We start from the raw sequence: 288,358 nt of genomic DNA on the forward strand, positions 1-288,358 counted from the left end.
GAAAAATCAGGACCTTAAAGGGAACCAGTCATCAAGAACAGGAACAATGAACCTTACTTACTTACACACACACTGGGGCAGATTTACTTACCCGGTCGCGATCCCGCGGTGCGTTGTATGACGTGGATTCGAGTCCGGCGCGATTCACTAAGGTTGTGTGTCCGAGTTCCTTCCTATGTCTCTGCTGCACTAAGGTCCACCGGAGTTCACCTTCTCCACCGGAGTCACAAAAGTTGTGTTGTCCATATTTTTAGGTGTCAATTTCACAGCCAAAGTGAAAACTGTGGACCACAAATGTTACCAATTGTGAAAGGATCCGAATTGCAGTGAATGCTGCATATGCTTTCCTACAAAATGTTTCCTTTTCGTTTTTTGTCAATAGCTATCATGCAGTTATATGCATCTCCTTGGTTACAGACTACAAACATACTGTAAAGTCTGATTTCACGGCATTGAGTCATGAAGATGCCAGCTTTTTTGGTGTAAAAAGTTTAGCTGAAACTTTCCCTGTCACATCTTAAAAAGAAACATGGGTGGGGAAATAAGCCCCCAACACATCTAAGCAACGTTCACACATTTTCCCACATTTATCAAGACCAGTGCACAACGGGCAATTTTCCTCACTAATGTGCAGGGTGCGGCAAGTTATCGCCATGGTGCATGTTCTTCATTAATCTGGCGCACCATACACTGCTTGGGAAGTGTGCACCAACTTTTTTTGAATTGCATTACTCAATGTGGAGCACGGTCTGAATCGGCACTGGGACACCCCTCCCTTTAGGTGCATAATCTGGCACAAACAGTTTAATCAATGTGGCCTTTAATAATTCTTTATTTATTTGTTTTTACATTGTGCTTACAAAGTATTTGCATTACATTTAGTGTAAAACTTGTGATGCAATGTAAGCACCATGTAAATGCAATGTTAACACGTTAACATATTGTAAATGTATGGTAAACACAATGGGGCTTATTTACTAAGGGTCCGAGGATCGCATTTCCGTCTAAATTCCCGACTTTTTCGGGATTTGTGCCGCTGTAACAGGGATTTAGCAGGGGATTGTGTCGCACACATTCGGATTTTGGCGTGGGCTTTCAAGCGACAGAAATCGTTGGGTGTGCTGTCGGACGATTCGACTGATTCAGAATGAGCGCGAGATTTAAGATTAAAATTGTGTCACAAGACAATACACTTACATACACCGGGAAGAAGATGGTGAACTCGGACCTGAGCAGAGAAGCAACACATGAAGGATATCGAGCTCACAATCTTAGTGAATCGCGGCACAGTGCATTGTCGTTGGACAATGCACTTTTGGGAACTCCAAGGGACCGAGTAAGTAAACGTGCCCCAACGTGTGAATCTGGCCTTGGTTCTTGATTACATGTAGCGTTTGAGTTGCACTTTGAAACACAATTCATCGGCTACATGAAGGAGCTTGGGTCAATCTCATAGAGACTTACACTGCAACCCTTGCTATTGACAATGAGGGAGATTTATCAATCTACCTAAGAGTAAGAATGTACTTAGTTGCCCAGCTCTCATTTTACCAGTTCTCATGAATATTTTAAAGGGGAGCTGTGATTGGTTGCCATTTGGGCAGCTTGATAAATCTCCTATGTCTGCCACATGTTTTGCACGTGAAATCAGGTCAAGCTCCTCCCTGAGTTTGTTTGTGGTCTGTTACCATAGAGACAGATAAATCTGCGTGGCAGCTGTATGCACAAAATGTAAAGGAACTTTAAATAGCCACTTATTACATTATTGCTTTATTTTTCAATTGAGATGCATGGGAGCAATTCTAATCATGAGTCAAAATAATTTAAAGCCTTAGCATAAAACATTTAAGAATTCCTCTAACTAGTTCCTATTAAAACTTACAACAAGTATTTATATCTAAAGATGAATCTCGCCGAATTCTTTTAAATTATTAAAATATAGTTCGGAATTTTTCTCATATTACAGTAATGCACAATCCCAGCTGTGCCTACCAAGCTAGGAAAGAAATCTCCGACCTCAACGAGATGCTCGGTGATTGATAAATGCATTGCCCTTCCCAAGGTCATGGAGGAAATAGCATCAAATGAGACTCTCAGCTCCAGTTTCCGTTCTCAGAGTGTTCCATATTAATTTAGTAATTTGCTCCCCTTTGATTAATGTTATGCACCATTTTAAAATCAGAGAAAATTGCCTGCCTCGAGTAGACTTTACGAAACAGTTTGGTCAACAATGTCACAGAAAGGTTACGCTCCTTGTAGTAAACATTCAGAAAATTAGGTGTAAGGTTTCTGTCACAAAATCCAGCAGGGCAAGAGCAGGAACAGCAAGAAGATCCACTTTTATTCCACTTTATGCTACGTATCCAATATCTATATCTATAACATAGTATCCCTAATGCTAAAACATGGTTATAACTATCTTTATGGCCAAAAATTTGACAAAATTTGCACCAGAAATTGTCTATTTTGTATTCTACAGACGGTCCCCTACTTAAGGACCTCTGACTTAAAAATTAATGAATGTCCCCCATCGTGTGCAAAAATGCCATATACAGGTGGTCCCTCACTTCAGGACACCCGACTTACAGACGACCCATGGTTGCAGATGGACCCCTGGTGAAGCTCTCTGGATGTTACTATAGTCCCGGACTGCATTGATCAGCTGTAAGGTGTCTTTAATGAAGATTTATTGATAATCTTTGGTCCCATTACAGTAAAAAATTTTGAAACTCCAATTGTCCCTTGGCAAAAAAAAAAAATTGTCTGGAGCTACAATTAGAAAATATACAGTTTCAACTTAGATACAAATTCAACTTAAGAACAAACCTATGGAACCTATCTTGTACAAAACCTAGGGCCTGCCTGTATTGTGGGTTTACTGTCGCATTGCAGTATATGGAACGATCAGACCCCTAAGGTTAGATGAGCTAAATAGTAGTAAAAAAGTACCAAAAAAAATGAAAATAAATCTCAAATTTCATTTGCCCTCCCCCCTTTCACTAAAAACAATTATGCAAAAAAAGTCATAAACATCTTTGGTAACGACATGTCCCAAAGGCCCTCATCTATCGACACGTAAAAACGGTTATTTCCCAGCGGTAAACCCCGTAAAGGAAAATAGTCCCCAAAAGTCCAGAACACCAAATTTTCACACATTTTGCAAGTATGAAAAAGTTACTTGTGTCGGAATAGAATGTATCAAACAATTTGAATAAATAAATTCAAGGAAAATATAAACTATATATAGGAAATACAGTCTTTATTAATCATAGTCAACAAGTAGTACATAGGCACAAAAAATGGAATCAATTAAAAACAAGGACACAATGCATGTGAAAGATGAATAATCATAAAAAGGTAAATATAGGTAAGAGGTAAGGCGGTAATGTAAAATGGGCCAACAACCCAGCAGCAGTAAACGACATATCTTTAGATATATAATAGAGCAGTAGGTACACCTAGGGCATAATTACCATACCATACAATCAAACACGCACTGCACGACCCCGACACGTGTTTTTCGCGTAAGGCTTTCTCAAGGGGAGTATCTGGTAATGGGAAGGGAAGGTATATAAGGATCAACTAACCAATAGGACGAGATTATCAATTAATAGTCACTGCAGGGATGGGAGGTGGCAGTATAGGCAGCTCCAATGAGGAGCGTCCGTTCAGCGTAATCACACGAGACCTGCTGCGCATGCGGGCTTCAGACAGCGTCATAGCGGCGCACACATAACCGGAGGAGTCCTCATCGCGAGCACCAGCGGAAAGCCGGATACACCGCGATGTTATGACGTCACATAGCTGAAGACTGGCGCACGCACCGTGCCTACAAGTGACGAAGTAGAGGGATGAGGGGTGCGCATGCGCTCATCCCAACCAACCATTGGAAGACAAATCTACTGCTTGGGAGGAGGGAAATTTAACCCCTTAAGGTGAGTATATGGCTGCAAATAGTATCATAAGTATGTGACAAGTCAAAAAAGTGCAAATGCATTAGGGGATAAAAAGTTAAAAATTCATATACAAAGAATATGATAGTATATCAAAGCTGAATATAATAAATACAGACATGAACAATGGGGAAAGTGCAATCAGCATTGAAAACATATTCTAAGTACATCAATACTAAGTGAAAGTATATACAATATATATATATATCATATAAATAATGTGACTCATATAAATCGATATGCTGTAAAAATACCTAACCATACAAAGGTAAAAAGTGCAAAAAAAGTGCAAAGGTGCAAAGTGCAAGTCAAGTGAATAGAGGAAGATTAAGAATTTTTTTTTTTGTATAAAAGGTTTTATTTATTTTTTTAAATTCGATTAAAACATAATAAAACCTACCCAATGGAGGATCTCCGACTCAAGTTCAATTCCTAAAACACAGGTGGACTGCACTCGACCTTTCGTTCTAAACCTGTTCTTTCAGCAAGGGGAGCCACTCCTGTCTCCTCCCCCCATACTCTCCCGAACCTGTCTGTCTCTTTTTTTTCCAGTTCTTTTCTAATACCAGATGTTAGAGGTGTCCTGGGCACCCGCTTATGCGTCACAGGCTTTTATTTCACATTGCATCATGGGGTCTGCGTCCCGAACGTGTCGACCGCTTTGAAGGTCTCCTGGTCCTTGCACTGTTGTTTATATGGTGTTATTAATAAACTTTTTCTGAACCATAAAACATCATAAAACCTTTATAAAATTAGTATTCTCAAGATTGTACCGACCCAAGGAATAAAGGGGAGGTGTCATTTGAAGTGCACAGTGAAGTGCAAATGTGTTTTTTTTTACAATTTTATTGCATTTGAAATTTTTTCCAGCTTCCCAGTACATGGCATTGAATATGAAATACCGTCACGAGGAAGTAAAAATTGTTAGGCAGAACACAAGCCCTACGACAGCTCTGTAAATGGAAAAATAAAAAGTTATGAACTTTTAAAGATGGATATTGAAAAATCCAAATGCAAAAAAACTAAAATGACCTCATCCCTAAAGGGTTGCGACATGTTTGATCTATCCCACTGAGTTTCCAAAAATCTGTATTTTTTAAAAATGTCAATATGTAAGTTAGCCTTCCTTTTCATGTAAATAATTTAGGCACAGGTTGTACTGTTTCCTAGTTTCTCCATGTAAATGATTTAGGCACAGGTTGTACTGTTTCCTAGTTTCTCCATGTAAATGATTTAGGCACAGATTGTACTGCATGCTTTTCTCTTCTTGTAAATAATATAGGGACAGATTGTACTATCACCTTGTTTCTCCATGTAAATACTGTAGGCACCAATGTTACTGTCTCTTTGTTGCTTCTCTAAATGATATAGACACAGATTGTTGCCTTCTTGTTAAAGTAGGCACAGATTGCACTGCTTCCTTTTTACTTTATGTAATTCAAATAGGTACAGATTGTACTGCTTCCTTGTATCTTTATGTAAATTATATAGCAACAGATTATACTGTCTCCCCTTCACAAAAATTATGTAGGCACAGATTGTACTGCCAGCTTGTCTCTGTGCCATCTGTAAATGAAGGTATAAAAATGAAGAAAAAATATCCAAATCAAATGGTGGTTTTATTTTAGAGCCTTTTTAGTGATTTGGGGTATTTGCAAAATTTTTTCAACATTTTCAAGCAGTGCACTGGAGGTCACCGTGGAACAGTAGACCTAGTCCCATTAACATTACATTTCCCATTGATAACAGCTCATAGAGAGGAGCCCCATCAGTGGGATCCTGCTGAACCCCTAAAATTGCAGTGTATTGGATACATGCCTCACAAGTTCAATGTATATGACAACCCTATGCATCTCCCTGTGTAAAGGAGAATAAGAAGTATAAAAACCTAAAACTTGGCCGGTTGTCCTTTATTTTTTGGACTGTGATATAAAATATGCTGAAGGGTGTAATGAGAACTTATTGATTCACTTTAAAATAATTAATTTGGTTTCCTATCGATGATTTGTTGCTGCAGCTTCTACTGAAGTAATCATATTGGCAAAATATATGCACTTCCCATAAATTAAAAAAAGAAGTGGCATAGAGTCAAGATTTTAGAATTAACTTATTTCCCGGAGTAGAAGAGCAAACCTAGTGATGTACAAAAAATGGTATGAGTGCCATGTCATGATGGGTGGGATTTAGGCATCAGTATCACATTAACTCTAGAGATGAGCGAACATACTCGTCCGAGCTTGATGCTCGTTCGATCATTAGCGTACTCGAAACTGCTCGTTGCTCGGACGAATACTTCGCCCGCTCGAGAAAATGGCAGCTCCCGCCGTTTTGCTTTTTGGCGGCCAGAAACAGAGCCAATCACAAGCCAGGAGACTCTGCACTCCACCCAGCATGACGTGGTACCCTTACACGTCGATAGCAGTGGTTGGCTGGCCAGATCAGGTGACCCTGGGATAGACTAGCCGCTGCCCGCGCTGCTCGGATCATTCTGTGTCTGGATGCCGCTAGGGAGAGAGCTGCTGCTGGTCAGGGAAAGCGTTAAGGTGTTCTATTAGAATAGTGTTAGGCAGGAGTGATTCAACAAGAACCCAACAGCCCTTCTTAGGGCTACAATAACGTTATACTTTTTTTTTTTTTGTTTGCTTGTGGCTGGGCTTGCTGGCACTAGTAGTGCAGCTAGTACCATATTGTGAGGAATTTGCAGGGGGACTTGCTACCGTTGTGTTTAGCTCTTAGTGACACACATATCCACCTCAAACACCAAAGTGGGAAAATTTATTAGGGGTTTGATTTCAATTAGGCACAGTCTGGCAGTTTCTTTTTATTTTACGTTTATTTTTTCATAACTCAGCGTCATCTCATCAGTGTGCTTTCATACTTGGCTAGAAAATAGCCAAAGGAGAATCCAAACGGCTTACTTACGCCTACAATAGCGTTATATATATTTTATTTCTGGTTGATCTGCTGGTGGCTGTCCTTGCTGCAGTGCATATACTAGCCAATTGTCAGGAATTTGGAGTGAGACTTGCGACCGCTGTGTTTAGCGCTTAGTGACGCACATATCCATCGCAAAGACCGAAGTGGTAAAATTTATTAGGGGTTGGATTTCAATTAGGCACAGTCTGCCATTTCCTTTTTATTTTACGTTTATTTTTTCATAACTCAGCGTCATCTCATCTGGCATAGCAGTGTGCTTTCATACTTGGCTAGAAAATAGCCATAGCAATAGGATAGCATTGTTTGGTTTTAAAAACTAAAAAACACAAAAAAAAACTAAAAAACACAAAAAAACACAAAAAAAAGTTAAAAAAAAATTAAAGTTATAACTTTCATTTTCAAAATGTTTAACCCGAGGGCTAGGGGTAGAGGACGAGGGCGGGGACGTGGGCGTCCAACTACTGCAGGGGTCAGAGGCCGTGGTCCTGGGCGGGGTGAGACACCACCTGCTGATGAGGGAGCAGGGGAACGCCGCAGAGCTACACTCCCTAGGTTCATGTCTGAAGTTACTGGGACTCGTGGTAGAGCACTGTTGAGGCCAGAACAGTGCGAACAGGTGATGTCGTGGATTGCCGACAATGCTTCGAGCAATTTGTCCACCAGTCAGTCTTCCACGCAGTCCACCCATGTCACCGAAATCGGCACTCCTCCAGCTCCTGCACCTCAGCCTCCTCCCCCCCAGTCTGCCCCCTCCCAGGAAAATTTGGCATTTGAACTGGCATACTCTGAGGAACTGTTTTCTGGACCCTTCCCACAGTCACAAACCACTTGTCCGGTTGCTGCTGAGCAATTTTCCGATGCCCAGGTTTTCCACCAGTCGCAGTCTGTGGGTGATGATGACCTTCTTGACGTAGTGGAAGAAGTGTGTAAAGAGGTGTCCGACGATGAGGAGACACGGTTGTCAGACAGTGGTGAAGTTGTTGTCAGGGCAGGAAGTCCGAGGGGGCAGCAGACTGAGGGATCGCAGGATGATGAGGTGACAGACCCAAGCTGGGTTGAGAGGCCGGGTGAACACAGTGCTTCTGAGACGGAGGAGAGTCCTCGACCAGAACAGGTTGGAAGAGGCAGTGGTGGGGCCAGACGGAGAGGCAGGGCCAGAGCAGGTGCATCAGCGCCAAATGTGTCACGTAGTGAAGCTCCCGTGGCGAGGGCTCCCGCGGCGAGGGCTAGATTTTCAGAAGTCTGGAGGTTCTTTAAGGAAACACCGGATGACCGACGGACTGTGGTGTGCAACCTTTGCCAAACCAGGATCAGCAGGGGTTCCACCACTACTAGCTTAACTACCACCAGTATGCGCAGGCATATGAATGCTAAACACCCCACTCAGTGGCACCAAGCCCGTTCACCTCCGGCCGTGCACACCACTGCTCCTTCCCCTGTTTCAGCTGATAGTCAGCCCCCTGCCGACGACCCTGGCACAAAAACCCCATCGTCGCCTCCACGATCCTCCACAGCATCCACCAGCGTTCAGCTCTCCATACCCCAGACGCTGGAGCGGAAACGGAAATATAGTGCAACCCACCCGCACGCCCAAGCCCTTAATGTCCACATCTCCATATTGCTTAGCCTGGAGATGCTGCCCTATAGGCTAGTAGAGACCGAGGCCTTTCGCAACCTCATGGCGGCGGCCGCCCCTCGGTATTAGGTCCCCAGCCGCCACTACTTTTCCCGATGTGCCGTCCCAGCCCTGCACCAGCACGTGTCAGACAACATCATCCGTGCCCTGACCAACGCCGTTTCTGACAAGGTCCACCTGACCACGGACACGTGGACGAGTGCTGCCGGGCAGGGCCACTATATATCGCTGACGGCACATTGGGTTAACTTGGTGGAGGCTGAGGCGAGTCTGACCCTGCGGCTGGTCATATACTGCCGACGCCGAGGATTGCGGGGCCTACCTCGGTCCAGGTCTTTCAGGCCTACTATGCCTCCTCCTCCTCCCACCCCTCCTCCACCTCCTCCTCCGAACTACCATCCGTGGGCATGGCGCCATCAGTCGCTAGCTCTAGGCACAGCAGCAGTGCCGTCGCTAAGCGACAGCAGGCGGTGCTCAAACTGCTGAGCCTAGGCGATAAAAGGCACACCGCCCAAGAGCTATTACAGGGCATCACGGCGCAGACTGATCTGTGGCTGGCACCGCTGAACCTGAAGCCAGGCATGGTTGTGTGTGACAACGGCCGTAACCTGGTGGCGGCTCTGCAACTCGGCAGACTGACACATGTGCCATGCCTGGCCCATGTGTTAAATCTGATAGTTCAGCGTTTCCTCAAGACATACCCCAATCTGTCTGATTTGCTCACGAAGGTGCGCCGCATCTGTGCGCATTTCAGGAAGTCCAGCACAGATGCTGCCACTCTCAGGGCAGCGCAGCGCCGCCTCCAACTGCCCGCTCACCGACTGTTGTGCGACGTGCCCACGAGGTGGAATTCAACATTAACCATGTTATCCAGAGTTTACCAGCAGCTCCGAGCGATTGTAGACTGCCAGATGTCAACTTCCACCAGAACTGGTAGTCAGGTCAGTCAGCTTCCTCAAGTCTACAATGAGGAGTGGACGTGGATGTCTGATATCTGTCAGGTGCTGAGTAACTTTGAGGAGTCAACACAGATGGTCAGTGGCGATGCCGCCATCATCAGCCTCACCATCCCGCTGCTTGGCCTGTTGAAAAACTCTCTGATCAGCATGAAGTCGGAAGCTTTGCGCTCGTCACAAGAGACGGGGGAAGAAGATTCCCTTGTTGATAGCCAAAGCACCCTTAGGTCTGTTTCTCAGCGCATATCGGAGGAGGTGGAGGTGGAGGAGGATGAGGAGGAAGAGGAGGAGAATGTTGGCGAGACACAAGAGGGGACCATTGTTGAGTCCTTCACTGTTCAGCGTGTATGGGCAGAAAAAGAGGAGTTGGAGGAGTTGGAGGAGGAGGAAATGGACAGTCAGGCCAGTGAGGGGAGTGAATTCTTACGCGTTGGTACTCTGGCGCATATGGCAGATTTCATGCTAGGCTGCCTATCCCGTGACCCTCGCGTTCAAAGAATTTATTCCAGCACCGATTACTGGGTATTCACTCTCCTGGACCCACGGTACAAGCAAAATCTTTCCACTCTCATCCCTGGAGAGGAAAGGAGTGTGAGAATGCATGAATACCAGCAGGCCCTGGTGCACAAGCTGAAACAGTATTTCCCTTCTGACAGCGCTAGCGGCAGAGTGCGTAGTTCTGCGGGACAAGTAGCGAGGGAGAGTAGGCGAGCAGGCACCTTGTCCAGCACTGGCAAGGGTACGCTTTACAAGGCTTTTGCCAGCTTTATGTCACCCCAGCAAGACACTGTCACCTGTCCCCAGTCTCGGCAGAGTAGGGCTGATCTTTACAGAAAGATGGTGAGGGAGTACGTAGCTGACCATACCATCGTCCTAAATGATCACACAGCTCCCTACAACTACTGGGTTTCAAAGCTGGACATGTGGCACGAACTGGCGCTGTACGCCTTGGAGGTTCTTGCCTGCCCTGCCGCTAGCGTCTTGTCCGAGCGGGTTTTCAGTGCAGCTGGTGGCATCATCACCGATAAGCGTACACGCCTGTCGACTGACAGCGCTGACAGGCTGACGCTTATTAAGATGAATAAAGCCTGGATTTCTCATAATTTCCAATCTCCACCAGGTGAAGGAAGCTCAACCTGAATAATTTATGCACTCCTCCTCCTCCTCATTTTCCTCCTTCTCCTCCTCTTTGTACACTAAAGCAGAGGAAACTGGCTATTTTTTGACAGGGCCCACTGGCTCTAGCTATAGTACTTTATGCATTTAATTTTTCTGGAGGGCTACCTACCCGGTCCTCTGTTTTAAACAATTTTTGGGAGTGCCACATACAGGCACTCAATCTATTCAATTTTTCTGGAGGGCCACCTACCTGCTCCTCTGGTTTGAAAACTTTTTTGGACTGCCACATACAGGCACTCAATCTATTTCATTTTTCTGGAGGGCCACCTACCTGCTCCTCTGGTTTGAAAACTTTTTTGGACTGCCACATACAGGCACTCAATCTATTTCATTTTTCTGGAGGGCCACCTACCTGCTCCTCTGGTTTGAAAACTTTTTTGGACTGCCACATACAGGCACTCAATCTATTTCATTTTTCTGGAGGGCCACCTACCTGCTCCTCTGGTTTGAAAACTTTTTTGGACTGCCACATACAGGCACTCAATCTATTTCATTTTTCTGGAGGGCCACCTACCTGCTCCTCTGGTTTGAAAACTTTTTTGGACTGCCACATACAGGCACTCAATCTATTTCATTTTTCTGGAGGGCCACCTACCTGCTCCTCTGGTTTGAAAACTTTTTTGGACTGCCACATACAGGCACTCAATCTATTTCATTTTTCTGGAGGGCCACCTACCTGCTCCTCTGGTTTGAAAACTTTTTTGGACTGCCACATACAGGCACTATCCAAATTAAATTGTCTCCATAGCAGCCTCCACACGTTGTCTCCATTGCTACCTCCAAAAGTCGTCCATATAGCTGCCTCCATACATCGTCCCCTTATCAAACGAGGTGTGTCAGGCAGAAATTTGGGTTGTTTTCATGGATTCCACATCAAAGTTGTTAACTTTGTCGCCACCCTGCTGTGTTAGCCACAAAATATACTGGCAAACTTTTATCATTTACCAATATTATTTCAGCGCTTCTTGCGCATCTGTTTACATTCCCCTCACCCGCCATATCCTAAACTTATAAGAACGCTACTACACTTGATCTTATACAAAAGGTTCTCTTAGAAGTGCTGTTTGGGGAGTAGCCTAGAGACAGGGGCTTGGATTGGCGAAAGCTCGCCTGGCAGCGGAGCGCCAGCTCCATGCGCATCATGCGCTTCTTGCGCATCTGTTTACATTCCCCTCACCCGCCATATCCCAAACTTATAAGAACGCTACTACACTTAACTTGGTGCAGGCTGGGACCGAGTCTGACCCTGGGGCTGGTCATATACTGCCGACGCAGAGAATTGCGGGGCCTACCTCGGTCCAGGTCTCAAAGGCCTAGTATACCTCCTCCTCCTCCCACCCCTCCTCCACCTCCTCCTCCTCCGAATTACCATCCGTGGGCATGGCGCCATCAGTCGGTAGCTCTAGGCACAGCAGCAGTGCCGTCGCTAAGCGACAGCAGGCGGTGCTGGAACTGCTGAGCCTAGGCGATAAAAGGCACACCGCCCAAGAGCTATTACAGGGCATTCCACATCAAACTTGTTAACTTTGTCGCCACCCTGCTGTGTAATCCACAAAATATACTGGCAAACTTTTATCATTTACCGATATTATTTCAGCGCTTCTTGCGCATCTGTTTACATTCCCCTCACCCATAGCCATATCCCAAACTTATAAGAGCGCTACTACACTTGATCTTATACAAAAGGTTCTTAGAAGTGCTGTTTGTGGAGTAGCCTAGAGACAGGGGCTTGGATTGGCGAAAGCTCGCCTGGCAGCGGAGCGCCAGCTCCATGCCAAGATCCAACTAACATAGTTTTAACTGCAGCACCTTTAATCTACTACTAGTTCACTGCCTCCATACATGGTCCCCTTATCAAACGAGCTGTGTCAGGCAGAATTTTGGGTTGTTTTCATGGCTTCCATGTTAACTTTGTCGCCACCCTGCTGTGTAATCCACAAAATATACTGGCAAACTTTTATCATGTACCGATATTATTTGAGCGCTTCTTGCTCACCTCCTTTGGTTCCTCTCTGCCACCCATTGGTTTGAAGCCTGAGTCCATTTAGGGTATGTCGCCATGCCACTCTCTAGCCTGCCGCTGCTGCCGCTGCCTCTGCATGCCGTCCCCTATAGTGTCAGGGTCGATTATTGGATGTTTTAGATGCTATCTTGCTTCATTCTGTCACTCTGTCATGGCCATGCTGTTGCCCATAATTTTGGCATAATGGTGCGATTAAGCAGCCTCAGAGGCATCCATGTATGCTGCCCCTGCTGTTTCCTGTCCATTTCCGTGGTGTTTCCATCCTTTTCTGAGGTTCCCAGGTGTTTGGCCAAGCTTCCCTGTGCAGAGCCTTGGTCCCCTTGAAAAATGCTCGAGTCTCCCATTGACTTCAATGGGGCTTGTTATTCGAGACGAGCACTTGAGCATCGGGAAAAGTTCGTCTCGAATAACGAGTACCCGAGCATTTTAGTGCTCGCTCATCTCTAATTAACTCCTTAACGACTTGGCCTTTTTTAGTTTTTTCACTTCCATTTCACTCACCACCTTCAAAAATCTATAACTTTTTTATTTTTCCACATAAAGAGCTCTGTGATGGCTTATTTTCTGCATAACAAATTGCACTTCATAGTGATGGTATTTAATATCCCATGCCGTGTACTGGGAAGCGGGAAAAAAATTCCAAAAAAATTATCTACAGCTCGCATTCCAGCCAGGAGATATACAGATACTACAGTGGTAGGCTAAACTGAGGAGGATAACAAAGAAACTGCTGCACAGAGGTAATCAAGATAATATGCAAAGTTGTTCTACATCCCAAGAGCTATTGATTTGTCAGCGTAAATTACAATATGTAAGCTCATTTGCATATGCATTTGGAGGGGATTTCTTTTTAGGTACATGTTAAAGTTTTAACGTAAAAAATGGAATGATAGAAAGGATATTTCATACCCTAAATGAGGTTGTTGTTAGATTATTTGTGAAAATGCTGGTGACATTTGAGCCACTATCATTTTTAATATATTCATACTTTTTTTCCAGAGGTCATCAGAGTTCATTTCTTCCAAAGTACAATGTGTTTGCTAGCTCCCCCTGGAGATCAAACCAGGGAAGTGCCACTAAGTTTGTTGTTTACCAGTTCATCCTAAACACCTTTAACCTATGTAAACACCTGAACATACCTTAAAAATTATAGCGGCACAAGCTAAATTTTTTGCTGCACAAACCAGCACAAACGTAGCACTAACGTTTGACACCAGTTTTGTTCGATTCGGTTAATGTGGGGGGGGGGCTGCTTGAACTTTTGACCTTTAATTTTTTGTTCATTTATTCAAAACAAAAGCTGCACAAACAAAAATTTGAGCAGCACAAATCAGCACAAATGTAGCAGAATTGTTCGGCACAGGTTTGGTTTGGGCAATGTGGGGGGGCTGGTTGACCTCTGATGACCTCTGGAAACTTTCATCACTATCTTAAAAATGATAGCGGCACAAATGAAAATTTTGGCTGCACAAACCAGCACAAACGCAGCACAAACGTTTGACACCAATTTTGTTTGATTTGAAGTAGGTGGGGGTCCAACTTCACACAGGTACACATCTTCCTTCAAATTCTAGGGTGCAATGTTTATCTAGTACAATGTTTATCTGCTCTTCTGATAATTTTCTGGGCTATAAGCTCTGAAATAGTCACAAATTCTGGTTGCGCGTCTATTTCCTCCCTTATTTCAACTCCACACTATATAGGTCTAAAAGAGGCCTAAACACAAGAGGCCCTTTTCTGTTTTTTCATTTCAATTTTTCTCTCCCCACCTTCAAAAATCTACAACTTTTTTATTTTTACATGTAAAGAGCTGTGTGATGGCTTGTTTTCTGCGTAACAAATTGCACTTCATAGTGATGGTATTGAATATTCCATGCCATGTACTGGGAAGCGGGAAAAAAAATCCAAATGCAGTGAAAATGGTGAAAAAACGCATTTGCGCCATTTTCTTGTGGGCTTGGATATTACGGCTTTCACTGAGCGCCCCAAATGACATGTCTACTTTATTCTTTGGGCTCGTCCGATTACGGGATACCAAATTTGTATAGGTTTTATAATGTTTTCATACATTTACAAAAATTGAAACCTCCTGTACAAAATTTATTTCTTTGATTTTGCCATCTTCTGGCGCTAATAACTTTTTTATACTTTGTTGTGTGGAGCTGTGGGTAGTGTCATTTTTTGTGACATTTGATAATATTTTCAATGATATAATTTTTAAGACTGTACGACCTTTTGATCAATTTTTATAGATTTTTTAAATATTTTTCAAAATGGCAAAAAAGTGCCATTTTCGACTTTGGGCGTGATTTTCTGTTACAGGGTTAAACACATTGAAAAACCGTTAATATATTTTGATAGATCGGGCATTTTCAGACACGTCAATACCTAATGTGTTTATGATTTATAACAGTTCTAGGGAAAGGGGGGTGATTTGAATTTTTAGGTTTTTTTATTATAATTTTTTTTTTTTTTTTTTTATATTTTTCAGACTCTCTAGAGTACTTTAACCCTAGGTTGTCTGATCGATCCTATCATATACTGCCATACTACAGTATGGCAGTATATGGGGATTTTCCTCCTCATTCATTTCAATGTGCTATCAGCACATTGTAATGAAGGAGTTAAAACGAAATAGCCACGGGTCTTCGGACCCGAGGCTACCATGGAGACGGATCGCCGCTCCCCTATGACATCACGGGGAGCGATGATCCTAGGCAAGATGCCGGCAGCGATCACTGTGATAACACCCGCGATTGGTGCTGGCAATATGCAGCAAAGACTTACCGGCTATGGAGAGGGCCCAAAAGCCCTCTCCATGCAGCGGGACCCGACCGCCACCGTGAATACACGGTGGGCGGTCGTGAACCAGTTAAGGGGTGTGCCATCAGACAGTCTGACTGATTCGGACTGAGCGCGGGATTTAACTTTCAATTTGAGTCGCAAGCCCTAGCCCTAAGATGCACCACTAGAAAGATGGCAGACCTGAGAGGGGAAGGGACACATGCAGGATATCGGGCGCACGATCTTAGTGAATCGCGGCACAGTGCATTGTCATCGGACTTTCTGTGAACTCCGGGGAAGGGGTAAGTAAATGTGCCCCAATGTGTGCTATTGCAACTAAAGTCCATTTCTATACAGTTAAGCTGCAATACCTGAACAAACCATAATCAGGTGTGGTGATGTTTTTGGATGAAAGCAGCCATGTTTTTGACCTCGGGAGGACCCCTTTAATATATTCTACCCTACTGCTGCTTATGTCACACTCTTGGTCATGAAATTGATGGTGTCTTATGGCCAGAGTATAGGAAATGATCCTTATGGATAATTGTACTTTTCTGGACTTAGAAATGTGTTTTATCTATAATTAATATGCGCCACGGGAAAGTTGGCAGGTAGCACCATGCAGCACTTGAGTCACTGAATGAGGATGTTCTCTACCTAATTAAAGTGGAAGATGCTGGAACATACGTTACGGAGAGTAATCCTCCACGTTTGACACTGTCCGCACTCATGCATATCAGGAACCATTAAGAGAAGTCGTCGTCTTCAGGTCTTCATCTGTGATGTAAGACTGTAAATATGCGGCGCTCCACTTCTTGTTTACATGAAATATTACCCTATGCTGCAAACTCTGCCGTCACATAAATTATTAAAGCCACACTTGTAATATTTACAATAAACAATGTAAGAAGAAGCGGGAGTTATCGCTCCGAGCTAAAAGGTGGTTATGAATAATATTATTACACACAATGATCCGATTCCATAAATAAGGAGGAGGTGTCTGTACAGAATAAAATTAAATCTAAAAATGACATATGATGGGCTGGGGGTTTTATGGTAAAATTTGAGGTTTTTGTTGTGTTAGTTTTATAACATTTTTGGGATACTGAACATTCTCTAGACAGGGGCAGCCCACCGACAGTATGTGTAACCTATCTCTGAAGAAGGAATATCTATGGGGATCCAACCACTGGGAAGCCCAGAATTTAGGTTAAGAGCGGTAGTTGACTATCTTCCTCAGTCCCATAAGCTTCCAATGCTGAGACACTCCAAATACCAAGCCTCACTACTCATGATTAGGCCTCATTCACACTGCCACATGGGGGACGTATATACGTCCGATGTATATACGGCCTATATTCGTCCCCCATAGACGGCAATGGGTGCACGGCGCCCTACGGGAGTGGTATGGTGCTGCACACATGCGGCACCGTACCACTCCATACCCCGTGAAAAAATAGGACATGTCCTATCTTTTCACAGCATACGGCGCCGTGTGCCATACATTCCTATGGAGAGGGGCGCTCTCCCCCTCCTCCTCTCCCCGCGCGCTGCCATGTGCCTGCCGTGCTACGGTACGGCGGGCAATGGTAGAGTGAATCCAGCCTTACTTGGGATCCTGGTAGTCTGATCAGTGATCATAGTTTTATTTCCATTCTTAGGCCAATCCATTTAAAGGAAAACTACCAGTTAGTATACAAAAAACCAAACCAGACATAATGTCGACACAACGGGATTGCCTAGAAAAAAGTCTTATAATTAGCAGGCCTAAGCACGGGGACAACATGTCTGGTGCTCTGGGCTGCTAATTATGAAAAGCCCCGCACCCCCCTCTCCCTCTTGCGTGACCTCATCTCCATCTTCCATGCTCCCAGGGAGGTGCGAGGGTGTACATAATTAGCGGCTCACAGTGCCGGACATCTCTGAACGCCTCCTCCTCTTTGATTGACATTATGCATTGGACTTCAGGAGATCAAGTCAGTAATGTCTCTAGATGTAGGAAGAAAGCATTTTCTGAGGAAGAGAGAGCTTGACTTCAGTGTTAAAATCTCTGCCTCCATGTTTTTATACATTCAGTTTACATCTCACTTGTGAAGTTTATTTTCTGGATGATGCCACCTCACTAAAGAAGCAAGATCTGGAAGATGTTCAGCTGCTTTACAACATACTGGAAATGATTTATTAGGTCAATGTCTGCTAACAGGTTCCCTTTTAAGTATGGATTTAGAGTTGATGGAGATATGCCATCTGATATGATGGTGAAGGGCCTATATCAATGATGGCAAATCTTTTAGACACCGAGTGCCCAAACTACAACTAAAACCCATGTATTTTTCGCAAAGTGCCAATGCGACAATTTAAGCAGTAACTTATTACTCCCTGCTATTTCGCAGGTTTGAATTGTATAGGCATCTGAGGACACCAATACAGTAGGAAGAAGGAGAAGAAGTTTGGATTATCATTGTAGCTTCCTTCAAGGCTGCTGGGCTGCAAGAGGCCTTAAGTCCTGTCTGACGAACACTGCCCTGGGGTGCCCTGGGGCCCATAGAGATAGCTCTGAGTGCCACCTCTAGCACCCGTGCCATAGGTTCGCCACCACTGGCCTGTATGAATGGTCTTCCACTTAAGCAGTGATGGCGAACCTTTTAGAGGTTGGGTGCCCAAACTGCAACCAAAAACCTGCAAATTTTTTGTAAAGTGTCAACACAGCAATTAAAGCAGTAACTTATTGCAATCTTCTTGCTCCGTGCTATACCACAGCTTTCAATGGGCCTGGGGACATCCAATATCTTTGTTAAAAGGGGAGTAAATTTGGATTGCCATTGGAGCTTCCCTTGACAGCCTCCTGAACTGGATATTTCCGGGGTGGCATAGAAGGAGCTCCAATGATAGCCTGACCCTGTCCACACGTCCTCTCTCTTCTTGCAGTCTCAGGTATACCAGGATGCTTCACATTAAAATAATGCTAAGCATAGCAAGTCCTGAGACTGCAGGAGGATCCCTGTCTGGCAAACTCTGTCATGGGGAAACAGCCTCAGTGCCCACTGAGAGGGCTCTGAGTGCCACCTCTGGCACCCGTGCCATAGGTTCGCCACCTCTGCTCTAAAGTATGGTTGTTCTTATGAGTTCAGTTTTCCTGTTGCACCCCCACATATTGCAGGTATCCCACAGTTGCATCAGAATATTTTAACATTAAAATCTATCTTGTTTTCTACATATCAACTTCCACATATCATCTAGACAGATTGCAGATGACTGCTCTTGTATGTAACAATTCTGTACTCTGGAGAAACATTACACTTGATAGACCAGGGCTTCTCATCTCTTCTATTACCAATCAGAATATTGCTTATTCGTCATCAAATTCCATTACAAATTTAGAAAGAAATTGCTCATTTCACTCCTGGACCTCCCTGAACAGAAGACAATTATGTTGCTAATCACATATTATAGCAGGCGGTATCAGGCGTGTGCTGCAATAGCCATCAGCATATCATCACTTCTGTCAAAATATGTTCCCTAGCTCGAAACCCCTGGCAAACACCTGCCAGAAACTTTGGTATAGAATATTAATGTTAACCACTTTGCCACTGTAATTCTTATGCCTGTAAATTGCCTCTTAAAGGGTCTTCAAATAATGGAAGAACTGATGTCCATGCTCAACCAGACATCCATTCACCGATCTTTCAAGTCCCACAGTCTTGGTAAATTTGGTACCTTTAACAGTCTTACTGTTTTAATTTTCTAATATGACTCTACATATGTATCTGGATTCTGCCATCCATAACCCAATATCTGGTTTCTTATCCTTCAAGAATTCTCCCTGTCCTGGCTCTGAGTTATGTGTGACTATAGCACCAGAGGATCTTCTGGTGGGTCACAGATGTGCAGCAGAAGACAGTCTAATGTTGGTAGCTGGTTGGGTCTCTTTTCGACGGGATGATGAAAGGTTGGCCCCCTGATTAATCTTATCTGGTGGGCCCAAAGAAGCCCAGTCTGGAAAATAAATTACGCATATAAAATACATGAGCAAATTACATGTACAAAATTGGAGTGGAGATTTAAAAAAGCTCTCGCCTATCTGTTACCTTTCCCAGCTCTCCTTACCAGATCACAGTTCACATAACTGAAGTACAGTTGCCTAAGCACAGTGTCACATGGGCAACTAGAGAGTGTACCATCTCTGTCTGCTGGGAGGACAGTAAGATTTTCTCCCCTGCTGTCTGTTCTCAATTACAGTAGAGCATCACATGAACAACTAGATTCTGTAACATCTCTGCTTGCTGGAAAACGCTAAGATTTCTCTCCCTGCTTTCTGTTCTTAATCTCAGTAGAGCATCACACAGTGGCGTAACTAGGAGAGGCTGGGCCCCATAGCAGATTTATGCATGGGGCCCCCCTTCCCCTTAAAAAAATATACATATGTAGGCTGCATTCACATAAACGTGTGCCCGCCCGGCTATAGCCTGGCAGGCACAAGTCTGGCACGCTGGAGAGGAGGAGAGGTGATAGCGGCTCACCCCTCCCCTCTCCATAGAGAATTGAGCCACATGGTCGTTCTTATGGCCATAGATAGAGCACGCACTCTCTCTGTTGCGGCCACAGCTCGAAACAGTGAGTACTCGTTGTGCTCACTGTACCGAGCCCAGGCGTATAGAAGCCTATGGTGGAAGTATATCCGGCAGCAAATTTGCAGTCAGATATACGACCCTCATATGTTCTTGTGAATGTACCCCTATACAGACATGTTTATACAATTACACAAATTTATACACTGATATATACACACCTTAATATACTTATATACACATAAAGTTCTACACTCGTATACTATATTCAGTATATAGAGCATATACATACATACTATAAGCACAGTGTATACAAAAACACAGTATATACATATATACACAGTATATACATATATACACAGTATACACATATATACACAGTATACACAATATACATATATACACAATATACACAGTATATACATATATACACAATATACACAGTATAAACATATATACACAGTATACACAATATACATATATACACAGTATACACAATATACATATATACACAATATACACAGTATATACATATATACACAGTATACACATATATACATAGTATATACATATATACACAGTATATACATATATACATATATACACAATATACACAGTATAAACATATATACACAGTATACACATATATACATAGTATATACATATATACACATATATACATATATACACAGTATACACAATATACACAGTATATACATATATACACAGTATATACATATATACACAATATACATATATACACAATATACACAGTATTTACATATTCACACAATATACACAGTATATACATATATACACAATATACACAATATACACAGTATATACATATATACACAATATACACAGTATATACATATATACACAATATAAACAGTATATACATATACACACAATTTACACAGTATATACATATATACACAGTATATACATATATACACAGTATATACATATATACACAATATAAACAGTATATACATATATACACAATACACACAGTATATACATATATACACAATATAAACAGTATATACATATATACACAATATACACAGTATATACATATATACACAGTATATACATATATACCCAATATACACAGTATATACATATATACACAATATATACATATACACAGATAAATACATAAGTGTATACTTACCTTTTAGGATGTTTGGGTGATCACCCGGCTGTGTCTTCAGGTGGGTGTTCCAGTGGTTGTGCGGGCGGGTGTTCGGGCAGGAGGGGGGGGTGCGCTCGGGCCGGGGGGGGGGCCGATAGAGGGGGGTTCGTTTCCCGGGCGGGAGGGGAAGAGGGGCTGTTCACCGGGCGGGAGGATGGGGGGCGTGGTCGGGTGGTTGTCAACTGTGCCGTGTATAATCGGCCAGCTGTGCCGCTATGCAGGGGGTAGGCGGACCGCGGTCACGTGTGCCGGCGGACAGGTAAGGGAGGTGGGAGGCGGCTGGTGGGACGCAGGCGGGCGGGTCAGGGAGGTGGCAAATGGGAGTTTCAGGTCAGTGATCCATGAGAGGTGGGTGGGCCAGGAGACAGGTGGGCGTAAGCCGGGACCGAGAGGAGGGGCCCGGGGACACATCTGCCAGGCACCCAGCAGTGTATTCACGGACCACTTGGCAAAGCACTGCACACAGGGTCCGTGCATCCCCGGGCCCCTGAACCTCAAGGGCCCCGTAGCAGCTGCTACGGCTGCTACGGCGGTAGTTACGCCACTGGCATCACATGTGCAATTAGAGGCTGTACCATCTCTGCCTGCTGGGAGAACAGTAAGATTGCTCTCCATACTGCCTGTTCTCAATTTCAGTGGGTAACTAGAGGGTGTACCATCTCTGCCTTTTGGAAGGATGTTAGGGTTTTTCTCCCTGCTGTCAGTTATCAATCTCAGCACAGCGTCACATGGGCAACTAGAGACTTTACAATCTCTGCCTGCTGGGAGGACAATTTAATAATCCTTCCTTCTATATTCTGCATAATTATACAGTCAGGGACTCTCTTCGGCCATCTTCTACATCATAACTGTGTGACAGGAGCCTGTCTAATGATCAGTGGTGATAACAGGTTGTGCTGCATTGTGGAGAGTGTGTCTGGTACAGTCCATGTAATTGCATCATCTAAGACAGTGGTGGCGAACCTATGGCACTGGTGCCAGAGGTGGCACTCGGAGCCCTTTCTGTGGGCACTCAAGCCTTCACTCCAACACAGAGTTTGCCAGCTATGACTTAAGGCTTTCTCCTATGATCCAATACAGCCCAGGACTTGCCATGCTCAGCGCTATTTGGCTGCCAAGACTACACGAGGAGCAAGAAGGTGTGAATAGAGATGGATTGTCATTGGAGCTCCTGCTCTGGGTCCCCTGATTCTTCCTCTATAGGGGACCCTGGAGGGAAGATACAATCCAAATTTTTCCATCATCTTTCTATTGTATTGATGAACTCAGAATGTCAATACGATTAAATCTGTGATACAGCAGGGATCAATAAGTTACCACTTAAATTGTCTTGTTGGCACTTTGTGACATATAAGTGGGTTTTGGTTGTAGCTTGGGCACTCTATCTCCAAAAGGTTCGCCATCACTGATCTAAGACATTGGTGCCTGAGATGATCGATTCCTGTAATGCAACAAAACGGACTCATGATGAGATCATGTGATGTAACTGAGCAGGAGTATATACTGTATACATAAATATATATTGGTGGTATAGAAACGTAATGAAAGAATAACCTAAATTTGCTGGGTTGCTTCTTTAATATAAAGTTGACTTCCACATTCCCTACCGGGCTTTGTATGCCAAATCGGATCACTCCATAATTCCTTATATATTTGGGTAAGTTATAGCAGAATATTTGAAGCTTTAGAAGTCTTTATGGATAGAGACAAATAACTTCTATGAGACTGAAGCAGAAATGACATTAATTACTCAAGAATAGCAGAGTCTAAGAAAAGCATCACAGACTTAGCTCATAACATATGTAGCAGAAAGCCTGAATTTTTATGTATCCACTTGTGGTTGCCTCGGGGAATCGAGTCACATTCTAAACATATCCTTGTGGTGACATCTGAAGATTTCTGAAAGACGGAGGAAGAGATTTTATGTTTAAAAACAGGCAGCAGCTGTGACCCTTCTGCTAAAAGTCTACTTTAGAGATTGCTATCCAACCCTCTAATTCCCGGGCCATGCTGTGCAATATGCGGCCAGCAAAGCTTCAGGGACGCTTGCCTTCCGTCACAGCACTTACTTTGCATATATGAAAGGCATTAGCTAAGGGCAGCGTATGCAGCTGATCTGATCTGAATATAGGTATAAGATTAGCAGCATCCATTACGTTGTATATTCTGTCTCCAAACATTTAGTCTAAGCATTGAGGTACAGATGAAATGTATGGAGTTTATGACTTAGTAGTGGAAATCATCTTGAGTCCATTCTTACCACTGGACTCTATAATACCAGAGAGCAGAATGTGGACCCACTGTGTTATCCAACCAGTTTGACATTGGGCATCACTAAGTGCATTATCCGTGGACCACTCCGGTTTTACCCTTCCACCCCTATATATGTATCATTTCTTTGCTTCTGGGAGATCGAAATTCCCCTACCTCTTGTGGAGGTCCTGTTATGGTTAGCACTTTGCCCCAGTGGGTCAGGGGAGGTTAGGGTGGAGCACCAGGGGTCAGGCAAAGTGTAGTCATAGACAGTACAGCCATTAAGGCTTAACGGATAGCACACTGACAAAAGCAACATTTATGTGCATGTAGCCTAAGAGCTAGTACTTGGATCCTCTTATGGAGTCCTGTTCTGTTTCCTTTATTATATTGTTTTGGCTTGGTACCCCTTGCTAATATAGTTTTGGCTTGGTCTACTTATATGACCTAGGTGACCAAAGGTGCCAAAGTACTCAGTCTTTTGGGGCTTACCAGGGCCGGCGCCAGCACTGGGCATACCTGGGCAAGTGCCGGGGCCCTTAGGTGTTGGAGGGTTTTACATAAGGAATCCATGGGGGAGAGGAGGCTGTATCTAATGAATCCATAAGGGGTGAGGGGGGCTTATATTAAAAATACCCATCAGGGGGCTGTTTGGGATGATAAACTAGGGAATATTTTACGGAACAGGAGATTTTAGTTTCTGAATTTTTAATGCCGCCATGTGAGTTCACTGCAAAAGGACCCACTGAGGCTCTGTCACCCAGGGGCCTACTGAAACCTGGAGCCGACCCTGGGGCTTATGATATAACAGGGACCCATAAAAGAATTAACTAGTGGACTCACGAGTGGATTTTCAGGATCTGGTGCATGTTTTATGTATAAATTTAGACTGATTTTAGGCAATGATTGTATCAAGATTTATTATTATATTTCCTCTAATATGCTTCAGTCTATAAAGAGACAATCGCTCCTGCATCGGCTAAGGATATGAAAATTGTTTGTGCAAGATTAAATAAACCAGATTACAGCCTGATAAATGGAGTGTGTGCCTGTGATGGTTCATTTATAATGAATAACAGAAAGTCTTGCACCACAAGAAGGTGTTGATTACCTTTTCGCCTATACGATCAGCGTTGTGCTGCCTTCTGACTTCCTTCTCGGTTCACATAAATCTCTGGTTAAATCTGAGAGTCTTGTGGATGTGATGGGCATCCATCTGGTGTGCTGCCCGGTGTTATCAGGCTGTAATCCGGTTGATTTGGTCTAGCACACACAATTTTCATATCCTTGTCCTTGTGATTGTCTCTTTATATGATTGTTGTGGTCTAGGTTCCCTAGTTTCTATTTGCTGAAAGAAAGGATTTTCAGCAACACACAAGCGAGGGCCCCAGACATCGACATATCCATTCACAATACTACCCCCGTAAGCGCCCTTTACATTGTACAGTCTATATTTATACATAAAAGATGCACAAACATATTTCCATAACACATCATACATACAGGGCCGACGCCAGCACTGGGCATACTTGGGAAAGTGCTGGAACCCAGAGCTGCTGGGGGGCTCACATAAGGCTGTACATTAGGTATCCATATAAGGTGAGAGGGGGCTGTATATAAAATAAACATGAAGGAGCTATGTGGGATGATAAACTAGAGAATATTTTAGGATAGGTTTTAGTTTCTGAAAGTGAGTTTACTGCAAAGGGGCCCACTGAGGCTCTGTCGCCCAGGGGCCTACTGAAACCTGGAGCCGACCCTGACTACCCTGATTTACTGACTTCCAAGAATGGATTTCCTTTACGGAGATGCAAGAATATAAAGCTAATGCAACAGTCTAGGATACAACAATCCTTGTAGAAGAAAGCACAGACTGTTGGTGGAGTACAGCCATCAGCTGGGGCTGCTCCAGGCTTCATTGCTACGATCTATCCCTGCAGTGACCACTTTGCATTTTATCCATTTGGACCCAGGTCTACAGAAAATTGGACTTATCTTCCCCACACGTGTACATGTGTACATCAGCTATCAGCTAGCATACCTGCGATGTAGTAGGACCCAGGGACCACCACTTTCTTTGCATGTGCTTTGTTTTTGGCCTACACTTATGACACATTAGAGAGGTACCAGGTCAGTTTCCTGTAGTTTATTTTCATATTGATATTTCATATTTTCCATAGATCCTCACTACCACTCTATTGCTGTTAAAGATAACATCTCCTCACAGTGCCATCTGTCCTTAATATAGTAAGTGCAGGTGTCAGCCCGTTGCTGGCTTGATACTTGTGTAGGCTTGCAAGAGTGAAACCGGCAAGATTGTTGCCTTTCATAAATATGTAACCGGCAAGCAAGACCTCATATAATTTTGTAGCTTTAGACCTCTTGTACGACTATTTATAAGCACAAATCCTGCTGCCTCCAACCTTATTAAATGCACCAACTCGGGGTAATCTGCCATGTTGTAAGGATTACAACACTATACGCAGGATGAAAAAATCTGGAAAGGACTTTATTGGGTCATTTCTTTTACACTATTTCACACTTCACCTGATTTAAATGATAAGAACACAAGTGATAAAATAAAAATAAGTGAACTTAGAATTTGACTTAAGTTTCGATCTAGTAAACAAAAGCATAAAATCCCAAATCAACAAATGTGTTCTCTAAGTAAACACATTCCTAATACACCTCATATACTATAATTACCTTGACAATATTGACATCTGCTAGTGTAAATATGCTGAAATAAATGCAGAGTATTAATAGTTTTTGTTACATGCTTCGTATAAGGCTTCTGAAGGACGAAAGTGAAGAACCGCAGGAAAAGAACTTTTTAATGGAAAATTAGTAATAGGAATATTTTGATCAAATCTCCCAATAACTTCCACATATAAGGGCACATTTACTTACCCGATACTGTCACGATCCCCGATCCAGACTGTCCGACGAGGATGAAGTCCGGCGCGATTCACCAAGATCATGCGCCGGAGTTCACCTTCTTCTTCCTGGTGCATGTAAGTGCATGTCTTGCGACACAATTTGAATTTTAAATCCTGCGTTCAGTCCGAATCAGTCGGGTTGTCTGACGGCCACACCCCCCGATTTGTGTCGCATTAAAGTCGGCACGATTGCACCAAAATCAGATCGCGTGCGCCAAAAACCCCTGTTACATACGGAAATCTGAAATAGTTGGGAAACCCGAAGGAAATGCGGTGCCCAGACCCTTAGTGAATGTGCCCCATAATGTACAACTTTCTTCCTTTCACTCTACTCTTATTTTCTCTTCTTCCTACCAATCCGAGAACATTGAACTATCTCCACTACTGAACTGAATACAAGGTGAAAACTATATTTTCAGGAAAAACCTTCAAATGTATCATGACTTGGTACAGGAATCCATTTTGAGTCAATCAGAAGTGCATTTTTTCCACTGGACTGTATAATAACAGACATCAGAGTGTGGACCCACTGTGTTATCCAACCAGTTTGATATTGGGCATTACTAAGTATATTATCCATGGACCTTCCCTGTTTTCAAGCTTCCACCCCTATAATTGGATCAGGTCTTAGGGGAGATCAAAGGTCCCTACCTCTTGTGGACGTCCTTCTGTGGTTAGCACTTTGCCCGATGGGTCAGGGGAGGTCAGGTTAAAGCAATCAGGGCTTAACAGATAATACAACGACAAAAGCAACATTTGTGTGCATGAAGCCTAAGAACTAGTATTTGGATCTTCTTATGCAGTTCTGTTCCCTTTATTATATCATTTTGGCTTGGTACCACCTGCCTATGCAGTAAGTTTTGTTGGAGTTTATGATGAAGCAGGAACCCTGTAAAAGAAGTGACTAGGGGACTCATAGTAGACTTTTAGGATCTGGATGCCTGACTTATCCGTCAGGCGGCTGGGAGGCCCGAAATTTCTGACGTAGAATTGTGCTATAACTGCAAACCCCCAGATGAAGTCTGCCAAGCTGAAAGAGCATCGGTGCTCACATCATCTGAGCAACGTCTGAGTGTCTTCATCATCATTAGTATGGGTTCGGCTGGGTTCACATCACGATTTTTGTAGACGCTAAGCATATACATTGACAAATAGTGGCAGACGGTGGCATAGTTGTTGTCTCCGTCTGGCCACTATACCTCCTGTAGGAAAATGCAGGATGAAAAGACGTGGCAAGCTACTTCATTCCATCCTGCAGCAACATACATGCTCAGCGGAGGCAATGGATGGCTATGGAGAGTGGATGTAGCGTATTGCATCTCTCCCCACAGCCCCACCAAGCAGGAGGGAGGACCTGGTGACATCAATGTCCATATTAGGTGGACATCACTGGGGGAACAGCCCGTTCATAGGCAGTAGCCGATCACTGGCTGCTGCCAATTTACACTCCCCCCCACCCTACATTAGGGATGAAGGAAGTCCCCCGGGCGACGTATCTCACTGTATAGGCATACAGTGGGATACGCCTGTGCCATATGTTGTAAAGACATGTCAGAATCCCCGATGTGTTCTTTCAATGTATGGCAAATAACGAGGTGTGAACCCAGCCTCAGAGAGATGACCGTGTACCTCCCCCTTGTAACTAGATACAGTGTAACTCTCTCAATCAAGTATCTATAATGTATGTATACTCATATCTATATTGTGGCTTGATATTTATCAGACCTTTTAGTGCCTTAGGGACTTGACCTATTTCTAATAGCTTTGAATTTGCAGTTGTTTCAAAGTTGATGGGAGGCGACTCACAGCACATCCACCCCTTCGTCAAGTAATCGGATAATTTTGCTTTAGGAAAATGGACTCCATCAGAAATTTCAAAATAAATTTAACAGATTAGGAAATAAAGAAGGAAAAAAAAGGAGGAATAATGTTTCTTATTCATTTGAAGTATTGATTTCTAACTTTGTTTAAAAGTTACTTATTATGTGTATTCATAGGTCAATAAAAAATGACAAAGTACAGTTTTTTGTTTTTCTCTTTTTAATTTTAGGAAATGCAACAAAACAATAAGATACAGCAAAAGAAAACATGGATGTGATGTGCTTGCATTAACATGTAAAGTACATTACTATAGAAGCAGTTATTAAGAAAAGTAAATCTTACCCCCACTGTAACCTACAACAGTTGCCCCCAAACAAGCACAATTTTGTAAGGATAGTTTGGGCACAAACTCTACTTTGGCGGATCTACGAGCTGTCTGACATGCACCTGTGACTTTAGATTTTTTTAGTTTACTTTAAAAAAATATTTCATTTTCAGAATATTTTTCCAATATAAATAAAGCACCTCCTATGAAGCAGTATACAGCAGCACTACATAACTTAAAGCCGACTTTTTTAATTTATACAAGTTTAGGCACAGTAAACATACTGTAAAAAAGAAAAAGCTGCAATAAACCTAAAAAAACAAACAAAACAAGCTTGCTTTTTTATTTTACGATAATTTTTATAACTGAGATGTTGAACTACGTGGTAGAGGAAAAGTATCAAAACGAGAACTGATAGACATCATTTGTTTGCTATTGCTAAATGAACTGCTACACCTAAAACGCTACACATTTTATCATAAAATATACTCAACAAGGTCATTTATGAACTACAAAATATGTAGGCACATCATTTATTGCTATTTGAATAAATTCACTTCCGTAGGATATGTAATAAATACTTGATAGGTGAGTGTCCCACCTCTCTGGCTGGAGATGGCACATCCCGCAGGAAACACTGGATGAAAAAATTTAGCGTGGCACAAATGCAACTGTATTGCATCCATCCCTAGCCTCCAATGAGCGTTTACTCTGGGCGTTTCCAATGTTATGACACTCAGGATATTCCCTGAACATGAGCAGAAGCCAATCCCTGCTGCCAATGTTTGCTCCTCCTTCCGCTTTCAGGGGATAGGAGATGAACCGAAAGACGTTCCCCCTGTATGAGCATAGAGTGGCATATGTACTAGTCCTCTGCTGTAAGGATACGCTGAGAATTCTCCTTTTCGGAAGATTTGGAAATAGCAGAAGGTGCTTGCTTATATTTTTTCAGACCTCCTTCACACTTAAATGAAGAGCAAAGCGCATGTGCAGCCACCTCTCCCTAAGCAACGTTGTTTTCATCATAGATAGTGTATGGGTCCCAGAGGTGGCCCCAGCACCAATCATCTACTTGTAACATATCCTGACATGTCAAAAATACTAAAACTTTGAATAACACTTTAATAGCCCTATTGAAAACACATGTAGCATGTGAATAACATCCCTTGTTCTGAATCTTGATTAAGTTATCTATTCCACATTGAGTTATCTTCTAAATCGTCAGATTATCACAAAATTTCACAAAGAAGGTTTTCCTAGAAATGAACTTGAAAAGTTCAAAGTAGAAATTAGTGACAACTCCTTAGTAGACATGAGCGGACTCAACGTTCAGGGTTCAGGTTCGGCCATGCGACCCAGAGGTATTGGTGGCTCCTAGCAACTAGTCATAGCTAAGATTGCCCAGGGGTCTCCATAATCTCTACTACTCAGTGCACAACCTTGTAAGTAGTGGATTATGGCTAGCCGGTAATTTAATGGGATAGCCACTCAAATACATATTTACCTGAAATTTGGTATAGCCCAAGTTTGCATACTTGAAGAAGGAGATATAATGAAATCTCCACGATATGCAACATGATTTTTTAGGATGTTCATCATTCATCTTCGACTCTGAGGATAGCCCTATTTGAGGCACACACCTTTCCGATATTAATAATGAGATGACCCAGTTTATTTTGTCCCAATCTATACAGCAAACTGATATGTGAGCTACAAAAATACTTTATGTAAATAGTCCCATTAAAATATTTATTTTTAAATATTCATTTTTCAACATTCCCTTTGGAAAAACGATCCAGAATCGGTGACATATTTAAAGTTTACTGTTCTTGATCATTCATAGATTTGAGATGGTCTGAATTCAATATTCTAATTTCAGGAGATGTGGGTCAGTGTTGGCCTCAAGAGTTGTGTTCACTGCCCTTGACCTAAACATCATTGTAACTATGGTTCAAGAATAGCCAACGCTGCCAGTCAATATTGGAAGCCTCAGACTTTGGTTACATTGAATTGAAGACATTGACATTTGGATGATCCATTCAGAGAGATCTTCCAAGTTGAAACATTTTGGGAATCTGGCCACCCCATGAGTAGATATTTCTACAGTGTGTGATACAAGTAAAAGTATAGGTGAATTATATAACATAACATGACCGTGTTCTACTCCCATTTTGCCTTCCATAAATAACCCTAAATGTTGCATAATAAAAAAAATATAATGAATGTAAAAAAAAGTAACACAAATTTTTTTCACAACCCCTATGACCCAAGAAACAACCATTTTCTTTGAATGTCATGATTCCAATTACAGAACTTTTTTAATTTAGATTTATAGAAGATGTGTCTACGTTGAATCTATCTTTACGCTTTGAAGGCTGAAGCCTGATTGTGATGAGATGAGAGTTGTTGTTCTTCATGTCGAGTATAATACTCCATCCATGGTAAAGGGAAATTGCAATTAGATCTTACTTAATCTATATTCTACATTAATCATATTTTACAGATGGTAAAATATAGACAGGCTAGACAGGCTAGTAAGATCTCAAAGGTTGTGTGTCTACAGGCTCCAGATGGTCACATCCTTGTTGCTCTGAATTAACGTACTCCAGATAATAAGGATAGTTATTGAAGCTTTTAAAAAAATAATACATGGAAAAAAAATTCTGAAGTGGTTTATAAGTTTTTGGACCATTGCCACAATAAAACTTAAACCACCTTGGTGGTCACCTCCTTGGACTGACCTTTCATGTCCCTTTCTTCTGCGACATTGTTTGGGGTTGTAGCACCTGGAACTGATCCTGTTTATGCTACACATATGCTATAAATATGATGTCGGAGAATCCAATTCACAAGCCAAAAAAACCTCAGATTATTGAACATTTTTCTTGAAGTTTTTTTTGTTCATGATTATCTGTTTTAAGTATATTACTTTTGTACTGATCATTTGTGTAATTTACCATGTTATATCTAGTTTTAATTCTTCTTATGTAGTTAGTACCTCTTTATACTGTTCTGGTTATACATAAGTAAAGCTTAGAGTATTTTTGGAACCCTCTAAAAAATTATAAACATGTGGTTTCAAATATTGAGAAAATATTAATATTTTGGTAAATTAATTCAGGTTCATTGACTCTAACTGGAACTTAAAATAAGGGACTTATTTTCCCAATTTTTTTAGACCAACTGCTTCTAATACCTGGTTCTTTTTCCATTGAACGACTTTTGCCATTGCCGATAGATGTAGTCGACAGGCAGAGAGCCATGGTTTGGTGATGACATCTCTTGCAAATACCTATGTGTAGGTCTTGGACTGAAGGGAAACATAAATAACAAATCTTTTCACTTATCTTATGAAAGTTTTACTTAAAGACGTTTTTGTTCAACTTTTTGTCAAATAGCCACAGACACTTTGAATCTATTTAGGGTCCTAATAGCCCACCATAGCACCAGATAATCATCCATAGGCTGAGGCTCTGACAAAAAAAGTAAATGCCAAAGATCCTGAAGAAGACAACCCAACTTGCTCATGACTTTGAAGACAATTTTTTTTACCAATGGATCTAAAGTATTTTTATTGGGATGATTCTGATTTTTTTTTTAACCTTATCCGGTGTTAAGATCTACTAAAACTGTTCATGTTCTTTGTAGACGGAGAGTGACTCTCTGCATCATCTTCCCAAGGAACAATGGCGCAACACCAAACATATTTCCCAAAAATGTGTCCGAAAAAGAGTTATTGTCATGAGAAGTTCCTAAGTGCTTAATGATCCTTTTACATTGACTGCTAGTAAGTTATGGAACGTAATAATTTCCATTGGCAACACTGTATTCCGAGCACAACACATATTTAGTCAGTTATTATTAAATCCTGACATTAATAAAAGAAATTTATGAGTATTTAACAAAAGTCCTTTAAAGTGATTTCTCATTCAGATGTATAACCTTCTTATCGGGGTGGACGAGAACTGCAGATGCATTCACATCTCTCATGGTGCTCCAGCTGGATGTCCACTATAGACATTGTCTTGGTTTTAGTCTTTTTCTTACTGTACGCAACTTCAGGCATGACCTTCAGAACCTACAAAAGATTAATGTCACAAAATATTGTATTATGATGTTTATTGTCCACAAAAACCAAGTTGCTTTACATAAATCAACAGTCCATGGCTGCAAAATTATTATCAATATTACCAGGAAGACTCATCTGGACAAATGGTCTAAGAAAAACCCAAATACATGTTTTTTTCTTCCACATTGGAGCACAGTTCTTTGCTTGGTTCATGCTTAGTTCTGATAAATTATACAGCGGTGGAGGGGTAGTTCTACCAATTCTGAAAACACAATGGGGCAAATTTACTTACCCGGTCCATTCGCGTTCCAGCGGCGGCTTCTCCGCTCTGGATTCGGGTCCGGCCGGGATTTAATAAGGTAGTTCTTCCGCCGTCCACCAGGTGGCGCTGCTGCGCTGAAAGTAAACTCATCGCGCCGGAATGCACCGAGCTGGACCAGGTGAAGGTAAGCGGTCCTTATGCGACACATTTTCGGTTTTTAAATGCGGCGGTTTTTCCGAATACGTCGGGTTTTCGTTCGGCCACGCCCCCCGATTTCCGTCGCGCGCATGCCAGCGCCGATGCGCCACAATCCGATCGCGTGCGCCAAAATCCCGGGGCAATTTAAGTACAAGCGGCGCAAAACGGAAATATTCGGGTAACACGTCGGGAAAACGCGAATCGGGCCCTTAATAAATGACCCCCAATATCTGTTTAATCGAAATTCCTGACCTCGAAATTTAAGAAGATTAAGGGATTTATTGTTTAAACAAATGAGGCCACGGTCGATTTGAAGTTAACTCAAAAGATATTAATCTAACTGTATAATAAAATCAAGACAAAGAAGGTCTTCAGAAGATCTCGAAAAGAGTCAGAATTGTCTGGCAAATGTACAATTGAGTTTAACATTTTAAAATATTTTTATTTTATATTCTTTCTTTTCAAATATTTATAACATGAATGTTTTGATTTTTTTTAAATAAATAATATTAAATAGAACAAAATGAAATAAAGCATAAATAACCTTTTAATCATTTTTGCAGAAATCTTAGTCAGCTATGTGCAAATGAGGAATAACACTATTTCTGGGCAGTATTACATATGAAATCTTAATTTAATAGCAGTTTTTTCCCTTTTCTTCTGTGATGCATTGCTCCCCCCCCCTCCTTTCCATAGACACCTGACATCTAATATTTCAGTGAGCTTCTGTCCATCTTGCTAGCAAGATGGAATTCAGCTGAAAGCTCAGGATAAATACAGGATAATACCATATTTTTGTAGACTATAAGATACACTTTTTAGCAAAAAAAAATAATCTAGACTGAAGGTCTTGAGAATCCAGCACTGCCAGAACCTCCTGACCACTGTCCTGTAGATAAAGTGAAGGGCTGAAAAAGCTTTGCACCCGATCTCTAAGAAAGCTTCTGCACTGCCCTCTCTATGCCAGTACCGACATGAGTATTACTGCAGGATCTTGAGTAATGTAAGAAGTATGTGACTGATCACATGCATCCTGGATCATCTGCAAGGTCCTTAAACCCTCTTATACTGCCAGGGGATGGGGCCTGAAAAGCCAGAGTAGAAATTGTGTTCGGGACTGGGTATGAAAAAGATCTGTGTGTGAGTTAGTGAATGGTTGCAGAGGTATTGTGAGTAAATGGTTGTAGCAAAGCTGTGTAAGGAAGTGAATGTTAGCAGAGCTGTGTGTTAGAGTATGGATGAAGCGGAGCTGTGTGTGAGAGTATGGATGAAGCAGAGTTCTGTGTGAATGAATGGATGTAATTGTGATCTGTGAGTGATGCGCTTGTGTGAGACAAACATGATTTTTTCCTTTTTTTGGATGACTAAATCTGGGGTGAGTCTTATAGTCTGAAAAATAGAGCCAAAGTAAGCATTTCATTTGGAGAAGATAAAATATAAAAATGTTTCAGGGCTTTGCTGGTACTTTTTATTTAGAGTATGTAGAATTCTTTCTGGCTATATGCAAAATATATTGCATAATGAATTAATGAATAATCACGGGTTTGCAAACATGGGTTCAATCTAATCAATTAGTGTAAATTCACTCTTTTTATGCATTTGTGAAACGTAATTGTTCTAATTGTTTATTACATTTTTTTTTCTAATTTGCAGTGCTGTTGTGACGCAGTTATGTTACACGTGCAGCAAATTACATAGAAATCTGTTACGGTTTACCGCGGAAAATTACCAAAATAATTGATGCTAAACTGATGGTTTTTTTACATGAAGATTTTCGGATTACATAATTATCCTTTGCTCTGTCTTTCTTGACAGAAATATGCTATACAATTATTTAGAAATAAACTTCATTCACATGCAGGTGAGGGTATATACTGGCGTCTTTTTTTTTATAGTAGTACAACTATATTATTATTTATCATTTTTATGATTAAAAAATCAAAACATTAAATAAAGAAATGGCTCTAAAAAATCACTTCATAAAAAAATTATATACATACAAAAGTTAAAAAAAAAATCAATCTATGGGGCACATTTATCATATGCTGGCTGCAAGATGCTTCCCCTGCCCACCTGAAGCCGCCAGATCTATAAGGAAAGTTTGGCTTCCTAATAAATCCGCTGGGTGGCAGCGCCACACTGCACCGGCAGGGCAGTTTTACGGCAGGTCTGATCTGGTGTAGAATGATGCCTTTATGAGCGCAGGCTAGGGCAGGAATGCCCACCGGACCACTGATCTGCGGGGCCCGCCCCATTCACACCCATCTATGCACATTTGGTGTGGAGGTGGAGGTGGAGAAATGTGTCCAGATTTCAGACCCTACATGTGGCCACGGTGCTGTACGGGAGTGTAGCTGGGAGAAAGAAAAGACATGTCCTATCTTTTCCCGTAATACAGCACCGTGCACCAAATATCGCTATGGAGAGGGGCAGAGGTGAGGTGCTCAACCCTTCCTCCTCTACCAGGCGCCATCGTGTGCCGGCTGTGCTACAGTATGGCGTGCACATTGTCGTGTGAATGTAGCCTAAAACAGTAAAAATCATAAACATGTTAGGTATCGCCCCGCCCCAAAATGTCTGATCTATCAAAATATAATAAAGTTTTTTCTCCAGTGTTTAACCGCGTAACAAAAATTGCCACTTTTTTGCCATTTTGAAAAATATAAAAAATTTTATCAAAAGCCTGTACAGTTGGTAACATTGAAAACATAAGTCTCAAAGTCACAAAAAATGACACCAACCACAGCTCCGTACACTGAAGTATGAAAAAAGTTATTTGCGCCAGAAGATGGCAAAATTAAGACACTTGTTTTGTACAGGAGGTTTTAATTGTTGTAAATGTATGAAGCAATTATAAAACCTATACAAATTTGGTATCCCCGTGATCGTACCAACCCATGAAGGAGCAATGTAATTTGGGGCAACCAGTGAAAGCGGAAAAGTCTAAGCCCAGAAGAAAATCGCGCAAGTACATTTATCCACCAATTTCACTGCATTTGGAATGTTTTTTCCACTTCCCAGTACACGTCATGGAATATTAAATTCCGTCACTATTAAGTGCAATTTGTTACCCAGAAAACAAGCCGTCACACAGCTCCTTACATGAAAAATTAAAGTGTTACAGATGTTTGAAGGTGGGGAGTGAAAAATGGAAATGCAAAAACAAAGGGCCAGTTGTATCACTGTTCTGCGCTTATGTGTAGTCGTTACGCCAGAATTATCACAAGCTACAACCATCTGTGATGAGTTGAGTTTCTGCCTCTTATTAATCACTTTATTTTAGGCGCATTCATGGGGTAATGTTAGATTCGGGCAGTTACATGTGATGCTCCTACAAGCTCCTCTCTGCTTCTCTCCCACACGCAAGTATGAGAATGACCCTCACAGCACAGCCCAGGTGTGTGACACCTTGCGCCCAGTGACCTCCTCAGCAGTGGCTTCTCCTGGAGGGGATCCCCCAGTGCTGATCTTCTGCTGCCCCCCTGTAATTCTGGCCAGTATCCTCCTCAGACACCAGAGTGGTCATCCTGCTACACGGGGACACTGTATTGTCTGCAAAATTTAACTTGCTCCTCTGTCCTGTCTGCAGCTCCTACAAACTTCTCTTCTATCCTGCTCTGAGCTGCTGCTTTTGTAGATTTGTTGTAAATAGAAGCTCATGAACTGTAAACAGAGGCTGCGCTGGCTTCCATACAACGCAAATTAGGTGGCAAATTGGTGTCAAATGTTTGTGCTACGTTTGTGCTGTTTCGTGCAGCAAAAATTTTCGTTTGTGCCGCTATCATCTTTAAGATATTAATGAAAGTTTCCAGAGGTCATCAGAGGTCAACCAGTCCCCCCCACATTGCCCAAACAAAACAAAACTGCTGCCGAACAATTCTGCTACGTTTGTGCTGGTTTGTGCTGCTCAAATTTTTGTTTGTGCTGCTTTTGTTTTGAATATATGAACAAAAAATTAAAGGTCAAAAGTTCAAGCAGCCCCCCCCACATTAACCAAACCGAAAAAAATTGGTGTTAAACATTAGTGCAACGTTTGTGCAGCAAAAATTTTCGTTTGTGCCATCTATCGTATCTATCTATCTATCTCATATCCATCTATCTATCTATCTCATATCCATCTATCTACGGTATCTATCTATCTATCTATCTATCTATCTATCTATCTATCTATCTATCTATCTATCTATCTATCTATCTATCTATCTACCTAACGTATCTATCTATCTATCTATCTATCTATCTATCTATCTATCTATCTCTCTCATGTATTTATCTCTCATTCTCTTATATCTATCTATCTATCTATCTATCTATCTATCTCGCTCATGTATTTATCTCTCATTCTCTTATATCTATCTAGTATGTATCTAATCTATTTGTTTCATATCTATCACATTTATCTATCTATCTATCTATCTATCTATCTATCTATCTATCTATCTATCTCTTTCTAATCTTCTTTCTATTATTTATCTATCTATTTTTCTCTCTATCTATTCGCTATCCATAGAGCTTTTATAATAGTAATTTCCCTCACTACATTTGGGTATAAGTAATGAGCACACAACAATTTCCATTTACATTTTCCTGAAAGCGGGGTAAAATGAAATGACTGACACTGGTGAGATCTTTGCTTAGAAAAAAAAATCTATTTCTTCTAGGAATGGAAAGTGTATGCCTGGGATGAGAGTGGAGATTTGGGCAGCATTTACGTTAACAAGGCCTCTGACAGCTGTGGGATTTTCCCTGTGTTTTATATTAAAAAAACATGAGCTTGGTATATGGGCTCGGCTGATAAGAGGAGAAAAAATGAATTGGCAAACACTTTCCCCAGACAAGACAGGCGAGGAGCGTTTGAACGCGGTGGAAATTGGACAGCTTGACTGGCTGATCACAGCGCTGATAGTCGCAGATTTTATGCTCTATATAATAGTTTTAACTTTAGGTGCAGGGAATTATATTCAACCTAAATTGTATTCTGTAGCAAGGACCAAATGTAAAAGTAGATGAGGTTTGTACCTCTGTGTGCACATTAGACATGAGGCATTACAGCTGCATTCACCGTCAGTCATCATATCAGCACATTAGGGGCGCAGTGACGATGTAAGTTATACAGAAAAGGATTTTACCCCACAACACTACGACCCACTTCAGGAAGGGAATGAAATGTCCTTTCTAGAATTCCATCTTTTGTGCTAAAAATCTACCTAAAAAAAAGAGTCATATGGAAATGAGATAAGGAGAGTCACTTTTTGCATGAGATGAGTCACTTTTAGAGGCTTAAGGAGGAGTGTTACTTCAGTTGCCTACAGTACCTGGAACCATATCAACTTTCAGGTCACATTTGGCTTGTGGGTCTGTGCGCTACAGAACTGGAGATATAAGAAGTAGCAGATATAGTTAGGAATGGGTGCTATAGACAAAGATCCAATTCCTGCTTAATAGCTTATAATGTATCTTTGTATCTAGGCATTTTGGCCATCATCCTTGCTCTAATTGGCTCCTATGGCAGAGAACGATCTAAATAAAAGCATTTTTCAGATGTAGTATATTGACAATACACTTGTTTTGCAGTAAATTATGTGAGTGATCAGATCTCCTGGAGTGTAATCCCCGGAAAAAAAAGGAAAATTACACATACAAAATATAAAAGTCCAAATCAACCCCTTTCTCTAGAAATCATATACAAATAAATGACCATTATTTGCCATTTCACAGCAAAAAATTATCAAAAGGTCACACAGACCTCGTCAATTTCAGAACATTTCGGATATTTTTCCATTTTCCCATATTAAACTGTGACACTATGGAAACAAGCCCTCACACATCTCTGTAGATGGAAGAATAAAAAAGTTCAGGTTTTTGGAGGAGCAGAACACTCCTCCAAAAGCTGAAAAACAAAAATGGAAAAGGGCTGTGGCGGAAAGGGGTCAGGGGTGTGTTCACATATAGTGGAAAAATCTGCTCCAAAAGACTGTCCTGAACCTTGGTAGATGGTAAACCTGTTGCGGTTTAATGTTGAGGATATTGGGACACATTTACTTACCCGGTCCAGTCGCGATCCAGCGACGCGTTCTCCGACGAGGATTCGGGTCTGCCGGGATTCACTAAGGTCTCTATGCCCGATATCCACCAGGTGTCGCTGTTGCGCCGAGGTCCGCCGGAGTTCACCTTCTTCGTCCCGGTGCATGTAAGTGCTGATCTTGCGACACAAATTCTTTTTTAAATTCCGTGGTTTTTCTGAATCGGTTGGGTTATCCGACGGCCACGAACCCCTATTTCTGTCGCGTGAAAGTCGGCGCCGATGCGCCAAAATCCGACCGCATGCGCCAAAATCCCGGAGCAATTCGCCACAAAACAGAAATCCTTGGGTAACCCGACGAAAGTGCACGATTCGGACTCTTAGTAAATGAGCCCAATTGAGTTTGGCTATTCGGCAGCCTGATATCTGCTAAGGAACTGTGTCACTAACTATTTTCCGTTTTGCTTTGATTTCCAGTTCCAGTTGTTGGACCAAGGATTTGCGGCAGCCAATCAGTGGTCAGAGAAGACTCTGGGGACAACACTTGTTACACGTCCATAGCCAACTGAGTCTACTGATTGGACCGACAAGCACTGCAACACTGGGATCATGAGAAGGATAAAAATGCTTTATTTTAATTATTGTCTATCCATTCTCTATAGAATATGATCCTTCACAATCTCGAGGAAACTTTATATCCAAAAAGAAAAATAAAGAAAAAATAGCCACATATGCCTTGAATTTTTAGGTTAATGTTTCGAATGAAATGACTTGAAACTCTTGATTCTAGAAATTTACAATTTTGCTCGTAATAAAACTTCAGCTTCAGATCTTTTGATCTGGTTACAACACAACCACCTCATAAAATTACAAAATGTACTGAGTGTGATGTAACGTTCTCCAGCTGACCTGCCAATGTTATAGGGTTTATTAGGTTTCCCACTTCTACTTTAACAAAAGTCCAAAATGCCAATTTTATCCAGAAGACAACAATAATGCAATATCTAGGACGACACACAATACACAAAACAGTAATCAAATGAGCTGCACATGGATCGGTGTTACCCCTAGTAGTGCTATGGTCAGTGTTATGGTCAATGAGGGCACAACACCTCTCATTTGGCACCAGACTTGGTGCTGAAACCTATGAAAAGACAGATGCAGCTCCTAGTTTTTCAATTGTATTGAATAAATGTGATATATACGTGGCTATACGTGCTTGTAATGCTGCTGAGTACATACAACCAGGGGAAAAATAAGTTAAGACACAGATGGTGAGCCCTAATGGTAAAGCCACCCAGCTGTCCCTACCTATTTGCTGATCCTATCTTAGACGATAGCTGACAACTAAGTGATGTTCCCTTCCGGCACCACAGGGAAACACATAGATAAAAACAGGACAAAACAGGAGGAAGGTCATACAAATATGGGTAAAAACTACGATAGGTAAGGAGGTGAACAAAAAACAAAAATAAAGCAATATACAATACATAGCAATGTGGAGAGAAGACTTCTAGTAAGCACTTGGAAGAGGGCAAATTAACTTATTATGGGATGTCAGACTCCCACCCCAGCCGTAATTGGACCACCCCCTCTCTAACATCTAACCCAAATGAAAAACAGACCAGCATGGAAGCAAGGTGAATGGGAAAAGCTTCTATCAATCACCATCTGCAGTCTAGAAAAAACATCAGCAGAAGACAGGTGGGTGTGGTACCCACCTGTACAAAATATAGTCATGTATAGTCATAACAGCATATCCTCTGCCAAACTAAGACAGTGGATGGTGCTGAAACTAAGAAAAGGTGCTGAAAATTAAGACAGTTGGTATTGAAATAGGGCATTGTTCAGACTAGGCATGACAGAATGCAAAATTATAGTCAGCAGCTACTTTAAAGGGAACCTACCACCACGAATCTACCTATAAAGGTAGATCGGATGGTAGGTGGATGTATGGGACGTGAGGATAGCTCTTTTTAGAGCTAATCCTCATGTCCCCGCTAGCGTAGCATAAACTTTATTGCCCTAATATGTTAATTTAATTAAGCGGCTACCGGGGCGTGGAGTAGCCGGACACGAGGCTACTCCACGAGGCTACTGCATGCGCAGAACTCCGGCTTCTCGGACGAGGGCGCGCAGCTGCCAGGAGCTGCGCGCCGAAGATCACAGGGTAGGCGGGGGAAAGCAGCTACTGGGGCGTGGAGTAGCCGCGCCGTGTAGCCTCGTGTCCGGCTACTCCACGCCCCGGTAGCCGCTTCATTAAATTAACATATTAGGGCAATAAAGTTTATGCTACGCTAGCGGGGACGTGAGGATTAGCCCTAAAAAGGGCTATCCTCACGTCCCATACATCCACCTACCACCCGATCTACCTTTATAGGTAGATTCGTGGTGGTAGGTGCCCTTTAAGGACAGAGAATAGTGCTATAACCCAAACAGATGTTTTAGTTTTCCATATATAATAGACAAGACTAGGGTGTGCTTCAGTATTTTAGTATTTCACTCCCCCTTACCCATCACCAAACCCAAATAAAAAACAGACAAGAAGGGGAAAAATGTGAATGGAGAAAGCATCTATCCATTACAACTAGCTTACCCATCTACAGCCTAGAACAAAGAAGACAGAAGACAGACTGGCAAGTTATGTTATTTGGAAAAGCCGGTAATCTTCTCACACCCTTGTATGTCCACTAAAGAAGAAGGGTAAGGAAGGACACCTCTGTATTTGTGCATTGTATTACTGAATTATTTAGTTACTTTATGATATTCCATAAAGCAAGTAGGACAAGAACAATTGTAGAGCTGGGATATCTATTTCCATTCCATTTTCATTATATTTCAGTGTTTTGTACATGTTGTTTAAAAACATGTCCAACAATCTCTCGGGCTTTCCATCCATCTCTTTATTCCCCTCCTTTTTATGTCATACGTGACTATTTTTTTCAGGTTTTGTCTGTTTCTTATGTGTTAGGTGAAGCGTGAATTGGGTGATATATTGTGTTTTCATGGTGATAACGAAGCCTAGAATGGCCAGAGTCAATAAATACAATCATACTATGAATCACTGGAAGTTTAAAGAAGTTAGGTGTGACCACATCCTGGTCGTCCCGAATACTATAGAAAACCTCACACACAGGGACATATAATGGAAGCTCTCGATTTCATTCCAGGTTTTGGACGCATCTTGAGTTAAGATATAACACAGCACATCGACCTCTTTAGAGCACAGTGAATTTTTTCTATGAATTAAAGATTTGTTAACACTTACTATTTTTTTCAATCAAGTCAGAATTATTTTTATTATTTTTTGTGTGATATAAATTTGGGGCCATATTTACTTTTCAAAAAATTCTGTCCTAAATTGTGGTTCTATCTGGCCTGCCTTATACCACATTTATTAAAGGAACTCTCCAGTCAAAGCTGAATCATTGAATAATACATGATACAGGACCTGAAGAAGCAGGACTCTTCTTTATTATATTCCTAGAAGCTGGAGTTCTGCTCCTCCCTTTAGGCCCTGCACAAGGTATAATTCAATGAATCGGCACTGACTGAAGTGTTCCTTTAACCTCTTTAGACATCTTCTGTAAACTTAAATGTGAATGTTTCATAAAATTTGTAGATCAGTCAGTACCACAAGAGTTTCCTTTATTGGGTGCTCTTACGAAGGACTACTACCAAATGAGAATTGGGATGGGGTACATGTAATTTTTCACCTCATTTAATAAAACTTTAAAACTAAGACCATCCTTCTTGGCCTTAGAGTTCAGCTCTAAGCAGGTTAAGCAATGAAAGCTTTGTTTTAATTTATTACAAGGGATTACAGATAGTGGACCCAACATTTCCTTTGGGGTTTGGGTGTGCCCTGTGTAACCCGGACATATTGCCACATATTGCCGAACAGCTGATCACGGAAATTGATGCCCCTAGCTACCAGCCATGGCTATAATTGGCCAAGGGGACACCCCTGGCCAATCATTGCCGTGGCTAGTTTTACCAGGAGCTTTCCTGGCGAATATGTCCAAAAAACAGTGTCGTTCAACTTACACTCAAAGTATGTGCACTTCACATTAATACATTAATTCATTTCCTCTGAAATGCAGAAGCAATTGGCACAAGCCCCTCCCCTTTTCGGTAGCAATGTGTTTCAAAACGCATTGCAAGCGGAATGTTTATCCACACCTTCAAAGAGCAATGTATCTCCTATTAGTAGGAGAGCAGTGGGGATAACTGATGGGGGAAGGGAAGCAGGGCACACTAAAGTAGCTGGGGGCACATTACGAAGCAAGACCTTAGGGGTCAGAAGCCAGGGGTCTTTACTTTCCATATGACTTGTTATCCTGCTGCTTTCTGTCCCTGGCTTCTTGATCTTCCCCTCCACTACATCTCCCAGAATTACACAGTGGGAGGTAGGGAGGCTCTCTCACTACGGCACCATTTCTCTGGAGGAAGAAGGAACCTTCTAGTTGGTTGCACTTACAATGTGCCGATCTTTCAGACTCTTCCCTACTACTGCCAACTCTCTCTGCGTTGTATAGACTTTGCAGACGCTGAGTGTCCTCCCTCAGTTCGGGCCTCGTAGCAGCTTCTACAGAAGCAGTTCCACCAGTGGAGGCAGGGTTATCTGACTGCAGGAGGTGGGGTTACCTGACTGCAGGAGGTGGAGTTACCTGACTGCAGGAGGTGGAGTTACCTGACTGCAGGAGGTGGGGTTACCTGACTGCAGGAGGTAGAGTTACTTGACTGCAGGAGGCAGGGTTACCTGACTGCAGGAGGTGGAGTTACTTGACTGCAGGAGGTGGGGTTACCTGACTACAGGAGGCAGAGTTACCTGACTGTATCTTACAAAAGAATAAAAGATGAATTTTCATTCATTCTGCAACCTAAAACTATGCTAAAAATAGCTCCAGGGGATGTACATATTACATGAGAAGGCACTGTTAGTAAGCTTGGGAGGGATAGTGTGGTAACAGCTTCCCTTTAATATTTGCTGAAAGAATTAAAGTAGTGGTTTGTGGAAGTAATGGCATAATGACCTTCTAAAAATGATTACCTCATGATATTTTTTCACGGTTTTCCCAGATGTGCATATACAAGATTTGGAGTATGGACTTCCACAGCCACAGCTTCCTCCACATCTCTTGACAAGAAGGCATCGTGGGAAGAACACGGCATTGGTAATCTTCAGTTCTTCCCGTAGATTTACTGTGAAGTTCCTCGGAGTGCAGCTGTATCTCTTGACATCATCATTTAGCTTGTCCAGGTTTACTGCAAAATTATATGTAAAATCAGAAATACTACACAAAAAAACACATTACATACATCCCATGTGATAAATTACCATGAAATGGCTTTCATCTCTTCATAAAACCATATACATGTAATTTGTATTAGTATTGGGGGCACTGTGCCACTTGGCATAGGACACTGTGTCGGGTGTATGAGTAATGGAAAACTCTTTCAAGCGCCAGAAACATCCTAATACTTGGCCAATTCTAATACCAGTTTCACTTCATTGATCAGTTCCAACACTCGTTGTGTTGACTTGATGATGTGTTTTTCTGTAAATTGAGACCAATATGAGCTCCAGCAACAATGCCCAGTGCTTGTTTCCTTTCAATTATACAGGGTTGACATTTCCAGTGTTTTATTATTCAGTTTAGTTTTTATTCTCTAGAATTTTTTTGGGGGGTTTAGGTATTAATTGGAAATAACTGTTGGTGTTGAAAGCCTTTTTAATCTTAAAGAGAACCTTTCATCAGGTTTTCTCCATTAAACCTCACATCAGGTTCCCACACAAGTCTACATACTGTGCCTCATGCTTTTTTTTGTATAAAAATTAATAGTTCAGATATACTGTACCTAAAGTCACTTACCGAGTCAGAAGGGGCATGTTTTCTCTACAGCGGAGAAACTGTTTAACACAGCTCAGCGCCCACATTGCCCTCTCCCTCAGAAATGAGAAAGAGAAAGACACTGGCTGTGTGGAACTTTCTGAAGAAAATTCCTTAGGAAGGAGGGAATGAGGGAGCGGAGAGAGACACGTGCTGTGTGTGACTCACTTAAGAGAATTTCTGAGGTTTCTGAGTTCCTTTCAGCAAGTCAAGTCCTGATGAAGGGAGGATGAGGTAGCTGAGAGAGAAACTGGCTGTGTGTGACTTGCTAAAGAGAATTCCTTAGGAAGGAGGCAATGAGAGATCAGAGAGGGACACTTGTTGTGTGCGACTCACTGAAGAGAATTCCTGAGGGGGGAATAAGGTAGCTGATTTCTTTTCAGCAAGTCACACACAGCCAATGTCTCTGTCAACTCCCTCATTCCCCCCTCACTCAATGATTCTCTTTAGAGAGTAACAGACAGCCAGTGTCTCTCTCAGCTACCTCATTCCCCCCTTCCTAAGAAATTCTCTTCAGTGAGTCACACACAGCAAGCGTCTCTAATATTCCTGATGAAGGATGAATAACGGAGTTGAGCTACATACCCTTGTGACTTAGTGTGTCTCCTGGCAAGGCGCCTCACTGGACACCGTGTTATACACACTTTGGTGGATTACATAATAACTTTATAAGCTGGAATAAACCCTTTAAAGTAAATTCACAAAACATAGCAGTCAATTTAATGCTAAGTTTATGGCCACCACGTCCTTTTCTATCTATCTGTCTTTCTGTCTATCGACAGTATCTTCCTAGTTCAGTCATTAACCTTATTTTTGCCCGGTGCTAAAGATTATGCTGCTTTTACAAAGCTATCTTAAATGAAAGCCACGGCCCCAAAATTTGGTTTCAGCTCTAAAAGACTAAATCAATGAAGATGCAATCTTTCTTTCTTACCTCCTTTAGTATGATGTATGAATTGGTTTGCCAATACAATGACTTATTACCGCCAGGTCTCATTATGAGCCTCAATGACCACCTGCTACAATGGAGCCTGCTTTTTATTACAGACTTGAAAGAATCCCGACAAACCTTCTGTAAGTGCGGCAATCTAAAGTCGTCATCCTAGATTGTGTGATCGATACATGTATACGTAGCACAATTCTAATGGATTCCGACCGTCTCCGAAATTACAGCATTTGCTTAACTCCTGTGACTCATTTACCTCCAATGGAAGCTGTCGCCACCTGCTATTTTTTCGACAACATTTTCTGCTTTGCTAATGATCAAATTATTGCAGCCCCTATGAATCTCTATTAAAATATTGTTTATGCTGCTCTATAATTACTTGGTGCTGAACAATGTGCCGCTGCCGTGCCCAATTGCATGTAAAAATTGAGAAAATAACAAAGTGACTGCTCAGTATTGTCTGTCGGGTCTGAACAGTCCTCAGAAAAAATTTCTGTAATGTTTTACTAAATTGGGTTTTCTGGTTAAAAAAAACTATACTTAAAATATTGTACAAGCAAATTCTAAGTAAATAGTGGAGGGTTCTCTCATCTATCCACTGTGAACTTGCTCTGGAGAACCAAGCATCTTTGTCAGGGTTGGTTTTAGACAAAGTGGTGTCCTGGGCAAAACTAAAAGTGGGGCCCCAAAATAAAACTATACTATGAACAGGGATACTTGGAAAATACGCAAAGTTTTCCAAGATGGGATAAACAAAATCACACCACCTTGTAAGGCAATGATAGCATTTTGTTTAGAGATTGTGATTATACTATAGTGTTGATGTGTGGCTTCACCAAAATATCAACTATGGGTGGTGGTGACAGTGAACCACACCTCCACGTTTTGATTGACAACTCAGTGTCTCTTCAAATCTTGGCCTGAGCGGACAGGAAGTCCTCTACCTGTCCATTTCCTGTCCTTACCAAAATGCTGTCCCTATCACTTGCATGCTGAAATAGCAGTGAGCGGGACAGATCTTGCAGATCTTGTCACCATTTCATACACCCCGTGATGGGTGGAGCCATGCACCAGAGGGTAACAACACAGTCAAAGGCAGAAAATATTTGGGGAATGATTTTGAAGGCAGATTTTATCTGGGATGCCTGGACTGCACTTTTTAACAAAGGCACAGTGGAGGGGGGGGGGGGTAGAAAGGTTATTTGTGCCTGTTCTTGACATGTTCCCTTTAAGTTCCCCATAAAATCTCATAATGATTCAATGATTCGAGAGCTGAATCACATAAGTGTAGTGAAAGGGACTAAAGTCTACTATCGTGAATACTACGAATAAAGAGTCCTCCTTGTGTTCTCATCACTCCATTGCTTTATTCTTCCATGTTTAGGATTCATCATTTACCTTTAGATTTTCTCTCTTGAAATGTTCTGCCTCGAAATAGAGATGTATCGGTGTATAGATTCTCCAGGTCCTCTTGCCACGTGTCGGGATTGAAGTGTTTGAGTACCTCTTCAACAGTGTCAAACATAGCAATAGTCTGGTCAAGAGCTTCTGCCGTGAGTGTGGAGTCTGTCACTGATGGCGAATGATAAGAGACTCCCTAAGGAAAGGAGAAAAGTTGTGAAAAAAATTGCCATCTTTAAGAAGTTTAGCAAAAAGGAAATGTGTACTTTTTTGGCATCATTTTTTGATATCTTTGGGCATATTGTTAATCAAGTGGAAGAGCATCACCATCTGGTGCCCTCTCTGTATCAGAGTATCACATACAGTCTGACTGGAGGGAACATATAGGAGAGAACAAAATTGGAGATGTATATGTTACATGCATGTAAAAAATTTTGAAAATTCAGAGGAAAAGAAAGAAAATATGCAAAATAACTTAATCACTTCTTAATGATTCTTAATTAAGGACTTGACGCTGCTCCTGACATCGATTTTAGTTAATAAAATGAAAGAGATATTGGGGCACATTTACTTACCTGGTCCATTCGCGTTCCAGCGGCGGCTTCTCCGACGAGCTTTCGGGTCTTCTGGGGATTCATGAAGGTCCTGTGCCAGATGTCCACCAGGTGTCGCTGCTGCGCCGAGGTCCGCCGAGGTGCGTCAGAGTTCACTTATCTCTTCCTGGTGCATGTAAGTATGGCGCGTGCGACCAATTTTTTTTTCAAAATACGGCGGTTTTTCCGAATCCGTCGGGTTTTCTGACGGCCACGCCCCCTATTTATGTTCGCATGCAACCCTGCGCTAAAATCCCGGCGGAATTCGGCGCAAAACGGAAAAAAGACCAGAGCGCAACGGAAAAACGAGAATCGCACCGTTAATAAATGTGCCCCATTTTGTTGTGTAATTCCTATTATTCCTCTTATATCTATGACTAAATTGACATCTGGCTGTCACCTTTTCGGTATACAGCATGGCACGAGCAACACTTGCTGGACACGCCCCCTCAACTGGTAACACCCAGTTTTTCATTGACAAATATTTATGTTAGGAATAAGAGAAAAACCGCATCACATATAAGAAAATCTTTTTCCACAAAATGTGCCCCAAAAAAGTCCAACAGAGCCCCCTCAATAATGAAATGCCCTGTAGCAATGGCCCCGTCAATTATGAAATATCCTGCAGCCATGTCCCCTAAATTCTGAAATGGCCAGCAGCCATGCCCTTCTTAATAATAAAATGCCCAACGTAATGTTATTATTAAACACATCAAAAGGGGGTCGCGTCATAAAAACCATTGACGTGCCCTCTAACGGTAACAGGTTTTTGTATGTGAATTAGGGGTTTCTATTTCAAAGATATTTTTGTAGTTTTTGTAACAGTCTGATTGAAATGTAATGTGAATTTCCTAAATATAAAATACTTAGACTACCAGGGCCCCTCTTCAATTACTTGTGTTTTGGCCCTGGTCTTGAAATTGTCCGCAGTTGCCCAAAAGCCACCAGAACATATGAGATCTTATCTGAAGACAGGAATCAGCGCCCCTATTTCTACGTCCCCAACCCAACAAAGAGTCATTGCTCTGCCAAGGTATAATTCTCATTTCATTGTTTCCATCTCTACTTAACTATTGTTATACTGAAGAGCACTTGAAACAAATTCTTGGCAGTAAAATGACTTCCAGTCTGAACTTATTTGAACCTTGGCCCTCTATCCTTATATCTATTACTCCGCTCTTCATTGTATGACATCATGCATTAAAGGGGTTTTACAGGATTAGATAAACCATGGTTGTTCTTTCAAGAACGATTCCAGTGAGGAAGGGGTTGTGTCAGGTATAGAAAGTTCAAGCAAATGCAAGTTCCAGCACGATCACGGAGGACGCTTGTAGTAGTTCAACAGCTTTATTTCATGAGTAAAAAGTCACAAAACATGCAGCACATGGACATAAAGAATGACCTACGCGTTTCGTCTGGTTAAGACTTAATCATGGTCCACCACCAAAGGACATAGACTGAACATTTAAACCCTGTGTAACACAACTGTTGGGCGGGGAATGGATCACGTGATACCACCTAGTATGAGACAGCTAATTTTTGCTTGAGCCTTTTCGTGGCCTGAAATAAAAGGGGAGTGATCCATTCCTGGTCCAATTGATAAAAACAATATTACAGACATATCTTGATTTAGGAACAATTGTTACATATAATAATGAGATGTTAACACTTGGCACGAGTTAGCAGTAAGGAAAATATTAACGTATTAAATATTGATCCATTCTACAATATGAAGATTCTGCACTTTTATATCTTTAGCACTGCATACAGGAAGATCGCATCCTTTTAGATCGAAATCTATTACAAATAAACTTATGTGGGCAGAAAAAGCAGGGATATTCTGCTGTTTGTATACTCCTGCCTGTCCGTCCCTTACATACCCATGTGAGCTTGATTAAAGGGATCTTGATGAATAACCTATGTTGCAGGATACTTCATTCTTAAAGTGGTATGTGACATATTACATTTTCCTGTTCGAGCCAACTTTGTATAACTGTCTACATAGAATGCAAAAACGTCAATGACATCAACTAAAGTTAATCCTGGTGAAGCTTTGTGCTATAACCTAATTATTTAAAACATGTTTTTGCTCGAACATTAAGGTGTAAATAAAGCACGTATCGTATATTCTTCCATAATTTATAGTACCCGCTTCACTATGTGATAATTCATAATGTACTATATTTCAGGTTCCATATTTGTTGCTCAGTTATACCAGAGTATTAAATCTCTTCTGGAATTTAGCCCCAAGGGCACCCTGCTTTCCAGAGAGAATATCCAAAAAGCCTCTCGATTCAGGAGTTTTCTCCTATGATCACCCCCCCTAGGTGGACGATGCACTTTCTCTATACCTTTCCAGGAGAAAGACGAGGTGTTCTTTCCATGGACATCTCGGAAGTGTTTCGACACCGCCGAGATGTTACATTGAGTACTGGAAACATCTGATAAGTGGCGCCTTATACGTATTTTTAAGGGGCCAGTGGTGCACCCTACGTATTGGAGTCTACATACATTGCAGCAAATCACATAGACTACGTAGGGTGTATTGCAATTAATATAGGTACCTATTTTATGTCTGGTGTTATTGACATACGACGTGACAAAATTTGCTGTATCTAACAAGGGACAGACTTTGCAAACTTTATGGCCACATCTGTGGTTCCCTGGATAATGTAGCCATGTGAATCCCCCCTTGGATTTGTGGCTATTGAACATACTGGGACTGACTTGATTGCCTATGGTAGGGGCCCGTTTAGTACTGAATCTAATACCTCCCTGCAAGCATTTTGCTGTTACCTCATCCTGTTCTAATATTGGTGTATATCTTCTAATAATATCCCGTCACCCCAGTCTTCCACTCTCTCCCCAAGGTTCATAAGGGTAAGTTCCCTCCACCGATGAGGCCCATTGTGGCTGGTATTGGGAGCCTTGGGGAGAGACTGGGCAACTGGTTGGATTTTTATCTTCAACCATTAGCGAGTGTCTCCCCAACATTTCTTAAAGACACGCAGCATGTTCTAAAGGTGGTAAATGAACTAGAGTGGGAGGAAACTTGGGGTTGGGCCACATGTGATGTGGTGGCACTATACCCTTCTATACCGCACGATCAGGCTATTCACTATCTAGCCATTCATTTGAATGAGTTTAGTGCCTATTCAGATGGCCTAAAGGAATTCCTTATCATGACTACAGAATTTCTCCTAAAACACAATTTCTTTATTTTCGATGGTCAATATTATTTGCAGGTAGGGGGGGCCCCAATGGGGGCCCGTTTTTCCCCCTCCCTGGCAAACATTTATATGACACAATGGGAGTTACTGTACTTGTTTTCGGAGAGCAATCCCTTTAGACATGCTATACAATGGGCAGGTCGCTTTATTGATGACCTGATCTTTATTTGGAAGGGGTCTGAATTGTCATTCAACCAGTTTAAAGAGTATATTAATGCAAACAATATGAATTTAAGATTCACAGGTTCATTTGATGATACAGAAATACCATTTCTAGATATCGTGTTGAGAGGTAACAGAAACCAAATAGAGACCCTACCATACCGTAAGGATATAGCGGGTAACTCCTTACTGCTAGCCACATCATGCCACCCTAGTCATGTCATTAATAATATCCCTATAGGGGAATTAATAAGAACAAAACGAAATTGCTCTGATATACACAAATTCAACTCAGAAGCAGATAAGGTATGTGACCGACTAAGAGAAAGACAGTATAGTCCTAACATGTTAAAAAAGGCTAGGGACAAAGTAAACAATATACAGAGACAAACTTTGTTAAAACCTAAAACCCAAACGCTGAACGTTGAGGAGGGACCCCAGAGGCCCATTACATTTGTTACCACGTACAGTAACCAATTCCATAAAATTAAAAATATTATTAGAAGATATACACCAATATTAGAACAGGATGAGGTAACAGCAAAATGCTTGCAGGGAGGTATTAGATTCAGTACTAAACGGGCCCCTACCATAGGCAATCAAGTCAGTCCCAGTATGTTCAATAGCCACAAATCCAAGGGGGGATTCACATGGCTACATTATCCAGGGAACCACAGATGTGGCCATAAAGTTTGCAAAGTCTGTCCCTTGTTAGATACAGCAAATTTTGTCACGTCGTATGTCAATAACACCAGACATAAAATAGGTACCTATATTAATTGCAATACACCCTACGTAGTCTATGTGATTTGCTGCAATGTATGTAGACTCCAATACGTAGGGTGCACCACTGGCCCCTTAAAAATACGTATAAGGCGCCACTTATCAGATGTTTCCAGTACTCAATGTAACATCTCGGCGGTGTCGAAACACTTCCGAGATGTCCATGGAAAGAACACCTCGTCTTTCTCCTGGAAAGGTATAGAGAAAGTGCATCGTCCACCTAGGGGGGGTGATCATAGGAGAAAACTCCTGAATCGAGAGGCTTTTTGGATATTCTCTCTGGAAAGCAGGGTGCCCTTGGGGCTAAATTCCAGAAGAGATTTAATACTCTGGTATAACTGAGCAACAAATATGGAACCTGAAATATAGTACATTATGAATTATCACATAGTGAAGCGGGTACTATAAATTATGGAAGAATATACGATACGTGCTTTATTTACACCTTAATGTTCGAGCAAAAACATGTTTTAAATAATTAGGTTATAGCACAAAGCTTCACCAGGATTAACTTTAGTTGATGTCATTGACGTTTTTGCATTCTATGTAGACAGTTATACAAAGTTGGCTCGAACAGGAAAATGTAATATGTCACATACCACTTTAAGAATGAAGTATCCTGCAACATAGGTTATTCATCAAGATCCCTTTAATCAAGCTCACATGGGTATGTAAGGGACGGACAGGCAGGAGTATACAAACAGCAGAATATCCCTGCTTTTTCTGCCCACATAAGTTTATTTGTAATAGATTTCGATCTAAAAGGATGCGATCTTCCTGTATGCAGTGCTAAAGATATAAAAGTGCAGAATCTTCATATTGTAGAATGGATCAATATTTAATACGTTAATATTTTCCTTACTGCTAACTCGTGCCAAGTGTTAACATCTCATTATTATATGTAACAATTGTTCCTAAATCAAGATATGTCTGTAATATTGTTTTTATCAATTGGACCAGGAATGGATCACTCCCCTTTTATTTCAGGCCACGAAAAGGCTCAAGCAAAAATTAGCTGTCTCATACTAGGTGGTATCACGTGATCCATTCCCCGCCCAACAGTTGTGTTACACAGGGTTTAAATGTTCAGTCTATGTCCTTTGGTGGTGGACCATGATTAAGTCTTAACCAGACGAAACGCGTAGGTCATTCTTTATGTCCATGTGCTGCATGTTTTGTGACTTTTTACTCATGAAATAAAGCTGTTGAACTACTACAAGCGTCCTCCGTGATCGTGCTGGAACTTGCATTTGCTTGAACTTTCTATACTCGTGTGGGCTTACACGTCTATCCGTGCACCTTGGAGGTCTGCAAGAGAGGAACTACTGGTGAGCTGGCGTTCTCTCTTTTTTTCTTTTGATAGTTGTGTCAGGTATCGCAGCACATCTCATTTAAAGGGAATGATATTAAAATGTAATAATACATACAGCAGGGTGACAGATGTAGGACGGTTTTCAGAAGACAGCTGTTTTTTTTTTACTCTGCAAAAACATTTTCTATCCACCAACTTCCTAATTACTTCATCCTACAGCATCTTTTATCAAGTTGTATTCCTACCCCATTCAGGTGTATCCATCTTTAACCACGTTTCTTCCATTTCTGGAAATTCATTGTTGGATGTTAAAAAGAAAATAATTGACTAGTTACCCCACCCATCACAATCACTGGATGGACAAATAAAGACAGGGGAATAAAAGGTAAAATTACTCATCTGAAAAAAACCCATCAAGTTATGGATAAAGAGTCCCATCTTATAGGCAATGTCCGAAACTGTCTTACAACTTGAAAGCTGCCATATTGGATCAAGGGAAAATTTTACCAACGTGAAGAGGGTCATGTAGCATCAAAGTAGTTGTGAATGTCTCAGAAATAGATCAGATTTACAAAATCTCTTGTGGGGCAAAGGTTACCAACACAGAAATTTTGTAAAAAACGGGAACGTTCACTGTGATGCACAGATCCAATCCTTATGAACCCACTTGAGAAATTGCTGTAGATGAACTTTTGAACCAAAGGAAAATTTGGAAAATCTTTTAGTGGCAACCAATTTCTAAAACAATTCTGGTTTATGCTACATGACAACCTTCCAGTTTAAAAAAAACCTGCCCTTGATCCAATATGGCAGCATTCAAGATGGCGAAACATTCTGGAAATAGCCTAGGGAATAAGCCCATTCACGCATTACTTGCTGGGTTATCAGATGTTTCATTTTACCTTTTGTTTTTGAAATAAAAAGGAGTCCTGGGACTTTTGGCTCATTGGGGACATTTTGTATGATGGACCCCCCACTCGTCTGGTGCTGCTGGATGCATCAGAAGGAACCGGCCTCCCGATGTATTTGGCGGGGCAGTGGCATAGAATTACGCAGCAGTCTGTAAACATTTGAAGATTCGGTGGGTTTAGCTGGTGTGCAGACGCGGGAACATCCCATGACAGCCACCAGCCACTTCCCCTTTACGACCCCTCTACATGCACTGTAAACTGGTGTAAAAGCCCTGATAAATGTCCCCCATTGGGTAGTATAAACATCCCCCTACGGAATATCAGAAAAACATTTTTCACTCAAGGCTGGTCACCAACTGGAAAGGTAGAGAAGGCAATCTCCATCACAGCAGCTCGCTTTGAGCTTCTCTATTCATAAATCATAATTGTTCTATGTAACTCTTCCAAATCTTTCATTATTCACTTGCAATTATTTTGGTGGCCCATAGTGACCAGATATAAATTACAGATAAAAGAAGAAAATCAATATTACTAATGGCAAAGGTACAAGTGGCAAATAATTGGACAGAAAATATCCACTTTTTGTCCATTCGCTGTGCCGGACGCTATTTATCACATTCAATGTGTTTACATGCGGCGCCTCCAGGTGGTAATATTCCAGGTATTAAATTGTTTATGAGATATAAATCAAAAAATGTGCAATTAACAAATATGTTGGTCGAGCCGAGCAAAGCGGCTGAGATTTACTCATAAAAGAGAGCCACAGGCTATTTCACATGACAGCATGCAGGACAGCTGTGATCCCGCCAATACATCTGTCCATGCACTGCCTGCCAAACTCACTAATGTACATGACAGAAATAGTCTGGCAGTTTGACATCAACCTCTGTTTGGGATTGTTTTCTAAATTGTGAGGTTCTTCCATCTCAAGTCTTAATTCCCAAGAAGAATATTTCTTCCAGGGCAACGACTCAGTAATGATCCACAGGGTATCCCATAGGAAGCCATCAAGAAAATGCCGTGCGGAGCCATAGAAAATCTGTGGTTCTTGTAAGTATGAAACAAGCAAAAGGAAGAAGGGATGCTAATAATAAAGAATAAAAGAATATCTGTCTTACATAAAGTTACATAATGAATCAACTTGACACAGACATTGCAAAAATCTGCTTGCTCTTCTACAGATGTGCTGAGTGTTAGATTGGGGTGCCATTGGGTCACCAGTAAAACGTAGTCTGTAGGTCTACTGTACAGGCGAATGCGAACTCCTCAAACTGCGCAAGGACACATTTTCCTTAGTAGTAGCCTGAGACCTTACCTATTGGAGTCTGCTGCCTCGTCCTTACCCCTGACTGTTTCTGTAATGGGGCCCTGTCAGTATCTGGCTGCCTAGCCCTAGTCACTGACCATTTCTGTAATGGGGCCCTGTCAGTATCTGGATGCCTAGTCCTAGTCACTGACCATTTCTGTAATGGGGTCCTGTCAGTATGGGGCTCCCTAGCCCTAGTCACTGACCATTTCTGTAATGGGGTCCTGTCAGTATGCGGCTGCCTAGCCCTAGTCACTGACCATTTCTGTAATGGGGTCTTGTCAGTATGGGGCTGCCTAGTCCTTGCCACTGACCATTTCTGTAACGGGCTCTTGTCAGTATCCGGCTGCCTAGCCCTAGCCACTGACCATTTCTTTAATGGGGTCTTGTCAGTATCCGGCTACCTAGCCCTAGTCACTGACCATTTCTGTAAAGGGGTCTTGTCAGTATCCGGCTACCTAGCCCTAGTCACTGACCATTTCTTTAATGGGGTCTTGTCAGTATCCGGCTACCTAGCCCTAGTCACTGACCATTTCTTTAATGGGGTCTTGTCAGTATCCGGCTACCTAGCCCTAGTCACTGACCATTTCTGTAAAGGGGTCTTGTCAGTATGCGGCTGCCTAGTCCTAGTCACTGACCATTTCTGTAAAGGGGTCTTGTCAGTATGCGGCTGCCTAGTCCTAGTCACTGACCATTTCTGTAAAGGGGTCTTGTCAGTATGCGGCTGCCTAGCCCTAGTCACTGACCATTTCTGTAAAGGGGTCTTGTCAGTATGGGTCTGCCTAGTCCTAGTCACTGACCATTTCTGTAATGGGGTCTTGTCAGTATGCGGCTGCCTAGTCCTAGTCACTGACCAGTTCTGTAATGGGGTCTTGTCAGTATGCGGCTGCCTAGTCCTTGCCACTGACCATTTCTGTAATGGGGTCTTGTCAGTATGCAGCTGCCTAGTCCTAGTCACTGACCATTTCTGTAATGGGGTCTTGTCAGTATCCGGTTGCCTAGTCCTAGTCACTGACCATTTCTGTAATGGGGTCCTGTCAGTATGCAGCTTCCTAGTCTTTACCTCTTACTGTTCTCTGTGCCTGGTTCTGGTCTCTGATTGGTTCTGTTATGTGTATGTATAAGACCCTTATCAACATTATACGTATAGTAATAAAGGTTCCTGTTCACCACTGGGAAACTTATATACATGAAACTTTACCCAGGTATAATATGTGTGACCCTTGATGGTTTTATACTTACCCTATTAAAGTTTCCTATAATTGGTCATTCCCATTAAGTTTGAGCCGGGAACTGTATCTGTGCACAAGATTACATAATGGGGGTCATTTACTAAGGGCCCGATTCGCGTTTTCCCGACGTGTTACCCGAATATTTCCGATTTGCGCCGATTGTACCTGAATTGCCCCGGGTTTTTGGCGCACGCGATCGGAATTTGGCGCATCGGCGCCGGTATGCACGCGACAGAAATGGGGGGGGGCGTGGCCGAACGAAAACCCGACGTATTCGGAAAAACTGCCGCATTTAAAAAAAAATGTGTCGCGAAAATTTCACTCACCTTCATCCTGGATAGGCCGGTGTATTTCGAGGCATTCCAGCGGACTTCAGCGCAGCAGCGCCACCTGGTGGACGTCGGAGGAACTGCTTTGATGAATCCCGGCCGGACCCGAATCCAGTGCAGAGAACGCGCCGCTGGATCGCGAACGGACCGGGTAAGTAAATCTGCCCCAATGTGTCTTGACTCCTGGTATGACGCTCAAGAACGCATCATTGTGCCTTACTCGGTCTACTGATTAACCATTAATCAGCAGGTTAATGTAGGTACCTGCTACCTTACTATTCTCAAGCGACCTGGGTCCCTAGCAGAGAAGTCCATCCATGCTTTCTGCGAGATGAAACATGTGGTAAACCTATCACCATAATATAACTAACCAAACTGTTATAAGGCTTATGCCTGCTGTGCCACCCACATTGGGGGTCATTTACTAAGGGCCCGATTCGCGTTTTCCCGACGTGTTACCCGAATATTTCCGATTTGCGTCGATTTCCCCTGAATTGCCCCGGGATTTTGGCACACGCGATCGGATTGTGGCGCATCGGCGCTGGCATGCACGCAACGGAAATTGAGGGGCGTGGCTGAACGAAAACCCGACGGATTCGGAAAAACCGCCGCATTTAAAACAAAAAAATCTGTCGCGGAGCTTGCACTTACCTTCACTCAGCCCAAGCCGGTGAACTCCAGCTCGTTCAGATGCTTTTCAGCGCAGCAGCGCCACCTGGTGGACGGCGGAGGAACTACCTTAATAAATCCCGGCCAGACCCGAATCCAGCGCAGAGAACGCGCTGCTGGATCGCGAATGGACCGGGTAAGTAAATCTGCCCCATTATGTTTTTATTTTCCCTCAGTACCAACAGTTAACTTTAGAACTATGGAAATTAGGCTGAAGTGCTTTGGGGGCATTATCAGAGCACCTCAGGGCTCAAGATCTCCAATGCATTTGGCTGACCCTGTACTGCAGTCGTGCAGTCAGGATGGAGGTTGAGCTTGGACCCCTATTCAGGGCTCAGTGAGAGTTGTAGTAGTAGTGCTCCCAGTGATCAGACATTTATCATCTATCCTCCTGGTAGGTGATACATTTCCCTTTCTTTAAATGCTATAAATATAAATTAGGAAATAAATCTGTTTGACATTTGGAAGAAAACACTGTTTAAAGGTGAACACATACTGTAAAGTAATAAGACTCACTCTTCAAGATGAAAACTGGCCCTGATCACACAAAAATATTAATTAATACTGAATTAATTTTTTTCTGTTTTCAGAAATTGAAGCTGTGAACATATAGAAAGCACATTAACCAATTCCAGGACCCGCCCATGTAAATTTATAGAGTCCTTTACATACAGGGCAGGCAGGTGTTTACTGTATTAGACAGCAGACACCTGCCATTCACTACCATGGTGAAACCTGACCACACAGCCTCCTCTGTGATGTCATAATTAGGTATTTACCATTACATCCACCGGAAGAATATTAAATAATACTAATAAAAGTTATATAGTTAGAAAAGCAAAAATTCTAATCTCTATTTCGCCAGAAAACTGGAATATGAGCTTTGAAAAATCCTCCCAAAATCTGTGAACATATGCTAAATCAGGTTAAACAATCCAAAATCTGGTGGAATGGTCTCAAACATTTCTGGTAAATGCAGCTAGTTATAAACGGGGCAGGGTTCATGTAGTTATTCATGGGGCCAAAGTTGGAAGCCCTGATTTCAACCTAAGAAAATTTATGTATGACATGTGGGGACACATTTATCAGGGCTTCAGTTTTGGCATATAAACCCTGAAATAGGCCCAATTCCTGACCATATGGCATTTGCCATATGCCATGTGCTATTTCCACCATTATGCCACCTCAAAGGAGGCAAGGCCGGTGGCTCAGTGGGCCGACACTTGGTGTTCCTGGTCCACCTCTGCACACTGGCTATATATTGCACCTGTTCAGTCTATAGCACAATTCTGCACTCTACCGATGCAGCATGCCCTCCTGATATATATTGGCAGGGCCGGATTATAGGTGTGGCTCCCTCAGGGCCCCCACCATCTTGCTCCCAAAAGGTCTCCCACCGGATGACAATGTCTGTCAACATAAATTGGTCTCTGTCACCTGCAGTTTGTTTTGCGCTGGCATTACTGAGGGCAAAGCAGCTGTATGTAGATGTGTTATTGGGGGGTTGAGGCGGCTTTATGTAGATATATTACATGGGAATAGTGGATAGAGAGCAGGAGCACGTGTATGTATGCTACATTCAATGGGGGCCTCCACCAGATTTTGCACCCAGGGGCCCCCACCAACCTTAATCCGGCTCTGTATATCGGTCTGGTGCCAGGGGGCGAGTACAGTGTCATATTCTGGTGCCCTTAAAACTAACTAATCATAAACTTTCCACCTCATTTATACAGAGAATTTCTACAGGATAATGAACTTTTATTTGGCTGTTTCAGGGCAGATAAAACTTTAGCGTATCCTCTACTGTACATAGCCTGTGTATCGCTCGCCAGGACTGTACATTACCAGACAGGCAGGACAACTGGGATGCCAAGTTTTCTGACATAATCCCAGAAATATGAAATGTTATCATCTTGTACCGTCCTAGCATCACATTCATCTAAATTATATATAATGTGGACTTTCCCTAATTATTTGATAGTATTGTAAGAATCATTCATTCCAGTTTAACTCTACGACCCCCACATATTATAAATTGGGAGCAATTAGCCTTGGAATTGGCTTTAAATAGTCGTAATGTGGACAGATTGTCCATCCAGAAGATAATGATAAGAATTACGTACTGTATAGAGTAATGTCTTTTAGATTATGAGAGATGTGAGATGTCTTCTGATTTTTCTTCTTCCATTTATACAGCCACGTTCTCTTAAACTGTAATAGTTGGAGAAATGTATTCCAACACTTGGTCCTCAATGGAAGTGCTTAAACCAGAACATCTTTATTTTTTTGTTATCTGGTCATTTAAAACCAGACGGCAAGACTGCGACACTGGTTAAAACCTGCGATGTGGTACAAGGTGGTCCCATCGACCATTTCACAAGATTCTCCCTACTCTCCTATTATACACAGTCTCATGTGGCTCTTGGCTTGGCTATCTCTTCTAGGCTCATTGCAGTTTTTGTGTTGTGGTGCCTTGCTTCGAGTGATCTTCCTACACTAGAAGCTTGGCCATCTCTTGTCCTCGTTGTGAACACTTGTCCATGCGTGCCAGGTTTACTTGGGCACTTCCACACTGGCACACACACTGTATATGGCCATTCCTGGGGGGAAAAACATGTGCCAAGCCCCTCCTTCCACCTAATATGCTCCAGACTGTAATGGTTGCAGTTAATTATTCCAACCCCTTGGTCTGAACAAGAATAGTAGTGTTTAAACTAGAGCGTTTATTTTTCGTTGAAAGGTTGTCCACACCACTCAATCGGGCCACTGTTTGTGGCTCATAAAGTGACACAGGTTAGTCAAACTTCCCACTTAACTACACTCTCCCTCTTCTCCTATCATATATCCTCAAGTGGCTCCTTCAGAATCTTTGCAGCCTATTCTTGGCTGTTTCATCTAGGCTCCTTAAAGCTATTGTGTTCTGCAGCCTTGCCTTCCCATGCTAGAACCACAGCCACCACTTCCTACCAGCCAAGCTCTCTTGCAACAGTAGTCTATTGCTTTTCCATGCCTGCCAGACTTTCTTAGGCACCTCTATGTTGGAATACACACACTCTGTTGTCAAGATTTATGAAACTCCCCTATGGCCATGCCAGGTGGGATAAAGATGCCCTAACCCTCCGACCCATTCCAGTATGTTTAGTGTTTAGACCACTCTGATCACACCCTTGTGGAAAAATGCTGAACCAGCCTGTTAGTAAAACAGACAGTGGATATTGCATTTTAACTTTAAAGGGTTGCTGCCCTTAGAAAACTGACATCGAGCAAAACCACGCCCTTAACTAAAAATATGGCATAGAATTGATATACCGGTAATTGTTTACTAAGGCTTAGGCGAGAAGAGCCAACATGCTGGTTGCCCTTCTGCTCAGCTCCTTCATGGGATCTTGCCTAAAATGGGCGCTGACTTCTACAGGGAAGCTTTCTGTAAGTCACAGCTCAGGGAAGTAGGGGAGTGTTTTTGACTGAAAGATTCCCTGAAGAAGAGGAGGAACTCAATGGAGTTGAACAATGACTGAGGCCATCATAGCGTAGCAAAGAAGGCATCAGGTACAGTTTGTTTGCTCTTTTCAGGTGTGGATCCCAAGAGGTTTTTCCTCTAAACAAAGTTTAGAATCACTAATGATCCAACTTCCAGGTCCATGATGAGAAGGTGGTCCCCAAGTCCCATCAGAATGGTGATCTTGTTGCCATGTATGATGGGGCATTGTACTTGGCAGACAGACAGATCATACATGGATTACCTGGAAAACCCTTAAAGGACACCTGTCATCAGGTCTGTGTCACTTGTCCTGTCACTACTACCTGTTGGAGCAGTTCACAAGGATCCATCCCAGCCTTTATATAGTCATTTCATACATTAATCATTATAAAATCATCTATTCTTTATCATATAAATGAGGCTGGTCACATGGTCAGAGGCAGTGATGTCACCCCTGTTACCCCTCCCCTCTCCTCCCCCTGCTCATGTCTGTGTGTAATGTATAGTAAAGCATGGCTAGTGTGTGTGTGTGCTGCATCTGCTGACATGCTGCATCCTCCTAATATACAGGTCAGAGACACAGACATCAGCTACACATGAATCTGACATGTTCTGCTGTAACATGGCTGCCTGGAGCTGCTGTATCTCTCCTAAACACACACACATGCACACAAAGGCTGCAGGGGGCGTGGCCACCAGCACCAGGAAGCACATCATTATACAGCCTCACATCATTATACAGGCTGTCAGTCAAGCACTGGGGGTGTGGCTGTACCTCCCACTCATGAATAGAGTGGACAGCTTGAATATGCTAATGCTTCATTGGACATTTCACAGGTCATTTGCATACAGCTTTAGGACCTCATTGCTTAGGTTTACAGGCATGTAGAGGGACAATGAAGGGATAGAGGCAATGCTCTCTAATGGCAGTTTATGAAAATATATTTAGTTTAGGGGGGTTATTTTGCATGACGGGTTCTCTTTAAGACACAGTACAGGATTATTCTACATAACAACAACTTTTACATATAAACCCTGCAATGCTACAAGACTGGTAAAGTTATATAATTCTCTCCAGTCTCCATTGCTAATTCCATGAATCCATATGAAATCCAATCCTAAATCTTGCCTCGATACAGTCACCCCGGCAGTCCGGCTAATAACCTGGAACACGCTGTTTGTTTAATAGCGTGCACATTCATTGTACTCCACACAGTGACACAGTAATACTTACTGAGACCGGGCTGGTGACAGATTCCCAGTTTGTCTCCGATGCTGCAGGCGGAAAATCATTCTGAAAGCAAAGGAAAAAAGAATTTAGACAAAAGCTGCGGCGAGGGATAAGATCTCTACTGTTCGATTTGAATAGCCTGTCAGGCATCAAAACTTGGCTGCTATAAAAGACCATGGAAATAGAGGATTGCTAAAAATCTAAATCCACGGAGAGGTGTGAGATCTCATTTTTATAATTAGATTTTGTGCATTGAGGAAAAAAAACGTATAATATGGATGTCGGGGGATGCTCAAACTTTACTTACCAGGATGAAGTTCAATTAATATTAAGCTATAAAACAACATACTGTATAAACACCTACAAAAGTGTCATAAGATGAGCGGCTTTTAAAATGAGACAATTTCGTGATACTCTGTTTCATGATGTCTATTCTATATGGACCACCCAGTGGTTGTGCTGGGGGGTGCAGCCTGCCTTCGATACACGGGGGGATGTATCATACAAACCCAAACAATCCATAATAAAATTGGACTCCAAATATTAGAGTCAAACTGTGCTAATTATCTTGGGGATTGGTTTTTCCAAAGTAAAAGACTACTAAAATACTGTAACAGGATAGAATCTATTTATCTCATGTACAGTATATCTATGTCATACTGTATCTATGTCAATCTATCTAAAAATATCTATCTCATAATCGATCAGCTATTTATCTCTCTGGTATATTTATATCTATCTATCTCATATCTCTTTATCTATGTAGCTTGAATCTATGGGGGTCATTTATCTTTTTTGTCCCTTCCGTGTGATCTATATGCACCTCTAGCAAGACTTTTTTGTGCCAAATTTATATTTGTAGTCTCAGCTCTTTGTCAAATACAGGGGTTTTTTTTTAACACTTTCTTAGGCTCAAATTTCAAAAAAGGTGCAAATTTTTGAGCAACTCATACTATTTTTTTTCATATGCATGGCCAAAACTGGAGTGCTGCTTCTCAGTTTACTTCACCTTCTGGCCTGAGTGTTTTTTTGCGCCTAAATTGGCCTATATGAACAGGTTGCTAATGATGAATGATTAGTTGCCGCAGCAAAACATCTGGATTGGTAGGATAACATGAGTAAAACATGGTTATTTTTGCTGCACAGCTAGTTTGGTGTTTACTGGCAAAACTAAAAACACTATGAAAAGGTGCAAAAACAACAGAAAAAAAAAACCGAGTGATACATCTGGCCCAATATATGGAACCTGGCCGTAAATCTAAATAAATTCTTAATTGCATTTTGGAGTGCTTGGATTATATATTTTGCTTAGTCGGACCCTGCGCCACAATTCTACAGCATGAACAAAGTGCACCAAAAAAAAAAGTGGTGCACACTTCCGGAGCAGTGCAGGGGGAGCCATATTCATGAAGAATGTGTGCCGCAGAATGCACTTGTTTTGAAAAATGTGGGTCACTGACTGCTACACAGCGAACTCCAGTGCACTGCTTGAAAATGCTGCAAAAAATTGTGCACATACCCCAATTCTCCAAAAAGTAAATAGATATAAACCCCAAAAACTAGACTAAGTTAACCTGCCTCTATCTATCTCATATCTATCTATCTATCTATCTATCTATCTATCTATCTATCTATCTATCTCATAGCTATCTATCTATCTCATATCTATCTATCTGTCTATCTCATATCTATCTATCTGTCTATCTATCTATCTATCTCATATCTATCTATCTATCTATCTATCTATCTATCTCATATCTATCTCATATCTATCTCCTATCTATCTCCTATCTATCTATCTATCTATCTCATATCTATCTATCTCATATCTATCTATCTATCTATCTATCTATCTCATATCTATCTATCTCATATCTATCTATCTCATATCTATTTATCTCATATCTATCTATCTCATATCTATCTATCTATCTCTCTATCTCATATCTATCTATCTATCTATCTAATATCTATCTCATATCTATCTATCTCCTATCTATCTCCTATCTATCTCCTATCTATCTATCTATCTATCTATCTATCTATCTATCTATCTCATATCTATCTCCTATCTATCTATCTATCTCATATCTATCTCATATCTAGCTCATATCTATCTATCTGTCTATCTATCTCATATCTATTTATCTCATATCTATCTATCTATCTATCTATCTATCTATCTATCTATCTATCTATCTATCTATCTCATATCTATCTATCTATCTATCTATCTGATGGCTATATCTGTAAATAGATGGGGATCCCAATATACCCTATACCCAAGCATATTGGATCAACACAATAAATACAACTAAAGCTACATTCACAAAGACGTGTGACGGGCACACGTCGGTGCTGGGGAGAGGAGGGGGGGTGAGCACCGCTCACCCCACCCCCTCCATAGTAATATATGGCGCATGGCGCCATATTCCAGCAAAAGATAGGACGTGTTGTATATTTCTCCCGACCACAGAACGTTAAGGTGCTGCACTGTGCGCCCATTGCCGGCTATGGAGGGGGGTATATATATGTTGTATATTCGTAGGCCGTATATACTTCACCATACGTGTGTGCAAATGTTGCCTAAAGGTTGCTGTGTACAAAAATATCTATAAAACTAAATATGTAATATAATATAATATGATTTCTTTCTTCCAGAACCATGTAAGAAGCGGCTTCAAATCTCAGCCACTTCCCCTCAAAACTTAACCAGCCCAGCGATGTTCAGAATCATTTTCAAGTTTATTATAGTTTACATAACGGCATTTTACAAATATTCCTAAATAATATGTAGAAAATTGGATTTTTATTACAAAGCTGTGTTTCCTGTAGCCAAAATACAAATGATGACACACAATTGCTTTACACAACATCTTCGCTTCAGGCTTTATCATTTGGGAAGAAAATAAACAGTAATGGAAAAGCGCCGAAGACTTATGTGATCCTGCGCGGCGAGAATATCAAATATTTGGCATGATATTGCATTTTTATGCAAATTCGATAATGCACATGCACAGAATTTTCCATGGAGATGTAATACGTCTGAAAAACCACTATAAAATGAGCAATTATTGTCAAGTCAACGATAGTCTGTGTTTTGTTAAGCACAAAAGATGTCACAGTAAATATGTGAATGTGTAAATCAGAGCTTGAAACACTTTCTGTAATACCAGGCAATTAAAGGGAAGCTCCACTAAATCCATGTTCTTGCTTGTAAAGAGCTGAGACAGCTACATGCTCCAGAGCCAGGCAGTCCGGCTTTTATGTCAAACAATCATGTGGAAACGAGTACAGATGGTACAAAAGGCAAGAAATATACAGCAAATTAGCAAATAGCAGCTCCTATGGGGCCCACAGTGTCAGGGGGACCGCCACCCAACTTGCTGCACGGAAGGTAGGAGGATTTGCCCTGTTATATACATATTGGGGCAGATTTACTTACCCGGTCCGTTCGCGATCCAGCGGCGCGTTCTCTGCACTGGATTCGGGTCCGGCCGGGATTCATCAAAGCAGTTCCTCCGTCGTCCACCAGGTGGCGCTGCTGCGCTGAAGTCCGCTGGAATGCCTCGAAATACACCGGCCTATCCAGGATGAAGGCGAGTGAAATTTTCGCGACACAATTTTTTTTTTAAATGCGGCGGTTTTTCCGAATACGTCGGGTTTTCGTTCGGCCACGCCCCCCGATTTCCGTCGCGTGCGCCAAAAACCCGGGGCAATTCAGGTACAATCGGCGCAAATCGGAAATATTCGGGTAACACGTCGGGAAAACGCGAATCGGGCCCTTAGTAAATGACCCCCATTATGTGCTACACTGTACAATGCACATCTGTACCAAGGTGGCAGCTCATGAGAAATGTCACGTGGGGGGTTGGCATATGTGTGTACATTTTGTGTATATGATGTATTAGTGTGTATATGCTGTATGTGTGTACATAGTGTGTATATGATGTAGTTGTGTGCATTTATGCTGTATGTGTGTACATGGTGTGCATGTACTTTATGTATGTGTATATATACTGTCTGTATGTGTGTATATGCTGTATTTTTGTATGGTGTGCATATACTGCATATATGTGTATATATATGTTTGTACACTCTGTATGAATGTAGGGTGTGTATTTACTGTATGCGTGTTTGTATACGCAGTATGTGTATATACTGTATGAGTATGTATATTTTGTCTATATGATCTATGTATGAGTACATAAATGTGCATGTATATAAGTATATAGATGTGTGATTGTGTAAACATGTGTAAGTAAAATATGTACATATGTTTAAGGGGAAGTTCGGTTTAATTGAATACAACAAAATGACAAATTCCTCTTAAAGGGAATTTACAGGCCATTTAAAGGGATTGGCCACCCCTTTACTGAAGTTACTACTACACCTATACACAAAAAAAACAGATTTTGAACAACAAACTGTTTAAAACAAATTCATTTTTTAATTGAAAATATACAATATCACAAAACATTTTTTTGCGTATAGGTGTAGTAGTATCTATTTGTTACCGGATTTATACACAGTCCTACAACAGGGGATCACAGTGCAGACATCGAACCCCCACTTTGAGGGGAAGCTACCCCTGACCCCTCTTAAATGATGTTCTTTGTGTTGTGATTAGCCCTTTACTGAAGTTGCCCAGGTGCCTTTACTGCCTACTAGATAATCCCTAAATGTTCACCAAATGATTATGGGATATATGCAAATAACCTATTCCAAGATGGGATAAGGATAACAATTCCTCTTTAAATACCTTGTAAGGCAGCCCCCTCAACAGCAAGCATTATCAGGATTAAAGGATATCTACCATCAAAATCAAGCATGGATAAACCAGGGACACTTACTTGTGACTGTACTAATCTTCTTATATTAGGTATCCATGGCCTCATTTCTTTTAAAATATACTTTTAAAATTATTCTAATGACCGCTTGAGGGCTCTGGAAACACCCCAAAAGCCCCTTATGGTCATTAGCATAATAATGATGTTTTTCCACTCTCTGTAACAATGAGCAGACCATGTCTCCCCCTCTCTAGTTCTCTCCCTCCTCCCTCGGCCTGTGTAATCTAGCAGCAGTAGGGGCATACAGGCCGATTCCCTTAGGACAGTGATGGCTAACCTATGGCACGGGTGCCAGAGGCGGCACTCAGAGCCCTTTCTGTGGGCACTCAGGCTATCACCAGAGATGACTCCAGGTATCTTCCTGCAGTCCCAGGACTTGCTCTGCACAGAGATATTTTAAAGTGACAGCTGTACCTGGGACTATTTTCTGCTTTATTGGTGTCCTCAGGGTGCTGGTATCATTGAAAACTGTGACAGAGAAGAGTATAAATCACAAATTAAATTTCTGTGTTGGCACTTTGCGATAAATAAGCGGGTCTGTGTTGTAGTTTGGGCACTCGGTCTCTAAAAGGTTCGCCATCACTGCCTTAGGATGTACATGACTGTGTAGCCTAAGGACGTAAAATAGTCCGATATCCTAATTATACCATTGCATTATATCAGTAAGTAATGTAATCATCAGAATACATCAGTATAGATCGCACTCATACCACACACTATGATGTAGTGCTGCAGCGCAAGTTACCACAACCTATAGACAGATCAACAATCAGACATCATTTCTCGTAAAAGGCATCACAGAAAATGCGTTAAATTGTGTTTGCCACATAAACAGGCACAGGAATCCAAAAAATCTCATATATGACCCAGATGGGAAACAGACGCGCAGATGTGTCCATGACTTAATGGTGCTGTAATATTTAGCTGAGGTCGGTATTACTTTCATGCATTCCTTTCTATTAGTATCAGAGGAATTTGTTGTTTATTAAAAAATTTTAATCACACTTTAATTAATTAAGTACAGATGTAGCAAATCTGATTATCCAGTGGTATTGCATTATTAGTTTATTACAGATGTGGGATCCCTATATTTCAAGTATTCCAAATCCTTATGAAACTAGTTCAGCAGCCACGCAATTTACAAGATACATTACACACCTACAATTTACATCATAACCACTAGGTGGTCCCACAAAGACATATAGGGAGGATTTACATGATTTACATGATCCATTACACACCTACAATTTACATTATACATCAGACACCTACAATTTACATCATAACCAAAGACATATAGGGTGGATTTACATAATTTACATAATACATTACACACCTACAATTTACATGATGCATTACACACCTATAATTTACAACATAACCACTAGGTGGTCCCACAAATACATATAGGTGGGATTTATCGGAGCTTGCACATCAGAAAACAGGTGCAGTCATAAGCCATGATGCAGTCATAACATCCTCTACGTGGATTCGGGAAGGGCTGGTTTGGGTGCAGAGAAGGAGTGGGGGGTACTACCCCATGCCTATGCACTGCCTATAGTCTGTGCTCGACCCACTGGTACCTACAGCCTGTGCCGGCGATGCAGCGCATATCAGCTGCCCTCTAGGATTTATCAGGGAGTATTCACCAAAATATTCTGTCGCATTTAGCACCAGTGTATGATAAATGTGCCCCAAAGAATAGACATCTCGAGTATCTCCAGGAGGAAGTATCTAGCACAGAAATTCTATTCCATTAAAATGGCCGACACGATACGAGGGACACCCCTCTTAGTGATAGTTCATGGCTCATAACTAAGATGGGTGTACCTCGAAACGCGTCGACTGTTTTCATAGTCATGATCTTATAATCGATATGCAATTAAAAAAAAACCATTTTAATGGAAAAGAATTTCTGTGCTGGAAACCCAATCATGTTTTTCTTCAAAATTGCCCATCAAACAATAACATCTTCGAATATAAGGAGTAGATGTATCAGAGCTTGTGCGCCTAAAATCGGCTGTATAAGCTCTGAAATAGGCACAGTTCCTATTTCTCCTCTTATGCCACCTCCACACCAAATGTGCAGGACAGTAAAAGGGGGCAAAGACGGTGGCTCAGTGGGCTGGTGCCCGCAGGACTGTGCACTGCATATAGCCTATGACCGTTCAGGCACAGCCTTTGAGTGTGTGTGTGTGTGGGGGGGGGGGGGGCACCATTATACGCTGGCACATTAGTGAGCAGATACAGGTGAACCAAGTTTAACTTGACATTTTGCTATTGCCTTTGATAATTTACACTATCTGATATTATAATGCAGCTTGTTTTTAGATCAGGTTAGGAAGAGTCAAGAGAGATGATCAATACTCTATAGATGAGTGGGCTGAAACACACCAATCATGAGGCACAGAGTCGGTGGTAGTAACCACCCTGTCCCCATAGTTGATGGGACCATCACTGCACCCATGGATGTAGCTTCTGGTCACAACATAGACATGGGCCAGGTGATGGAAAGACCATCAATAGTTATTCTAGGTCAACCCTTTTCAAGATGGAGACAGCTTCTAAATGTAGTACAGTTGAAAACAAAGTTCAATCAAATTCAACCCAGTAAGGCAAGGCACAAGACAAGGGCAAAGGGATCTGGAGGAACAGAATTCTATACAATGACATGGCATCAAAGTTATTTTGCAGTAAGAAACATCTAGACCCATTTTGAAGCTTTCTGCCCTCTCTGTTGTGCTCTGCTCCTGAGCTCAGCTACTCCACATATTCATAGTTCTAGTAAAGAAATGTGGTCACTTCTGCAGGCTGAACTTCTTGTTTTCTCCAGACATAGAGAGTAAACTCTTATCTTTTTAGTTGATTTAATATAAAACAACTTTGTATATTTTTCTGTATGGTTTTTGTAAAGCCACTTTTTATATTTATATAAATTTGTCATGTAGTAGCCTTCTTAATAAGTAGGAAAGGACGCAGATCTGCTATACCTGTAACCACACAAAAGTAATATGTGCTTATCTAACAATTGGCATTATATACCCCCCCCTAAGTTTATTAGTGATGAGTATAGACAGGCAATGATTCAGGATAGTTGAGATAATGAAGTTTGCCACCTGCTCCGGGATCTTATGTCATTGTTAACTCATCAGCTTCACTATGAAAAAACCCCACACAGTCTGGACTCGATGGAAACACTCATTTCCAACAGCTGCACACACGTCTGGCTCAAACAACTTTGTTTGGAAGGAATGCCGTATCTGCAATCATCCCAAATGTTTCTTGTTTACCTTATGAGAAATAAAAAATGCAAATTCGATGTGTCACATTTTACTTGCCTGAGGTTGTGTATCTGTACCCGCAGCAATAAACTTTTCAGCTTGTGAATTATTCCAAAAGAACGAAAAGCGGAATATACCATATAATAAAATAGACAGTAAATATATAAAAAAGATATAGACAATATATAAAAAATAAAATATGTGAGTCTGTGTGTAGGGGGGGTAATTATCTAAATGAACTCTGGAAAAGATTGCCCCAAAAAAGTCACATATGCCCTGTACTACTTTTATTATGTATATTAGACGCTTTACCTGTATAATATTTAGACAGCATAAATTTATGGGGGTGTGGCGGCATATGATAGTCCCGCGGAGCATCCAGAGGAGCCAGATATATCAAGAGCCTGCGCAGGTTTTTTTCTACGTCAGACCCAACGTGAAAATTTGCCGGCTGCAGTGAATGCGCATGCGCGGGGACAGGAGTACCTTGCGTCGGCCTACTCTCTGACGGCCCCTTTACGTCCTGCCCTTGTGTAATCAAAGACACAATTGGTCCTTTACTCTTAGGATTGATGGTGGTCTAGAAAGGGATGTAACTAGGAGAGGCAGGGCCCTTAGGCTTCTGAAAGGGGCCACCCTTCCTACTTAAAAAATATACATATTTGTATACAGACACATGCGAGTTACAATCACACGTTTATACACTCTTGCGTACACATTTAGAGTATATACACATATACATACAGCATGTATACAAACATACAGCATAATACAGTATATATACATACATACCACACACTGTATACACATACAACAAATATACATCACATATATATTATATACATAGTATGCTGTACAATGTGCATGGTGCGTGGTGTCAGGTTGGATGATGGGACCCCCTAACACTGTGGGCCCCATAGCAGCTGCAATAGCTGCTACCGTTGTAGTTACGCCCCTGGGTCTAGACAAGAAGTCCTATATGATCAGGAAGTGATGACATAATCAAGGATTACATTGTAGGATAAACCCTTTTAGTTATCATCCGTGACAAAGCAGAAGTGAGTGGAGGTCCTGTCTGAGTAATGGCTTACATTATATGATGTGGTGGACCACAGCGGGGAAGAGGCCGATCTAGCACTCCTCTGTCCTTAATTCACCTGCTAGCTATCATCTCCTGCTGTTTCATCTGTTCATCTTGGCATAAGACAAATCAAAGATGGGATTTAGAGACCACACACATTTCATTACATTAACATCTTAATGAACCTTGTAAAAAGCTGAATAAGTCTATCCTCCCTCATATATGGTCACTGTCTTTCAATATCCAATGCCAAGATATGTCCCAGAAGACCACAGTCTCCATTCTCATCACAACCAAACACATCATGTGCCATGGGGCAAAATACAAAGAAAAATATGATAAAAGGAGCTGACAGGGTCTGTGAGGCTGCATAATTCACTTGTCTACTGTAATTTAGGATTTTTCTTAATAGTTAAACAATATGAAAGTAGCAAGGACAAGAAGTACATAGTTTAGTACTGGCCTGGATACATGACCAAATGATAGAGAGAACCAAAATCCAGGTTCAATGTTGAGAAAGTTTTGGAACTATTGGGCCACATGTATCACTCGTTTTTTCTGTTGTTTTTGCGCCTTTTCATTCAGACGCACCGTTTTTGCACCATTTTTGCGATTAAATGCCAAACTAGCCGCGCAGCAAAAATAAGCAGCTTTCCCTCATCTATCTTACCAATCCAGATGTTTTGCTGTGCCTAATGATATTCATCACTTGCAACGTTTTCATTTAGGCGCAAAAACACTCCAGCCCGAAGGTGGCGTTATCTGAGAAGAAAGCACTGAGCCCCTTTGCAGAACAGCTCATTTCTAGCAGCAGAGCTCAGCCAGACACTGGAACATATAATAGATACATTAGATACACTGCAGACAGGAGCTGCAGACTCTATTTACACTTCATCACCTTCTATTTACAAAACATTCTGCAAAACGCTGAGCTCACAGCAAGAGAGAAGAGAAGTTTGCAGAATGTTGCAGATATTACAGACAAGTGTCCCCCATGTAATTCTGCACAGAATCCCCCTTAGACACCAGTGTTTCTGAGGGGAATACTCACCAGATATATCACATCTCTTCAATATCCCACCAGATATATCACTTATCTTCAATATCTCACCAGATATGTCACCTCTCTTCAATATCTCACCAGATATATCACCCCTCTTCAATTTTATGGGGGACATTTTAGAGAATAGGAACCATATGTTTGGTATATGAAGGGCGCCCAGCATGGTCATTGTGTTGTGAGGGGTTTGTTTAGAGCTGTTTACTTCTGTTCCTTCTGGAATAGATATACTGGTTCGGCTTTAATTCCCTATCGCAGTGATGGTGAACCTTTTAGAGACCAAGTGCCCAAACTGCAAACCAAAGTCTACGCTATCATTGCAGAGTGCCAACCCGGCTATTGAGCCTATAATTACCGACAATCCCCCTATATAAGGGACATATAATAAAGTAGTATCATGACCATTACCAGTACAACATGATAAATACCACCATACTGATAATAAACAGACCAATATCACTAATAATATCACTAAGCAGGAGCAAATACAGTGAGGGACACTACCCCCATCTAGTGAGGAGCACTACCCCCATCCAGTGAGGAGCACTACCCCCATCCAGTGAGGAGCACTACCCCCATCTAGTGAGGAACACTACCCCCATCCAGTGAGGAACACTACCCCCATCCAGTGAGGAACACTACCCCCATCCAGTGAGGAGCACTACCCCCATCCAGTGAGGAACACTACCCCCATCCAGTGAGGAGCACTACCCCCATCCAGTGAGGAGCACTACCCCCATCCAATGAGGGACACTACCCTCATCCAGTGAGGAGCACTACCCCCATCCAGTGAGGAGCACTACCCCCATCCAATGAGGGACACTACCCCCATCCAGTGAGGAGCACTACCCCCATCCAGTGAGGAGCACTACCCACATCCAGTGAGGAGCACTACCCCCATCCAATGAGGGACACTACCCTCATCCAGTGAGGAGCACTACCCCCATCCACTGAGGAACACTACCCCCATCCAGTGAGGAGCACTACCCCCATCCACTGAGGAACACTACCCCCATCCAGTGAGGAGCACTACCCCCATCCACTGAGGAACACTACCACCATCCACTGAGGATCACTACCTCCATCCACTGAGGAACACTACCCCCATCCACTGAGAAACACTACCCCCATCCAGTGAGGAACACTACCCCCATCCAGTGAGGAGCACTACCCCCATCCAGTGAGGAGCACTACCCCCATCCAGTGAGGAGCACTACCCCCATCCACTGAGGAGCACTACCCCCATCCACTGAGGAGCACTACCCCCATCCACTGAGGAACACTACCCCCATCCACTGAGGAACACTACCCCCATCCACTGAGGAACACTACCCCCATCCAGTAAGGGACACTACCCCCATCCAGTGAGGGACACTACCCCCATCCAGTGAGGATCACTACCTCCATCCAGTGAGGGACACTACCCCCATCCACTGAGGAGCACTACCCCCATCCACTGAGGAGCACTACCCCCATCCACTGAGGAACACTACCCCCATCCAGTGAGGAACACTACCCCCATCCAGTGAGGAGCACTACCCCCATCCAGTGAGGAGCACTACCCCCATCCACTGAGGAGCACTACCCCCATCCAGTGAGGAACACTACCCCCATCCACTGAGGAACACTACCCCCATCCAGTGAGGAACACTACCCCCAGCCAGTGAGGAACACTATCCCCATCCAGTGAGGAACACTACCCCCATCCAGTGAGGAGCACTACCCCCATCTAGTGAAGAGCACTACCCCCATCCACTGAGGAGCACTACCCCCATCCTGTGAGGAGCACTACCCCCATCCAGTGAGGAGCACTAGCCCCATCTAGTGAAGAGCACTACCCCCATCCAGTGAGGAGCACTACCCCCATCTAGTGAAGAGCACTACCCCCATACAGTGACCAAATATCAGGGGCAATATGAAGGATTGTTGAATTCAATTTGGAGGGGGCACCTGTGCCATGCTGTCAGTGAGGGCAGTGTAGTGCACCCTGGCATCACTGGCAGCATGGCACAGCAACAAGGGATCCAGCCAGGGGCAGTAGATTTGTGACCATGGGAAGCTGTCATACAGGGCAGTTTGGGACACTAAACAATAAGGACCTGTAGTTGTTTAGTGTCCCAAAGCTGCCTGCTGCCTGTGTAACGCACACAGAACAGCTGCTGCTTCCATGTACTCACCGGGCGTTGTGTAAGCTCCGGATGTTCTGCCCTCATTCTCACGGAGTTCCCAGCTGCAGGGGAGGAGGGGGAGGGAGTTGAGGGGCGGGCACTGACTTGCTCTGTGTCTAAGGCAGCACTTGTGAGCACAGAGCAGGTCAGATGCAGACTACAGTATGAGAGATCACTGAAGCTCTCGGCAAGCGGCAGATTTTCCTGCATTGCCTGAGCTGCAGTGATTAACAGGGAAATGGAACGGGAAGATGGTACGCGTGCCCACAGAGAGGGCTGTGCGTGCCCTCTCTGGCACGCGTGCCATAGGTTCGCCACCACTGCCCTATCGTGTCATTAGGCTTTCTGAAAGTCATGCTTGATGGTAAGGGGGCTGCCTTACAAGGTAGAAAGAGAGGTATGGTCTACCTTGTCCAATCTAGGAAAGCCTATTTGCATATTTCCCATAATCCACTAGTGGAGCATCATTGGCTTTAAGTCTCCACATGCCTTAATTTGCAAAGTCTCCATAAGGAGAACTATAACTCCTTGACCAGTGAACAACATGATCATTTGTTGTGTATGATGTATATATTATTTAGGAGCTCAGTTTGGATCCCATTTTTTTCCTCCAGGGGACACTATACTTTAGGTAAATGTGGTAGTTTTAGGGCACATTGTGAAGATGTAAATGAAGTAAAGGAAAGAACATCAAGGTGATACATTGAACAAAGACAAGAGACAATACATAGAAGCGATAAGTCACCCGGAACCCAGTTGTCACCTGTAACTTGCTAGATGCAACTTCTGACTGTTTAAGTCGGCAAGTGTAGTAACATTCACAGACTGTATGTAAGAAAAGTCCTGAATACAGGCTGGAAGAACAGAATGGGGTGTTTGGGGGGGCCCAAGCCTTTGGCTATGCCCCTGATCTTAGGATAAAGGGAGCCGGAGAAAGAATAAAGTGGGACACATTTGTATCTATAGAAATTTAAAGGCTAAAGAAGAATGTTGTTAAATGGAGTTGGAAAGAAGGAGAGGAACAATACAAAAAGTCCATCGTATATGCAGATGACACAACACACACTCAAATACATGTACATAGATAGTATATAATATACTTTTTTTAAATATCTAAATGAATAGTACATTGTATGATGGGCAGTTCACAGAAATACTTTAGCCGTATTACATTTCAGCTGCACAAAGTAATAGGACATTGTCTGAACCAACAAACAATTGCTGTGTATTGATTTTCTGGAAAGTCCATTTATTTTGGTTCTCTCAATGCCTCTCAAAGGATTTTGTTTAATTTTGTGGCAAGTATACAGCAAAGAGCTCTGTCATGCTTTACGAGGATGATGGAAGAAAAGTCATTTTTTTCACTAAAACTGTGGTTTATATAAGAAAAATAGAAAATTTTGGCAGTCAATGCATGAAGCAGTTATAGTTGTGCGTTGTGTTGAGGTAATGGCTGCAGGTACCGCAGGTAAGTTCTCCACTAATCGCTTACTGATTAATGTGAGTGAAGCTCAGACACAACTGTGTATTTGCATGTAATTACATGTAGCGTGTAAATTAAAGATAAAGGGGGTCATTTACTAAGGGCCTGATTCGCGTTTTCCCAACATGTTACCTGAATATTTCCGATTTGCGCCAATTTCCCCTGAATTGCCCCGGGATTTTGGTGCACGCAATCGGATTGCGGTGCATCGGCGCGTGCATGCACGCGACGGAAATCGGGGGTGTGGCCGAATGAAAACCCGATGGATTCGGAAAAACCACCGCATTTAAAAAAAAATCTGTCGCAGAGCTTGCACTAACCTTCACTCAGCCCGAGCCGGTGAACTCCAGCGCGTTCTGATGCTTTTCAGCGCAGCAGCGCCACCTGGTGGACGGCAGAGGAACTACCTTAATGAATCCCGGCCGGACCCGAATCCAGCGCAGAGAACGCGCCGCTGGATCGCGAATGGACCGGGTAAGTAAATCTGCCCCAAAGTATCCAAATACTAAATTTTTACCAGGGCCCACATTATTATGTAATATTTTTGGTACTCAATGTCGAAAAAGCCCAAAGGCTGCAAATAGCCAGCTCACCCCTTCAGACTGTAAATCCTCTGTCCTTATGGTACACGAAACAAGCCGGATCCATCAAGAATAATGGTTAAAATTTCAAAAACTTCACCACACAAGGCATCTTCGGATCATAAAATCAATATTCTATATTCCAAAATAAGCATCAAACATGGAGACAAGTCAGATCAACAGGTTTCGATGACTAGTGTCTTAATCATGATCTAACATAAGTTTGGTACTCATATTCTCATGCAGTGCAAGGGACAACTCATGAGCCCCTAAGCCTGTTCAGTCAACAGGTATCTCCAGGGCCGGATTTAGGGCGGGTGTGTGGGACGCATGCCCTTGGACCCACACCACTTTGTCATTAAATGGGCCCCCACCAAAGGAGCTAACATGGCCGCCTATTTTAGCCAATATTTGTTGGGGTTCGAGTCCGCCCCCCACCTTGGTTTAATGAACCAAGCGGTGGCTGGTAGAGTAGGCTATATATTTCTTATTTACGGGGGCGCTGATAAATTGTAGAGTGGGGGGCTGATATATTGTAAACTGGGGGCTGAATACTAGTTACTGGGGGGCTAAATATTAGTTACTAGGGAGTTGGATACTAGTTACTGGGGGGCTGTATAGTAAATAATGGGGGGCTGTTTACTAGTTAATGAGTTGCTGTATATTAGTTACTGGGGTCTGCATAATAGTTACTGGGGGGCAGTATACTAGTTACTGGGGGTTTTCATACTAGTTAATGGGGGCTGTATAATAGTTACTGGGGGGCTGTATACTAGTTAATGGGGGGCTGTATACTAGTTACTGGGGGTTTATACTAGTTAATGGGGGGGCTGTATACTAGTTACTGGGGGTTTTATACTAGTTACTGGGGAGCTATATACTAGTTAATGGGGGGACTGTATGCTAGTTACTGGGGGGGCTGTATACTAGTTACTGAGCGGCTATATACTAGTTACTGGGGGCTGTATATTAGGGACCGAGAGTGGAGAATGGAGAGCTGGTTCGACTACCATTCCATCAATATATATTAGATATCTAAAATCTGGTACAGACTTAGAAAAGAGAATGTAGCATTTATATGCAGCCCCCTGGGACCATGACAACATGATAACTGGGAACCCCAGCAGCTCAACCCCAAGCATATCCATAAGTGTGGACAAGAACAGCCATTTCTGGAATAGGATCTGACCATCTAATTTGCATATAATTATAAATTAGAGCTAAACAAACATTTATTTAATTGCTGGAAGACAAGAATTGCAGTAATAACATTCAACCAAAACAAAACAATATGTCCTTATCCTGCACGGCAGAATGAGCAGAAATAAAATCCGGAGCACAGGCATACTTGCTCTTCTCTAGAGACTGTTAAGTACAACAGCTGCCGTCCCTCCAGAATATACCTCATGCTAATACCAGATCTAAAATAAATTTCAACTTTTCCTACAGAAAGCCATTGCTCCGCCAGTAAACATTTCGAATGGCATCACTAATACACTGTGAGGAAATGGGTATAGGATGGAAATTGATGGCTTTAAAGAGATCATTCAGATTTTACACAATCAGGTGAGCGAGAGGATGACTTTTGTCTAGAGACAATTGTAAACTTCTGGTAAGTTTTGTTTCCACAGCCATTGAGATAACGTGAATTTATCACGAGTAGATATTGGCAGTAATCCACAGACAAAGGTTCGGATGGTGTAGACGGTGCTGACTTCCTGTGACGTACAGTGTCCTGCTGCCTTCCAGTGAACAGACATTGCTGTCTGCACACACCTCTGTCATAACTACTCCCATAGCAGTGAATGTGCTTGAAACAACTCTACAACCACTGCTATGAGATTGGTAATCACCAAGAGGGTGTGAAATCAAAATTCTCGGTAGACCTTTTCAATCCAATAGGAGGCAGCAGGACACCGAACATCACAGGAAGTCCTGAGTCCTGCTGCCAGTGGGTCATGTGACCTGCCAGTCCCAGGGCTTTACACAAACTTTACCAGGGAAAGTACTATATGGGAGACCTTATTAGGGTCTCGTACTAACCCCGGTAAACTTTGGTAATAGTGGCTAAACCCTTTAATTTCCAGTTACCTCCTGAGAGGGACTACTCAGGAGGTGATGGTTATCAAGCACTACCAGTAAGGGCTATTGTTTTTTGGTCTTAATATATTTATCAAAAGGTTTTTTAACTTTTTGACTTTAAAAGTTTATATGAACTGTATAATAGTGGTTTAAAGGATTTGTCTACCACTATAATAGTGGTTTAAAGGATTTGTCTGTCACTAATCCTCTTCATTCAACAGAAAATGGCAGTAGATTTGAGCGCTGTACTTACAGCACACTAGTATCAAGCAGGAGCCGGAGCAGGAGCAGTACAACAACTATCATCTACTTGTTGTTCCTCATGATGAGTCATGGAGAAAGCACTTAGCTACCACATCAGCAAAATAGCACTTAAACAAGAACATCTGAAAAGCAGAGAATGTATTTTTAGGCTCTGACACAAGTTTGTTATTATGTTCTCTTTTCTCATGTGGATGAGTTGTTGGGTTTGATGTACAACTGGATCCATAAACAGCGAGAAATATATAATTAAATGATTCAATGCAACGTACTAAGACCTTCCCCACTGTAGATGGTCAGAGAGTATAATATGGACATTTTTAAGCGGAAGCCCTTGAGCCCCAAAATATAATTTTCTTCAGGGTGGCTTCAAACTTAAAGGGAACCTGTCAGCAGAAATTGACGTAATAAACCACTACCAGTATGTAGCCTAGCACCTTCCATGTTTCTTTCATCACTCAGTGTGGTGGCATCATCCAGAAAATCAACTATGAAGCGAGATGTAAATTGGGTGTATAAAGTCAAGGAGGCGGGAATTTTAACTCTGAAGTCAAGCTCTCTCTACCCCAGAAAGTCTCATTCACTGATGTCCCCTTCAATTGATGTTCCTGCTTCCAGAGACATCACTATCCAGATCTCCTGAAGTCTGATGCATGATGTCCATGACAGAGGAGGAGGTGTTCAGAGCTCCTCACCTTGACTTCAGTGTTAAACTCTCCGCCTCCTTGACTTTATACATCCAATTTACATCTCACTTCAAAGTTGATTTTCAGGTTCATGACATCACCCCTGAACATTAAAAAAAACAAAAACTAGAAGGTGTTACATTGTTTGATAATATACCGCTAGTGGTTTGTTAGGCCAGTTTCTGATGATAGGTTCCTTTTAAAGGGATTTTTCCATTAACGGCAATTAATCCCTTAGCTACATACAGTTGGTTTGACTGATTGGCCCTCAAGGAATTGTTAGAATGGGGGACTGCAATTCTCTCTCAGATGCCCTACAAAGCCAACTTCGGGTTTTTGTTCATCCAGTGAGAAGTGCCAGTATTCTCATGTTGGTTTCCACACCTACCTTGAAAACCAGGGTCTGTTGACCCCCTTTTTTCAGCTAGAGAACCTGATAAAATGTCAAGTTGAATGTCTACGGCTGGTACGGTATTAAGGTTATTGTATATGTTATATGCAGAATATATTGCGTTTGTATGTCTCACCAAGACTATTTCATCTACTGTAATCTGAATCTATTACATTGTTTGTTTTTACATATTTCCTGAATGTTTTTGATTTTCTAATAGGTCCTAAAGTTTTCATTTTTTTTAATAATACTGAGCCAATTGTACATACTGTATACAGAACAGTGATAACAAATAGGGGATTTTATATTGAAGTAGATTTTTTTTTTTGGACCTTTTTCCAAAGACAGCTAAAAATGTGTTTCTCCATTATTTTTTTGACATCCAATACCTTTAAGAATATCTTCTATTTTTCCGTTACGCATCTGACCTGTCACATAGGCTTTTGTTTCCCTTGTTTTTCCACTGAGCTGACACCGTTTCTTTCTCCCAACAATGCATCTTTTTCCCTTGAATGTTTTTCAAGAAGAAAATACCTTCATCCTGCCAAGAGAATCTTCAATGATTTCCCACATGAGATAACTCAGGGTTTTTCTTTTCGAATATCAGCCTATTGTGAGTCTTATGACTCTGATCTTGTTACCACATGTATTCCTAATAATTCCGATGAGGAAATTATCAGAAGTTCATTTGATGATTTGGCCCGAAATGAGTCAAACATCTTGTATTAACATTTAACCTAAAAAGGAATTATTTCTCACAAAGTTTTTGGCATTTAATATCTTAAATGTCAGATATATGTGACATCATAACATCAGTTCAAGCAATTAATTACTTTATGTTCCTAAATGTATCAAACATGATTTTCCATTCCAAAATATTTTGGAAAGATCTCCTAAAAATACATTAAAAACATAGATATTTCCCATATAATAAAATCTTCCATTCAGATGACAGTAGCCCCTGTTACAATTGTAGAGACTATAGTATATACAGTGGGAAGGGGCATTCACCCTCCACTTGCCCCTCTCGCCTTGTCACACCCAAAGTTGTATGCAGGTTGATATCTGGCAAGACTGTCGGAAAAGAGGCTTATTACAAGCCTTGTTTACCAAAAAACTGGCAGACACGGCATAGTTCATTCCCCCCAAATTTCATATATGTATTTCGAAAATTAATAAAATTCAGATGTGATTATTTGGCCCTAACTTTATAAGAATGCTGTCCTTTTTCATTTTTGTACTTCCAAAAAATATATATATTTTTATTTTTACAATTACAAAGCCATAAAAGGGCTTCTTATTGTATTTCCCAGTGACACCCTTTAAAGGGGTGTTCTGTGAATATCAGCTACAAAAATCCATAATGCTAAATAAAGGAATACGACAAAACTCAATGTCAATGACAAAATGGAGCATAAATAGTTTGCTTTTATGATTCACAAACTTTTTTGGGCTTTCTAAGGTAGGTAGAGTAATCTCCAAGGTGGCGGTGACAGCATACTACATCTCCCATGATCCCACAGTTCTCAGTAACAGTTCATCCTCCTTATGCTCAGTTCCTAGTGATGATCTAACAGAGGGTCCTGCTCCGTTACCATAGTAATGATGTGAGTAACTGCCATCACTGTTCATTGTCTTACTGAGATGATGTCTCACCACAACACTGGCCATAGTGGATGCACTGCAAATAACCGACTACAACCAAACATAATGATGATCACATGACCTGCCCATGGAGAGTACAACGAAATACCAGCCACTATGCGACCACTGACAGATTCCTTAGATCCCCAATTACTGGTACCTTGGTGACCTTGATGCCTTCTTATATTTTTTGTGTGGGTGTGGGCACGCTCAAAAAACGGTTTCAGAAGTGAAAAAAATATAATTTTTAATTTCTGATGGAGCATTAGCTCTTTTAAAATATGACAAACAGTAAATACACAATTACAACAAACAGTGTAGATACATCCACATACGAATATTATATACACCCCAGTGCGGGTACAGAGACTTGGTCAGTCCTTTTCTGTATGTGAAATGCCCTACTGACAGAAAATTTGTTTTTTTAAATGTAACAGACAATTAATATTGTCCACTATCCAGAATATTGGCGGACACAACTCTATATGCCAACGAGTACAACATCATCCGCGATACATGGTGATCGCAGGGTCCGTGCTGTGAAAGGGAGAGACCACGTGGAGAAGTAGAGAACGTACGAATCTACACCTCTCGATAGTGTTTCTGGAGGACACACACAGACGCCGTCACACGTGGAAGACGCCATCACACGTGGAAAACGGCCAACAAAGAATTTTTATATTATTTGGCGTTTGATCATTCCTGCACAATAAACGCAGCAACACGACTATAAAGACAGCCATATGCGATCAACTAACTGTGAGTGTCCAAACTTTCATATTTTCAAGCATTATTGAAAACGATCTGTAAGAGTCCACACAGGTGTAGGGCCCTACACCTTGTGTAACAATAAAACCTCCTGGATACTAATTTACCCTCTAAATTTTATCTTCTCAACGTATTTTTGATACAGAATTTTACCCTCTATCATTATTATTTTTTATTTTATTTTTCATTTTTATGCATGCAATTTTTTACTTTTTTCATTTTTACTTTTAGCATATACCCAACAGAGGAACCAAACAATAAGGACTAATCCAGCATCCCTCTGCCTAAAAATTAGATTTGGGACATTATAACGTATAGGTTTTATATAAGTGTACACAGTATATGGTTCCACAAAGAAGGGTACTACATACACATAATAGGACCAACCAAGTCCTTGTACTTTATGATTAAAAACACTAAGATATATACAACATCTGTCTGGGGATATTGCTACATTGTTTGTTATAATTTTATATTAATTGTCTGTTACATTTAAAAGAACTAATTTTCTGTCAGTAGGGCATTTCACATACAGAAAAGGACTGACCAAGTCTCTGTACCCGCACTGGGGTGTATATAATATTCGTATGTGGATGTATCTACACTGTTTGTTGTAATTGTGTATTTACTGTTTGTCATATTTTAAAAGAGCTAACGCTCCATCAGAAATTAAAAATTATATTTTTTTCACTTCTGAAACCGTTTTTTGAGCGTGCCCACACCCACACAAAAAATTGCTATTTCTCTCTTTGGTCTTTTTGGTGTTAAGACCTATTGTGGTTGCACCCAAACTCGGTTCAACAGAAATCGATAAGTGCCACTATTACCTTGATATAACCCTTCTTATATTTTGCCTGCTCATGCTTGAAAATTAAACATTTGCGAAAGTTGCAACAAACTATGCATAAATATGCAAAAGCAAGACAGGAAGTGTCACAAAAGAGACCTCGTGAAGACTTTGACACGCCCACAAAGACTGAAAGAAAAGTTGCGCTCCTCCTCCGCCTTGTTATAATCCTTGAATTTTTTTGGCCATATTCTGAAAACTGTAACTTTTTGGTACTTCAGTGTAAGTTTTTGCAGAACCAACTGTTTTCATTGATGCAATGTTATATATATATATATATATATATATATATATATATATATATATATATATATATATATACACATCTGCATCTGTAGATGATTAGAGACCATCATTGTGTACCAGTTGGATATTGTTCAACCTGACTACAATGTCACAGCTGGGGTGACCCACATTATAAAAACGTGGATGTTCATAGTTGCAAAATCATGAAAAAACTTCACAAACATGTTTATTTTAAAAACAAATATTGTTGATCGCTTTTCTGACTGTTTTGGCTGGCATTCTAGTTGTATTTTGGTATGGGTATGAGTCAACAGTGCAGAATTGCCCCTGAAGCTTAGACATAACTCTGGGAAATCTACCAACAATTCCATCGTGATAAAGCAGGGACACTTACTCATAGATCCAGGCATCGTGACTGTGGTAATCTTCTTATATTTGTTATCCATGTTCTCCTTCATAATTATGCTTGGGGTGTTATCAGAGTCCCTCCTTCTCCTTCTGTAGATTCACAGGCTGTTACACTGCACAGTGAGCACCCCCCCTCTCACTGTGTGCTGAACTTCTTCTGCTGCTTTGAGCTGACATTAGCAAGAAGGAGGGGAGAAGTGCTGAAGGAGCAGGGGGGAGACAGAATAACAGCCTGTGAATCTGTTGGATCCTAATACCAAATCTCATACTAAATGTATCAATATTATAGTACTTATTTCATCATATTAGAAAATGATTGTAGTTCTCCTAGGTCCAAATACAACTGCACTCTCCGCACCTAGTGAGTGCTCAGTACAAAATGGAACACAGAGCATCATAAAAGTAACTAGAAGGCAGTTCAGGCATGTCCCAGTGTCTACACTCAATAAGTGGCACTTCAGAGGACTCTTGCCCCTGTTATCTAGATTACTGGGGTACTAGCAATCAAACATCCATCGTAGAGACACCTATACCCTGTCCTGTGGACAGAGTACAAGTGTCTACTGTATCACTACCCCATCTGTGTCTGGGTTTTCTGTAGTTTGTGCTGTCAGGCTGAGAAGATGCTGAAATGTATCTGGTGCTTTTCAGTCGGCAGTCTGAACTTTGCTCTATTTGCAGGACTGCTGCTCATTGCAATCCCTGATTTCAGCTAGCAAGAGTTAAGGCTCTCACTCTTTTACCTGGTGCTTGCTTGTTATTTGTGTATACTTTTCAATTTTTTTTCTATATTTAGCTTATGTTCCTTGACTATTCCCTTTTGTAATTGATTCTGTACTTTATATGCCATCTCAGTTGTGACCTGGATTTCTGACCTCTCCTATCCCTTGATATTCGTTTGTCTGTATTGTTATGTGTCCTCACTTTGGCATAGGAAGGGACTGTCCTCGTGGTGAACCTATGGCACGGGTGCCAGAGGCGGCACTCAGAGCCCTTTTTGTGGGCACCCGGGCCATCACCCCAGCACACCAGACAGGACTTAAAGAATCTTCCTGCACTTCCAAGCAATGTAAAAGATGCTGCTCTCAGTCATATTTTGATACTGACTTCGCTACTTGGGACTGTAGGAAGAGGGAGAATGAATAGACTGGGGTCGAATTATTTTTGGAGCACCTCCTGCTGGCCCCACAATGCTCTGTGTACAGAGGGAAACTGGAAAGAAGCTAAAATGATGAAAATTTTCCATCTTTCTACTGTGTTGCTGCCTCAGGAGGTAAATAAGATTGAAAGTTGTTGAACAGGGAGCAATAAGTTACAGCTTTAATATTTGGTTGGCACCTCGCGATAAATAAGGGAGGTTTTGGGTTGCAGTTTGGGCACTCGGCCTCTAAAAGGTTCGCCATCACTGCTATAGGTCATCAATATCAAATCAGTGAAGGTCTTATCCCTTGTATCATCAGCTGCTATCCGCTGCATCTGGAGGACCAGAAGTATATAGTTCTCTCGTATGTGTAGTGGCCATTTTGGGTAACTGCAGCACGGCTCTAATTCCCTTAATGGGAATAAAACCTGGAATAACCCTATTTTAATTTTAAAAAAAAATGAAAAAACTCCACCAAGTATACAACCATTTCTCATTTTTTTTTAATTTAGAAAAATTATTATGGGCTTCCACCACTGTGTTCTGCATTTGGCCCCCGCTACTGTTCTAAATTACCATCAATGCCAAAATCCACAGACTTGTGCCACTGGGGAAATAAAGGAGGTCTCCATGACTCCAAACTGCTGCATATTTTTATTTTTCCATCAGCCTATACAGTATATATGAATGTGTGAATTGTGCTATGGATGCCAGGACTGCGTCGTAAGCTCCATGACTTGGCTCGGTTTCTCAAAGCCTCTCCACGTAATGTGAGTATTGCAAGTAATCATTTATTACGGTGCAGAATTTGTACTCATACACATATTGATTTCCAGTCCTTGAGGGAATTTTATGGTATTACACTTGTATTTCGGCAGCTTTGCTTAGGGCAAATTGTTGTCTATGGTTTTCAATTATAGTAACACAATGAATAGGAAATAAGTGACGTTATCAAAAGTTATGATATATTGGAAACTACAGCCACATATAGATATCAAACTTAGACTGGACAAGGGAAGATTTCTGCCAGAATGTGAATGTCTACATTTCTACTTCATTGCTGTGGAATTCTATACTGATACATCAGTACCAAGTGCAAATACTAATATGATACTATGTGGGCCACAGGGCTTGAATGCCAAAAAGATCGTGAACAAGTCAAGAAATAGGCACAATTCCTGGTGCACGGCCTGAAGTTGCGCCTATGTACCCCTTTACGCCACCTCCATGCCAAATGGTTGGCCTCAGAGTGGGACGGCACGGTGCATTCCTGCCACATGCCTGCACACTACATGTAGCCTGTGCCTGTTCAAATGCCCCACTAGCACACAAGCCAACTGCCAGGATTTATATAGGGGCAGATACAGCCATATGCTACCCATACAGTACCTGCGGTACAGGTAGCATACTGACGCATGCATTTCAATGGGCAATACATCCATCTATTTTGAAGGATGCATTGCCCACTGCCTGCTCTATCTTTCCCTGTAAGTATGGCCATTTTGAACTTCGCCACGTGGCTGTAGCCCTGGCGTGCATACGTTGTGTGAAAGTAATCTTAGTCTAATGCATGTTTCTTGGTTGTATTTCAGTGACTTTTTGAGTGCATCTGGGTATTTGCACAATTCATTGTGCCTTTTTCCAACAGTACACTAGTGTTCGCTGTGTAGCAGTTATCCTGGTTTGTGCCTAATATATCTTTGTATTCCTCCTGCTTCCACATGTTTGCGGCTTAAAGAGGCGCATGATGCATGGAAGTCATCGCTGAGCTATGGAGCGCCCCCTCATGAATACGCCGGACCGCTTTGAGAACGGGCCAGCGTTTCTATTGTACTCCACAGCCGTGTTAGATAGCGTTATCGGAGGTTTTCCGATAATGCTATCATTGTAACACTGCTGCATTAGTTTTAGCACTAGGAGCTGCTTACTTTAGTGAGCAACTCCTTGTGCTGAATTTCCGGGTGACAGGTCCTCTTTAAGGGGCGCACAAAATTGTTCAAAAGCTCGCCAGTCCCAAATATGCATAGGAAAGATAAAGGTAGGAGTTGAACAAAAAATGGTGCCTTTTTAAAAAAAAATTGAAGCCTAAAAAGTAAAAAAAAAAATTGCATTTGAGCTGAGAGTGAGGTCTAGAAAATATACTCAACAAAGCGCACAAAAAGAGCTCAGGAAGGGGGAGAAAATATAAATGATCCCCAAAGCGCTCTGGAGTTTATACATGAACTAACTCATGTTAGCCAAAGGGACGGTTTATTTTCATACTGTCCAAAAATAAACACCCCTAATAAAAAAATAACCATTACCGCCCCCTTGGCTAGTATGAGATAAATCATATATTAAGTAAATGGGGGCTATATCATGTGAACTGGGAAATGGATTTTTAAAAACAAGAATACCAAACTGATCAGGGGCACAACAGTAAAAAAATAACTATAAAAAATAAGGTAGTACATGGTGATTCATAAAATAGGCAGCGTTTTTGGTTAAAAAAGTTCAACAAGCTTGTGGGAACAGTTTTTCCTTTATTTTAGATATACAAATAATGACAACATGACACAACTTTTTTGCACTGCTTTTTAGATACATTTTAAATAGTTACTAAATAGCCTATCAGCAAGCTTTATCCTTCAACTGTGAAAACACTTGCGGATTACTATTTTACACTGCCATAGATTTTTATGGAGAGGGGAGGGGTTTGCAGTGAGTCACAGCTGCTAGGTTTCCTTCATGACCTACCAGATCAGAATGGAATGCAAATTATCGATACATGTTGCATAAAGGAAATCAGCTACATAAAGAGCAAATGCCCCCAAACTACTTTTAAATTCAAGTGGAAATCACTTGCTGATTCCTATTTTGCACCAACATAGAATTCTATGGATAGGGGAGGGGTTTGCAGTAAGTCACAGCAGCTAGGTTTCCACCATGAGCTTCTAAATCAAAATAGACTGAAAATGACAGATACAGACTGCATATAGGAAATCAGCTGAAAAAAGAACCAATGCCCAGAAACAGTTATTCACTTCAAGTAGAAATCACTTGCCGATTCCTATCTTGAAATTCCATAGAGTTCTATGGAGAGGGGAGGGGTTAGCAGTAAGTCACAGCAGCTAGGTTTCCTTTGTGACCTACCAGATCAGAGTGTACTGCAAATTACAGATACAGACTGCAGATAGAAAATCAGTTGGAAAAAGAACAACACTTTTTTCCTTCAAGCAGAAGTGGAAGCTCTTCTGGATTATTCAACATTTATTGTAACAAGAGATTTGCTCTAAGTTTGGTTTTAATTGATGGGGGGGGGGGGGGCTTCTATCTCCTTTACAGGTGCAATAAAAACTGGATTATTTCATGTGCAAAAATATAACCAGGAAAAAGTGGGTTAATTACTGCTCCCTGGAAAATTGTGTTTTGAAAAAATCCAGCGCCGCTTCTCGCTGCCAATATAATATTACACATTACATAAAATATAATAAAATAAAATGACATTAAAGTGTGTCAAACAGTTGCGCATATAATCAGGGATTTTGTAGCCAAGTCTTAAACGAATTCAGACAAAAGACGAGATGCGAAAATATAAAAAGACCGTAACAGATGTCTTTTATGTGCAACAAAAGACAAAATCTGTCATGATTAAAGACCCTTACTGGATCCAGAGCTCAGCCGAAAAAATTCCTAATGACTATATTTAGCGTCGAGTACAATAAAATTGAACGGCTTCACATATAGAACATTGGAGCTTTGTTCGGCTATAGGTAAGCAATGTCATTAATTTTAATTGGCCGTTTAGGATGTAAATTCAGGTTCATTATCTTCATTTATGTTTTAATGATTCTGCGCATCGAAACTGAATAATAATGAAAAAAAAAGTTTACTGCGGTCGACTGAGAAAAAGTTTTCTCAGTATAATAAATTTAGAGGTGACTCAAAGGTCAAACTAATATTTCACCTCTTTTTTGGGGGCTTGATTTAAAGATCCTTCTGAGTGAAGGGACTGACATAGAGAACCAAAGAGATACAGTGGGGCAGATTTACTTACCCGGTCCGTTCGCGATCCAGCAGCCTGTTCTCTGATGTGGATTCGGGTCCGGCCGGGATTCACTAAGGTAGTTCCTCCGCCGTCCACCAGGTGGCGCTGCTGCGCTGAAAAGCATCTGAACGCACTGGAATTCACCGGGCCGGACCAAGTGAAGGTAAGCGCGTCCCAAGCGACACCTTTTTTGTTTTAAATGCAGCGGTTTTTCCGAATCCGTCAGGTTTTCGCTCGGCCACGACCCCCGATTTCCGTCACGTGCATGCCGGCGCCGATGCGCCACAATCCGATCGCGTGCGCCAAAATCCTGGGGCAATACAGGGAAAATCGGCGCAAATCGGAAATATTCGGGTAACACGTCGGGAAAACACGAATCGGGACCTTAGTAAATGACCCCCAGTATGTCCGATTGCCCCACAGGATTGAGTGGTGGAGCAATGCCCTCTTGTTATATGCAAGTTCCGGTTTTGTTGGTGACACAGGTCACATGATCAGTTGGGATCCCAGTGGTTGGACAAACATTGAACAGCTATCCTTACTTTTTTCATTTAGATTAGGATGTAGATTTAGATGAATACATACTTTAAGTATATCATTTAGGGATTCTCCCTGAGGTACACTATGGATTCCAGCAATGTTTGCAATTTCCAAACTCTATATAAAGAGGATCGTCATGGTGTGGCACACAAACTTCTCATTCCTGATGAAGAAACCTTGAAACGCGTCGATGAGAAGTGTACTGTTCCGTAGTCAGGAGAAAGATAGGACATGTCGGTGCAGTGCGCCATATATTACTATGCAGAGGGGCAGGGGTGAGCAGCGCTCCCTACTTCCTTCTCTCCCCGGCGCCGACGTGTGCCTGCCTTGTTACGGTATGGCGGTCACATGTTAATGTGAATGTAGCCTAAGGTATGAATCAGACATTAGATTCTATTTAATGGAGATCTACCATCAAGATTGTAAACCAAGCAGACTTACATGCTGGTGTGTGTTTCCCCTCTGGAAGCATCTGCCCTTTTTTTAGTTTCTTGTGCTCTTATTTTTACCAAAAAAAAAAAACTTAAAAATTATGCAAATGATCCTGAGGTCCTCGGGGCTCCAAAGATGTTTTTTTAGCCGAGCTAAAAAAAGAGCAGATCCTAAAAGAGTGGACACACACCAGCATCTTTGGTCATGGTGGTAGATTTCCTTTAAAGTATGGCAATGTATCTGAAAAGCCAAAGAGGAGATGTAAATCACTCTGCATAAAATAAATGAAGATAAATGAAGAAAAAAGGGAAGTGTATAATAGACTTCTTGCTCAGATGTGTAGTAATCACCCCCACTACATGAGGTTAATAGAACAATCACATACATTTTAGATTTAAAGGGATTTTCCAAGACTTTGATGTTAAATATCTATCATTAAGATAGACCATCCATAACAAATGACTGGGCTCCTGGCAGCCACACGATAACTGATTGTCGGTGCACGATCAACAGATCAACTTCATTGTTTGACAACTGTTCTATACATTTTGCAGTGGCTGTGCCTGGTACTGCAACACAATCCTAAGTGGTCATTCACACGACCATCGGGGGACGTATGTGCGGCTGCAAGCTTGCGGACCGTACATACACCCCCCATACACCGTAGCCGCAAAAAATGGAGCCTGTGTGCCCGTGCTATGGCGCGCGGGCACATGTTCATGTGAATTTAGCCTTAAAATGTATGAATCTGTGCCTAGTAACAAATTTATTTAATATGTAGATTATTCAAATTGTTAAAATCTGAGAGAACCCCTTAAAATATTTTTAAAATCTTAAAAATAGCAGCCCTATGCAATTATTTTTGCAACAATTCCTCGAATGTTATTACTGCAGGGAACAGATTCCTGGAAGAAAAATGCAAATATTTCATGTTGAGACTATGGTTCCTATTTACCTAGATCATATCGTGGAAGTAAAGAACATGTGCTATGAGACTTCCAGGTAATAAAGAAAAAATCCTGAATTTCAAAGAAAAAAAAATCTCCTGTCCTCGTCAGTAGGGTTGGCACTGCGGCGCAGGATGCGAAGCTGTATAAATAATAAGCAGTGGTTGCTCGTAATCCGTGCAGCTGCTTATCTTGTCAAACGGAGAAGATATTTTTCGGTACAAATATTTACAGGATCAGTTTCACAGCTTCATCTCATGACTTTCACTGCTGCAAAGATTTTTTCACTGTTATTCAAGAAGAGAAAACAGAACCTGTTTCCATACTGACAATGCATAGATAAATAGAACCTGTCATCAGGTATTCACCTATATACCTAATGGCAGGTTCCTACAGAAGTCTTCTAACTGCTTCCCCATTCTGTTTTTATTATTAAAAATTCCATAGCTCGTATCTTTATTAAATTAAATGAAAAATAAAAGTAGCTGGCACCTAGCCAGGAGACTCCCCGAGTCACAAGGGGCCACCTGAAGAAGAGCCATTCCCTGTAGACCTGTGACAAATCTACACTCAAATCTACTAGCCAACCAACCAACTGCTTTGTACTGATGACGGGTAAGGTCCCTAAATCAAATGTTTAAAGATATTCCTAGATTTCGAGCCATATTTCAAAGGTATTTATGGTTTAGATATCAACTAACATCCACAGAATGAGTAGGTCCTCCTACCGATGCAATGTCATTAGAACAAGTACCACCTTGCACTTTATGGTACTTTCATGTAGGCCTACAAATCAGCTAAAACGCCAAGGTCATGCTGGTATGAATCCGGTCAAGGGACTTGTGGCTTACTCCATACGTCAAGAAGTTATACAACTACCTCCATAGCAGTGGTCCAGCTCTGTCCTGCACTCCACTGCTTTCTAATGGACTTCTATATGGGCTTTCAAGTAAACCAAATCCCCGGATTCCCATTGGTATGGAGCAGGTCAAGGGACTTGTTTCAAGACCCTCTCGATGATATATCTATCCCCTATTGCTTGATAAAGGCGGTCTACAATGAAATGCCGCCACTGCTTCAATAAACGTCACCCTTTTTGAATTTTGGAAGACGGGAGTGCTGCCTACATTTTTCCATTATTTATACCCCCTATTCTGGATTTGACCCTTTTAAAGGCTGGATTTTATCTTATTCTTTACTTTGTTAAACATCATCGGTAAAATTTCCTTTCTCAGCCGCATCTCGATAATGGGAACAGTTCCCCGCTGGGGCAGCACCAACACAACTCTGCAAAGTTTACAATAGTTCAATAATTTCCACCATCTCCTGGTCTAAGTGCTTATCTTCTTTGAGTAGCTGTGGGTGGAAGTTAGAACTTGGTACAGAAATTGTATGCAAGAAGCGGTTCTAGATATTGGTTCCCAGAACTACATGAAGTCTTCTGCTGGATCTGTTGGGTCTACAATAAGTCAGTGCCTGGACACAAAAAGGACCTTCAGGTACGTTGGTCGGCAAGTCCATCTCTACCTATGGGTGCACTGTGAATGTCAATAAGAAAGACCTTGGGGGTCACAGATCACCACCTGTAAGGTACAGGCGGTCCCCTATTTAAGAACACTCGACTTACATACGACCCCTAGTTACAAACGGACCTCTTGATATTGGTAATTTATTGTAGGCTATAATGATCAGCTGTAACAGTTATCAAATGTGTCTATAATGAAGTTTTAGTGTTAATATTGATTCTTATGACAACCCAACATTTTTAAAATCCAATTGTCACAGAGACCAAAAAAGTTCTTGCTGGGGTTACAATGATAAAATATACAGTTCCGACTTACATACAAATTCAACTTAAGAACAAACCTACAGACCCTATCTTGTATGTAACCCGGGGACTGCCTGTACTAGATACTAGATGTCACTAATGACAGTGTCACTGACTGACTACTAGTGTGAAAGGTAGCATCATCGAGCACATCACCACGTTTCGCCTCAGACAGCAAAAAGGTCCTGCACTTGATATATCTATGAGATCCAGATGTGAATGTATGAAAATGTTACAATTTTGGAACCAATCGTTGTTAAAAAGATGCAAATAAACTCCAGTCCTCACAAGGCATGCAAAAAACTTTAGAAGAGTTTGAGACTTTTGTGCAACTTTGTCATAAAAAGTCCCAAAAATCCCAGAGACTCAGTCCAAAACCTGAAAAAAACAAGGAAAGACATCCACAAATGTCCTGACAAAAGATAGATGACCCCACTTCCTTGTGTTAGTGCTGTGGGGGGCAACTCACTATATAATTAGGAAGGAACTATGGATGTTTTTAGGGAACCAACAAAGCTGTCATAGAAATACAATAGCAAAAATTGGGAAAAGGATTAAAGGAAATCCGCACAGGCAACTGTTAAAAGTAAAAAATCTTCGTGGAGCTTTATTAGTTACATGTTCAAAAGTGTGACATCACGATAGAAGGGGAAAAGGCAAATCGTAGGTGACGCGTTTTGGACAAAAGGTGTCCTTAGTCATACCCAGTCATACCCAGTCATACCCAGGTATGACTAAGGACACCTTTTGTCCGAAACGCGTCATCTACGATTTGCCTTTTCCCCTTCTATCGTGATGTCACACTTATTAACATGTAACTAATAAAGCTCCACAAAGATTTTTTACTTTTAACAGTTGCCTGTGCGGATTTCCTTTAATCCTTTTCCCAATTTTTGCTATCTATCACCTTGGATCCAGACCAGGAGTTCTTCGTATCCAGCACGGCTACCGATTGGGACGCTTCTACTGAAGGGTGAGCACACACAAAAATACTTTTTTCTTTTCCTACATAGAAATACAATATCACAACTATAGGCAGTGTGGAGTCATGGAGGTAGCAATGTTATGAGGCTTATGTGATGCTCTGAAGAAGGACCATTTTGTCCAAAAACATTCACCCAACCTCTCCATCAGCGAGCGAGTCTGATCTGTAGGTATTCATCACAGCCCTGATCAGATGGAAGCTAATTCATAGCGACAAGACCATTCCAGCCCTCGGTACACCGTTATATTTCATTACTCCTCATAGTATACATGAAACATTGCAATGTATGAAATAAACGCCGCACCGGCCTTTCACTATCACCGCGATTGATAAATTTAGATGACTGATAGATCTGCAAAAATCGCTGCCGCCTAATTGAATCCTCGAAAATATTTTGCACTTGTTCTCTTCTTGAAAAACTAATTTACCAATAAATAACTGAATCAGAAAATCGACAGCAGAAAATTGAACAATCTGCGATGACAATTTCCCACAATCCGCAGTAAAGTGTTATTGATATAATGATGACGGGGGCTTCACGCAGTCTCCAAACACAACAATTTATGAGAGTAATAAACTCTTTATTGCTTTTTTATTTTTTTTCAAAAACTTATTTGCTTTGTCTTTTTTTTTTTGTACTGTGAAAAATAGAAGTCCCTATGGGTGGACGGAGCAAATATTTATGACAATCCCCGTCACCATTTATGTTATAGGCACATGAATAACCTTCCCTATACTCACTGCCGGCCAGATGGAGGGCATATACAGCAATTCATCTTCTTCATACTCCAAGGGATAGGGGGAGGTATGGGGGTCAACACCTTAAAATCCCAAGGTGGAAGAGATTAAGGTTGATCATACATGACTGAATAGAAGCAGATTATTCTATAAAATGTCTTAAAAAGTCTGTCCCTTTATATAAAAGGTAGAAATTATTATTCCACCAGTTTGTGTGCAAAATATTCTGATATATCATTTGCATGTACAGAACTAGGGAAACTTTAAGCAGCCTTGGAAATATGGGAGACAACCCCCCCCCCCCTCCCCTTGTGCATTGGGAAAGCTAAGATTTTCCAGTACATGCAGTCCTCGGGTAACATACAAGTTGGGGTCTGTAGGTTTGTTCTTAAGTTGAATTTGTATGTAAGTCGGAACTGTATATTTTATCATTGTAATCCCAGCCAGAACTTATTGGTCTCTGTGACAATTGGATTTTAAAAATGTTGGGTTGTCATAAGAACCAGGATTAACACTAAAGCTTCATTGCAGACACATGTGATAACTGTTACAGCTGATCATTGTAGACTAAAGTACAGTAAGTTACCAATATCCAGTGGTCTGTTTGTAACTAGGGGTCGTATGTAAGTCGAGTGTTCTTAAGTAGGGGACTGCCTGTATTAAAGTATCCTAAGGGCTCTTTCACATTGTGTAGCTTCAGTTACGCACATGTTTTGTCTCTGTTGTGTCTCAGTTTTTCTTCTGTTTTTCTCTCTGTAATACATCTGTTTTTGCTCCGTGTCCGGATAAAAAAACTGAAGGGTTAACATCGCTTTGAAAACATCACACCTAGATTTTCAGCCTCACCACTGGGGCACAAGTCCATCTTTTTGTCTGTTTTTTGGGGACTTTTCTTGACTTTTCTGCTGCTCAGTTGTATCTTAGCGGTTTTTCCTTATTGATACATGTGGTGTCTGGCTCTTAGTGAATTTACTACTTTTTAAAACAAAAGTTGCAAAAGTCTCCAAAAGTCCCAATCAGATAAGATCATTTCTACGCCTGGTCAGGGGCAGCCATAGATTTAAGCCAAAAATTTGCGAGTTGTTTGCAACTGTTTAAACAAGTTGCAACTTTTGTCTAGAAAACTAGACAATGGCGAACTTTATTAGGCAAATGAGCATAGGAACCATGAAAGTCTCAGAAATAAAAGAAAAATGCAAGCCAAATGGTTGATACATGTGCCCCATAGACTTCTATTACCTTCCGTGAGCCACATTCGTGAAAAAAATATAGGACGTTTCATAATTTTTTTCCACGGACAACAGATCAGTGAAAATACAAGTCAATGTGAAAATATCCATTGAAATCAATGGCTTTGTGAGGCATCCGTGGAAATCACTGAACCACGGACTTGAAAAACAACAGCAATGGGTAAGAGCCCTAAGGAGAAGTCATCAAGATTAGATCGGGGGGACAGAGATGCAGTTCCCTCACCGGTCATCTGCTCAAGACGGCAGTGGTGATCCAGTCAACTCTTCTTCCACTTCCGAGAACCATGATTTCCTTTCCCATCACATTTCCTGGTTAAAATTCATTCCAATTTAAGGGAAAGCCGCAATACCAAGGAAAACCACTGTACAGATAACAGTGCTGTCCTATGAGAACTTATATAATTGACACAAACACGCGCTCTGTTGGGGGGCCAGGTGTTGCAGCCCCAGTCCTGAAAAATCCACTAAAAGGGTTGCAACAAGAGACAAATTTTATGGACCTGGTCCCAATTCAAATCTGGAAATGGACTCTGTCACTGAGGTGTGCTGATCCGGTTTATAGTTCTTTGGGACCCTTCAGACAACCACATTATCCCTGCAATAGATAAGTATTCCTTTGCAAAGCTTTAGCATATACAATCATTTAATGATCAATAGTGGATGATGATAAAGACTCTTAATGAAACATAAAATAATGTAATAATGAAGATCATTGAGTACAGGGCGTTCCTACAATGAGCTGGGAGTACCGTATTTTTCGGACTATAAGGCGCACAAAAAATCCATAGAATTTCTCAGAAATCAAAGGTGCGCCTTATAGTCCAGTGCGCCTTATATGTGAACCGTACTTACAGACAACAGCAGCCTTGAACTGTGCACAGGACTGCCACCTGCTGGTCATTCATCCTTATAATCAGGTGCGCCTTATATATGAATCTAGACGTTTTAGCAGGCATTTATTGATGGTGCGCCTTATAATCCGGTGTGCCTTATAGTCCGAAAAATACGGTATGTTATGAAGTATTTGGTGAAACAACCTCATCACAAAGAACAACTACTGCTCCACATGAGGACATACTAATCTCCTCCAGAAGATCCAGTCTCCTCACATCTTAAAGATCAAAGTCTTCTGGCCAGGACATGAGGTCTACACCCAGTAGACATAATAGATTGCATCTGCTACTGGATGCAAAGTTACAGAAAGATAATCTTGAGAATGGCCCATGTGTTTAGTTTTATTATATGTATCTTTTACCTCTAGCCATATTCACAATCATCCACTTTTGCTTCAGTCCCTGGAAACCATCAACAATCAGCTCAGCTGCTGATCAGATCTAACTCAGATTTTTGCTAATACTTTTAAAATTCATCTCCAAAAGCTGGCGCAAATCAGCTGAGAAGTAAGACATTTTGCTGGAGATGAGACACTTTTAGAGGATGCAGAGGAAAAAATAACTTCAAACAGTAACATAAACCATGCTGCTGGTGTCATTTTAAAGATGAAAATGTAAAAAAAAACACACGAGAACTGCAGTTCTAAAAACATAGGGGCTCATTTACTAAGGTTCACTTTGCACTCTTGATGGACTTTGCACCTTTTTCGGGGATTGCACGGCTTGGACAGGTATTTAGCAGGTGTCTACGCTGGGATTGTGTCGCACGCGATTGGATTGTGGCGCAGCTGCGCTGCTTCCATGCAACAGAAATGGGGGGGGGGGGGGGGGGAGTGAGCATGGGATTTAAGATTCAAATTGTGCCACATGACAATGCACTTACATGCACCAGGAAGAAGGTGAGCACCGGCGGACCTGAGCGGGGAAGCGACACATGCAGGATATCGGGCGCACGATCTTAGTGAATCGCGGCACAGGGCATGATCATTGGACAATGCACTTTCGGAGAACTCCGGGACGGGGTAAGTAAATCAGCCCCATAACCTAGAAATAGGTCTTCAATGCCTGTATCTCTAGCTCTTCAACACAGAGAAGTGATTCTTTATACAGTTGTCATTTTGAATATATTCTGTCTACTGAATTATGCAACTACAAATGAGCAAGTGTTATAGGGACTTGTATTTTAGAGGAGACTATCCCTTAACCAATAATCCAGTGGTCACTACATTCTATAGATCATAAAAGATATCAGTCATGAAGACTTAGAAGAATACCATATATCATAAACTATATCGACACAAATAGTCAAACAAGGAGTAACAGGAAACACAAAGCCATGCGCCTTGTTATAAAATCTTGTGAAAATTGTGTCCGCTCAGGACATGGACAGGCCTAAAGCTATCATAAAGTTTGACCCTTTTCAAAGTCACTAATTTTAACCAATTCTCCCCTATAATTATTCCATCTTTCATGGGTCTATGAATTTGGATAAAGGTGAACATGCAGCTTAGAGGTGTGCGTAATACATACATTAGTGACCTCACAGTACAACAAATGACATTGTGCCATAGGGAGCAGAAGAAGCACCTTGGGGGAGGTTTAACGAGCTTCCAACATTAGAATTCTGGTGTAATTTGCCTCAGAATCATACCGCATATATTAAGTGTTTTAGACAGTTTATTGCTACTTTTCCCACTAGCACGAGAAAGGGGGTGTGGTCATAAATTATGCAAATTTTAAAGGTAACTGCATGGAATTTGGAGAATCACTTCTGCACTTAAATATGTGTGTAGATATGCTGATGTTGTATAACTACAACTCGAAATATACATCTCCGTCTAGGAGTGTGAATACTGAAGGTGACTGCAAGTGACAACAGCTGGAGAATCTACCATGAGCCTATGGGTAGCGCTGATACAAGCTGGCTGGGTTTTCACGAATAGAGAAACATTTTCAATACTAAACTTGGCTTTGATAGTCATAAACTATGCAGAAAAGAAAAAACAAAAAAATTAATTGTACTCAATAATCTTGACGCAAGTTCTCTAGAAGGAACAGCTACTGAACATTCTCTAGATGTTGCAACATTTCGTGGTAAACCCCTACATATGGACTCCATCATGTTTTTTTAAAAAAATGAACATTTTATTAGATTTGTTGGATTATTGTTGCATTCGTGAAGAGCTTTTTGCTACTTTGCTGACTAGTAGCATGGTCAAAAATGCAGATGCACCCAAATTTTGAAGGTAACTCCATGGAATTTGGAAGATTAATTCTGCTCCTATATATAGGTGTAGATATGCTAATGTTGTGTAACTACAACTCCAAATATACATTGCAGCCTATGTCTGAAGAGTGTGAACACTTCAGGTGATTGCAGTTGACAGGTAGTGTCTTTGAGCATATGGGGTGTGCTAGCACCAGGGGTGCACCAGCTATAAGCCGAGTTGAGCATCTTGCCCCAGGCAGGACCACCTACATCAAGGTGTTGGCAGCATCAAGGGTGAAGGCAGCTGCTGCAAAGCCGGACCTGATCCTTAAAAACAGTGGACCACATTTATCAAAAGTAGAGCAAACTGCAATAGACCTGTGCAGTTAGTCTATGGAGTGTGTAGGGTGCCACCGATTAATCAAACTGGTGCACGTTCTTCATGAATCTGGCACCCCCTGCATTGCTCAGGGAGTGTGGACCAACTTTTATTTTGTGCACCTATAACATATGTAGTCATAAATGTGGCAACCCTGCACTGGAAAACCTCTTTAGATGCAGAATTTTGTGGCTTGTTGGGCACAGGGCAGCCGTGACACAAAACTGGCGCAAACACTTCATAAATACATGTATAAGCAGGTAGGTTTTCAGTGCAAGTTCAGACAACAAAACTGGGACAAACGCTTCACTAAATGTGGCTCAAGTCAGCATGGGTGTGAGACACTACATGGAGATACCACTTACTTAAAACAAAAAACGTACTAAAAACTCTTTTGGGCGAGTTATGGATGGAATAGGGCAAATGGAGGCACTATTCCATAGCTCTTCCAAAAGAGAGTTTGGGTTTACACCTGGCTGGATATTTATGAGAAACATTTGCAATACCAAATGTGGCTTTAATAGTAATAAACTATGCAGAAAAGAAAAAAAAAATATAAATTGTACTAAACAAACTCCTGTAAGAACTCTAGGAGGAACAGCTCAAAATGTTGCAACATTTCCTGGTAAACCTCCCCACGTGGACTCCATCAAATTAAAAACAAATGTAAAATGTTATCAGATTTGTTGGAATAATCCAATAGATGATGTCCCATATTGTCACCCTCCATATTCCCAGGTCTTGTTTAGATCCAGGTGTACAGTAGTGGCATAAAGATCTGAAGCTAGTATTAGAAAAGGCACCAGAGCTGAACATAGGCCACGTAGGATCTGTTCATCTCTCTTTTGGCTAATTTGGCCTGAGTTAATGGGGTTTTCACACATACTAAAGATAGGCCCTATCCTCGGGATTGTCTCCATCAACTCAGCCTATGTCATGTACTGTGCAAAACAGCAAGCTGCATCTTTCTAACCTGCCCCCTCCTGCTGAACCAGGTATACACTCAGCTGAGGCAATTGGAGACAATTGGGGATGGATGCATCCCATTGCATCCATCCTCTGATCTCTGCTGAATGTATTCATTGCTCAGCAGGAGGGAATTCCCCAACGATGTCACTGTCCATATAAGGAGAGTGACATCACTGGGAAATCACCCCAGACACTGGCAGCAGCCAATCACTGTTCACTGCTCCCACTTGCAAGAGTGGAAGGTGGAGGAACAGGAGGAATACATCCTAGCCGTCCATTTTAAGGATACATCAGGACATATTCTTACAACAGATTGGAAAAGTAAGTTGTGAACTTTATGGTTCAGAAGGAAAAGGGCCTATCCCGGAAACCAATTGTTGTTTTAAAATTGGTGTATAGAGCGTACAAAGATATGACAGATTTATCATTGAGCCATTGACAATTTCACTTATGTCTAGACCCCACTGCTCCGATGACCTTTAGGAAAGGGATGGACCCATGGATCATCTGTGCTGCAGTGGTGCTGGATACAACACTTGCGAAATCATTAATTGTTATAACATTTGCTGTGTCTGGATTATGGAAATTGAATGCAATGGAAAGTCAGCTGGAGACAAATCCCATGAGGATTCAACCTTCCAGGCAGATGTTTTTGGACATTTTTGAAACATTTAATGTGACCAAAGGAATTTGTGCAATCAGATAGGACTTACCACAAGGGAATAACAGACTTTGAAGCCAGGTTTGGCCACAAAGTGGTCATCTGACTTGAATGTGATCTTCACTTGATTCTTTTTGGATGTCAGTCTTGGTGGCACTTCTTTATGTCCACACCATCGTCCTCGTATGACTGTGCTCGTCTCTGAAGCTTCCTCCACTTCCACAAAATCATACCTGGAAGTCAAAGAAATGTGTACCATAATTGCCAAGCGGCTTAAAACATGGACAATCAAAGAGATATTTCACCCATTTAAGGCTTCTCCCAGGCCATAGCAAATTGCCAGGTGGAGAAGGGAGAGGGGGAAGCTCGTAGGATAAGGCTATGGTGTTTCTGACTAGCTGTCGGCTTCTACAAAAATTTAAAAGACGCGTAGACATAAGTTATTTGGGGCACAGCAGCATTATTGGTGCATAAGAAAAATAACTTTTTTCACTCACAGCGATAATAAATGAGTCGGAAGGTCCGGATTGTCTGGGTTTACGTCAGAATCGGGTCGGTAAGCCATATTAATTCCACTCTTTGTGCTCACCACAGTGTGACCGGGAGGAATAAATTCTTATCAACAGTTTTAACATCACAGCTTGGATACAGAAGGTTACATTTTTGTATGGCAGACTCTTATAATATGGATTAGTTACAGTATACAGCCCCTTCAACTTTTCTACATTTTGCCACATTTCAGGTTTCAAACAAAGACACAAAATTAAAATTTTTGGGCAACATATGCAACACAATTGTGAAGTGGAATGAAATTTATTGGACATTTTAAACTTTTTAAAGTTGTGCATGCAATATTATTTGACCCCTTTACTTTCAGTGCAGCAAACTCCCTCCGGAAGTTCAGTGAGGATCTCTGAATGATCCAATGTTGTCCTAAATGACTGATGATGATAAATGTAATCCACTAGTGTGAAATAAAGTCTTCATAATAATCCACCTGCTCTGTGTTGGACTCATGAAGACCAAGGAACACACCAGGCAGGTCCGTGATACTGTTGTGGAGAAGTTTAAAGCTGGATTTGAATACAAAAACATCCCAAGGAGCATTGAGCAAGCGATCATATAGAAATGGAAGGAGTTTCAGGACACTGCAAATCTAACAAGACCCGCCGTCCCTCTAAACTTTTATCTCAAACAAGGAGAAGACTGATCAGAGATGCAGCCAGGAGGCCCTTGATCCCTCTGGATGAACTGAAGAGATCTACAGCTGAGGTGGGAGAGTCTGTTCTTATGACAAAAATCAGTAGTAAACTGTACTTTTTAGAAGAGTGGCAAGAAGGAGCCATTTCTAAAAGATATCCATAAAAGTCTTGTTTAAAGTTTGCCACAAGCCACCTGGGAGACCCCAAACATGTGGAAGAAGGTGCTGTGGTCAGATGAAACCAAAATCAAACTTTTTGGCCACAATGACAAACGATATGTTTGGAGTAAAAGCAACACAGCTCAGCCCCCTGAACACAACATCCCCACTGTCACACATAGTGGGGGCAGCATCATGGTTTGGGCTTTTCTTCAGCGGGGACAGGGAAGGTGGTTAAAATTGATGTGAAGATGGATGGAGCCAAATACTGGACCATTCTGAACCAAAACCTATTGGAGTCTGCAAAACACTGGACGAGACTGGGATGGAGATTTATCTTCCAACAAGGCAATGATCCCAAACATAAAGCAAGGTCTACAATGGATTGTTCACCAATAAAGTATCCAGGTGTTAGAAAGGTCAAACCAAAGTCCAGACCTGAATCCAATACAGAATCTGTGGAAAGAGCTGAAAACTACTGCTCACAAACGCTTCATCCAACCTCCCTGAGCTCCAGATGTTTTCTCAGGAAGAATGGGCAAGAATTTCAGCCTCTAGATGTGCAAAACTGATAGAGACCTGATACCCCAATGCGACTTGCAGCTGTAATGGCAGCAAAAGGAGGCGCAACAAAGTATTAACTTAAGGCAGCTGAATAATATCGCATGCGCCAATTTTAAGTTTATTAATTTTTACAAAAGTTTAAAAAAAATCCAATACATTTCGTTCCAGTTCACAATTGTGTCCCACTTGTTGTTGGTTCTTCACCAAAAAAAATACAACTTTATATCTTTATGTTCGAAGCCTAAAATTTGTCAAAAGGTAGAAAAGTTCAAGGGGGCTGAATACTTTCGCAAGGCACTGTAGAACACAGTGTGAAGTCTTTATGGGTCTTCAAGTGTTGGGAATGGAGTACAGTTTCCTGTATTGCTTCACAATATTCTACAAACAGAAATGCGCTAGGAGAATACTGTAGCCATTGCAGATTAGTGATGAGCAAGTATACTCGTCCGAGCTTGATGCTCGGTCGAGTATTAGCATACTCGGACCGGCTCGTTGCTCGGACGAGTATTTGCCCTGCTCGATAACGAGCATTTAATTAGAAAAAAAGAAGTGAAGAACAGTAAAAAAATACAATTAAAACATTTAATTTAATCATTTAATTGAAGAAAACAGTGAAAGAACACAGTGCAGAATAGATTGCAGATGTTCGGGAACATCTGCGATCTGTCACGGAGACACGCGTGCAGAACGATGTTCTCCGCAATAGTATTTGAAGAACAATATGTGTGAAGAACAACTTGCAGGTGTTTGGAAACATCTGCAAGTTGTTCTTCACACATATTGTTCTTCAAATACTATTGCGGAGAACACCGTTCTGCACGCGTGTCTCCGGAACATCTGCGATCTGCTCCGGAGACACCCGTGCAGAACGGTGTTCTCCGCAATAGTATTTGAAGAACAATATGTGTAGAGAACAACTTGCAGATGTTGCCAAACATCTGCAATGTGTTCTTCACACATATTGTTCTTCAAATACTATTGCGGAGAACACCGTTCTGCACGCGTGTCTCCGGAACAGATCGCAGATGTTCCCGAACATCTGCAATCTGTTCTGCAGTGTTCTTTCACTGTGCTCGTTCAGTTTGTAATTTTACTGAAAAATGCTCGGGTCTCCCATTGATTTCAATGGGGCTCGTTACTTGAAATGAGCACTCGAGCATCGGGAAATGTTCGGTTCGAGTAACGAGCACCCGAGCATTTTAGTGCTCGCTCATCTCTATTGCAGATGCATTTTTCTCCACAGCCTCCCTTACTTGGTTATATACTGATCTACTACCTACTAAAGGTCAATGGTCTTCTGGTAGGGAAGAGGAACATGTATGGCATATTCTATATCGTAAATCTTAGCGCAGAGACCAGGAGGGGGAAGTTACAATACTTAGACTATCTGCAAAATAGATATAACTAACTTATGGTTTGTAACTTTTTTGGTTATCTGCGTCTTTTCTGTAGACGAGGCACTTTTGAGACTTTTTTGAGACATTTTCAATAAGTCGCATGTCATAAATTAGGAAAACCATCTGGATTACTATGTTAAATAAGGCGAACTTGGCTAAAATTCATGCACCGCAAATATGGTACAAACACCAAAAAAGTAAAAAAAAACACAAACCAAAACGTCACCAAAAAAGGGCCAAAAAATCTGGCCCAATATATGCAAACCCCCCTTTAGCTGCACCACTACAGATTTATCTAAAAATGTAGAAGAAACCCCACGGAAATAACCCTTTAAGGGTAAAATTTCACATTTGAATCCAAATATTTGCCTTTTATCGGTTCCACACTCACCTGCAGACATCATTCTCTTGCTCTTCCAAGCCAAACTGGCTGTCAAATGCGAGCTGTATCCTTGTGTTTTCGGCAGACACCAGTTTCCACGTGAGTAGGAGATTTCTGGGATAACTGTTAGGGAAACGGGGGCTGGTTACACAGCCGGCGCCCACAACATGGATGGTTTCTTCTTTCTGGTACAGTCTGGTAAGGAGATTGCTCTCTGTTGGTAGAAAACAATAGAAAACATCAAATTTACAAACATAATATTGACCCTATGCTTGACTGTATACAGTATATATATCTAGAGATTTTATAATGCGGCCCTCCATATGGCTACCAGCATGTGCCCATTCATGCAAATGCAATTTACCCAAAGATCTGACAAGAAATTAAATAAATTTCAGTCAAACCATGACACAAGTGGTAAAGCTGCAAAATAAACAGATACCGTATTTAGATAGATAGATAGATAGATATGAGATGGATAAATAGACAAATATGAGATTAGATAGATATGAGATGGATAAATAGACAAATATGAGATTAGATAGATATATAGGGCCACATGTATCACTTGTTTTTTCTGTTGTTTTTGCGCCTTTTCATTCAGGCGCACCCTTTTTGCACCATTTTTGCGACTAAACGCCAAAGTAGCCGCGCAGCAAAAATAAGCAGCTTTCCCTCATCTATCTTACCAATCCAGATGTTTTGCTGCGCCTAATGATATTCATCACTTGCAACTTTTTCATTTAGGCGTAAAAACGGGCGCAAAAACACTCCAGCCCGAAGGTGGCGTTATCTGAGAAGAAAGCACTGAGCCCCTTTGCAGAACAGCTCATTTCTAGCAGCAAAGCTCAGCTCAGACACTAGTACAGATCATACAGACATTAGATGCTCTGCAGACAGGAGCTGCAGACTCTATTTACAGTTCATCACCTTCTATTTACAAAACATCCTGCAAACTCCTGAGCTCAAAGCAAGAGCAAGAGAAGTTTGCACAAGTTTGCAGAATGTTGCAGATACGACATACAAGTGTCCCCCATGTAATTCTGCACAGTATCACCAGTGTGTCTTAGGGGGATACTGTGCAGAATTACAGGGGTGCAGCAGGAGGATCAGCACTGGGGGATCCCCTCCAGGAGAAGCCCCTGCTGAGGAGGTCACTGGGTGCAGGGTGTCACACACCTGGGTGCTGCTGTGAGTGTTATCTTCATTGTGGGCTGTGGGAGAAGCAGAGAGGAGCTTGTAGCAGGATCACATGTAACTGCCTGAATCTAACATTGCACCGAAACTGCGCCAAAATTGCGCCTAAACTGTATTAAAGTAAAGTGATTAATAAGAGGCAGGAAATTGCCTTATCACAGATGGTTGTAACTTGTGATAATTCTGGCAAAACAGTGCGCCAGAATTTAGGCGCAACTACTACACTTAGGCGCACATAGATAGATAGACAAATAGGAGATAAATAGATAGATAGATAGATAGATACATAGATAGATAGATGATACATAGATACATAGATAGATAGATGATAGATAGATAGATAGATAGATAGATAGATAGATAGATAGATAGATATAAGATAGATGATATATAGGGGATCATTAATTTTCCTCCTTTCTCTTTGCTCTTTTTGTGCACCTCATTTCTCATTTTTGTCAAATGCAGATTTGTGACAGATTTTTAGGCGCAAATTTTCAAGTATCAATGATGAAGCGGTGTGAGACGTGCTGTGATGCTGAGCTGGTTGTTCTTCCTGGCAGCACGCAGCACTATGTCAGTGGCGGAACTACCGCCGTAGCAGCCGTAGCGGTTGCTACGGGGCCCGGGAGCTTCAGGGGCCCGTGGGGCGGCACATCCCGATGTCTGCTGCGCAGCGCCGTTACCGACCCGGTCCGACCGAGGCCCGGGGCCCGGGCCCTGCTATACGGCACGATAAGGCCCCTCCCCGCCCCTGTGTATCTGTCCCTGCGCCCGCTCCTGTGTATCTGTCCCTCCCTGCGCCCGCCCCTGTTTCTGCCCCACTACTTACCAGTCCTGCGTCGGCGATCCGCCCACCTGTTCTCCTTCAGGTTGCACCGCGCGGCCCATGTCACGTGACTGACGCGACCTGACGTCAGGTCGCGTCAGTCACGTGACCAGAGGCGCGCGGTGCAACCTGGAGGAGCCGAGCCGCCATTTTCTCCCGTGAGGTGAAGGTAAAGGGAAGAAGACATCACCGACCGGTGGGTAAGTATATGTTTATTATTTGTATAGGGAAAGCTTTTTTATTAGTTAAGGGAGGCCCTAGGGGATTTTTTATTAGTTAAGGGAGGCCCTAGGGGATTTTTTATTAGAGAAGGGAGGCCCTAGGGGATTTTTTATTAGTTAAGGGAGGCCCTAGGGGATTTTTTATTAGAGAAGGGAGGCCCTAGGGGATTTTTTATTAGTTAAGGGAGGCCCTAGGGGATTTTTTATTAGAGAAGGGAGGCCCTAGGGGATTTTTTATTAGTTAAGGGAGGCCCTAGGGGATTTTTTATTAGTTAAGGGATGCCCTAGGGGATTTTTTATTAGAGAAGGGAGGCCCTAGGGGATTTTTTATTAGAGAAGGGAGGCCCTAGGGGATTTTTTATTAGAGAAGGGAGGCCCTAGGGGATTTTTTATTAGAGAAGGGAGGCCCTAGGGGATTTTTTATTAGAGAAGGGAGGCCCTAGGGCAGTGATGGCGAACCTTTTAGAGCCTGAGTGCCCAAACTTCAACCAAAAGCCACTTATTTATTGCAAAGTGCCAGCACAGCAATTTAAGTAGTAATTTATTTCTCCTCGTTCTTTGACAACTGTTAATCGTTCAGCCTCCTAAAGACACTAACGCAGTTGAAAGGAGGAGGGCAAATTGTAGGAAGATTTTGTAGGAAGATTACTTGAGTCCTGTCTGGTGAACTTCATGCTGGGGTGATGGCCCGGGTGCCCACAGAAAGGGCTCAGAGTGCCGCCTCGGGCACCAGTGCCATAGGTTCGCCACCACTGCCCTAGGGGATTTTTTATTAGTTAAGGGAGGCCCTAGGGGATTTTTTATTAGAGAAGGGAGGCCCTAGGGGATTTTTTATTAGTTAAGGGAGGCCCTAGGGGATTTTTTATTAGTTAAGGGAGGCCCTAGGGGATTTTTTATTAGTTAAGGGAGGCCCTAGGGGATTTTTTATTAGAGAAGGGAGGCCATAGGGGATTTGTTATTAGTTAAGGGAGGCCCTAGGGGATTTTTTATTAGTTAAGGGAGGCCCTAGGGGATTTTTTATTAGGGAAGGGATGCAGGGCAGGGAATGGGAAAAGGTGCCGTGGTCATCGGCAAGGTGGGGGGGGGGGGCCCCAGCCAAAAGTTTGCTATGGGGCCCACTCATTCCTAGTTACGCCACTGCACTATGTGTATACTAGCGCCCCATCTGTCAGTGTCTCCAGGGTGTACCGGACTGTTCCAAGTACATTGTGACACTGAGATTACGACATAAGATGGAAATCGTGTCTTCATGTGTTTATAGACTCCTCATACACATACCAGGATATAACAATGTGTTCTGGGTGGTAGAATCTCATGGACCTTCTCTCAGGATGTCCCCTCATAGAATATTTTATAGATGGAGACATCTTGTTGAAGGATAAGGAATAGGGGGCCAGATGTATCACTTGTTTTTTTCTGTTGTTTTTGCGCCTTTTCTTATTGTCACTTTCTTTGCACCGGTTTCGCGACTAAACATTTCTCATTTATCCTACCAATCCAGATGTTTTGCTGCACCTAATAATCATTCATCATTAGCAATTTGTTCATTTAAGCGCAATTTAGGCGCAAAAAACTCTCCAGCCTGAAGGTGGCATAAACTGAGAAGCCAAGCACTGAGCTCTTGTGCAGAGCAGCTTATCCCCAGCAGCAGAGCTCAGCAGACACTACAGACACTACATGCAGCCTCTGTTTACAGCTCATGAGCTTCTATTTACAAACAGTCTGCAAAAGCAGCAGCTCAGAGCAGGATAGAAGAGAAGTTTGTAGGAGCTTTTAGTGATGGGAATTACGGCTCTTCTAGGTGAGCTGGCTCATAAGGCTCCACTTACTAAGAAGAGCCGGCACTTCTGGCTCCTGAATGGCTCCCTGAATCACCCGACACTACTCCACTTTTAACCCGATTGTATCGGATTAAAGGGGGCATGGTGACAAGTTTGGTGGCGGGGTTAAGGGAGCCATTGGCTCACTGACGGGAGCCGGCTCCCGTCGTTCACAAACAAGAAGCTGTAGACAGTACAGAGAAGCATCCCCGTGTAGTAGGATATAAGAGAAGTGTGTAGGAGCTGCTGACAGTACGGAGAAGTGTCCATGTGTAGCAGGATAGAAGAGAAGTGATTGGGAGCTGCGGATAGGACAGAGAAGTGTTCGTGCATTAGGATAGAAGAGAAGTGAGTGGGAGCTGCAGACAGGACCCAGAAGTGTCCCGTGTAGCAGGATAGAAGAGAAGTGAGTGGGAGCTTCCGACAGGACACAGAAGTGTCCCGTGTAGAAGGATACAAGAGAAGTGTGTAGGAGCTTCCGACAGGACAGAGAAGTGTCCCGTGTAGCAGGATAGAAGAGAAGTGAGTGGGAGCTGCAGACAGGACAGAGAAGTGTCCCGTATAGCAGGATAGAAGAGAAGGGAGTGGGAGCTGCACATAGGACAGAGAAGTGTCCTGTGTAGCAGGATAGAAGAGAAGTGAGTGGGAGCTGCACATAGGACAGAGAAGTGTCCTGTGTAGCAGGATAGAAGAGAAGTGAGTGGGAGCTGCAGACAGGACAGAGAAGTGTCCCGTGTAGCAGGATAGAAGAGAAGTGAGTGGGAGCTGCAGATAGTTCAGAGAAGTGTCCCATGCAGCACACTGGTGTCTGAGGAGGATACTGGCCAGAATTACAGGGGGGCAGCATAAGATCCGCACTGGGGGATCCCCTCCAGGAGTAGCCAATGCTGAGGAGATCACTGGGTGCAGGGTGTCACACACCTGGGCTCTGCTGTGAGGGTCATTGTCATCTAGAACATGTGCACTATATGTCAGTATTACGAAAGAGTGCTATGGTTCTGTTATAATATCACTGTATGGAGGTAGTTTTTATTACATTGTATGGTGGTATAAGTCACAGTTTGGTGCCGTTATAATGAGTAATTTATAATTACTCATATCATTTTTATGAGAATTTTTATTTATAAAAGAACGAGGTTTAGAATTTGGTTGTATGCATCTTATTACATAGATTGGAGTAGAACATGGGTGCTATATGTCAGTATGCTTTGGTTGTATCATTGTAATGCTGTACATTGGTACATTTTATGCACACATCATTTGGACTGAAACAGTACTTGGACCCACTATGTCAGTATTATTTGAGCATTCTATGGTTGTATTATTAGAACATTAAACATACATGTCATTGCACTGTTTGGTAGTACATTGTAGAGCGACTTATGTGACTTTTTAAGATAATGAAACTTGGCCCTACTAAGGGGTTAGACTATCTTACTGATTTTTATTGCAAATAAATAATATTAAAAAGTTTTAGTTAAGGTGTTTCGTTACGTCTAAATAGGGGCGGAATTTACTTCCTACATATGGTTCTAGAATCAAACATCTTGGGGAATGGAGAATGCGCCCCTTCTACCTGCTTTCAATCTGCGGTTTCAGGACCCTTGGAGGACCTTCAAAGGTCCTGAAATGGCTCTTGTGTGCATGTGTATTTAGAGCAGGAACAGATGTAGGAGAATTTCTTCTCAGTTTAAAATTTGGTGGGTGGTTTGGGTTGTCCAGGACCCCCTATAAGGCTTGGGCCCCGGGCTACCGCCCAAAACGCCTATATTATAATACACAAATACGTTTAAGCCCCCTTTTCCATTCTAATATTCCTATTGGTTATTAGCTGTCATAGCCCCTCCCACTCATATACTGCCTGTTGGGATTCTTCCAACTTAAAGCTTTACCGCAATCCTAAAATTTTAACACACTCCCTTTATGCTTGTACATTTTTATACAATGCAGAAGCAATTACATCTCGGCACATTATAAGATGACAGCAGAGATATCACCAAGGTGAAATACGACCTAGAAAGCTACTTTAAATTCATGCCGTAAAAACTGCAGTGATATATTTTTTGGCAGGGGGAACATAAGTTTTCGGTGAGTGGTGCATATAGGTGCATTACATTAATATCTTTGGCTTCCTGTCACAGAACATAATGATCCAGAGGATTCTTGGCCGATCATTACCTCCCTTCAAAGTGCTGAGTCAGCAAAACAAAGAAGACTTAAAGAGATACAAGTCTGACTCCGAATCATGGGGAAGTTCACCTTGAGGACAGACATTAGAGACGTGTTCTGTTTAGTTAGTGTTACGCCAGTGTTTCTCTGAAGTATCCACATCTTGACAGCTTAAGAGGGCTTGTAAGTCCTTGTAATTGTAACACACATATCCGTCATATACTGGAGACTACACAGCGCTCTAATATGTGTCCATTAGTTTAAGTTTCCATGGAAAACCTTGGGTTAATTTACTAAAGACTGACGAGACCCTTCCATAGAGCAAAACTTTAACAGTTCTCTTCTTTTACCACAGGGGGCAGCATTCTAAAATAAGGCATGATAAACCAGGGACACTTACTCATAGATCCAGGTACTGTGACTGTGGAAATCTTCCAATATGTGTTATCCATGCCCTCCTTCCTTCTAAAATCAACTTTTAAAATTATTCTAATGAGCCAGAAGTGCTCTCGGGGGTGTTCCCTGCTGCAGCTTACACTGTGCACGAGCACTTCCCCTGTTCCACTCAGGGAAGTCCCCCTGGACAGTCTAACATCCGTTGAAGCTACAGCAGGGAGGGGCTCTGGTAACACCTTTCAGAGTCGTCGGGCTTATTAGCACAATTTTAAAAGTTGATTTTATAAGGAAGAAGGCCATGGATAACAAAAATAAGAAGATCACCACATGGTAGATTTCCTGTAAGAAGAAGATCATTCTTTTGAACATTCGACTTAAAAGGAAAGCATTGGGGCACATTTACTTACCCGGTCCATTCGCGTTCCAGCGGCGGCTTCTCCGACGAGTGTTCAGGTCTTCCGGCGATTCATGAAGGTCCGTGCGCCCGATGTCCACCAGGTGTCGCTGCTTCGCCGAAGTCCGCCGAGGTGCCCCGGAGTTCATCGTCTTCATCGTGGTGCATGTGAGTATGGCCCGTGCGACCCATTTTTTTTTTTAAATACGGCGGTTTTTCCGAATCCGTCGGGTTTTCGTTCGGCCACGCCCCCCGATTTCCGTCGCATGCATGCCACAAACCGATCGCGTGATCCAAAATCCTGCGGAAATATTTGGGTAACACGTCGGGAAAACGCGAATCGGGCCCTTAGTAAATGACCCCCACTGTGTCTTATGATTTAGTCTTGTGTCTTGTGTCCTTGTATTCCCCATGAAATAACAGTTTTGTACCATTCCTCTGATATCGATATTATACATTTTTTAATAAATTACCAGTTGGGGGTGTGGTCCTGCACAATCAGTGCAAATAGTAATAAACGGTTTCGGGATCAGGAACATTTACAAGGAAAGGGTTACCGCTACTTATACACTTCCAAGAGGATTAACAGAGGAACATAGGGTGTAGAAATGATCCGGACTGTCCACCGTACACAGATGGATGATGCCTACATTGACATTACATGGAGAGAATATTTTCTCTGAGAGCAGTATTGTACTACTTGCCCATGGCAGCCAATCAGAGCTCAGCTTTAGTTTTCCCACAGCTGTTTATAAAATGAAATCTAAGCTCTGATTGGTTTCCATAGTGTTACCTCATACACTTCTGATAAATCTCCCCCATATTCCTGTTATTTCACCTGATAATTATTGTATTGTTCTGTAGAGTCTTATTATGTTTACCATGACCTGTACAGCGCTGCGGTATATGATGGTGCTATATACACAATGATTTATTTATTCATTAGATATGATTATTGTTAGTCCGTCATAATATTCAAAATTTCGGATTCCCACAAATACAATAACAATTTAGCAGCAGAACGCCGATAGTATGTAGCGTGTAGGACGTATCTGGACAAGTTTAGTAAAAGTAAAATCTAAATAAATAATCGCCTGCGGGAGAATGGAGTAGCCTAAAGTGATGTGTAGTTTATACTATAGGGAGGTCTGTCTGCACACAACAACCTGTAATAATAAACTTCCCTCTACGTCTCTCCACACCCTCCACTCAGGACCATAAGGATAAGCAGTCCTATATGTGTTACTATATATAGTGCCTGTCATATGGCGGTATTATTCTGTAGGACTGAAGGCAGGTCCGACCGAGTCATCATAGCTGTTACACACTGAAAATATTCTGTATGGAAAATATACATATTGCTAAACTGCAATTTTTAATAATCTTCTTCAACTTTTAGGTTTATTTTAAATTAAAATATGGCTTGTTTTTTGTGGGATGAGATATATATTTCGCATAGATTGCAGCTAGCTCAGGGCCACCATAGACGTGCATAGACGCACATTGGGGCACATTTACTTACATTTACTTACGCGATCCTGCGGTGCATTGTCCGACGTGGATTTGGGTCTGCCGCGATTCACTAACCTCTTGCGACTGAGTTCCTGCATCCGTTGCTTCTGCCCCAAGGTCCGCCGGAGTTCACCTTCTTCTTCCTGGTGCATGTGAGTGCTTGATCTTGCGACACAAATCCTTTTTTAACAGAACAATGAATGTACCATACAAACATCATCAGAGCAAAGAATGTACCATAAATACAGCACCAGAACAATGAATGTACTATACACAAATCACTATAGCAATTAATGTACCATAGATACAGCACAAGAACAATGAATGTACCATAAATACAGTACCAGAGCAATGAAAATACCATAAATACAGCACCAGAATCATGTTTCATATACAAATTCTACTTTGTACCTCTACACTTCCTAGTATGACCTTAAAATGTATCATGTAATGGCATTTGTATTAGATTTACACTCTTTACACTCTGTTTTAACATTTTCTATACTCAATGTATGTACAGCAGTCTACTTATTTCACTACAAATTTCCATAAATCCTGCCTAGATATCTGAGCGTTCTTACAAACTGTTTAGGTCCAGTCTAGTATATTAATATTAATGGACTGCGATCTGAAACAAATTTAGCGGTTTCAGTGACAACAAATAGTCCAAATAAAATTGTCTAATAAGTGTAATCCTCTTAGAGAATGACTTGGCCTTCAACGATTAGAGATTTAGAAGAAAGGAAATCAATGCTGATACACTAAAAACCCATTTGTAATACAGTGTCCCCATTAGTGATGTATAGCTGGAATAAGAGCGGCTTCTTTTTGGATCACAATGTCCCCATGTGATGCCGGATAGGAAGGAATACTCCTCATGATTTATGTTCCACATGTAAGAGACTTCAAAGGAATCTTCCCTTTGTATCAGTAGTATTTGTGTACATATGAAAATGTCTATACAAACTTAGGATGAGCAAAGTGTTATCCTCTTCGCTTTCCATCATCCTACAATTACCCCATAACAGTGATGTTGAACCTTTTAGAGACCGAGTGCCCAAACTACAACCAAACCCACTTATTAACCCCTTAACGCTCTGCGCCGTAGCTCTACGGCGCAGAGGTATAAGGGAAGTATGAAGAGGGCTCACGGGCTGAGTCCTCTTCATACAGAGGTGGGGGTTTTTGCATTTTGCTATTAACCCTCTAAACGCCGCCCGCAAAGTCGCGGGCGGCGTTTAAAAGACGGCGGCGCGCGGGCGCCGCCATCTTTTTTTCGATCGCCACGCCCCCGAACGTCATCGGGGGGCGGCGATCGGTTACCATGGTAGCCTCGGGTCTTCTCTTGACACGAGGCTACATGGTTTATGCAGGTTCGTTACAATGAGCCAGTGGCTCATTGTAATGTAAGACCTGCAAAAACGCCATATATTGCAATACTGTAGTATTGCAGTATATGGTAGGAGCGATCTGATCATCTAGGGTTATTGTACCCTAGATGGTCTAAAAAATAGTGAAAAAAAAAAGAAAAAAAAAAGTTTAAAAAATAAAAAAAATTAATAAAATATTAAAAGTTCAAATCACCCCCCTTTCCCTAGAACGGATATAAAACATAACAAACAGTAAAAATCACAGACATATTAGGTATCGCCGCGTCCCAAAATGCCCGATCTATCAAAATATAAAAACGGTTACGGCCGGCGGTGACCTCCGAGGCGGGAAATGGCGCCCAAATGTCCGAAATGCGACTTTTACACCTTTTTACATAACATAAAAAATGAAATAAAAAATGATCAAAATGTCGCACAGACCTCAAAATGGTAGCAATGAAAACGTCGCCTCATTTCGCAAAAAATGACCCCTCACACATTTCCGTGCGCCAAAGTATGAAAAAGTTATTAGCGTCAGAAGATGGCAAAAAATTTTTTTTCTTTTTTGTACACATTCGTTTAATTTTTGAAAATGTATTAAAACACAATAAAACCTATATAAATTTGGTATCACCGCGATCGCACCGAACCAAAGAATAAAGTAGGCATGTTATTTGGAGCGAAGAGTGAAAGTCGTAAAAACTGAGCCCACAAGAACGTGACGCACGTGCGGTTTTTTTTCAATTTTTCCACATTTGGAATTTTTTTTCAGCTTCGCAGTACACGGCATGTTAAAATAAATAACATTACGGGAAAGTAAAATTTGTTACGCACAAAATAAGCCCTCACACAGGTCTGTACACGGAAAAATGAAAAAGTTATGGATTTTTGAAGTTGGAGAGCGAGAAATGAGCCGGAAAACCCTCCGTCCTTAAGGGGTTAAAATGCAAAGTGCCAACATGGCAATTTAAGCAGTAACATTTTGCTTCCTGTCTTGTCACAGCTTTTAATTGTATTGGTGTCCTTAGGATAGAAGAGAAATTCAGATTATCATTGTAGCTTCATTCCAGGGGCCCCTGAACAGGAAGAATTGCTGGGCCCAGAGCAGGAGCTCCAATAATATCGCAGCCTTGTCTGCACCTCCTGTTGTCCCAGGCAGCTAAGGATGTGTAGCTTTAAAATAGCACTGATCACAGCACATCCTGGGTGACCAGGGACTGCAGGAGGAGGTTTTGAGCCCTGTGTGGAAACTGTGCTGGGGTGATGGCCTGGGTGCTCACAGAGAGTGCCCCGAGTGCCACCTCTGGCACCCGTGCCATAGGTTCGCCACCACTGCCCTATAATTATCTGTAAATGTTCAGAAAACTCCTCTCAAAACCTTCTAGTGGTAGGAGAAGGGAGGAGGGGGATGCAGATGCAGCTTCTCAAACCTTAGTGAAAAAGTGGGAGGGAAGAGAAAGAAATCGCTACATAATGGAGACATCTGATTGGTCAGAATATACAGCAAAGTAATGACATCATCCTAGGGAAAGCCCACCTGCTCTAATACAGTGGAGAGAGAAAGTGTGCATTGATGGAAATTGGTAGAAGAAATTAGAAGAATCCAAAATATACAAGTGGTAAAATATACATCTACAACTTCCTACCCTACTCGTTTCCAATTTTTTTTTTCCTTTCGGAAATCTCTGCTGAATTACATCTTGCTACAAAGAGGGACAAAAGCTTATTGTGGTGTCAGATCCCTTAGGGCAGTGGTGGCGAACCTATGGCACTGGTGCCAGAGATGGCACTCGGAGGCCTCTCTGTGGGCACACTGGCCATCTCCCAGGCACAGAGTTTGCCTGACATGGCATCTTCCTGCAGTCTCAGGCAGTCCAAGTAGTGCCCTGCTATTTTAAGTTGACCCATCCTATGCTGCTTGGTCCTGTCTGAAGAGTAAGAAGGTGTGGCTAGGGTCAGATTGGAGCTCAAAGATTCTGGTAGCAATAAGTTTGTTACTGCCTAAATTGCTGTGTTGGCACTTTGGGAAAAGCTAGTGTGTTTTGGGTCTCATTTTGGGCACTCGATCTCTAAAAGGTTCACCATCACTGCCCTAAATGTTCTATGCAGAGGGGAGCATGGAGCCTGAGCAGCTTTTTACCGTTTTTATAAAGGATGGACCTTAGAGAATGTTACTCTTTAACCCCTTATCTCTGCAACTGTTTTCCATATTAGTTGGCCTTTTTTTATGATTTTTTGTAATTAGGTATATTGATATTAGGTAATTTACCAATATACAACTATTAATAGTTCTGCTCTGCTTTCTTGATATGTAAAGTGATTCCTCCTGTCTTTTACCTCATCAGCCGGACATTCCTGTCCATAAAATGGCCACAGATGGAGGGTCATGTGATCTTATCTGTCCATGAACAATCGCCCTGCCCGGAGCGTGATACTATCTTAAGTCCTATTGCTCATGGTCATATAGAAATGACATAACCCTCCCTCTGCTGCCAGGTAAAGTGGCCAACCCCTTTAATGCCCTGGCCATTTTTCAGTTTTTTTCTGTCAATGCCTTTTAAAAGCTCTAACTTTTTAAAATTTGTTTCAACTTTTTTATATGTTTTTTTGGGGGAAAAAAATTTAGTTTTTAATAGCCCAAGTTTGAGTTTCATGTATCCAAATGGTGAACTTTAGTTAACCCTTTCTGTGCAACCTATTTAAAAAAGAATGTAAATCGTTTTTTTCCCCCAAATTAAAAATTTTCGTAAGACATTTTCTACTTCTGTTGTGAATCAATGCTCCAACCTCCCATTATTCTTCTTCTTCCCTTTTATTAAGAAAACATGATCATTTAACAATTACATATAATCAAAAAAAAGATGCACACGAAAAAATAAATAAATGTATCACACCCATATATTCGGCAGATATCGTCCAATTCTTGCCATACCCAAAACAAGGGTAGAACCCTATTTTTCCAGAGAAGGTAATGAGTAATAAGAAAAAGAGAGAGAAAAAAAAGGAAGAAGAAAAGAGAGAGAGAATATATATGTATTTTTCGGACTATAAGACGCACCGGAGTATAAGACGCATTAGTCGCCACTACTGCGAGTGTTTGTTCTGCCGCGTGTAAACAGAGTTTTCTTCTCACAATCATAAAACCATTGAGGCAAATATTCTGCTGTGAACAATAAAATCCCATAATCCTTAGAATACTAAATATTTTGACTCAATGAAGAGGAAAACAGGCAAATTGTCTCAAGTTATCAGGGGAGTCAATGAAAACAAATGGAGACTCCCACATAACTGGGATGGGCTCTAATTACAGTAATAGAAACTCATTGCCTTCCCGTATCGGTTTATAACTGGAAATGGACATTAGGAAACAGCTGTCAACAGTACAAAGTTTAATTCAAGCCCCAAGACAACAATCTATTTGTCTCCATTAAAGGGAGTATACCTGTACATAAAGTTGCAGACGGTGGTAGGTATTGCCCCTGTAAATCTGGGTGTTGCACTCACTGTGAGAAGCACCAGGACTGTGAAAAATGCATTTACAGTATATTCCAGGACTGTAGCTGTATTCCGAAAAATCTGGCTCTCTGCTGTGTGAGATCCCTACAATGAACATGTAACAGCCTCTACCTATGGGAAATTAGGGTAGAATTCATACAGAAGTTGCCTGATACAGCAGTGACTCATAGTAGTGGGGAGGGGCCGTGCTGTCTTCAGTAAAGAGATCTCACATACCAGTGCACCAGAGCTCTCCAAGTCCAGCAACAATGGTTTGGTTGAACCAGGGCCCACGAGATCCTCTGGTGCTCTGGTGGGCACGTCCGATAATGTATTTACTTGAACAGAGTCAGTGCCGTTAGTTCCTCCATTCAAGAAAATGATAATGAGGTCATAAACCTCCATTTTTACAATACAGGTATCAGAGGTGGGACAACCCCTAAAACTTCCAAAATTTCCATAAGACACAAAGTAGACTTCTTACGAGTGGTCTTTTCAAAAGAATTGGCTACAAAAATTTTTGGAACGATGATCATCCCAAAGAAGGGACAGTCCAGGACTAAAACACCTTCATGAGACAGTTTTGAGACCAGAATTCTGTGCTAGATGTTTGGTTCCTTCCCCTCTTATTTTTCCTCCTGCAATTTTGGGAGGTCTTGTCGAAGAGGTTATACAATTGTTCTCTATGTATAAATAAGAACCTATACTTTCCATAATTTGATCCATGGTATCAAGAAAATGTCATAGCAAGAACATTACATGGCTCTTTCACGCCCATTTAATCACAAAAAAGTCAAGACAATTGCAGGGTTACATATGACGGAAAGTATGTCAGTAAGCCAATTACAGGGCAGATGAATGAGACTGCTCAGATTACGGGGTCTTCTGTGTCCACCATGGAGAAAGCCCCCCCTCCAGCAGTACATTATAGGTTCATATAAGGTTCTAATTTACTGTATGATAAGAGTCTGTCTAGGGGAAATACATTACATTTCAGATAGCGAGACCGCAGTCCATGGGAAATTGAAAACACGATGAGAAAACTCAGAGCGAGACATCATTAAGGAAAATATGGTGACCTGGAGCTGACGTTACAACGCTGTCCAGAAAGTTCATCAGAGAGATGAGAAAAACAGTACAAAAAGTGCCACCCAGTCAGAAACTGTAGTATTCCCCCGATTTGAGGATTATATTTTTAAAGAAAAACGTGTTGTCCAACACAACCAATCACACGACAATTTTTCCCTTTGAAGTCAATAAAAAGGCAGAGAACCGCCTTCTTACTGTGTGAACATACCCTTAGAAAGGTCTTCCAACAATAACAGAAGTAGGAACGTCAACGTCACCAGTCCTGCATCTGAGATCAATTCTGGTCCATTCGGTGGTATCCAAAGTTCAGTGAAGGAACGGGAAGCCAGAGGACACTTAGGAACATGTTTGGTTTTCATTTCTTGTCACTCATTGGAAGGACTGATCATTAACTACGGTGGCTCTCTGTCCTCTGGTGCCTCTAGTCCTGGTAGGCCCGAGGTGATTATATCGTGTACATTGTACATATGACATCTAAACCAGCCCATGGTCTCAGTAGTCACATCTGAGGCATGGACTGGAGAAAGCAGTGAATGGGTTACAGACACTGGACGATTGACCTCTTGGTAGTTGTCCATAAAAAGGGTTTGTCCCATTGGAATCATTGCAATCGTGACCTCAATATAAACACAGACTATTAATATTTTGCAATTCTGTGATGTCGTCATTCAGTTTATAAAAGAAAACCTAATTAAACCAAAAACCAGTCATTTCCAGGGATTAGCTCATCAATGTTTTTGGAATGGTATTTATCCACAGATTCAGTTTCCTCACAATACCTTGTCTTAATTTCCCAAATTACGGCAACACAGAGACCTAAGAACATCCAGTTACTGGAATGTGTCTCTCTTATATAAGGAATGTCACGTCAGATGCCAATTGGGTCTAACTCTTAGGTTTTGGTCATTGATCACTTACTGGAAAATACATGGCATTCTGAGAGTTATTGTTTTTGAGTATTGACGTATTAAGACTAACTATTAGAAATTTCTAGAGTACTTCACCTCTTTTTATACAGAACATGTACTTGTCCACTGTAAATCTCAACGTGATTTTGAAGTCATTATTGGAAACACAGGACATGTTATCAATAAAATAATAGATTATTTTTGAATCCTCTAATCAAATATGGATATGGGATCATATAAACACTACATAGGTTTCTTATCTGGTGAACATTTGGGAACCATTATTGGCAATGGTCCCATAGTAGAAGGCTTTGGTATACAGTCAGCTAGTTACCCTTCATCTAACTATTGTAGGAGAAATAGGGATGGTGTGACCCTCAAGCTGGTAATATTGACCACGACTTAGTCAAGCACCGGCCAAACCTGCCAATTCTGTCGAGATCAGTGGAGCATCACATATATAGATCCAGACTCAAATGTTGGGAAAAAGCACAATGTCAGTAGTGTTGGAACAGGATGCCTTGGGCCAACCAATAAAATCTGTTGTTGTGGCCACCATTGTCCAGCTGCCTTCAAATATTATCTGACACCCATTCGAAAATGTATCATACATGGGCAACAAGTGTTCCCAAGCTGGAAAAATTGCATCCACTGGCAGCAGCTTATAACCTATCCCCTATTGATAAAATACGTGCATACTCTTAGCTAAGCCAAGAATACAAGTGTATGGAAGACTATTCGGCTAATACCAGCTTCTGTACCGGTGAACTCAAGCAACCTTTCTAGTACATGGACAGCCGTAGACTACTGTAGAACACAATATTCCTCCTACATTTGGAGTGGCACCACCGACCATCTGATTGCCCTTGTAGTCATCTGATAAAAAGATTTTATTTCATAGAACAGTGATGGCGAACCTTTTAGCGGCCGAGTGCCCAAATTGCAACCCAAAACCCCTCTTATTTATCGCGAGGTGCCAACCAAAAATTAAAGCAGTAACTTATTGCTCCCTGTTCAACAACTTTCAATCATATTGGCCTCCTGAGGACAGCAACACAGTAGAAAGATGGAAAATTTACATCACTTCTTTCCAGTGTCCCTCTGTACAAAGAGAATCGTGGGGCCAGCAGGAGGTCCTCCAAAGATAATTCGACCCTGTCTAATGCTCCCTTTTTATCAGTCCCACGTAGCGAAGGAAGTATCAAAATATGACTTAAAGCCGCATCTTTTAAGTTGCTTGGTACTGCAGGAAGATTCTTTGAGTCTTGTCTAGTGTGCTGGGGCGATGGACCGGGCCATAGGTTCGCCATCACTGTCATAGAATATTGATGTCCCTTTAACCATAATCAGAATGGACTATCCATTGTGGTGCTGCATTTTGCCATCTAGGATTGATGAGCCATGTTTGTTTCTTCTTACATACCTGAGGCGACAGTATCTAGTCCCATATAAACTACAAAGGTCATCAAACACACTTCCCTATCCACACGACCAATATAAAATGGAACAAACTGAGGATGTCACGAGGATGAAGGTTGCGAAATGACCATTCCTTGGGTTACACCACGACACACAGAATTGCCAAAAGTTAATTTAATTATAAAAAAAATTCTTCCTAAATTGTGCTTTACACATTGCTGACATATTTTATAGATTTTTCTGATCCCATGATTCTTCGTCCACAACAATCACTGTACAGCTATAAGCCTGACCCTTGAGAAGCTGGAGATGGACAAATTGGACGACTTGTTTTTTGCTTTAATTCCATTCGCTATCCCTGTGTGGTCTCGTATCTGGAGAACACAACAGCGCACACGGGCCAGTGACATTCCAGAGGGTTTTTTTCATGTTTGGAAAATGTGTCTGCAATGTAACTACATTTAGACAGAGAACATATCAACAATGATGAAATGTTTGACTTGTGAGGGATATATTCATTTGGCTTGTAGGATACAATTTGGAAATAAAAGTCACAGTATTTACTGCATAGAACTGTATTATTAATCAGAATTAGACCTGGTACCGAACAAGGTAACACTAGATACATAATGCATAAGATTCCATGTGATAATTTTCCTCCCCCGCTCCTATAATGTTCCAATAAAATGACGCTAATATATTTGTCTGGGCAGACCTGGAATATTAAGAGGTTTTTGGGGCTTCTACAATGCTAATGATCTATAAATCATTAGTAGCTGATAGGTGGGGATACACCATTAATCTATACCATTGGTGTAGGATATCTCAGGCAACCACTTTAAAAAGTGACCCCAGAGGTAGTCATCTGGTCATCCGAAGCATTGGCATAACTACAGGGGTAGAAACCATAGTCGTTGCTATGGGGCCCACAGTGTCAAGGGGCCCCAACATCTTTCGTATTGGATGTGTATATGCTGTTTGTGGTGTGTGTATATACTGAATATGTATGTATATGCTGTATGTGTGAGTGTGCATATGTCGAATGGATGTACATGGTACTGTATGTATGTGTGTATATGCTGTATGTGTGTATATGGAGTTTGTACCGGGTTACATACAAGATGGGTTCCTTAGGATTATTCTTATTTGTATGCAAGTCAGAACTCTATATTTTATCATTATACTTTTGCTGTAATGGGACCAAGGTTTATCAATACAGACACCTCACAGCTGATCGGTGAGAACTTCACCAGAGGTCACAGGGAGCAGAGAGGTCTGTCTGTAACTAGGGGTTGCCTGTAAGTCGAGTGCCCTTAAGTAGAGGACCATTTATATATACTATATGTATTTCTCACATGTGTGAGTAAACAAATATGTACAATTTTCTAAGAGGGAAGAGGGGCCCTATTCCAAAGTCTACTATGGAGTCTTGTCTGTCTTAGTTATGCCCCTGATCCCAGTTGTTACTACTGTGGGGTTAAAGGAATAAAACCTATGGAAATATGTAGAAGCCAAAGCTGGTAATGCAATCCACATTACAGTCCTCAATTTCCACAATACTACTACTGGTTGAAAGGCTTGGTTAAAGCCGAGTCACATTTAATCATGGAGTACAGAGCATCACTTTTCTATGGACTTTATTTGGGGTGCTGCTAATTTTCTTGTCATATAGATATATAGATTATAGAAAATAGATATATATGAGAGGTAGATACAGTAAAAAAGATAGAAGATTGATAGATTGATATATATATAATAGATAGGAGATAGATAAATGGTGAGACAGGAGATAGATGAAAGATGTATAGACAGGAGATAGATGATAAACATCTTCACCCGGGCATTTAACCAATGGGTATTAAATGAGCAATACATCCTCTGCCCACAAAAGTCCACATACAGGGGGTCCCTTTAGGTAGGCGGAAGAAAGAATTTGGATTTGCGGATGGGTGCGCTTATAACCAGGAATAAGTTACCAAAGCGAATTTTGGTAAAAGCTTGGTTCGTCTTTATTAGAAGTGATAAACAATATTTAGGTTCATAGGTCGGGATAACCCTTCATCAGACCAATATCGTGTTAGCCGGGCAGGGGATGTGCTGAACTAACCGTAAGGAGAAGTTTCCATCAAGGGTAATTGATACCCCTCAATTGTTCTCTGCAACTTTGCAAGTTGCGTCCAGGTGAGCACCTTCACTACTTACCTGACAGCCAACTTACGTAACGTTATCACACGAGGCGCCGTCCTCTCTCGTTGTCCTTTTTGTTTTTTCTTTCTTTTCTAGGGGGTCCCTTTAGGGCAGGGGGCCCAGGGTAAATGCCCAGTTTGCCGTCCCCTAATGCCAACCCTGGGGCTGAAGCAGATGTAAGATAAAAAATTAAGTGCATGTCCCTGTTCAGTTTATAGGGAAGCATCGGTACTCATGGAACCAATCAGTGGCTTTGTCAGGTACTGTTGATGTACACTGTGGCCATTGACTGGCCGCAAGGGATCCTGTGATCGTGAACACCTCTAGAGCTCAGCCAAGACTTTCAGTGAGCAGATGCTACTCCTGGAATTGGGAGCTGGAGTGGGTGAAGTACACTTTCTAGAATTCCTGATAAAACCAAGTGTTAAACCTCACAAACAGAACAAATCTTGGTTTCAACATACAGTATATAATTTATAAAGGCAATTTTATTTGAGAAGACCACCTACGTGAACGCCCCATCTAAAAAATGGGGTGCCTATGCTATTGTAATAGGAACCTGAAGGGCACATGCAAGAATATAAACCATTATTCATAACTTGTAGGATTACTTTATGATCAGTGACAACCTCTAGCAACCCCACTTATCCAGAGATTGAAGGGGTTTCAGGACGGATCACAGAATATGTCACAGGTGGGTCCCACCTCTCTGAGCTATGCTATCGCCATAACATTCATTCATGTGAATAGGAGCTATAAAAGCAGCGCAGAAGTATCCAAGGATGCTACAATATGCTGAATAAAGAGCATAGCTCACTGTTGTCCGCTGTCCCATATGTGGGACAGGAATTTATGGGGCATTGACCAGTGTTAGGCCATACATTTTATTTTTAGAATTAATAATGATTATTAATAATAATAATTCTTATTAATAAGTATGGTATAAATTAATTTTGGAAAAATTTTGGAATTTTGGAAAAATCATTGGAAAATCCCTTTAAGTTTGGTATCTCCACCCTTTGTCACCAACTCCTCTTCGCAATCGGAACCCATGGAACACGTCCTGCCAGCCGCTTTTATACACTTAACCTCTGATCTCCTGCACAATGAGCCTCTCTGTTATTCTGTGTGGCCTATTGTATATTAATATACTAAATGCTATTACCATTGGAGGTGAGTTGAGTCATCTGACCTGGATTGTCTCAATCTTTTCACGAACAATGGTCATCCAGACATCTGTCTCTTGGCTTTTTAATGGCTCCGCGCCAGAGGCATCCCTAGCTGTAAGTTCTACCACCAACGCCGATGACGCCCATTCACACCCACACTGTTCTCCTATTTTTCACATCCAATGTTGGCTCACTTACAGTATTTAGTTAAAACTTAATCTTTTTCATTGTCAACAATTATTTCCTCCCAATCGTCAAGATATGGAATGAGTCACTCATTGTTCGGTTTCAAGCTCCCTCTTATTTCATCTGTATTGTCTTTCAATATAATACAGTGATGTAGATCCTTCTCCGGAGACCTCCGCCCCCAACCATTCATAGGTCTATAATATTTAGTAATGAGAAACATGTGGCTATGCTTGAGATGATTTTTATCTGAGGATGCAGAGGTGGCGGAAAACATGTTGGGGATTGTGTAGCTAAATTTTTGTGACTCATCCTGGTATAATTTTGAAACGCATTTCTAAGGAAGCAGGGAGGAGCTTAGCCCCGTTACATATCCATTTACACTGAAATACTTGCGATAGGGGGCATGCACCACATGTTTTGCATGTTAACAATGCAGATCTTGCGGTGCTCGTTCCCGATCACAAGTGTTTTGGTGTAAAGGAATATGTGTTCAAAGAAGGATTTACTCCTGAAGCGCTGGATCATACACCACCAAAAATACAGCTGTGTGCATGACGCCTAAGGCGGGGGCAGGACTACGAGCATTATAGTTATATATTATGCAAGGAATCCCTGTTTGTCCGTCAAAATAGTAGCACCAAACTGTTATCATGATGATGCTTTACCTCTGCTGTTCTGCGGGGAAACAGGGACTCCTTCCATTATATACTGTACCACTCTGATGCTCGGAGTCCCATCCTCTGCATGCGGTCTATTTGTGAAATTTACATTGACATTTACTAGGGTCTTTGCGGCAGTTTTCTGTTGGACTTTGCACATTCCTTTTAGTGCAAACTGCTTACACAGATATGTATCTGTGCATAATTTTAAAGCCTTTTTTAAAAAAAAACAAAAAAACAAGGGCATAAGACGATAAAAGAAGAGCAGATCCCGCCAGAGGGGGCACACACCAATATGTCAGTGTGCTTGGTTTACAATCCTTCATCCTGGTGGTAGATGTCCTTTAAGGATCTTAGTTCACAAGTGGCCTACGGAGCTATCCTGTATCCTGTGATCCAACCTTATGGCTTGTTGTCCAACTGGGATGACCCTAGCTAGTCCTGACCACCAATCTCTGCAACCTGCCTTATCCAATTGTTTGATTCTCGACTCTACCTTAATCTGTTCTCTTTGAATTCATTCAGACAAGGGTGCCCGATGCGCATGGGTTTCTAATCTATTTTCAGCCCTGCCCAGTTGGTTGCAAAGCAACATTTGAAAAAAATATCCTGCATATGGATGTCATCCATGTGCTGTCCGTTTTTTTTGTGGTCTGTTGACTTCTATGGAGGCCTGTGATCCGCTTGTGAGGAAAAAAAATTGTGCGTGCTGCAATTTTTTTCTTACAGTCTGCATGACTGTGAAAAAACAGACATGTGAACAGACCCATAGAAATCAATTGGTCACTATGCTATCTGCATATAACCCCAAAAGACTACTAAAAAAACATTAGTCTGAATGCGGCCTCAGCCTCGGCCCCTTATACCTCACGCTGGTCTATTAATGGCAACAGATGAGAGCAGCTACATTTATCTCAATAGGCACTGTACTTTGTTCTCACTTTATTCCCATATAATATAACACCTATGCAATTATTGCCCCATTAAGACTGGAAAACAGGCGAATACCATTATTGTGGTCAGAGAGGGATCCCATCACAGCGTAACTAAAGGGATAGCAGCAGTAGCAGCTGCTATGGGGCCCACAGTGTTAGGTGGCCCCAACATCCAGGTATTGTTGTGAATATGTTGTGTGTGTGTGTTGTGTATATACTTGTATTTGTATCTGATGTGTATATGCTCTACATGTGTACATATGTGATGTGTATATGTTGTATGTCTGTGTATATGATGCATGGGTGTATATGGTAGTGTATGTATGTGTATATTTCCTCTATGTATGTATATATGGTTTGTGTTTATACTGTATGTGATTGTAAGGGGGGTGGGGGGGGGGCATTCAGAAGTCAGCGATAGGGCCCTGCCTCTCCTAGATATGCTCCCTGGGTCCCATTCATTACATATTAGACACATTACTTGAAGTTGCTGAACCATAAAGCAAAATCTATATCAGGCACTGCAACTATAATGTATGATTTATATTACTGGTTCCTTATAGGGGAGTAAACACCCTGTGAATCTAGGAATGCTTCCTGGAATGGGTCCGGCTTTTGGATTCCCACAGAGCTACGGCTATGTACAAAGTATCAGTCATATTGGTGGGAATGTGATTTGTGGCTCATGGAGTCACTTTATCTGAAATGCCTGGCATTGGCAACCAATCAGAGCTCAGCTTTCATTTTCCCACAGTAGTTTTTAAAATGAAAGCAGAGCTCTAATTGGTTGTCATGGGCAACTAGAACAGTTTTGATCTCAGGCACTTCTGTTATATCTCCCATTTAATAATATTAATGTAGATTTTCCTCTAGAGATCCAGCTGTAATATGGCACCCAAAATTCCAATGGGCATACAAGTTCCCTACAGATGAGTCCATTGATTAATTAATACAATGTATGGATAAACATTATGGGGCACATTTACTTACCCGTCCCGTTGACGCCGTCGATCCGGAATGTCCGACGAGGATTCGGGGCGACACAATTGTGAGGATTGTGAGTGCATTGTCTTGCAACACAATTTTAATTTTAAATTCTGCGGTTTGTCCGAATTATTCGGGTTGTCCGACGGCCATGCCCCACGATTTGTATAACATGAAAGCCGGCGCCGATGCGCGACAATCCGATTGAGTGCACCAAAAACCCGGGGCAATTCAGCGCAATTCAGAAATAGTCGAGAAACCCAACAGAAATGCGTCCAACGGACCCTTAGTAAATGTGTCCATATATATATACACTCACCGGCCACTTTATTTGGTACACCATGCTAGTAACGAGTTGGACCCCCTTTTGCCTTTAGAACTGCCTCAATTCTTCGTGACATAGATTCAACAAGGTGCTGGAAGCATTCCTCAGGGATTTTGGTCCATATTGACATGATGGCATCACACAGTTGCCGCAGATTTGTCGGCTGCACATCCATGATGCGAATCTCCCGTTCCACCACATCCCAAAGATGCTCTATTGGATTGAGATCTGGTGACTGTGGAGGCCATTTGAGTCCAGTGACCTCATTGTCATGTTCAAGAAACCAGTCTGAGATGATTCCAGCTTTATGACATGGCGCATTATCCTGCTGAAAGTAGCCATCAGATGTTACAGGGTACATTGTGGTCATAAAGGGATGGACATGGTCAGCAACAATACTCAGGTAGGCTGAGGCGTTGCAACGATGCTCAATTGGTACCAAGGGGCCCAAAGAGTGCCAAGAAAATATTCCCCACACCATGACACCACCACCACCAGCCTGAACCGTTGATACAAGGCAGGATGGATCCATGCTTTCATGTTGTTGACGCCAAATTCTGACCCTACCATCCGAATGTCGCAGCAGAAATCGAGACTCATCAGACCAGGCAACGTTTTTCCAATCTTCTACTGTCCAATTTCGATGAGCTTGTGCAAATTGTAGCCTCAGTTTCCTGTTCTTAGCTGAAAGGAGTGGCACCCGGTGTGGTCTTCTGCTGCTGTAGCCCATCTGCCTCAAAGTTCGACGTACTGTGCGTTCAGAGATGCTCCTCTGCCTACCTTGGTTGTAACGGGTGGCGATTTGAGTCACTGTTGCCTTTCTATCAGCTCGAACCAGTCTGCCCATTCTCCTCTGACCTCTGGCATCAACAAGGCATTTCCGCCCACAGAACTGCCGCTCACTGGATGTTTTTTCTTTTTCGGACCATTCTCTGTAAACCCTAGAGATGGTTGTGCGTGTAAATCCCAGTAGATCAGCAGTTTCTGAAATACTCAGACCAGCCCTTCTGGCACCAACAACCATGCCACGTTCAAAGGCACTCAAATCACCTTTCTTCCCCATACTGATGCTCGGTACCTAATAAAGTGGCCGGTGAGTGTATATATATGTATATATATATATATATATATATATATATATATATATATATATATATATATATATACAGCATATATCTTTTGTACTCCTTTGTATATGCCCATTGCCTGTATTTTGGAAAATCATCCTATACTCAGACATTGCTTAAGTAGCAGAATAAAATAATTGCTGAATCTTTCCATCCGGCAATAGGAAAGATTGTGATCTCTGGCTCCAATAACTGGTGTCGCCATACGCTGCCACACTTTTATATTGTAATTACTGTGAGTTATATGTCCAGTTGTTTTGGATACAATTGTTGAATATAGAACAATCATGAAAAGACTCAACAAAGTTACTTTTTTTCTATACAACATAAAACTTCAAAGCAAAAAAAAAAAACTAATAAGAGAAAATAGTTTTTGCAGAGATCTCCCTGATGGCCAATTAAACCCCTCTGCAGATGACTGTAAGCCCCCACAGTAAATTGAGCATTGCATAACTGTCTCTTGTTCCCTACCAACATGTTCACTTCTCATAAATCAATGTATTATATCCCAAGGGAGGGTTTTTCTCGCATAAAACACAAGCAAAAACTTTTAATACACATAGAAATCTGTCTTCCTATACGTTTTGTTTGTATGTGATGAATATAAGTGTATGTAAGCTAAACTACAGAAAAAGATATTAAAGGGATAGAAACCCCCTTAATAGGCCTCATAGGGCAACTCCATCTATAATATCAGATGCGATTGTGCTCGGCTCATTGCTGTAGTTCTTGCTATGTAAATCACAGTGAGTTCCCTCCAGATATAGTTTTCCTCTGCAGTGGCCACTGCTGGTGATAGATAGTATTACCATTATGATGAACAGCCAGCCATGTAATACATGGACAGGTCCATCAGAACAGAGGCTGCTCTTATAAAGTGGGAACCCAGGTGTACACCCCACCTCAAGTCCATATGCTCTTTAAAGCATGTGCAGGGTCAATCACTGAGCAGTGTATGCAAATCACTGTATGCGGTGATATTTTGGGTTCAATGAAGACAGAGAACTCTACAACTAGCAGGTCCATGGGTGTCGCCCACCAAATGTAGTGACCTGCCAAAAGCTATTTATATGCGCTGGATGGACCCAAAGCTCATTTTTGCTAAGGTACGCTATGTTTTCTATGTATGTTCCTCTGTTGGATAGTTACTATCATTACATTTTTTAATTAGTTTGAATTTTGTAGGTTTTTATTTGGTATTAAATCAGATTTTTTTGTGCATTATGTTTCATTAATTTAGTCTTTTTATATATTATGTAAGGAATAGGTTTCAAAAGTGCTCCATCTCTTTAGGCAGGTCTCTTACACTCGTTTACCGCATGAAACTTCACCTCTCTCTTTACTAACCCATCCTAAATCCTCCTCCTGTCTGTTATTCGGCAATCACATAAATAATACCTTGATACCACATACATAAATAGTACCACCAATCTATAAACATAAATAGTACCTTTATACCACATACATAAATAATACCAACATACTGTACACATAAATAGCACCTTTATATCGTGTATATAAATAGTACCAACACACTGCACACATAAATAGTACCACCAATCTATACAAATAAATAGTACCTTTATACCACATACATAAATAATATCAACATACTGTACACATAAATAGTACCTTTATATCGTGTATATAAATAGTACCAACACACTGTATACATAAATAGTACCTTCATGCTGCACACATAAGTAGTACCATTATACCACATACATAAATAGTACCAACATGCTGTACACATAAATAGTACCTTTATGCTACATATATACATAGTACCTTTATACCGCATACATAAATAGTACAAACATACTGTACACACAAATAGTACCTCTATACCGCATACATAAATAGTACCAACACACTGTACACATAAATAGTACCTTTATACTGCATACATAAATAGTACCAACACACTGTACACATTAAATAGTACCACTATATCAATCATACGTAGTAATCTTATACTGTACGTTGTGCCTCAGTCTTGCTAACTATAGACAAATAGTACGCTGAACTGTACACACAGATAATCCATCTATACCATCTTTACACATAAATAATGCTCTATGCCTGATTTCTACAATAAAATTCTATACTTTTTGTTGAAATAAAATACATTTTTGTTTTTCAGAGACTAAAATATCTAACTCTATCACACAAATACATACAGTAGTGTGCAATACCATATACGTAGCTAGTACCCCTATAGGGTACACATAAATGGTGCCAATTTACTTTTCACATAAATATACTTTATATGTACCTGGTAAAAAAAATATATAGTTTTGTATCTATATCACATACATGTGATATAGTACCTCTATAGTGTATTTATAACCACTATACTGGGCACATAAATACAACTGCTATACCTTATTTATATATGCTAAAAATATGTTGTTTTATGTCTAAAGTTGCTAATTCCTGTCCATTTACCATAGAAGGAGTCCCATAGTACACACTATTTACTGTGGCAGACTGGAGGTGAACGTTACACAATATTACATCACGGCTTCAAAGACTCGGCATCTAGTCATGAATTGGCCAGTCTACATTTCTAGTGCTTCCTTTCCCATTATTGTTAATTATTTACTATAGAAATGTGTGCTAGCCCCTTCTTCCTGCATTGTCATACCGGCTTCCTCTCCGGCTCGGGGATTGATGTAACTACTTTAGCAGTGTTCTTTCCATTTGTTTTTGCTGAGTAACAATGCTAGCTAAAAGCAATAATCAATGTGTGGAATCTCCCTGGAAGCCCTTCCTAGGACGAGCCAGAGCTCCACTGTCTGCACTCACATGATCTGACTGATCTCCCGGGAAGCCCTTCCTAGGACGAGCCAGAGCTCCACTGTCTGCACTCACATGATCTGATTGATCTAACTGGAAGCCCTTCCTAGGATGAGTTTGAGCTCCACTGTCTGCACTCAGATGATCTGATTGATCTACCTGGAAGCCCTTCCTAGGACGAGCCAGAGCTCCACTGTCTTCACACAGATGATCTGATTGATCTACCTGGAAGCCCTTCCTAGGACGAGTAAGAGCTCCACTGTCTGCACTCAGATGATCTGATTGATCTACCTGGAAGCCCTTCCTAGGACGAGTAAGAGCTCCACTGTCTGCACACAGATGATCTGATTGATCTACCTGGAAGCCCTTCCTAGGATGAGTTAGAGCTCCACTGTCTGCACTCAGATGATCTGATTGATCTACCTGGAAGCCCTTCCTAGGACGAGCCAGAGCTCCACTGTCTGCACTCAGATGATCTGATTGATCTACCTGGAAGCCCTTCCTAGGACGAGCCAGAGCTCCACTGTCTGCACTCAGATGATCTGACTGTCCTACATAGAAGCCCTTCCTAGGACGAGCCAGAGCTCCACTGTCTGCACTCAGATGATCTGATTGATCTACCTGGAAGCCCCTCCTAGGACGAGCCAGAGCTCCATTGTCTGCACTCAGATGATCTGATTGATCTACCTGGAAGCCCCTCCTAGGACGAGCCAAAGCTCCACTGTCTGCACTCAGATGATCTGATTGATCTACCTGGAAGCCCTTCCTAGGACGAGCCAGAGCTCCACTGTCTGCACTAAGATGATCTGATTGATCTACCTGGAAGCCCTCCCTAGGACGAGCCAGAGCTCCACTGTCTGCACTAAGATGATCTGACTGATCTACTTGGAAGCCCTTTCTAGGATGAGCCAGTGCTCCACAGTCTGCACTTAGATGTTCTGACTGATCTACCTAATACCAATATCATTCCAGAGTACAGAATACTTAAACGGGTCATGGGTTATAACACATTCTAGCTTATTTGTGGTCAGTTTATGAAGATAACCAATTCTTCTACTGGTCTAGACCATCTGGCCTAGATATGTACCTACATAATTAGGAAGCATAACATTTTTCCTAAGGTCGAGGTCAGGGGAGAGAAAATAAAAAAGTTTTACTTTCAGACTCCCACTCCCGTAATTTGGCATCAATTTTCTGACATACCTTGCTGGACTAAAAATGAAGTCATGTGACTACTGCAGCCAATCGGCTAAGACATCAGCGTTCAAGCCTTAGTGATGGACAGTCCGGCTCTTTTGGATCATTAGGCTCAGCTCATTAAAAGGAGTTGGTTCTTCTGGCTCCTTAATAGCTCCATATGTTAGATAGGGAATGGTTCATCCACCTATCCCCACTTCATTTTTCCCATTTTTTGTGTTAAAAGGGGCATGGTTGCTGATTAGCAGTATGGCCAAGTGAGCCGTCAGTTCTCAGTCTGTAGCCGACTTAATCTCCATCATGAACGACCCATCACTAGTGAACTTTGAAACCTTCGGTATACAAGGAGCAGATCCTGGAAATGTATAAATCTTTGGTGTACAAGGAGCAGATCCTGGATATGTATAAATATTCGGTATACAAGGAGCAGGTCCTGGAAATGTATAAATCTTTGGTATACAAGGAGCAGATCCTGGAAATGTATAAATCTTTGGTATACAAGGAGCAGATCCTGGAAATGTATAAATCTTTGGTATACAAGGAGCAGATCCTGGAAATGTATGAATCTTTGGTGTACAAGGAGCAGATCCTGGATATGTATAAATCTTCGGTATACAAGGAGCAGATCCTGGAAATGTATAAACCTTTGGTATACAAGGAGCAGATCCTGGAAATGTATGAATCTTTGGTGTACAAGGAGCAGATCCTGGATATGTATAAATATTCGGTATACAAGGAGCAGGTCCTGGAAATGTATAAATCTTTGGTATACAAGGAGCAGATCCTGGATATGTATAAATCTTTGGTATACAAGGAGCAGATCCTGGAAATGTATGAATCTTTGGTGTACAAGGAGCAGATCCTGGATATGTATAAATCTTCGTATACAAGGAGCAGATCCTGGAAATGTATAAATATTTGGTATACAAGGAGCAAATACTGGAAATGTATAAATCTTCGATATACAAGGAGAAGATCCTGGATATGTATAAAACTTTGGTATACAAGGAGCAGATCCTGGAAATGTATAAATCTTCGGTATACAAGGAGAAGATCCTGGATATGTATAAATCTTCGATATATGAGGAGTAGACACTGGACTTGTATAAATCTTTGATATACAAAGAAAAAATATTGGATATGTAGAATTTACGTACTAGGGTTGATTCAATTTTGGACGGCGGTATCATGTAGTTCATCTACCAAAAAGTTCTTATAGAATATAGTATGCATCAATTTCGAATACCCATGTCCCCCATATCTCCTCCCCCATCGCTTCCCCCTCAGGACATCATACATGTCTGCCCCACTCCTTATGGGCCACTCCCAGGGGACTAGGGACACAGCTCTGCATAATCAAAACTTTTTGGCAATGTGTTCTCTATTCTCTATGGGGACATGGGGGAGCCAGAAAAGGGCTCCTGATGACAAGTTCCCTTTAATGTTCCCCAATAACTTTAGTTCTCATTTATTCAGATTAGTTGTTGCTTTAAATGGGTTATTTGGCACAGACAAAGCATAACTAACGGAAAGTAAATGAAATCCTGGCTTAGACTGGGTGTAACTCTAACGGGACCTAAAGCATTGTGAAGTATTCCCACAAAAACAAGGCCTCATACAGCTCACAATATCAGATGCCAAAGACAGAAAAATTTCCTTTGGTCCTTGGGGCATTCTTACGTAAGATTTTATGGCATATCAACAGGATATGCCATACATGTCTGATAGGTGGGGTCTCACCTCCGGAATGTGGCGACTGTAGACTGAATAGAGGGGGGCAGCACATTTATGTGGTTCTCACCTTTAAAGTCTATGAGAGTATCAGAAGTGGCTGAGCAAGTAAATAATTTCTGAGACTACAGACATCATAATTAATGGTCACTAACTTCTGAGAAAATTTTACAAAATCAATATTAGAATTAGATAAACAGAAAATGTACTAAATAGTTTTAGACTTGTCTTCACCCCTACTCTTTTAATATCTGCTGAAGGAGGTGTCATATTACAGAGACTGCCTATGAAGTGGGGAGAAGGAGGTGTCATATTACAGAGACTGCCTATGAAGAGGGGAGAAGGAGGTGTCATATTACAGAGAGTGCCTATGAAGAGGGGAAAAGGAGGTGTCATATTACAGAGACTGCCTATGAAGTGGGGAGAAGGAGGTGTCATATTACAGAGACTACCTATGAAGAAGGGGGGGGTCAGATTGCAGAGACTTTCAATGAAGAGGAAGGAGTGTGTCACAGCAGCTAGGTCTCTATCCAGCAGATTTGAGAAGAACACAAAACTTGAGATACAGTAATAAAAATTATTACAAATCACATAATTCCAGGAAACACGGTTACACCTCATGTCCACAAACCGACTACTGATTTCTGCACACATTTTTGAAACGGGAGTTACGCTCTTAGGAATAATCCCATCTTTAGTCACATCCGCCTTTATATGATATGCCCGATTACCTACTTTGTCTCAGTCCTACTTGTAAAGATAAGACAATGTGCATATTGCTATCCCTGAGTAGGTGTCACAACATGTCAGGTACCATGTCACACTCTGTGGTAGGATGATCTCATTACAGGACCTACACTAATACGATATCATATTTACAGTGTCTCAGGGATGCTGGTCCCATAATTACATGTAAAATTCCTCTATTAGATCTCATGAAACATTCCAATTTTCCAATCAGGATATTTGTTTACTTTAAAAATCCGTTTTTTTTATTCATTCCTTCTCAGAATGTCAACCCTAAGTGTTGGTGGTCACACATGCTCAGTCCCATCATTTCTATGGGATTGTAGAAAGCTTTAAATAAAACCAGACAGAGCATCGGTGTGTTGTCCATGATTTTCATGAACAGACCATTAAATATATGTTTAACTTCGTACATTTTTCAATGACTCGTGCATTTTCTACATTGTCAATAAGGAAAGAGTAACTAAGCCCATAAAGTAAAGCTTCTTATGCTGCAGAAATTAATAAAGCATGTGTTAATAGTAAACATTGTAATATACTTCATTAAGTAAAGCAGTTTCTCTCTGCCATTTTTCTGCTTTTTCTCCTGCAGTGAGCACTGTATATGAAAGCACTGACAGCTCCCTCCACCTCAGACAGATAGAGGCTAAATATTAACACTTTCAATACCCAGAGAATATTTCTCTGAGGAGATTAGATTATCCAGAGAGTTAAGCCATTAGACTCAGGTTCTCAGCTGTCAGTGGATACAGGACAGAAAGCCGATTTACACAAACTGCTTAATACAGGAAGAAAGAAGGGGAAAAAGAACACATGAACATAGTTGTACAATAAAGTACTGCTTACTATTATCATCTGTACAATTCATTTATAATAGTTTTATTGAAAGTTTAGTTCCTTTAAATAGAATTTAGTTAATTGACAGAAAAGTAAAAAGTTGCCGTTTACATTTGGGGGGGGGGGGGGGCATTGTATTATATTTGTCCTTTATTATGTGGATGTTATTTTGGCTTTCTTTGCAGTTTCTATATCTGGTTTCCTGTTTCCTGTCTTCTAAGACTTTGTTGTCTACATCGGATGGCAGGTAGTAAGGAGGGAGCACTACAAAGGGATGGAAACTGCACGCTGCTTACTCCCACTGTTCTCCTGTACTGCCATGTGCTGGAGGATGCAATAGCTGCCTGCAGCCCACCAGTGCTTTCTCTATGTGTCCCTGTCTATTGTCTCCGGACTGCGGCATGCTCAGTATATATGGGGATGTATACAATGTGTACAGTATTTTGTATGACACATCTGCTTTTAACCCATTACACATTTGCTGATTTGATATAGTTATGTTTTGGGTCACCTAATGCATAACATGGCAGAGTTAAGAGTCTATTGCTCCCTGCTTCAAACTGTATTTGTCTCCTGAGGATATTCGTGTAAGGGTCCTCTGATGCTTTGGTTGCTTTATGAGTAAATCCACCATTCCTGACGTTGTAACTGGTTACTGTCCAGTTTCAAGCTTGATATCTTATATAGTCAAGCTCCCCCTATATCAGACATGTGTAAAATTTAAATAATAACTTCAAAGTTATAAGGATATTACCAAATTCTCATATGTGATTCCCCACTAAAAACAGAATGATGCCCATTTTGTGTTACTTTCCCTTTTCTTTCAAAAGCTCTGGCATTTTTTGTTCTGTAAGTGTATGGCAAACATCTTTCTTACCAGTAGTGAAGTGTGTGTAAACCTCTTCCTGTATCTGTCCTGAAGCTAGGTCCAATTTACTCTGCCCACAGTTCCCATGAAACTGTGAAACTGTATGTCCTCTCATTCAGTAATTTAGCAGCAAATCCAGGAAGATTCCTATAGGAAAATCAACTGAAAACTGCACAGTGTACATACAGGATGTATATAGTGACTGGCCCAGAAGCTTTCACCACGCGAAGGAGCAAGGGACATGTATTAAGTGGTAGAAATTATAAGTAAAACAGTTACATGAATTGTATAGTCTGTGCTGTGTGAGGACTAAGGGTAAATAGATTCTCAGCACTTTGTAAACAGTGTCATGTATAAGGTGAGGGAGAGGGTGCAGCATAGGGTGAAGAGAGAGGCAGAAGTTCTATAGAATCACAGACTTGGATGGAGGAACTAATAGGGAACAGGGAGATCTTCTACCTTAACATTCTGTGTAGGATACATCTGTACCCACAATCCTGAACACACGCAGCTCTGCTACATGCACAGAGAGAGCACACATGGCCATAAGTCATGACCTCCCCCTCCTTCTTCTTCTGTGAGCAGGAAAGAAGCAGCCCAATCCCACCCAGTCCATATATTTTGTAGATTTGTTTAAAAGATGGCTTCACAGGGTTTGTCAGCAGATGAAGGGAATTAGCTACATCAGGACTGGGCTACACTGAGGAGGATAGCAAAGAAACGTCTGGATATAGGTATAAAGCTAATAGGCAAAGTTGTTCTGCATTCCATGATATATTGATTTGTGTAAAAAAAAAAATTTCACAGTTGTGCTTTAATTTGTACATTGTAGAGAATTAATTTTAAGAAATTGTAGATTTCTTTATCAATAACTGCCACTGTTGCCTTTAGGTAGTATGCAGCATTGTAGTATAGCTCTAATGTATACACCAAGTTATATTAATAAACTAATTCATAATAATATAATAATAACAATTCATAAGTTTACCATCGCCTGCTCCTTCAGTTCGTATCACTTAATTTGGTGCCTGCTACTGTACATATAAGTCATGGCTGAATGGATACATTGTATACCCTTACAGAACATCCTGTAGCCCTTTAAGTATCTCCACTGGCGGCTCCTTATGTAACACTTCTCAGCAGGCGGAGGCTTTTACAGATATCCTCCGATAAAATATAAATGATGTCTAAAACCGAAGAACAGATAGAACAAATTCCTTCTCCCAGACTCGCCCTGTTCCGAGCGGCCGTGACTTCACCGACACAAATCCAGGAGTTTGCAAATGCACTTGATGCACTTGAAGGTTTTGTAGGTCACTCTCAGATGCATTCAAAGATAACTTAATGCCTTCTGACAATCCCGAGGCCCATAATGCAGACAGCGGCACCCGTATCTCCAGCTACAAAGATCTTTCCAAAACCCCATATTATGAAATATTGATTGGAGCTAAATTAAGACGTTGAGTCACAACCTTCTGTCCTGTAAGGAGGACACGTCGGAGGTGGCTACAGGGAGCTTCTCGCAATAACAAGAAAAAACTTTGACTGTGACATTTTTTTCATTATCTTAGAGGTAAAGGGAACCTGTCAGCTGCAATAAACTTAAGAACCCTTGACCATTACCTTATTGCGGTGACATCGTACAGTCATTAAATCGACTTTGAAATGATGACTTTGATGTTGATATAGGAAGTTTTTCTGGATTTTCTTGGGGTCGGGAAGACAATTTCCTGACTTTGTGCCAATTGGCATCAACCTTGTAGGGTCTTTTTTCCAATACTCTATAATCTATAGGTTGGAAATGATGGACCTGCCTCTTTTTCCAAACTCATCTACAATGAGAAAATATGTAAATGAGCAATGGAGGCTGAAAGATCAAGCCTGACCAATGAGCAATGGGATAACCCCATTCGGCCAAACTAATAATGTCCCTGGACATAGGAACATCACTCACTAGTCGATGGTTTGAGGCAGGTATGGATTAAAGGGGTTGTCCACTTGTAGTAAATAATGCACTTTCTGTATCAATTTCTCATGGTTTTCTAGATCTCTGCTTGCTGTCATTCTATAGAAATGTTCTATATTTACTTCCAGTGGATACAAACATGTCCATGGTCATATGATGGACACACAGGTGCACAAGCCGTCATTATCACAGAGAGTAATGAGAGCAATAATAACAGCTTGTGCACCTGTGTGACATCACATGACCATGGACAGATTTCTATCCACTGGAAGTAAACATAGAAGCTTTCTATAGCAGGACAGCAAGCAGGGATCTAGAAAACCTTGAGGAATTGCTGCAGAAAGTACATTGGAAAATTGAATAACTTTTCATTATACAAACAATATCAATTATTTCCTGAAAGTGGACGACCCCTATAACCTTTGCAGTGATTCAATACAACTAATTTGCATTTGTTTTGGTTGACATCATGCAGGGTTTTAAAAAGGAACATGCTGTGGAAGGTGTACTGCTAGTGATTTCCTATGTTCATTTTTGTTAAAAAGAGGTCTTACCAAGTTGTATTGTTATCCCCTATTCCACGATCGGTAGGGAATCGTCTGCAGGGACTCCCACTCTTCAGGAGAATGGTGGTCCCGTGCTTACTAATGGATTGAGACATGCTTGATCTGCCTCTTCATTCGCTAATGGAGTTTCAGAAATTGCAGAGCACAGCGCTCAGGTATCTTCTGCACTTACATTCACAGTACTGTATTTCTGAGTGCTGGAGATACCTGAGCGCTGTAATCATTAGTTTTTGATGTCCCTGAGTGGCAGGACACATGCTAGACCTGCCACTCCTTTTATTAGTGAAAATAGGACTCCTTTTCTCGTGATCGGTCGGGCAGTCAATGATCATTTCATTATCTCCTATCCACGAGATAAGAAGACATACCACTCAAACTTGGCACAAGTCTGTTAATTCTGACCTTTTATTGCCTCCTCTGCCTACAACTCTTTGCATCCTTTAATACAAGTCTCTTCCCAAGATTCACAAAATCTACTTCTTTGATGTTAAAGGAAATCTACCATTTGATTTGATGCATTATGAAGCAAACATACCTTGAGAATGCTGCAGCTACACTGATGCAGGATCATGTCTTGGTTAATCCCTGAGCTGAGTGGTTTTGCTCACAAAACAGCAGTCTCAAGGTATGTTTGCTTCATAATGCATCAAATCAAATGGTAGATTTCCTTTCAGACGTTTTATTCAATAAATCCTGCTATTTTCCTTACGAGTCAGCTGTTTGTTAAAGGGGTTGTCTAGGAATTATCCTAGGTCTGATAGGTAGGTGTCCAACACTTGTGATAAGCTCAGATGGCAGGCTTGTCACAGAAAACAGTGCAAAGAGGACAGCTCCATGCTCTGTGTAGTGGCCAAGCTGTGTTACTGTAGATGAGTTCTCATTCACCAGATTTTACCCCATTAAACTAGGAGCATCATCAGGTCAGGTAATAGAAATGTGCTTTCTATTATTTCATCTTTTATGTTAAAACTCACTTGTTTACCTATAAAAAATCTCCTCCAAAGTAATATGCAAATGAGGTGAGAAGGGCCACTTTTTGCCTGAGATGAGTCCCTTAGATATTCTCTATTATATAGATCCATGCTTTTGGTCTCATATTAAAGATACAAATCTAATTTTTTCCAATTCTAGTTACCAGAGAGATCAGATATTGGGGTCTCAAGTCAGACTCTCCCATCAGCCCCTAAGTGTGACACATCTCATGTTCTCTTCAGCTCTTCTCTGCTCATTGTCATAACACTTTGGAGGTGAATTTTTTTAGAGGTAAATGGGTGAGATTTCATGTTTCAGAAAGGATCATTTGTACCCTCCCTGAGGAGGTTAGTAGTTTAGCTGTGTAAAAGTTACTCACAGTGTCCCTTTAAATCAGAGGTGCAGTTACCTAATCTGGCCACTACAGAGAGAATGGAGCTGCTTTGTGACTGTGAAGTGAGAGTCCCGAGTATCAGACCCCCCAATCCTGTTGAAAGGGTCTTCAATATCAATAACGTATTAAACCCCTTTAAGAGATATTAAATGTATTAATTTTACAGAGGTCCCAATGTACATGGATTTAGGGTTAACTGATGACAAACCCCAATCACAGCCTCAGACACAGACCATCACAGGCTTCAGAAATGTTGGAGTCTCAGTTCTAAGCGATAAATCTCACACAAAATATCCTACGTATCCCCTATACAAATAAGCAGAGACGCGCAAGGAACACTGAGTGTATTCATGGACGGTCCAGCACCTCCACTATTCCATTTGCATCGGACAAAGCAGAAAGTTCAACTAAATCCCCTTCGGATTGCAGAGGGGAAAGTGTATGGTAATTTTACAATCTCGACATGACAACATACGTACAATGACCTTTGTATCTATGTAGGTCCTCCTTCCGACTTCCTTTAATAAGACACACTCCTTTCTAGTGCACTGAGCGTCACAGCACTGCTATAGAAAGTTTACATTGACAGCTAATTGCATTGGCGTTAACAGTTGCATTTATAAAATGCTAACTTATGGCAATGTGTTAACTATGCGCTAACAGTGTGTTAACAAAACAGAAATCTTAACGCATGTGTTAACATTACATTAACCATGGGCCACATTTATCACTCGTTTTTTCTGTTGTTTTTGCGCCTTTTCATTCAGGCGCACCGTTTTTTGCGCCATTTTTGCGATTAAACGCCAAACTAGCCGGGCAGCACAAATAACCAGCTTTCCCTCATCTATCTTACCAATCCAGATGTTTTGTTGCGCCTAATGATTCATCACTTGCAACGTTTTCATTTAGGCGCAAAAACGGGAGCAAAAACACTCCAGCCCGAAGGTGGCGTTATCTGAGAAGAAAGCACTGAGCCCCTTTGCAGAAGAGCTCATTTCTAGCAGCAAAGCTCAGCTCAGACACTGGAACATATAATAGATACATTAGATACACTGCAGACACTAGTACAGATAATACAGACACTACATACTCTGCAGACAGGAGCTGCAGACTCTATTTACAGTTCATCACCTTCTATTTACAAAACATTCTGCAAAATCCTGAGCTCAAAGCAAGAGCAAGAGAAGTTTGCACAAGTTTGCAGAAGCTTGCAGAAGTTTGCAGATACTACAAACAAGTGTCCCCCATGTAATTCTGCACAGTGTCTGAGGGGGATACTGTGCCGAATTACAGGGGTGCAGCAGGAGACCAGCACTGGGGGATCCCCTCCAGGAGAAGCCCCTGCTGAGGAGATCACTGGGTGCTGGGTGTCACACACCTGGGTGCTGCTGTGGGGGTCATTCTCATGCTGGGCTGTGGGAGAAGCAGAGAGGAGCTTGTAGCAGGATGACATGTTAGTGCCCGAATCTAACATTGCGCCTAAACTGCGCCAAAATTGCGCCTAAACTGTGTTAAAGTAAAGTGATTAATAAGAGGCAGAAAATATACTTATCACAGATGGTTGTAGCTTGTGATAATTCTGGCAAAACAGTGCGCCAGAATTTAGGCGCAACTACTACACTTAGGCGCACAAAAGTGATAAATGTGGCCCCATGTGTTTTGTAAACGCAAATCTTAACAGCAATGTAACTAGGCGCATCTCCTCTCCTCAGCTGTTGTATTGCCTTTCCAAACGCAATGTAAATGCCACGTGTGAACGCAGCCTCATAAGGGGGTAGAGCCATCAGAATTGGTATGCTGGCACATGAAGCCCCTCTGACTCCACTATTATGGAGGTACCCTCGACCAGGGTGAAAGATCTCTGAAATATGGCATTCATTGCTTTACAGAATCACACCAAATTCTGATCATGTGAACATAGTCCTATAATCTAGGGATACAACACTTTTTTAGTCAATCATTTTTCTCATGGCTCCAGAGCAAAAACTTCAAAATCAACTTTAAAACTTATGCTAATGATCCAGAATGGCTCTGGGGGTGTTACCACATCCCCCACAGCTGTCGCTTCACAGGCTGCTACATTGTGCAGAAGCCCTTCCTCCCTCCCACAGTGTGAAATTACAGCAAGCAGATGAAGGGAAGAAGAGCTGAGAGAGAAGGGTGAGGTTGAGACAGTGTAACGGTTTGTCTATCGACAGCATGGAGACATTCTGGTCCACAGGAGTCCTTATGACTCATTAGAATCATTTTAAAAGTTGATTTTGGAAGGAAGGAGGTCATGGCACAACAAATATATGAAGATTACCAGAGTCACGGTGCCTGGAGGTTTATCATGCTTTATTTTGATGGGAAAAGGGTGCATACTTAATTTGGTGGTCCACCAGAAACCCAGAAACTGTGCCACCTTTACAATACCATTGATGTCTGGTATTATATCTCAGGTTAAACAACAAGTCACAGATGACACACAAGAGGGGTTATGTTTCTGGCCATGTCTTATCACCCATTTAAGATTATTGAAACATCTCATCTATTACATTTGTATCCATTACAAGCAGGGTAGTCTCCAGGTTTCGGTAGGCCCCTGGGTGACAGAGCCTCAGTGGGCCCCTTTGCAATGATTTCACGTGGCGGCGTTAAAAATTCAAAACGAAAACAGTCTCCTGTTCCCTAAAATATTCCATAGTTTATCATCCCAAACAGCCCCCTCATTGTTATTTTATAAAAGCCCCCTCACACCCAACGGATTCATTAGGTACGACACCCCTCGCCTCATGGATTCATTATGTACAGCCTTATGTGGGCCCCCACCAGGAGCCCTGGGCCCCCGACACTTGCCCATGTATGCCCAGTGCTAGCGCCGGCCCTGATTACTAGTCACATGACCCCAGACCTGTACCTCCCAGGACACAGACAGGAACCTAAGAAACAGATGATGTCATTATTATGGCCGGTCTTGAGGATCCATCAGTGTAGGTGGATATCCTCTGGTTACTAAGACAGGACATTGGGGAGGAAGTTCTCTGGCTATAGGACATCTGGCCGCCTTTGTACACCCACCTTTGATTAGAAGCTCCAGGGTTTTAATGATAATGTCATCAGAGCGGACAAACAAGGAAAACAGGAAAAATAACATGGCTGCTTTGTGTGTTTTCTTCCCATGAGAATAGAGTAGACGGTATTTCCCATGTCTGGCTATATCACCGGTTATCTCTAGTGTAAGGAGAGGATTCTGGATCTGGATACAATGTACTTTCATGTTTTCCTAAACAATAGTCCCAGCGCTGTCCTGATGTGTTACCCTTTATAGTCTCTCTTCCTCCCGAGTCCTATTATGGAGCTTTTCCTATAGATAGATACAGATGTCTATAGGGGAACCATATGGCCAGACACAACTTCAAGGATCTACATTCTACTTCATTCAAGCTATTGCCATGATAACACAATCTCTTACAAATAAACGTCCACCCCAATTATGTTAGATGTCTGAATATGAACCTACAGATGTGGCAGTTTTTAAAGGAGTTGGTTGAACCATTAAAGGGGGTTTGTATTATTGTTTGTATTATGAAAAGTTATAGAATTTTCCAATACACTTTCTGTATCAATTCCTCACAGTTTTCTAGATCTCTGCTTGCTGTCATTCTATAGAAAGCTTCTACATTTAATTCCAGTGGACAGAAATCTGACCATGGTCACACAGGTGCACGGCTCATTATAACCCACAGCCCTGATTACTCTCTGTGATATAACGAGCCGTGCACCTGTGTGACCATGGACAGATTTCTGTCCACTGGTAGGAAACATATAAAAAACAATTGACGGTCCAGCCAGGATCCTCGGTCCAAAAAGATTCTTTATTTAGGCATAAATAGCAATAACAAATCCACTCAGAAAGACGGTGGTCGCCTACGCGTTTCAGACAGTTTACCTGTCCTTAATCATGGCTAACAAACAATGGGAAGACATACACTTTATAAATGAATAGACCCCTCCCTAGATCCCAACTTCCAATAAACCTGTTCCGTTGGGGTAGCTAAACGATAGCATTTTTCTATACAAGCTTGATTGTCCGTATACTGTCTTGTATCGGCTCCGGCTTTTGCAGGGGAGCCTTTGACACATGACGGGTCACGTGACTCTCGACTACGTCATCAGGACCGCCCATTTGCTGCCTAGCAACGGCTTCAACATCCTCGACGAGCCCATATCACATGACCGGTCACATGATCGTGATTACGGTCACTGAAACTACAAGCAACTGTTCATATGAAGACTCGATATTACCTAAAATATTGTATATACTTTCTTTTTCATAAATGCGACTTGTATTTCCCATATGCTGTATTATGTCATGATTGTTTTTAATGCTAATGTCCAAGATGCAACCCCACTCAGTTTAATATACTTTTTCTCCTTCTTGAAGGAGTTAACGGAACTGGGCGTTTATTGGAAGTTGGGATCTAGGGAGAGGTCTATTCATTTATAAAGTGTATGTCTTCCCATTGTTTGTTAGCCATGATTAAGGACAGGTAAACTGTCTGAAACGCGTAGGCGACCACCGTCTTTCTGAGTGGATTTGTTATTGCTATTTATGCCTAAATAAAGAATCTTTTTGGACCGAGGATCCTGGCTGGACCGTCAATTGTTTGCTATAGTTCTCCTATACCCCAGCAGAGGGTTGGCCCGTGCCGGGTCCGTTCGCTCAAACGAAGGTGAGCTGGCATTTTTCCGCTATATGAGGAAACATATAAACCTTCGATAGGATGATAGCAAACAGAGATCTAGAAAAGCATAAGGAATTGATCAGAAAGTTTATTTCTAATGCCTAAGGGTGGCACATGTGGCGTTTTGAACCCCTTTTTGGCCCGGTTCTAAGCAGTCCGTTAAAAAAACGCATGCGTTTTTGAAAATACATCCGTTTTTGACCAGTTTTAAGTAAGATAATTGGTCAAGCCTGTCAAAAACGCATGCATTTTTTAACGGACTGCTTAAAACGGGTTCAAAACGCCATGGGCCACATTTATCACTTTTGTGCGCCTAAGTGTAGTAGTTGCGCCTAAATTCGGGCGCACTGTTTTGCCAGAATTATCACAAGCTACAACCATCTGTGATAAGTATATTTTCTGCCTCTTATTAATCACTTTACTTTAACACAGTTTAGGCGCAATTTTGGCGCAGTTTAGGCGCAATGTTAGATTCAGGCAGTTACATGTGATCCTGCTACAAGCTTCTCTCTGCTTCTCCCACATCCCAGAATGAAGATAACACTCACAGCAGCACCCAGGTGTGTGACACCCAGCACCCAGTGATCTCCTCAGACCTGAGTGAAGTTGGCCCCCCCACCTTGTTCAAATCAAACAAAATTGGTGTCAAACGTTTGTGCTACGTTTGTGCTGGTTTGTGCAGCAGAAATTTTCGTTTGTGCCACTATCGTTTTTAAGATTTTAATGAAAGTTTCCAGAGGTCATCAGAGGTCAACCAGCCCCCCCACATTGCCCAAATCAAACAAAACTGGTGCCGAACAATTCTGCTATGTTTGTGCTGGTTTGTGCTGCGCAAATTTTTGTTTGTGCTGCTTTTGTTTTGAATATATGAACAAAAAATGAAAGTTCAAAAGTTCAAGCAGCCCCCCCACATTAACCGAATCAAACAAAACGGGTGTCAAACGTTAGTGCTACGTTTGTGCTGGTTTGTGCAGCAAAAATTTTCGTTTGTGCCGCTATCATTTTTAATATATTCATACTTTTTTGCAGAGGTCATCAGAGTTCATTTCTTCCAAAGTACAATGTGTTTGCCAGCTCCCCCTGGTGATCAAACCAGGGAAGTGTCACTAGGTTTGTTTTTTACCAGTTCATCCTAAACACTTCAAACACCTGAACATACCTTAAAAATTATAGCGGCACAAACAAAAATTTTTGCTGCACAAACCAGCACAAACGTAGCACTAACATTTGACACCAGTTTTGTTTGATTCGGTTAATGTGGGGGAGCTGCTTGAACTTTTGAACTTTAAATTTTTGTTCATATATTCAAAACAAAAGCGGCACAAACAAAAATTTGCGCAGCACAAACCAGCACAAACGTAGCAGAATTGTTCGGCACCAGTTTTGTTTGATTTGGGCAATGTGGGGGGGCTGGTTGACCTCTGATGACCTCTGTAAACTTTCATTAAAATCTCGAAAACGATGGCGGCACAAACAAAAATTTCTGCTGCACAAACCAGCACAAACGTTTGACACCTATTTTGTTTGATTTGAACAAGGTGGGGGGGCCAACTTCACTCAGGTTCTCCTCAGCAGTGGCTTCTCCTGGAGGGGATCCCCCAGTGTTGGTCTCCTGCTGCACCCCTGTAATTCTGCACAATATCCTCCTCAGACACTGTGCAGAATTACATGGGGGACACTTGTCTGTAGTATCTGCAAACTTCTGCAAGCTTCTGCAAACTTGTGCAAAGTTCTCTTCTCTCTTGCTGTGAGCTCAGCATTTTGCAGAATATTTTGTAAATAGAAGGTGATGAACTGTAAATAGAGTCTGCAGCTCCTGTCTGCAGTGTATGTAATGTATCTATTATATGTTCCAGTGTCTGGCTGAGCTCTGCTGCTAGAAATTAGCTGTTCTGCGAAGGGGCTCAGTGCTTTCTTCTCAGATAACGCCACCTTCGGGCTGGAGTGTTTTTGCGCCCGTTTGCGCCTAAATGAAAACGTTGCAAGTGATGAATATCATTAGGCACAGCAAAACATCTGGATTGGTAAGATAGATGAGGGAAAGCTGGTTATTTTTGCTGCGCGGCTAGTTTGGCGTTTAATCGCAAAAATGGCGCAAAAACGGTGCGCCTGAATGAAAAGGCGCAAAAACAACAGAAAAAACGAGTGATACATGTGGCCCCATGTGTGCCAACACCCTTATACTTGAGTAAATACGGTATCTATCTATCTGTCTATCTATCTATCTATCTATCTCATATCTATCTATCTATCTATCTATCTATCTATCTATCTAATATCTATCTATCTATCTAATATCTATCTATCTATCTATCTATCTATCTATCTCATATCTATCAATCTGTCTATCTATCTAATATCTATCTATCTATCTGTCTATCTATCTCATATCTATCTATCTAATATCTATCTATCTATCTATCTATCTATCTATCTATCTATCTATCTATCTATCTGTCTGTCTGCCTATATCTCATATCTATCTATCTATCTATCTATCTATCTATCTATCTATCTATCTATCTAATATCTATCTATCTGTCTATCTATCTAATATCTATCTATCTATCTATCTATCTATCTATCTATCTATCTATCTATCTATCTATCTGTCTGTCTAATAACTATCCATCTATCACCTATGCATATACAGGGGCTCATACAGCAATGTCTATTCCTTTTGTAAAATATTCGGAGTAATATCCGGCGGCACTGTAGACCTTGTATACCCGATACTCTGCTGTCACTTCATTATGCTTCTCATAAGCGGGAGGAGAGGGGATAACATGAAGGACTGCGAGGGTTTCACATTGATTTCCTATATTGATACATTTCCATGTGGATTCCTGGAGAGGCTCGGAGGTGCTGAATCATGGTGTGTCCTCCGCTGTGTCATTCAGCTGAGTACAGGAGTCCCCGTCACACATTACATCTTCTTTATTAAAGGCGCTATATGTAGCGCAGCCACCAGTGCTGGGGCTTATGTTACGTTATAGTTACGGGAATTCCAGCAATCTCTGAATTGGAACATTAGATGGAACATCTTGGAAAGTTACAGGAAACAATGGGCCACATGTATCACTCGTTTTTTTCTGTTGTTTTTGCGCCTTTTCATTCAGCCGCACCGTTTTTGCGCCATTTTTGCGATTAAACGCCAAACTAGCCGCGCAGCAAAAATAACCAGCTTTCCCTCATCTATCTTACCAATCCAGATGTTTTGCTGCGCCTAATGATATTCATCACTTGCAACGTTTTCATTTAGGCGCAAAAACGGGCGCAAAAACACTCCAGCCCGAAGGTGGCGTTATCTGAGAAGAAAGCACTGAGCCCCTTTGCAGAACAGCTCATTTCTAGCAGCAAAGCTCAGCCAGACACTGGAACATATAATAGATACATTAGATACACTGCAGACACTGGAACATATAATAGATACATTAGATACTCTGCAGACACTAGAACATATAATAGATACATTAGATACTCTGCAGACAGGAGCTGCAGACTCTATTTACAGTTCATCACCTTCTATTTACAAAACATTCACAGCAAGAGCACGAGAACTTTGCACAAGTTTGCAGAAGCTTGCAGAAGTTTGCAGATACTACAAACAAGTGTACCCCATGTAATTCTGCACAGTGTCTGAGGGGGATACTGTGCAGAATTACAGGGGTGCAGCAGGGGGATCAGCACTGGGGGATCCCCTCCAGGAGAAGCCCCTGCTGAGGAGGTCACTGGGTGCTGGGTGTCACACACCTGGGTGCTGCTGTGAGTGTTATCTCCATTCTGGGATGTGGGAGAAGCAGAGAGGAGCTTGTAGCAGGATCACATGTAAGTGCCCGAATCTAACATTGCGCCGAAACTGTGTTAAAGTAAAGTGATTAATAAGAGGCAGAAAATATACTTATCACAGATGGTTGTAGCTTGTGATAATTCTGGCAAAACAGTGCGCCAGAATTTAGGCGCAACTACTACACTTAGGCGCACAAAAGTGATAAATGTGGCCCAATATTTTCTCATATTATCCAGATTTTTCAGGCTTTGTCACTGCTGATCATCCAGTTAACTAAGTGTAATTTAAAGGAGTATTCCTATCTTAGTTATGGCAGAAAGATGCTGGGTCTCCTGGGTCTCTTAATTCGGTCATGACCAGAGGGGTCGGCCATGAATACACTGCTCCCTCAATAATCTTCTAGAGCAGTGATGGCAAACCTTTTAGAGGTCAAGTGCCCAAACTACAACATAGACCCGCTTATTTATCGCAAAGTGCCAACACGGAAATTTAATGTGGGAGTTATACTCCCTTCTGTCACAGTTCTCATTGATACCAGCACCTGAGGACACAAATAAAGCAGAAAATAGTCCCAGGTAGCGCTGTCACTTTAATATAGCTCTGTGCACAGCAAGTCCTGGGCTGTCTGGGACTGCAGGAAGATACCTGGAGTCATCTCTGGTGATGGCCTGAGTGCCCACAGAAAGGGCTCTGAGTGCCACCTCTGGCACCAGTGCCATAGGTTAGCCATCACTGTTCTAGAGGATCTCACCTAGAAGCCAATGGGTAGCTGTGCATGTGCGGCCCCTCTGTGCAGGGGACACAGATGAGACATCTATTGGAAATGTATGGCACATTCTGCAGAAGGATGAGAATATTATATTACTTTGTGGTTCCCAAAGTCATATCCATTACTTCTTGTGATACCGTCTTGTGTTGGTTTAATAATAAACTGAAGTCCTTTATGGTATTAGACATATAAATAAGTTAAATGATATAATCATAGAATATAAATAAATGTGCAACAACCGGTCTCGAACACTGAGACATTCCTACATCATGCTGTTCTAGCTCACTGCAGTGGGCTTCTGGTTGGACAGTACAGCAGTTGCTCAGAGAAGAGGGGAGGGGCTGTGATGCAGATCAATGCAGAGAATAAAGAGCACAACGGTGTGAGGACACAACCCAATGCACTTGGGAAGCAATCATTTACAGTCCTGCTGCTACTAACAACACAAAGGTATGATTACACAGATCTCCATGGTCAATACCTAACAATGTATGCAGCCTTGTATGATAAAAACCAGGGGCACTGTACCACTGAGCCACCATGCATCATAACCACTGAGCACTAGAAGTACCAGCTATAGGACACACTATGGGAATATAAAAAAATTGACAAAAAAATTCCATGCTTAAGCAGCTACTTGAAGCTGGATATTTCCCAGAATGAATAGCACAGATGACACGAGGTATATACAAGTATAACAAGCTCCGGGAGTCATGTACAGCCCTGCACCTGTTCTCACATTGAAAATTGATATGTTCTTGGGTTTTGTAAGATTTTATGTTTGGGGGTCCAGCTGTGCATGAATTCTCTACTGTTGAGCACTGCCAGTGATCCAAATATATTTTATATTACATGTATCTACAATGTTTAAAAAGTATGTACCCCCTTCCAGATGTCATCTGCTATGGTATATTTGTCAGACTCAATGGGGGTCATTTACTAAGGGCCCGATTCGCGTTTTCCCGACGTGTTACCCGAATATTTCCGATTTGCGGCGATTTTCCATGAATTGCCACGGGATTTTGGCGCACGCGATCGGAATCGGATTGTGGCGCATCGGCGTTGGCATGCACGCGACGGAAATCGGGGGCGTGGCCGAACGAAAACCCGACGGATTCGGAAAAACCGCCGCATTTAAAACAAAAAATTGGTCGCACGCGCCATACTCACATGCACCAGGAAGAGATCAGTGAACTCCGACGCAACTCGGCGTACCTCGGCGAAGCAGCGACACCTGGTGGACATCGGGCGCAGGACCTTCATGAATCGCCGGAAGACCCGAGCGCTCATCCGAGAAGCCGCCGCTGGAACGTGAATGGACCGGGTAAGTAAATGTGCCCCAATGGGTTCGGATTTTTTGAGCACAAGTAATAGGAATGTAGTCACTTCATAAAAAATAGGTTTTTAACTATTACTACCTGACTACTATTTGATTGGTCTCTAAATCTTTAGAAAAGTGATGATTTATTATTGGGAACCTGTCATCAGAAAATGGCTTAATAAACTATTACAAGTTTGAGCTGAACACCTCCCAGATCATGTTTCTTAAGGTGGGTCACACGTAACGCTAGCGTTGTGTTTATAAACGCAGTACAAGGGTACAGTGGCAGGCCTCGGCCCAATCACGTATCGGTAACCAGAACCCAATGGGGGTCATTTACGTTTTTACATGATGTAGCGCTATCGGTACGTGTGACCGCACCCTAAATGGGCCAGTGTGGTGGCTTCATGGAGAAAAATCTACTTTGAAGTGAGATGTAAATTGGTTGTATAAAGTCACTGAGGTGGAGAGTTAATCACTTAAGTCAAGCTCTCCTTCCGTGTAATGGACACTAGGATATTTAGTTAGTGATGGCTTTGGACTGGATGTAGGACCATCAATTGGTTTATCAGTAATGGCAACGGTCTGAGACAGGGAGAGCTTGACTTCAGTGCTAACTCCGTGACTTTGTACAACCACTTTACATCTCAATTCAAAGTTGATTTTCTGGGTGGGGGAACACCACACCTTGAAAGAAACCTGATGTGGAAGGTGTTCAGCAGCTTGACAACATACGGAAAGTGGTTCATTGGGTCAAATTCTGATTACAGGTTCCCTTTAGTAACGTATCCTAGGCTGCACACAATTGCTATTTATTATTAAAAATTCTGTAGTTTTCCCAGAAAAAAATGTAAATACTGTGAAGGGACATGTGACCCCCAGCTGCCAATTTATATATGAATTTCTGATAGAAAACATGTCACCACATTTTCACGAATACAGCCAGTGACAGGTTTCCATAGAGCCCTATTTACTGACACCCTTCTTTTAGCTAAAAAATTTTTCCCTAACATTCCTATAAAATCGACTTTGTTATCCTATGTATCCTGCTTGGCTGGTCCCTCCCATCTAGTCCTCTCCATGTCCTATACCTCTTCTCAGCATTCAGCACTGTCATGTGACCAGGGTTATGTCATCTAAGGTCCTTTATCCAGTTACATTTGCAGTCTCTACCTTATGTATGTATCTGATCACATGAAATCACAGTATGCCTTTATGACCTCCTATCCCTCCATGGAGGCTGCTGTGATTTCATGTGGTCAAATACATACATGGGGTAGCTGTGCAAATGATAGTGGGTAAAGGACTTTAGATGACATCACCCTGGTAGCAAGACACAAATCTCTCTCTTACTGTTCCACACAGCAGCATGTCCTAGCAGTGAGACCTGTCAATCAGGAACAAGGAGGCAACACAAGTAAAATTTACAATGCAGGACTTAGTGTGAATGGACTCTACATCAGGTAAGTTGCATATAAATTTACAAACTGTTTTTTTTTTTACATTGCAGCCATGGAAAGGACCATTTAGGGATTAGGACAATGCTCTTTAATCCTAGTTTTTACCGATATGTATATTTTAGGTGGGGGAATTTCCTTTAAATAGAACCTGCTGTCAAAATCAAGCATGATAAACCAGGGACACTTACTCATAGATATAGGCACTGTGACTGTGGTGCATGCCATAATTTCACTCAGTGGGAGGAGGGAAGTGTAACAGTGTACAGTGTAACAGCCTGTGAAGCTCCAGCACAGAAGGGCTCTGGTTATAACTCCCAGGTTACTGCCTGGACAGAGAAGCTTTTTTTTTAACTATCTTGCAATATATTCATATGTATCTATCTATATATCTATCTATCTTTTAGCCCAATCTCCTTCATGGATATTAAAGCTTCCTCCAGTCTCAGAGATTGCAAGCTCTTGTTTCTTTACTTGTTCTGCCTGTATATATAGCTATGAGTAAGATCTTTAGTATATACCTCTATAAATCTGTGGGAATAGCATATGGCTGCATTCTTCTGGCAGAACTTTCCGATAGTTCAGTAAGGTTAAGCACTGCGACTTATGAGCAGTAAACAGAGGTGGAATACAAGATATGTTATCATCTCCCTGCCACATATTAACATTTATAAAAGCGATTAAGAAACTTCCAGCCAATCACAGGTGGAGATGGGCAGAGTTTTCAGGCTTTTCTGGCAGAGCCAAAACTTTGTAGCACACATGCAGTACCTGGCGAGTCGTGAAATCTGATCACCATGTGCGCTCTGTTACCCCCTCACATAGTTAACATTTTTCCAACTGTTTCTCTTTTCCTTACACAATTTCCATCGTGTTCCCGCACCTTATTATTTCATGGTTATCTCTCCACACTCATCATAAACCAGCATTCTAGGTAACTGTGTTACATAAGTAGCTGTGGGGGGCATTACCCCTTGCTGTGTTCTTAGAAAATGCCATAAATCATACTGTACAAAGACTATTTCTCTCCTTATAGTTATCACAGAGGCAAACTGGGCACAGAACTTAAAGGGGTATACGCAGTGGGGGTCATTTATCTTTGGTCCCCTATCCCTGGGCTATTTTTGCCCCTCTAGTAAGTTTTTTTGGCACCTCATTTTGTCTTTGTAGTCTCAGAATTTCTCAGCACAATTTTTTTTTTTTTGCGCAATTGCTTGTGCTTTATAGGCACAAATCGTTATTAAATCAGGCGCAAACATCTGCAATCAGGAGAAATACAAATTAGGCGCAAACCGACTGCAAGGAAAAGACACCAAAAAATTGTGCAAATGCGCTCAAACGTCACTAAAATACAACCAAAAAACCGGCATCAGATTACGGTAAATCTACCCCAGTATTTCTCACATTTTACTGAATATTTGGCAACAGATTCTATTGGATACTAAAATAGTGTAACAAACTATATGGAAAGTAACGTGTGAATCTTCAGAATTTGGGGGTATCTATAGCTGGGGTATGATGCACAAGCATATGATCTGGCAACATGGGTGCAATTTTCAGGTTCATCACGCACCAGCTCTGTTCTGCTCCAGGTCTGGCCCAACATAGAATCACACTTTAGCTTGCGCCCAAATTTGGCACCGGCTATAGCTAGTGTTAAGGTGCGGGACGTCCCATGCTCTGCACGGCATAATGCAACTAAATTACAGCTTGTACTTACAGGCTCTGATAAATCACCCCATGGGATAAACAAAGCGATAGATAGATATAAGATATAGCTATATATATAGATAAATAGATAGATAGATAGATAGATAGATATAAGATATAGCTATGTATAGATAGATAGATAGATAGATAGATAGATAGATAGATATAAGATATATATATATAGATAGATAGATAGATAGATAGATAGATAGATAGATAGATAGATATGGGATAGAGATAGATAGATATGGGATAGAGATAGATAGATATGAGATAGATAGACAGATACATGATAGATAGATAGATAGATAGATAGATAGACAGATAGATATGAGATAGATAGATAGATAGATAGATAGATAGATATATGGAAAGATAGATAGATAGTTAGATAGATAGATAGACAGATACATGATAGATAGATAGATAGATAGATAGATAGATAGATAGATAGATAGATAGATAGATAGATAGAAGATATAGACATACAGACATATAGATATATAGATAGATATATAGATAGATAGATAGATAGATAGATAGATAGATAGATAGATAGATAGATAGATAGATAGATAGATTAATTAGATAGATAGATAGATAGATACAAATTAACTCTACTATTTGTAGATAGATAGAAAAAACATTGATAAATATACATAAAATATATAATAAATGCAATGTATTTTAACCCCTACTATACCATGAGTATATAAATTACACCTTTGACCTCTTATAGTTAAAGCCTTTCACCCACCTGTGGCTCCTAACCTGTGATGAAGCTGCATCTCCACTCAGAGGCATGATGGGAGTTGTAGTTTTACCACATCTGGAGAACCACAAGTTCAATATTTTTGTTACTTATGACTCTATTGATATAAAGATATAATGTGCCGCTAATCCTTACACAAAAGATACAAAGTTACTCGCGTTCCGGAATGTTCCCAACGTGATCTTAGTATAAACTGGATACTCTTAAGGAATAACTTGGAAACTGCACATGGAAGAGATAAGTGGAAACACACAGGAGAAACTAAACAGATCTACATCTCAGGCAGTAAATCTGCAGAGTAATCTGACATCTTAATCACTGGCACAACTTTTCCTAAAATTACTCAGCAGTACCAGGAGGACCCATAACTTCCCCTACACAGACAAAGACTCCATACACAAACCTACCATCTCTCTTTAAATTGGAGGCTCTTATTGTTTTCAGGTTTCCAGTTTGGGCTAAAGTTCCTTGAGTGCAGAAGTTTGCGAAAATGATACTGAAAAGCAATGGCAACCTCATTGGGAAGAGTGTGCAATGATCTGCAGGGATGAATCAAGGGGATGTCTTCTCCAGGTAGAACTTCCACAATGTCCTGATCCCAGGTCTGTCTTCTTCTCTAAAGGAGAAAGCCCTAAAGGAAATGTCTGTAACAGGTTGGGTTAGGGGAGAAGGCAGGCTTCCTTGGCTTGTGGGCTTCAGTGGATTGCAGGACCTCTGCTGCAGCTGCTCTCTTCTAGACTTTGAGAAGCTCCCCCTGTACAGAATGCATTTCTGCAGAAACAGCACATAGCTGGATGGTGTGTGAGCTCCCAGATGAGGAGAAGGCTGCTGTGTGAGAGAAGGAAACAGGAAAGAAGCCAGGGGCTGCTCACAAGTAACTACATCCCCTCCACTACTAAATCAAAGGAGAGCAGGGGAAGAAGTCATCTCCTCACCCCCTGCTCTCACTAGTCACATCATAGGCAAGAGGAATACAGAGGTGTAAGACTGGGGGCACAGGGGGGCTCTGCTAATGTGCTTCTAAACTACATGGAAGAAGAAGAGAACAAAGGGAAAGGTGTATATGGCCAGATGGATACATAGATGCTGTATCACGATAGATAGATAGATAGATAGATAGATAGATAGATAGATAGATAGATAGATAGATAGATATGAGATAGATAGATATGAGATAGATAGATAGATAGATAGGAGATAGATAGATAGATAGATAGATAGATAGATAGATAATAGACGGATAGCTAGATAGATGATAGATAGATAGATAGATAATAGATAGATAATAGATAGATAGATAGATATGAGATAGATAGATAATAGATAGATAATAGATATGCAACACCCTCGCCGATGCAATGGCGAGGTAGGGTTTGCGAATACGTCCCACCTGCATGTAATCACCTTACACTACATGGTCCTGATAGGACATAGCGGTATTGCAGTGGTGAATCCTGCCTGGCAAGGCAAGAGTTAAGTATTTTGTATAATGCCAGATGCTGTTATCCAATGATATGTGTTACATCCTGTCTCTGTGAACTGAGAGGTAATTGGAGGAGCAGCCACCACCTGACCAAAGGGAGGTAATAAAACCCCCTGGCCAGGAATGTTCTAGAGAGAGTTAGGAGAGAAGTCTCTCTCAGGAGAGAGAGGAGAGCAGTCTCTCCCAGAAGGGAGAAGAGACCGGTCCTAGTCAGGCCCTCTGGGTCTGCAGGACGCATGCAGAGAGTAGTTAGCTGAGCAGCAGCTCAGAGCCTCTAGCACACCGGACCAGTGCAGGAAGAGCCTAGCCCCTGCCTGAAGTGGAGAATAAGACTAGAGTTAGTGTAGTGAGGAAAAGGGGTATCATCTTACCTTTAAAGGTGATACCTGAAGAGATCCAGGACCGAGCTGAAGCCTCCTCTAAGGACCCAGCTGTCTCCCAGCCTGCCCTATACATCCAGGCTGGTGAACTACATCCTGTGGCTCCCTCCAAATACCTCTCCAGTACTCCACCATCTTGTTAAAGGCACGTTGCTGATGTTCCTGTCGGTTCCAATAAAGAACTGTAAGTGTTTCTGTTCAACCTCTGCCTCCGTCTGGTCCCTGCTACTACCGCTGCCCTCAGCACCGGCACCCTGTCCATCACCCAGAGACTCACCCTCGGGACATTAAGGGGTTGCCCCAGGGAGATCCGCTATAGCAGCCGCTCCCTCATCATTTCTTGCCAACACCACCCTGCTGGAGACCTGCCAGGCTGTAGGACAGCCCTCCGGTTCCCCCCGTACCAAGCACCGTGACAATAGCGTGCTTAGGCCGCAACCGCCAGCCACTCCGGTACAGCGGGCCCCGGCTGTCTCTAGGCCTCACCGCAAGGGCTAGGCCCCGGTGGGGGATGTTGCAAGTGGCGTCACGAACAGGATATTTACTTCTGTGCCTTATCCTGGCACTAAAGACTGTACTTTATTATTAAAAAGACTGTGCTGCCTAACCCTGCTGCCATCTGGGTTTAGGCCCAAGTATTTGTGTGCTTCTGGAATGAACTGTGTTATACTGCTGCCACGTGCTGTCGAGCGCCGCTCCAGCACTCCAGAGGTTAATCCTGGCAAGAACTGTACCAGCGCTGCTACATCCGGCGCTGCCGCGCCTGAAGATTTTTACCTCAGAAACTGTGGCGCAGCAAATAATTTAAGCCCGCCAAAACCTTCACTGGCGGGAAACCCAGATGACGCATCAAGCTCCACCCACGCGCGAAGGGCGCGAACCCCGCCTCCTGTGGCGCAGGAAAAATTAGAGCCCGCCACAGTTCTTGGCGGGAAGGACTTGGACTCCTCCCACTGGCTAGAGGCGGACTTCCTGTCCCGCCTCAGAGAAGCGCCAGAACATGAGTGGATTTTGGACAGTGAGGACAACATCATGTGGGGTCCTCCGCCCTTCCCTCCTGTGGAGCGTCCTGAATTCTATGAGGTACTAGAGACTATGGTGGTGGTCTCCGCGCAGCCGGTCCGGAGACCCTCCGCTGGACATCGGCTGCACCGAGGATTGACTCGGGCCTTCGTCACCAGGACGTGTTATGAAACGGTGACGCAGTACCAAGTCCCACCCGGGCGGTTCCTCATACCTATCCCGGTTACCATCCCGGTACCGCAGGCCCACGTGGAGGCGCCACGTGGGGAGGCCCCGACTCCTGTCGAGCCAACGCCTGGGCCTACTGCGGCTGTGCCACCTGCTCCGAGGCCTACCATTCCTGCTGTTCGGCCTGCTAGCCCTGCTGTGACGGTTCCTGATCCTCCGGCTGCTCCTGCTCCTGTTCCGGCACCTGCCCGACCATCACGGAGATCCGAGCCTGCACCGGAGCCCCGAGCCCCAGCACCGGCACCTCCGCAGCCTCGAGGCCGAGGTGAGGCCGCCCGCCAGCGACTCCGGGACGCTGTCTCGGAGCAGCGACGCCGCGAGAAGGAGGCCCAACGCTACATGGCCGGCCGGTCTACAGCTGGAGCCTGGGTGGAGAAGAACCGCACCACCGGCATGGTCCGGTTCTTCGACAAGCAGCGTGGCTATGGCTTCGCCACTCAGGACTACACCGGACGGGAAGTATTTATACCCCGCCGGTCCGTCAAGAGGCCTGATCTGCCGGAGAGCCAGCACAACCTGAAGCCAGGCGAGTGCATTGAATTCTCCCTGCAAGAGGGGCCCAGAGGACCTTGGGCGGCTGGTGTGATCCGGATCCCCGACTCCGATGAGGACCGCTACTTCCCGCACGACGACTGGTATGAGGACGACGAGTGGCCGGAATCTCCGAACACCTCTTCTTCCTCGGCTGCGAGTCCCCGGGCGGTGACCCACGTGAATGCCCCATCCACGGTAATCGTGAGTACGGGTCCCATTGCCATCCATGGGCCGGGCATGATCCAGGGCGCCACCCCCACCGTCTCCCCTGCCGGGAGCATTGCCAGGTCCCGCGGCTCTTCTGTGGGAGAAGACATCCCGGCTAGCGAACCTTGTCCGGAGGTTCCATCTAGGCCCACATCTCCCCTTGCCGGTTACCAATGGGGTGATGACCCGGCCCCGGAAGAACCGGAGCTGGAAGGAGCTGCAGCGCGGCCGCCGGGCCCTGTTTATTTCTTCCTGGACCCCTCCGTGGTCCCTGGCTCAGTTGAGCCCCCGGCTGGAACAGCCGACACCCCGGGCGACAGCGCTCCTCCTCCTGAACGTCCGGAGGATGTTGCTGCACCTGCAGTACCCGCTACTGCCACCGGGTGTCCCCAGCCGGCACCTACTCCCGCTGAGGACGCACAGGATTCCCTATTGCCTTTGGATCCTGTCCCTGCTGAACCGAGCGAAGGTGCATCTGACTAACCCCTGAAGGGCTGTAGCCCTCTCCAGGTACTTTGTACATATGTATATTTATTTCTGTCCTTTCCCCAAAGAGCCAGAGACTTTCCTGAGACTCTTACCCTTATTTATCTCAGTCAAGAGATTATACATTGTCTTGTGCTATGATAGCACCCCTTCCTCTGCCACAGCAGAGATTCCTACCAAAGGACTCTGTCCCTCTACACAAAGAGGAGACCCTTTGCTTCTCAGTGAACTTTTCCCCACATCAAGGGCTGTACCCAGAAGATGGACTTTGTCATTAGAGACCTTCTGAGAGACTTTTGCCAGATACTCCAGGGAAAAGTTGCTATTGCTATTGACTATTATTTTGCACTTAATGCCTTCCTTTTTAGGTATGGACATTCTGTTTGCACTTTTTATGCCTTTTCTTTGCAGGAAAGAGACATTTACTATCGTGCTACCCTGAGTAGCCTATCCACCTCTGTAACGTTTGCAATGTTATAAGATGTGTACCCATTGGGCTCCTAAGCCAATGTGAATTTACCACATGTTTGCACACTGTCATATCTGCCAGTAGTCTGCATTAACCCTTTCATAGGCTTTTCAGGTTGTAGTGTGGCTGTGTCGGACCGTCTTTTATGTAAAACACTGACCGCTACCTGATCCCTCAAACTGAGGTTTGCACGTGGGGGTAGTCCGTAAACTGCGGGTCTTTAGGGGACCGGGGGTGTTACAGAGTTAGCACCTGGATGCCACTCATACATGGGTAAGGATGCCAGTCAGGAGGTACTTGTGTCGCATATGCTAACGCAATGCAGATAGACACCTTATATAATTGCCGCCAGGGAAGAAGTGTTGATAAAACAAATATACAGGCCTTGGTGCAAGGAGTGGATTACAGGACATGACACCACACCTTTCCTACTGTACAGTTCGGTTTAATGGCGTCAGCGACCAACTGTCATACAGCTACATGTTTTTGTCTTTAGTCCGACACCAACCCAGGTGCCTGTCTCCAGGACCATGGGCGGTTTGTCCCTACACCTCACACAGCCTGCACTTCCCAGAAGTGCCCTTAGCCCCCTCTGTGCCCCAAAACATCTATAGTCGAGCCGAGGGCGTCTCTTTCAATTGCCCCCGGGGTATGCAACACCCTCGCCGATGCAATGGCGAGGTAGGGTTTGCGAATACGTCCCACCTGCATGTAATCACCTTACACTACATGGTCCTGATAGGACATAGCGGTATTGCAGTGGTGAATCCTGCCTGGCAAGGCAGGAGTTAAGTATTTTGTATAATGCCAGATGCTGTTATCCAATGATATGTGTTACATCCTGTCTCTGTGAACTGAGAGGTAATTGGAGGAGCAGCCACCACCTGACCAAAGGGAGGTAATAAAACCCCCTGGCCAGGAATGTTCTAGTGAGTTAGGAGAGAAGTCTCTCTCAGGAGAGAGAGGAGAGCAGTCTCTCCCAGAAGGGAGAAGAGACCGGTCCTAGTCAGGCCCTCTGGGTCTGCAGGACGCATGCAGAGAGTAGTTAGCTGAGCAGCAGCTCAGAGCCTCTAGCACACCGGACCAGTGCAGGAAGAGCCTAGCCCCTGCCTGAAGTGGAGAATAAGACTAGAGTTAGTGTAGTGAGGAAAAGGGGTATCATCTTACCTTTAAAGGTGATACCTGAAGAGATCCAGGACCGAGCTGAAGCCTCCTCTAAGGACCCAGCTGTCTCCCAGCCTGCCCTATACATCCAGGCTGGTGAACTACATCCTGTGGCTCCCTCCAAATACCTCTCCAGTACTCCACCATCTTGTTAAAGGCACGTTGCTGATGTTCCTGTCGGTTCCAATAAAGAACTGTAAGTGTTTCTGTTCAACCTCTGCCTCCGTCTGGTCCCTGCTACTACCGCTGCCCTCAGCACCGGCACCCTGTCCATCACCCAGAGACTCACCCTCGGGACATTAAGGGGTTGCCCCAGGGAGATCCGCTATAGCAGCCGCTCCCTCATCATTTCTTGCCAACACCACCCTGCTGGAGACCTGCCAGGCTGTAGGACAGCCCTCCGGTTCCCCCCGTACCAAGCACCGTGACAATAGCGTGCTTAGGCCGCAACCGCCAGCCACTCCGGTACAGCGGGCCCCGGCTGTCTCTAGGCCTCACCGCAAGGGCTAGGCCCCGGTGGGGGATGTTGCAGATAGATAATAGATAGATAGATAATAGATAGATAATAGATAGATAATAGATAGATAGATAGATAGATAGATAATAGATAGATAATAGATAGATAGATAGATAGATAGATAGATAGATAGATAGATAGATAGATAGATAATAGATAGATAATAGATAGATAGATAGATAGATAGATATGAGATAGATAATAGATAGATAGATAGATATGAGATAGATATGAGATAGATAGATAGATAGATAGATAGATAGATAATTCCAAAAGAAAAGAGACTGCACTCTAGATTAAATGTGAACAAACGTATGGGTGCTTTATTAGCCCAAGTGCACCCATCCGTTTGTTCACATTTAATCTGGAGCGCAGTCTCTTTTCTTTTTGGATTATTATTGTCAGGTGTGTCAAGACCAGTATTTTTGGGATTTGCACCCACAACAGTATGTTTTGGATTGTGGGAGGAAACCGGAGGACCCAGAGAATAGATATATAGATAGATGATGGATAGATAGATGTAAGGTAGAAGAGTAGATAGATAATGTAGATAGAAATATAGATATGTGTAAGACAGAGAATAGAAATATATATAAATAAATAGGATATGGTTAGATAGATAGATGGATAGATAGATAGATAGATAGATAGATAGATAGATAGATAGATAGATATGAGATAGATAGATAGATAGATAGACAGATAGAAATATAGATATGTCATGTGATTGATTGATAGATTGGTGACTTGATAGATAACTCCTGGACCGATCATAAGCACTGGGATACTGTTTCCCTGTCCGAATAGAGCTGCAGGACAAGAATAAAGACGCCTTTCCTGTGATGTTTGGTGGTCAGAGCCGTCACCCATACGACCAATTCTTGCCATTTCCATCATGATGATTAGAGCAGTGCGGGGCCCATTCATCACGGCTTATAAAAGTGGTGTACAAGCTGTGATTTAGCCACAATTCCTAGCACCGAGCTGCAAATGGTAACTTTTGGGTCCCTTTCCGCCGAGCTGTTGGGCTGTGTAGTGGACCTGCATGGGGGGTTCCTGTTCCGCACCTGCACAATGCTTATAGCCTGCGCCTCACTGGATAGACATTGTTATCCTGGGGAGTAGACACACATCCCTGGCTCACAAATAGTCACCCGTGCTAATATTACTGCCAAACTGACATTGAACAAACCAGGGGCATAAGGTTGCGATCACACCCGGGCCCAAGAGGTTTAGGGGGCCCTTAGGGTGTCACTTTCCCATATGAGAAGACTATTACTATAAACCATACAATATAGTCGGGGGGCCTGGCATATTTGTATACTCACACACATTTATACCAGCATCTGCTATGAGGCGGGGTGAAGCAATTTTGCTCTTGGTAGTACGCCTGGCAAGTCCATGCTACCTGAAAAATCTATTACATTGGAGCGCTGTGCTGGACACAGGGCGATGTGCGTGATGACGGTGTCACTATACACCAGATGCAGCTGCAGGCGAGAGAAGAGGAGAAAGCTATGGGGGTGCACAGCAAAAAGGCTAGAATCGGTCCTGAGTACCATATACACCCATGCAGCATATACACACAAATACAGCATATTCACATCACATCTACACACATATACAGCAAATGAACACATACGTACCATAAAATAACATATGCAGACATACAGCATATGCACACAGTACAGACGGTCCCCTACTTTAGAACACCCGACTTACATAAGACCCCTTATGTACCTCCAGACCTCTGGAGGTTGGAAAGTTACGGTACTTTAGCCCTAGGCTACAATGATCAGCTGTAACAGATATCAGAGACATCTGTAATTAAGCTTTATTATTAATCCTGGTTCTTATGACAACCCAACATTTTAAAATCCAATTGTCACAGAGACCAAAATAAATTTGTCTGGAGCTACAATGATAAAATATACAGTTCCGACTTACATACGAATTCACAGTACAAGTACAAACCCACAGAACCTATCTTGTATCTGCCTGTACATACAGTATATACACTCCACACACACATAGCGCAAATACACACCCAATACCACAGATGCATAGGGGCCCTGACACTGTGGGCCCTGTAACAGCTGCTAACCATGTAGTTAAGTTCTTGGAACTTCATGAGAAAGACAGTGTTACCAGTAATACTTTTATACAAGCCCCGAATAATACTGCCACACCATAACCAGTAGCATTACCACAAAATGAAGACTCTATAATGCCTCCATACTGATACTGATCATACAACACTATATTTAGAACAAGATTACCCACACTGACAAGATATTGGTAGTCATACACGGTATATATATTGTAGGTGATTACTTTTCAGTTTTTTTTCCTAGTTGGCCGTGACAATAGTGCATCATAGAGTATAATGCCCCCTCAGTAGCGGATTGTAGTATAGGCGGTTTGGGCCTACCAAATTTTATACTGAGAAGGACCTGCACCAATGAAATACTCCTACAACTGTTCCTGCTCTCAATACACATGTACATAAGAGGCATTTCTGGACCATTGAAGGTCCTCCAAAAGTCCTTAAACTGCAGTTTGAAAACAAGCAGAAGGGACACATCCTCCATTCCCCAGGAAGCTGATTCTAGAACCATATGTAAGGTGTGATTCTAGACTTATAGGTGCTATAATATTCATACAGTCCAGGACCCATGGCTGTCTTAATCCACCTCTGATGCCCCTTCTCTGTTATCATTGTCCCCATCGAATTTTAAGTGCTCCCACTAGATTTTATAGCATCTCTTGTAATGGGTATAGTGCCGCCTGCAGTAGTAAAAGTTCCTTATGTTGCCTACATCGTGTCCCCTGTACTGGTTATAGTCCACCTTTAGCCATTGTAGGGTCCTCTTTCATCCATAAAGTCATAGCAGTCACAGTGCCCCTTTTGTAGAGGCCCCTTTGTAGTCCATAAATTGTCCCTTCAGTGGTAAAGTGCCCCTTGTAGCAGGGTCAGCTCCAGGTTTCAGTAGGCCTCTGGGTGACAGAGCCTCAGTGGGCCTCTTTGCAGTAAACTCATGTGACACCATAAAAAATTCAGGAACTAAAACAGGGTCTCCTAAAATGTACCCTCGTTTATCATCCCAAACAGCTTCCTCATAGATTGTTTTATATACAGCCCCCTAACCCTCTATGAATTAATTAGATACAACCCCCCTCACCCCTATGGATTCATTATGTACAGCCCTATGTGGGCCCCTCAGCACCTCTGGGCCCCTGTACTTGCCCTGGTATGCCCAGTGCTGGCGCCGACCCTGCCCTGTAGTCTAAATAATGTCCTCAATAGTAGTAATAGTGTCCCATGCAGTGTAATTAGTGTCTCCTGTTGTCTATATATAATGCCCACTGAGGCCTACTAAGTCAGCCCTGTTGCATATAAAGTGTCCCTTCTAGTGGTTATAGAGCCCTTGTATATATTATAAGGGGCACTATGGGGTGACACCTGTAGTAGTTGAAGTGCCCTCTGTTGACTTTATGATGCCCTTTAGTAGTCTATATATTTAGCTTCAGTCCTGGTAAAAGTATCATGCACGGTATTCTATATAGTACCCCCATTGTTTATATGAAAACCCTGAAGTTTTTAGGCCCCAAGCACACGAACATATGGGGTATGTATGTACGTCCGCAAGCTTGTCCTACCTTTCTCCTTGTCCTATCTTCCCCGTGTTACGGGCCGTGCACCTTGTATTGCTACGGAGAGCCTTAGAGCCTTAGAGCTACGGAGAGCCTTAGAGTTCCACCGTGTGCCCCTGTGGTCTATAAGCTCATACGCTGCTTAAGATGGGACACTGAGGTCCAATGAGCCTTACAAAATGGTGGTGCAATGGCTTCCTGCTCTGCCATAGGCTGGAATTTTAGATGCAGATGAAGTTGTGGGGTCTGTATCCGGCCTCTCCTTGTACTCCTGTCCCTGTAAAGGTCCTGACCAGAGGTTTTGTTTTCTGGGAAATGGGGGACTTTAGGTGACACATTTTCTATGTGTTTTTTTACATTCTAAATGACTGTGATAGAAATGTTCAAGCCTCATCGTGCCGAATAAAAAATACCTCATGGATTAAAAAAAACAAAAATACTGTGAATGTAAAACAAACACACGTCATCTCCGGTGCTCCTGCTCGCCCCTGGGGATTTAGCGACTACTAATCTGCTCTGATTACTCCCTGCGTGGTCCCGGCCTACACATTACACGCCATTATCTGCCGCAAGCCACAAAAATCTCCGCTTAAACTGCCTGAGTGGGATACAAAAGTGGAAATTATCTCGGAATGGGGCAAAACAAAAATGGCCTTTTTTCATTAATGTGTTTTTATCATGAAAGGAGTTGTTAAAGTTGTCATTTTCATAAAAAATAATAATGTCTTAATACCACGGCCGTCTGGAAATCATAACTTTAAATTAGTTTTTACCCATTTAGTTGTAGTGGAGTTTTTTTTTCGTTTAAATGTTTTAATAATGTATATAATATACATTTTAAATAGGTTTTCAGGTTTTATTTTTTAGTGTATTTTTTATTTATAAAATGGGCAACCTTACAATATTCAAATGTAAATGTAATTCAAATTCTGTGCACCCCTACCTGTAGAATGGTACAGCTCATGGATCAGTTCCGTGTAATATAGTTATTATTGCATGGGCCACGCTGGGGCAGTATCCCAGGATACTTTTTCTTACGTACGGAGCTAGCCAATCCCTTTCTGGACTGCTCCGCGATCAAGAAAAATCCCACCCCTCAGATTTGTATTATCCATTGTTAATAATGTTGTAGGTAGTCACAGCTAGGCCTATGGTCAAATCTTTGACCCTCTCAGGATTTATTTCAGATCATCTGACAAATCAAGTGCCCCTGTAGAGGCGGGGACTGGTGTGCTGGGTGAAATTAGAAAAGGGGTCTGGGGTTCCCCATTGGTCTTTCATAGTATTTACAATATTAAAATGAAAGCTGTGTCCGAAACAAACCCCTGCCCCCCCCCCCACACACACACACTGTTCCCAAGAGAAGGTGTCTTGTGTCTTATTTGCTCCTGGTGCGGAGGGCTAATTTACAGTTCTGTGACCCATCATGTGGTCTGTTGCGTTATAAATAAAGCTAAGTGTAATGAGAAAAAAATTACATGATGCTCAGAGGATGTTTGGGCAGTTATGTGATTAGTAGAGGTCACGTGACATGTGTGGGGGTCACATGACTGAGGTCATCAGTCCTACAGCTGCATTTCATTTTCAAATAGAATGAACTAGAATGTAATAGGATGTATTTTTCTACTGCCTAGATATAGTGAAGATACAATCAAAATTCCAAATGCATACTGTATTTTTTAGAAAAGTATTTCATAGCCAATTCTGAAATGAAAAATGTCACATCATGAAATCAGACAACCTCTTTATAGGAAAATTGTCACCAGATTTTACCCCATTACACTTGCAACCATTACATTTTCCATTCTAGAATTCCCTATTTGCCTTACCTGTGCATGGTCAGGACTGGAGTGTTTTTGCTCAGTTTTTATTATTTGTATTTCACCTGGAAGACAAATGAGCCGCAAACCAGGATTACTGCTACATGGCGAACTCCAGCACTCTGCTTGAAAAAGCAAATACCTTAATGTACCCAAAAAGTCACTTAAATACAGCCAAAAAAATGCATCAAATTTAGACAAATTTGTTCCATTGTTGGAAATGCAAACTGCAGATATAAACCCAGTTCCTGCCTTTTTTAAATGGGTTGTTTCTAGGTACTATAGACCCGAAGATTGGGACGTCTGAAATTACACTCCCCCTGAAGCCTGTAAGCTTGACTCATCTCTGCATAAAAGTGCCATCAGGAACAACACAGTCAGGAGAGTCCTCAGATACAGTGCCAGCCACATGACTTTCATTACGGTAACAAGAGGACCGGAATTCAGTGCCAGTGTCAGGACTGGCTCCAGGTTCATGTAGGCCCCTGGGTGACAGAGGCTTAGTGGATCTCTTTTCAGACAACTTACATCCTGACACCACACTGCCTCCCCCCAATAGCCACACTGTCCCCCCATAATCCACATTGTCCCCTCATAAGCCACATTGTCCCCCCACAAGCCACACTGTCCCCCTATAACCCACACTGTCCCCCATAACCCACACTGTCCCCCCATAAGCCACACTATCCACCCCTGTATCCATACTGTCTCCCATAAGTACATTGTTCCTCCATAAGACACACTGTCCCCCCCTCATAAACCACACTGTCCCCCCGTAATCCACACTCCCCTCCCCATAAGCCACACTGACCCCTCATATGCAACACTGTCCCCCCATAATCCACACTGTCCACCCTCCTAGCCACACTGTCCCCCCACCCATAAGCCACACTGTTTTCAGACCCCCTCCCCATAGCCACAGTGTCCCCCCCTCCCTGGTAGCTATGACATCATCATGTGCGCTGGCTTCAGAGCCATCGACACAATGGGGAGCGCTGCTTCGGGGGAGAGAGGAAAGGTGAGTTTTGCATTGTGCGCAGCCTAGGGGCAGAAAACAAGAGGAAGCGGAAGGTGATCATTCGTACCAGTATCTTAAAGTGACCCTAGTACAATTGATCCTCGAGCTGACATTTTTTTTCTGTCCCTGAGTAGGCCCCTCTAGCAGCCTTGAGCCTCTTTACTTGCCCGTGTGCTGGCTCTGGGCCCAGTCAGGCTAACAACTTTCTTACCAGTGGCAAAGGGAGAGTCCTCAAATATGACATCAGCCACATGAAAAGAGGACCCTATATACAGTCCCAGCCATGTGACCTTTATAGCAGTGGTAACATGGAAACCCTCAAATACAGTACTCCAAAATACTATTCCAACTGTTCGAGGACATGGTCAGAAGTTAGATTTATAGATCATATAATGGCATACACTGTACAGGTAGGAAAATAGGTCATGACCTTTATAGCAGGGGTAACAAGAAAACTCACAAATACTGTGGGGGAGATTTATCACTGCTTCTATAGCAGTTTTTTGGAATGAAAGCAGTGAAATGATCACAATTTCTTATAGTTTCAAAAACAGTCATTGCTAGAGGACCCCAAAATACAGTTCACCTGAATTACAATGACGGCACAAGGAACCCCAAATACAGTTTACGACTGGGATATAATGAATAACAGAAGTCAGTGCAGTTCTGTTCCGCACCTTCCAGAATCCCACCCCCACCCCCACCCCAACCTGCCCATAAATGGCGAGCCAGAAAAGATATTCTCACATTGGACATTTTTACACCTCTTAAAAAACAAATGCTTACACCGGACATGAACACATCCAGCACCCCCCTGCTTTGCAAATTATTATACACTTTTCCAGTGTAACCGATACAAGCTCAAAAAAATGGGTTTCGTTTTCAAGGCTCCCGCCCTCCACACATTTACATTTCACCTTCCTTTAAAATTTTCATAAATGTAAAAACAAAAATGTCAAACAAATTTACTCCAGATGTTTTCAATTCATCCAACAAAACTTTTGTTAAATTTTGGCAGATAACTTTTACTTAATTCCGAGGCTACATAATGGCGCCATAAAAGATTTCGGAGTCCTTTGATCATGGACTTTCCCGATTTTATCTCCTAAATCACCTTAATCTTTTTTTTTGTGAATAATTTCTTTCATTTCCTTATTGCTGACGTTAAACTGACTCGTCTTCATTTTTTAAGATTTGGAACAGCGAAAAGTGTAGTGTTCTCCGCAGTAATAAGGTTTAATTGATTTGGGATGGGTGTCATTTCGCATTCGGCTGAGATGTAGCTTTTTTTTTTTGTCCGCCAGTTGGATTTTGCTTGCCTAAATGTTTTCTTTGTAGATGGATGTTAATAATCGTCCCTCACAGACTCCTTCACTTCTAAGTAATGACTTAGCATTGAAGACGAGACTACGATAGTCTTTGATACGCAGTCTCAGCAAAGTATTTCCTAGTACTGGGTGTCTATTTTGGTGCAATATTCTCTTCCTGGCAGCCATCCTTTCCTTTCACTTAAACCCTACACTGCAAATCTCAAGGAGAACGGAGTCTCCAATAGTTACTGTATGCGTACAGGACTCTGCAATAAATTACGAGTCGGCTCCTCTCTGAGATTAATTAATTAGAGAACTTGTCTAATTGATTTAGGATAACTCTGGTGTTGGATAAAGAAGTTATATTATTGATGAGCAGTCCTAAAACTTGTCTCTGATTCATGAATTGATTTTGTGGTTTCTTTTATACAAAAATTTAAGGGTTTTACTAGTGGCATTGATTCATAGATAGGGGTTCAGCTAGGGGGGGGGGGTGAACAGATTCAAGAATTGAGCTCCATTAATTTAAGTAAAGTTATTAAGGCTCCACAGCTCCCTGCTTTACCATAGAATTGTGCTATATCAGTGTCTTGTAGACCACATTAAGTCAGTGTACAGTCTAATGTAAATGATTCCCAATATCAGTCCTCAATCTAGTTGCGAACTAGGAGCGACCACCTGTCAGTTCGCAATCTAATGTATTCACTATCCAGTCAGTCCTCAGTCTAGCGTAACCACTGCCACCAATCAGTCCTCAGTCTAGTGTAACCACTGCCACCACTCAGTCATCAGTCTAGTGTAACCACTACCACCACTCAGTCCTCAGTCTAGCGTAATCACTGCCCCCGCTCAGTCTTTAGCCTAGGGTTTTCACTGCCACCAATCAGTCTTCAGTCTAGTGTAATCACTGCCACCACTCAGTCCTCAGTCTAGTGTAATTACTACCACCACTCAGTCTTTAGTCTAGGGTTTTCACTGCCACCGGAATACCCTACTTGAGCGACAATGGCTATAAGTCTCCACAAGCCCACAAGGCGGCTTTAATTGGCAGTCTCCATAAGGAGAACTCTTACTTTCTGACTCTAGTCAAAAGCCTCTCAGTCAGCTAAACCAGTTCCCTACTGTGTTGTCTACAGTTGGGAATTTATTCCTTCTGGAATAGATATACTGGTTTGGTTTCATTCTTGCATCATCTAATTAGGCTTCCTGAAAGTCATGCTTGATTACAAGGGACCTGCCTTACAAGGCAGCTAAATGAGGTGCGGTTTTCCTTATCCAATCCTGGAAAATGTATTTGCATGTTTTCCCAGAATGCCCTAGTGGAGGATCAATGGCTATAAGTCTCCACATGCCTACAAGGCGACCTTCATTGGCAGTCTCCGTCTAGTGTAATCGCTGCCACCACTCAGTCCTCAGTTTCGTAATATCATTGCCTATGGTTAGTTTGCAGTACAATGTTATCATTGTGAACTTTGAGTCTATAGCAGCGGTGTCACACTAATTTTCACCAGGGGCCACATCGGCCTCATGGTTGCCTTAAAAGGGTTCAGTAATTGAGTAGTTTAGTAGTTACATTTATACAGCATTACCATTACAATCAGCCATTTAATTGGGTTAGGCCTTCTGGAAAAGATTAGTTTTTAGAGCCCATTTAAAAATTTGATAGTTCTATATTACTCTGATAATTCAGGGTAATGCGTTCTAGAAAATTAGTGCAGCTTTGGAGAAGTCCTAAAGATGTTAGTGGGAGCAATAAAAGAGAAAATAGTTTTCTACTCTGACCGGAGCTCCAATGATTTTCTATATGTCTTCTCTGATCCGTTGTTTGATAATCTACAGTTCTTGCCGATGATCAGCACAACTCCACAGATCCTTCTGATAAAAATACGCCACCATTCAGACCAACACCATCACCTTTTCACTCTTGCTTCATTCCCTTTATTCCTGAAGAAATATGTGTATGGATAGCGTAGTATGTTCTTTATGTTTAAAATGTACAAAACAGGATGCTAGCCTGACATGTACGCCCGACCCTAGGTTTCTCCATCACGGCTTCGTCCGGGGTGTTGCTGGCGTGCAATCCTTGTCCCTTTTTATGTATTCTTATTCCTATTTCATATAAAATTATATTTCAACATCTCAATACAAAAAAAATCCCCCCATAAAAACAGTATTATAAAATAATTTATGTCTAACTTTTACCCCATTTTTTTATTTCATTCATAAATACATTTCCTTCTGTCCCTTCATTTCATTCAGTCACAAATCTAGCAAGATGCACCTCTCCTATCAGTGACGGGCACATTACTATGGCCGATCTTTCGTCCAATCATATCTAGCTACAGGGGATTTAATCCCTTCTCTCCACAACACAAACGATGACACACCTTCAGTAACAACCAATTATCAACTAGGCGCGCTGTTGATATGATCCTATCAGCTGTCAGAAAACCAACACACCTTCTTATTCATCCAATGACTTTGTTGATGCGTAATTTGTATCCTCTAATCCATTAACCAAAGGCAGACACACCTTCTCTCTTATCCAATGATGTAGTCATTTCTTTTAGTCACGTTCTAGCTCGGGAGGTTTAAACCCTCCTATCAAAAATTCGATAGATGAAACAAAGATGGAGTTATCCAATCACCATTGGGCACATTATTCCTATAGTTCTACCTAAATCTAGATCCAAATCAATATGAAACCTAAGTGCACATATCATGGCAGTTTATATAATCCATTTGACTTCTGTCTAAACCACAATAATAACCTAAAGTGGCAATTTTTTTAGCCCTTTTGACTCTATCCAAACCAATCCAAAATCGCATTCCCACTAGCCTTAAGTGTCTATCCTTGTGAATCACCCCCCCCCCCATTTCATTAGGACCATGTTAGTGGGAGGTTTGAAGTAAAGAAGAGATTAATCTTATATATACGGTGCTGTCTAGCATTCCTTTTGTATCATACATTTCAGGGTAAGGTTTCTTCCATTTTTTGGATGTGATCTCTTCCCATTTATCTAAGGCTATTTTAATAAGAACAGAGTAAAGCTGCATCTTACTTCCATAGATGCAGGAAAAGTATGTTGCTGTAGTGTGGGGTCAATGATGGGGGGGGGTCATTAGGAGAGGCCAATTAATAATAATAATTCTTTATTTATATAGTGTACACAGAGCTGCACAGAGTTTTGCCAAACCAGTCCCTGTCCCCATGGGGCTCACAATCTAATCAACCAACTGGTATGTTATGGAGTGTGGGAGGAAAGTGGAGGACCAGGAAGAGAGAACATGCAAACTCTCTGCAGATGTTGACCTGGGACTAGAACCCAGGTCCCCAGCGCTGCATGGCTGTAATGCCAAAAGTTGACACGGATAACAAATATAAGAAGATTACCCCAGTCACAGTACCTGGATCTATATGTAATTGCCCCTTACAGGTTCCCTAAAATATACCATGAAAATCAAGCATAATACTGTATACCAACTACAGGTCCTTATTCAGCTTATTGAGCTGTCCTATGGGTGCTTTAGTATCCCAAAGTGTTTTGACATTTTCCTGTTAACAAATAAAAAAGATAAACAATCATTTTAAAAAAACACGTAAAACATTAGCAAAAATATTATATGGCATATAATGTAAACACATAGCCACCAAACATACCTTGAAAATGCTATAGCGACACTGTCGCAGAAACATATCTTTTTTAATCCAAGTGGTTTTGCTCAAAAAACAATTATGGGTGCATACTGGCTGCCATTCATAAATACATTACACGGAGCTGCCTGAACTGTCCAGACAGGACTAATCATCCTGAGTTGGATGAGTCATACACGGCAGGGATGGTAAAGTGATTGATTACTTCTGTCAGGGACAACACAGTGATTACATCATTCTCTTTAGCAGTGCATAATTAGGGTAAGAGGAGAAGCGCTGGGGCAGCCACAGGAGTGACAGAGTCTCATTAACATAATTTTATAATTGTTTTTCAGCAAAACCACTCGTTTCAGGGATTAAACAAGATATGTGCCTGCATCAGTTTATCTACAGCATTCTCAAGGTATGTTTGGTTTATAATGCATGGAAAAAAATAGTTGATTTCCTTTAAAAAGAACTATGTAAAAAGAAATAATATAACTCATTTTCAGAATTGTCATTCGTGGGTGGCTGGATATTAACTGTATGTGTTGGTCACTCCCCCCTTTCCACATCTGGCATGTCCCCCATTTCTTAATTTTCATTTACGGAGCTGCGTCAGTGTATAAATCACACTTCCCTTTCTATTTCTTTATCTCCTCCAGTTTGCATTTCCACTTTGCTATTAATTGCCTTCTCCTGTCGCGGCGTTAGGTTCCAGCATTATATTCTTTATGTGGGGATGTTCATTAGACATTCTCGCTGAACTTGATAGAAAATCATTCAAGTCACCATGCAACGCCAAATCCCGGCCAATTTGAATGCAAATTAAATCAATGAAATATGACCTTGAAGGAAAAAAAAAATGGAAGTTTGCGCCCGCTTTTGATAAATTCTGAATCGGGTCTCATTACGGAGAAGAGATCATATTTCTGTAAGGAGAAAGAAATATTTCTGCATCTTTCCATTGTCTTATAATGCAAACTCATTTAACAGGTTCCAAATGAATGTTCCAGAATCCGGTCCAAATAATACAAGATTAATGGCGGATTTTATGTATTTTATGGTGTAGGTCAGAGAAGGACGTCCCTCTGTTATTTCCCATAATTCCTTCTTTAAAGACGAATGGGATTGTGGCGGTAATAAATATGGAAAACCTATTTTATTTTACGGATATATGGCATTATGTGTTGTAGCATCTGGAAGTAGTAGGAGCGCTGGTAGCGTATTTATGTGGACAGTGATGTGGATGGTGATTTGGATCAATCCCTATGATAACTAAGAATAATAGATGTATAATAAACATTCTGCGAGGTCATAGAAACAATAGCAGAGACAGAGTCTCTTTCTATGAGATAGAGACATCTCAATTGCCCTTTAAAGGGAACCTGTCACCGGTATTTTAGCTAAAAAATTGTTCCCCTCAGATTCCCATATATTCAACGTTAGAATTTTACTTGGTATCCAAGTAAGAGGTGGGTGTGGCCTCCTTGGGCTGAATCCAGCAGCTCCTCCCCATGCTTTCTCTTCATGCAGCAGTAATGTCATGTGACCCGAGTGACATCACCGCAGGTCCTTTAGCCTTCTAACATTATCAAACTGCACACCGAGGATATATCTCATAAAATTACACAAATCATATCACATGAAATCACAGCAGTCTGCATGGGGAGGACCAAAAGTCCATGTAGACATACTGTGATTTTTCCATGTAGTCAGATATGTGCATGGAGCACAGTTTGCTGAAAAAAAAACATAGTCGCCCGGCATTTGACCAATATTATCCTTAAACCACCAGGGCACAAGTATTATAAAAATTAACTTTTATTAGAATTCTAGTTAAGAACAACTGAACTAAGGTGTGTTAAAATACACAATGTGCAGTAGCTGGAAAATGGAAATACAGCAGGATTGGGATGCCCCTCGAACAAGCATTCATGGAGGACTTGTGCTAGAGGGATTGATCAGTTCCCTCTCTTATAGCAACAGATACTGAAGTGAGCATCTATAGGTGAATAGGAAATGTTCATAGACTCATCCCAGCTCTTCCTGTTATGTGGAGGACCTCTCCATTTTTCTATCTACGAGGCTATCAGATATGAGGTAGCCTATATGTAACATCAAATTTTAACATTTTCCTACGCACTGTCCACTGCCAATTAAAACATGCTGATCAAGCAGACCCGGCTAAAGGACCTGTGATGATGTCACCCAGGTCGCATTACATTAGACCACGCCCTGACTCTCTCTGTAGATCCCTAGATACCAGTAAAGTTTATAGCTATGATTTTGTGGGGATCTGAGGGAAACAATTTTTAGCTAAAAGAAGGGGGTCAGATAGTTACTAGGGCTCTATAGGAAAGCCACTAGTTGTATTTGTGAAAAATGTTGTGAAAAATGTTGTGAAAAAAGGTTTGCTTTAAAGGGAATGTAACAAGTATTATTGTTATACCTTCATAGTATAATAGTTTATACAGTTGAAAAAAGACATCAAGTTCAACCAAGGAAGAGAAGGGATTGGATGAGGAAGGGATTTAGGGGAAACAATTCTATATAATATAACCATCAATGTTATTTAGGTGCAAAAAGGCATCTAGACTCTTCTAGATGGGATGGATCTGAGAAGTAGGGATCTGTTTGAGTTATCAGTGGGGGGCCCAGCAGTCAGACCCCCCCCCCCCCCATGAGAACAGGGTCCTGTTGAATAAGGTAGTAGGTCAATCAAGCATCCTGCAGCTTCATTCGTAATCATGGGAACGGCTGGAAATTGCCAGGGAAAGGCAGTGTCGGTGATAGCCGAGGGCTGTGCTCAGCTATTTACAACACTCCAATAGTATGTAATTCGATTGGCCGGATGCTTGACCCACTGCTTCATTCAATTAGCGAGAATGTGAACCTCGTTCTGTGAATGGTGGGAATTCATTCTCGTGATTGGTGAACAACCCAGCAGTCGGGATCAGATTGTGGATAGGGATTAGCAACCCTTTAAGGCTCCTTTATCAAAGGAGGATCCAAGTACCAAGTACTGTTAGTTTTAGCAAATGTATTGTTATTTTGGATGTCAACTGATGGAGAGGGTAATGGTAGAGTATCTACAGGCCAGGAACAACCCCCTTACTGTGCAATGCCTGAGTATTGGGTGTCAAAACGTAAGTTATTGATTGCTCTGTAGAAGTGAAGGCTACAGGAAAAAGTCCCTACTGCAGCATAAGGTAAGTATTGAAGGATGCAAAGAGTTGGATTCAGTGGAGGTGATGAGAGGTCCTATTAATTGAAAGCTACCAACAAAATCAAGCATGATAAATTGGGGGCACTTACTCATAGATGAGCCAGAACTGGGTGTTACCCTGTCGCCTGCATGCCCTGTCTTCAAAGGCTGTTACACTGTGCAGAAGCACGTCCCCCCTCCCACTTGCTGCATTGTCACTTCCCTCTCCCTCTGTTTGCTGTAATCTCACACAGTGGGAGATGCTGTAATCCTGCACGGTGTAACAGTATGTGAAGGTACAGTATGGAAGAGTTCCCCATAGCCCCTCTGGCTCAGATTACCACAGTCACAGTGCCTGGATCCATGAGTAAGTGTCCCATGGTGGATTTTGGTGGTAGATTTTCTGTAAAGAATGCAAAGAGTTGGAGTTGGTGGTGGTGATTAAAAGTCCTCTTTAAAGGGAACCCATGATGCCTGTGTGGATATGAGATGGAGCCACACTTTATTTTAAAAACAGCTTACACAAGAAAAAAACATGGGAGCAGATTTATCAAGAGTCTGAAAGTCAGAATATTTCCAGTTTCCCATGGCAACCAATCACAGTTCAGCTTTCACTTTACCAGTGCTCATGAATATTTTAAAGGGGAGCTGTGATTGGTTGCCATGGGAAACTGGAAATATTCTGACTTTCAGACACTTGATAAATCTGCCCCATGGTGTCTGTAAAAAATACAAAATGGCCACAGCTTTATTTAAATCACTGGAATAAAACAAACAGAGGAGGAGTCAGGCGACATGCTAGGGGTGGGATTCACCAACACCCCAATCCACAGCTGCCTGACATACAGCACCCGGCCAGACAGCAATAAAGGGGGCGGCACGCTCTGGCTGCCATTCTAGCAGAGCCAGTCCACTTTAAGGGCGCCAATGACCCTAGTGAAGATTATCCATTGTGTGCTTCACCAACGTGCCCGCCCCTGGCTGCTTTAACCATTACCAGAGCCTTGAGGCTGGCCACTTCCAAAGCTCAGGCTGTTCACCACCATGAGCTTTTACATCCTCTATAAGTTAAATTAGTCCACCAATAACTTGCCTGCACCTTCCACCTGACTCCTCCACCGCAAAATAAAAGCTGCGACAGATAACAAAATGCCAAACTTTATGGCCTAATATTGACTCCCATTCTATTTCCTTCATACATATATATATATATTTCTTTTTATATATTTTTTAATGTACATATTTTTTTGTTTAATTAATCGATTTAAATATGGGCAACCTCTGACTCACAAAGAGTCATCCCACAGCGCTCAGGAGAGGAAAAACCCCCTGTGGAGGAAACCTCTAGGGAACCATGGCTGAAGAATTGCCCTTCCCCTGGGCTTAGGAGGATAACACCAACTTCATCAACGGTCAATTAAGAAATTTACATGGTACAAGATAAACAGTAATGGTAAACAGAGTCAAAGTCTAACAAATAACAGTTACAATCAGTTTCATAGCATTATACATGTAATTGTTATAATAACCAGTTGTAGAATAGTGATAAAACAGGGCGGGTGGGAGGGACATGATCCTTTCTGTTCTTCTAGAGAGAGAAAGAGAGATACAGGACAGGAAGTGACATCTCCTCCTGAGCTCCTCCCTTCTTACATTACTACACTATCCCACCTACTCTGTTCTTACATTACTACACTATACACCACCTACCAACTTATATGTTATAACTTACCTTGCACCCTGACAGAATCCTCTGTGTAGTCTTCGGTTTGGATGCATTTCAAAAAGCTTGTTGTGACTTGTTTGCAGACTGCTCAGCTCTTGGCCCCCACCTTTGTGCTCACCAGGCTGTGAGCTCTGTGCAGGAGCAGGAGGGAGGAGCTATACACAAAGGTGGGGGCTGAGAGCTGAGCAGTCTGCAGCACAGACAAGTCACGTGTGGATTTTTGAAACACATCTAAACCTATGCAGCTGTAATGGGCTTCTGTAATCTGTCTTTAGTAAAAATGAGGTCCCTGGTGACAGGTTCCCTTTAAAAGAGTTCCCTCACTCTTTAAATATAAAAATTTTCTCCACAAAAACACACTGTAAAATCGAATTACACAGAGTTTACTTGATCTACTCCGCATGACATCAACCTTTACATTTCCCAGAGTGTTCAGATATTGAACAAAATAAGGGTCGGATACTGCCAGCCAGACCACATGGCTCCTATTAGGACACAAATCGCAGGGCCTGTAGGCCTGGCACGAATTAAAAGTTCACATTTGATTTGAACACAACTAAAAATGATGTTCTGCATTAAATATTTTATCTATCCCAGTATCGGTTACTTTGTTTAGTTACTGGGGTGACCTTGGTGGACAGCGAAAATGGAGTTGCCAAAAATAGACCTGTGAGCTGTGAGCTGGGAGTATGTCATTGAACATCTACATGCATGCCAGCAGATCTATTGAACTGGATTTTGTGCTTTGCATGATGATCAGCCTGTAAATTCCATTTACATTAATCACCCTTAAACAACAACGACATGCAAAGTGAAATTTCAGCCTTTTCATTGCGGAAGACGGGCTCGAGCTCTGGACTCTAATGCCAGCCATTAAATCATTACTGGATGGGCTCCAAAGACGACCGCAATGAATCATGTATGTTGTCTGGTGAGACTAGGAGGGTCTTAGATGGCAGAGATCTTGCCGCTTACCCACAATAGTCAGAGCTATTATATATCCATTACTTGTTATTTATCCATTCAGTGGTGATGTACAGTATAGAATACAGAACTTCCGATCCCATGTATAGGCATATAGTGACTTACATGATAGATTTATCCCCACACTTTTGTATAACTCAGATTAAGTTGCCATCTATGTGCACACAATATTGTAGTATTTCTGGTCATTATATGACTTGTATTCTGCATTTTTTAATCAGTTTTCTCCTCTGCAGTTTCCATTAGTAATTCTCAGTTGTCGCAGAGCTGATGGGAGGAGACCAACTGCTATAATGGGACAGAATTACTTACCCGGTCATGTTGCGATCCCGCGGTGCGTTTTCCGACGAGGATTCGGATCTGCCGCAATTTACTAAGGTTGTGCATCCAATTTCCGGCATCTGTTGCTTCTGAGTTGAGATCTTCTTCTTCCTGGTGCATGTGAGTGCTTGATCATGTGACACAATTCCGTTTTTAAATTCCGCGGTTTGTCCGAATCCGTCGGGTTGTCCGACGTCACGCCCCCTGATTTCTGTCGCATGCAAGCCAGCACCGATGTGCCACAATCCGATAACAATATTTAAACTCCAATTGCATTTCTGCAAATAGAGGTCTTTTGACCAAGAGATAAAGTGGAAAGATATGTATAAAATTTAACTTTTATTTATATTCATTTAATAAATAAACCAGAGCTCAGTCTGTATTTGTCTCTTATTTGAAATAGGTATACTGAGCCGAAAATTATTTAAAAGATTTTTGTGATGGTAGTGGGTAGATATTTATAAATGTTGTACTACCATAAAGGGAGTTACCTATTGATTTACAATAGGTCTAGACCACAATCCAAATCTCTGGATCTTTTCGACTTATATCTTGTTTCTACAATCCGATAACATGCGCCAAAAACCCAGGGCAATTCATCGCAAAACGGAAATATCCGGGAAACCCAACGGAATCACGGTCCGCGGACCCGTAGTAAATGAGCCCCAGTGTTTCTCATAAACTGCAAAAAAGAATTAGTGGAGAATCTGTTGTATAATTTTCTTCCTGTATGGACTCACCCAGGTCTGGACCAGGGTAAAGGAAAAGGATGAGCGCTACTGACCCCTCTCCATAGGAACATGAGAGGGGCGCACTACAAATCTGGGTAGGAATAGGACCTGCTGTATCTCTTGTGGCATGATCGACTAGCTTGGTAACAGTGCTGTGAGACACCGTGAGATCACCGCATCGTAAATTGGTGTATTAGACCTCTATGGATTCTGTGATCTGCCCACAATTTGTGCAGCTAGATGATGGCCCCCAATATGGTTGTGTGCATGGGGCCTTATACAGAAGAATCAGCAGAATTAATTAATAGCATAGCAAAGTATTAACCTTTCTCTATGACCGTACCTTCAGTGTCTCCTTCCCTGGATCTTTCTCTTCTCATCTTCCACTCAGTGTCAGGGTTCCTCAGGGCTCAGTCCTAGGTCCTCTTCTTTTTTCCCTCTATACTGCCCCCATAGGACAGACCATCAGCAGAATTGGTTTCCAGTATCATCTCAATGCTAATGACACCCAGCTATATAGGTGTATGTAATATCAACCCTGCCTTACTGCAGAACACCAATGACTGTCTCTCTGCCATCTCTAACATCATGTCCTCTCTCTCCTTAACATCTCTCCATTTCTGTCTGTGATGTTATTATAACCCCAAGGCAGCAGGGTCCTCATTCCTATTGTTTCATTTGGCTGTTATTACTCTGTAATGTTTCATTTTATTTGTATGTTCCCCGGAATCTGTAGAGCGCTACAGAATTTGATGGCGATTTATAAATAAAGATTATTGTTATTACTACCTGTGAATGAGTACTGATAAATAAAGCTATAGAGAGAGATAGAAAACTCACTCCCATGTGCAGCAGCATTGGTGTCCCTCTCTCCCACCTTGTAGAACTGAGTTTACAGTAAAAGTTGTTAGTAGTGGTTTATAATTAATTAGTTATACATCAATATTCTCTAAAATTCTTGTCTAATTTAATGGCAATTCTTTACTATGATAGCCACAGACCCGGTTTAGATGAAACCACCAGTTGCATTGCAGGATATTGTTTGAGAGATTAGACCCCCTAGGGTTCAAGCTGCCTAGGGGACCTAAAAAAAGAATGGAGACAGAAATAAACAAAAGCAGAAACATTTTAGGTATTGCTGTGTCCCAATATGTCCCATAACATGAAAAAAAGTTGTCCAAATTGCCATTTTGCAACATATAAAAATTAGAAGAAAAAAGTGAAAAGGTCATACAGTCCCTAACAATGTAGCAAGGAGAATGTTACCTTGTTCTGCAAAAAATTACAACTTACACATCCATAAAGCATAGTATTAAAATGTTATTGGTTATTTTATAATACAAAACATAATAAAACCCATATAAATTTGGTTTCACAGTGACCGTACCGACCCAAAGAATAAAGGGAAGGTGTCATTTGGAGTGCACTGTGAATGCCGAAGCCCACGAGAAAATGGTGCAAATTTTTTTTTCACCAATTTTTTTTTTTTACCAGCCTCCCAGTACATGGCATGGAATATAAAATACTAAAACTAGGAAGTACAATTTGTTATGCAGAAAAAAACAAAAAAAATTAAAAAGTTCTGGACTTTGAAAGAAGGGAAGCAAAAAAACCTAAATGCAAAAAGAAAAAAGGGGGAAAAGGTTAAATATCCTAAAGAAAGAATAAAGGAAATCCTTCCAATCGCTGGGGATATTTTATTTCCAGCTTTTCAGTACATTACTCAGAATATTGAAGGGTTCCACGTGCTCCCCGTCTTCACAGAAAAAAACAGAAATGTAGATATTTTTTAAACAAGAAAAACTACTAAAAGTATTTGAGATGGTTCTACTCCTTCATTGGAGTTCAATTGTGTTTATTTAAAACAGTTTACACTTGATTAGGAAACGCACAAACCTGTCTATGACTATATATTTTGAGATGTGCAGGTTTTGCTTTTTCAATATTCAAATCTGTCTATGTAAGACTTCACAACTCAAAGCATGTTACATGAGAATCATGAGGTCTAAGGAACTGCCCAAGGAGTTCAGGGACAGAATTGTGGCAAAGCACAGATCTGGGCAAGGTTACAAACAATTTGTGCAGCACTTGATGTTCCTAAGAGCACAGTGGCCTCTTTGGGGAATCGTTCTGGCAGAGCGCTAGGTAGTAGTGCCAGAAGCAGAGACACACACGTGTTTCAGTCCAAATGAAGTGTTTTATTCATACACTTCAGTCTAACAACTTAAATTCAGTCTTAGCAATGTCATAAACAAAAACAAAACCTACTCATCTGAGTACTGACTAACCCAATAACAGATCCCTGTCCCAGGCACCCGCTCTTGGCCAGCAGGATATATAGAGGCATTCATTTATCTTTGCTGTTTGAACACAGTGCAGCAGTCATCTCTCCAGGTAGTGCCTACGTAATGTCATGGTCACGGGTGCCCCTGCGACCCATATCCTGGGCTGCAGACGCACTTGTGTCCCTTACTCTGCCCCTGGAGCCTGCCTGCCAGCTAACTCACCTGTCCCGGCTCCAGCGGCGGTCCCTGCGATGTCCGCGCCCCGCCGTGTGTGTTCCCGTCTCCTAGGGAGCTGCCTTCCCTGATAAATTCCAACCTCTTCCTGTGTCTCCTGCTGGATCTTTGAGCTTATGCCATTGTGAAAGTCTCCCTACAATATTCCTGTATGTTCCAGCGTTCCTGTTCCCGTGTTTCTGTGTTCCTGTTCCAGTGCTCCTTTGTGTTCCTGCGTTCCTGCTCCCATGCTCCTGTGTGTTCCTGCGTTCCTGCTCCCATGCTCCTGTGTGTTCCTGCGTTCCTGCTCCCATGCTCCTGTGTGTTCCTGCGTTCCTGCTCCCATGCTCCTGTGTGTTCCTGCGTTCCTGCTCCCATGCGCCTGTGTGTTCCTGTCCGTTCCTGTGTTCCCGTTCCCATCTGCCTGGACCTCCCGTTGCTGACCCCGGATTGGACTTGACCTTGCATCTCTGCCGCCTGTCCTCACCCTGTGCCTGAACTTTACCACTGGACTGTCTCCTGCAAAGGTACCTCGACCTTGGCTGCCACCGCTGGCTAGTCTCACCTGTGGAATGACCATCCTGCTTTGCGGCGGGCTCTGGTGAAGACCAGGTGCCACTTAGATTCTGGTCCCAGGTGTCGGCTATTACCACCTCCAGCGGTGGTCCAGAGCCAGATTCCGAACCCTAACACTGATTCTGGCCTGGAGTCTATTTCAGGCACTAACGAGTCCTGTGAGATGCACCTGTGAGCTATACAAAAAAGCAGTACGGAAGCCCGGATAAAGAAGGCATCCCGCTTCCAGCCTACCCCTACTCCATAATAAGCAGGGCCAGTACTGACATTACAAAGGTGATTATGCTAGTCCAACATAGACCAAACAGACTACTTCTGCTTACCACATCTTCATTAACCCTTAGGTTATTGCAGACAAGTCCAGGGCTTTTTACCAAACACTCTTCATCTGCCTAAATGACTGATACGGGTCCTCCCAAACTGCACCTCTCATTTTGGATGACCACAACTCTTCCTTGACCTGTCCGTTTTTCCAAACTAAGCAATTGTTAGAGAAGAGCCTTGGTGAGCATAAAGAAGAGCCCTTAAGATCACTGTGGCTGAGCTCCAGAGATGCAGAAGGGAGATGGGAGAAAGTTCCACAAAGTCACCTATCACTGCAGCCTCCAGCAGTCGGGGGACAGAAGCCTCTCCTTAGTTTTAGATATATGAAAGCCACATACAGTGTGCAACAATACACATGAAGGACTAATAGACTATGAGAAAATAAGATTCTCTGTTGAGATAAAGATTGAAGAAAGCCAGGCACTGTTCTTTGCCTGCCAAATATAATCCCAACAGTGACACCTGGTGAGGGCAGCGTCACACTATGGGGGCAGGGACAGGACAACTGGTTGTGCAACATCCCCCACCGGGGCCTAGCCTTTTCTTGGTGGCCTGGAGGCAGCCAGGGCCCGGGATACCGGAGTGGCTGGCTATTGCGGCCTAAGGCGTGCTGTAGTCACGGTGCTTGGTATGGGGACCGGAGGACTGTCCTACAGCCTGGCAGCTCTCCAGCAGGTGGTGTGGGCAAGAAATAAGAAAGGAAGAGGCTGATGCAGTTGTTTTTCCCCGGGGCAACCCCTTAGTGTCTGTAGGATGAGTCCCTGGGTAATGGAAGCCTGTGGTGGTAAGCAGCCTGGATCCAGGGATTAGTCGGATGCAAAGTTGTGCAAGTCAATTTACACTTCTTTATTGAACAGCAGGCAATGGCCAGAATGGGTTAAATCAAATTCTCAAGCTGAAAAGGTCATGGAGAGTTGGTCCGCAGTAAAGGTGCACACAGTCTGATAGTAGATGCAGGCTGGGCTGGTTCAGATGGAACTGGGTCCAAGTGGTGGAAGCTGCAGTTCTGGGCTTAAATCTCCAGACTTCCCCTTTGTGCCAGGTAGTAGGCCTGAGGCACTATAAATTCCTGGGATTAGTGGCGGTGGCAGCACTGAAGGTGTTCCCCTCACTGTGGCTCCTGACTGACTGAAATAAACCATGAGGTCAGACCATGTGCTCTCACCCAGCAGGGGTTTTTTACTCCCCTGGCCAGGTGGTAGCACCTCTCCAATCACCTTCCAGTTTGCATAACAGATACATCATTGGATAATCACACACCAGTATCTGCAGCTGCAATTACACTATATTCCACGTTCTAGAAACATCCTAGAGGGTTCATGACAGTTCCTGACCTGGAGAGGGCGCTATTCGCAACTACCATCCTGCCTATGCATTGGCAGGGGCGTTGTAGTTGTAATTGAAGGAAAGATGAATGCGGCCAAGTACAGAGATATCCTGGATGAAAACCTCTTTCGGAGCTCTGGATCTCAGACTGGGCTGAAGGTTCACCTTCCAACAAGACAATGACCCTAAGCACACAGCTAAAATAATAAAGTGGTGGCTTTAGAACATCTGGGGGAACCTGAGGGAGCTGGAGAGGATCTGCAAGGAAGAGGCAGAAGATCCCCAAATCCAGGGGTGAGAAACTTGTTGTTGTATCTTCCCAAGAAGACTCCTGGCTGCACCAGCTCCAAAGCTGCTTCTACTCAATACTGAGCAAAGGGGCTGAATACTTATGACCTTGTGATATTTCAGCTTTTCTTGTTTAATAAATTTGCAATAATATCTACATTTCTGTTTTGTTTTGTCAAGATGGGGTGCAGAGTGTATGATAATGAGCAATAAATAGAACTTTTTTGATCTTACCAATGAGCTGCAATAACACAGAGTGAAAAATGTAAAGATGTCTGAATACTTTCTGTACCCACTATATGTAATTTTTTGTTATACATTTTTGCCATATTTATAATATTTTGTCTCTGCATAGTTTGGTCCTTACATTGTCATCTTTTACTAAATGATAGAATATTTCACCCCATTCTCACACTTCTTCACCTGCGATCACTAATAATCCATGTGAACAAGCTTCAGCTGCAGCGCCACCTGCTGTCTCAGAGCTGCCATCACTCACTCTATAGTGTATGGTTCTCTCTGCTAATGTCTCAGAGCATATGCTGGGGCTATAGGACAGGCTTTGTGTTGCTTATACTATAGTTTTCCATACATTGTATAGACAGATTTTCACATTTTTTTACTCTTGGCTGATGCAGGACATGTAAAATATGGAGTTCAGCCCCTCCGCCATTCTCCTTAGTGCATTAATTAAAAAATGCAGTGCAAATGTATTAACATATATTTGCATATTCCTTATGTGATACCATGATGTGTCCTTTGACTATTTAATATAGGATTACCAAACTTTTACTTGATATTTAACCATATAAATGCCACAATGTTGCCGAATTGTTACTACGATTTCAAAAAACCTTTTCTCATATGATGAACATTCTAAAAGTTGCAAAATATAGGCAGTCCTCGGGTTACATACAAGATTTGCTCAAGTTTGCTCAATTTGAACTGTCCTGTCTGCTATACAACCATGCTCCATATTCAGCAATAGGTGGTTTTTAACTACCTGTAGAAATAGATCTAAGCTTTTACAAGAGATCCTCCAAAATCCTTTGTGTAACAATAAGATCAGGAGAGGTGATAGGAGGATATTAAATTGGTTGTCAAGTCAAAACCAGGCCACAGCATAGGGGATTACGTGCTGATTGGATAGGGATCTTAGTGGTGCTACGAAGGTTCTGTTGTACCCCCAAATGAACAGAACCTTTTGCTCCATTGAGGTATGCTATGTGATAGGTTCACAAGGATTGTGCCTACTCCTCCCACCGTGAGCTGAAAGGTGATCCCAACTGATTTTCCTTAAAGGGAACCTGTCACTAGGAACCTCATTTTCACGAAAGACAGGTTGCAGAAGCCCATCACACCTGCAGTGTAAATATGTCTTTCCGCTTTCTGTAAGAATTTGCATTACAATATAATTGTGTGTTATAACTTACCTTGCACCCTGACAGAATCCACTGTGTAATAATAATAATAATAATAATAATTCTTTATTTATATAGCGCACACAGATTACGCAGCGCTGCACAAGCATGTCAAATTGGTCCCTGTCCCCATGGGGCTCACAATCTAAACAACCTAACAGTATGTTTTTGAAGTGTGGGAGGAAACCGGAGTACCCGGAGGAAACCCACGCAAACACGGAGAGAACATACAAACTCTTTGCAGATGTTGACCTGGGTGGGATTCAAACCCAGGACCCCAGTGCTGCAAGGCAGAAGTGCTACTCACTCAGCCACCGTGCCGCCCTATATCCCATGTGACTTGTCTGTGCTGCAGACTCCTCAGCTCTCAGCCCCTGTCACTGTTCGTAGGGTCGAACTGTCAGAGTCTCTTTGGGGAGAGTCTGTAGACCCTCGGGACCTCCGCGGGAGATGAAGATGGTACTAGCCGAACACACAGGACAGGAGTCTAAGTGGCACCTGGTCTTCACTACAGCCTGCCGCAAAACAGGATGGTCTTGCTGCAGCATGGTGCCATCAGGTCGTTCCATGGTGCAACTAGGCCCCCTGGTGGCAGCCAGGGAAGGCAGGGATGCAGGAGGAGATGCAGGCCACAGTCCGAGCCTGGGGTGACAGCAGGAGTACAGCTTGGAAGCAGGAGCTGGCACACGACACAGGCAGACAGGAACGAACAGGCCCACGGAGCAATGCTGGTGACTTGGAAGCGTCTTGGAACGCTGGGAACAGAGGAGCCACCAGGAATGTATGGGAACACTGGAGTCACAGGAGAGCGTCTGGAAGGGCTGAAAGGGCTAATCCGGCTACCCCTTATAATCCGGCACCTCCCTTCCTTCCTCGCTGGATCTTCATCATTTTCCACGGAGCTTCCAAGGTTTCCAGATCTTGCTTCCCACAACTGGAAACCTTGGAAGCTCCTTGGAAAATGATGAAGATTCAGCGAGGAAGGAAGGGAGGTGCCGGATTATAAGGGGTAGCCGGATAAGCCAGCGCCAATCAGGAGGACGCTGGCCCTTTAAGGCTAGAAGAGCTGGCGCGCTCACCCTAGGAGCGGAAGAGCGGTCTAATTGGACGGGAAGCAGGCTTGTGGAGAGGTAAGTCTGGGCCAAAGGGGGGCACCGCGCCACACGAGGAGGCACAGATTATCCGCGACTAGGATCCCTGACAGCCCCCACCTTTGTGCTCCTGTGCAGCTTCTCCCTCTCCCACTGATGTCAGCTCACCAGGATGTGACCTCTGTGAAGGAGCAGGAGGAAGGAGCTGTACAGGAGCACAAAGGTGGGGGCCAATAGCTAAGCAGTCTGCAGCACAGACAAGTCATGTGTTGTTTTTTTAAATGCATCCAAACCAAAGCCCAACCCCTGTGACTACACAGAGGATGCAATTATATTGTAATGCAAATGCTTACAGAAAGCAGAAAGGCATAAATGCACTGCAAGTGTGATAGGCTTCTGCAACCTGCAATCTTTAGTGAAAATGAGGTCCCTGGTGACAGGTTCCCTTTGAACTATACATGTCCATTCTGTAAGCCTTTGCAGTTATATAATAAGGGTACATGACTACAGATCTTCTCCTGAGAAGAGGTGTAGGAATTTCCAAAATGAATAATCCACTTAAGAAAAAAATACATAAAATCCAATAAATTCTAGTAAAGGGAACGATCGGCCTCGTAAGTTGTTTTAGAATGGACTCCAGCGGCTTAAACAGTGTAATGAGTAAGAAGTAAATGTCAGTGCAGTATTGTAGGGGAAATACAGAATATGGTGATAATTACATAAGCATAGTTTACGCTGGAATACTAAATTACATGTTTTATCAGTTCAATTGCTCTCGGGGCTGTCTGAGTGCTTTAAAAATAGCTGGTGAATTTGCATTATATTAAATTCATGATTATGAGTTATGTTGGCTCTCACAGATAAACACCTAAAGTAGAGTAGAAGAGCAATTCTGGTCAAATCTCAAGATTCTGTAACTCCTTCATGGTCACAGTCCTGGAGATGCTGAGAAATATGTAGCAGGGCTCAGTTATGTATTGTATATAGTACCAGTCTGCTTGTATGGGCCCTTCTAAGGCTCCTGGACCCGGGGTACCCCCTCTACCCTTCATGTTACACCCCTGAGCAGTACTTTTCTACATGAGTATTTCTTAATTTACACCCTAACCAAAGAAATTGCCCCACCCCCATGCTATACCCATAAATTATTACAATTCACTGCATCTTAAATAAAATCTCCCAGCAAAGTCAAGCATGATAGACCATCTACATCAGGGGTAGGGAACCTATGGCTCGGGAGCCAGATGTGGCTCTTTGGCTGGCTGCATCTGGCTCTCAGACAGATTTTTAATAAATAGTGATGGCAGCTGTGTCTCTTAGACTGATCACTGGACACAGACAGAGATGTTACCGCTGCCTATGTCCTTTGTGAGACCCAGGCACCATCGTCGCCATCGTCTAAGCCTGGGTCAAAGAAAAGAGAGTGGGAGCGATGAAGAGCTGGCTGCAGGGAGCGCAGGTAGGTGAATAGTCTTTTTTTTTTTGGCTGTCACTAGTTTTCTACTGGGGGGCATGTGCTGTTGCTACGTATATACTGGGGGGCATGTTTTGTGGCTAGCTATCTACTGGGGGGCATGTGCTGTGACTAGCTATCTACTGGGGGGCATGTGCTGTGACTAGCTATCTACTGGGGGGCATGTGCTGTGACTAGCTATCTACTGGGGGGCATGTGCTGTGACTAGCTATCTACTTCGGGGCATGTGCTGTGACTACCTATATACTGGGGGACATGTGCTATGACTACCTATATACTGGGGAGCATGTGCTGTGGCTAGCTATCTACTTGGGGGCATGTGCTGTGACTAGCTATCTACTGGGGGGCATGTGCTGTCACTAGCTATCTACTTGGGGGCATGTGCTGTGACTACCTATCTATTTGGGGGCATGTGCTGTGGCTACCTATCTATTTGGGGGCATGTGCTGTGGCTACCTATCTACTTGGGGCATGTGCTGTGGCTACCCATCTACTTGGGGGCATGTGCTGTGGCTACTAGAGATGAGCGAGTATGCTCGTCCGAGCTTGATGCTCGTTCGAGTATTAGAAAAGACAGTGAAGAACAGTGAAGAATAGAATAAAAACAGTGAACACAGTGAACACAGGATCATTTAAGGAAAAAACACAGTGAAGAACACAGTGAAGAATAGATTACAGATGTTCTGAACATCTGCTCACTTAGCCGAAGACACGAGCGCCGACGCTGGATCAGGCATGCAGGAGCGGAGGCTGAAGTGGAGTGGAGCGGGCATCACCGAGCAGGTATGCGTGCATCACGGAGCGGGGCTGGAGCAGGCATCGGAGTGGGTATCGGAGTGGGGCTGCAGCGGGCATCGGAGCGGGAATCGGAGTGGGGCTGGAGCGGGCATCGGAGCGTGGCTGGAGCGGGGCTGGAGCGGGCATCGGAGCAGGGCTGGAGCGGGCATCGGAGTGGGGCTGGAGCGGGCATCGGAGTGGCGCTGGAGCAGGCAACGGAGCGGCGCTGGAGCGAGCAACGGAGCGGGCATCGGAGCGGGCATCACCTAGCAGGTATGCGGGCATCGGAGCGGGGCTGGAGCGGGCATCGGAGCGGGGCTGGAGCGGGCATGAAGGAGCGGAGCGGGAATCACCTAGCAGGAATGCGGGCATCACGGAGCTGGGCTGGAGCAGGCATTGGAGCGGGGCTGGAGCAGGCATTGGAGCGGGGCTGGAGCGGGCATCGGAGCGGTGCTGGACGGGCATCGGAGCGGGGCTGGAACGGGCATCGGAGCTGGGCTGGAATGGGCATCGGATCGGGGCAGGAACGGGCATCGGAGCGGGGCAGGAACGGGCATCGGAGCGGGGCTGGAGCGGGCATCGGAGCGGGGCTGGAGTGGGCATTGGAGCGGGGCTGGAACGGGCATCGGAGCGGGGCTGGAGCGGGGCTGGAGCGGGCATTGGAGCGGGGCTGGAACGGGCATTGGAGCGGGGCTGGAGCGGGCAACGGAGCGGGCATCGGAGCGGGCATCACCTAGCAGGTATGCGGGCATCACGGAGCGGGGCTGGAGCAGGCATCGGAGCGGGGCTGGAGCAGGCATCGCTCCGATGCCTGCTCCAGCCCCGCTCCGATGCCTGCTCCAGCCCCGCTGCGTGATGCCCGCATACCTGCTAGGTGATGCCCGCTCCGATGCCCGCTCCGTTGCCCGCTCCAGCCCCGCTCCAATGCCCGTTCCAGCCCCGCTCCAATGCCTGGGCCTGGAGCGGGCATCAGAGCGGGGCTGGAGCAGGCATGAAGGAGCGGAGCGGGAATCACCTAGCAGGAATGCGGGCATCACGGAGCGGGGCTGGAGCAGGCATTGGAGCGGGGCTGGAGCGGGCATTGGAGCGGGCATCGGAGCGGGGCTGGAGCGGGCATCGGAGCGGGCATCGGAGCGGGGCTGGAACGGGCATCGGATCGGGGCAGGAACGGGCATCGGAGCGGGGCTGGAACAGGCATCGGAGCGGGGCTGGAGTGGTCATTGGAGCGGGGCTGGAACGGGCATCGGAGCGGGGCTGGAGCGGGCATCGGAGCAGGGCTGGAGCGGGCATTGGAGCGGGGCTGGAACGGGCATTGGAGCGCGGCTGGAGCGGGCAACGGAGCGGGGCTGGAGCGGGCATGGAGGATCGGAGGGGGCATGGAGGAGCGGGCATCACGGAGTGGAGCAGGTGGAGCGGGGCTGGAGGATTGGAGCAGGGGCTGAAGCAGGACCAACAGCACAGAAAGAACACAGTGAAGAACAGATTGCAGATGTTCCGAACATCTGTTAACTTATCGGAAGAGACGCGCGCCAAGGGTGTTCTTCACAATAGTATTTGAAGAACAATGTGTGAAGAACACATTGCAGATGTATGGAAACATCTGCAATGTGTTCTTCACTGTGTTCTTTCAATGTGTTCTTTCAGTGAAAATGCTCGAGTCTCCCATTGACTTCAATGGGGCTCGTTATTAGAGACGAGCACTCGAGCATCGGGAAAAGTTCGTCTCGAATAACGAGCACTCGAGCATTTTAGTGCTCGCTCATCTCTAGTGGCTACCCATCTACTTGGGGGCATGTGCTGTGGCTATCTATACACGGGGGGACATGTGTTAGGGCTAACTATCTACTGGGGGTCATGTGCTGTGGCTACCTATTTAAATGGGGGCAAGTCCTGTAGCTACTAATCTACTTTGGGTCATATGCTGTAACTACCTGTCTACTTGGGGGCAAGTGCTGTAGCTACCTATCTACTTTGGGGCATATGCTGTAACTACCTGTCTACTTGGGGGCACATGCTGTAGCTACCTATCTACTTTGGGGCATATGCTGTAAATACCTGTCTACTTGGGGGCACGTGCTGTAGCTACCTATCTACTTTGGGGCATTTGCTGTAACTACCTGTCTACTTGGGGCGTGTGCTATAGCTACTTATCTACTGGGGTAATACATCTATATACAGCCGCCTTACCCCCAGTAATACATCTACATACAGCCACCTCACTCCCAGTAATACATCTACATACAGCCACCTCACCCCAAGTAATACATCTATATACAGCCGCCTCACCCACAGTAATACATCTATATACAGCCACCTCACTCCCAGTAATACATCTACATACAGCCACCTCACCCCAAGTAATACATCTATATACAGCTGCCTCACCCTCCAATAATAAATCTATATACAGCCGTCTCACCCCCAGTAATACATCTACATACAGCCGCCTGACCCCCAGTAATGCATCTATAAACAGCCGCCTCACCCCCAATAATACATCTATATGTATTTGTATGCAAGAATTTGCAGCGGTTTTGTCTGTATACTACTGTTGCAATGTAAAATCATGCAGAAACTGATAAAATGTACGGACAAAAATGCCTCATTTCTGCCCCTTAAAATTCAGCTTTGTAAAGAGTGGTGGTGTATTGGGTAAAATAGATTACAAGGAGAACCACTATCTACAATTTAGATCAATTTTCTTATTTAAAGGGATCATCGACACTACGAAAACGTAATAGACGATAATTGTAAAATAACTATTTGCGCCAGGCTATATATTTAGCTGAGGTCAGGAATGAGACACTTGTGAGGGATGATATCATGCTGGAGATGGCGGGACACGTAGGAAGGACAGCGCAGAATTTAAACTGGGAGTTCACTGAGAATCAATTGAGGGTTGTCGAACTCAAAGCTATTTGTCATGTCTGAGGTTTTGAAGTCTTTTCAGCTTTACATTGTAAAAGAATGAATTTGTCTCAGTTCTGACCTTGTCGGTGGCATTGCTAAGGGCCGGGCCGGTTATTGTGTTTATGTGGCGCAATAAACAGGAGCGAGTACGATAAAATATAGGTGAGATTTCTGAAATACAACTCAAATGGATAGGAAATATATTAAGGAGCACCAAATGTTCACTGACATGGCACATAGGTTACAGAAAATAGTGTATTATTCCTCCTGGGTAGTTATTTATGGGTGGCACTACCCTTGGCCCATGGGCCCGGGGCTATAGCCCCTACTAGTCTGGAATCACCCCCTACATATGATACTAGAATCAGCTTTTTGGGGAATGGAGGATGTGTCCCTTTTGCCTTGTTTCAATCTGTAGTTTCAGGATCTTTGAAAGGAATCTTGAGCAGGAACAGATGGTTGAGGATTTCATGGGTGAAGATTCTTTTGAGTATAAAATTTGGTGGGTATTTTGGGTGGCCATTGGCCTCCTAGAAGGCTTGGGTCCCGGGCTACTGCCCAAACCGAGTATAATATAATTCACTACTGGATGAGGCTATAACTGTGCAGTGGTGGGATTTCATGGACCGTTCACAGTACCAAGGACAGGACTAAATACCATAGTCATATATGATTCAAGGAGTCGGTACTTCCCCAGAAAAACAGTTCTGCATTGTAATCGTTGTTCTCAGTTTGGCACCATTGTTCTGCAGGAAAGCAGGGACTCCTGTTATGACATATCTCTATGATGCTCGGAGTCCCGTCCTCTGCACTATGGTCTGTGAAATCCAAGCCTGATAAATCCCCCATCCCTTTATTTTCTAGGGATTCATTTGTATAAGAATCAACATCAAATTTATGTTTGATTTCAGCAATTAATTTTGCAGTCGTTTCTCAGGCCTCAACATCTTAATAATCGGCCTAGATAACTGGATGAGTCTTATTCCAACAACATCTTTAAACAGATTTATCAATTGTATAATAAAAATGTAGTAATAACATTTCTTTTGTGCAAAATTCAGTTTATTTCACATAATGGGGCTATTTTACTAAGGGTCCCACGGCAGCATTTTCGTCGGGTTTCCGGATTTTTCAGGGATCGCGCCGGGGATTGTGTTGCATGCGATCAGATTTTGGTGCATCGGTGCATGCTTTCACATGACTAAAATACACTGGGAAGAAGAAGGTGAACTCCGGTGGACCTGATCGGGGAAGCGACACAACTTCTTGAAAATCCGGTGGACATTCCGGATCGGGGATTGCGCAGGACCGGGTAAGTAAATGTGTCCCAATGTATTTCACTTCTTTGTACCATAATCAGTGGGGGGGGGGGGGATGAATGAAAGACTTTGTGGTATATACAAAGGTGCCAACAACTGTGTTTTGTCTTTGAATCCTCATATTGCTGAAAATGTAGTGCCCAAAGTAAGGTTTTTGCCATCTCTAAATAGGGGGCATCACGAGAAAAAGTAGGGAAAAGGAAGGGCCATCAACCTCTGTGACAAACTCCCACTCTCAGGTGTCTTCACAGAGAGCACTTAGACTACAGAGTAGAGATGAGCGAACACTAAAATGCTCGGGTACTCGTTATTCGAGACGAACTTTTCCCGATGCTCGAGTGCTCGTCTCGAATAACGAACCCCATTGAAGTCAATGGGAGACTCGAGCATTTTTCAAGGGGACCAAGGCTCTGCACAGGGAAGCTTGGCCAAACACCTGGGAACCTCAGAAAAGGATGGAAACACCACGGAAATGGACAGGAAACAGCAGGGGCAGCATGCATGGATGCCTCTGAGGCTGCTTAAACGCACCATTATGCCAAAATTATGGGCAACAGCATGGCCATGACAGAGTGACAGAATGAAGCTAGATAGTATCTAAAACATGCAATAATTGACCCTGACACTATAGGGGACGGCATGCAGAGGCAGCGGCAGCAGGCTAGAGAGTGGCATGGCGACATACCCTAAATGGACTCAGGCTTCAAACCAATGGGTGGCAGAGAGGAACCAAAGGAGGTGAGCAAGAAGTGCTCAAATAATATCGGTACATGATAAAAGTTTGCCAGTATATTTTGTGGATTACACAGCAGGGTGGCGACAAAGTTAACATGGAAGCCATGAAAACAACCCAAAATTCTGCCTGACACAGCTCGTTTGATAAGGGGACCATGTATGGAGGCAGTGAACTAGTAGTAGATTAAAGGTGCTGCAGTTAAAACTATGTTAGTTGGATCTTGGCATGGAGCTGGCGCTCCGCTGCCAGACGAGCTTTCGCCAATCCAATCCCCTGTCTCTAGGCTACTCCCCAAACAGCACTTTTGTATAAGATCAAGTGTAGTAGCGTTATTATAAGTTTAGGATATGCCGGGTGAGGGGAATGTAAACAGATGCGCAAGAAGCGCATGATGCGCATGGAGCTGGCGCTCCGCTGCCAGGCGAGCTTTCGCAAATCCAAGCCCCTGTCTCTAGGCTACTCCCCAAACAGCACTTTTGTATAAGATCAAGTGTAGTAGCGTTCTTATAAGTTTAGGATATGGCGGGTGAGGGGAATGTAAACAGATGCGCAAGAAGCGCTGAAATAATATCCCTAAATGGTAAAAGTTTGCAAGTATATTTTGTGGATTACACAGCAGGGTGGCGACAAAGTTAACAACTTTGATGTGGAATGCCCTGTAATAGCTCTTGGGCGGTGTGCCTTTTATCGCCTAGGCTCAGCAGTTTCAGCACCGCCTGCTGTCGCTTAGCGACGGCACTGCTGCTGTGCCTAGAGCTACCGACTGATGGCGCCATGCCCACGGATGGTAATTCGGAGGAGGAGGAGGTGGAGGAGGGGTGGGAGGAGGTATAGTAGGCCTTTGAGACCTGGACCGAGGTAGGCCCCGCAATTCTCTGCGTCGGCAGTATATGACCAGCCCCAGGGTCAGACTCGGTCCCAGCCTGCACCAAGTTAAGTGTAGTAGCGTTCTTATAAGTTTGGGATATGGCGGGTTAGGGGAATGTAAACAGATGCGCAAGAAGCGCATGATGCGCATGGAGCTGGCGTTCCGCTGCCAGGCGAGCTTTCGCCAATCCAAGCCCCTGTCTCTAGGCTACTCCCCAAACAGCACTTCTAAGAACCTTTTGTATAAGATCAAGTGTAGTAGCGTTCTTATAAGTTTAGGATATGCCGGGTGAGGGGAATGTAAACAGATGCGCAAGAAGCGCTGAAATAATATCCCTAAATGGTAAAAGTTTGCCAGTATATTTTGTGGATAACACAGCAGGGTGGCGACAAAGTTAACAACTTTGATGTGGAATCCATGAAAACAACCCAAATTTCTGCCTGACACACCTCGTTTGATAAAGGGACGATGTATGGAGGCAGCTATATGGACGACTTTTGGAGGTAGCAATGGAGACAACGTGTGGAGGCTGCTATGGAGACAATTTAATTTGGATAGTGCCTGTATGTGGCAGTCCCAAACATTTTTCAAACCAGAGGAGCAGGTAGGTGGCCCTCCAGTAAAATGGAATAGATTGAGTGCCTGTATGTGGCAGTCCCAAAAATTCTTCAAACCAGAGGAGCAGGTAGGTGGCCCTCCAGTAAAATGGAATAGATTGAGTGCCTGTATGTGGCAGTCCCAAAAATTGTTCAAACCAGAGGAGCAGGTAGGTGGCCCTCCAGTAAAATGGAATAGATTGAGTGCCTGTATGTGGCAGTCCCAAAAATTCTTCAAACCAGAGGAGCAGGTAGGTGGCCCTCCAGTAAAATGGAATAGATTGAGTGCCTGTATGTGGCAGTCCCAAAAATTCTTCAAACCAGAGGAGCAGGTAGGTGGCCCTCCAGTAAAATGGAATAGATTGAGTGCCTGTATGTGGCAGTCCCAAAAATTGTTCAAACCAGAGGACCGGGTAGGTGGCCCTCCAGAAAAATGGAATAGATTGAGTGCCTGTATGTGGCACTCACAAAAATTGTTTCAAACAGAGGACCGGGTAGGTGGCCCTCCAGAAAAATTAAATGCATGAAGTATAGCAAGAGCCAGTGGGCCCTGTCAAAAAATAGCCATTTTCCTCTGCTTTACTGTACAAAGAGGAGGAGAAGGAGGAAAATGAGGAGGAGGAGGAGGAGTGGATCAATTATTCAGGTTGAGCTTCCTTCACCTGGTGGAGATTGGAAATTCTGAGAAATCCAGCCTTTATTCATTTTAATAAGCGTCAGCCTGTCAGCGCTGTCAGTCGACAGGCGTGTACGCTTATCGGTGATGATGCCACCAGCTGCACTGAAAACCCGCTCGGACAAGACGCTAGCGGCAGGGCAGGCAAGAACCTCCAAGGCGTACAGCGCCAGTTCGTGCCACATGTCCAGCTTTGAAACCCAGTAGTTGTAGGGAGCTGTGTGATCATTTAGGACGATGGTATGGTCAGCTACGTACTTCCTCACCATCTTTCTGTAAAGATCAGCCCTACTCTGCCGAGACTGGGGACAGGTGACAGTGTCTTGCTGGGGTGACATAAAGCTGGCAAAAGCCTTGTAAAGCGTACCCTTGCCAGTGCTGGACAAGCTGCCTGCTCGCCTACTCTCCCTCGCTACTTGTCCCGCAGAACTACGCACTCTGCCGCTAGCACTGTCAGAAGGGAAATACTGTTTCAGCTTGTGCACCAGGGCCTGCTGGTATTCATGCATTCTCACACTCCTTTCCTCTGCAGGGATGAGAGTGGCAAGATTTTGCTTGTACCGTGGGTCCAGGAGAGTGAACACCCAGTAATCGGTGCTGGAATAAATTCTTTGAACGCGAGGGTCACGGGATAGGCAGCCTAGCATGAAATCTGCCATATGCGCCAGAGTACCAACGCGTAAGAATTCACTCCCCTCACTGGCCTGACTGTCCATTTCCTCCTCCTCCAACTCCTCCAACTCCTCTTCTTCTGCCCATACACGCTGAACAGTGAAGGACTCAACAATGGTCCCCTCTTGTGTCTCGCCAACATTCTCCTCCTCTTCCTCCTCATCCTCCTCCACCTCCACCTCCTCCGATATGCGCTGAGAAACAGACCTCAGGGTGCTTTGGCTATCAACAAGGGAATATTCTTCCCCCGTCTCTTGTGACGAGCGCAAAGCTTCCGACTTCATGCTGACCAGAGAGTTTTTCAACAGGCCAAGCAGCGGGATGGTGAGGCTGATGATGGCGGCATCGCCACTGACCATCTGTGTTGACTCCTCAAAGTTACTCAGCACCTGACAGATATCAGACATCCACGTCCACTCCTCATTGTAGACTTGAGGAAGCTGACTGACCTGACTACCAGTTCTGGTGGAAGTTGACATCTGGCAGTCTACAATCGCTCTGCGCTGCTGGTAAACTCTGGATAACATGGTCAGTGTTGAATTCCACCTCGTGGGCACGTCGCACAACAGTCGGTGAGCGGGCAGTTGGAGGCGGCGCTGCGCTGCCCTGAGAGTGGCAGCATCTGGGCTGGACTTCCTGAAATGCGCACAGATGCGGCGCACCTTCGTGAGCAAATCAGACAGATTGGGGTATGTCTTGAGGAAACGCTGCACTATCAGATTTAACACATGGGCCAGGCATGGCACATGTGTCAGTCTGCCGAGTTGCAGAGCCGCCACCAGGTTACGGCCGTTGTCACACACAACCATTCCCGGCTTGAGGTTCAGCGGTGCCAGCCACAGATCAGTCTGCGCCGTGATGCCCTGTAATAGCTCTTGGGCGGTGTGCCTTTTGTCGCCTAGGCTCAGCAGTTTGAGCACCGCCTGCTGTCGCTTAGCGACGGCACTGCTGCTGTGCCTAGAGCTACCGACTGATGGCGCCGTGCCCACGGATGGTAGTTCGGAGGAGGAGGTGGAGGAGGGGTGGGAGGAGGAGGAGGCATAGTAGGCCTGAAACACCTGGACCGAGGTAGGCCCCGCAATCCTCGGCGTCGGCAGTATATGAGCAGCCCCAGGGTCAGTCTCGGTCCCAGCCTCCACCAAGTTAACCCAATGTGCCGTCAGCGATATATAGTGGCCCTGCCCGGCAGCACTCGTCCACGTGTCCGTGGTCAGGTGGACCTTGTCAGAAACGGCGTTGGTCAGGGCACGGATGATGTTGTCTGACACGTGCTGGTGCAGGGCTGGGACGGCACATCGGGAAAAGTAGTGGCGGCTGGGGACCGAATACCGAGGGGCGGCCGCCGCCATGAGGTTGCGAAAGGCCTCGGTCTCTACTAGCCTATAGGGCAGCATCTCCAGGCTAAGCAATCTGGAGATGTGCACATTAAGGGCTTGGGCGTGCGGGTGGGTTGCACTATATTTGCGTTTCCGCTCCAGCGTCTGGGGTATGGAGAGCTGAACGCTGGTGGATGCTGTGGAGGATCGTGGAGGCGACGATGGGGTTTTTGGGCCAGGGTCCTGGGCAGGGGGCTGACTAGCAGCTGACACAGGGGAAGGAGCAGTGGTGTGCACGGCCGGAGGTGAACGGGCTTGTTGCCACTGAGTGGGGTGCTTAGCATTCATATGCCTGCGCATACTGGTGGTAGTTAAGCTAGTAGTGGTGGAACCCCTGCTGAGCCTGGTTTGGCAAATGTTGCACACCACAGTCCGTCGGTCATCCGGTGTTTCCTTAAAGAACCTCCACACTTCTGAAGATCTAGCCCTCGCCGCAAGAGCCCTCACCACGGGAGCTTCACTAGTTGACAGTGGCGCTGATGCACCAGCTCTGGCCCTGCCTCTCCGTCTGGCCCCACCACTGCCTCTTCCAACCTGTTCAGGTCGAGGACTCTCCTCCGTCTCAGAAGCACTGTGTTCACCCGGCCTCTCAACCCAGCTTGGGTCTGTCACCTCATCATCCTCCGATCCCTCAGTCTGCTCCCCCCTCGGACTTCCTGCCCTGACAACAACTTCCCCACTGTCTGACAACCGTGTCTCCTCATCGTCGGACACCTCTTTACACACTTCCACTACGTCAAGAAGGTCATCATCACCCACAGACTGTGACTGGTGGAAAACCTGGGCATCGGAAAATTGCTCAGCAGCAACCGGACAAGTGGTTTGTGACTGTGGGAAGGGTCCAGAAAACAGTTCCTCAGAGTATGCCGGTTCAAATGGCAAATTTTCCTGGGAGGGGGCAGACTGGGGGGGAGGAGGCTGAGGTGCAGGAGCTGGAGGAGTGGGGATTTCGGTGACATGGGTGGACTGCGTGGAAGACTGACTGGTGGTGGACAAATTGCTCGAAGCATTGTCAGCAATCCACGACATCACCTGTTCGCACTGTTCTGGCCTCAACAGTGCTCTACCACGAGTCCCAGTAACTTCAGACATGAACCTAGGGAGTGTAGCTCTGCGGCGTTCCCCTGCTCCCTCATCAGCAGGTGGTGTCTCACCCCGCCCAGGACCACGGCCTCTGACCCCTGCAGTAGTTGGACGCCCACGTCCCCGCCCTCGTCCTCTACCCCTAGCCCTGGGGTTAAACATTTTTAAAATGAGAGTTATAACTTTTTTTTTTTTTTTTACTTTTTTTTGTTTTTTTTTGTGTTTTTTTGTGTTTTTTGTTTTTTTTTGTGTTTTTTGTTTTTTTTGAGTTTTTAGAACCAAACAATCCTATCCTATTGCTATGGCTATTTTCTAGCCAAGTATCAAAGGAAGCACACTACTATGCCAGATGAGATGACACTGAGTTAGTGCCTAATAGAAATCCAACCCCTACTGAATTTTCCCACTTCAGCCTTTGCTATGGATATGTGCGCCACTAAGCGCAGAACACAGCGGTCGCAAGTCTCACTACAAATTGCTCAGAATTGGCAAGTACATGCACTGCAGAAACTAAAGCCACCAGCAGATCAACCAGAAATCAAATATATAGAACGCTACTGTAGGCTTCAAGAAGCTGTTTGTATTCTCCTATGGCTATTTTCTAGCCAAGTATCAAAGGAAGCACACTACTATGCCAGATGAGATGACACTGAGTTATTGCCTAATAGAAATCCAACCCCTACTGAATTTTGCCACTTCAGCCTTTGCTATGGATATGTGCGCCACTAAGCGCAGAACACAGCGGTCGCAAGTCTCACTACAAATTGCTCAGAATTGGCAAGTACATGCACTGCAGAAACTAAAGCCACCAGCAGATCAACCAGAAATCAAATATATAGAACGCTACTGTAGGCTTCAAGAAGCTGTTTGTATTCTCCTATGGCTATTTTCTAGCCAAGTATCAAAGGAAGCACACTACTATGCCAGATGAGATGACACTGAGTTAGTGCCTAATAGAAATCCAACCCATACTGAATTTTCCCACTTCAGCCTTTGCTATGGATATGTGCGCCACTAAGCGCAGAACACAGCGGTCGCAAGTCTCACTACAAATTGCTCAGAATTGGCAAGTACATGCACTGCAGAAACTAAAGCCACCAGCAGATCAACCAGAAATCAAATATATAGAACGCTACTGTAGGCTTCAAGAAGCTGTTTGTATTCTCCTATGGCTATTTTCTAGCCAAGTATCAAAGGAAGCACACTACTATGCCAGATGAGATGACACTGAGTTATTGCCTAATAGAAATCCAACCCCTACTGAATTTTCCCACTTAGGTCTTTGCTATGGATATGTGTGCCACTAAGAGCTAAACACAACGGTAGCAAGTCCCCCTGCTAATTCCTCACAAAATGGTAAAAGATGCAAATTAAAATAAAAAAAGTAGAACGTTATTGTAGCCCTAAGAAGGGCTGTTGGGTTCTTTGAGAATCACTCCTGCCTAACAGTAAGCTAATAGAACACCCTAACGCTTTCCCTGACCAGCAGCAGCTCTCTCCCTAGCGGCATCCAGAGACAGAATGATCCGAGCAGCGCGGCCAGCGGCTAGTCTATCCCAGGGTCACCTGATCTGGCCAGCCAACCACTGCTATCGACGTGTAAGGGTACCACGTCATGCTGGGTGGAGTGCAGAGTCTCCTGGCTTGTGATTGGCTCTGTTTCTGGCCGCCAAAAAGCAAAACGGCGGGAGCTGCCATTTTCTCGAGCGGGCGAAGTATTCGTCCGAGTAACGAGCAGTTTCGAGTACCCTAATGCTCGACCGAGCATCAAGCTCGGACGAGCATGTTCGCTCATCTCTACTACAGAGCCCTGCAATTTAGTACATAAACACACGCCCACCTATGGCACCTTTATGCTAAATTCTACGCCCTGGCACTCGCTTAGCTAAAACTTTAGCTGCTACAACCTATACTTTTCCCATTAAATTCTAAAATACCAAGTCACTTTCACCTTGGATCTTGTATATAAGATGGCGGCTGATGGCTGGTTCAAGCAGCAGAATTTTTATTTATTAAAATATTTCATACAGTTCCCTTATAAAGAATGGCTGGACCATTATACAAGCTTTTACACCTCTTGTGTCACCTCCTCATCCTCATAGACTGTAAGCTCTTGTGTCACCCCCTTGATCCCCATAGACTGTAATCTCTTGTGTCACCACCTCATCCTCATAGACTGTAAGCTCTTGTGTCACCCCCTCATCCTCATAGACTGTAAGCTCTTGTGTCTCCCCTTCATTCTCATATACTGTAAGCTCTTGTGTCACCCACTCATCCTCATAGACTGTAAGCTCCTGTGTCACCTCCTCGTCCTCATAGACTGTAAGCTCTTGTGCCCCCCCCTTGATCCCCATAGACTGTAATCTCTTGTGTCACCACCTCATCCTCATAGACTGTAAGCTCTTGTGTCACCTCCTCATCCTCATAGACTGTAAGCTCTTGTGTCACCCCCTCATCCTCATAGACTGTAAGCTCTTGTGTCTCCCCTTCATTCTCATATACTGTAAGCTCTTGTGTCACCCACTCATCCTCATAGACTGTAATCTCTTGTATCACCCCCTCTTCCTCATAGACTGTACTTTCTTGTGTCACCCCCTCATCCTCACAGACTGTAAGCTCTTGTGTCACCCCCTCATCCTCATAGACTGTAAGCTCTTGTGTTACCACTCTCATCCTCATAGACTGTAAGCTCTAGTTTCACCCCCTAATCCTCAGAGTATAAACGCTTGTGTCACCCCCTCATCCTCATAGACTGCTAGCTCTTGTGTCACCCCCTCATCCTCATAGACTGTAAGCTCTTGTGTCACCCCTTCATCCTCATAGACTGTAAGCTCTTGTGTCACCCCCTCATCCTCATAGACTGTAGGCTCTTGTGTCACCCCTTCATCCTCATAGACTGTAAGCTCTTGTGTCACCCCTTCATCCTCATAGACTGTAAGCTCTTGTGTCACCCCCTCATCCTCATAGACTGTAGGCTCTTGTGTCACCCCTTCATCCTCATAGACTGTAAGCTCTTGTGTCACCCCCTCATCCTCATAGACTGTAGGCTCTTGTGTCACCCCCTCATCCTCATAGACTGTAAGCTCTTGTGTCACCCCTTCATCCTCATAGACTGTAAGCTCTTGTGTCACCCCCTCATCCTCATAGACTGTAGGCTCTTGTGTCACCCCTTCATCCTCATAGACTGTAAGCTCTTGTGTCACCCCCTCATCCTCATAGACTGTAAGCTCTTGTGTCACCCCTCATCCTCATAGACTGTAAGCTGTTGTGTCACCCCCTCATCCTCATATAATGTAAGCTCCTGTGTCACCCCCTCATCCTCATAGACTGTATGCTCTTGCGTTAGTCACTCATCCTCATATACTGTAAGCTCTTGTGTCACCCCCTCATCCTCATATACTGTAAGCTCTTGTGTCACCCCCTCATCCTCATAGACTGTAAGCTCTTGTGTCACCCCCTCATCCTCATAGACTGTAAGCTCTTGTGTCACCCCCTCATCCGCATAGTCTGTAAGCTCCTGTGTCATCCCTCATCCTCATAGAGTGTAAGCTCTTGTGTCACCCCCTCATCCTCATAAACTGTAAGCTCTTGTGTCACCCCCTCATCCTCATCCGCATTTAAACACTTTATTAATCTTTATATCCGAAGTAGCTTCACTGCACTGTGGTCCGCACCATGCGCGTGACCGTGCGTGCACCTGAATAGGAAGTGGCTGCGGGGAAGCTACTTCGGATATAAAGATTAATAAAGAGTTTAAATGCCTTAAAACCATTTAAAAACATAATGAAGATAAGCGCCGGCAGCAGCTCACCCTGAGCTGGTGCACGGCATTTGCTGCTTAGAAGCCCTATCCGAAGTGGTAGGTTTCCTCTAAGTTCTTTAAGGCTAAAAATAGAAACGTATTAAGTTTTAAAGTTTTAATACACAGATTTGCAGTGCAGACAAAATACAAATTGATTACAAAGAATATACAAGGAATACATACAGAAACAGTTATAAAAGTAAAAGAGATAATAACGAATAGCCTTACTAGTGAATAGTTGAAAGACACTCGTCAGTGTGAGTCCCCGCTTAATGAATTCTCTGGCAGCCTTTCAGGTGGGGATGGAGTCTCAAAATTACTGACAATGAGCATTAGTATAGCTCAATAATTTATAATTCATGGATTTTTCTCCCACCCCCCAGTTTTGACATCACTGAAAGGGATGTTCATATGCTAATGTAAACTATACCGCACACCTCAGTGAGGCCCAACTGTGAGTGAGTTGGTACAAAAATTGTGTAAAATGCTGATAAAATTGTGTTGAGTTTAAACCCAAGTAAAAAGTTCTTTCTATGTCCAAAAAGTAGTCAGTAGTCAGTTGCTATCCTCGGGTGACAACTTCTTTAAATGTACTTTTCAATGTCTTTACAACAGTTAGAACTTTACAAATGCAGCTCTGGAGTATGAGATAAGCCGTACAATGAATGTATTAACAAAGCTACAGATTTTTTTACATTTTTTATTCGAAATTATATAAATATATAAATTGTACAATTGTGTTGCAAGAGGGATCTATCATTTCAATATAATATGAATATGAATAATAATTAGAATCATACAATGAGAGCGATGCTTAGCATGAATACATTTCATTGTGCGCTGAAGACTCTAGAGTCGACTCTACTTCATTTTTGTAATATAGTATTTTAGAAGTACAGCAAGGACGATGATATTTTCCTGAGCAGTGAATAAATAACGATAATAAACCAGTGACAAAAGGACGGGAGTCAGCTGATATTCCGGCAGTGCCCGGGTTACGTACAAGATAGGTTCTGTAGGTTTGTTCTTAAGTTGAATTTGTATGTAAGTCGGAACTGTATATTTTATAATTGTAGCTCCAGACAGAATTTTTTGGACAATTGGATAATAAAAACTTTTGGCTTCTCATAAGAACCAGGATTAATAATAAATATTAATTACAGACACCTGTGATAACTTATGTCCGTTGTACATAAGTTAACAGATTCATACTTCATGTTTCTCCCACCTCACTGGCCCAGTTCTGGTCTATTGAAAAATTGTATAACTTTTCATTAGACAAATCATATCTATTATTTGCTGAAAGTGGACGGCCCCTTTAACGTTGAGGGATTCAAACATTATTTTTTATTTTCATACAGGAGAATGTGCACTTAAACGGATGCCCACTCTTTTATATAAATTGCACATGTGCCTTAACTGTATTGTAGAAAATCCCTCAATGTTTATCAAGTGATTTAGCAGTCCTGCTACTTACTTTTCTGTGTGTAAACCCTCTGTGATTCTTTACATATCTGAGCTGAAAAGGAGGAGCTGCTGCAGCACAGCATGACCCATCATCATACTTCATACCTCCTGCTCCCTGTAACGCCCATGCCAGAATGTCCCTCTATTCCTGAGTTTGGAATAATTGAGTCACACCCTGCACTCTACAGTTCAGCCCTGTCCAGCAAGGATTACTAGCCTGTTGGACATCAGGCAAGCATATAGTGCAGATCACACAGACAGAGTAAAGGATTTTTTAAAATAAATATACTCACAAAGAGATTTAAAACATTCCCAGGATAAAAACGCCAAGCACCACGACCGACCCAGGTTTCCCTTCTGGAGGCTTCAAGAACATGGGGGCATCTGAAGTATCACTGCCCCTGTAACCACTAAACTTGACTAACTCATCTTACGTGAAAATGTGGTGAAAAAAGTCAAAATTGTCTGACTTTGGTGGAGATTTTTTTTATAGGTAGACCAGTGAGATTTCATGAGGGAGGGAATTCTAGAAAAAACATTTCATACCCTACCTAAGGGGGCTAGTAGCTTAGTGGGGTAAAACCAGTTTACAGGTGAAAAGTAATACCGTATATACTCAAGTATAAGCCGACCCAAGTGTAAGCCGAGGTCCCTAATTTTACCACAAAAACCTGGGAAAACCTATTGACTCAAGTATAAGTCGAGGGTGAGAAATGCATTGGTCACAGCCTCCCATTATTTAGCCTGCCGGACCCTGCCCCATACTATATAGCCAGCACCTGCCCCCCAGTATATAGCCTGCCAGCCCATATTCCCCAGTATATAGCCAGCCCCCTGCCCCAGTATATAGCCAGCCCCCTGCCCCAGTATATAGCCAGCAGCGGGGGAAGCCGGAAAGGTGAGTTTTGATATATTGTTTTTACTCGAGTATAAGCATAAAACATTTTTTTGTGCTGAAAAACTAGGCTTATACTCGAGTATATATGGTAATTTTTATATTGGAGTATTAGATCTCCTGCAGGTATCAGATTTATTTCAAGCAATAACATAAAATTTCCTTAAAATGACCCGAAATAAGAATCAATAAAATAATAAAGATGCGTCTTCCATATCAAGAACTAGGCCATGGCCTTCAAGCTCAGATGCCCGATAACAGCCTAATCATTTTTCTTAATGTCCGAGTCTATCTCCTCGGTAGCTCATGTAAGAGAAAGGTCAGTGTATCTATCTCTCGCTCTTTAACACCTCTTACTAATAAAAACTATTACAATATCCAAATTAAAATCTAAAATGTCAAGATGACTAGTAATTTGATGGGTTCACCCCTAACAAGTTCCTTGGTGGGTTGTAAAAAGCTTTTCAAAACTCAGCCTTTTGTTCGACATATAATTAACTATATTTACCGTGGGTTTTTTTATTTTTTTTTTGTGTTGGCTTTTGAGAGATGAACAGATTTTGTATTAATTATTTAGAAATCATTTATGAGATGGGATTTGCAATCCTCGGAGCAGTGAGTCGGAAAATAGTATCCGGCAGATTTTCCTTGCAAAGTTTTTTCGAAAGTGGAGAATGTAAATGGAATTTCTTATTTTTATAAATTCTCAAAAAAAACAACAACAACAACATCTTTGAGAATATATATTTTTTTTAATTCTCCTTTAGGAGTCCATGCATCTACTCACGGGGCATCACACTAAGAGAAGCAGGTCACCAAAGAGATGGATCTAATGTTCAGCGCCGGTCATAGTGAAATATCGGGAGCGCTGCTTTCATGTAACTGTCTGCTGACATAACAAGACCTGAACTTTCCAATGTGGTGAAAATTGGCTTTGGGATTTCCAAATGTTCTCAGCTAATTCCGAAAACAGAAACTTTTAACTTTGATAAAAGCACTCAGGTTCCAGTGAGACCTGGTTTTCCCAGGACTATCCCCTTTTCTAGGGCTAGGTAGCGTGTTGTAGTAATGGTTTTATCACTTATGTTCACATGAATGAGTAAAAAAAGGTTTTTTGACCAAAATGAGTCACATTGAAGTACAGCTATAGGATGGATTTGTAGGGGTAGTCCCAGAATCTTCCTAATGTAACTGCTCTTGTTCTGGAACACAGTTGGAGGAATTTATTATTGCTCTTGTGCTTGAAAATGACGGATTGGCGCCGTCAGCAAAACACAAAGGGGGTCATTTACTAAGGGCCTGAATCGCGTTTTCCCGGCGGGTTACCCAAATTTTTCAGTTTTGCGCCAATTTTCCCTGAATTGTCCCGGGTTTTTGGCGCACGTGATCGGACTGTGGCGCATCGGCGCCGGTGGGCACGCGACGGAAATTGGGGGGCGTGGCCATACGAAAACCCGACGGATTCGGAAAAACCACCGCATTTTTTAAAAAAACATTTTTTGTTTGACACGCGCTTAACTGCACCCAGCCTGGCTTGGTGAACTTCAGTGTACTCCGATGGAATTCAGCGCAGCAGCAGCACCTAGTGGACATCGGGGGAACTACCTTAGTGAATCGCAGGAAGACCCGAATCCTCCACACAGAACGCGCCGCTGGATCGCGAATGGACTGGGTAAGTAAATCTGCCCCAAAATGCCATTTTGAAGGCACATTTATGAAGACTTTTAGACCATTTTTTGGTTGTCTTCCGACTAATCGGACAAAGAGGCGTGACCTCGTGAAAGGGGTTGTGTTTTTGAAGAAGGGGAGCATGGTCTAATGGAAATTAGTTTGTGCGCCAAAAAATTAAGGAGGGTACACCAAAATGTGGAACGCATTTTAGAGAAGCTCAAAGCAGGTCTAAAAGTAAAACTTAACAGTCTTATACTGCAACAGATTCATTATCGCAATGATGAATCTGGTGCAGCACAAGACCAATGGTGACCCGCTCTGCACTGTCAGAGCCTGAGACACATTCAGGGGCGTAACTACAGTGGTAGCAGCCATAGCAGCTGCTATGGCGTCTGCATTATCAGGGGGCCCCATCATCTGGCCTGACACACTAAAGAGTTAAGGATGTGCACCATTCTATACATATTGGGGGTCAGTTACTAAGGGCCCGAATCGCTTTTTTTCAGTCGGGTTACCCGAATTTTACAGTTTTGCGCCGATTTTCCTGAATTGCCCCGGGTTTTTGGCGCACGTGATCGGATTGTGGCGCATCGGCGCCGGCATGCACGCAACGGAAATCAGGGGCCGTGGCCGTAAGAAAACCCGACGGATTCGGAAAAACCGCCGTATTTTTTAAAAAAAGTGCACCCTGCACCCAGGATAGCTTGGTGAACTCCAGCGAACTCCGACGGACTTCAGCGCAGCAGCGACACCTGGTGGACATCGGGCGCAGTACCTTAGTGAATCGCCGGAAGACCCGAATCCTCCACAGAGAACGCGACGCTGGATTGCGAATGGACCGGGTAAGTAAATCTGCCCCATTATGCTGCATATTGTACAACATAATGGGGGGGATTTACTAATTGTGGCGCAAGCACGACTGTCAGCATCTGAGATCAGTCTCCGGAAAGCACAGCCCAATGTTTTAAAGTGGTGCACGGCTCTAAGTAAATAATGGGTAGACGATAATAATCTTACATGGACTGCGCCTTAATTTTGCTCTCTAACCATTTTTTTCCTGGTCTATTGTGCGCCAAAAATAGCGCCTAAAAATGCAGAAAAAATACACATTATTGAGACGGATAACATGGAAAAGTTAGGCCACACCCACTTGCTCCAAAAAAAGAAGGAGGAGTCGGGATAGTCAGAAATATCAGTTGTTTCTGGCGCAAACTCATTATAGATGATCCGGAACAATTCTGCGCCCACAAAAACTAAAGATCCCGGCATTTTTTAGGCGCATATATAACAATACATGTCCCCCAATATGTATATAAAATATATATGATGTATATATATATGCGTTAACTGTTATGTGTATACAGGCGGTCCCCTACTTAAGGACACCCGACTTACAGACGACCCATAGTTAAAGACGGACCCCTCTGCCCACTATGACCTCTGGTGAAGCTCTCTGGGTGCTTTACTATACAGGCAGTCCCCGGGTTACGTACAAGATAGGGTCCGGAGGTTTGTTCTTAAGTTGAATTTGTATGTAAGTCGAAACTGTATATATTATGATTGAAGATCCAGACAAAATAATTTTTTTGCCCCAGTGACAATTGGAGTTTAAACATTTTTTGCTGTAATGGGACCAAGGATTATCCATAAAGCTTCATTACAGACATCTTACAGCTGATTATTGCAATCTGAGACTATTGTAAAGCATTCAGAGAGCTTCACCAGAGGTCAGAGGGGTCTGTCTGTAACTATGGGTTGTCTGTAAGTCGGGTGTCCTTAAGTAGGGGACCGCCTGTAGTCCCAGGCTGCATCAGCTGTAAGGAGTCTGTAATGAAGATTTATTGATAATCCTTGGTCCAATTACAGCAAAAAAATTTGAAATTCCAATTGTCATTGGGGCAAAAACTTTTTTTGTCTGGATCTACCATTATAAAATATACAGTTTCGACTTACATACAAATTCAACTTAAGAACAAACCTACGGACCCTATCTTGTATGTAACCTGGGGACTGCCTGTACACTGTAAGTGTGCTGTACGTTTGTAGATGACACTGTATGTGTGTGTATATGCTCTACATGTGTGTGCATGAGTGTATAAATGTGTGATTGTAACTCGCATGTGTCAGTATACAAATACATATATTTTTTTAGTGGGAAGTGGGGCCCCATTCAGAAGCCTGCTGTGGTACCCTGCCTCTCCTAGTTTCGCCCATGGACACATTAATTATGTTTCCAGTCCAACATCCTTATTTGACTGCTCAACCCTCAAACACTGGTCTCAGTCCATGAACTTCCCCTTTATCTGTTTTAGGTATCACTTACCCCCTATAAGGAATAAATGACGATTAAATGTGATGTATTCTTCCTGTGATCACCTAATACCCCAAATATAGTCTTCTAGAGGAGTTGTCATCTCTCAGGTGTCTGCTGTACCACCATAGGTTATAGCCTCCCGTTACATCTCTGTACTTCTCTGTACTATCTCTGCACCAGCATCATGTCTATTTGTCGGAATTTAGAACATGTGCCATAGTACTGACTTTCCAGATCAATTTCTCTAATATTAAACCCACCAATAATATAACCCCCCCCCCCCCCCCAAACATTACCTAATTGATAGGCAACTTTCATGTCTGCCTATAACATAGTACCAAGTAGCATTAGTCGGCAGTCTATCCCCATGACCCTCACCGTTCCTATGACGTGTAACTAGTAAGTAGATTTATTCTGCATATCCATAGGGAATAACTGCTACTTCTATCTGTAATCTGCAGTCATTTTGTTGTTGGATACCTAAAAGACAAGACTCACTGCCCCCCTCCCCTTTCCTCTGCATAGATGTTATATGTACTCTCTGATTTTCTGTCCTGTTCATAGCAAGATGGAATTCAACTGAGATTCCAAAGTGAAAATCAGATTAAGAGAGAAGGAGGAAGGGTTATAAATGCTCGGTAAGGGCAGAAAGACTTTTTCCTCTGAGAAGATATAACATTTCTTGTACGCACATTTACTATTGATTTATACAAGTAGGATGAAAAGTGACAATTTAACAGAAGACAAAATCTGTCTATTTTTGTGTCCCTGTAAGTCATGTGTCAGGATAAAACTGGCTACAGAACTTCAGTATAACTATGACCTCCATATACACTGTACATACCTACACACACCCCTATACAGTATATACACACCACAAGTACAATACAGTTTTATGGAAATGGTGCACTAATTACAACATCTAATTACCCAAAATGTACAGTTATATATGCACCAAATATATGTAACCCTTATGGAAGGGGTTGACATTTAGTACCTATGTTTAATATTTGAAATGCTATATTGTCTTCTACATAGCCTAAGAATCCTTAATGTTATATGTTTCCATTATTGATTTACCTAATATCGACTTTTTTATGCCTTGCACATGGTCTTCTGTTATACAGTATATCCCTTGAATAAATAGTTGTGTGTTTATAGTGACAGTATGCTGTATGTATAAGGAATAGAGATGAGCGAACATACTCGTCCAAGCTTGATGCTCGTTCGAGCATTAGCGTACACGAAACTGCTCGTTGCTCGGACGAATACTTTGCCCGCTCGAGAAAATGGCATCTCCCGCCGTTTTGCTTTTTGGCGGCCAGAAACAGAGCCAATCACAAGCCAGGAGACTCTGCACTCCACCCAGCATGACGTGGTACCCTTACACGTCGATAGCAGTGGTTGGCTGGCCAGATCAGGTGACCCTGGAATAGACTAGCCCCTGCCCGCGCTGCTCGGATCATTCTGTGTCTGGATGCCGCTAGGGAGAGAGCTGCTGCTGGTCAGGGAAAGCGTTAGGCTGTTCTATTAGCTTACTGTTAGGCAGGAGTGATTCTACAAGAACCCAACAGCCCTTCTTAGGCCTACAATAGCGTTATATTTTCCTTTTTTTTGTTTGCTTGTGGCTGGACTTGCTGCCATTAGTAGTGCAGCTAGTACCATATTGTGAGGAATTTGCAGGGAGACTTGTGTTTAGCTCTAAGTGACACACATATCCACCTCAAACACCGAAGTGGGACAATTTATTAGGGGTTTGATTTGAATTAGGCACAGTCTGCTGATTTATTTTTTTTTACGTTTATTTCTTTTTAGAACTCACAGTAATCTGGCAAAGCAGTGTGCTTTCAATGTAGGCTAGAAAATAGCCATAGGAGAACCCCAACGGCTTATTTAGGCCTACAATAGCGTTATATTTTCCTTTTTTTTTTGGTTTGCTTGTGGCTGGGCTTGCTGGCATTAGTAGTGCAGCTAGTACCATATTGTGAGGAATTTGCTGGGAGACTTGCTACCGTTGTGTTAAGCTCTTAGTGACACACATATCCACCTCAAACACCGAAGTGGGACAATTTATTAGGGGTTTGATTTGAATTAGGCACAGTCTGCTGATTTATTTATTGTGCTGTGCTGGCACAGCACAAAATCCAGTTGTGTGCTGTCAGTGTAGGTTGGAAACAAGCCATAGCAATAGGATAGCATCGTTTTGTTTAAAAAAAAACACAAAAAAAAAAAAATTTGAAGTTTACACTTTAATTTTGAAAATGTTTAACCCGAGGGCTAGGGGTAGATGACGAGGGCGTGGACGTGGGCGTCCAACTACTGCAGGGGTCAGAGGCCGTGGTCCTGGGCGGGGTGAGACACCACCTGCTGATGAGGGAGCAGGGGAACGCCGCAGAGCTACACTCCCTAGGTTCATCATGTCTCAAGTTACTGGGACTCGTGGTAGAGCACTGTTGAGGCCAGAACAGTGTGAAGAGGTGATGTCGTGGATTGCGGACAATGCTTCTAGCCATTTGTCCACCAGTCAGTCTTCCACGCAGTCCACCCATGTCACCGAAATCAGCACTCCTCCAGCTCCTCCACCTCAGCCTCCTTCCCCCCAGTCTGCCCCCTCCCAGCAAAATTTGGCATTTGAACAGGCATACTCTGAGGAACTGTTTTCTGGACCCTTCCCACAGTCACAAACCACTTGTCCGGTTGCTGCCGAGCAATTTGCCCAGGTTTTCCACCGGTCGCAGTCTGTGGGTGATGATGACATTATTGACGTAGTGGAAGAAATGTGTAAAGAGGTGTCGGACGATGAGGAGACACGGTTGTCAGACAGTGGTGAAGTTGTTGTCAGGGCAGGAAGTCCGAGGGGGGAGCAGACTGAGGGATCGGAGGATGATGAGGTGACAGACCCAAGCTGGGTTGATAGGCCGGGTGAACACAGTGCTTCTGAGACGGAGGCGAGTCCTATAGCAGAACAGTTTGGAAGAGGCAGTGGTGGGGCCAGACGGAGAGGCAGGGCCAGAGCTGGTGCATCAGCGCCAAATGTTGCCCGTAGTCAAGCTCCCGTGGCGAGGGCTAGATTTTTAGAAGTCTGGAGGTTCTTTAAAGAAACACCGGATGACCGACGGACTGTGGTGTGCAACCTTTGCCAAACCAGGATCAGCAGGGGTTCCACCACTACTAGCTTAACTACCACCAGTATGCGCAGGCATATGAATGCTAAACACCCCACTCAATGGCACCAAGCCCGTTCACCTCCGGCCGGGCACACCACTGCTCCTTCCCCTGTGTCATATGCTAGTCAGCCCCCTGCCCAGGCCACGGCCCAAACACCTCCCGTGCGAAAACCCCATCTTCGCCTCCATGATCCTCCACAGCATCCACCAGCGTTCAGCTCTCCATACCCCAGACGCTGGAGCGCAAAAGGAAGTATAGCGCAACCCACACGCCCAAGCCCTCAACGTCCACATCTCCAAGTTGCTTAGCCTGGAGATGCTGCCCTATAGGCTGGTAGAGACCGAGGCCTTTCGAAACCTCATGGCGGCGGCCGCCCCTCGGTATTCAGTCCCCAGCCGCCACTACTTTTCCCGATGTGCCGTCCCAGCCCTGCACAAGCACGTTTCAGAGAACATCATCCGTGCCCTGACCAACGCCGTTTCTGACAAGGTCCACCTGACCACGGACACGTGGACGAGTGCTGCCGGGCAGGGCCACTATATATCGCTGACGGCACATTGGGTTAACTTGGTGGAGGCTGGGACCGAGTCTGACCCTGGGGCTGGTCATATACTGCCTACCTCGGTCCAGGTCTCAAAGGCCTACTATGCCTCCTCCTCCTCCCACCCCTCCTCCACCTCCTCCTCCGAATTACCATCCGTGGGCATGGCGCCATCAGTCGGTAGCTCTAGGCACAGCAGCAGTGCCGTCGCTAAGCGACAGCAGGCGGTGCTCAAACTGCTGAGCCTAGGCGATAAAAGGCACACCGCCCAAGAGCTATTACAGGGCATCACGGCGCAGACCGATCTGTGGCTGGCACCGCTGAACCTGAAGCCAGGCATGGTTGTGTGTGACAACGGCCGTAACCTGGTGGCGGCTCTGCAATTCGGCAGACTGACACATGTGCCATGCCTGGCCCATGTGTTAAATCTCATAGTCCAGCGTTTCCTCAAGACATACCCCAATCTGTCTGATTTGCTCACGAAGGTGCGCCGCATCTGTGCGCATTTCAGGAAGTCCAGCAGAGATGCTGCTACTCTCAGGGCAGCGCAGCGCCGCCTCCAACTGCCCGCTCACCGACTGTTGTGCGACGTGCCCACGAGGTGGAATTCAACATTAACCATGTTATCCAGAGTTTACCAGCAGCTCAGAGCGATTGTAGACTGCCAGATGTCAACTTCCACCAGAACTGGTAGTCAGGTCAGTCAGCTTCCTCAAGTCTACAATGAGGAGTGGACGTGGATGTCTGATATCTGTCAGGTGCTGAGTAACTTTGAGGAGTCAACACAGATGGTCAGTGGCAATGCCGCCATCATCAGCCTCACCATCCCGCTGCTTGGCCTGTTGAAAAACTCTCTGGTCAGCATGAAGTCGGAAGCTTTGCGCTCGTCACAAGAGACGGGGGAAGAAGATTCCCTTGTTGATAGCCAAAGCACCCTTAGGTCTGTTTATCAGCGCATATCGGAGGAGGTGGAGGAGGATGAGGAGGAAGAGGAGGAGAATGTTGGTGAGACAGAAGAGGGGACCATTGTTCAGTCCTTCACTGTGGGCAGAAGAAGAGGAGTTGGAGGAGGAGGAAATGGGCAGTCAGGCCAGTGAGGGGAGTGAATTCTTGCGCGTTGGGACTCTGGCGCATATGGCAGATTTCATGCTAGGCTGCTTATCCCGTGACCCTCGCGTTCAAAGAATTTATTCCAGCACCTATTACTGGGTATTCACTCTCCTGGACCCACGGTACAAGCTAAATCTTTCCATTCTCATCCCTGGAGAGGAAAGGAGTGTGAGAATGCATGAATACCAGCAGGCCCTGGTGCACAAGCTGAAACAGTATTTCCCTTCTGACAGCGCTAGCGGCAGAGGGCATACTACTGCGGGACAAGTAGCGAGGGAGAGTAGGCGAGCAGGCAGCTTTTCCAGCACTGACAGGGGTACGCTTTACAAGGCCTTTGCCAGTTTTATGTCACCCCAGCAAGATACTGTCACTTGTCCCCAGTCTCGGCAGAGTAGGGCTGATCTTTACAGAAAGATGGTGAGGGAGTACGTAGCTGACCATACCATCGTCCTAAATGATCACACAGCTCCCTACAACTACTGGGTTTCAAAGCTGGACATGTGGCACGAACTGGCGCTGTACGCCTTGGAGGTTCTTGCCTGCCCTGCCGCTAGCGTGTTGTCCGAGCGGGTTTTCAGTGCAGCTGGTGGCATCATCACCGATAAGCGTACACGCCTGTCGACTGACAGCGCTGACAGGCTGACGCTTATCAAGATGAATAAAGCCTGGATTTCTCCGGATTTTCATTCTCCACCAGGTGAAAGAAGCTCAACCTGAATAATGTATGCACTCCTCCTCCTCATTGTCCTCCTTCTCCTCCTCTTTGTACACTAAAGCAGAGGAAACTGGCTATTTATTGCTAGGGCTAACTGGCTCTAGCTATAGTACTCTATGTATTTAATTTTTCTGGAGGGCCACCTACCCGGTCCTCTGTTTTAAGCAATTTTTGGGAGTGCCACATACAGGCACTCAATCTATTTAATTTTTCTGGAGGACCACCTACCTGCTCCTCTGGTTTGAAAAGTTTTTTGGACTGCCACATACAGGCACTATCCAAATTAAATTGTCTCCATAGCAGCCTCCACATGTCGTCTTTTTAGCTGGCTCCACACGTTGTCTCCATTGCTACCTCCACACGTCATCGCCATAGCTGCCTCCAAAAGTCGTCCATATAGCTGCCTCCATACATGGTCACCTTATCAAACGAACTGTGTCAGGCAGAATTTTGGGTTGTTTTCATGGATTCCACATCAAAATTGTTAACTTTGTCGCCACCCTTCTGTGTAATCCACAAAATATACTGGAAAACTTTTATCATTTACTGATATTATTTCAGCGCTTCTTGCGCATCTGTTTACATTCCCCTCACCCGCCATATCCCAAACTTATAAGAACGCTACTACACTTGATCTTATACAAAAGGTTCTTAGAAGTGCTGTTTGGGGAGTAGCCTAGAGACAGGGGCTTGGATTGGCGAAAGCTCGCCTTGCAGCGGAGCGCCAGCTCCATCCCAAGATCCAACTAACATAGTTTTAACTGCAGTACCTTTAATCTACTACTAGTTCACTGCCTCCATACATCGTCCCCTTATCAAACGAGCTGTGTCAGAAGAATTTTGGGTTGTTTTCATGGATTCCACATCAAACTTGTTAACTTTGTCGCCACCCTGCTGTGTAATCCACAAAATATACTGGCAAACTTTTATCATTTACCGATATTATTTCAGCGCTTCTTGCGCATCTGTTTACATTCCCCTCACCCGCCATAACCCAAACTTATAAGAACGCTACTACACTTGATCTTATACAAAAGGTTCTTAGAAGTGCAGCGGAGCGCCAGCTCCATCCCAAGATCCAACTAACATAGTTTTAACTGCAGCACCTTTAATCTACTACTAGTTCACTGCCTCCATACATCGTCCCCTTATCAAACGAGCTGTGTCAGGCAGAATTATCAGGTGTTTCACCAGATACATATTGGAACGCGGCCCATCTGTCGCCGCCATGCTGGAGACATGAAGTTGCAATCATAGCAGCGCAATATGGATGCCCCATACTGTCGCTCTTAATCATGGAACCATTTCCGTAAAAACAATTAAAAATAGAACCACTATGCTATTCCATTATTCCTAGGTGAAATATTCAAACGACCCGGCCTGCTTTGAAAATTATAATTTTTTCAAAGTAAACGCTTCTGGCCCCCAGGCCCATTTTGGGTGGGGAAGAGCCGAGAGACAGGGGCTTGGACAGGCAAAAGCTCGCCTGGCAGTGGACCGCCAGCTCCATCCCAAGATTAGGCAGCCTCAGAGGCATCCATGCATGCTGCCCCTGCTGTTTCCTGTCCATTTTGCCTCCACGATCCTCCACAGCGTCCACCAATGTCTCATTTCAACTCTCTATACCCCAGATGCTGGAGCACGAGAGGATATGCAGCACATCATCCCCTTATCAAACGAGCTGTGTCAGGCAGAATTTTCAGGTGTTTCACCAGATACATAGTGGAACTCGGCCCATCTGTCGCCGCCATGCTGGAGACCTGAAGTTGCAATCATAGCAGCGCAGTATGAATGCCCCATACTGTCGCTCTTAATCATGGAAGTTGTCTCCATGGCTGCCTCCACATGTCGTCCCCTTATCAAAAGAGCTGTGTCAGGCTCATTTTTCGGGTGTTTCACCAGATACGTTATGGAACTTGGTCACTATGTTATCGCTGTGTTATCGACTAAATATACCGTCAACCTTTTGTTCACATAGGAAATCATTTCACCTCCTTTGGTGAAACCTGATTCCATTTAGGGTATGTCGCCATGACACTCTCTAGCCTGCCACTGCTGCCGCTGCCTCTGCATGCCGTCCCCTATAGTGTCAGGGTCAATTATTGCATGTTTTAGATGCTATCTAGCCTCATTCGGTCACTCTGTCATGGCCATGCTGTTGCCCATAGTTTTGGCATAATGGTGCGATTATGCAGCCTCAGAGGCATCCATGCATGCTGCCCCTGCTGTTTCCTGTCCATTTCCGTGGTGTTTCCATCCTTTTCTGAGGTTCCCAGGTGTTTGGCCAAGCTTCCCTGTGCAGAGCCTTGGTCCCCTTGAAAAATGCTCGAGTCTCCCATTGACTTCAATGGGGCTCGTTATTCGAGACGAGCACTCGAGCATCGGGAAAAGTTCGTCTCGAATAACGAGTACCCGAGCATTTTAGTGCTCGCTCATCTCTAATAAGGAACAGTTTTTTATTGGTAAGTGTTTGGTTGGTTGATGTTTATACATTATACTTATACTATACTCTCATATATCCACATATGTATACATTTCATACATTGCATACAAACTTACCCAATACACACATTTATAAACACACATTACACTCACACTATAGACACACATACACATATATATTATATTTATGTGTATACATTACACTCACAATACAGAATAAACAGACACAAATCACACTCACACTACTGTATACACAGAAATACATTACACTCACACTATAGACACATACGTGCACACATACACATATATATGTGCACGCACTTACATTGCACGCAGATTTATATATTTGTGTATATATATATATATATATATATATATATATATATGTATGTATAAATTACACTCACACTATAGACACATATGTACACACACATATACATATATATTATATTTATGTGTATATATTACTCACGCTACTTTATACACAGACACACATTACACTCACACTATAGACACATTTGTGCACACATACATATATATATATACATTGCAATCACACTTTACACACATGCATATGTTTTAATAAATTAAGCACAAACAATACAATAGCTATAGGAGGTTCAGATTTGATAGTCACACTGGGGTCCGGAGCGTGACAGGGCCTTCCATATTTAAAGGCAGCAGTATTAGGATTGGTATAAGGTAGATCAGCAGTCTCTTACCTGGGGTCCACACAAGGGACCCTATGGCTCTTTACACATGTTCTGCTAGTGTTGCTTTCATAATGCAACGCCAGTGCATGGGGGGCAGGCCTTGGTCCGATCACATCCAGGGAATTGCATGTGATTGTTAACCAAGCATTTTAACAATACAGGCCCCCGGGATCTAGTTACCGATCACATGCATTTTCCTTGGAACGCATATGTTATTGGTCCTAAGCCACCCCCCTATGCGTTAGAGTTATCAACACAACGCTAGCAGAATGTGTGACCTATATGTTGAGAGATCTTAAAATATAGGCTGTAAAACCAAAAATGTCATTCCTACTGGGCGTCTGTTTACTTGGCCTGAGTCCGTAATTGACTTTTGTTCCACAGGAAACGATCCCCATAGGTGATTCACTTATTTTTACTCTAAATGCCCTTCCCTTAAGTGAGTTTCTAGGATTTTGATGACCTATCCTATCAGATTGTTAGGGTTCTGAACTCCTGGCACCCCCATATCGGCCAGACTTGGCCTCCAGCACAGGTACTACTGTATAAAGGGTGTGGAGCAGAACTAGTGGCCGTGCCAGGGTATTGCAGCTCATCTTTCATTCACTTAAATCCTGTATTAATTGTAGATCCTCATAACCAAATTTTAATAAAATCCTTTAAAAATGTTCCATATAAAGTTTTTAACCTTTATAGTAGCTAAATATTAGCTTTTTGGACATAATTATTATCTTTTTTGCACAGAATGTACAGAATATTCATGACTTTGAAGTAATTTTGGAAATACTTGATGTTATATACAAGTTTTCTTAGTTAGCGACCCCCCACAGAGCAGACCCTGGCTATATGTATTATGTATTACCAAAGTCTAAAGATAAAGCCACATTCCTATTACAGTATTTCTGTGTAATTCAACAAAAGCCGTTGTCTTAGAAGTTAACTGAGGCTTAAAATGTTAATTAGAAGATCCGTATAGCATCAAAGCCTCCGTATTATCACATTCATTCTTACCCTGCATGTTCCATATACATCTATTACACTGCTGTCCACCGCGGATCTCACCCATGAAATCGAGGTAAGATTCAGGTGCCACCATGGTGCCCCTTCATGCTGATAGTGTAATAGGATTTTTTAACATAAATTTTATAAGCAGTAACTGTCTGTATTTAAAGGATATCTGCCAGATTTACTGATGGTAGATGTCCCAAACTTACTTAGTCATCACCTCTGTCAGGGGATGACCTCAATATTGCCAAAACAGCAGCATTCTTTTAAAGAATACTTTATAAAAATATTCAAATGAACGAGAGGCGCTCCGAGCTACATCACCTGAGCACCTCTCAGCTTCCCCGCCTGCTAACATATGCCCCTCCCCTTGTGTTCATGGCAGCCTGGTCCCGCCTGCCAAACTGCTGACGTCACGATCAACGGGTGGGATCAGGCTGTCATGAACACAGAGGAGGCGGCATATATTAGAAGGTGGTGGAGCTGAGAGGTGCTTGGGTGACATAAGCCTGGAGCGCCCCCGGCTCATTTGAATATTTTTATAAGGTGTTTTTTAAAAGAATGCTGATCCAAGGAGATAAAAATAGCAAGGTCATTCCCTGACAGACGGGACAAGCAAGTAAGTGTGGGACATCTACCATCAGTAAATCTGTCCTTTAAGAGTTCAGGAGAATAATTCAACCTTGCGGGCTGGCGACCAGGTCCATAATCAGAGACAACTCCATTCACATGCCAGTAAGGGGTTGGCCACTCCTTTACATCAATTGTTCAAACGCCTTAGGCCCCTTTCACACACTATACGCATGTTTTTGACGTATTCAATGGGCTTTATCAAACTTGCATTTTTTTTCACGCACACATGCAGATTATTTTTTAAAGTGCATCAAACTCTCAGCAAGTCAGCATGCTCTACCTTTGCAAGACACACATAAAAGACACTACATACAACTCTATAGAGACACATAAAAAATGCATTGCACTCTGCAATGTGTTTTGCATTAATCAATTGCCATACAATTTACAAGCTTTATCTGCACATGAAAAACGCATTGAAATGCTTGGAAAACTTTAATGAATCAGATCCAAAAACTGATGAAAATCATAGGCAAAAAAGTCAGTTTTTCACACTCTGCAATCTGACGTGATCTGCAATGACAGTGTGAAAAAAGCCTTACTGCCTTGTAGATAATCCCCGAATGTTTATCAAGTGATTCAGCAATACTGCTACTTACTTTTGTACTGTGTGCAGACCCTCAATTATTCTTTCTTTACATCAGAGCTCTGCTGAATAGGTGGACCTGCTGCAGTCAACCAAAAGAGAAGGAGGCGTATAGAGCTCCTCACCTTGACTTCAGTGTTAAACTCTCCTCCTTCTTGACTTTATACAAACAATTTACATCTCACTTCAAAATTGATTGGGATATGAAAGAGACAATAAATTGGAAGGTATTACGCTGCTTGACAATATTCGAGTATTGGTTTATTAGGTCACTTGCTGATGACAGGTTCCCTTTAAGAAATATTTATGTATGTTTCAATTTTTAAAAATCTACTAAAACCTAATAAATCCTCAATACATTTTTGTATCCCTGTTGGTACTGAAACAAAGAATAAGAGAGTGGTGTCATTTGAAGTGCACATTAAAGAAGGAGCCCACAAGAAAATGGGACAGAAAAACGTGTTTTCACCACTTTGGACTGTTTTTCCTGGTTCCCAGTACATGTTGTGGAATATAAAATAAAAACACTAGGAAGTACAATTTGTTACACAGGAAACAGTCCCTCACACAGTTCTCTAAATGGAAAAATTCAGAAGTTAAAGATTTTTGAAGGTAAGAAGGATAAAATGGAAACACAAAAACCAAAATGTCATTAAGGGGTTAACAAATGCCATCCACTGATTCTGACGTAGTTTGTATTTCCTCTCTAGCCCCCAACATTCCTAAGTAATTCATGGAATTCTGTTTGGAACTTTACTGTAAGATGGGTGGAGTCAGGCTTTTTGCATCAGCCAGCTCCTCCCATTTGACTGTAGAGAGCCTAATTAGCATATCAGGTGTGGAATGTATCCTGAAACTATGCTATATCGAAATAACATAGTGGGTTTGTTAACTTATACTTGATCACAGGGTCTGATGTGAAGAAGACAATTGCCTGCCCTAAGATCCCCGGGACAACGCTCAGCACAGATATTAGGATTCATCTGGTATTTTTGTAGCACTTCAGACCTTACACTCTGGACCGGTTGGTTAGAGGTGAAAATAAGAAGATTAATCTTTGAAATATAAAACAGATCCTTTATTTTAGCTGCCATCAGGTTTTATAATGATTGCTCTCCTGCATGGAAATCTCATTTGTATGATTCAAAAATTCATTGACTTAATTAGGCTGAAATGAATGTTGAATGAGAAGAAGGCATCGATTTATAAATGTCATGATTTAATTCAATTGATTGGAAAAATACAAAGTAAAGCAAAGGCAGACTGGATATGAAAGTGGTTTTTGATGTCTGAACAAACCCTTTAATCTATTAAAGGGGTTGGCCTCTTTACCATATGTTTTTTTGGATTATTTGTGTAGGTGTGTGTGGAGGGCAGGATATTAGGTCATTTACCAACAAATATCTATTAAACAGGCAGCACGGTGGCTCAGTGGTTAGCACTACAGCCTTGCAGTGCTGGGGTTCTGGGTTCAAGTCCCATCCAGGTCTATGTCCTCTCTGTTTTTCCATGGGTGTCCTCTGGTTTCTTCCCACACTACAAAACATACTGGTAGGTTGATTAGATTGTGAGCCCCATTAGGGACAGGGACTGATTTGACAAGTTCTGTGCAGCGCTGCGTAATCTGTGTGCGCTACATAAATAAAGGAGTTATATTATTATTATGTTCTGCACCACTTTCTTGATATGTAACGTGAAACCTCCTGTCTTTTACCTCCTCAGCCAGACATTCCTGTCCATAAAATGGCCGCAGATGGAGGTTCATGTGATCTTATCTGTGCATGAACAATCCCCCTGCCAGGACCTTCTGGAAGTATTCCTGAATATAAGATTATGATCCCGGCAGGATGTCTGGCTGAGAAGATAAAACTTCTCAAACGATCCTGCTCCCAAATGGCTGGTAGGGGTGACATCACATGTAGTGCCCTGTATCAGAGGAAAATTGAACTTTGGACATTTTTGGACATCTGAATATTTCCTGTATGCAAACTCAGCACTTCTTACTTTATTTTACATCAAGGGTTAACTTGCATTAATATATAGTGCATATTCTGTTTGTTATTACTGTATCTGCATGGGCTTGTATAAAGAGTTCATGAACATTGAGAGACATTTCTGTGTATCTCTCAGACAAGCTAGTAGTAATTTTTCACATGTATAGTAGACCTGTTTACCAGACAAGCAGACAGCTTGGCCTTTAGAATGACAGGTGCTGTCTGGAAAGTTGTTTACAGTCTAGAATCTTGCTGCCATAGAATATTATGGGGACTCAATGTAAGTCTATGGGAGAATGCCTGGTCATTGTTTTTGTGATAAAATATAACCACTCCTCCCCTGGTAGAAAGTGTATAAGGAGAGTAGTCCCAGTCCTTAGTGTCTTTCAGTTAGGGAACAGAACTTGGAGGAAAAAAATGCTACTCTACCTGAGCAACCAGAAGATGAAGCTGAGATGGGGATACTCTGCCATAGAACTTGGGCTCCAGCCTGTGACCAGGGTACCATGCTTCTGAGAAAGAGATGGACAGCTAACCTAGGCCTTTCCTCAGCATAGAACCCTTCTTCTGCTAAGGAGGAAATTTAAGTCAGACCTTTGATTTTCTTGTATTACTTTGTGCCTGAATTTCTTCAGGAAACTGTTCACTGCAGTCCTGACTCTCTGGACCTATTGCCTATTAGGGTGCACCAGGCCTTATCATCCCTTCCAGAGAGCAGCAACACCTCGACGGTGCCTGGTGGATCAAGCAAAGCGTTGGGGGTCACCCCTATCCTGGGTAATGCACACATTCATTCCTATCATGGCGTCTCTCCGACCCCTGGTCTCTAAGGTAACTGTGACAGCATCACCGGTGATCCGTCTGTAGCTGAAGAAGTTTTATGGCGTTTTATGGTGTTACCCAAACTGAGGTTTGTGGTTTGATCCCTGTGAACACGTAAGAAGTATTGGTCACTCATGCTTTCAATAATGCATATGCAAGTTTATTCCTGTCCATAAAATGAATGCTAATGTGGAGGGTCATGTGATTTCTATTCTTTAACAATGGCCCTACCAGGACCTTAATATTATATTCAGTAATACTATTATAAGGTCCTGGCAGGGTGATTGTTCATGGTTACTTAGAGATCACATGAACCTCCATTTTACATTCAGGAATGTCTGTCTGATGAGGTAAAAGACAGGAGACTTTACATATCAAAGTGCAGAACTTTTATTAGATGTGTATCGGTAAGTTACCTAATTACCTGCCCTACACATTCCAAAAAACATGAGGTAAAGTGGCCAACTCCTTTAACTGTGGTTCGGCACAGTTCACATCTTCCAGGAGGAATATTCCTTTCCATTCCAAGCCATCAGTTTTGTACTATTCCAAAATGTCCCAACATCAACCATTTTCTACTTCAATCTCCGTTGCTTTTGATATCTTTTTTGACCTTTCTTTGCTATTTATGGCTCTAGTTAATGGGTTGTATTTGAATATGAAGTAATTACTTACACCACATATACATCTCACAATCAAACCCGTAGGGTATATATCTGCGGAGCAAAGGTACAGCACAATTTGTTGACCCAACAACATTGGATCAATTAATATGGCTGCTGCTTCATCATTTGTATAGGAATACTCAGGAGGGAACTTGGATTGAAAAGGAAGGTTTAATTTATTTCCACAAACATAAGCAAGATCCTAAGTGATTTCCCAGACGTCTCCACCACTGGAAACAGTCAAACAAATACAATTATAGCCCTTAATAGGATGTATTCATTATCTAGGAGGAACATCATAAGATCCAATTTATTATACTCGAGTACTGTCTACGTAGTAATAGAAGATCACGGCTGCTCACTTTTTCCAGTTAAATTAATTATCTGCTTTGTCTGCAGAAGAAGAGGGTCCCAAATTATAACCCATCACAGGGTAGTCTAAAACCAAGATCCTCCAGTGATCAGATGTAAACTGTTCAGGACCCCGGAAGGAATTTTATGGTGATGTATAAATAAATATTATTATTACCTACAAGAATATTACTAGTAATATTACTCCACTGTACAAAAACTTCTATAAACTGTCCCTACAGTATGCACAAGAAAATAACAGAAGAATATAACTACTCTAATACTGCCCCCTATGTAAAAGAATATAATTACTATAATACTGCCCCCTATGTACAGGAATATAACTACTATAATACTGTCCCCTATGTATAAGAATATAACTACATAATACTGCCCCCTATGTACAAGAATATAACTACTATAATACTGCCCCCTATGTACAGGAATATAACTACTATAATACCCCCCCCCCTATGTACAAGAATATAACTACTATAATACTGCCTCCTATGTACTAGAATATAACTACTATAATACTGTCCCCTGTGTACAAGGATATAACTACTATAATACTGCCCCCTATGTACAAGAATATAACTACTATAATACTGCCCCCTATGTACAAGAATATAACTACTATAATACTGCCCCCTATGTACAAGAATATAACTACTATAATACTGACCCTATGTACAAGAATATAACTACTGTAATACTGCCCCTATGTACAAAAATATAACTACTATAATACTGCCCCCTATGTACAAGAATATAACTACTATAATACTGACCCTATTTACAAAAAAATATAACTACTATAATACTGCCCCCTATGTACAAGAATATGACTACTACAATACTGCCCCCTATGTACAAGAATATAACTACAATAATACTGCCCCTTATGTACAAGAATATAACTACTATAATGCTGCCCCCTATGTACAAGAATATAACTACTATAATACTGCCCCCTATGTACAAGAATATAACTACTATAATACTGCCCCCTATGTACAAGAATATAACTACTATAATACTGCCCCCTATGTACAAGGATATAACTACTATAATACTGCCTCCTATGTACAAAAATATAACTACTATAATACTGTCCCCTATGTACAAGAATATAACTACTATAATACTACCCCCTATGTACAGGAATATAACTACTATAATACTGTCCCCTATGTATAAGAATATAACTACATAATACTGCCCCCTATGTACAAGAATATAACTACTATAATACTGCCCCCTATGTACAGGAATATAACTACTATAATACCCCCCCCCCTATGTACAAGAATATAACTACTATAATACTGCCTCCTATGTACTAGAATATAACTACTATAATACTGCCCCCTGTGTACAAGGATATAACTACTATAATACTGCCCCCTATGTACAAGAATATAACTACTATAATACTGCCCCCTATGTACAAGAATATAACTACTATAATACTGCCCCCTATGTACAAGAATATAACTACTATAATACTGACCCTATGTACAAGAATATAACTACTGTAATACTGCCCCTATGTACAAAAATATAACTACTATAATACTGCCCCCTATGTACAAGAATATAACTACTATAATACTGACCCTATTTACAAAAAAATATAACTACTATAATACTGCCCCCTATGTACAAGAATATGACTACTACAATACTGCCCCCTATGTACAAGAATATAACTACAATAATACTGCCCCTTATGTACAAGAATATAACTACTATAATGCTGCCCCCTATGTACAAGAATATAACTACTATAATACTGCCCCCTATGTACAAGAATATAACTACTATAATACTGCCCCCTATGTACAAGAATATAACTACTATAATACTGCCCCCTATGTACAAGGATATAACTACTATAATACTGCCTCCTATGTACAAAAATATAACTACTATAATACTGTCCCCTATGTACAAGAATATAACTACTATAATACTGCCCCTATGTACAAGAATATAGCTACTATAGTACTGCCCCCTATTTACAAAAAAATATAACTACTATAATACTGCCCCCTATGTACAAGAATATAACTACTATAATACTGCCCCCTATGTACAGGAATATAACTACTATAATACTCCCCCTATGTACAAGAATATACCTACTATAATACTGCCTCCTATGTACAAGAATATAACTACTATAATACTGCCCCCTATGTACAAGAATATAACTACTATAATACTGCCCCTATGTACAATAATATAATTACTATAATACTACCGCCTATGTACAAGAATATGACTACTACAATTTATTGCATGCCACTAGTTGCCACCCTAACCACACAGTTAGGAACCTCCCTATAGGAGAGTTCCTTAGGGCCAAACGGTCCTGTACACTAGACAGCGAATACACCCAAGAAAGCAGAACTGTGGAACAAAGACTTAGACAGAGGGGTTACACTCGTAAACTTTGTAAGAGAGCTCGCAGGATAGTTGACAGCAGAACACGCACCTCCTATCTAACACCTAAACAAAATAATAACACTCATACCAAATCTCGAGTTACCTTCAGTACACAATATAACAACCAGTTTCACAAAATCACGGACATTATCAAGAAACATCTTCCCATTTTAGAACATGAACCTACCTTAAGGAACATTCTTCAACATGGTGTCTCTTTTGTGTCCACTAGAGCCCAAACACTGGGAAACTTGTTATCTCCCAATACTTTTTCAGACAAACCCCCCCATCGCCATTGGCTACAAACTAAAGGCAGCTACTGCTGTGGAGGCAGCCGATGTAATCTTTGTAAATATGTACATAAAACCACTTCTTTCACTGCAGTCAGCACTGGTCGTCATTACAACATACAATCATACATGAATTGTGAGACTACTAATGTCATTTACTTAGTACACTGCACATTATGCTCCCTCCAATATGTGGGCTGTACGGCCCGAAAACTTAAAGACCGTATAAGTGAACATGTTACAGGAGCCAACCCGCGCACTATAGCAAGTACACGCAACCTGTCAGGTATCTCCAAACACTACAAGGAGGTTCACTCTGGATCTATGCATGGTATGCGTGTAACTGCCATAGAACAAGTCCCAAAACCTAGAAGAGGAGGAGACTGGAAAAAGGCACTGTTTCTTAGGGAAGCCTTTTGGATCCTTAATTTAGAAACTCGTGCCCCTAAAGGTTTGAACTTTAAACAGGACCTTATGTACTTTTACTAATATATGGTTCACTTTAGGTCAAGTCTCCATCATCATATTCATGTTTTTTGTTTTCCCCTTTCCTTCACTCATTATTTTTCCTTTTTCCCTCCCTTTCTCCTTTCTCTCACATTTTTATTGTTTCATTTCCTTTCTTTCCCTCGTTCTCCCCTTCCTTATTAATTTCTTTTTCTCTCCTCTCCCATTCTCCCCTCCCTCCCCTTTTTTCTCCCCTCCTTCTTCCTTCCTCCTCCCCCTCTTACCTTGCTATTCCATTCCATGCCCGTGGCAGGGGCGTTTTCAGTGACCTCACCGGAAACTTGTTCCAGGTACACCACTAGGTGCTATTTAAAGCCTGCATCAAGTATTCTAAGCTAGGTATGAATAAGGACTAGTTGGCTACAGTCCGAAACGCGTTACCGCAAGCTATGTTTTTGTGTCACGTTTTCGTGTATCCATGCCTGTCTCTCTTGCATTTTGCAAGTTTTTAAAGATTGTTTAATAAACTTTTTTTGGACTTTTATACTAAAAAGGAGTCATACACCCTTATGTTGCTGGAGCCCGCAGTTTTTGTTTTCTTCGTTTCCACATGACTACTACAATACTGCCCCCTAAGTACAAGAATATAACTACAATAATACTGCCCCTTATGTACAAGAATATAACTACTATAATGCTGCCCCCTATGTACAAGAATATAACTACTATAATACTGCCCTCTATGTACAAGAATATAACTACTATAATACTGCCCCCTATGTACAAGGATATAACTACTATAATACTGCCTCCTATGTACAAAAATATAACTACTATAATACTGCCCCCTGTGTACAAGGATATAACTACTATAATACTGTCCCTATGTACAAAAATATAACTACTATAATACTGCCCCCTATGTCCAAGAATATAACTACAATAATACTACCCCTTATGTACAAGAATATAACTACTATAATACTGCCCCCTATGTACAAGAATATAACTACTATAATACTGCCCCCTATTTACAAAAAAATATAACTACTATAATACTGCCCCCTATGTACAAGAATATGACTACTACAATACTGCCCCCTATGTACAAGAATATAACTACAATAATACTACCCCTTATGTACAAGAATATAACTACTATAATACTGCCCCCTATTTACAAAAATATAACTACTATAATACTGCCCCCTATGTACAAGAATATAACTACTATAATACTGCCCCCTATGTACAAGAATATAACTACTATAATACTGCCCCTATGTACAAGAATATAACTACTATAATACTGTCCCCTATGTACAAGAATATAACTACTATAATACTGCCCCCTATGTACAGGAATATAACTACTATAATACTGCCCCCTATGTACAGGAATATAACTACTATAATACTGCCCCCTATGTACAAGAATATAAATACTATAATACTCCCCCTATGTACAAGAATATAACTACTATAATACTGCCCCCTATGTACAAGAATATGACTACTATAATACTGCAGAGAATTTAGTGAAACTTTGGGAATCTCAGAACTCTGGGCCATAATCACAGGGTTCGGTGCCAGGTGCAGGTGCCAGGTGCAGGTCCTGCTGGAGGTTGAAGGTCTCAACATCCAGGTCTGAAACCCAGAAGTCCCATGTAAGACCCATACTACAGCCAGCTACACTGCCTTTTGAGGAGGGACAAGCCTACAAGAAATAGCAACAGCAGTCGTGTCCTTCAGCTATACCTTGTAAGGTACTACAAGTCCCAGTAGGCCGTGAAGAGCTTCTACAAACCCCAGCAGTAAGTGAACCTGATGTTGCCAGTGAAACAGACAACACAAATCCCAGGAGAAGGCAGCGCAGTACAGGAGGACTGTACACATGAAGGTAACAACATACCTCCCAACATTTTAGCCATATTATAATAATAAAAATCATCTCAATAAAAAAAAAAATTATCCTCATTAGGATTTCAACCCAGAACCTGCAGTGTCCATGTACAATAATGTCACAGTACCCCAACCTACTGAGCTGTAATCTCAGTGAGTAACAAGGTGTAGAATTTTGGTAACTAAGAACTATGACTACTGTTACACTGTGACACAGATTTAATGCCTTGGTATATAGAGAGGGATCTTCTCAGAGATTATTGTAATTATTGAGACTATTATTATTATTATGGAGATTATTATTATTATTGAGATGATTATTATTATTTTTACTATTATTAATAGAGATGAGCGAGTATTAGCATACTCGGACCGGCTCGTTACTCGGACGAGTATCTCGCCGGCTCGAGATCGAGCAGTAAATTAATAAAATAAATTGAATAAAAGTATTTTTATTGTAAAAAAAAAATATTACACATGTTTGCAGATGTTTTACTTGTAAGAACACATTGAAATAACACTATTCTTCACTTTCCAGGTGTTCGCGCGTGTCTCCTGCTAGGTTCGGAGATGTTCGGAACATCTGGAATGTGAAGAATATTGTTCTTTCAATGTGTTCTGCACTTAAATGGTCCTGTATTCACTGATTTTAATGTTTTAATTCTATTCTTCACTTTGCAGCTGTGCGCGCGTATCTCCGAACCTATCGGGAGACACGCGCGCACACCTGCAATGTGAAGAATAGAATTAAAACATTAAAAACAGTGAAAACATGAACATTTAAGTGCAGAACACATTTAAATAACACTATTCTTCACATTGCTGATGTGCGCGCACATCTCCGACATTATCGGAAGACACGCGCTAACATCTGCAAAGTGAAGAATAGAATTAAAACATTAAAAACAGTGGATACAGGACCATTTAAGTGCAGAATACATTGAAAGAACAATATTCTTCACATTCCAGATGTTCGTGCACATCTCCTAACTTAGCGGGAGACACGCGCGAACACCTGCAAAGTGAAGAATATTGTTATTTCAATGTGTTCTTACAAGTAAAACATCTGCAAACATCTGGGGCCACATTTATCACTTGTTTTTTCTGTTGTTTTTGCGCCTTTTCGTTTAGGCGCACCGTTTTTGCGCCATTTTTGCGATTAAACGTCAAATTAGCCGCGCAGCTAAAATAACCACCTTTCCCTCATCTATCTTTCAATTCCAGATGTTTTGCTGCGCCTAATGATATTCATCACGTGCGACTTTTGCATTTAGGCGCAAAAACGGGCGCAAAAACACTCCAGTCCGAAGGTGGCGTTATCTGAGAAGAAAGCACTGAGCCCCTTTGCAGAAGAGCTCATTTCTAGCAGCAGAGCTCAGCCAGACACTGGAACATATAATAGATACATTAGATACATTACAGACAGGAGCTGCAGACTCTATTTACAGGTCATCACCTTCTATTTACTAAATATTCTGCAAAACGCTGAGCTCACAGCAAGAGCAAGAGAAGTTTGCAGAAGTTTGCAGAAGCTTGCAGAAGTTTGCAGATACTACAAACAAGTGTCCCCCATGTAATTCTGCACAGTGTCTGAGGGGGATATTGTGCAGAGTTACAGGGGTGCAGAAGGAGACCAGCACTGGGGGATCCCCTCCAGGAAAAGCCCCTGCTGAGGAGGTCACTGGGTGCTGGATGTCACACACCTGGGTGCTGCTGAGGAGGTCACTGGGTGCTGGGTGTCACACACCTGGGTGCTGCTGTGAGTGTTATCTTCATTCTGGGCTGTGGGAGAAGCAGAGAGGAGCTTGTAGCAGGATCACATGTAAGTGCCCGAATCTAACATTGCGCCTAAATTGCGCCTAAACTGCGCCTAAACTGTGTTAAAGTAAAGTGATTAATAAGAGGCAGAAAATATACTTATCACAGTTGGTTGTAGCTTGTGATAATTCTGGCAAAACAGTGCGCCCGAATTTAGGCGCAACTACTACACTTAGGCGCACAAAAGTGATAAATGTGGCCCCTGGAATTTTTTTTTTTGCACTGTTCTTTTACTGTTCAGTTTTATTTAAAAAATGCTCGGGTCTCCCATTGATTTCAATGGGGCTCGTTATTCGAGACGAGCACTCGAGCATCTGGAAAAGTTCGTCTCGAATAACGAGCACCCGAGCATTTTAGTGCTCGCTCATCTCTAATTATTAATAATCATCTCCATAATAATAAAAATAATAAAATTTATAATAATAATAATAGTCTCAATAATTACAATAATAATCTCTGAGAAGATCCCTCTCTATATATCAGGGCATTAGTCTGTGTCACAATGTAACAGTGGCAGATAACACTTCTTAGTTACCAGAAATCCTCATCTCTGTATCACTAAGGCCCCTGTGTACAGTGCAGAGGGTTCCAGGTTCGAATCTCAGCCTGGAGACCATATATGGGCAGATACTGATCTGACCTGATGACGTGGTCCCTGCTCTCTCCGCTAAGCCGACACTTCTCTGAAAAGGATTCCTTGCCCGATGTCTGCTCTGGGGAACCCTAGGAGATGCAGTGACCATATATGGATAGAGATCTGAACCTGATGACGTGGTCCCTGCTCTCTCCGCTAAGCCCGACACTTCTCTGAAAAGGATTCCCTCCCGATGTCTGCTCTGGGGAACCCTAGGAGATGCAGTGACCATATATGGACAGATGCTGATCTGAAGCTGATGACGTGGTCCCTGCTCTCCGCTAAGCTTCTCTGAAAAGGATTCCCTGCCCGATGTCTGTACAAGCCATTCTGTACTATTCTGGCTTTCAAAGTATTTACTCTGCGGACACAGCGCCGGGACACAGCGGGACCTGGGGGGAAAATCCGTGACAATCTCATAGCTGCCCGTGACGCGGGGCAGAGGTAAGAAAAACTGGACTTTCCCGGCAAAATCGGGACGGTTGGGAGCTATGTAACAATATAGCTGTACCTCAAGGTATATCTGAACAGGACTGTGATGTGCAGGAGGTATTTGAGCAGGACTGTGCTGTGTAAGGGGTTAATTACCCCAATGTTGCTGGTATGTCTGATATTTCAGATGTCTTTGATCATGTTGATGTTTCTGTGGTTGACAATGTCTCAGCTGAGGAGTCATCTCAGGTATAATCTGTGGCAAGGAAATGTGAAGGGTGAGGAGTTCCCATAGTCCAGGCAGTCAGTAGCCCCATGGTCCGGGCAATCAAAAGCTAGTACAGACAGTTCACAGCCCACACATCCCCCACAGCAGGACAAGGGTCAGACATCAGGCAATGATTGGAGTCCTCCAACGTCAGTTACACTGTCCAGGCATTAAAGGACACCTGTCATCAGGTCTCTGCCACTTGTCCTGTCACCTCTACCTGTTGGAGCAGCTCACAAGGATCCCATCCCAGCCTTTATCTAGTTATTTCATACATTATTCATTGTAAAATCATCTATTTTTTATCATGTAAATGAGGCTGGTCACATGGTCAGAGGCAGTGATGTCACCCCTGTTACCCCTCCCCTCTCCTCCCCCTGCTCATGTCTGTGTGTAATGTATAGTAAAGCATGGCTAGTGTGTGTGCTGCATCTGCTGACATGCTGCATCCTCCTAATATACAGGTGAGAGACACAAACATCAGCTACACATGAATCTGACATGTTCTGCTGTAACATGGCTGCATGGAGCTGCTGTATCTCTCCTAAACACACACACACAGGCTGCAGGGGGCGTGGCCACCAGCACCAGGAAGCACATCATTATACAGCCTCACATCATTATACAGGCTGTCAGTCAAGCACTGGGGGTGTGGCTGTGCCTCCCACTCATGAATAGAGTGGACAGCTTGAATATGCTAATGCTTCATTGGACATTTCACAGGTCATTTGCATACAGCTTTAGGACCTCATTGCTTAGGTTTATAGGCATGTAGAGGGACAATGAAGGGATAGAGGCAATGCTCTCTAATGGCAGTTTATGAAAATATATTTAGTTTAGGGGGGTTATTTTGCATGACGGGTTCTCTTTAAGGAGGAGAAATGTTGTCCAGTTTAGACATAGAGGGACAAAGAAAGATCTACCTGACAAAGGGCAGGTGGACAAGGACATGTTGTGTAACCAGTTTGGTTTACAGCCAGCCAACATCCTGGCAGTAATAAAAATTTCCATACAGATAGGGGTATAATATCAGCTTCAAGCTGATGTCTAATGTGGACCACTTCTCAGAGACCTTGGGGTAGGGAGCATCATCAAGCCAGATACAGCAATTGTCACCATTATGTTCTGGAAAGAGTCTGCCCCCCATAAGGATTACTTAACGCAGGAGACATTCTACCCTCATGTCAGACATGATTAAGACCCTAAGACCAGGGATGAGGATGGAATCTGGACCGAGTGGGTTGGGGAGTCCTGGTTGGATTGCACCAGCACCGGAACATTAGACTTCAACTCCTGAATTCCTTCTTTATCGCCAGAGAGAAGGGTGTATGCTTCTATGCTTGTCAGCCCAGGCTTTTTTTTAGTTGTGGGATATTGTTTCATGTGGCAAGTAACAGCAGTTTAACCTATGTGGGGACCTCGGCCATGTGGGTGCCAACTGCTAGACAATAAGATGTAACTTGTGTGATCAGATTGGTCAACCTTGTAGGGACTGTCCTGAAGCCTGGCAAAACATCTGTAGGAACCTCCTGATGAGCTGGCTTTGGAGACTTATGCTAGAGTTTCTATCTTGTTTAACACCCATGATGTCAGAGTCCAAAGACTCACAGAGGTGATAGGTGCCTTCTGCTAGAGATCAACATCAGAGGTACAAGACTCCGGCTCATTAACATCTACTGTATGGCCCACAGACGGTGATTAAAAGGAGAAGCCGTATCTATTCACCTCCATTCCTGTCATCATGGCTGGGGACTTTAATGCCACCACTACCACTAGGAACATGAATAGTAAAACCCTTCTCAAGGACTGTAAGGTCCTCAATGATATTACTGTGCAGTCTGGCTTGTCTGATGTTTTTGCACATGGTGGTAGGAGTCCTAAATTCACCTGCACATGTGTAGGACGCATCAGTAGGATAGATCTAGATCTGGTCAGTCCTAGTGAAACCATTGGTAAAAGAAGTGAAAACTGTACCATATTCTGATCATTTGGCCTTATATTTTTTTGAGTACCTCTATGTATCCTGAAGTTTACATTGTCTTTCAGCATCAACTGGACAGAGTTTAATTTTTTGGCAACATGGCAGACTGGTGGGAGGATGTCAAAAAAGAGAACCGATCCCTCTTGCAGAGACTGTCAAGAAAGGGAGAAGTGAGTACAGCCAGTATTTGAGACTTGGGATGGCCAACAAAGGATTGACCGGCTGAAATCTGAGATAAGACAGTATCATTACAGTAGTTACACCTCCCTGGTTTTTGAAAGGGATTATGGAACACTAAAGGCTTCTGATCCATTTGAGAATAGCCAGGAGTGTGTGGAGAAAAGACTGATCGCAGGTCTCACTTACTCCCAGTGTTTTACAAGAGTCTCTGGAAGGTATCCTATGAGTGGTAAGATCTTACTATACTGACTTGTTTCAGAAGAAGGCTTTGGATAAGGAAAATGTGACCCAATTCTTGGAGGCAACACCAGGGCCTGATACTAGAGAACTGGACCTTTATCTTTTAAGAGCAGAAATAAAGGTGGAGGAGGTAAAAGAGGCCATTAATAAGTTAAATCTGAAGACGGCACCAGGTCCGGATGGCATTACAGCTGAATTTTATAAGAAGTTCTTAGACCTGTTAGGTCCAATCCTTGTGGACGTATACTGAAATTGTCTTGAACATCACCTGATGACTCAGTCCATGAGAGTGTCCTCCCTCCTCTTGAATGTTGACAGGAAGATTCTTGCAAAACTTCTGCTTTCTACATTAGTTTGTTTGTCTCCGTCACTGTTGGCAGGCTGTCAGTATGGCACAGTAAAAGGGCAGAACATCCCTGGAGCAGTCATCTTGATAGGAGAGATGTTTGAGAGATGTAAAGCTCTGAGGTGTTGGAGAAATGTTGTAGGTCTGGGCCAGTTCTGTGTGGTGATGTGACCAAACTACGGAAAACGGACAGATTGAAAGTGTAGCAAAGCTCTAAAGGGTTGCATTGTTCTTATTTGAAGGACACATAGGTGCAGTTTATTTGATTTAGTGCTGTTGGACCTTAATTGTAGACATTTGTGTTTAAGAACAGTGGTCTTAATCATTGTTCCCCTCTTGATTTTTGTGTGCAGGTCACCAAAACTCCTCTAGCGATAACCATTGTTCTTCACACTCGCCTTAGGCTACATTCACACGATGTATGCCCACCGTACCGTAGTACAGGCATACATTGGCACCGGGGAGAGGAGCAGGGGATTAGCGCTGCTCACTCCCACCCCTCTCCAAAGGAATACACAGCGCACAGTGCCGTATCACGTAGAAAGATAGGACATGTCTTTCTACAGGCTACGGAAGGTTACGGTGCCGCACGTGTGGCCATGGAAGTGTATGGGGGACCTATATACGTCGGCCAAATATACGTCCCCCATACGTTTGTGTGAATGTAGCCTTAACCTCACAGTTAGCTCTTTTCTAGTGATTTGTTTGCATGTTTTGATGTTGAACCGTACTGATGATCTTAACCAGCCTGTAACGCATGGGTCTGCATAGGAGATGTCTACACAAGATTATAGTTTTGTTTTTAAAAGCAAGGCTAAATTGAAAGCCCAATTAATTTATTACTGTGGGTTCGGAAAGTATTTAGACCTCTTTAAATTTTTCACTCTTTGTTTCATTACAGCCAATTAGTAAGATCAAAAAAGTTCTTTTTTGGCTCATTAATGTACACTCTGCACCCTATCTTGACAGAATTCAAACAGAAATGTAGATATAAGAAAAACTGAAATATCACATAATTATAAGTATTTAGACCTTTTGCTGTGACACTTGTATTTAACTCACATGCTGTCCATTTCATTCTGATCCTTCTTGAGATGGCTCTACTCCTTCATTGAAGTCCAGCTGTATTTAATTAAACTGTCTGGACTTGATTAGAAAAGACACACACCAGTCTATATAAGACCTCACAGCTCACAGTGCATGTCAGAACATGTAAATATCATGAGGTCTAAGAAACTGCCCAAGGAGCTCAGAGACAGAATTGTGGTAAGGCCTAGATCTGACCAAGGCTACAAAATCATTTCTGCAGCAATCAAGGTTCTGAAGAGCAGAATGGCCTCCTTAATCCTTAAATTGAAGAAGTTTGGGACAACCACATCTCTTCCTCGACGTGGGCGTCAAAGCAAACTAAGCAATCATGAGAGAAGAGCCTTAGTGATAGAGGTAAAGAAAAACCACAAGTTCACTGTGGTGAAGCTCCAGAGATGCACTAGGGAGATAGGAGAAGGTCCACAAAGTCGACTAGCACTGCAGCCCTCCACCAGTCAGGGCTTTATCTGCCAACAGAAGCCTCTCCTCAGCCGCATACAGTTCACAAAAAACACATGAAGGACACATGAGAAATAAGATTCTCTGGTCTGATAAGACAACGATTGAACTTTTTTGAAGTGTTATGTGTAGAAAAAACCAGGCACTGCTCATCACCTGCCAAATACAATCCCAGCCGTGACACATGATGGTGGCAGCATCAGGCTATGGGGGCAGGGACAGGAAGGCTGGTTGCAATTGAAGGAAAGAAAGAATGTGGTCAAGTACCGAGATATTCTGGATGAAAATCTCTTCTAGATTGCTCTGAAACTTAGACTGGACTGGGCTTCCAACTAGACAACGCTCCTAAGCACACAGCTAAAATAACAAAGCAGTGGCTTCAAAACAACTCCGTGACTATTGACTGGGCCAGCCATAGCCCTGACCGAAACCCAGTTGAGCATCTCTGAAGGGACATGAAAATGGCTTCCACCATGTTCACCATCCAACCTGAGGGAACTGGAGAGGATCTGCAAGAAAGAGGCAGAGGATCCCCAAATCCAGGGGGGAGAACCTTGTTGCATCTTCCCAAGAAGACTCCTGGCTGTACTAGCTCCAAAGCTGCTTCTACTCAATACAACGCAAAGGGGCTGAATACTTATCACCATGTGATTTTTCAGTTTTTCTTCTCTATTTTTGGTTGTCAAGACAAAGTGTACATTGATTAGCAAAATAAAGAACTTTTTGGATCTTACCAATTGGCTGAAATGAAACAAAGATTGAAAATATAAAAGGAGCCCTCCCTACCCTCTGTATATCACTTACAAATGGTTGGAAAATAGCACATAGCCTTAACATATTACATTTACTAAAATTTCAGTTGAATGAAAGCCAGGGACCAAATGACTTCTTCAATGCGGCTCTAGTAAATAAGGGCGAGAATGTCCGCAATGAAGTCACAGCGTAACCAGCAGTCACGGAGGTAATGGTACTGTAATTAATGCTCCAATTACTGAGCTCCATGGCTGCGTGTACTCATAACATCATGACATAATACAGTTATTACACAGTAAATCACCAGCAGCAGACACTGGTTGCCGCGGAAAGTCACAAACGAATACTCTGGTGAGGGCTACAGTCACAACAAACAAAATTACCATTAAAAGGAATTGATGGCATCAAAAATAAATGCTATGAGAGTCATACCTTAAAGAGGACCTTCACTATCTTCAGCAATTATTTAAAGGAAATCTACATGTAGGATCATGTAATGTAAACCAAGGACACTAACATTCTGCTATGTTCCCCCTTGGCCTGCCTCTGGACCTCTATTTGATTTTTATGGCCTCATTTAAAAAAACAGACTTTTACAGGTGGTCCCCTACTTAAGAACAACCGACTTACAGATGACTCCTAGTTACAAACAGACCTTTGGATGTTGGTCATTTTCTGTACTTTACCCCTAGGCTACAATAAAAATTGCCTGGAGCTGGAATTATGAAATATACAGTTCCGACTTATATACAAATTCAAACCTACAGAACCTATCTTGTATGTAACCCAGGGACTGCCTGTACAAGTATACAAATAAGTCAGGGGGACATCATCAGAGCCCTTCTAATAATTATTCAGACCTGTTTTTGCGGACCCATTCACACATTGAAGTGAATAGGTCAATGAAAACACTGGACCCCACTTGTAGACGGGTATCGGCTAATGAGGACTGAAACAAAGGACAGACCCAAAAGTTCAGCTCAGATCCTTTTTATAGTGGCTAAGCTGTGTTACTGCAGCTTAGCTGCCTAAAAGTCTACCTTTACTTGGCCAATACACAGACTGTTCACTATTTTCTTAGTATCTGCTCTGAAACTGGAACAGTTTTTTGGCTGGGGGCTGGGAGTAAGACCCACCAATCTGATATTAATGACCTACTTGGTAAGAAAACAGAGGAAAAGGGGAGCCAATTTCCTGCAGCTGGCAGAATACTCTAGAATCCATGGGCACTACTGTAACAATCTACCAATAGTTGGCAAATATGGCCTACCAGGTCGGTCATCAATATCTCCAACCTATAACACCTTGTTAAAGCCCCTGGGCCATATAAGGTGTTTATAGTTCAAGTGGCTTCTTTTGGGCCATGCACCGGGTCTTGGATACAAGCTTGCCATATGTTAAAATTGCTGCAAGTCAAGTCAGGTGTCGTCGAGGTCTTCATGGTGTTGGTTAGATTAGGTAATTCGAGAGATGCTACTTCACAGCGTGAGACGATGTGACGTTCATCCTCACTACACGTCTGACTGCTCATTGCAACTGAAATGAACTACTAAAAATTTCATAAGATTTATTTCATTTCAGAAGATCAGCAATTAGATAGTTGGTTATTACGTTGAAAATGCTTCAAAATAAATTTACCTCTCGCTGAGAAGTAGATAGTCTGAGATTTACTGGGGGAAGCATTTGTCGATGTATTTTTCCTGCAGAGTTAAAATTGAGTTAGTGATTCGAAAGGCCTCGTGCATTATACTATACTTCTATGAGCAGTGGCATAGCAATACCACAGTGGGCCCCAGGATGAACATTGAATTGGGGCCCCATATACCTAAACTCTTGCTGAAATCCCTCCTTCTGCACATTACACTAGATAATACACATATATGTATTGCTATACACATGTATGCTACACATTCATATACACATGGAACCATACTCATACACCACACATATATACTGTCCAGCAGCCTCCCCTCATTAATAAAATGTCCAGCAGCACCCCTCAATCATTGATAAAGTGGCCAGTGATAAAGTGTACAACGGCTGCCTCCTCTTACTAACAAAGTGACTAGCGGCTTTTTATCCTCACTAACAAAGTGACCAGCAGCTACCCCTCTCACTAACAAAGTGACCAGCAACTACCCCTCTCACTAAAAAGGGATCAGTGCCCCCCCCCCCCATGGCTACTTTGTGAGGCTTTGGATTTAATGGTGAGAATCTAAATGGATTTAATTCTAAATTACTTTGAGAGAGAACACAAGGCATCATGGGATCTTTGGGTAGATTGAATTAGACTCAAATTCAGGGCAGATACAGGAAGACATTAGTCTCACCCCACTTCACCTCTAGTGAGAAAGATTTTTGTCAAACACTTTCAGAACAGAAAATGCCATAACTTCTGGGAAAAAAAAGAGCAAGCAGCACAATATGGACATCATTCTGTTTGTTTTTAAAGGGAGAATCAGATGGGAATTTGGTAAAATTATTATAACTTTACAGTTATGCTTTGAAGCAAATCTACCACTTCTAAAACATAAAGAACACTAAATACTTACCGACTCTCCGCTTTATTTTGATTCCAGCTGTGGTCTTCAGAATTACCTAAAAAAAAAGACGTATAAAAATTTAGATGTTTGGCACTCTGGGCTGCTAATTATTCACGCCTCCTGCGTGACGTTACCTCCCTCTCCAGCATGGGAGAGGGAGGTGCAAGAGGCCAGGTAGAAGTGGTACATTTGCTGAAAAGGAAATATACCATCATCATAAAGCATAATAAATCAGGGGCACTCATTAGCATAATTTGATAAAGTTGATTTTAGTCAGAGGGAGTCCAGAGATAATAAATATAAGAAGTTTATCACAGTCCTAGTGCCCCTTACTGATTGATATTGATGGTAGATTTCTTTTGAGTTTTGGGAGAGATCTAATCTCCCATTTATACACCCCACAGTTTGACATTGCTGTGGATGTATGTACCTGCAAACCAAGCACAGATTTGCAAGTAAAACTTTGCCAAATTTAAGAAATTGAGGGGTGCCCAACATGTAGCACTGACCCAGATCAGCTGTTCTCAGAAGCTGGTTGATGGAGAATAGAAGAGGAAGCAGTCAGCACCATGTAGTCGTAGTCAGACCAGGTCACAAGCAGGTTAGCTTTCATTCATATTGAATAAGTGCCAAGCTGCAGGGATTCAGTTTATCCACTACGCAAAGAATGGGTCTGTCTGCTTACTTTTCCATTCTCTGTTCAGCTGCATAGTACAGATGATCAGTATTACTTGATGTTGGACTCTTACCAGTGCAATAGGTCATGTATTTGTTTATCAAGGAAATTTTTTTAAATCCCCGCCCATCATATAGTATGTGGGTGTGTCCAAATCTCCCGCTTCTCTCTTTGGGTTACTTTGCCTCAGCCATGGATCCTGGATATAAAAATCTATTTACTAATGAAGTTCACTGGTTTGAGAAATGGCTGTGTGTAAAACCAGCAGCATGCACGCCAGACTAATTCACTTCCTCACCTGTGCCATTTATTCCCTTCTCTGTGGCTGTTCGGCTAATTTGATGATTTCTTGTTGGAAATCGGGGCTAATGTAAAGTGACTGGCAGTTGTTCAGGGACACTCCCCACTCAGACTATAATTTATCCTGACACTTCCACCGCCCGGCAGAGATTTCTCTTCATTTTAACTATAACAATCTGGCGCCTTTCGCTTTTTATGTACGGGAAATGATATCGTGTAACCATGCCAACTGATCTTATTACATAGCGATAGACCCCCCCCCCCCCTATAATATTGCAGAAGAGATCCGGAGAGTATAATTATATAACCAAATATTGCTTTTAGTATTCTTTCTGAACAGGGGATTTGGAACCATGAATCAGAGGAAAAGAGCTCTAACAGCTAAAAAAATTAGTTTGTGTTACACGTAACAAGTAATCATAGCGCAACTTTCAATTTTCAGAAGTACAGTATCAAATAAAAGCTGTGTTGTTATTGGTTGCTATAGGCCTTATAGATGGTTTGTTTAACACCTTAGTGAAACGGCCTGAAAAGGCTCTAATGACCAGGCATTTTTAGCAAATTTTCGTAAGCATCGGTTTAAGGGCCATAACACATAGAGCTATTTATTTGGGGTTAAAAGTGGAAAAATGCTTTTCTTGTAATTTATAGTAATTTTTTTACATTTTCAAATTACCGTATATACTCGAGTATAAGCCGACCCAAGTATAGAGCCGAGTCCCCTAATTTTACCACAAAAACCTGGGAAAACCGATTGACTCGAGTATAAGCCGAAGGTGGGAAATGCATTGGTCACAGTCTCCCCAGTATATAGCCTGCCGGACCCTGCTCCATAGTATATAGCCAGCACCTGCCCCCCAGTATATAGCCTGGGTAAGGCGGAAGAAAGAATTTGGTTTTGCACCTCCAGTACTTACCTGACAACCAACTTACGTTACGTTATCACACGAGGCGCCGTCCTCTCTCGTTGTCTTTTTTGTTTTCTCTTTCTTTTACCAGTATATAGCCTGCCAGCCCATATCCCCCAGTATATAGCCAGCCCCCTGCCCCAGTATATAGCCAGCAGCGGGGGAAGCCAGAAAGGTGAGTTTTGATACATTTTTTTATTCGAGTATAAGCCGAGTTTGGGTTTTCAGCACATTTTTTTGTGCAGAAAAACAAGGCAAGTATATATGGTAAATCAAAATGAAAATTATTAATGAATTCCCTATTGTGTTTTGTCGTTTTGATATATAATGGGGTACATTTACTTACCCGTCCCGTCGCAATCACCGCTGTGCGTTGTCCGGCGAGGATTAGGATCTTCCGCAATTCACATAGCTTGTGAGCCCGATTTCCTGCATCCGTTGCTACTCCCGCTGAGGTCCGCCGGAGTTAACCTTCTTCTTCCTGCTGCATGTGAGTGCTGATCATTTTTAAATTTGTCCGAATCAGATGGGTTGTCCGACGTCCACGCCCCCCGTTTTGTGTAGCATGCAAGCCGGCGCCGAAGCGTCACAATCCGATCGCGTGTGCCAAAAATATGGGGCAATTCAGATACACTGTTGTAAGGACTAAAAATTAAATGTGAAAGTAACCTTACACTGTATTGGCATCCACAGGACAACAATACAATTCAGTTATGGCAGAGAAGGAGGCCTGGCTCACATCACTCTGTCTGAAGCACTAGAAATGCCAAAGTGATCCTGGATCACTGGACTACTGGACTAGAGGACTACTAGAATTATGGATCTAGAGGTTCTCAGCAGTGAAGACCAGGTCCTCATCTTTTTATACAAAGATCTTGGGAGTGGCCTCTAATCAAACCAGCACAATGCTCCGGATCCAAAATGTTACATTTGTCGTTAATTAAAGTGATGACATCACGATCCTGAAACAAAAACCTGAATAACCTGTTATATATAAACTATAGATTTCTTAGGAAACCTCCTCCATAAATGAAGCTTAATGAGAATTCTCTTGTCTGAAAGATCTTGTCCTCTTTTGCGAGACAACAAAATCAGAGGACATATTACATTTTCCAGCTTGATCGGTTTGATAAATTCGGTCTAACCGCGTAATCCGCTGTCGTCAAGTTTTAATGAATCCTTTGGGCATGAGTAGTTTCATTTTATGTTTTCTTATGAAAGTTCCTATTCTAGGAACAAAGACGATCTGTTATCAGAGAAAATGTAGACTTTTATCTAGCGCCACTGTCTTGAAACAATGCGTGGTGTACTTCCATCCTCGCAACATAAAGGTTTCCTCAGAATTTAAAGAAACACAAAATGCAAATAATGAGTTGCGTTGACTTCTGCCCTCGATATGCATATTTATCAGTCTCGGCTGAAGTTGGCCGCCTGCCATGCGAAAGCAGCTCCGCCACTCAGATTCCGCTGTGTAAATGAATAGCGCCGGCTCGCCCTGCCGAATCCCTTTAAGGCGTCATTTTCTTCTTCCTTCTGTTGAAGTTAATGTAAAAGATGCTGATACCAATTTCACAATTCACATATGATGGCAAAATCCATTATCTGCAGAAGAATAGGGAAGAAAATATTTCATCAAAGTGAAAGAGTGAAAGATACAAAGATAAGGAAAATTGCTGAAGGTCGTGTTACGGAAGAGATAGGAGCTCGGTAATGGGTGATTAGTTTCAGTTTTTCGGAAGCCGATGTGACTTCATTTTAAAATTTTTCACCGATTTGCTAATAGATGTGATTTCGCTATTTGTTTTATGCTCGACTGACAGACTTTTAACATAAATCTAAGATTAACTGTTACAGAATCTTCACAGGGACTTGGGCATGTGAAGCAAAAAACATGGCTCCATTCCCTATGCTCCGGTGCTGAGCTCCGTTCCTGGCTTCATTCTCTGTCCCTATGGTGCTTCTCCTGTACTTTATCAATATGCAGTATTCACTGCTGACGGAAAGTAAGGTTTAAAAAATTGATAGCAAGTATAGGTGAGTAAAAAGTATTTCTTGCTGTAGTTATTCGGTATGAATCTGCCATTTTTCAGGCGCCACATTTGGATTTTTTTCTAATTCCCTTTGGATGAAACTGTCGGTTAGTTTCTGCTGTCATTCATCCCAGAGCTTGGGGGGGAAGAGCAGATTGGCGAGATAAAATTTTAAAATGTGGAAAAAAATTAACGTGTTTGTGTGGGTTTCCTCTAGGTCCCCCGGTTTCCTCCCACACTCCAAAACATACTGGTAGGTTGATTATATTGTGAGCCCCATGGAGACAAGGACTGATCTGGCAAGTTCTGTGCAGGGCTGCGTTATCTGTGTGTGCTATATAAATAAAGGAATTTTTATAATTATTACAAAACGAGATAGTTTTTTTTTTAAATAAAATTCTGTGCTTAGGAGGACTAGAGGGGGTTATATACCAATTTCCAAGACATTTGGACTAGTATAGATTTGGACCAGAGTCGTTTCAGAAATTATGTGAAGCTTCTGTGCATAGAATCTTGAATGATCTGCTCAGCCCTTATCAGTTACGATCAATACTAGATCTATGAGGTCAGACCTCATGTACAACCCTACCAATCAGCTGTCTGAATGGGGTTTTTCCATTCCATTATGCCTACAATGATAGGGCATTATTCCCTGATCTCTCTGTTGCTCTCAGGTGCTTGGATTTTGTTCATTTTGATTGTCCATCGATCAACCACAGATTTCTAACCTTAATGTCTCATAGCAGTTCTGGACATTTACTTCCCTGTCCCAGTCCGAATAACTTAGGCATGGCTATATACACTCACTGGCCACTTTATTAGGTACACCATGCTAGTAACGGGTTGGACCCCCTTTTGCCTTCAGAACTGCCTCAATTCTTCGTGGCATAGATTCAACAAGGTGCTGGAAGCATTCCTCAGAGATTTTGGTCCATATTGACATGATGGCATCACACAGTTGCCGCAGATTTGTCGGCTGCACATCCATGATGCGAATCTCCCGTTCCACCACATCCCAAAGATGCTCTATTGGATTGAGATCTGGTGACTGTGGAGGCCATTTGAGTACAGTGAACTCATTTTCATGTTTAAGAAACCAGTCTGAGATGATTCCAGCTTTATGACATGGCGCATTATCCTCCTGAAAGTAGCCATCAGATGTTGGGTACATTGTGGTCATAAAGGGATGTACATGATCAGCAACAATACTCAGGTAGGCTGTGGCGTTGCAACGATGCTCAATTGGTACCAAGGGGCCCAAAGAGTGCCAAGAAAATATTCCCCACACCATGACACCACCACCACCAGCCTGAACTGTTGATACGCGGCAGGATGGATCCATGCTTTCATGTTGTTGATGCCAAATTCTGACCCTACCATCCGAATGTCGCAGCAGAAATCGAGACTCATCAGACCAGGCAACATTTTTCCAATCTTCTACTGTCCAATTTTGATGAGCTTGTGCAAATTGTAGCCTCAGTTTCCTGTTCTTAGCTGAAAGGAGTGGCACCCGGTGTGGTCTTCTGCTGCTGTAGCCCATCTGCCTCAAAGTTCGACGTACTGTGCATTCAGAGATGCTCTTCTGCCTACCTTGGTTGTAACGGGTGGCAATTTAAGTCACTGTTGCCTTTCTATCAGCTCGAACCAGTCTGCCCATTCTCCTCTGACCTCTGGCATCAACAAGGCATTTCCGCCCACAGAACTGCCGCTCACTGGATGTTTTTTCTTTTTCGGACCATTCTCTCTCTGTAAACCCTAGAGATGGTTGTGTGTGAAAATCCCAGTAGATCAGCAGTTTCTGAAATACTCAGACCCTTCTGGCACCAACAACCATGCCACGTTCAAAGGCACTCAAATCACCTTTCTTCCCCATACTGATGCTCGGTTTGAACTGCAGGAGATTGTCTTGACCATGTCTACATGCCTAAATGCACTGAGTTGCCGCCATGTGATTGGCTGATTAGAAATTAAGTGTTAACGAGCAGTTGGACAGGTGTACCTAATAAAGTGGCCGGTGAGTGTAGTCTAATCTATTGAGGACTATCATAGGAACCATACATTAGAAATGTCCTCACCTTATTGCAGAAGTTAAGGTAGCATAGCCATTACATTACTAGTTGGCCAACAATAATCTAACTTTAGTCTTCTGGAACAATTATTGTCTTTCTTTTATCACCATTTTTTGTTCAGAAAACCCATCATACTTTTTGCCAACTCTCTAGGTGGTAGCTTTGATCTTCTTAAACTATTATTGGCTGCTTTTATCACCACCTCCTAGTCAGAAAACCTGCCATACTTTTTACCAGCTCACTAGGTAGGGTAGTGTTGGTCTTCTGCAGCTATTATTTGATGCTTATATCACCACGTCCTGATCAAAAAACCTGTCATACTTTTTACCAGAAACCTAGGGTGTAGCTTTGGTCTTCTTTAGCTATTATTTGCTACTTTTATCACCACCTCCTGTTCAGTAAACCTGCCATACTTTTTATCAGCTGACTAGGGGGTAGTGTTGGTCTTCCGGAGCTAATCTATTCTTTGCTTCTTTTATCACTACCTTCTGGTCAGAAAACCTGTCATACTTTTGCCAACAAACTAGGGTGTAGCTTGGATCTTCTGTAGCTATTATTTGCTACTTCTATAGCCACATCCTGTTCAGAAAACCTGCCATACTTTTTATCAGGGGGTAGCTTTGGTCTTCTAAAACTATTATTGGCTGCTTTTATCACCACCTCCTGATCAGAAAACCTGCCATACATTTATCAGCTGTCTAGGGGGTAGTTTTGGTCTTCTGGAGCTATTGTTTTTAGCTTTTATCACCACCTCCTGTCCATAAAATCTGTCATACTTTTTGCCAGCTGACTAGGGGTAGCTTTGGTCTTCTGGATCTATTCTTTGCTGCTTTTATAACCAAGTCATGCAGAAAACCTGCCATACTTTTTGCCAGAAAACAAGGGGGTACCTTTTGGTCTTCTGGAGCTATTCTATTCTTTGCTGCTTATATCAATACCTCCTGATCAGAAAACCTGTCATACTTTTTACCAGGAAACTAGGGAGTAGCTTTGGTCTTCTTTAGCTATTATTTGCTACTTTTATCACCACCTCCTGTTCAGTAAACCTGCCATACTTTTTATCATCTGACTAGGGGGTAGTGTTGGTCTTCTGGAGCGATTCTTTGCTTCTTTTATCACCACCTCCTGGTCAGAAAACCTGTCATACTTTTGCCAACAAACTAGGGTGTAGCTTGGATCTTCTGTAGCTATTATTTGCTACTTCTATAGCCACATCATGTTCAGAAAACCTGCCATACTTTTTATCAGGGGGTAGCTTTGGTCTTCTAAAACTGTTATTGGCTGCTTTTATCACCACCTCCTAGTCAGAAAAACCTGCCATACATTTATCAGCTGTCTAGGGGGTAGTTTTGGTCTTCTGGAGCTATTGTTTTTAGCTTTTATCACCACCTCCTGTCCATAAAACATGCCATACTTTTTGCCAGCTGACTAGGGGTAGCTTTGGTCTTCTGGAGCTATACTTTGCTGCTTTTATAACCAAGTCATGCAGAAAACCTGCCATACTTTTTGCCAGAAAACAAGGGGGTACCTTTTGGTCTTCCGGAGCTATTTTTTGCTGTTTTTATCACCACCTTCTGTTCAGAAAACCTGTCATATTTTTGCCAACTGACTAGGGGGTGGCTTTGGTCTTCTGGAGCTATTCTTTGCTGCATTTATCAACACCTTTTAGTGGTGTTATACTTTTTGCCAACAAACCAGAGTGTACCTTTGGTCTTCTGGAGCTATTATTTGCTACTTTTACCACCACCTCTTGTTACGAAAATCTGCCATACTTTTTATCAGCTCACTAAGGGGTAGCTTTGGTCTTCCGGAGCTATTCTATTCTTTGCTGCTTATATCAATACCTCCTGATCAGAAAACCTATCATATTTTTTGCCAGCTGACTTATGGGGTAGTGTTGGTCTTTTGGAGCGATTCTTTGCTTCTTTTATCACCACCTCCTAGTTATAAAACCTGTCATACTTTTTGCCAGAAAACTAGGGTGTAGCTTTGATCTTCTGCAGCTATTATTTGCTGCTTTTATCACCACCTCCTGTTCAGAAAACCTGCAATATCAGCTGACTAGGGTGTGGCTTTGGTCTTCTGCAGCTATTATTTGCTGCTTTTATTACCATCTCCTGGTCAGAAAACCTGCCATACTTTTTATCAGCTCACTATGGGGTAGCGTTGGTGTTCTGGAGCGATTCTTTGCTGCTTTTATCACCACCTCCTGGTCAGAAAACCTGCCATACTTTTTGCCAGCAAACTAGGGAGTAGCTTTGGTCTTCTGGAGCTGTTATTATATTTTAATTAAGAGGCAAACATATGAGCTTTAAATATAAAATGCTACATAACGTTTCATTGAGACTGCAGGCAAAGTTCTTCCTTTTTTCATTTGGAAGGAATCATTATAAATATTTATTACGTAACTTTTAGGCCGGCCGTCTTAAACATGGTCCCGGAAATGTCAACCATATCATCCCATTTCAGTGACACTTAAATAGAATATAGGGCCAGAGATATAATAGGTTTCCTTTAATAGAGTCTGAAATGACTTGTTCACAATCTCAGCTCCTACAAAACCATTGCATTTCCTTAAATTACTGCTCAGCTCTACAACTTAACTTTGATTTCAGGCTATATTTCCAGTGATTTATTTGGTATGCTACTCTGGTAGAAATGAAATTGAGCAATGATACAGAAAATATGACATTTAAAGATCAATTTTCCATATTATAATATGGGCATTCTGATAAGAGACTGGTGAACCATTCATTGATGTAATGTATCCTAGCAACGTGCTTAGGATAGTTTGGCTGCAGTGGTTGACATCATAGGACATTGAATGGATGTTTTCACCTAATGGAAGAACTTGGACTTATAAGTGGGCTCTTTCAAAAAAACATTATTAAAGAGGACCTGTTACATGTTTCCACTCCTGATATCTCTTTAAAAGTTATGTTTCTCATGAAATAACTGTTCTGGAACATCATATTTTACTCCTCCCTGTTGAGTTGTTACTCCATTCTCCAGTTCTGAGGGTATATTTCTGCACAAGCTGTTATTGATTATACAATATCAGACAATTATAGTTATAGTTGCTCATGGTGGACTGCATTCCCTGGGCCCATCATGTAAAGTAATTCTAGGGACCCACTTTCCATCAACCCATGTAAAATATACCCTTGTAGCTTCAAAACTAGGTTGTCTTCTGTAGGACCTCCGTGGCCCATTTTTATGTTGGCATTTAGGCCCAAATGAAAATCTTTCGGCGGGTACGCAGAGGCGTAACTACAGTGGTAGCAGCCACAGCAGCTGCTATGGGGCCCACAGTGTCAGGGGCCCCATCATCCAACCCAAACTAAAGAATGGAGGATGTACATCATTATATACATATTATGCTGCACATTGTACAACATAATATGTGTGTAACATATATGTGATGTATATGTGCTGTATCTGTGATGTGTATATACCCGATGTGTATATATACTGCATTATGCTCTATATATGTACTGTGTATACTGTGCAACTGTAACTCACATTTGTGAGCGTATATATATGTATATTTTTTAAGGGGGCCCCCATTCAGAGGTCTGCTATGGGGCCCTGCCTCTCCTAGTTCCGCCACTGCAGGTACGGTCACATAATTACATTTTGCCAGTCTTATAAACCCCTTTAGGTCTTATAGACACAGCCATATTATAACTCTTCACTTGCACAACTACTGCAGTAGCAGCTGCATGGTCTGCGAAATTTGGGGCTCAATCAGTTTTCTCAGTGGGGCCCTCACTACTTGATTGCAACTCGAAGAGGTGGGAAGGAAGGCATGAAGGAGCTAAAGAAAACCCACAATGAGGATTACACTGAATGAGTGCCTGGTTAATGTATTGGAAGAAATTTGGGAAAGGGGGCTTGGCAAAGGGGATACAGAAAAAAGGGGCAAAAGGTAGAGGAGCATCAGGGCAATATAGACTGGGAGAGCTACAGAAAAGGAGGCATTAGGTTGGAGGGAGGTGCTTAGAAAGGGGTACATAAGTTGAGGGTTACAGACAGAGGAGAATGGCTCAGAATAGGAAGTGGAGGGGTGATGGAGAGGGGGAATAAGCGAGGAGGGCACCAATGTGAGATAGTTGGCTATTTAAAGATGGATAGTGGGGAATGATGTCATATGGAGACCTCTTTTTGGGGTGATTTACTATGTGTACACACTAGAGATAGGGTAAGGGAACTTAATTTTAATGGACGACTATGCATACAGTTAAGGTGGACAGTGATCCCCAGCCAAATTTTTACTATGGAGTCCAATCAATTATATTTATGTCCCTGTAGCTCTGAATTATATGGATACATAAGGCAGTTCCGTAGTCCTATACAATTCTCTCTCTATCTCTTATATATATATATATATATATATATATATATATATGAGAGAGAGAGAGAGAGATCACTTACAGTGGTGTAGAAACCATTTTGTGACACACTATAGTATGCTTGTTGGCAAAAGCCTTGTGCATGGAATACGACTCCCTGGTATGAAGCAGATGGCCTCTGTGTGCTCCTTTACAGACTCCATTAGGTACCCTATGTACGGAAATTTTGCTTAGAAACTGTTTTCCTATGGAAGAATATCTCCAGTGGGATTTACAGATTTCTTCCTGTCAGATGTGTACGAAATGAAATCAGAGGTGTCCAAAGGGAGGGTGGAGGTCCCATGTATCTCCACGTGGGATGTATTATAGGTCAGTAAGGATGGTGGGCATCATCTAAACATTCCCCCTCGCATTGTAATCAAACGTTGACTCATCATTGTGCTGCCTTTGTTCAGCTGTTTCTATGATTTTGCTAAGTGTGGACCGATGCATAGTTAATAGATCTGACTAATTTATAGATAGCGACCTCCTGATCCTCTACTGAAAGACGGATTATTATGAACGCTCTTATCTCAGGCTTGTGACCAGCATGCACGTGGCCTTGGCACAAATCCCATCCACCCTTCAGCTACCGATCTGCCTTTACTTCGGGCAGTATATCAGTTCTAGTTTTCAGACCACAGACCTTAAGGTTTCTGGAGATGAAGGCTCATTCTCAATCGCTTCTGGTTTTTCTATCATCCCCAATAGAAAAGTGATTTACTATCATACATGAGAGGGGAATATAAAGGGAGTCTAGCAGCTTCCATATCAACCCACATGAAAGAACAACGTTGTGTAGGATGATTTCTAGGCCTCTCATACATATCTTTCTTATTTCCTAGAAAAAGGTAATTTTAGATAACATTGGGGGACATTTCTATAAAGTGTCGTTACCTCCAACAGTTTGCTTTCTGACTACCTGTCGGTAGTGAGGTACATTTTTCATTTTGTGGCGCTTAGCAAATAATGGGGCACATTTATTTACCCGGTCTGGTCGCAATCCCCGCTGTGCGTTGTCCAACGATCATGGACTCAGGCGCGATTCACTAAGATCGTGCGCCCGATTTCCTGCTTGTGTCGTCTCCCCGCTCAGTTCTGCCGGAGTTCACCATCTTCTTCCCAGTGTATGTAAGTGCATGGCTTGCAACATTTAAATTCCGCGCTCATTCCGAATCAGTCGGATCCTCCAACGGTCTTTTTTTTGTAGCCCATGAAAGCCAGCGCGTTTGTGCCAAAATCCGACCGCATGCACCACAATACCCTTTTAAATGCGGCGCAAATCGGTAATCGTTGGAATATCCTACGTTTGTGCGGTCCGCAGACCCTTAGTAAATAAGCCCCAATATTTCTGTCCCTGTACCATTTTCTGTCCCTAGTGCCACAAATGTGTGCAGCAGCTGGAGAATTTGCGGAGCAGGCTAGACCAATATTTGGCCACTTTCCTGCGCCAAAAGTAGGAAAAAGACATATATTAATTGTGCTGGAGTTTCCACACCGTGAAAACCACAATATCACTAGTGGTGACAATAATCCACAGCTAATTTTACATTGTTTTTTCAGATTTTTATTTTATTTTCAACCTTCAGTTGAGTTTAGGTTACATTGCTAGCAAAGAGGTGGGGATTTACTGGCTTTCTCTCCCTTAAGGTAATTCCACAGCAAGTAAGCAGGAAGGGGCAGGGAGTGGTCCATGTGGGAGTTGTCCTGATGGAAGAACCCCAACACTGGCACATTAGCTACCACCTGCACCAGCTTCAGGTAAGACCTACTTTATAGTTAATCTGGACATACAATTGGAGCCTCTTAGTACTACACAACATGTGGGGCAAGAATAGAGGCCAAGTTAACAATCCCACTACAATAACTCATCTCCATCCAAGAAAAAGTTTTTCATACAGTTTTTAAAGGGCACCTACCACCACGAATCTACCTATAAAGGTAGATCGGGTGGTAGGTGGATGTATGGGACGTGAGGATAGCCCTTTTTAGAGCTAATCCTCACGTCCCCGCTAGCCTAGCATAAACTTTATTGGCCTAATATGTTAATTTAATTAAGCGGCTACCGGGGCGTGGAGTAGCCGGACACGAGGCTACACGGCGCGGCTACTCCACGCCCCAGTAGCTGCTTTCCCCCGCCTACCCTGTGATCTTCGGCGCGCAGCTCCTGGCAGCTGCGCGCCCTCGTCCGAGAAGCCGGAGTTCTGCGCATGCGCAGTAACTCCGGCCTCGTTCCCGAGATCGCGCATCTTGGCCGGAGTTACTGCGCATGCGCAGAACTCCGGCTTCTCGGACGAGGGCGCGCAGCTGCCAGGAGCTGCGCGCCGAAGATCACAGGGTAGGCGGGGGAAAGCAGCTACTGGGGCGTGGAGTAGCCGCGCCGTGTAGCCTCGTGTCCAGCTACTCCACGCCCCGGTAGCCGCTTAATTAAATTAACATATTAGGCCAATAAAGTTTATGCTAGGCTAGCGGGGACGTGAGGATTAGCTCTAAAAAGGGCTATCCTCACGTCCCATACATCCACCTACCACCCGATCTACCTTTATAGGTAGATTCGTGGTGGTAGGTTCCCTTTAAGTGACCCAACGCTGTGTTCATGTGGTTTTTCAGCCTGTGGTATTAGAATCTACAAAGACTCCACATCAATAAATAACTATCACTAATTTTTCCCATAGCATTATTCAATACCATGCAACAAAAACATCTACCGATTGAACAGAAGGTGTCAAGTCTTATTGAAGTATATGATCCGAGTTTCAATGACCCCCTCAGTCAACAAGTCCTCAGATTTAGCTCCCAAAGGAGGAGAGGATCATCTATTAAGTTCCAGCAGGGCCGATTCTAGTCTTTTTTCTGCCTGAGGTGAAAATTTAAAATGCTGTCCCCCAACCCCCACTGGTGATGATGCTTCCTCACACACTAATAGTTAGTCACAGACATTAGAAGTATCTAGTACCTTAAAGGTGATGATCTGCTCCATCAAGAAGAGGACTTCTTTATGATTTCTCCCAGCCACTGTTTATCTCTGCTGAATTCACAGTCAAATGTCTTCAGCTCTACGTAGCACAACTCCACACGGCGCCCCTAAAAATACAGTCACTTACAGTATAATGGATCATGTTCCTCCATATAGTTTATGCTCACAACATGACTAAATACACTATCACCCACATAAAACAACCTTTATATAGTTCCCTTAATAAATTATAGTATATACAGGACCCATAATTTATTATATATACCAGGCCCCTGAAAGACAGGACCCAGCTAATTTATATACATATCTGGTTTATTTATATACAGTTCACCTAATTGGATCATTCAGAGATCCTCACTGATCTTCTAGAGCAGGGGTAGGGAACCTATGGCTCGGGAGCCAGATGTGGCTCTTTTGTTGGATGCATCTGGCTCTTTAATAAATAGTGATGGCTTTAATAAATAGTGATGGCTTTAATAAATAGTGATGGCTGCTGTGTGTCTTAGACTGATCACCAGACACAGGCAGCAATGTTACCACTGCCTATGTCCTTTGTTCGTCCCAGGCGCCATTGCTGCCATCACCTGAGCCTGGGTCAAAGAGAAGAGCTTGGGAGCGATGACAATCTGGCTGGAGGGGGGGGGGGGTTGAGTGAATATTTATTTTTTGTTGTTGTTGTGACTACCTATCTACTAGGGGGCATGTGCTGTGGCAACCTATCCACTGGGGGCATGTGCTGTGGCTACCTATCCACTGGGAGTATGTGCTGTGGCTACCTATCCACTGGGAGTATGTGCTGTGGCTACCTATCCACTGGGAGTATGTGCTGTGGCTACCTATCTACTGGGAGTATGTGCCGTGGAGACCTATATACAGGGAAGCATGTGCTGTGGCTACCTATACACTGGGGGCATGTGCTGTGGCTACCTATCCACTGGGAGTATGTGCTGTGGCTACCTATCCACTGGAGGTATGTGCTGTGGCTACCTATCCACTGGGAGTATGTGCTGTGGCTACCTATCTACTGGGAGTATGTGATGTGGCTACCTATACACTGGGGGGCGTATGCTGTGGCTACCTATTTACTGGGAGTATGTGCTGTGGCTACCTATCTACTGGAGGTATGTGCTGGGGCTACCTATATACTGGGAAGCATGTGCTGTGGCTACCTACCTGGACCACTACAATGATGTAAGCAGACACCTGGGATCCGAATCTAAGTGGCACCCGGTCTTCACCAGAACCCACTGTAAAGCAGTATGGTCCTGCTGCCGAGTGGTACCACCAGGTTGTTCCACAGGCGCGACTTGTCCACGGTGGCAGCCAAAGTCGAGGTACAGGATCACTAGGTAGTCTCGTGGTCAGGAACAGGAAACTTGTCAAGGCAGGCGGCAATAATGCAAGGTTAAGGATGGAGCAAGAGGTCAGGGCTGGCAGCGAAGGAGCAGAATCAGGAAAAGGTCCGGGGTCACAACAGGAGGTCAACACTTGGGAAAGAAAAACTGGGGAAAGCTTCCTCATAGGCATGAAGCACTAATATCCAGTGGGGATTGCAGGGAGCCACCGGTCTTTATAGGAACCTGGGAAGTGGGCACGGCCAATCAGCGGCACGCTCTTTAATTCTGCGAGTGCCGGCGCGTTGGCCACCTAGGATGGGAGCCAGAAAGTGATGAGTTGAACTCGGAAAGGGGGCGCCGCCAGAGAGAATGCCTGCGATTTTAGACGTAGATCGCATGGGCACCGTGACACTGGGACTACCTATCTACTGGTGGGCATGTCGATATGGTACGGCTCTTACGGAATAACATTTTAAAATATGTGGCGTTCATGGCTCTTTTAGGCAAAAAGGTTCCTGACCCCTGTTCTAGAGTGAGTCTGTTTAACTGAAGTAATGTTGCACCCCCCCCCCCCAATTTTCAATTCATTACGGTATTTTTTACAAGTTTATAAAATTCTATAAATTTCGTTTCACTTCACAATTGAGTCCCACTTGTTGTTGATTCTTCAACAAAAAAAATCACAATTGTATATCTATATGTTTAAAGCCTGAAATTTGGCAAAAGGTATAAAGGTTCAAGGGGGCTGAATACTTTCGCAAGGCACTGTACACATCAGATCCAAATATGCAATATTTTTTAAAAGCTATCTAATGTTACCAAATTCGAGCACTTAAAGAGGTGTGCCCATGAGAGAAAGTTCTCATATTTTAACCCCTTAACGCTCTGCGCCGTAGCTCTACGACGCAGAGGTATAAGGGATGTATGAAGAGGGCTCACGGGCTGAGTCCTCTTCATACAGAGGTGGGGGTTGTTGCATATTGCAGCAAACCCCCACCGCTAATAACCGCGGTCGGAGCTTGCACCGATCGCGGCTCTTTATTACGATCGCCGCGCCCCCGATCGTCATCGGTTGCCATGGTAGCCTCGGGTCTTCGTTTGACCCGAGACTATCTGGCATCTGCAGATTCGTTACAATGAGCCAGTGGCTCATTGTAATGAATGTGCTGCAAAAATGCCATATATTGCAATACAGAAGTATTGCAGTATATGGTAGGAGCGATCTGACTATCTAGGGTTAATGTACCCTAGATGGTCTAAAAAACAGTGAAAAAAAAAGAAAAAAAAAGTTTAAAAAATAAAAAAAATTAATAAAATATTAAAAATCCAAATCACCCCCCTTTCCCTAGAACGGATATAAAACATAATAAACAGTAAAAATCACAAACATATTAGGTATCGCCGCGTCCCAAAATGCCCGATCTATCAAAATATAAAAACGGTTACAGGCGGCGGTGACCTCCGAGGCGGGAAATGGCGCCCAAATGTCCGAAATGCGACTTTTACACCTTTTTACATCACATAAAAAAGATCAAAATGTCGCACAGACCTCAAAATGGTAGCAATGAAAACGTCGCCTCATTTTGCAAAAAATGACCCCTCACACATCTCCGTGCGCCAAAGTATGAAAAAGTTATTAGCGGCAGAAGAAAAAAAAAATTTTTTTCCTTTTTTGTACACATTCATTTAATTTTTGGAAATGTATTAAAACACAATAAAACCTATATAAATTTGGTATCACTGCGATCGCACCGAACCAAAGAATAAAGTAGGCGTGTTATTTGGAGCGAAGAGTGAAAGTCGTAAAAACTGAGCCCACAAGAACGTGACGTGGGTTTTTTTCAATTTTTCCACATTTGGAATTTTTTTTCAGCTTCGCAGTACATGGCATGTTAAAATAAATAACATTACGGGAAATTAAAATTTGTTACGCACAAAATAAGCCCTCACACAGATCTGTACATGTAAAAATTAAAAAGTTATGGATTTTTTAAGTTGGAGAGCGAGAAATGAGCCGAAAAACCCTGCGTCCTTAAGGGGTTAATCCCCAAGTTCTCATATTTTAATCCCCAAGTGATGTTTACACACTTACACAATAAACAACATTTTAACCCCTTACTTTACAATTTCAGTTTGTTTTATTGCTGTTTTGGTCTTATCACTCAGTGATGGTCAGTGTTTGCGCGGACACTTCATGATTCGTCTAGTTCTATGAGATGCTGTGTCCTGACAATGTGCTTAGATTATCAGGGTACAGGTTTATATACACTTTTATTTAGCTTCTGAACAGTCTACTAGTATCTGACACAGAGTAGAGACGCAAAGAGAGATGAGACACAGAAGAGACAGATCATAAGATGAATATAAGACACAATAAAAAACTGAGCTCTGCTGCCTCGCCTATAATACACACAGTCAGCCTGCTATTCCTGCTCCTCCCCTAGGTTAAAGACCTTATATTGCCTGTAGTTTTTAGAGTAAACTCTTCACACTGTGTCTTTAGTGTGTCTGTTTTCCCACAAAACATTATTATTGACTCGAGTATAAGCCTAGGGTCGCAAATGTATTGGTCACAGTCTCCTTCCAATAATGAAATAACCAGCAACCTCTATAAAAAATTTATTATGTACTTAATTTTGGCACCCCTCCTTTTCCGTCTCGGCTTTCTGTGTAATAGCGCAGGTAGGTACAGGGCCATGCACTCTGCCCACGCACACACTATGATGTCATCAGACGGCGACAACATTGCATCATAGCATGTTCCCAGGCCGAGTACATGGCCCTGTACCTACCTGCGCTGCTACACAGAAAGCCGAGATGGAAAAGGAGCTGCGGAGGGGTGTTAAAATTAAGTACTAAAATAATTTTTTATAAAGGTTGCTGGGCATTTCATTACTTTTAGGGGCTGCTGGGTATTTCATTATTGGGAGGAGACTGTGACCAATACATTTGCCACCCTAGGCTTATACCATAGAGTTAATTACTGAGTTAACTGAGTTTATATTTTTAAATGCTGAGTTCGGCTATTTCAGCACAAAAACTGGAGTAAATACGATACTAAATTAGACATATTTCACAATATTATAGGTTAACTGGTTCGCGACCGCCCGCTGTGTATTCACCCCCCTTTACCTAGAACTGACATAAATATAAATAAACAGTAAAAATCATAAACACATTAGGTATCGGCGCGTCCGAAAATGCCCGATCTATCAAAATATATTAACAGTTTTTCAATGCGTTTAACCCCGTAATGGAAAATAGCGCCCAAAGTCGAAAATGGCATTTTTTTGCCATTTTGAAAAATTTAAAAAATCTATAAAAAGTGATCAAAAGATCGTACAGTCCTAAAATTGATATAATTGAAAATATTATCAAATTTCGCAAAAAATGACACCACCCACAGCTCCGTACACCAAAGTATAAAAAAGTTATTAGCGCCAGAAGATGGCAAAATCAAAAAAATAATTTTTGTACAGGAGGTTTTAATTTTTGTAAATGTATGAAAACATTATAAAACCTATAGAAATTTGGTATCCCCTTAATCGTACCGACCCAAAGAATAAAGTAGACATGTCATTTGGGGCGCTCAGTGAAAGACGTAATATCCAAGCCCACAAGAAAATGGCGCAAATGCGTTTCTTCCCCATTTTCACTGCATTTGGAATTTTTTTTCCCGCTTCCGAGTACATGGCATGGAATATTTAATAGCATCACTATGAAGAGGAATTTGTTACGCAGAAAACAAGCCATCACACAGCTCTTTAGGTGTAAAAATAAAAAAGTTATAGATTTTTGAAGGTGGGGAGTGAAAAAACGGTCCTTAACCGGTTAAAGAAGAACAAGGTGCTAGCAGATGGTAAATCTACAGCACGGACTCCATCTACTGCAGTACCTCTTTGAGTCTCCATCAGCATAGTCATCATGGTCGTGGTTTCTCCCGATGAACCTCCTCTACATTTGGCTGCAGCAATGCCCTGTTTAATTGCAATTCCCAGAATACCTCTGACACATGGCACTGAGCTGTAGGGTGTGATTTGTGATCCATAGTTGCAGCTCTAGTCCACCTGCCAGATTTATTTGAGTCCAGCACATGAAACAAAGGGGTGTAGGAGGATTGGGGGTTGATTGAGTCAAAGAGTAATATAAAAAGTTTTGTCAGTCTAAACCTCAGGGCTATTCTTCTTTGGTTTTAGAAACAATTTTTTGAGATTTAGAGTTCCCCTTTAAAATTGGCCACAAAATGACAACATATTCTCTGCCAAAGTGACAGCTACGTATTGAGGGATGGAAAGACATTAAAGTGAAATAGCAGAGATATTTCTCATACATAATCTTCATGCCACCAGAGGCTAAACTTTAGTACTCTCTAAAAATCTGTTGCCCGGGGAGAGTTGATGTGATTTATGGACATGCTGTATATCTGCATCACTGTCACTATCCTCAAGTTTGTCCGCTACTCACAACTCACTTTGATGTTATACAGCAGTAAAGGAATCTTTTATTTTCGGATAAATTCTGCTTTATACAGGAGGTGGCGGGGTAGTGATGTGGGGGGGATGTTGGATGCGGAATACTGATGAACGCATCTCGCTACACATTTTGGCGCTGTTAATTTCACACATCATTCACTTTAATTGAATGATCACATACAATAGGGTGTTTTTAGGGAAATAGCTGCGAGTAAATGCTCGTCGCGAGCTGCAGAGTAATTCAGGATAGTTATAAAAGAGTAACGGGGAAGCCTGCGCGGAGAGAAGCTTCCCGGTGACTGACGGGCAATGTCTACATTCATGACGCATTAGGATGAACCCTTTAATTGCTGTCACACAGACGATCAGTCGGGGCTTTATTCCGCATTCATTAGTGAAAATACTTTAGAAATTGCTCCAGTCTACTTCCTCGCGCCTGTCACCCTCTATAGACCCTCTTATTCATGACTTTCAATGGGTGATGTCTTCATTGGGACCGTCACTAATGAGTTAGATTAGTATTCCGCAATATCTTCATTTAGTTACCCCTAACTCACTCCAATATTAGTGAAATGAAAAGATTAGCACATTTATAATGCAACATTGATATAGCTTACATTTATATCTATATAGCACTTATCTCATTCTATATAACATAAACATTTGTGATGGGTGTAGCTTTAACAAGGGGCAGCTGGTTATGATAGCTCGTCTTCTATGTACCACAATCAGTACAGTATAATATACATTTTAGCCAGTGTTTAACTCTTATTATAAAATGTCACCAAAAGATGTAGTCCACATAAGGATCCTCCTCATTACGCTACTGCAGCAGTGCTCCGAAGACACCTCCTCTTGATTCTTTGGATCACTACAATCAAGGTACTACATTTTTATGTTATGTTTTAATAGATTTTAAAAATATATAAGTATAAGCCAACCAGAGTATAAGCCGAGGCACCTTATTTTAACACAAAAACTTGGAAAACCTATTGACTCTGATATAGCCAGCCCCCTGCCCCCTAGTATATAGCCAGCCAGCAGCCCCCTAGTATATAGCCAGCCTGAAGCCCCCTAGAATATCGCCAGCCCCTGCACGCTACTATATAGCAAGCTCCTACTTCCTTGTGTATAACCAGCCCCTCCCCTCTAGTATATAGCCAGCCCTTACCCCCTAGTATATAGCCATCCCCCTGCCCCTAGTATATAGCCAGCAAGCAGTCCCCAAATATACAGCCAGCCCCTGTCCCCTACTAAGCCAGCAGCCCACTAGTATATAGCCAGCCTCTGCTACCTAGTATATAGCCAATTACTGCCCCCTTTTATATAGCCAGCCCCCCTAGTTTATTGCAAGACCCCCCCCCAGTAGCAAGTGCATGCCCTCTAGTATATATCCATCCCTGTCCTCTTGTATATAGCCATTCCCTGCCCTCTTGTATATAGCCATCCCCTGCCACCAAGTATATAGCCAGCCCCTGCCCCCTAGTATATAGCCAGAGCCTGCCTCTCGTATATAGCCAGTGCCTGCCCCCAGTATATAGCCAGCCCCCTGCCCCCAGAATATAGCCAGTGCATGTCCCCTATTATATAGCCAGTGCCTGTCCCCCAGTGTATAGCCTGTGTCTGCCCCTCGGTATATAGCCAGCCCCTGCACACAAGTATATAGCCAGCCCCTGCACACAAGTATATAGCCAGCCCCTGCACACAAGTATATAGCCAGTGCATGCCCCCTAGTATATAGCCACCAGCCCTGTGCACCGAGCATGCACAGCCTATAAAAAAAAAACCTCTGTAATCACCTTTCCGATGCCCCCCGCAGGTCCTCTTTCTTCTTCTGAAACTCCGGCTCTAAGTTCCCATGTGCTGCTGTCACATACATGATGACGTTGGCCCCTTGCTAACATTATAATGTGTGGTGATGGCGGCGTACACACTATAATGTCAGCAAGCAGCTGACATCATGGTATGTGCGACAGCAATGCGCAGGGACCCGAAGACACAGCCGGAGACTGGAGTATAAGGATTTTTCAGCACATTTTTTGTGCCAAAAACTTGGCTTATACTTGAGTATATACGGTAACCTTTTGTACAAAGAAAAATATTTTCATTTCACCATATTCGTACGTTACTAACTTTTTTTTACCGCACTGTATGGATCTGTGTAAGATGTAATTTTTTGCGAAATAGGCTGCTGTTTTTATTGCTACTATTTTGGGGACTGTGCGACCTTTGGATCACTTTATACTTCATAATATATAATATATTTATTCTACTATATACAATATATACAATATTTTCCCCTGCTATAACTTCCCCAACAAAGTCAGGACTCAGCAAGAAGAATTAAGCAACAGGCATTAACTATGTACTATGGGTGGAAGATATCCCAGCTCTAGGGACAGGCTCTTAAAAGTTACCAACAGGATGAAGAAAGTTTTAGGCCATTTCTGATTGGTGAGCTGTTGATGTGGGAATCTGAACAGCAACTAATAATGTTCACCAGTAGTTAACTCTTTAGAACAGTGAGATGCATGTGGACAGGCAGGGTCGGCTTCAGGTATCAGGTACCTTTGCAGTGAACTCACATGGCAGCATTAAAAATTCAGTAACTAACCAAAATATTCCCTAGTTTATCATACCAAAGAAGCTCCCTCATGGTTATTTTATATAAAGCTCCTCTCACCCCCTATGCATTCATTAGATACAGCCTCCCTCGCCCTCATGGATTCCTTATGTACAGTCTTATGTTGGCCCGGCAGGGTGTGCCCAGTGCTGGCACCTGCCCTGTGGACAGTACTCAAGTATTTGTGGCTTTCAAACTGGTCATTAGTGGTCTTTGCTGAGGTCATCAAGTTGGAAGCTGCTTCATCTGCTGCAAAAAACTCAAAAGCACATAGTCACTGTGCATAACAATTACCAGGCTCCAAAATAATAATTAATAATACCGTAATTCCTTTATTTATATAGCGCACACAGAGATTGCCAAATCAGTCCCTGTCCCCAATGGGACTCACAGTCTAATCAACCTACCAGTATGTTTTGGAGTGAAAGGACCAGGAGGAAACCCACGCAATCGCATAGTCATCACACTCCATGTACACAGCTTACATGAGAATAAACCTCTTCTCACAGTGGTCATTACATCACATATCATTTCAACATTTTTCCACTTAAGCTTTTGTAGGACTGACCACAATATTTTTCCTGTTTTTACCATCTGGTAATATAACAATCTTTCCCATAGAATTTGGTAAGTATATAATTTTTAGCAATACTATTAGCGAAAAAAAGATCTTCAACATTATCAGCAGGAATAGCAGGAATGGACACATCGCTAGATAACTTCATCAGGAGGATAAACATAGTCATACAGTACATCATTACATATTACTAAAATATTATTTTTCCACAAGTGCAATTCAAATGACATGTGGGAGATGTGGTTCTTTCAGATCTCCTGAGCTGGGTATCGGCAACAGTCCATCATTAAGCAAAGCTATTTTGTAAATTCCAGCCATTTGATCTCTGACATATTTGAGGCCGGTAGGCTCCCCTCTACATTTCAGTAACCATGGTGCGCCAAAAAAGAATGGTACACACAGAGGAATTGTCGGAGAAGCGCTTGAGAAGGAATGATCAAGGAACGTTCCCGTAGTTGCCACTGGCTGTCTTGATCCTCTGGTGCTGGATCCGCAAAGACTCTGCTGTTGTTGTAACGTATCCTGTTTGTGACGCCATAATGCAGAGCCTGGCTTAGGGGTGGCCCCAACGCTATGCTGGTTCTGCCAGGTACCGTCCAGGTGTCACCGCGCATTGCTGCTCTCCGGAAGGGATGGTAATGTCAGGAACCAGGGGTAGTGGACCCACTGAACCACCGCAGAAGATGGCGTAAGCTGACACCTGGGAGCGGAGTCTAAGTGGCACCCGGTTTTCACCAGAGCCTGCAGGTTGGACTTGCTGCGGCTTGGTACCACCAGGTCGTTCCACAGGGGCGAGTTTGTCCGTGGTGGCGTCGTGAAGCAGAAGCGTGCTCGGGGACAGGCAGCACAGGATCGGAGTCGGGGACGTAGTGATAGGTCAGGACAAACACCACAAGAGTGAAGTCAGGAACGGAATTGAGGACAACGGGAAATCAGGATAATCGCAAAGGCAAGGAACAAAGCTTTCTCTCAGGCATAGAAGCACAAAGATCCAGCAGGGGACACAGGAAGGTGCTGGATAATTATCAGAATGAGCGGCCAGCCAGTGCCAATAATTGGTGCAATGGCTCTTTAAATCTCCAGAATCTCCGTATTGCCCAAGCCAGCGCTAGTTCGAGGCAAGGTGAGTGAGACATTGGGGGTTTCGAGGAGCGGAGAGGGGCACATTCGGACATGAGCCGCAGGAGGACCCGTGACAGGTAAGGCATGGTGCACCCCAATGGGAAATAAGTCAGATTCTTCACTTTGTATGAAGTAAGAAAAAGTTATTGATTTTTTTATTTCTTATTTAATTTGGACAATTTTTTTTCTTCAATATGAGAAAATACAACCTGCATTACATATGTTTAGCTATATTTATTATAAGAGGGATACTCACTTTTTGACTAATGTGAAGCATCAGACTTCTTTTATTTTTAACATTTTATTAAATACATTAAAATAAAAAGTGTCATTTTTCGACTTTTGGGTGCTATTTATGTTACAGGGTTAAACGCTGGGAATAGCCCTTACGGACACAGCGATTCCTGAAATGTTTATGATTTTTACAGATTTTTCTTATTTTTCTGATCCCCAAGGGTACTTTAACCCTAGGTTGTCTGATTGATCCTACCATATACTATCATACTATAGTATGGCAGTATATGTATGGCAGTATATGTATGGCAGTATATGGGGATTTTCCACACCATCTATTACAATGTGCAAATCACACATTGGGGGTCATTTACTAAGGGCCTGATTCGCGTTTTTGCAACGGGTTAACCGAATTTTTCCGTTTTGCAGCGATTTTCCCTGTATTGCCCCAGGATTTTGGCGCACGCGATCGGATTGTGGCGCATCGGCGCTGGCATGCACGCAACGGAAATGGGGGGGGCGTGGCCGTAAAAAAAACCAGACGGATTCGGAAAAACCGCCGCATTTTTAAAAAAAAAAGTGTCGCTCGGCACGCGCTTACCTACACCCACGATGTCTCGGTGAACTTCAGTGCGTTCCGATGCTCTTCAGCGCAGCAGCGACATCTGGTGGACATCGGAGGAACTGCCTTAGTGCATCACCGTAAGACCCGAATCCACCGCAGAGAACGCGCCGCTGGATCGTGAATGGACCGGGTAAGTAAATCTGCCCCATTGTAATAGATGGGATAAAACAAGACATCCTTGACCTCACAGCAATCTATTCCAATATGGGGACACCCACATGCAACCTGGATTTAAATGCCTCCAATAGCTTTGCAGGTGGCATTTGCATAGTTAACACCCACAGTACGGCAGTGTATGGGGACTTTGCACATGATTCGGATCACACTGGGCTTGTGGTTCTGTGAGCTACAGAATTGGATACACAGGCAGTTAAAACATGGTAGGAAATGTGCGCTGCAGAACCACAAGCCTAATGCAATATGAAAGATGAGATTTGAAGGTGATGTCTACTTTCAGCAAATAATTGAATTGGTTTGTGAAAGGAAAAGTTTTATAATTTTCCAATATATTTTCTGTATCAATTCCTTACGGTTTTCTAGATCTCTGCTTGCTGTCTTGCTATAGAAAGCTTTTATGTTTACTTCTAGAGATCTGTCCCGGGTCATGTGATGGACAGAGAGTAATCAGAGCCGTGTGATAATAACAGCTAGTGCACCTGTGTGACATCACATCACTATGACAGATTTTTATCCACTGGAAGTAAACATAGAAGCTTTCTACAGCATGACAGCAAGCGGAGATCTAGAAAACCATGAGGAATTGATACAGTCATTGGCTGAAAGTGGACAACCCCTTTAATTTCACTCCAGCAGCATGAATCAAGGTACTACACACCTAAATATAATGGCACCTGAAGTGACATTTCCACTGGAGCTTCTAAACTTGACTCATCTCTGGAAAATGACTCTTCTCCGCTCATTTTTACTGTAGATTTTTTTGGGGTGTAATTTCACATAAAAAAGGGAATTCTAGAAACACCTTTTAAAAGAGGCAAAGAACAGGAGTTAGTAGAGATGATGAATGATTTTCTTCAACAAAAAATAATGCAAAGAATAATCCTGAGCTGTTACTATGCTGTGTCCCCAATGTACAATATGGACAAATAGCTTTGTAGCATTCATATTACTACTATCCTATTAGAGTACTATATATAGCGCCATCCATGAGCCTGCCATAGACATGCCTGTTATTCACAACTATGGGGCAGATTTACTTACCCGGTCCATTCGCGATCCAGCGGCGCGTTCTCTGCGGTGGATTCGGGTCCGGCCGGGATTTATTAAGGTAGTTCCTCCGCCGTCCACCAGGTGGCGCTGCTGCGCTGAAAAGCACCGGAGCGCACTGGAGTTCACCGAGCCAGGCTGAGTGAAGGTAAGTGCAAGCTCCACGACAGATTTTTTTTTTAAATGCGGCGGTTTTTCCGAATCCGTCGGGTTTTCGCTCGGCCACGCCCCCGATTTCCGTCACGTGCATGCCAGCGCCGATGCGCCACAATCCGATCGCGTGTGCCAAAATCCCGGGGCAATGCAGGGAAAATCGGCGCAAATCGGAAATATTCGGGTAACACGTCAAGAAAACGCGAATCGGCCCCTTAGTAAATGACCCCCTATGTGTTGTTCCACAATATAACTATAAGCAACAAATGCAGATAAAAAAAAAAAAAGTTTTGTTTTTCATTCTTTTTCTATCTTTTACTCCTTGTCGTGAGATTTGTTTAGAAATAGAAGGATTCAGATGAATAAGATCTCGCTGGAATGTCTGATGACGGTCCAAGAGCCCGGACAGCGAGACGGGAACAAGGTCGGCCAATGGGAATCTTCAAATGATTGATACGCTACATAAACACTGTGTGATAGGCACATTCTTTGTAGTCTATAAATAAGTCGGATGAGTTTTGCGTTTGTTAGAGGGTCACGCTGTGTACTGCGCTCGTCATGTGAGGGGCAGCCAATAGATAGGAAGAGGCTTTCATGTTACTAATACTGCAGATCACGTTATCCGAGCCCAGTGTATAACATGCAGCAGTAATGCAGTACATGGAATGATACATCCGAGTGCCTGCGGGAGGCTTCCTGTCCTACAGACTTGAACCTGCACATGTCTGGAAAGTCAGGATCCAGAATCCAAGGTTCCACAGCCAGAATGCTCAGCAATAACTGACATGGGGCGCATCATTAACCTGCAGCAGAAATCAGTTTCTGATGCAGGTTTTTTACACAGCGGATGAATGAGATTTGTAAAGGTTTAAAGGCTCCGTGCTCCACCACTAGACCCCTGCTGTGTGCAGCTTACAGGAAATCTACCATTTGTTTTTATGCATGATGAACCAAACATACCGTGAGCTACACTGATGCAGAAACATATCTTGTTTCATCCATGATCTGAGTGGTTTTGCTCTAAAAACTATTATTTAAAATTTTTTATATTTTAGATTATAAAATTATGATAATGAGGCTCTGTCGCTCCTGTGGCTGCCCCGGGCACTTCTCCCTTTACCCTAATTATGCACTGCTTCAGAGAATGATGAAATCACTGGGGCTCATTTACTAAGGGTCCGCGGACCGCATTTTCATCGGGTCTTCCGACATTTTCCGTGTTGTGATGGGTTTTTGGCGCACGAGATCGGATTTTGGTGCATCAGCGAGGGCTTTCACATGACACAAATCGGGGGGCCGTTGGACGATCCGACGGATTCGGACAACGCGCAGGATTTAACATTGCAAATTGTGTCGCAAGACATGCACTCAAATACACCGGGAAGAAGAAGGTAAACTCCGGCAGACCTCAGCGGGGAAGCGACACATGCAGGATCTCAGGCGCTCGATGTTGGCGAATCACGCCAGACTTCATCCTCATCGGACCGTCCGGATCGGGGATCGCGACAGGACCGAGTAAGTAAATGTGCCCCACTGTGTTGTGTCTGACAGGCAGAAGTAATCAATCGCTGTACCATCCCCCAGCTGCTGTATATGATGCATCCAGCTCAAGTCCATTAGTCCTGTCTGGACAGTTCAGGCAGCTGTGTATGTGGAAGTAATGTGTTCTGTATGGCAGCCAGCCTGCACCAAGCTTTCCCAAGGTCCTGAATTTTATAACTGTTTTTTGAGCAAAACCACTCGGTTCAGGGAATAAACAAGATATGTTTCAGCATCAGTGTCGCTACAGCATTATCAAGGTATGTTTGGTTCACAATGCATAAAAACAAATGATAGATTTCCTTTAAAGGTTGAATGCAAGGTCATCACCTTGCACCTATCAGGCTTAAAGGGGTTGCCTACCTTCAGGAAATGATTGATAGTGTTTATGTAATTAAAAATTATTCATTTTTCCAAAATACTTTCTGTAACACACAGCTCTGATTTCTCTCTGTGCTGTGCACCTGTGTGACATCACATGACTGGTTTATATGCCCTCCCCCTTCTCCAACCGGCTATGTGCTTTGCCTGGAAGAAGCATCAAGTGATGTAATGCTTCCACCTAAATGCTAGTAATGCCAGATGGTACAGACTGGAGAGAAGAGCATACACTGCTCACTACAGGAAAAGAAAAGAGCCAAAATGGAAAGATTTTTTATTAATAAAGTATTTAAAGCAAACCTGTCACAAGGGATGGGATATTTAGCCAGTAACAGGTTCCCATAGCCTATGCTATGCTGATTTAAAAAAAGCCTTTGTCAGCATTCTGAATAATTTCAGTACTTCATATTAATTTAATTTACATTATCTGGCTCCTTGCCAGCAGCGTGTGGTGAGTCCCTGGAGGAGGAAGGGATCACCAAATCACCAATGCTGATTTGAAATATGCCTTTGTCCGCATTTGAAATAATTTCAATAGTTTGTATAAATTTATTTGGTGACAGGTTCCCTTTAATTAAGTGTACTATCATCACCTGCACTATTTATTACTAAAATAAAAATAAAAAAGCTTTAGTTACCCTTTATATGACATCTTCCATCAGTTTTACTGAAGGTAGACATGTCCTACTAGGAAAGAGGTGTGAATTAGAATTTTATGTGAGAGCAGACATTATGAGGTTTTGAGGTTCTGCAGCAGCTGAGGTTTATATAATGATTAGAGATGAGCGAGCACTAAAATGCTCAGGTGCTCGTTATTCGAGACAAACTTTTCCCGATGCTCGAGTGCTCGTCTCGAATAACGAGCCCCATTGAAGTCAATGGGAAACTCGAACATTTTTCAAGGGGACCAAGGCTCTGCACAGGGAAGCTTGGCCAAACACCTGGGAACCTCAGAAAAGGATGGAAACACCACGGAAATGGACAGGAAACAGCAGGGGCAGCATGCATGGATGCCTCTGAGGCTGCTTAATCGCACCATTATGCCAAAATTATGGGCAACAGCATGGCCATGACAGAGTGACCGAATGAGGCTAGATAGCATCTAAAACATCCAATAATTGACCCTGACACTATAGGGGACGGCATGCAGAGGCAGCGGCAGCAGCGGCAGGCTAGAGAGTGTCATGGCGACATACCCCAAATGGACTCAGGCTTCAAACCAATGGGTGGCAGCAGGGTCGGACTGGGGTGCCTGGGGCCTACCAGAGAAATTGATTCTGGGGGCCCACCATACCGCTACCTAGAAATATTCGTTATTTCCCAGGAGTTCACAGCAGCTGCATTGTGCTTAGCCCTAACTTACCTATAAGAATAACTAACTATAACTAGAGATGAGCGAACATACTCGTCCGAGCTTGATGCTCGTTCGAGCATTAGCGTACTCGAAACTGCTCGTTGCTCGGACGAATACTTCGCCCACTCGAGAAAATGGCAGCTCCCGCCGTTTTGCTTTTTGGCGGCCAGAAACAGAGCCAATCACAAGCCAGGAGACTCTGCACTCCACCCAGCATGACGTGGTACCCTTACACGTCGATAGCAGTGGTTGGCTGGCCAGATCAGGTGACCCTGGGATAGACTAGCCGCTGCCCGCGCTGCTCGGATCATTCTGTGTCTGGATGCCGCTAGGAAGAGAGCTGCTGCTGGTCAGGGAAAGCGTTAGGGTGTTCTATTAGCTTACTGTTAGGCAGGAGTGATTCTCCAAGAACCCAACAGCCCTTCTTAGGGCTACAATAACGTTCTACTTTTTTTTTTTTTATTTGCATCTAGTACCATATTGTGAGGAATTAGCAGGGGGACTTGCTACCGTTGTGTTTAGCTCTTAGTGGCACACATATCCACCTCAAACACCAAAGTGGGAAAATTTAGTAGGGGTTGGATTTCAATTAGGCACAGTCTGCCATTTTTCCTTTTTTATTTTACGTTTATTTTGTTTAATAACTCAGTGTCATCTCATCTGGCATAGTAGTGTGCTTTCATACTTGGCTAGAAAATAGCCATAGGAGAATCCAAACGAATTACTTACGCCTACAGTAGCGTTATATATTTGATTTCTGGTTGATCTGCTGGTGGCTGTACTTGCTGCAGTGCATCTACTAGCCAATTGTGAGCAATTTGTAGTAAGACTTGCGACCGCTGTGTTTTGCGCTTAGTGACGCACATATCCATTGCAAAGACCGAAGTGGGAAAATTTATTAGGGGTTGGATTTCAATTAGGCACAGTCTGCCATTTGTCCTTTTTTATTTTACGTTTATTTTGTTTAATAACTCAGCGTCATCTCATCTGGCATAGTAGTGTGCTTTCATACTTGGCTAGAAAATAGCCATAGGAGAATCCAAACGGCTTACGCCTACAGTAGCGTTATATATTTGATTTCTGGTTGATCTGCTGGTGGCTGTACTTGCTGCAGTGCATCTACTAGCCAATTGTCAGCAATTTGTAGTGAGACTTGCGACCGCTGTGTTTTGCGCTTAGTGACGCACATATCCATTGCAAAGACCGAAGTGGGAAAATTTAGTAGGGGTTGGATTTCAATTAGGCACAGTCTGCCATTTGTCCTTTTTTATTTTACGTTTATTTTGTTTAATAACTCAGCGTCATCTCATCTGGCATAGTAGTGTGCTTTCATACTTGGCTAGAAAATAGCCATAGGAGAATCCAAACGGCTTACGCCTACAGTAGCGTTATATATTTGATTTCTGGTTGATCTGCTGGTGGCTGTACTTGCTGCAGTGCATCTACTAGCCAATTGTCAGCAATTTGTAGTGAGACTTGCGACCGCTGTGTTTTGCGCTTAGTGACGCACATATCCATTGCAAAGACCGAAGTGGGAAAATTTAGTAGGGGTTGGATTTCAATTAGGCACAGTCTGCCATTTGTCCTTTTTTATTTTACGTTTATTTTGTTTAATAACTCAGCGTCATCTCATCTGGCATAGTAGTGTGCTTTCATACTTGGCTAGAAAATAGCCATAGGAGAATCCAAACGGCTTACGCCTACAGTAGCGTTATATATTTGATTTCTGGTTGATCTGCTGGTGGCTGTACTTGCTGCAGTGCATCTACTAGCCAATTGTGAGCAATTTGTAGTGAGACTTGCGACCGCTGTGTTTTGCGCTTAGTGACGCACATATCCATTGCAAAGACCGAAGTGGGAAAATTTAGTAGGGGTTGGATTTCAATTAGGCACAGTCTGCCATTTGTCCTTTTTTATTTTACGTTTATTTTGTTTAATAACTCAGTGTCATCTCATCTGGCATAGCAGTGTGCTTTCATACTTGGCTAGAAAATAGCCATAGCAATAGGATAGCATTGTTTGGTTTTAAAAACTCAAAAACACAAAAAAAAAAAAAACACAAAAAAAAGTTAAAAAAAAATTAAAGCTATAACTCTCATTTTAAAAATGTTTAACCCGAGGGCTAGGGGTAGAGGACGAGGGCGGGGACGTGGGCGTCCAACTACTGCAGGGGTCAGAGGCCGTGGTCCTGGCCGGGGTGAGACACCACCTGCTTATGAGGGAGCAGGGGAACGCCGCAGAGCTACACTCCCTAGGTTCATGTCTGAAGTTACTGGGACTCGTGGTAGAGCACTGTTGAGGCCAGAACAGTGCGAACAGGTGATGTCGTGGATTGCTGACAATGCTTCGAGCAATTTGTCCACCAGTCAGTCTTCCACGCAGTCCACCCATGTCACCGAAATCGCCACTCCTCCAGCTCCTGCACCTCAGCCTCCTCCCCCCCAGTCTGCCCCCTCCCAGGAAAATTTGGCATTTGAACCGGCATACTCTGAGGAACTGTTTTCTGGACCCTTCCCACAGTCACAAACCACTTGTCCGGTTGCTGCTGAGAAATTTTCCGATGCCCAGGTTTTCCACCAGTCACAGTCTGTGGGTGATGATGACCTTCTTGACGTAGTGGAAGTGTGTAAAGAGGTGTCCGACGATGAGGAGACACGGTTGTCAGACAGTGGGGAAGTTGTTGTCAGGGCAGGAAGTCCGAGGGGGGAGCAGACTGAGGGATCGGAGGATGATGAGGTGACAGACCCAAGCTGGGTTGAGAGGCCGGGTGAACACAGTGCTTCTGAGACGGAGGAGAGTCCTCGACCAGAACAGGTTGGAAGAGGCAGTGGTGGGGCCAGACGGAGAGGCAGGGCCAGAGCTGGTGCATCAGCGCCAAATGTGTCAACTAGTGGCGAGGGCTCTTGCGGCGAGGGCTAGATCTTCAGAAGTCTGGAGGTTCTTTAAGGAAACACCGGATGACCGACGGACTGTGGTGTGCAACATTTGCCAAACCAGGCTCAGCAGGGGTTCCACCACTACTAGCTTAACTACCACCAGTATGCGCAGGCATATGAATGCTAAACACCCCACTCAGTGGCAACAAGCCCGTTCACCTCCGGCCGTGCACACCACTGCTCCTTCCCCTGTGTCAGCTGATAGTCAGCCCCCTGCCCAGGACCCTGCCACAAAAACCCCATCGTCGCCTCCACGATCCTCCACAGCATCCACCAGCGTTCAGCTCTCCATACCCCAGACGCTGGAGCGGAAACGCAAATATAGTGCAACCCACCCGCACGCCCAAGCCCTTAATGTGCACATCTCCAGATTGCTTAGCCTGGAGATGCTGCCCTATAGGCTAGTAGAGACCGAGGCCTTTCGCAACCTCATGGCGGCGGCCGCCCCTCGGTATTCGGTCCCCAGCCGCCACTACTTTTCCCGATGTGCCGTCCCAGCCCTGCACCAGCACGTGTCAGACAACATCACCCGTGCCCTTACCAACGCCGTTTCTGACAAGGTCCACCTGACCACGGACACGTGGACGAGTGCTGCCGGGCAGGGCCACTATATATCGCTGACGGCACATTGGGTTAACTTGGTGGAGGCTGGGACCGAGTCTGACCCTGGGGCTGGTCATATACTGCCGACGCCGAGGATTGCGGGGCCTACCTCGGTCCAGGTGTTTCAGGCCTACTATGCCTCCTCCTCCTCCCACCCCTCCTCCACCTCCTCCTCCGAACTACCATCCGTGGGCACGGCGCCATCAGTCGGTAGCTCTAGGCACAGCAGCAGTGCCGTTGCTAAGCGACAGCAGGCGGTGCTCAAACTGCTGAGCCTAGGCGATAAAAGGCACACCGCCCAAGAGCTATTACAGGGCATCACGGCGCAGACTGATCTGTGGCTGGCACCGCTGAACCTGAAGCCAGGCATGGTTGTGTGTGACAACGGCCGTAACCTGGTGGCGGCTCTGCAACTCGGCAGACTGACACATGTGCCATGCCTGGCCCATGTGTTAAATCTGATAGTTCAGCGTTTCCTCAAGACATACCCCAATCTGTCAGATTTGCTCACGAAGGTGCGCCGCATCTGTGCGCATTTCAGGAAGTCCAGCACAGATGCTGCCACTCTCAGGGCAGCGCAGCGCCGCCTCCAACTTCCCACTCACCGACTGTTGTGCGACGTGCCCACGAGGTGGAATTCAACACTGACCATGTTATCCAGAGTTTACCAGCAGCGCCGAGCCATTGTAGACTGCCAGATGTCAACTTCCACCAGAACTCGTAGTCAGGTCAGTCAGCTTCCTCAAGTCTACAATGAGGAGTGGACATGGATATCTGATATCTGTCAGGTGCTGAGTAACTTTGAGGAGTCAACACAGATGGTCAGTGGCGATGCCGCCATCATCAGCCTCACCATCCCGCTGCTTGGCCTGTTGAAAAACTCTCTGATCAGCATGAAGTCGGAAGCTTTGCGCTCGTCACAAGAGACGGGGGAAGAAGATTCCCTTGTTGATAGCCAAAGCACCCTTAGGTCTGTTTCTCAGCGCATATCGGAGGAGGTGGAGGAGGATGAGGAGGAAGAGGAGGAGAATGTTGGCGAGACACAAGAGGGGACCATTGTTGAGTCCTTCACTGTTCAGCGTGTATGGGCAGAAGAAGAGGAGTTGGAGGAGTTGGAGGAGGAGGAAATGGACAGTCAGGCCAGTGAGGGGAGTGAATTCTTACGCGTCGGTACTCTGGCGCATATGGCAGATTTCATGCTAGGCTGCCTATCCCGTGACCCTCGCGTTCAAAGAATTTATTCCAGCACCGATTACTGGGTGTTCACTCTCCTGGACCCACGGTACAAGCAAAATCTTTCCACTCTCATCCCTGCAGAGGAAAGGAGTGTGAGAATGCATGAATACCAGCAGGCCCTGGTTCACAAGCTGAAACAGTATTTCCCTTCTGACAGCGCTAGCGGCAGAGTGCGTAGTTCTGCGGGACAAGTAGCGAGGGAGAGTAGGCGAGCAGGCAGCTTGTCCAGCACTGGCAAGGGTACGCTTTACAAGGCTTTTGCCAGCTTTATGTCACCCCAGCAAGACACTGTCACCTGTCCCCAGTCTCGGCAGAGTAGGGCTGATCTTTACAGAAAGATGGTGAGGGAGTACGTAGCTGACCATACCATCGTCCTAAATGATCACACAGCTCCCTACAACTACTGGGTTTCAAAGCTGGACATGTGGCACGAACTGGCGCTGTACGCCTTGGAGGTTCTTGCCTGCCCTGCCGCTAGCGTCTTGTCCGAGCGGGTTTTCAGTGCAGCTGGTGGCATCATCACCGATAAGCGTACACGCCTGTCGACTGACAGCGCTGACAGGCTGACGCTTATTAAGATGAATAAAGCCTGGATTTCTCATAATTTCCAATCTCCACCAGGTGAAGGAAGCTCAACCTGAATAATTGATCCACTCCTCCTCCTCCTCATTTTCCTCCTTCTCCTCCTCTTTGTACAGTAAAGCAGAGGAAACTGGCTATTTTTTGACAGGGCCCACTGGCTCTAGCTATAGTACTTTATGCATTTAATTTTTCTGGAGGGCCACTGACCCGGTCCTCTGTTTTAAACAATCTTTGGGAGTGCCACATACAGGCACTCAATCGATTCTATTTTTCTGGAGGGCCACCTACCTGCTCCTCTGGTTTGAAAAATTTTTGGGACTGCCACATACAGGCACTATCCAAATTAAATTGTCTCCATAGCAGCCTCCACACGTTGTCTCCATTGCTACCTCCAAAAGTCGTCCATATAGCTGCCTCCATACATCGTCCCTTTATCAAACGAGGTGTGTCAGGCAGAAATTTGGGTTGTTTTCATGGATTCCACATCAAAGTTGTTAACTTTGTCGCCACCCAGCTGTGTTATCCACAAAATATACTAATAAACTTTTATCATTTACCAATATTATTTCAGCGCTTCTTGCGCATCTGTTTACATTCCCCTCACCCGCCATATCCCAAACTTATAAGAACGCTACTACACTTGATCTTATACAAAAGGTTCTTAGAAGTGCTGTTTGGGGAGTAGCCTAGAGACAGGGGCTTGGATTGGCGAAAGCTCGCCTGGCTGCGGAGCGCCAGCTCCATCCCAAGATCCAACTAACATAGTTTTAACTGCAGCACCTTTAATCTACTACTAGTTCACTGCCTCCATAATAATAATAATAATCTTTATTTATATAGCGCCATCATATTCCGTAGCGCTTTACAAATCATAGGAAACAAATACAAATGTAATGTAACAGAGCACAACATTTGTATGGAACAACAGGAGTGAGGTCCCTGCTCGCCAGAGCTTACGGTTTATGAAGATGATGGGGTAACACGAGGTGAAAGAATATTTAATGGTCAAGCCATTCTTCTTAGGGAATAGAACAAAATATAATAAATGGAATTGCTGTCGCTTGAACCACTCAGCCGTCATCTTATATACCAGGTCCAGGGTGAATGGGACTGTAGAGAAGTCTGGTGCCTGTTGGTTGCTGGATAACAGATGGGAGGACGACACAGGACGGGTTAGTAGAAGAGTTAAAACTTCATGCAGTTAATGAGTGTTATAGGCTTGCCTAAAGAAATGGGTTTTAAGAGCACGTTTGAAACTTTGGAGGTTAGGTATTAGTCTGATAGTCCAGGGCAGAGCATTCCATAGAATTGGTGCAGCTCTAGAGAAGTCTTGGAGACGCGAGTGGGAGGTCCGCACTAGGGTAGAGGTTAATCTAAGATCACTGGCGGATCTAAGAGCACGGGTTGGGCGATAGACTGAGATAAGAGAGGAGAGGTAGGGGGGTGCAGCATTATACAGAGCTTTATGGATGAGGGTTATTATTTTAAACTATTCGAAAGGAGACTGGCAGCCAGTGCAGCTACTGGCATGAACTGTAAGCATACATGGTCCCCTTATCAAACGAGCTGTGTCAGGCAGAATTTTGGGTTGTTTTCATGGCTTCCACAACAAACTTGTTAACTTTGTCGCCACCCTGCTGTGTAATCCACAAAAAATACTGGCAAACTTTTATCATTTACCGATATTATTTCAGCGCTTCTTGCGCATCTGTTTACATTCCCCTCACCCGCCATATCCTAAACTTATAAGAACGCTACTACACTTGATCTTATACAAAAGGTTCTTAGAAGTGCTGTTTGGGGAGTAGCCTAGAGACAGGGGCTTGGATTGGCGAAAGCTCGCCTGGCAGCGGAGCGCCAGCTCCATGCCAAGATCCAACTAACATAGTTTTAACTGCAGCACCTTTAATCTACTACTAGTTCACTGCCTCCATACATGGTCCCCTTATCAAACGAGCTGTGTCAGGCAGAATTTTGGGTTGTTTTCATGGCTTCCATGTTAACTTTGTCGCCACCCTGCTGTGTAATCCACAAAATATACTGGCAAACTTTTATCATGTACCGATATTATTTGAGCGCTTCTTGCTCACCTCCTTTGGTTCCTCTCTGCCACCCATTGGTTTGAAGCCTGAGTCCATTTAGGGTATGTCGCCATGACACTCTCTAGCCTGCCGCTGCTGCCTCTGCATGCCGTCCCCTATAGTGTCAGGGTCAATTATTGGATGTTTTAGATGCTATCTAGCTTCATTCTGTCACTCTGTCATGGCCATGCTGTTGCCCATAATTTTGGCATAATGGTGCGATTAAGCAGCCTCAGAGGCATCCATGCATGCTGCCCCTGCTGTTTCCTGTCCATTTCCGTGGTGTTTCCATCCTTTTCTGAGGTTCCCAGGTGTTTGGCCAAGCTTCCCTGTGCAGAGCCTTGGTCCCCTTGAAAAATGCTCGAGTCTCCCATTGACTTCAATGGGGTTCGTTATTCGAGACGAGCACTCGAGCATCGGGAAAAGTTCGTCTCGAATAACGAGTACCCGAGCATTTTAGTGCTCGCTCATCTCTAACTATAACCCTTCACCTTCTACGTATGTTTTCTGCAGCACATAAGAAGACAAGGCACTGACATTATAGGAATAGTCTAGATAGTTAGTCAGTAATTACAGTTATCAGACTCAGTAGTGGGATTCAGTACCTCACATGTCACACGTCTTCTCCTTTGGGTACTGAACTGCAGATCAACTTCTCCCTTTTTTTCTTATCACCGGAGAATTTTCCACCAGATATCTTCATCTCGCTGAGGCACATCTCCACACTGTGCAACTAAAAATGTCACCGTCACTACAGCATAATGTCACCTGAGTAACTCTGTGTTTCTAAATAATATTTACCACTCAGAACAAAACTGACCACATTTTGCCCCCCACCAATACCAAATATACTCCCATAACAAAAACCATACTGTGCCCTCTAAATAAATCAAATATTACATTGCGACTCCTCAGTATGTTACAATACGCACCCCTGAGTAAATAATATGATACACCTAATAAATGAAATTGGACTTCATTCCTTTTATTTTCATAATATGTCATTTCCTATGAATCATTTCAGTCTTACAGTGCTCCTACTTATTAATTATGTTTATATAATGCTCTCCTTAATTATTCTTATATTTACTGCTCCTCTTATCAAATATTTTGTATAAAAGTCCTAATAAATACTCCCTTCATGAATATATGGGCACAGCACAGTACTACTACTCCTATCCTGTATATATTGATACCGCACAGTACTACTACTCCTATCTTGTATATATTGACACAGCACAGTACTACTACTCCTATCCTGTTTATATTGACACAGCACAGTACTGCTACTCCTATCCTGTATACATTGACACAGCACAGTACGACTACTCCTATCCTGTATATATGTGCACAGCACAGTACTACTACTCCTATCCTGTATATATATGGACACAGCACAGTACTACTGCTCCTATCCTGTATATATGGGCACAGCACAGTACTACTACTCCTATCCTGTATATATGGGCACAGCACAGTACTACTACTCCTATCCTGTATACATTGACACAGCACAGTACTACTACTCCTATCCTGTATATATGAACACAGCACAGTACTACTACTCCTATCCTGTATACATTGACACAGCACAGTACTACTACTCCTATCCTGTATATATGAGCACAGCACAGTACTACTACTCCTATCCTGTATATATGGGCACAGCACAGTACTACTACTCCTATCCTGTATACATTGACACAGCACAGTACTACTACTCCTATCCTGTATATATGAACACAGCACAGTACTACTACTCCTATCCTGTATACATTGACACAGCACAGTACTACTACTCCTATCCTGTATATATGGGCACAGCACAGTACTACTACTCCTATCCTGTATACATTGACACAGCACAGTACTACTACTCCTATCCTGTATATATAAACACAGCACAGTACTACTACTCCTATCCTGTATACATTGACACAGCACAGTACTACTACCCCTATCCTGTATATATGGGCACAGCACAGTACTACTACCCCTATCCTGTATATATGGGCACAGCACAGTACTGCTACTCCTATCCTGTATACATTGACACAGCACAGTACTACTACTCCTATCCTGTATATATGAACACAGCACAGTACTACTACTCCTATCCTGTATACATTGACACAGCACAGTACTACTACTCCTATCCTGTATACATTGACACAGCACAGTACCTCTACTCTAGTTGCCATTAATTATATATTCCTGCAACTAGTCCCATTATTATAATCACTCTTCTTGTGGCCCATTTAATATTAATTCCTGCAATGGAGTCCCTTATTATATGTAGCCCCTTAATACTGTGGCCCCCTATGATATATTTAGACTAGTAGATAAAAAAAAAAAAATTAACTTACCGGTCGCAGCGCTCCCGCATCCTCCTTTTCTCTTCTCCCCGCGACAGTGGAACTCACAATGTAATTCCATTGCCGAGTGTTTGAGCGATGCGGCCGTTTTGTCCCGGTACGCGCCGCACTGTGGCCCCTGATGCGCGGCAGCGTGATGATGCACTCACGCTGCCGCGCATCAGGGGTCACAGTGCGGCGCGTGACGGGACAAAACGGCCGCATCGCCCGAACACTCGGCAATAGCACCACAGCAGAGATGGTACTCGAGTGCCCGCTTACGGCCGCATCGAGTACCAGAGCTGTCACTCACTGGCAGGGGCCTCGGATGGATGCCCCTGCCTGAGCGGAGATATCGGGGGCCCACTGTGGACCCTTGCGTCCTTGATGGCAGGGCCCTCAGATCGGGTGGGCCAGTCCGACCCTGGGTGGCAGAGAGGAACCAAAGGAGGTGAGCAAGAAGCGCTGAAATGATTTCCTAACACGGCATAACGTATCTGGTGAAACACCCGAAAAATGAGCCTGACACAGCTTGTTTGATAAGGGGACGACATGTGGAGGCAGCCATGGAGACGACTTCCATGATTAAGAGCGACAGTATGGGGCATTCATATTGCGCTGCTATGATTGCAACTTCAGGTCTCCAGCATGGCGGCGACAGATGGGCCGAGTTCCACTATGTATCTGGTGAAACACCTGAAAATTCTGCCTGACACAGCTCGTTTGATAAGGGGACGATGTATGGAGGCAGTGAAGTAGTAGTAGATTAAAGGTGCTGCAGTTAAAACTATGTTAGTTGGATCTTGGGATGGAGCTGGCGGTCCGCTGGCAAGCGAGCTTTCACCTGTCCAAGCCCCTGTCTCTCGGCTCCTCCCCAAACAGCACTTCTAAGAACCTTTTGTATAAGATCAAGTGTAGTAGTGTTCTTATAAGTTTGGGTTATGGCAGGTGAGGGGAATGTAAACAGATGCACAAGAAGCGCTGAAAAAATATCGGTAAATGATAAAAGTTTGCCAGTATATTTTGTGGATTACACAGCAGGGTGGCGACAAAGTTAACAAGTTTGATGTGGAAGCCATGAAAACAACCCAAAATTCTGCCTGACACAGCTCGTTTGATAAGGGCACGATGTATGGAGGCAGCTATATGGACAACGTGTGGAGGCAGCTAAAAAGACGACGTGTGGAGGCTGCTATGGAGAGAATTTAATTTGGATAGTGCCTGTATGTGGCAGTCCAAAAAAGTTTTCAAACCAGAGGAGCAGGTAGGTGGTCCTCCAGAAAAATTAAATAGATTGAGTGCCTGTATGTGGCAGTCCAAAAAGTTTTCAAACCAGAGGAGCAGGTAGGTGGTCCTCCAGAAAAATTAAATACATAGAGTACTATAGCTAGAGCCAGTTGGCCCTGGCAAAAAATAGCCAGTTTCCTCTGCTTTAGTGTACAAAGAGGAGGAGAAGGAGGACAATGAGGAGGAGGAGTGCATACATTATTCAGGTTGAGCTTCTTTCACCTGGTGGAGAATGAAAATCCAGAGAAATCCAGGCTTTATTCATCTTGATAAGCGTCAGCCTGTCAGCGCTGTCAGTCGACAGGCGTGTACGCTTATCGGTGATGATGCCACCAGCTGCACTGAAAACCCGCTCGGACAACACGCTAGTGGCAGGGCAGGCAAGAAAGATTTTGCTTGTACCGTGGGTCCAGGAGAGTGAATACCCAGTAATAGGTGCTGGAATAAATTCTTTGAACGCGAGGGTCACGAGATAGGCAGCCTATCATGAAATCTGCCATATACGCCAGAGTCCCAACGCGCAAGAATTTACTCCCCTCACTGGCCTGACTCTCCATTTCCTCCTCCTCCAACTCCTCTTCTTCTGCCCATACACGCTGAATAGTGAAGGACTGAACAATGTTCCCCTTTTCTGTCTCGCCAACATTCTCCTCCTCATCCTCCTCCACCTCCTCCAATATGCGCTGAGAAACAGACCTGAGGGTGCTTTGGCTATCAACAAGGAAATCTTCTTCCCCCGTCTCTTGTGACGAGCGCAAAGCTTCTGACTTCATGCTGACCGGAGAGTTTTTCAACAGGCCAAGCAGTGGGATGGTGAGGCTGATGATGGCGGCATCGCCACTGACCATCTGTGTTGACTCCTCAAAGTTACTCAGCACCTGACAGATATCAGAAATCCATGTCCAGGTGGCGCTGCGCTGCCCTGAGAGTGGCAGCATTTGTGCTGGACTTCCTGAAATGCGCACAGATGTGAGCAAATCAGACAGATTGGGGTATGTCTTGTGGAACCGCTGAACTATGAGATTTAACACATGGGCCAGGCATGGCACATGTGTCAGTCTGCCGAGTTGCAGAGCCGCCACCAGGTTACAGCCGTTGTCACACACAACCATGCCTGGCTTCAGGTTCAGCGGTGCCAGCCACAGATCAGTCTGCGCCGTGATGCCCTGTAATAGCTCTTGGGCAGTGTGCCTTTTATCGCCTAGGCTCAGCAGTTTGAGCACCGCCTGCTGTCGCTTAGCGACGGCACTGCTGCTGTGCCTAGAGCTACCGACTGATTGCGCCATGCCCACGGATGGTAATTCGGAGGAGGAGGTGGAGGAGGGGTGGGAGGAGGAGGAGGCATAGTAGGCCTGAGAGACCTGGACTGAGGTAGGCCCCGCAATCCTCGGCGTCGGCAGTATATGACCAGCCCCAGGGTCAGACTCGGTCCCAGCCTCCATCAAGATAACCCAATGTGCCGTCAGCGATATATAGTGGCCCTGCCCGGCAGCACTCGTCCAGTCAGGTGGACCTTGTCAGAAATGGCGTTGGTCAGGGCACGGATGATGTTGTCTGACACGTGCTTGTGCAGGGCTGGGACGGCACATTGGGAAAAGTAGTGGCGGCTGGGGACCGAATACCGAGGGGCGGCCGCCGCCATGAGGTTTCGAAAGGCCTCGGTCTCTACCAGCCTATAGGGCAGCATCTCCAGGCTAAGCAGTTTGGAGATGTGGACGTTGAGGGCTTGAGCGTGTGGGTGGGTTTGCGCTCCAGCGTCTGGGGTATGGAGAGCTGAACGCTGGTGGATGCTGTGGAGGATCGTGGAGGCAAAGATGGGGTTTTCGCACGGCAGGTGTTTGGGCTGGGGTCCTGGGCAGGGGGCTGACTAGCAGATGACACAGGGGAAGGAGCAGTGGTGTGCCCGGCTGGAGGTGAACGGGCTTGGTGCCATTGAGTGGGGTGTTTAGCATTCATATGCCTGCGCATACTGGTGGTAGTTAAGCTAGTAGTGGTGGAACCCCTGCTGATCCTGGTTTGGCACAGGTTGCACACCACAGTCCGTCGGTCATCCGGTGTTTCTTTAAAGAACCTCCAGACTTCTGAAAATCTAGCCCTCGCCACGGGAGCTTGACTACGTGAAACATTTGGCGCTGATGCACCAGCTCTGGCCCTGCCTCTCCGACTGGCCCCACCAGTTCTGGTATAGGACTCGCCTCCGTCTCAGAAGCACTGTGTTCACCCGGCCTATCAACCCAGCTTGGGTCTGTCACCTCATCATCCTCCGATCCCTCAGTCTGCTCCCCCCTCGGACTTCCTGCCCTGACAACAACTTCACCACTGTCTGACAACCGTGTCTCCTCATCGTCCGACACCTCTTTACACACTTCTTCCACTACGTCAATAATGTCATCATCACCCACAGACTGCGACCGGTGGAAAACCTGGGCACCGGAAAAGAGCTCAGCAGCAACCGGACAAGTGGTTTGTGACTCTGGGAAGGGTCCGGAAAACAGTTCCTCAGAGTATGCCGGTTCAAATGCCAAATTTTCCTGGGAGGGGGCAGACTGGGGGGAAGGAGGCTGAGGTGGAGGAGCTGGAGGAGTGCTGATTTCGGTGACATGGAAGACTGACGTGGTGACATGAAAGACTGATGTGGAAGACTGACTGGTGGACAAATGGCTAGAAGCATTGTCCGCAATCCACGAAGACTGACTGGTGGACAAATGGCTAGAAGCATTGTCCGCAATCCACGACATCACCTGTTTCACACTGTTCGGGCCTCAACAGTGCTCTACCACGAGCCCCAGTAACTTGAGACATGATGAACCTAGGGAGTGTAGCTCTGCGGCGTTCCCCTGCTCCCTCATCAGCAGGTGGTGTCTCACCCCGCCCAGGACCATGGCCTCTGACCCCTGCAGTAGTTGGACACCCACGTCCACGCCCTCGTCCTCTACCCCTAGCCCTCGGGTTAAACATTTTCAAAATTAAAGTGTAAACTGTAATTTTTTTTGTGTGTGTTTTTTTTTTTTTAAACAAAACGATGCTATCCTATTGCTATGGCTAGTTTCTAACCTACACTGACAGCACACAACTGGATTTTGTGCTGTGCCTGATGACTTTGAGTTATAAAAAGAAATAAACGTAAAAAAAAATTAATGAGCAGACTGTGCCTAATTCAAATCAAACCCCTAATAAATTGTCCCACTTCAGTGTTTGAGGTGGAAATGTGTGTCACTAAGAGCTAAACACAACGGTCGCAAGTCTCCCTGCAAATTCCTCACAATATGGTACTAGCTGCACTACTAATGCCAGCAAGCCCAGCCACAAGCAAACAAAAGAAAGGAAAATATAACACTATTGTAGGCCTAAGTAAGCCGTTGGGGTTCTCCTATGGCTATTTTCTAGCCTACACTGAAAGCACACTGCTATGCCAGATTACTTTGAGTTATAAAAAAAAAATAAACGTAAAAAAAAATAAATCAGCAGACTGTGCCTAATTCAAATCAAACCCCTAATAAATTGTCCCACTTCGGTGTTTGAGGTGGATATGTGTATCACGAAGAGCTAAACACAACGGTCGCAAGTCTCTTTGCAAATTCCTCACAATATGGTACTAGCTGCACTACTAGTGCCAGCAAGCCCAGCCACAAGCAAACAAAAAAAAATATATATATATAACGCTATTGTAGCCCTAACCAGGGCTGCTGGGTTCTTGTAGACTAACTCCTGCCTAACAGTAAGCTAATAGAACACCCTAACGCTTTCCCTGACCAGCAGCAGCTCTCTCCCTAACGGCATCCAGACAGAGAATGACGGGCAGGGGCTAGTCTATTCCAGGGTCACCTGATCAGGCCAGCCAACCACTGCTATCCACGTGTAAGGGTACCACGTCATGCTGGGTGGAGTGCAGAGTCTCCTGGCTTGTGATTGGCTCTGTTTCTGGCCGCCAAAAATCACAACGGCGGGAGATGCCATTTTATCGAGCTGGCGAAATACTCATCCGAGCAACGAGCAGTTTCGAGTACGCTAATGCTCGAACGAGCATCAAGCTCGGACGAGTGTGTTCGCTCATCTCTAATAATGTTGTACTGCAGCACCGGAGGTGTGTATTATGCAGTTCTGCAGCAGCCGAGGTGAGTATTATGAGGTTTGGCAGTAGCTAAAGTGTATACTTAGATGTTCTGCAGCAGCTGAAATGTGTATTATAATGTTTTGCAGTAGCTGAAGTGTGTACTGTGATGTTCTGCAGCAGTTGATATGTGTATTATGATGTTCTGCAGAAGCTGGGGTGTGTATAATGATGTTCTGCAGCAGTTGAGGTGTGTATTACAAGGTTCTGCATCAGCTGAGATATGTATCATGATGTTCTGCAGCAGCTGAGGTGTGTATTATCATATTCTGCAGTAGCTTAGGGTTGTATTATAAGGTTCTGCAGCAGCTGAGTGCATACTATCAGGTTCTGCAGCACGTGAGTATTATGAAATTCTGCAGTAGCTTAGGATTGTATTTTGAGGTTCTGCAGCAGCTGGGGAGTGTATTATGATATTCTGCAGTAACTGATGAGTGTATTTTGGTATTCTGCAGCAGCTGAGGTGTGTATTATGATATTCTGCATTAGCTAAGGTGTGTTTATGAGGTTCTGAAGCAGCTGAGGTGTGTATTATCATATTCTGCAGTAGCTAAAGTATGTATTATGAGGTTCTGCAGCAGCTTAAGTGTGTTTATGAGGTTCTGAAGCAGCTGAGGTGTGTATTATCATATTCTGCAGTAGCTTAGGTATGTATTATGAGGTTCTGCAGCAGCTTAAGTGTGTTTATGAGGTTCTGAAGCAGCTGAGGTGTGTATTATGATATTCTGCATTAGCCTAGGTGTGTATTATGAGGTTCTGCAGCAACTGAGGTGCATACTATGAGGTTCTGCAGCACCTGAGTATTATGATATTCTGCAGTAGCTTAGGATTGTATTTTGAGGTTCTGCAGCAGCTGGGGAGTGTATTATGATATTCTGAAGTAACTGATGAGTGTATTTTGATATTCTGCAACACCTGAGGTGTGTTTATGAGGTTCAGCAGCAGCTGAGGTGTTTATTATCATATTCTACAGTAGCTAAGGTGTGTATTATGAAGTTCTGCAGCAGCTGAGGTGTGTATTATGAGGTTCTGCAACACCCAAGGTTTGTATTATCATATTCTGCAGTAGTTTAGGTGTGTATTATGAGGTTATGCAGCAGCTGAGGGGCATACTATCAGGTTCTGCAGCACCTGAGTATTATGATATTCTGCAGTAGTTTAGGATTGTATTTTGAGGTTCTGCAGCAGCTGAGGAGTGTATTATGATATTCTGCAGTAACTGATGAGTGTACTTTGATATTCTGCGGCAGCTGAGGTGTGTATTATGATATTCTGCATTAGCTAAGGTGTGTTTATGATGTTCAGCAGCAGCTGAGGTGTGTATTAAGATATTCTGCAGTAGCTTAGGTATGTATTATGAGGTTCTGAAGCAGCTGAGGTGTGTATTATCATATTCTGCAGTAGCTTAGGTGTGTATTATGAGGTTCTGCAGCAACTGAGGTGCATACTATGAGGTTCTGCAGCACCTGTGTATTATGATATTCTGCAGTAGCTTAGGTATGTATTATGAGGTTCTGCAGCAGCTTAAATGTGTATTATGAGGTTCTAAAGCAGCTGAGGTGTGTATTATCATATTCTGCAGTAGCTTAGGTGTGTATCATGATGTTCTGCAGCAGCTGAGGTGTGTATTATCATATTCTGCAGTAGCTTAGGGTTGTATTATAAGGTTCTGCAGCAGCTGAGTGCATACTATCAGGTTCTGCAGCACGTGAGTATTATGATATTCTGCAGTATCTTAGGATTGTATTTTGAGGTTCTGTAGCAGCTGGGGAGTGTATTATGATATTCTGCAGTAACTGATGAGTGTATTTTGGTATTCTGCAGCAGCTGAGGTGTGTATTATGATATTCTGCATTAGCTAAGGTGTGTTTATGAGGTTCTGAAGCAGCTGAGGTGTGTATTATCATATTCTGCAGTAGCTAAAGTATGTATTATGAGGTTCTGCAGCAGCTTAAGTGTGTTTATGAGGTTCTGAAGCAGCTGAGGTGTGTATTATCATATTCTGCAGTAGCTTAGGTATGTATTATGAGGTTCTGCAGCAGCTTAAGTGTGTTTATGAGGTTCTGAAGCAGCTGAGGTGTGTATTATGATATTCTGCATTAGCCTAGGTGTGTATTATGAGGTTCTGCAGCAACTGAGGTGCATACTATGAGGTTCTGCAGCACCTGAGTATTATGATATTCTGCAGTAGCTTAGGATTGTATTTTGAGGTTCTGCAGCAGCTGGGGAGTGTATTATGATATTCTGAAGTAACTGATGAGTGTATTTTGATATTCTGCAACACCTGAGGTGTGTTTATGAGGTTCAGCAGCAGCTGAGGTGTTTATTATCATATTCTACAGTAGCTAAGGTGTGTATTATGAAGTTCTGCAGCAGCTGAGG

The 288,358-nt window shown here is 43.0% G+C and overlaps 1 protein-coding gene across 1 annotated transcript; it reads right to left on the reverse strand.

The window, feature by feature from the left end:
- Window positions 1-32,117: 32,117 nt before the first annotated feature.
- On the reverse strand, window positions 32,118-157,064 carry PDGFD (platelet derived growth factor D). Its single transcript, XM_072134210.1, has 7 exons — window positions 156,567-157,064; window positions 105,155-105,359; window positions 101,495-101,675; window positions 62,610-62,669; window positions 47,365-47,563; window positions 44,180-44,394; window positions 32,118-32,653 (listed from the first exon to the last, which is right to left on the reverse strand). Exons 1-7 carry the CDS (start codon window positions 156,676-156,678, stop codon window positions 32,522-32,524), a joined length of 1,104 nt encoding a protein of 367 aa, XP_071990311.1. The 5' UTR covers window positions 156,679-157,064; the 3' UTR covers window positions 32,118-32,521.
- Window positions 157,065-288,358: the final 131,294 nt, after the last annotated feature.

Source organism: Engystomops pustulosus, chromosome 2 (genome assembly GCF_040894005.1).
Source record: "Engystomops pustulosus chromosome 2, aEngPut4.maternal, whole genome shotgun sequence".
In the NCBI taxonomy this organism is placed as follows: Eukaryota; Metazoa; Chordata; class Amphibia; order Anura; family Leptodactylidae; genus Engystomops; species Engystomops pustulosus.

Bases quoted from the DNA above. Each gene is read 5' to 3' on its own strand.
- PDGFD (XM_072134210.1), bottom strand. From the start codon at position 156,678: ATGAGGTTGCCATTGCTTTTCAGTATCATTTTCGCAAACTTCTGCACT. The intron at 105,360-156,566 runs GTAGGTTTGTGT...TTCTACCAACAG, and splicing joins CTCCAATTTAAAGAGAGATG to AGAGCAATCTCCTTACCAGA. The intron at 44,395-47,364 runs GTAAATGATGAA...ATAATTTTGCAG, and splicing joins TCAAGAGAGAAAATCTAAAG to TAAACCTGGACAAGCTAAAT.